The 288358-nt window shown below is 41.4% G+C and overlaps 5 protein-coding genes, 1 long non-coding RNA gene, 1 other non-coding gene and 1 pseudogene across 27 annotated transcripts in view; 2 read left to right on the top strand and 6 right to left on the bottom strand.

Moving 5' to 3' along the window:
- Positions 1-88938, bottom strand: part of ATP8B4 (ATPase phospholipid transporting 8B4 (putative)) — a 229102-nt gene extending 140164 nt beyond the window's left edge. Inside the window, exons 1-7 of one of the 6 annotated variants that reach the window (XM_036442585.2) lie at positions 88811-88938; positions 81305-81396; positions 77362-77429; positions 58882-58940; positions 29109-29222; positions 25802-25900; positions 23266-23327 (exon numbers count right to left, since the gene is read on the bottom strand). In XM_036442585.2, coding sequence (XP_036298478.1) covers positions 23266-23327; positions 25802-25900; positions 29109-29222; positions 58882-58940; positions 77362-77389 — 362 coding nt within the window. In that variant the 5' untranslated portion in view covers positions 77390-77429; positions 81305-81396; positions 88811-88938. Of the gene's footprint in view, positions 1-23265; positions 23328-25801; positions 25901-29108; positions 29223-58881; positions 58941-77361; positions 77430-81304; positions 81397-83415; positions 83678-88220; positions 88410-88429; positions 88659-88810 lie in introns of those variants that run through there. The other 5 variants (XM_036442537.1, XM_036442619.2, XM_036442529.2 and 2 more) reach the window with 5 other exon arrangements.
- On the bottom strand, positions 10580-10683 carry LOC118709962. The gene has a single exon (XR_004985217.1). It is a non-coding gene; the product is annotated as a U6 spliceosomal RNA (small nuclear RNA).
- LOC123652481 lies at positions 37765-50602 on the bottom strand. The gene is made up of 3 exons (XR_006741852.1): positions 50229-50602; positions 40266-40268; positions 37765-37775 (listed from the first exon to the last, which is right to left on the bottom strand). It is a non-coding gene; the product is annotated as an uncharacterized LOC123652481 (long non-coding RNA).
- LOC118721525 (eukaryotic translation initiation factor 5A-1-like) lies at positions 65515-66773 on the bottom strand. The gene is given in 2 exon segments (XM_036442644.2): positions 65515-66013; positions 66015-66773. Coding segments are annotated over 2 exon segments (564 nt in total). The 5' UTR covers positions 66440-66773; the 3' UTR covers positions 65515-65874.
- A 37654-nt stretch (positions 88939-126592) lies between the features above and the next one.
- On the top strand, positions 126593-166185 carry SLC27A2 (solute carrier family 27 member 2). The gene is made up of 10 exons (XM_036442516.2): positions 126593-127271; positions 135254-135463; positions 136993-137151; positions 138609-138733; positions 150473-150667; positions 155547-155637; positions 156825-157023; positions 159199-159296; positions 164095-164225; positions 165764-166185. Exons 1-10 carry the CDS (start codon positions 126794-126796, stop codon positions 165938-165940), a joined length of 1863 nt encoding a protein of 620 aa, XP_036298409.1. The 5' UTR covers positions 126593-126793; the 3' UTR covers positions 165941-166185.
- Positions 166186-171967: 5782 nt separating this feature from the next.
- Positions 171968-189407, bottom strand: HDC (histidine decarboxylase). Its single transcript, XM_036442502.2, has 12 exons — positions 189250-189407; positions 186935-187107; positions 183092-183205; positions 182069-182191; positions 180553-180687; positions 180158-180301; positions 179129-179195; positions 178098-178260; positions 177915-178005; positions 175240-175338; positions 173210-173311; positions 171968-173076 (listed from the first exon to the last, which is right to left on the bottom strand). The coding sequence occupies exons 1-12, from the start codon at positions 189275-189277 to the stop codon at positions 172324-172326; spliced, it is 1992 nt and encodes a 663-aa protein (XP_036298395.1). The 5' UTR covers positions 189278-189407; the 3' UTR covers positions 171968-172323.
- A 7006-nt stretch (positions 189408-196413) lies between these two features.
- On the top strand, positions 196414-199439 carry LOC118714221 (annotated as a pseudogene).
- Positions 199440-202376: 2937 nt separating this feature from the next.
- Positions 202377-258176, bottom strand: GABPB1 (GA binding protein transcription factor subunit beta 1). Of its 16 annotated transcripts, none has more exons than XM_036442400.2 (10): positions 258152-258176; positions 230779-230886; positions 226751-226918; positions 224752-224946; positions 223549-223696; positions 223102-223215; positions 217744-217929; positions 210797-210912; positions 209179-209286; positions 202377-203893 (listed from the first exon to the last, which is right to left on the bottom strand). In XM_036442400.2, the coding sequence occupies exons 2-10, from the start codon at positions 230884-230886 to the stop codon at positions 203741-203743; spliced, it is 1296 nt and encodes a 431-aa protein (XP_036298293.1). In that variant the 5' UTR covers positions 258152-258176; the 3' UTR covers positions 202377-203740. The 16 variants fall into 16 exon arrangements, with proteins under 16 accessions (XP_036298293.1, XP_036298284.1, XP_036298274.2 ...); XM_036442391.2 differs by lacking the exon at positions 258152-258176 and adding an exon at positions 257543-257799; XM_036442381.2 differs by lacking the exon at positions 258152-258176 and adding an exon at positions 257482-257505.
- Positions 258177-288358: the final 30182 nt, after the last annotated feature.

Raw genomic sequence — 288358 nt, 5'->3', positions numbered from 1 at the left:
TAATAGATGATGAGACCACAAATTATTTCCAGAGGAAGACTATTCCACCTGTTCTCACATATGAATGCTAAAGGAAATACCTTAGATGGGCTGTGGAAAAAACAAAATTATTTAGGTTTAGCTCAGATTTCTCAGCAGTAGTTTTTCAGAGGGAGATCTGTGTGCAGGAAGTTTATTGGCAAGGACTATTAGGATTAACACCTTTGGGGAAGTGAAGGAAACACAGTTGGGCAGAGGGAGGAAATGGGCTGTTGATGGCAATCACAACAGAGGCTCAGCTAACCCCATGGGCAGCTCCGGGGCTGGAATGCCCTTCAGAGTTGGATATTGGGAGCCAGGCCAAATACCTTGGCCTTCTTCAGCCATTGGATGCAGTCTAATACCAGCAAGAAAAGCTAAACTTGAGCAAAACAACTCTTCTCAGCCAAGTGCAATTCCAGAGAGTATCCAGAGGTAACCCTACAGGCAATAGGAAAACGTAGGACAGGAGATGTGGACAGGAGATGTGCAGAGCATCCTCTATACACTGAAAGCCCACTTCTCAATTTTGCTATCACCATGTCCACATTTAGGATATTCCTTTTTAATGCTAAGCCATTTCACCTTTCACTAGTATCAATTTCAAGTCTATAGAGTCAATATTTGTGTTCTTTCCAACTCCATTTTAAAACTGCAGGATAATTTTGTAAAACTTTGAATTAGCCAATTGACTCCTTTTTCCAATAATTAGTAAATAAAGTTGGAAGATAAATTTTCAATACTTTTCCATTTTTTTAAAAAATAGTCTACAGATAACTACTGACTACCTAAAGGTCCTGACAATAATGTCTATGGTTGGGAGTGTAGGAGGAATCACTGTTTCTGAAATATCTCTTATATAAAGAACATATATTTTGATGAAAAATATATAAACAATCACCTAAACCTGAGTAAATTAACCATTCTCTTTATCTAAGTTGCCTACTTTATTTTGAAAAATTGGGGAATATGCTCTTACCCAGTTCTATGGTGAATAATAACTTCTCCTTTTGAAAAACACTCCAAAAAGTAGATAGCTCCAAATGGAAGAGAATCAAACCTGAATATATTGGTTCCGGGATAAAAGGTTGTATGTGTTTTCCCATTGACTCTAGTGATATTTTTAATTTTTCTATATAGGGCCAGGTTAAGAGAGAACCAAATGTCGAAGAGAACCAAAATCCGGGGGGAGGGGGAATTAGTTGTTTAACATGCCAAGTAATAGTACGTGCCATATCAACATAAATAAAGCAAAGGCACTTCTCAGTGGTGTGATTTGGTTTGCTCTGGTCAGAGAACCTAGTTTTCTAGAAACAGAACTCCTATTTTGGGAGAATGAAGTACAGGATATCACTGGGAGATCATGAGTTTATTTGCTTACTACATTTGCAGACACATTAACCCCTCAAGACTTCTTAGGAAAAATTTAAAATATTATTTTGTGGGCTATAATGTCTATCATTTTAAGTTTCTTGGAAATAGGATAGCATGTAGGTAGAATTCTTAATTAGAACATAACCAAGTGGCATGTGAGGTACCACCACCCTTCTTTAGTGAGTTCAAGACCACCATACACACAAAACGAGCACTCTGAGCTAGGCACTGGGCTGAGTGTTGGAGATATATAGAGACTGTGGTTATTAAGGAACCTAGAGACTAGTGGGAAAATATAAATCTGGTTCTCAAATAACCCTGATTAAATCGTCTTTGCCTTCTGATACCTAGAGTATGCAGACATTCTTCCAGTCAGCAATAAAAATACCTTAAGAGAATGATCTCAGTGTTAGATTGTTTGCCACAGAGCTTTCATAAAAAAAAAAAAAAAAAAAAAAAAAAAAAAAAAAAAAAAAACAGCAAAATTGATAGACCAGAGAAATTGTCTAATAAGGATGCGTTAACTTTCATTCCTCAATTCCTCAATATATTCCCAGCTTTGTCTTCTTATATGATGAGCTCATCAGAAAACTATATGCCTGGACTATATTATTCTGGTCCCTCTAGATTTGGCTTCTCAGAATCGTGACTTAACATCACACCAAACAGATTTCAATCAGGATTTATTTGTGGTGATGAGTAAAACATCTCTGTTTTCTGAGGCTTCAATCATTATGTCATTCATTTTTATCCCAAGACCAATATAAATCTTACTGTTCACAATTACTAGAATGCTTCCTTTCAATGAACCATCAGTTTTGTACCCTTGACACCTTCATGGTGAAGAGATACAAATTCAAGGTAATATATCAAAATCATGAATGGCAGCCAAAACCAGTTTGGCTCAGTGGATAGAGCATCAGCCTGCGGACTGAAGGGTCCCAGGTTTGATTCTGGTCAAGGGCATGTACCTTGGTTTTGGGCACATCCCCAGTAGGGGGTGTGCAAGAGGCAGCTGATGGATGATTCTCTCTCATTGATGTTCTAACTCTCTATCCTACTCTCTTCCTCTCTGTAAAAAAATCAATAAAATATATATTTTTTTAAATCATGAATGGCAAATCCTAATGAATTGTTTAAACAAAAACTAAGAAATTTTATAGTAAAAATGCTGTTCTTTGAAAATGACATTGTAGGCACAATCATATCCTTGCAAAAACAAAATACTGTTCAGAGTGGAACAGAAGTTGAAATCAAATATTTTTTATCCTGATATTCTTAACGGGAAGAATCCTGACCTCTTGTTTATGACAAAAATGATGCAACATAGTAGAGTCATGTCATTGGAATCAGAAGACATGGACTTGGGTCCCAGTTCATCTAATCAGCCATGTAACTTAGGCAAGAAGTTGACCAAAATTGGAAAAACCCACTATGACCTACATTAGCAGGCACATGCTGAGCCCTCAGAATATCTCTTTAGTTATAAGACTAAAGTCTTTTTTTTTTTTTTCAGAGAGGAAGGAAAGGGAGAGAATCACTGATCAGCTGCCTCCTCCATACTCCCTATTGGGAAACAGGCCCTGAACCCAGGCATGTGCCCTTGACTGGAATCAAACCCAGGACCCGTCAGTCTGCAGGCCAACACTCTATCCAAGTCAAACCAGCTACGATAAGACTAATGTCTTGAAAATGGGCAAACCCACCTGATATTTAAAAACCTATCGTAACATCTGAGAGTTTCATATAAGATAAATTTATTAAAGCATTTTGTAAGCTACAAAATAATGTATACTTTAAAGTATTATGACTGATTTTATAATTATAAGGATAGTACATTTTGATTTATATTTCAAGTCTTCAAAGAGCTATTTATGTTCATTATTCCACTTTTTTATTTCCCATGCTTTCTCCAAGCATGATTTTGTCTTCATTACTCCAAATAGAACTCTCTTTATGTTGCTAAATTTAAGATTAAGTTCTTAGTCTTCACTTTACCCAGCACAGTTAGCTACTCCCTCTTTCTTCAAACACTTTCTTTGCTTTAAATCTAGAGTGCCACATTCCCTTGGCTTTCTTCTTACTTCATTAGCCACCCCTTCTCAAAACCTTAGCCAGACCTTTCTCTTCTTCCCATCTTCAAACCTTAGAGTGCCCCAGAGCTCCTCTCTTCAGAGGATGGACTCTCATGATAGTGGGCCAGATGATTTTCAAATATTTATCTTCAGGCTAGACATCTCCAGTAAATTTCAACTGCCCATTCTACATCTCTCCAGAATGACTAATATCTCAATAGAACTCTGTTCTCCCAGTACAGGCCAACAACAACAACAAAACACACACACACAAGAAAAAAAAAATCTCCCACCACAAATAACATGTTCCTTCTCAGTTTTTCTCATCTTAAAACCTCAACTAAGAACCACTTCTGATTTCACTCTGCCTACACAATCAATACAGCAATGCTCTTATTGGCTCTATCTTCTAAAATATTTCAATCATTGGGTATTAGATGATATTAAGGAAGTACTGCTATTTTATTGGGTGTAGTAATTGTATAATGGCTAAATACATATTAAGTCGTTATTTGTTCAAGATAAACACTAATGTGTCTACTAATAATGTGATATGACATACAAAACTTGCTTTTAAAATAGTCCAGCTAATAAAAAGTAAGGATGGATACAAAAATACCAGTAGGTTGATGGTGGCTGCAAATGGTTTATACATAAATAAAAGTTCATTGTACTGTTCTATTTTCATGCATTTGAAAACCCATAATAAGGTACATATATTCTTGATTTCCTCCCCAAGTGTATGGCATCATCATCTCACCTGGAGGACAGTAGGAAACTCCTGATTTGTCATCCTAATTCTGTTGTTGCCTCTCTCTACTGTCTACTGTTGACACAGTAGCCAAAGAAATCTTTTTTTGTCATTTCATGTCATTCTCCAGCTTAAAACCCTCCAATAGCAACTCATTACATGCCATATAAAACTGAATTCCCCACTGTGACCTACAAGAATTGGTTCTTTCTAACCCTGCAGATCTCCTCTTTATCACAATACTCAACCCACAGTCAACATCTTACTGTCAAATTCATTTTCACTTAGGAGCATTTATACTTATTATTCCTTTGACCTAAGATCTTGGTATGGATAACCCCCTCTCAGCTTCAATATCATCTCTACAAGGGGCCTTCTCTGATTACCCTACTTAAACACCTGCTCTTGTCCAATCCCATTACTCTTATATTATTCTATTTTATTTTCTTTGTTGTACTTGTTACTGCTTAAAATCATATTATTTATTTTTATTTTTATTGTCTATCTTTCTCACTAGACAGAGACTTCTTGTAAATTTGTAGTCCTGCTTATTTCTACTGGTATATCCCTACAATGTAACACAGTGTCTGGCACATATTGGGGGCTTAACATATATTTGTTGAATGAATGTTTGAATGGACTAATTTTTTAATGGTCACTCATGCTATTTGCTTAATGCATTTATCTCTAGGGCTAAAGTAAATAATAATTCCACATACCTGCACCTGCTCAGAAGGCCCTAAGAAAGTATAGCAGAAATAACTGCAAAGTATGGAAAGAAGGTAGAGATAAAATGAATCATTACATTTTAAAAAAATTTTTTTAAAAAAGTTTAGAGAATAAAAGCATTCTTTATTTACCTCAAAGTACATACCGATGACTGGCAATAAGGGAAGCTATACATCCACAAGGATGCCAACGTCTTTTATGTCTTTAAATTTCTAATTTCTTTATTATATCTATGTCCTGAATGTATGTTGCTGGTTGAAAAAGTGGATTCTGCTGGACTCAACAGGAAGCACCTACTACAAGCCAGATAGAGGGCCAAGCACTGGGGATAAATACAGTGTGGTTCCCGCCTGAACAGGCCACAGTCAAGGGGGAGGCTTAACATGGACTGTTACAATGTCATGCTTACCTCTAGCCGGGTAACAGGCACCTGCTGTGGGAGCACAGAGAGGTACTGACTGTTTTACCTGCCTGAAAGAGATATCAGAGGTTGTCCAAAGATGGGAAACACAAGAGCTGAGCCATGATGGATGAAAAAGGGAGAAGGCAAAGAGCACATCGCAGATTTAAGCAAAATAAGTAGTTCCTCGTGACAATAAATGCTAGAAAGGCGAGCTGGAAGCTTGATTGAAGCAGTACAGGAGTTACTAAGGAGTTTTTAGCAGGAATGTATTTTGATCTGAATTATTCTATAGAAATAAAACTGTTTAGAATATAGATAAGTTAGCAGAATCCGGTCCTGCTTAGAAAACTATGCTCAGTATGCACACTACACTAGCAAAAACCCTGAAGCAATATCTCTGTGTACAATCAGGGGTGTTTCCCATTGGAAGAATTTATTAGAAGGCAATTTCTTTTTAAATTCTCAAACAGAATACAAAATATACTATAGACCAACATAGGCAATGAATGTAAGTAGACAAATCACTAAAAAGAGAAATAATGCAGTTAATAAGTACTTGAGAAAAATAATCATCTTCACTAGAAATGAATGCATTTTACAAATAACAAGACACATGCTTATATTTATCCAGTGGCCTAGATAATATTCAAAGTTGTGATCGAGTGGTAAAACCACTCATTTGTTCAAATGGGAAGATAAATGGGCACAAACTTCCTAGAATATAATAATATGTATTAAGAATCTTTTTAAAATAAAAAGAATCTTTTTAAAAGGGAAAAGTTTCAATTCCCTAGAAATTTAGCCTAAAGAAATAAATATTCATGTGAAATTTATATACAAAGATGTTCCTCTGAGAGTCATTCATTAAATACAAAAAAAAATAGAAACAATTTTCCAACAACAGAGAAATAATCGATTTTAGCATATCTATTGATTATTCAGCAATTTAAAATGTTTTAAAGGAATTTTTAATGTCAATATATGAATTATTATATCAAAATAAAAAGCTTAAATATAAAATTGTATATATTTTATGGGCTTCCTTGCAATTATGCATATTTGTAAAATATAAACAAATAAATGCAAACATTAATACTTTTTAAAAAGTATGAATTTTTACTTTTCTGGGTTTCTGACTGTTTAAAATCAATTTTAGTTAAAGACTCACCTCTTTCTGGAAACTTCCTCTGACCCCTAAACTGGGCTAGGTATCCCCTCTTGAGTACTTCCATGGCAGCCCGTGCATATTTCCATCATCATACATGCAATACTGAAACTATCCACTGGTTTTTCTCTCTCCCCACAAAGCCTGAATTCATGAAACTAACAATGGCATGTTAATCAGCTTTAGTACATTGAAAATACTTAATATTTGGAGAATGAAGGCCTAAACATTCCTCTTTTATTCAGAGAAGCCATATATCTGGTTTTAATTGTGCTGGGACAATAGTTCAACTGGCCCCAATAAGACCTGCTGTATTGCTGAGCCCTCTCAGTTTTTTCCCATCCAAGCCAGTAGGATTGGGGTGTAAGCAGGAGCTGCTAACACACTCCCCTGCCCCAATGTAGAGCATGAACTAGAGCTCCCCAAACTAACCCACCCTGCCTGGGCCCTGCAGGCCTAGCTAACCTTGGCTTCTTGTGAGGTCCTTACACACCTGTTGGCCCATGCCTCCTAGACCTCAACTCTGTAAGTGCTCAGAACAGCTGAAAGCTTTGGGTTGAGGACTGATATGTCAAATGGCAGTTCCATTTCTTATGTTTCGGAGGCCAGAATGGTAATAAAGGCCTTCTAGTGCAACTCCTTTATTGCCCTCTGGCATTACTCAAATCCCAACAACTGTAGAATTTTCTGTTCCCTGGACATATCTAGAGGAAGCCTTTTGTCTGGAATAGACTGGTTTTCTCTGTTAGGAAAATGAAACCTTTCTGCCAAAATCTTGCCCTTTCAATTGCTTTCTGGGAAACACTCTATATGTGTGCTCCACCCAGCTCCAGGATGAAGCTTTTTGCTTCAGAACAATGACAGGCTGGCCTCACACTCCCCTAAGCCCTTTGTTATCTGGCTATTGGGGGGGGGGGGGGGGGGGTTCAGGCCTGATGGTTTCATTTGTAATCTCCAAAAATATATCTAAATCTGTGTACAAGCAATCTGCTCTCTTTTGAATGTCTTTCCTAATCACAAGATCCACTGCTGGGAATTGTATTTTCGACTTGGTTAATTGGGAGATTTCATGCCAGAGATGGTGGCCAACAATTAGGTACCATTTGAGCAGTTTGACATTATCAGTACCAGATTTGAAACTGAACATGAACAAATCTGCACGCTAATTGTCAGCATTTATGCTGTGATCCTTTGCATATTTATTTGCATAAACTCTGCTATAATCTCTACATTTTAAACATCTAATATCCTAAGATGTTCTCTAATTAAAAGGGCCTATATTGTGTTGGCCAGTTGATTAGGCATCATCTCACGCACCAAAAGGTTGCTGTTTTGATTCCCAATCAGGGCACATATATTTTTGAAGATTACAAATAAAACTGGGTTTCAAGCTCCATCTCTAGTGGGGGGGGGGGGGGGCCTGCGGGAGACAGCTGATGGATGTTCTGCCCTCACATTGATGTTTCTATCTCTTTCTCCCCCTCCCTTTCTCCTTACAAATCAATTAAGATATTTGATAAAAAGGCCCTATATTGAATATTGTTTTCCTGTCATTCTTTGTATTTCAACTCTAGTTTTCTTTTTCTTTACCTTAGAAGAGGAGTGAGAAATACAATACAGAAAAAAAGGAAAAAGTTTGGAACACAAGAGGAAAATGAGAGGAATCTGAAGATATTGGCCAATACAGAATGGAAGGGTGTCTCTGGTAGTCTATATGTAAGAAACAGTGACTGTCTCTGTGCCTTGGCACCCACAAGAATGAAATCCAAAAGCAACAATAGCAACAAAAGACTATGGAACAACTTTCTATAATGAAAGATCAGGTAAGAGAAGGAAGCACAAAGACACAAGACATATGCTGAGCACTGCTTCTCAACATGGGCAGTGATGTCGTAGTAAGTTAGGTACTTGGTGAAGAGCAACTAAAGGAAGCCATGTCCCTTTTCCTATTCATTTTCTTTCTTACTCTTATTGGAAAATTAGTCTCTGTTATTTTATTTTTTAAATATATTCTTATTTATTTCAGGGAAGAAGGGAGATGGAGAGAGATAGAAATGCCAATGATGAGGGAAAAATCATTGATCCCCTGCATGCCCCACACTGGGGATGGAGCGCAACCCGGGCATGTGCCCTAACCAGGAATTGAACCTGGACTTCCTGGTTCATAGGTCAACACTCAACCACTGAGACACACCAGCTGGACTAGGCTCTGTTGTTTTAAAAAATATTAACCTATTTCTATCACTCAAGTTTCAGAAGGGAGTATTCCATGAACAAAGGCAAATTTCCATGGAAATCATGTATCTAACAACTGTACTCATGGTTCATAGCTGTGACCCCCAACCCTATTTCTAATAAAGCAAGTGTTGGCAGAGCTGAGTCCTCAGGGGGAAAGAGGGGTGTAAATCTGGCTGGTCCGGCCGCAGCTGATAGAGACAGTAAACAGATTGTATGATAGAGGTCAGTAATTTTCAACAGATACTAATAACTGAGTCTAGAAAGTGGGGGAAAAGAAACTCCGCTCTCGCCTTTTGGCAGAAAGCTTTACTTTTTACATTTTAAAACTATTTACAATTCATATGGCTTCCAGACCCGCTCTCCAGAAGCGAGGGCAAGTTCCCTGTGTGGGTCTCTCAGCTCCCACATGTGATTTCTCAGGCAACCAGCCACACGAGCATTTGATTTGAAAATTTAGCCTTAAATTTAGCTGTGTGAAGGGGGAAAATATGTCTAAACAGAAATGCCTGGTGAGGGGCAAGGTAACCAGATGAGGCAATCCGGGTTAACAGGATTTGTTAGCCGGGCAGTTTAGAAAGTCCGATTGGAGGCCAACATCTGATGTGAACATGAGGAACCCTATCTCTGCACCTCTGTCCCAGGTTCCTACATGCTTGTTTTCCAACATGCTGTGACAGGGGGCCGGGGGAGGAAGCAAAAAGAAATAGTAAGCATGGTTTCAAACTCTACCTTGAGTTCTGCTCATTTAGAAGTGAAGCCCAGATGGACTTAATCCTGTCCCTTTCTTTAAATGTCAGACATGGCCCCAGGCACATTAAGGTGTTGTGATGTCAGGGAGACCCCCAGTAACACGGAGTGCTTGGATTAAAGATGGAGCTGTTATCCAAATACCCCACAGCAAATACCAGTCTCAAGTGACAGCAGACCATAATGTTGAAAGAACGTGCAATATGTGAACACCTCTCCTTGCCCCTTATTAGCTGGAGGGAAGAAAAATGGGAAAGTAAAGTACATAAAAGGTATTCTGACCTTGACTCCAAATAACTCACTTAATTCATTTAAATGCATGCGGCTCATCCATGATAATTATTGAGCATCATCTGGATAGAGGACACTGTTCAGGGATATGATGGGAATATAGAGATTGTTTCAGCCTCCCGTAATTCACAGGCGTATAAGAACAGACAATACAGCAATAGAAAGCCACCCCCTCCCTATATCTACCCTGGCCCCCTCCACTGATTTTCTCACCCATGCAGCAGGCATGAGCTTTTCAAAAGGTAAATCCTTTCCATGTATTTTCTCCGTCCTTAAGAAAAAGACCTAAACTCTTTTTTTTTCATCTTTATTGTTGAAAATATTACATATGTTCCTTTTATCCCCTATTGACCTCTTCTAGCCCACTCCTGCCCCCTCCCCAGGCCTTAACACCCTTCTGTCTGTGTCCATGGGTTATGCATATATGCATGCAAGTCCTTTGGTTGATCTCTTCCCACCCACCCACCCTCCCCCACCTTCCAAACTCTTAACATGGTCTTCAAGGCCCTGCAGGGTCCGGCCTCATCTCACACTGCTCTTCTCTCAGTGCTTCTGGTACTCAGTCCCTCATAATCCCCACCCTCCCTCTGTCCATAGAGCTCTATCTGCAATTCTCCTTTTCGGTCCATTACCCCCCTTGCCTAATTCCTCTCTCTCTCTCACGCGCACACGCGCGCGCGCACACACACACACACACACACACACACGCACACACATACCTCTTTCTTTAGAGCTATAATCATTTCCTTAGGAGCACTCTTGCCTCAGCTTTTATTTATTTATTTATTTTTAATATGGAAGGCTTTGGGAATTTGCGTATCATCCTTGCCCAGGGGCCATGCTAATCTTCTCTGTATCGTTCCAATTTTAGTATATGTGCTTGCCTCAGCTTTTAATTAAATGCCATTCAGCATGACTATTTGTCTGTTTGGGTTCACTGTATTCCAAGCACCTAACAGCCTCAGTATACACAGACAAATACATGAATGGTAAGGAGACCATGAAAATGTTATGTGCTATGATAGAGGTGAGCACAGGATTTGTGGAAAGATCTCATCAGGGTGTTACCTCTGGCAGCCTCATGCCCTGAATCATCTTCTGACACTTTTTGCAACAATTTCATCCATCTGGAATACACTATCTTCAGTTTTAGAAGATCCTGTGGTTAAAGTTGCTCTCTACTTTCCCTAATCCATTCTGTAACCTATTCACTTATATCCAATTCTCTTCCACTGCCATCTATTATTATTATTACTATTACTGCATCTATTATTACTATTATTGTTATACCATAATATCCACCCTTACACTTCTGACTCCCCATTTTCAGTTAAGTCTTTTTAATCTGTAGAGTCTTTGACTTCCCTTCTTAGGTTCTTCACCATCACAACAAAGCTAAAGGGGGTCACAGAGTTTCAGTATTTAAAGACTGGGGGGGAACCTTAAAGTAGTTAGCCCAATGGTTCTCAAATTTCAATATGCATAAAAATTCCAGTAAGGGCTGATTAAAATAGAGTCATGGGTCTCAAACCTAGAGGTTTTGATTCTGGAAGTCTGGGGAAAGGCTCAAGAATTTGTGCCCAGTTTATCTGGACCCAGGCAGTTCTCAGACCTCATTTGGACAAGCACCATACGAACCAGTGATGTCCGTAGAGGCCCCTCCAGGGCCACCACAGAGGATGAGAGAGCAGCCAAGAACACATCAGGACCCCCACCAAGTTTCATCCTGGGCAGCAACACTTATATCTGTTCTGTATGTTGAGCTTCCATATAAGATTTCATTTGAAAGGGCCCTACTGAGTGGAAAGAGTTTGGAAATGACTGATATCCTACCCTCTCGTGTTAAGCTGAGAAAACTGAAGTCCATTGTTCTTAGTCGCACAGCCAATTAGTGAGAGAGCCAGGACCAGACCTCAGCCTCCTGACACCAGGCCAGTGGGCTTTTCCCAACACCCTCCTGCCTCATTGGGTGGAAAAAACAATGCAGGTTCCAACAGTTCTATATGGCCAGTCTATATATGAGGATGGCGGTCATGGACCACACTTTACCAGAGCACATAGGTGGGTAGATGGGGAAGAGCAGGGAGAGAATGGATGTATGCCAGATCATCTCTCTATATTTTTCATCTAGCATGTTTTTAGCTTCCTTCTACTTATAATATGAAGAGCTAGCCATCCTTTATTACCTGGATCCTTCCGTAATCCTCCTCTGATCTCCCCTCCTCTCTCTCACCCCATCATTCAATTCACTCTTCAATGGCTGGTCTTTGCTGGGGGCCAATTCTTCCATGAGTTATTCTAAGATAATAACAGCCCTGCTACTGACCTTCCAACTTGTGTTAGGATTCTCTTACATGAGTATGTGTGCTCCCACAGCATCTCAGGTTTCCCTTTATCATGGCACTTATTCCTGTAAAATAGTCTGTTTATTTGTCCATCTCTTCCCCTAAACTCCAGGCTCCTCGAGGGAAGGAACATAGGTCTTAGTAATTCCTATATCCCCAGGATCTAGCATAGTGGCCGGTATATGGGAGAGTCTCCTAAGTGTGACTTGAATGATAGGTGGATGGGTGGTTAACATGAATTCCTGCCACTACTAGAATGCCCCAATAGAATTCTACTTCAAGTCCCTGATGAGATCTTAACAGGTGTGGCTGACACACAGAGCAAATTGAATGATCCAAATAAAATTCATCCCTTGTTGCCAGCCTAGCCCCTTCTGTCTTACTGATGTTCTGTGTTCTCCTCCATGAAGCTCTCTCTAATCTTAATTCCATTTCTCAATACTTTGCTTTTCTTCTTTCCCCTTCAAACTCTCATACTGGCCTTAACATAGGACATTAATCCAATTTAAATTCCAATAATTACTTATTTTGAATGACTGCTCACTTCTTTTCTAAAATTTATAGAAAGCAAACTTTATTGCACCTATATTCTCATTTTAAAAATACTATCAACTTTTATTTTTTTAATCTTTATTGTTGAAAGTATTACATATGTTCCCTTTATTCCCCTAGCCCACCCCCACTCCCCAACACAGGCCTTCACCATCCTATTGTGTGTGTCCACGGGTTATGCATATATCCATACAAGTTCTTTGGTTGATCTCTTCCCACCCACTCACCCCACCATCTTCAAAATCTATTCTTTCTCAATCATTGTGGTTCATTTGTTTCCTTCTGCAATGTTTAGCATCACAATCCAAGTTACAATTTCTCTTCCTTCCATCCTTATCTCTGGTAACTGGTCCACAATGGCACTGTCAAAGTTTTCTTTCCAGGTGTTGCTGACAATATCACTCTTGTAGCCCCCAGATTTCCCAGGTACTTTGAGTCTTTGGATATAATTTAGAGATAATTACTCTTACTTTCTATGCTGTCTGTTCCTCTTTGTTTTTCTTCTTTTTTCTGCACATCTAATTCTTACCAAAAGTCAACAAGCAGAAAGAATTTTTTTAAACCTTGGCATGAAATAAGGAAATAGATCTAAGTTTTTGAGAATGAAAGGTGATTTAGTGTTTGTCTGAGTTACAGCTTCAAGGCACCATTTCCAACCAGGTTCCCAAATCCTACTGAATTTTTTTCTGCCACCTGGCACTGGTTTGTCTACAGAGCCTGTATATTAATAAGAATTTTCAAAAGCTGCACATTCCTAATAAGATTAGCCATTTTGCTCACTCGCCTTACTTGTTTGTAAAAACAATAAAATGCTGGGAGTAGTGACAATTCCAAAGATAAACTTATTGAATACCATATATGTATGATTGCATTATATTCGAGTCAGAAATTGTGTCTAATTTAATTTTGCATCTCCAGCATATAGCATCCTGCCTGACACACAGTAGGCATTTCATAAATGTCTATTGAGTTAAAAAATGAATACATGAACAAACAGAACCTCTCAACTAAAAGCTAAAAACAAGAGAGAATTCATTTCCAAGGTCTTCTATAACAGATTACCACAAATTAGATAGTTTAAAACAGCAAAAGCTTATTCTATCTCCGGTCTAAAGGCTTAAAGTCCAAAATCCAGACATCATCAGGTGACACTCACTTTGGAGGTTCCAGGGGAAGATCCGATCCATGCCTCACTCCCCAACTCTGGTAGCCTCAGGCATTCCATGATTTGGACTATTTTATTCCAATCTCTGCCTCTATCTTCACATTATCTGCTTTGCTGTGTGTCTTCTTTCCTTCTCTTCTCTTTTAATGACACGTGATAGATTACTAGAATGACCTCATCTCAAGATCCTTAACTTAATTATATATGCCAAGACCCTTTTTTCGAAGATTACATTCAAGGTCCCAGTGGACATATCTTTTGGGGGACCATCATTAAAACCATGACAATAATGTATAGTAAAATAATTATTTTTTAAATGAATATTGTGTGGAAGAGTTGAAAGGATAAAAAAAAAAAGAGGAGAAAGTAAAGATCGGGGAGGAACAGGATCAAAGGATCAATAAAATGACTTCACAAGTTCATTTTAGTTTATACTCTAAACTGGGTACTGGAACCAACAGTAACTTATATATTTTCTTTATACTCTTTTAAGTTTTCTTAATTTCCTGTTACAGCAAGTAGATCTAAATGCATGGAAGAAATTAACTCATTGATACTATCTCGGGATACTTGAAGCAAAATGTTCCCGTAGCAGAAATGTGTAATGTGTAAGTAGTTAATTGACAGTAAGTAGTTAATCAACAAATGCTGTTAAAACATTTGTTTGGTTTGGTATTGACAACATGTGGGCTCTGATTAAAACCAAATTTACTCACTGTAATATTATAATCTCCTTTAGCTTTCAGATTTAAAGATCTTAAGATGGCTTTACATTATTAACTCCCTAAGGCCTTTGTGATTTAGGTTTGGGTTTGTTTTTTCAAAAGAAATTATAGATCTCCTCCCTAGGACAACAGAGAAAAGATACATAAATCTATTTTTTTTTTTAAGTAGAGAGAATCAAGTTTTAAATATTACCTAGAACATGGTATATCTTAAGCTTTCATTGTCATGCAAAATAAGTGGGTCCTCATTACAGAAGAATCTGCTATTTTAGTGAGCAGCTGTGATGGGTTTGAGTTCAAGCCAAGGATGAACCAAAGTATTCTGAGTAATAAAAGGGAGGTAAATATGAGGGGACCCAAATACTGAGAAAATGAGATTTCAGCCAATCACACTGAGCGCTGAATGGGGAAGAGATTACACAAGGCCAGCAGCAGAAAGAGAACTTTGAGGAAGAAAGATGTTAAAATGGGATTTCACATTGTTTGCTATGAAGTATATGATATAAAACCCCTCATTTATGACCCTCATAAAATCTTCATTCAACTCTACCTTTCTCTCTAATGCTTTTTTTTTGGGGGGGGAGGGGAGATATATGATGGAGCTTTAAGAGGAGAAAAAGGGAACAGCTAACATCTGGATTATATAAATTTTAAAAAGAAATCAGGAGATGCCACTGAAAAGCCCATGTACAGAGTTTTGAAAGTGTTTTAATTTTCTGTTATTTCAAGATGTACTTCATTTGGGGAAATAGTCACCATTTACAAATTTAACAGCAAAAAATTGTATCTATGCACTATCATAATTGATTACAATAGAAAATCATTTATAAGAACCTTATCAGTATCATGGCTCACATACAGAAACCAGCACATTGGCAAATGGACAGTTCCATCTGCAAAACTGACACGCAAAAACTGCACAAAAAAATGATCAATCCAATACTGAAGAAACTGAAATTGATTTATTGAGGGTGAAACTATTTTTGAAACATGTTTTCTGTGAGTGAGCACCATGAGCTAAAAATTAAATTAATTTTTAAATAACTTCCTCTGGGAAAAAAGCATTGAGAGTACTCCCATTAGCTTGCTTTTGAACTCACTGTCATTTAAGCCCATAATAGTATGTTTTATTAACATTGTTTGAAAGAAGAACCAAGTTTTTTGCCTCAATATCCCTTTCAAATAGGTAGTCCCTTCATATAGTCCCTAAATAGCTGTCCCTTAGTCCCAGTGGTACCATTATCCTATATAATAAAAGCCTAATGTGCTAAGTGTCCTGTCGGCCGTTCAACCAATCGAAGTGTAATATGCTACGGCTGCTCAACTGCAGGCTATAATGTGCACTGACAACCAGGGGGCAGATTCTCAGACTGGTAGGTTAGCTTGCTGCTGGCGTCCAGCTGGTTGGGACTGAGTGAGATGAGCTGGACATGCCCTAGAGCCCTCCCGCAGTTCCTCCCTGGCTGGCCAACCTCCTGCATCCCTCCCTGGCCCCGATCATGCACTGGTGAGGTCTCTTGGCCTGGCCTGCGCCCTCTCACAAACTGGGACTCCTCAGGGGATGTCAGAGAGCCGATTTCAGTCCAATCCCGCAGGCCAGGCCAAGGGACCCTATTGGTGCACGAATTCATGAAACAGGCCTTTAATAACATATAAATGATCTAGGTGGGCTGGAGACAAAAAAAAAAAATTAAATCTCCGAAAGTTGGGATTCTGCCACAGAAGCCTCCACTCTAATTGCAAGCCAATAAAGCCTTGATGAAGACAAGGTAACTCAATGCAGGTTTCATCAGTTTCCCAACAGAATCTCAAAGCCTCATGCATTCCCACTCCCTCAGTTACAAGAAGCACACAGACTAACCAGCTATGTGTCAGCTTCAGATGCATGAAGTTCAATGATTTTTGGTATTTTTTGTTTCAGGTGCCCAAAGAGGAAAAGGAAGAGCATATCCTATATAATAAAACCCAAATATGCAAATCAACTGAAAGGCGAAATAGCTGGTGGAACAACCCATTGCCATGATGCGCACTGACCACTACGGGGCAGACGGTCAATGCAGGCCCTGCTCCCTGGTGGTCAGTGCACTCTCACTGAGAGAGCACTGCTCAGCCAGAAGCCAGGCTCATGGCTGGTGAGCTCAGTGGCAGTGGCAGGAGGTAAGGAGTGAGTGGTCCCAGACTGCAAGAACCTCAGACTGTGAGAGGGATGTCCGACTGCTGGTTTAGGCCTAATCTCTGGAGGGATCAGGCCAAAGCTGGCATATGGACATCCCCTAAGGGTTCCCAGACTATGAGAAGGCATGGGCTGGGCTGAGGGATTCCCCCCATCCAGTGCATGAATTTCATGCGTCAGGTCTTTAGTTTAATAATAATAAGCTACTCTTACCCAAGACTGACATTTTGGATCAAATCCAACAGAGGGCAATGCCATATATGAATTTTCCCCTCTCTTGGGTACATTATTTCCAAGAATTCAGCAGCAAATGATAGATCTTTTGACCGTCAGTCTACATGCCTATAATCTGCAGGACAAAGAAGATGGAAAGAGTCCCATCACAGTCTCCTGAAGGATCTGCTGATCATGCTGCCCAGTCACTGCCCAATTGTATTCAGGAACTCTGCAGACCACAACTGGTGTATATACTTTACATATGAGTGCCATGTAGCTAGTAATTATAATATAAAACTTATATTCAACTGTCTCAAATTATTGATGTTTGAGGGTTTGCATATGTCACTAATACATTTTTTAAAACACAACTTTTTGGGGGTTTCTTCCATGATTAAGAAAAAATAACTTTGGCCTGGATAGAGTAGCTCAGTGGTTGAACGGTGACCTATGAACCAGGAGGTCATGGTTCAATTCCCTGCCAGGACTTATGCCTGGATTGCTGGCTCTATCTTCAGTGTGGGGCATACAGAAGGGAGTCAATCAATGATTCTCTTTCATCATTGATGCTTTTATCTCTCCCTCTCCCTCTCTGAAATCAATAAAAAATATTTTTTAAAGAAAATATAAACTTGGAATTCTGAGAGCCATCCATCCAGGAACCCCCATGTATGATGAAACTGAACCCTCCCAGGATTTAGTCAATATGCCCAACCTGTTCCTGCTCACACTTAAACCCTAGATTCTCTGATATTCAGTGGACTGAGAAATAATGCTTCAAGTTCTAATTACTTCATATAGAAAATAATGGGTACAATGTAATCTTCCTAGGTGAGTTTATAAATATGTCCCAAAAACCCAGATTTGATCTATAATTCAGGAAAATCAAAACACAATATTTTAAATTAAAAACAGATTAAATATCAAACAATGAGGAAGTACTCATTTGAATGATAAGACATGCATTTAATGGAATGTTATGTAGCATTTAAGCATTATAGAATCATTCTTTTGTAAGGAGAATTATAGTATGGAAAACTATGTTTACCATTTAAAGAATTAATGAAATTTATTTTCTTAAATGCTTTCAATATTAGAGAGATATAAGCATAGAGATATAGATATGGGTAAAGAGATGGCTGCCATTAGAGACTGTTAATTCTGCATGTTAGAATCATCTTGGAAACTTTTATAAAAATACCAGAGTCTCACCTCTAAGACCCTCATTTAATTGCTGTGAGCTGGGCTGGGGCTTGGGACATGGATATAATATGCATCCCAGGTTGAGGAGATCAGGTTAAATTACCTCTGCAGCAACTTCCAGATGCCCTCTCATAGCTTCTCACCTGCTCTCATGGTGGCCAAGAATGCTAGCATGAGCCCTAGCTGCTTTGGCTCAGTGGATGGAGTGTCAGCCTGGGGGCTGAAGGGTTGCAGTTTGATTCTGGTCAAGATCATGTATCTTGGTTGCAGGCACATCCCCAGTAAGGAATGTACAGAAGGCAGCTGATCGATGCTTCTCTCTCATCGATGTTTCTAACTCTTTTTCCCTCTCCCATCCTCTCTATAAAAAATCAATAAAACATATTGTTTTTAAAAAAAAATGCCAGCATGATTTGAGGAAACCTCCTCTTATAAAACATTGGGTATATATACTAATAAAAGGGTAATATGCTAATTAGACCGGATAGATTGGAAGACATCCTTCCTGACAAAGCCAAGGCCCCGGTGATGCCGCCGGTGTCCCAAGTGCCTGCGGTTAGCCAAAGGGAGGGAAGCCTGGGTTTTAGTTAGTTGCCTGCAGCTGGTTGGAGGAGGAAAGCTTAGGTCCCAGGTGTGGAGGCCAAGGCAGAGGCAGTTAGGGGAGATCAGGCAGGCACATAGAGGGGTTAGGGTGATCAGGCAGGCAGGCAGCCATGCAAGCAATTAGGAGCCAGAAGTCCCGGATTGCAAGAGGGTGCAGGCTGGGCTGAGGAACACCCTCCATGCATGAATTTTGTGCACCAGGCCTCTAGTCTATTGATATTCACAGATTCAGTCAGCAGATATATGTCGTCTTGGCTGAGGCAAGAATGTGCACCTTCTATTTGGCAGTCATATTAATTTTTACTGTATGGAATCATGCCACTCCTACTTAGTGTTTGTTTGTTTTTTAACCTTCACCCAAAGATATGTTTTTATTGATGAGAGAGAGAGAGAGAGAGAGAGAGAGAGAGAGAGAGAGAGAGAGAGAGAAATCTAAGATGTTGCCTCCCATAGGTGCCCCAACCTGGAATTGTACCCGCAATCTTTTGGTGTATGGGACAATGCTCCAACCAATTCTGCCACCTGGCCAGGACACTCCTACTTAGTTTTAAAACTAAAGTCACCAAAAGATTTTATTCAAGTCAAATACGCCTATTTTTATGCACTTTCACATATTATAGCAGATTGCAGATGCAGATGATTGGTCTTGATTTTAAAGGAATATGAGTAACAAAACCAAAAAACTAGAATTGAAAAAGAAGCTTATAAAGGAAGGGTTTTATTTCTCTAGTTATTTTATGGCTTAGGTTTACAATGTCCAACATCACAGCTTGCACAGTGCTAAAAAACAATAAGTAAACAAAGCCCTTCAAATATGAAGCAAATAGATATGATCAGGCCACAAAGTTCATACTTTCACGTTGCTTTGTGAATGGGTAGAAGCCTAATTTGGATTCTTACTTGCCTGAACAAGCCACTCCCTTTCTAGGTCTTAATCACTTTATTTCTAAAATGGGGTACTATTATACTCACACCTTGGGATTTGTAAGAGTTATATGTGGGAGTACTGTAGCCCACGCATGGTAGTTGTTGAATAAATATGTATTGAATCTGAACATAGCTGCCCACCTTCCTCACTTCTGAGCACAGAAAGAGAGAGACCTGATGCCCAGAAGGAAAATTAATTGCCAAAATCACATGGTGATCACTTACAAAGACCCAGGTTCCCTGCAACGTGCTTTCATTGTACCCCTTCCCCTCAGGCATCTTCCCCCATGCTTCTTCTCCCTCCAGGAGAAGCTGATGATGGCTGCTGCCCTGGTGAACCCCAAGTCCAAGACCTTCCAACAGGAGCACACAGGGAAGCCACAAGTACATGCTGGTGCCCACCCCAGGATGACACTCACCTCCAGAAATACCTGGACTCCCTGATTCCCTCCAGGCTTTTTATTTTATCCCTGGATTATGACCCACAGGTGCCAAGGATAGACCCAAAAGCATATTCCTGATATTTTCCACTAGCGTTGCCATGGGGTTAAGTATGCATTAATTACTATCTTAGATCAAGTTCATAAGAAGCAGAACCTGAGATGCAGACTCACATGCAATTGGCTCATAGAAAAGTACTTCTGGTATAAAGAAGTACTTCTGGGTAAGAGAAATGAGAAGCAACACAAGGAAGGAAAGAAGCCACACAGGGTATGATTGCAGGCAAAGTCTCATCCTCAGTCTGATCTCCACAGGAGCTCGTGGGTGCAAATACTACCTCACAGTTTGTTCAATTTGAGGCAGGGGTGCTGCTCTTTCTTACTCCCACACCAATCAATGGTTGGCTCCAGTAGCTTAAGGGTAGTGCTTTGAATAAAGTGGCAGGTGCAAGCCCTTAGAAGCAATGCATACAGGGAGCGAGCACAAGAAGGTAGTGATGATCTGATCAGAGACCAGCTGCATCCTCAACTACAACCAGCTCCAAGGAGGACTCAAACCACCCTGGTCTATCTCAGACCTAAGCCCATTTGATGTCTCCAACTTCTCAAAACCAAAACATGAAAAGCCAATCTCCAGAGCCTGAGTACCTTCTACAAAGACCACCATCCCAGCCACAGGAGTTGGCTAGTGATGGGACTCAGCAAAATTTGACAGATCAAACTCTTCTGGTAAATTCACTCTCAGCAAGGACACTTGTTACTGCTCAGTTTGAAAATTTATAGGCTCAAGGGACACAGACCTGATCAAGAAAGATGCCCTCAAGGAGCTCACAGTAGTAGGTAATCTTACACACAGAAAATCTTGCCTGATTTTAATTGAATCCTAAAGAATACTCCATTCTCAATGATATGTGCTTCTCCATTCAACTTTACAACATCGGCAACAGTACTTTTTAAAAATGTCACACTGTATTGAATTACAAAGAGATGCTACCTCATAAGGACTCAACATAAAGCTAAATGAAACCACAAGAAAGTGACACTAATGCTACTTCCAATAGTAATGACAATGTTAGCTAGCATGTGTGAGAGACATTTGGTCATCAAGTTCCTGAATATCTAAGTTACTGGATTAACCTATGGCCTCTATGTAGGGTCTTCAATATCTGCCACTGTCCATATAATGACACAAATTTTAACTGGTAATTTGAGAGACATTAAAAGATATATTCAGGCCATTCGTTCAAATTCATTATGCAACTGTACATATTTTAACACACTTTATAAGAGATGATACGTCAAGATAATAAGACGGATCATCAGATGTTCCTAGGAAATTAGCCAAATCATATTAATGTCAGTGTAATACAATAGCAAGTCAGAACTGCATGACTTGAGAAAGTCAAGATATGAAAGAGTACAGCTCAAAGCCACATACCACATTAGCTTACAAAAGTCACTACTTCTTCAGAACTTGCTTAAGACCACAATATTATTTAGGGTCAGGACTAAACTCATACCTAAAGTCTAAGTATAAAATCCAAACTTCAGTGGCAACAATTCAAAACCTGCTAACTTGGAAATGAACTACAAGGTTCCAGATATCTTTATGGCTTATCAATGTCACACCAGAATCACACTTTGCGAGTCTCTATCTCTATTAGTAGGGGTTTAGATTAAGATCATATTTCTTTTTTTTAATATATTTTATTGATTTTTTTTTTTACAGAGAGGAAGAGAGAGGGATAGAGAGTTAGAAACATCGATGAAAGAGAATCATCGATCAGCTGCCTCTTGCACACCTCCTATTGGGGATGTGCCCGTAACCAAGGTACATGCCTTGACTGGAATCGAACCTGAGACCTTTCAGTCTGCAGGCCAACACTCTATCCACTGAGCCAAACCGGTTTTGGCAAGATCATATTTCTTTACCATGTATTTAACATAATTTTCTAAAACAATCCAACACAGAAAAACTATATGTATTCATTACATAATTAGTGATGGGTCAAAATTTAGTAATGAAAAGAGACTAATTAGTTCAATTCTATCAGTTATTGTTTAGCCTGCCTAGTCCCTCTCAATAGCTTTAATTTCTTGAAATTTTTCATTTCATATGATTAATTTGTTTATAATATTTACTTTAAAATTTAAGTTCTTCAGAGCATCCAAATGATTCAAAATCATGGGAAGATGCCCAGCCAGTGTTGCCCATTGGTTGAGTGTCAACCTATGACTAGAAGGTCTTGGTTCAATTCCCGGTCAGGGCACATACCCGAGTTGCTGGCTCAGTCCCCTGTGTGGCGTGCAGGAGGCAGTCAATCGATGATTCTCTCTCATCACTGATGTTCCTAACTTTCCCTCCCTCTCCCTTCCTCTCCGAAATCAATTTTAAAAATATATATTTTTTTTAAATCATGGAAAGATGATGTTGATGATGTTGAAGTACTTGCCATAAATTTACTTTTCCATCTGTTATTTTTAGCCAAAACAAGACAAAGAGATAAAGAGTAAGAAACAGTGAAATGAAGATTTATTTTTTGCTAAATTTTCTGGAGCAGTTTTTTCTGTTGTTTGTAAATACATGTTTTAAAGCATTTCCAATTCAAGAACCATTCCCATAAACATGTCTTTATTGACAGAGGAATTTAAAAGCAATGAAAAACCTGTTGTGGTGAATAATTCATTCTAAAATCTGTTAACGAGTGAATACAAAATTCTTATCACTGTCATTTGATACAGTAATGTGTCAAAGTCTCTCTAGCAATACTCCTCAGAAATTACCAAATTAAATATGCACGTACTCATGAGACATCTTCTACATACAAGACATCACATGTGTGCCAGTTCTAAACAGTGCTGGACCTAGAAATGGAAAGTGGCAATGATATGTCTGTGTTCCACAGAAGAAACTCCAAAGGGGTTTGAAGTAGAAGCTGAGTGTCCAGCACAAGCATTTGATCAGCATGAAAAAGAACCATGAACACAAAATGGACTGACATTGCAATCTTCAATAAAGGGGGAAAGACATATATATTTAATTAAAAGAGAAAGCCACACATTGTCAAGACCCCATCTTGTGGTCCCAGAAATCTTAAAGATAAAGCAAAGAATGTATTTCTTACTTGCTGTCGATGAGCACTTCAGATTGCCGATTATTCACTTGTTTATCACTCTTGTAGCGAAACTAAAAATCAAAGTATTTGTGAAAAAACACATTAAATCATACTTTGTCAGCACAAATAAGGACACTGAAAGTACTCTCAGTTCATTTGAACACTATCATCATCTGCCCAAAATGAGCACAGCTTATGGTTACCATGGACCCATCTCCACGTGTTCCAAATCTGAATCAAAACCCCTCTCGCTAAACCTTATTCTGGGTGTCACCAACGGAACAAGTCTAACCACACGCTCTTCCAATTTCCACACATTTTTAGTTGTTTCTAAGAAGACAATATGCCACATAGCTCCAGAGAAAACCATACATTAATTTTGATGTTTTCAACAGGAATGAGGATTTCCATTTCTCTTACATATGTACTCAATACTTTATTGGAACATCATTTATTCTGTTTTATAGATTTCTTTGAAACCAAGAAATTACTTGTAACAACATGTACTTTTATTCTCTGGAAATTATAATTGTTAACACTGAACTTTTATTAAATACTGAGTACTCTTTTAAAGTCAAAATATAATACCGAACCACATTTGATGTAGATTTGTGTTTTTATGACCAAGTGATCCTATTTCTTATTGTGTATTCCAGTAATGTAAATATCTTATGTTGCTTTGAAGAATCCATATATTATGAGCCCTCTACTAAACTCATAAATTAGCAGCCATTAAGATAAGACTTTCTTTTTATGTTAACTGCCAAGATTAGATAGTAATAAGCTACAATATAAGGTGTTGTTTCAAACCAATTAGCCTAAGTGCACAGATGAACAAGGGGAGTATCATGAAACTGATTTCATAGATCATAATCATCAGAATTACTGCATTTGCCTTTTAAAAATATTCAAAATATTATATCAATGGCACAATATACAAAATGCTTCAACCAGCCCTTCCCTTTTTCAACATCCCTCCCAAATCCATCCCAGTCTTTCCTTTATGCTATGCCCAGTGCATTCAATTACACTGATGGTTGGGTATAAGTTAATTGGTATTACCAGGATAAATAAGATATCTGTCATTTGTTGACATGAAAAGAGTTGATAATATTGGTAGAAGAGTAAATTGTCAGTCCATCGTTATCATGCAATCTTTTCCCCACCAATAGAATAGAAATGGAAATAGATCTTTTGTCTAAGTACATAAATTGACATGGGGGCTAGATAATTTCTAAATCTTCCAAATCTACACCCATCCTTCTCCACTCTGCCCTGGGCCAGATGAAGCTGACCTGGATGGTCCTTGCCCTCTGGCTTCTGGTTGGGTTTGGCCAATAGGTGGCACTGGCAGAGAGCAGAGTGCCAAAGGAAAGTGAAATTCCCTGGCTTCCTTCAAGCTGGGTTATCAGCGGCTGTTTCCTCTCTATAGGTATCCCCAACTGCAGCATGCAGCCCTCAACGACAGCCTCAAGTTTAATAATTGCTTCCTTCCTTTGCCCCTTCAAGTGAGAGATAGTTTGGCCACCCATGTTGCTATCCCATGTGCTTTTCCTTTCTCACACCCTTTGTAAATGGTCTCATTATTAATCTTAGTCCAATCTTCCCCCATTTCAGAGTGACATCTGTTTCCTGCCAAGATCCTGATTCACGAAGTTATCCAATTCATTGAACCAGCCCATATTACCACAAAATAAAGGCATATCCAAGCATTAACTGCAGTAGAGACAAAGGAGATTAGGCATTTAGTCACATCTATATCTAACCTGAAAACTGTCCCCTAACTTGACTAGCTGCGCATCACAAAAAAATAGCAATCATACCCTAAACCCTGAACAGCTCACTCACTGGGCGTTAAGATGGGGCCACTCTCACTTCTGCCCAGGCTTTGCCAAGGGAGTCTTGGTATTGGAACATATAGAGTCCAATAGTCATCTCAAACTGGCTCATCTTGACAATTTCTACCTCAGAAATAGATGTGAAGGCTCAGAGGAGAACTGACCAGGACAGGAAGGAAGCAGAGAACAAGCATAACTGTGTACGCCCTGTAAGGCAGGCTCTGTGCTGAGTGCTTTATAGACAAAACAGCATCTTGTTTTGTCTTTTTACAATGCTGATGTCATTGGCCACATTATTCAGGCAAGGAAAGAAGTGGTTTGCATTATGTTACATTACTAGAACATACTATAGTAAGGAGTCTTTCTCCAAAATGTCTTTCTTTCTACTCTACCATTTTACTCTCCTATGAAATATGTCTATATGAATAAGACCTTTAAAGCCAAGTTGTGGGAAGTCATGTACCTAAATGAGTACTATTCCTGATAGATCATATAATGTAGGGAAGTCAGGCATTTATTGCAAAGATGTCATTATTCAAATCATTGCTGATTCTATGACTTGTATTAATCATCAACTAGCAAGAGAGATTTTATATCATGTTGACCAAAAGAGCTTAATTTAAAAATTCCAAATGAGTCTTTTTTCTACTTCTGAGAGGTCACAATTGAAATTGATACCTCAGAAATGCTCAAAAGCAAATACTCACATAATCATCTGTAGCATCTTTGACAGCTGTCATAGTTATCACCAGGACCAAAGGCACAATGGTGGTAAACCAGGTCAAGGAGGAAATTTCTGGAATCAGCTGAAATAAACATTTCAAACAGTTTAGGGCTTTTAAATTTAGTAAGTATATCTTCCAAATGTTGTCACTTAATTTTCTAAGGCTTGCCAAAGATTAATGGGATTATATTCCAGTTATTAATATACATATAAAATGACTTTCTGTTTGCATTCAGTTATAAAGTACATAGGATAAACATATCATTGAACCACTTTTCAGACTTCCTGATAAAATATATAATTTTTATAACAAGTTAAGAAGTAAGCTTCGTGAAATCTCTCATAGATGATTATCTTCCCCCAGATAAGCCCTAGCCAGTTTGGCTCAGTGAATAGAGCATTGGCCTGCAGACCAAAAGGTCCCAGGTTTGATCCCACTCAGGGGCATGTACCTTGGTTGCAGGCTCCTCCCTTCTCCAGGCCCTGGTCAGGGCTCATATGAGAGGCAATCAATCAATGTGTTTCTCTCACATCAATAATTCTCTCTGTCTTTCCCTCTCTCTTTAACTCTCTAAAAATTAATGGAAAAATATTCTCGAATGAGAATTAAATTATATATATATATATATATATATATATATATATATATATATATATAAAATAAACATCACCAGTCTTTTATCAATTACTCATCTCGATTTTTAACAACTTTGCCAACTCCTCACCAAATCCCAAAAAAGAGATTCTTTGAGCATCTACTGTATCAAGTATTTCCATATATAATGTCATTTAATCCTGAGAGAAGTCCATTGAGTTAGACTCTGTATCAAGTTGTTATACACAAACCCTTCGGGTTTGTATTCCATGTAAATAGCACCTCGGTGTAAAATACAGAATGCACTGTGAATGGTGTTCCAGAGTCAAGAAAAGCTGCAGCCTTGGGTATCATTTTCCCACTATATAAATAACTAAGAGCTCAAGCAATTGGGCCAAGAACATACACTGTTAAAATTTGAACCTTGGCCTATTTGACTCCAAAGCCTTATGCCTGTACCTCCGTCTGGGAGAGGCACCATGACAACCGGCTTGTTCTCTTAGGTGGTTTTCAAGTGGGGTTCCATTTGGAGCTGCTTCAGGGCTCTCAGGCGGGGAAGGGTTGGGTGGAGATGGTCAGTGTATGGAGATCAGACCTCATTAAAACAACTCTAAACTTAATCAATTTTATATAATAGCTTCCACATAAAATTTAAAAACAATAAACCTCAAAAGACTTTGAGGTACCAAGAAAAACCCTGGGCTGGGTGGCAGAAAAGCTGGATTCTAGAACTACTTCTATCATTAACTTGTAAAAGCATTATATATCATCTAATGTTTCTAGGTCTAATTTCTTCATCAATAAAAGAAAGGAGGTTGGACTAAACTTTCCCAAAGGCCCCTTCTGGATATAAAATTTTGTGAACAAAAATCTTTGGCCATAAATTAGAAATCCATTGGAGAAATGAACTCAAAATTCTGGAATGGTACAAAGGATTATATGAAGAAACCAAAAGCAAATTCATAAGGGAGGAGAGGGGGGAGAAAGAAAGAGATCTAGGATTCTAAAGACTCTTCAATAAATTGTAAGATGCACATTCATCAGTTGTGGTTTGTTTTTTCTGTTTAACATCCAGTCCTTTCAACTAACCCTTATCTTCTTAGGGATCTACCCAACCCCTTCTACTTTCAGTTCATGTAATTTTGGTGCACTGATTCCATCCTGATTCTAGTTTTTGAAATGTGATCAAGGCCAAGACAATCATTGCATCAAATTCTTGAGTCACACCCAGCCAGTGTGGCTCAGTGATTGAATGTCAACCGATGAACTGGGAGCTCACAGTTTGATTCCCGGTCAAGGCACATGCCTGGGTTATGGGGGGTGGGGAGAGCGAGATATGCAGGAGGCAACTGATGGACGATTCTCTCATTATTGATGCTTCTATCTCTCCCTCTCCCTTCCTCTCTCTGAAATCAATTTTTAAAAGGCAGGTGGAGGGGGTCAATGGAAAGAAAAACAAAGGGGGCATCTGTAATACTTTCAATAATAAAAGATAAAATTTAAAAAAAAACATATTAGAAAAATTCTTGAGCCACAGTGATTGGTTTAGGGATAGAGGTGTAACTCAACATGGGCCTCTCTCTCTCTCTCTCTCTCTCTCTCTCTCTCTCTCTCTCTCTCTTCTCTCTCTCTCTCTCTCTCTCTCTCTCTCTCTCTCTCTCTCTCTCTCTCTCTCTCTCTCTCTCTCTCTCTCTCTCTCTCTCTCATTTTGGAGTTGAAGCTGGGAAAATAAAAGTTTAAAGCTTTTAGCATCTACCAGGTACAGAAAACTGTCAGAGAATAGGCCAACATGAAGGAAAAGAGAGAAAAGCAACATCACAATCTGTTGAAATAGTTTGCCCATAAATCCAGTAACACATGAAATGACATATATTCATAAATATATTCCCTTTTTGCTTAAAAGAATTTAAGTTTTTGCCACTAATAATCAAAAAATTCTTAATACAAATCATTATTCAACTGAAGAAAAAATAGTTCTTAAACTATTCATCTAGACTGCACACATCTAATCTATCTCCTTACCTCCAATAATTAACACAGATTCCAGCACATTCTGAATCTACTAGGTTAGTGTGATTAAATTACTCTGAAATAAATACTAAGTAAATAACTGGCTAATGTGAGCTATGCTTTTTTTCTTTCAAATGGGAGGAAAAGGTTTAGTCAAATGGGAGGAAAAAGCAATGTTTATAACTACCAATTAACCACTCAAACTATTTTTAAAAATCATTGTAGAGTGAAATAACATATATCATACACCATTTATTTTAATATATATGCAAAATATGTCAATGTTCTTAGATGCAAATGAACTTGCCATATTAAGTTCCACAAACTACCACTCTGCTAGACTCATTGTCTTCACTCTGGCAATACCCAAACTGTTGACATGAGAGGGAGATAAAGAAAGGGGAGAGGCCATGAACAGTAATCATTAGGCTCTGGTTTGGTTCAAGTAAAGTGCAAGACTGCATTTTAAAATTACCTCAGTGTTTAAAATGATGGATGTGCTAGTTTTTACCCATTCCTAGCCCTCCCACATTTGTGAAGAGAAACAGCAATAATAACATTTAAAATCTCCTAAGAATGGTTTTACATAATCATGAACATTTAACTAAGTGAATTAACTTACTTTTTCAAATTATATGAATACTTTTAACAAAGAGATCATGAAGAAATACAGCATAAACGTTACCTGTAAAATCAGGAGAAAAAGGAAATAGGCATTTGCCACTCTTTGGAACTGTTCGAATAAATTAATTGGCAGAAAGGTGAGAATGTTGTACTTGGATGTGTGGATACGATTATCCTGGAAAAGAAATAGCATCATGTTAGTTTGGGGCAAAGCCTGTTCATTATCAGAAATAGCTCTAAAACTTACAAGGCTGAGAATAGGTTATACCACAGCAAGAAATATAAGCCAGTTATCTAGGAAATTTTAAACTCTGTGTGGCCCAAGGTCTTCATTTTTTTTCTAGAATGATATGCTCCTAAAACTACATGAAATTACTGTTCAATGCCATAAAACTATAGATAGATAGATAGATAGATAGATAGATAGATAGATAGATATCTCAAGTGCAAAGGTCTGACCCTAAGATTTTCTTACTTTTATACATTTATTGATTCTGCATATATCACTTGAACACCTACTATGTGCCAGCACTGAGCTCATGCTGGGGCCCATAAGATTGGAATGAACTTCAAGGATCATTTGATACACCTTCCTAAAACATGGCCCTTTTGATAACTCTGATAAAGGGCCCCTACACCTGTCATTGAAAGTCTTCTGTGGTGGGAAACTAATCACCTTGCAAGGCAGCCTGTCTCCAGTGTAGAATGAAGATTGCTAGAAAGATTTTTATAATGAGAAACCCAAATCTGCCTCCCTATAATTTCTTGACATGTGACAAATTCCATCTCTGAGGTAACCTAACCCAAATCTAAGCCTTTGTATGTTGACAACCTTCAAATTCTCAAGAGTCACTCCTAGGTCTCCCATAATCCTTCTGCACTCTGGTCCAGACATTCTCAAACCCCTCAGCCATTCTCCATGACCTATTTTATAGACATCTCTTCCTGATCAGCTTCTTCTGGAATTTCCCCAATTTCTCTGCATCTTTCCTAAAACATCGTGTCCAGAACCAAACACATATTAAAATTTTAGTTCAACTAATCCCTTTAGAACAGAGACAGATGTTCTTAAATGTCACTTCAGCAATTATATCTCACTGTTTATTCATTGTAAGTTTTGATGAACTAAAATCTCTAGATTATTCCTTCATAAATTACAATTAAATCAGGTCTCCCATTAAGCATATATAGTTGATTTTTTAAAATAATAATGTACAAGATATTTTATATATTCCTAGTATACCAGCCTAATTAAAAAAATATTTCTCTTAACTGAACTATCCCAAACTATTAAACATTCCTCCCAACTTTGTGTCATCAGAAAATTTCAAACACATGCCTTTTATTATTCTTCCAAAGCTATAGACTATATACTAAAAAGTACAGGACTATAAGTGTCTTTCAATGAATGAATGGATAAAGATAATGTGGTACATACAGTATATGCAATGGAATACTACTCAGCCATAAGAAAAGATGAAATATTGACATTTGCAACAACATGGATGAATCTTGAGAGTAGCATGCTAAGTGAAATAAGTCAGTCAGAAAGGTCAAGAACTATATTTCACTCATATGTGGGATATAAAACAGAAAGCAACAAACAAGCAAACCCATAGACCCAGACAACAGAAGGTTAGTTACTAGAGGAAATGGTTGCAGGGGTGGTGATAGATGAATAGAGTAAAGGGATCAAATATATGGTGATAGAGGGAGACTAGACTTTTAATGCTGAGCACACAATAAAATATGCAAATGATGTATTATAGAATTGTACACTTGAAATTTACATAATGTTATTAACCAATCTCACTCCAATAAATTGAATTTTTAAAAATGAATGGGGCTAATTACAACCCCAAATTTCTAATCAGAGAAGTAAAACTTTCCCTGGCTGGTTCGGCTCAGTGAGTAGAGCATCAGCCTGTAGACTGAAGGTTCCAGGTTCGATTCTAGCCAAGGGCACATGCCTAGGTTGAGGCTCAACCCCCTATTGTGGGACGTGCAGGAGGAAGCCAATCAGTGATTCTCCCATCACTGATGTTTCTATCTCTCTCTCACTCTTCCTTCCTCTCTGAAATCAATAAAAAAAATTTTTTAAATAAAACTTTGGCAAACTACTGTAGACGTTTACACATATTATTGTTAACATCTTTCTCAAGTGTTTATATAAAACACTAGAGGACCAGTGCACAAACTTTGTGCACTGGTAAGGTCCCTAAGTCTGCCTGGTGATCAGAGCCAATCGGGGGGTCTACAGGCTGCCAGCTAGGGCCTTCCTTCATTTTGAGCTGCCCCCCGGTAGTCAGCGCACATCCTAGCAAGCGATTGAACTCCCAGTCAAATTCCCCAGGGGACACTTTGCATATTAGCCTTTTATGTAGAGAGATACTAAATATGTTTTATTTAACCATTTATTAATCCACCTAACTATACTCCCATGATGCTTCAATCTATCTTATCTACAAAGAAAACATGAAATTTGGAATAGTGCTGAAATTAAGAATCAGCATGCCCACTAATATTTTAAAACTGAGATTAGTCAGTGTACCTTCTTTCAAGTGAACATACACTGATCCCTAGTAAACACTGATACTCTTTAAAGAAAATAGTCATCTGTTAAATGGCCATTTTTAACATTTACCATGAATCAGTGTGTCCAGCTCTGGCAATAAGTGTGGGACAGTAAGGGAGGTGTCAAGAGAAGAATATCCAGCTTAGTTGCTCTGATGCATAGTAATGTGCTAAAAGCTGTTCTCTAAGTAAATGATAGGTATTTTGTAATGAGTTATCTACTCAAGAGCTGGGCTGGGAGGGAAGACTGAACTGTAACAACTCATTTTTCTAAAGGAGAGACTTAGAAAACATTATAAGAAAGCAAAAAGCTAAGGAGAAAAAGCAGTTAACTAAAAGAATCACATATTCCTATTTTTGTTTTATATGTTTGTTTTAGCTTAAGTATAAACTAAAAATTTAGTTTAAGTGTGAGCCTGTATCTTACTAAAAGAACAAACTGAACATTGGCTGTGACATTCAAAACCATGGCAAGAATTATAAAACAAATCCTCCTGCAAAACTGAATTCCACATAGGTGAACAGCTAATTGCATGGCATAAAGTAATGATGCCAATTGACAATTTTCTCCTATTTGCTTAAACTCCAGCAATGATTGTGTTTGTTTACTGGCTCTGTTGTGACTTAGTCACAGATGATGCAAATCCTCACAGCTATGACTCTGAACAAGGAACCAGGGCTCCCCCTCCTGGAGACTCTCTGGACCCATTTACCTTTGTTTTCCAATAGAAAGTGGGGGAAATGTTTTCATTTCCACTGCCCTGTCCAAGAATATGAACATTGTTAAGACCTTAAATCAGCCACATTGATATTCAGTCATTTCATTGAGCCAGCCTACAGTCAAATTTTAGCATAGTTCATTCCATAATACAGCTCAGAAGATGTCCATGACCCTCTTAGCTTTTCTACCACAGACTTCTAGAAACACCCCAATCCAGAGGAGGATAAGCATGAAGAGGAGAAGAAAAAGACAAATAGAAAGAAACACGTCTGAAGAACCCATATAGAATCTTTAGTGCTGATAAAAGCCAGGCTGGAAGTCATGGCTTTAGTTTGTTAGGCAGGTGAGCCAGTTAACTGACTCGATAGTGAGGTAGGATTAATCACACAGTCAGAGGCAATTGCAGAACAGAGCAGACTTCCTAGGTAGAGGGAAAGAGCCCACTGCTAGAGGAACATCAGAGACGGCCTGCTCCCTATAGGAAGCTCACCTCTGAAAGGAAGAGGGCAGAGTTAAATTCAGGAGGCCCAGGTATTCCTCTGAGATTGACACATGACTCCACCTCCCATGGGGCAGAGTGAGTAGAGGTGGAAAGAGAAGTATCACCCCAGTAGGGACTCCTCCAGCTGAAAAACAACACCAAGATAAGGAAATGGCATTGCTCCTCTAAAGTATATTAGTCTAAAGGCCCTGAGGCTAGCAGAGGATGGCACACTTGAGGATCTACTATGGATGTCAGCACAAACTGAGGCAGAGAAACAAGTTCCTTGGAAGCTATACTTTATGATAAAGACTAAAAGTATAAGTAAAAAGGGAATTACTGAAAGGTTTTAAGCAAAGAAGTAACTTCATGAATTTTAATTTTAAAACAGTAACCTCGCTACCAGGTAGAGAACAGATTGGAAATGACACAAGAATAGATGTGAAGACCAATGAAGAGGTCTTTGAATTAGGATAAGTGAAAGATCATGTGTGGTTTGTACCAACATGGTGGCAGAAAGGGTGGCAACAAATTTATTATTTATTATTATATTAAATTTTTTATTGATTTCAGAAAGGGAGGAAGAGGGAGAGGGAGAGAGATAGAAACATCAATGATGAGAATCATTGATCAGCTTCTTCCTGCACACCCCCTACTGGGGATCAAGCCTACAACCCAGGCATGTGCCTTTGACTGTAATTGAACCCAGGACCCTTCAGTCTGAAGGCCAATAGTGTCTATCCACTGGGCCAAACCAGATAGGACTGTTGTTGTTGTTGTTATTGGCTAGAGGCCCAGGGCACGAATTTGTGCACTGGTGGGTCCAGCCGGCCCACCCCGATGGGGGCCATCAGAGGCTGGGCAAGCCAGGGTGAAGGACTGCTGCGGGTGTTTTGCCTGCCAGCCCCAACCCCGATCGGGGTGGGGGGGGACCAGTGGAGGGTGAGGCCCAGCAAGGCAAGGGGCTACAGGTGTTCTGGTCATTCTGATGTTCAGTTTATTTGCATATTACCCTTTTATTATATAAATAAAATAAACATCAAGCTTTTACTATGTGTACTGTTCTAAGACCTTTACATTTCTCAACTCATTTTATCCTCACAATATCCTTATGAAATAGGTACTGATATCCCAATTACATATAAGGGGAATCCAAGGTCAGAGAGATCAAGTAATTTGTGCAAGGTTACACAGCTGATAAGTAGAGGAACCAGGATTTGAATCCAAGCACTCTGCTTCCAGAGCCTACTCTCTTCATCCTAATGCTCTCCCAATTCCGTGCACAGCAGATGTCTCCTCTGCTTTCAGAGCAATCAGCCCCTGCTCTCTCCTCCACTCAGTATTGCTAGTCTTCTGCCACTTTCTGGCCAAGGGAAACCCTGTTTATCTACCTTTTCCTCTCAGTAAGAATCATCCTGCTCAGTAAGAGTCCTGGTTCTCCATTGTCTGATGTATGATTACAGCTTCTTTGTATTCCCTCTCAACCCCCTCAAGAGTGTTTCTCTTTGCTCCTGACACTGCTCAGTGCAGGCAAACTGTATAGCTAGACACTTCCTTAGTTAAGCTTTCCAACAGAAGCAGCAATGGCCAAAGTCTTTTACATTTGCAACACTGACTGCTTGGTGTGGAGGGAAAATACAACAAAATTTTTCAGAGGTGAACCATCAAATAAAAATATTAATAAAATAAGCAACATGATTCTTTACTGTACAGTTTGATTGTGTAATTGTATTGCTTAAGAAAACAAAACAACTAGAAAAAAACAAACACTGTAAATAGAACATTTGAGGAGTTTGCCTCAATTCTTCCACTGGCAAAATGAAGCTAATACTTTTCATCTAATGTATATATAGGACTACTGTGGAGAAGATCATAGATGTGAAAGCATTTTTGCTAAATTGAAAGAATTCAACAAATATAGGGGGTTTGTGAGCAACCCTTAAATAATATAAATGAATTTAAGCAATCCAATGTATGAGGCAGGATAAACTGGGTATGCCACAGTAACAAACAACTCCAGAATCCTCATGGTTTAACAGAGTAAGCGTTTGCTTCTTGCTCATGCTACTACATCCAACATGAGCCAGCAGGGAGATGCTGCTCATCACAGTTACTCTCAATGGACCAGACACCTTTTCACATGCTTCAAATTGCAGTATCATGGGGAAAGAGAGCGCTCTGGAGGGCCTCACATCCACAACTTAACACTTTAATCCAAAAGCTTACAACTCCCTGACCAGAAAGAATCACCATATACCCAAATGGCAGAAAGACAGAAATACTAATGGACATGACTAACGGCCACCACAACCAGATATTGAAACTAGCCCTAATATTTGGAGACACAAGACACACCAGCTCCAAACAATGAACGTCAGAAACCTACATCAGTGCTGCACATCCAGTCCTGTTTGAATGACAGGTTTAACAGCTATTTGACTACCTGCTAACAGGGCTCCAACTTGCTTAGTCCTGTAGTCTGGATGGATTCAACTCTTGTCCATAACTCCAAGGTCAAGCCCAGATTAGTTTAAACCAACCACATGGCCTATCCTCCTAATTACAATTTTAAAATTCAGGGATTAGCACATGGCCCATGTCAATTCTGGGGATTTGTTGGAGATATAAGGCTTTCTGGAGTAGCACTAGGGGTCACTGATAACATTTTGGGGTCCTGAGAGGGGTTGCTGTCAAGAATAAACTCTACACTGCAGACACAGGGCTGAGAAAATGCAGAGAGAAAGTAGGCCAAGCCTCTCCTGAACATAGCCCTATCCCCGCACTTTTTAGTTACATTGTCATTTCTTTTCTAGTCTAAGTCCATTTGAATTGATTTTTCTTTTACTCCCAACCAACCAAACACCAGGTAAGGACACTAGTAATATATATAAGATCTGCTTACGTTTTTATATAACAGTTTATTTTTATCTGTTATTTGCCTTAAAGGATGAGTCACAGAAGGCTAAGCGTAAATGCGTGTGTTCAGTGGTTGTCTGGGGACACTGCCTGCATCTGTGAATCCCACAGGCCAAACCCCAGGAGCTTTCACAATGAGTACCACGGTCTGAGCACTATCAAACGATCTTTCCACATTTGATGAAACATGTTTATGTCCTAACAACTATAAAAAGGAGTTTGGATGGTGGGGTAGAGGAAGCCTAGTTTTCTTGTCATAAGAGCAGGCAGATATCATACTGTTATGGTACAAACTGAATTCCAGAGAGAAAAGCAGTCGTGACTCTTAAGGAGAGATTACCGCTAAACCACAAAACAAAAACCAAAAAGAAACTGTCCACAGACAACTTGCATAAAAAAGGAAGTGGCCTAAAGGCATTTGCACCACTTAGGAAATATGTGAAATACCCATGTTTATGTAAAGATTCCAAAAGAATGATGTATGGGGCAAATGGGTCTGGAGATTCGGCGTCTGGCACCTCACTGATACCAGGCAGAACCACAGCTTCTCAGCTTTGTCAAATGGTGCCCAGTCCGGAGTCCATTGCATTCAGCTTTGGGAACCAAGAAGAGAAGATAGTGGTTCTCTATGAGCACTGTTGAAAGAGGGGCAAGCCACAGAAGAGGTTTTACAGAAAGCTGCCAATCAACATTGGCTACAACCATGACCATGGTAGCATTCTCCTGAGCCTGGGCTCTCCACCATGAACAAAAACATTTGTGGGAGGGAAAAGCAGAGGACACATTTCCCCCTGCGGTCACCTACTCATTCAACTGAGGGTCTGCTATGCATCACGCACCATGTCCTTGAGCCAGGACTGCAGGTATGAATAAACAAAGTCTCCCTGGCACAAGTTATATGTGTGGGGAATAAGGCAGGAATGAGCAGACCATCATCTTGTAAACTGATGACACAATTTAACAAAGTGATCAGTGCTATGATCATAAACCTTGTTCTCTTTTCTACCCTCAGACCAGGGTATAGTTTCCAGCATCTGAAAGACTGTTCTAGAGCTAGTAAATAGCCTATAAATAGTAATTTATCCACAAAGAACCAATTTGGGGCAATTATCAGGGGAACAAATTACATTTCCCTCTGAGGTTAATTTAATCACAGGTTTTTTTCCTCCTGGGTGTTTAGATTCATGCAATATATAAAGACTTTTAAATAGTTCTAGATAAAATGTTAACTTTTATTTTCTGACATCCGAAAAAGGATTGAAAATACTCTTAAATTATACAGAGAGAGAACTAGAATATGCCTTCAGATAAAAGGTAAAACAAAATGAAGGCATGCAAAAAAAGAAAGAAAAGAAAAAAAGCAAAGGTTGTATTTCAGTGGGACCTTTATAGAGCATCCCTAATGATTTGTTTGCCTCTTATTACTACTTTGTCAAAGCTCCTCTGTGCCTCCTTCTTGTAGCTCAGCCAACTGATTGGTAGCAGGCCCTGAGCTGTGGTCCACTGGCCCATCTCATTCTAGGCTCTAGAGATCTTGAATGTCCAGGGGCAGGCATTTCTTTACATTAATGTGAGGCTAGCTTGCTCAGGCCAGTTTCCCAAACTACAGCTGAGTCTTTGGACAACTTAGTGCATACGACCTGCTTTTGTTTATTAGGACTAAAAATTAGACCATGTTCACGCTGCTGTGCAGTCTGGGAACTGAGCCAAATTTCAGGCAGGACCTCAGTGTTTATGACAATAACAAACGCACATTGGAAAAGTCCAGTTAACGAGGAAAGACACCCATAAAGAATTTCCCAAAGGGCTGAGGGTTAGAATAACACACTACAAATAGTCTAATCTGACACTAAGGTTCTACACAAATAACACCAGCTCTGGGGTAACATGAAATGTTCTCCTGACCCCCTGGGGATCAGATGGGAAGTGCAGCCCTGAGCCCCCACCTTCTGAGACAACTGGGACCCCTGGCCAACTCATAAAGATGTCACCCTAAAACATTCCTAGCTTTTCATGGTCTCCAGCCTCTTCTGATCCTAAGTTGAGTAAAAAATATCAATTCAGACAAATCCCCACCACCTGGATTTTTGTTGTTTATTGGGTGATTTTTGTTTGGGAGTCAAGGTGTTGAGAGGGAAGAATCTAGGGCTGGATGGGGAGACACAGGAGGAAAATTCTCTCATGGAGTTGGTGGGGAGAGAGGCTTCAAGGCATCTTCTATCATTAAAACACAATAAGTATAATAGTAATTTACAAATAAACTGAAGTGTCATTCTTTTATTTTTTTTGTGATCACATCAGACACAAAGGGTTTAATGAATTTTCACCAAATTTGAAGGTTTTGCTTAGAATAAATCTTAAGTGAAAACAAAGACTACTCTAACTTTGCTTTGGGGAAATGGCAGTGGGGCTCCCTAATGACATACACAAAAGTACACAGTTGTCTTTTGTAAGAGCTGACACAGAGATTCAAGAAGCTCTTATGCATGCTGAGCAGAGCAAGGCTGCCTTGATGTGAACAGAGAAAATGCACAGTGACTTCAAATGGGATTCACAAAATTCACTAGAACAGATGCTCTAAGTTGCTGAGCAGATTTATAACCAAGCTGCTTCTCACAGGAGCAATTGTAAGTACCAGGCTCCAGGGCAAGTTGCAGTGGGCATTCATTTATTTAATAGTTCATGGTCCACCCAAGCACCCCTGGGCCAGCCAGCTATGAGTAACAGTGAGTGTACAAAGCTGCTCTGCAACAAAGCAGACCAGATTCTTCCTCCTTTTTCCTAAATGAATAAATGAACACATGAATGAGTGAGGGACTTCTGGCTGCAGCAACCACACCTTGCCCACCATCTCATCTGACTTCCTTCCTATTCCTCCTCTCCATTGCATTCCTCAACCACATTCTTCCTCCTCATTTCCATCATCAAAAGCAAGTTTCGGAAATGAAGTCCATCCAGACCCCTATGCAAGTGTTTGGTTTCAGGGAGGAAGAAGTCAGAGAGGTTGGTGGGTTTGGAAGAACAGAATCACGAGGCATTTCATGAGAACGGAAGACTGCTCTGTGCTTCCCACTGAGAATCACCGGTGGCACTACAAATAGAACTAGGATTGAAGGGTGCAGAGAAGATGAAAGCTAAGGGCCTTTTCGAGACATTGGTGTTCGCCCAATAGTTATTGTTTACTTCGAACCCATTTTAGATATTCTCCCACAATCCTCCTTTCCAGTGAAATGACTTGCCTAGAGCATCAGTAGAGAAAGTGACACCCAGAAAGTTTGAAAGCATGGCGGACACCACACCAGAGGCTTGGCTCCCGGCATGCCCTTGGGCTTCTGGGAGATTATCTGATTCTGAACCTGAAGAAGTGGCCCCACTGGACTGTGAGCTCCTTGAAGACAAATACCAGTGAGTCTTGTCCACATCTATGTACCTCAACCCTGTGCCAGGTACATGGCAATTCTTGAATAATTGTTGTTCTTAATAATTTAATTTGTAATAACACTTCTTAATTTCTAATGATAACTATGGTTGTTAAATAAATACATGAATAAATGAACAAATAAGAAGTAGACTATAGCCAAAACCAGTTTGGCTCAGTGGATAGAGCGCCGGCCTGCAGACTGAAAGGTCCCAGGTTTGATTCTGGTCAAAGGCATGTACCTTGGTTGTGGGCACATGTGCAAAAGGCAGCTGATTGATGATTCTCTCTCATCGATGTTTCTAACTCTCTATTCATCTCCCTCTCTATAAAAAAAATCAAAATAAAATAAAATAAAAAAGTAGACTATAGCAATGACTCAGAGAAGCCCTCTACCAAAAATGTACACACCTATTATACGCCCAGCAATGTGCTAACCCATGGAATAGGAGTGGGGGTGCAGATGCATCACTTTCAGGCCAACTCTTTGAGTCCAACACTGTCTCTGGCCTCTGATCTCCATGATCATTCAAATACCCAAAGGAGGGTAATACTTAATTTCTAACAGTTCAATGGGAGGAAGATTTCCTTGCTGATAGGCAAGATCTTGGAAATAGGAAAGTATAAGGCAACTGGGTAGATATGGGAAGTAAGATATGGTATGATATAGTCCATTCATAAATAGCGTTAGTTGATAGCACTTCACTTACCATTGGCATGGAATTGAGGAAGGAGCTTATCACAGCCTATAGAACTCATAGCATTCTACACCCTCCACACCTTGAATTCAGACTGGATTTATCATTTATGAAAGCCCCACAGTTTCCCTGAAAATGCCATTGAAATATGTCAAGTTTCTGTTGCAAAATGATAATCTAAAATACTTTCAATATATCCTAATTAGACAAAAATTATTATAAAGAAGAAAAAAATGGCAGAGAACAAGAGGAGGAAAGAAAAGAATGGGGAAAAGAGGGAGAAAGGGAAAGAGGAAGAGAGAAAAGAAAAGAAGGAAGGAAATGAGGGAGGTATGGAAGAAAACAGTTACATATGGAAAATGACAAATCAATTCTCAAATTTGAGGTGCATAGATTAAGAAGAAAGATACTCCCTGCAACTCTTATTTCAGGAAAGACTGGAGAACTTCTTGAGGACATTTTCCAAAAAAGTATAGCTAAGTCATATTCACCATTAAACAACAAACCCAGTTAATAAATACTTGGGTAAATGCCAATTGTCCCAGGAGATCATTGAGTGTTGGGAAAACGTGAAGGCTTGGAGTCCTGAATCTGAAAGGCGACTCCACATTTTATTAACTAAGTGACTTTGAGGGGGAAAATCTCTTAGTCCCCATCTGTAAAATGTGACTGATAATATCTACCAGATTTGTGAAGATCAGGTGAGATAATGCATAAAAAGCACTAATACTGTACTTGATCATTAAATATTGTTTTCTTCCTCACCTGTTTGCTTTAGGGCACTCCTAACTAAAGCAAGAATAGTGGAAGGATCCAGTGTTTATGAAATTCAAATGTTTCATTCACAAACATTTGTATATGAATCATTTGGGGAGGTTGTTCAAATGTGGATTATGATTTAGTAGTTTTGTGGTGAGTCCTGAGATTCTGCATCTCCAACAAACTCCCAGGGAGGCCAAAGATGCTGGTCTAAGTCCTGTGGACCAACTTCAAGAAGTAGATGTCCTATAAGAGTTTAGATACACTCAAAAGAGAGGTTTCACGTATATTTTAAAAGTCCATGTAAATAATTCAATTAAATTAGTACAAATCCAAAAAAGTCCCATTTGTCTCCTATAGATTATGAATCTTTGGAGATACTTGATTTCACCACTAGACTAGATAAATAGAACCCAGATACCAGGGCCTCCACTTGGGTCACAAGGGGTTTGGCCAGCCTGCAAACTACCACAGGCCCCTCGCCCAGGCCACCCCACACCCCAAGGGAACCCATACCCTGATCCGGGACATCCTTCAGGGCAAACCAGCAGGCCCACACCCATGAACCTGCATCAATGTCACAAGTGAAATATTGAAATGCCTGACACTTAGACTTCGACAACAAACACAAAGTGTCCTGGATTCAGCTGAACATATTTTTCTACATTTCTTCTCCTTCAATCCTTAGAAAAGTACATTGGATGAAAAGAAATATCATGCATTTTCAATTTAAGCTCTGCCTAATAAAAAGACTGAATCAAGAATTAAGTTGGAGGAAGTTCAATAGGCATGTGGAGGCAAGGGGGAGCATGACACAGTGAAGAAAAGAAATGGGGAGAAAAGGGGGAAAAAAACCTTTCTTTTAAATGAAAAATACTGAATATTTTCACAGGCAATACATATAAGACCTGTATGGTTTCAGCATTTTATTTATAGTTATTTGTTCATAAAACATAAATTCAGAACTATCCCCTAGTATCAAAATATTTTAAGTATTGGTTTTTAATAATTACATATATAAATCTATATTTGATTTATATAAAATTTAACTGCCTTTTATACTCAAAACATTCAATTTCAGTATGTCCCAGAAGTACTTTTGAGTGAATTCATAATTTTATTCGGTCAGTTTAGGTTTATATGGGCTTAAGGTGACTGGCACGTGGCTTTTTGAGTAACCAAATGGTACCCCAAATCCAGACAGGGATCCAAGTGCAGTGGGAAAAAAGTGGAGTGGAGTTTCCAACCCCAGTTAGATCATTTTTATACTATACACATGCACATGGTAGTTTACCACTCATATTTTTCAAAGATATTCATTGTCATTAAGAATATATATTTATTGGGGATGGGAGTAGCCGGGTAGGGGCTGATTGGGGGGAGGGGGGGGAAGGAAACATACTAGTATGTAATACTTTAACAACAATATATATATAACCAATTAAACAAATTAAAGAAAAGAATTCATCTCTTATTAGAAAATTGTCCTTTAAATTCAAATACAATAAAAATGTTAATTACTAGTTTAACATCACTCATTTTCATACATAATATTACAAATTCTTATTCTGTCATTTCACTTATGCATATAAAATAATATAAAAATCCCAAGGGGATAGCAAGTTTCTGCAAAGGTGGAGACCTGTCTATGCTTCTTTTTAAAATATATTTTATTGATTTTTTACAGAGGGGAAGGGAAAGGGATAGAGAGTTAGAAACATCAATGAGAGAGAAACATCAATCATCTGCCTCCTACACATCTGCCACTAGGGATATGCCCACAACCAAAGTACATGCCCTTGACCAGAATTGAGCCTGGGACCTTTCAGTTCGTAGTCCAACAATCTATCCACTGAACCAAACTGATTAGGGCTCTCTGCTTTTTTAAGTCTCTAAAGGCATTTTTTTAAAAATGATAAACATTAATTATTCAGTACAAGACAGAGAAAACCATTTAGAAAAAAAATAAAAACTAATACATAGTGGAAAAGCAATTCTACTTATCAGAACAGAATATGAGCTGATATAATTATTAGTAATTCACAATACAAACTAGTAATTTCTAGTACATACCTAGAAAAGTGCTTTTGCTAAAGATTGGCACTAAGATAAATATAAATCTTTCACATTTTATAGCACCATATCTACATGCAGTTTATTAACTTTATTAGAGAGTAAAAGAGAAGAAAAAAATTAAACACTCCTTTAGCTTATTTTCTCACCTAGAAAAGTCTGAACAATGTTTCTTCTGCAAAACATCATGAAGAAGTTCAGGCCATTTGTGCTTCTAACCTCAAAAATGTCTTGCTTAGAACAATGGCATTTTTGTGGCATTTGGTTTACAAGAGTGTTTAAAATATCGCAACATGGGACTAAGTGGTTTGCAAAAATCATAGAAACATGACTTGGAAAGGAATCTTCAAAGTTCAATTATTCATTCTACCATTCTGCTTCAATATAGAAGTTGTCTAAATCAGTTCTGTAATATATTAATTTTTTAAAAGGCTTCTGCTTTTTAGGATAGAGAGATATAACATATTCAAACAAAAAAAATGGGTTGACAGCAAGGAGTTAATTGAGAATCGTGAAGTATAGTAGTAAAATCAATGGGATGTAATGATTAATGGCCCAGTGGCAACTTGTCAGAAAGTATCTAGTGATGAGGCACATGGCTCTGTCTTTGACTATGTTGTACACAATATTTTCATTAATAACTTACATCAGTGATTCTTAATCCTAATTGCTCACTGGAATCACCCGGGGATCTTAAAAATGCCTGAACTCCAACCTCAGAGCTTCCCATTCTATTGACCCATTGGATCAGATATCAATGAAGATCTAGACAACATGCTCATTAAGTCCACATGTGACACATTAATAAAAAGAAGATTTTATGACAGAATAAGTGCCTGTTTGTGTGCCAAGTTCTATGAAAAGTAAAATACAGATGAAATTGAGATTAATAGGAGTCAAAAAATCAACAAAATGCTAGTGCCATTTTAGGCTGTATGAATAATTCTATTTCAAGCTGGTCACATGACTTCCAAAATATTGTTTGACTTTGGAGCAACCCATGTTAAGATGTTATAGAAAAGCTGAAGCTCTTTGAAAAGAAAGAGAATTGTAGGTGATTGTCCTGGAGTTAGTCTACTCAGTGAATCCAAGTTTGATATTTTAAATACAAACTATCAATAGCAACAACAAAAAGTCACGTGAAACAGGAGACATGTTGACTCTGCTTTGGCCTCAGAAGAAATTCTACATTAACAGGTAATAAAGCAAGAGAAGATTAGTATGGCTCAATTGATTTTAAAACCATTTAAAATCAAAACTATTTGTCCACTAATCAGATCTGAAATATGGCTGACATGTACACATAAGGAACTATTTTACATTGAAATTAGGACTCAAAAGAACTGCTAGCTCAGAAAGGAACCCACTACAGACTGACTCATTTGCCTCTCAGCATAACCATTATGGCTTGTCTCAATTTAGGTTCTTACAAGGGTATTTCTTGGATCACATGATCTCACACATCTAGAGGAAATAATGAACAACATAGACTGATGAACAAAAACAGACCCAGAGAAAGAGAAGCAGTGATCAGTCTCTAAACCTCAGAGGGAAAGTAGGGTAGGGTAGGAGTAAGGGGGAGGGATCAACCAAAGGACTTGTGTGCATGCATATGGGCCTGGCCAGTGGCCATGTACAACCAGGGGATGGGGGCATATGTAGGGATGGGGTTGGGATAGGAATAAGGGGATGAGGACAATTATGTGATACCATAATCAATCAATTAATCAATAAATAAATAAATAAATAAATATTTTTAAAAGAATCTGATTATTGTAGTTTGCTTAATTTTTCAGACTAGTTCTTCCCTGTTCAAGCCAGAACATTCTTACAAAGATGTACACACATTCTTACAATGACAATCTTACCTACTTGCACATATACTGTATATGCAAATATATTGATAGATGTGGCCCCTAATCAACTCCTAGAATCATTTATAAAGTGTTTTCAAATTTAAATTTAATGCCTAAATAGCTCACTTTTGTAAGAAACTGCGTAGGAAGGCAGATATAAAATACAACAGTAATCTAAGTATTGGTTTTGTAATGGTGCACATGTTGAGGCTACATTTTTTTAACATGAATGACCTGATTAATCTTTCAACTACAAAATGTCAAATATGATAGTTACCATCTTTTAATAATATGATTCACAGAACCTAACTATTTGGTCCAGTAAAGAAAATTACAAAACAAGATTAAAAACCACTTTGAGACCGTTGGGGTTGGTGGTTTTTCTGTTAACTCTCAACTGTTACTGAGCTTGCCCAACTTTATCCACATAGTTGATTTATGGATTACTCTCATAATCCATTTGCCAACCAAGAAATTTTCAATTGTCATTCTCCCTTCACACAGGAAGTTACTTTTCTTCCTGCTCTATTTTTTCATTCTCAGTCTTAGTATAAACCTATTTCACTATAGCTAGGCTATAACACAGCTCCAAAATTCTAACATCAAAATTAGCTTACTAACTCTTCTAATTCCAATTATATATTGCTTATAAACTTTTAAACTTCATATCATTGCAATGAAAAAAAGTACAAATAAAATAAATAAATAAATAAATAAATAAGCCAAAACTGTGTGGATTTACTTGAAATTTATTTGAAATTTACTTCACAAAGCAGATGAAATGAAACCAGTCATGGGGATACTGAAATATCACAAGCCCAGAACAGGTAAGTAAGAAACACTTTAGAGGTTTAGTTTAGCGAGATTTTTTTAACTATTTTTCTTTTTAATTTATTTCTATTTTATTTGATATTTCTGAATGTTAAAAGTCAAGATACTTACACCAATTATCTCAAATGAGACCACGCAAAGAAATGCAAGCATATACAACAATTAGTTCCCTTCAGGTTTGATGCTTTATACAAATGTGTGATCAACACTGGAAAACTAAATGGCATTAGTCTGGTTGGAAAATGTTTCCGCTTACCAAGAAAAAGAAAAGAAGGGGGGGGGGGGAAAGCCCAACAACATGAAGGATAGTTGCTGCTTTGTGCCTGCAAGTCAGTTTGCAAACTCGTAATTTTATTCAGGAGGCACATGGGACTGAAAATTGTAGCTGTCCAATTGTATCCAGCTAACCCCCAGAAAACACAAATGACACTCCCAACCCTCTCCAGAGGGCTGAGATAGTAGACAGGTTTTATTGTTTGGAGTAAACCCATCTGTTTTACCTGAAAATGCAGGCTTTTTCTCTGAACAAAAATAAATCCTTAGGGCCCTTTCTCTAATTTTGCTAGATGGAGTTCTAGAAGAATAGTGAAGAACTCCTCTTTTGAGATTTAGAGTGTGACAACGATAAATATCCCACTGCATTATATAAATTTCTGCTAATTGCATAGACTAAAGACAGTTGTTTGCTAAATGGCAATGAAGAAAACTGACTCGAATGGCACTGCTTCGTCCAACTGTTTCTGACCAAAGAAAATTATATATAATATTTATTGGCTCGCTTTTAAGATATGGCTGACATTAGTACTGTACATATTTTATCAGTCAAATACATAGTCTAAGAGTTTATAAAATAAGTTCATGCATCATTAACTCTCAGAGTGTCATACACAAGATACCTACACACACACACACACACACACACACACACACACACACACACACAAGCACTGTGACTGTATTTCAAGTGGATACAGTGCTATATACAAAAACAATCCAGTTTCTCTGCTGTGGTAAGTAATTTAAAGAAACTTGCAAGATTTCTGAGGACAGTAATCTTAGTCCAGCGAGGATTGATAGAAAGTGTCAAACTGTGGGATTTCAAATGTTCTCTTTAAAAAAAAAAAAAAGAAAAGAAAAAGAAAAAAAACACCATAATCTCTGTATACAGAAAAATATAAAAAATTCCAGGTGATTGTGTTTGATCACACCACATAATTTAGGATGAAGTGTGATTGGTTAAATTACTCATTCCTTTGACAGCATTAATTTGTGAACTAACTGTTATATCTAGTTCAGCTGTATTTATGGTCCAAGATCTCATTTTTTAAAGCGGCACCAATTTTCCTCATGTGTAACAGCAATCTATTTTTAGCAGCAATTATATTTTTAATTTAGAGAAATATGTATAGCTATATTTATTTTCTACTTTACAATATTTATAAAAAGCTAATATTTACATGGCCTGTTTGGGTGAAGTACAGGCATTTCAGACAAGATGCCTATGTATTCTAGAGAGGATTCTTGATTTTATATGTATAAAGACAGTGTAAGACAAAATAATTCTTAGTTCTGGTGTGTTCTAGTGCCCCAAAAGTTAGTTATATGATAAGCAGTACCTATTGACAGCCTATAAACAGTGAGACGTTCTAACGATGCCCTAATAACCTATGTAACAGCTGCTCAGCAAGAAGGCCTCTTTAACTGAGAAGCAGTCATCACTGACCAGCATTTGAGGTTAGACTCCAAACCTAGGTGTGGTTATTGGTAACCAGGAAGTTTAACTGAAGAGGTGTCACCAAATTCAAAAACTGAAAATATATTTTAAACAGCTATTTGCATTGAGTGAAATTTGGTTCTCAGGTATTCTGTATAAAAAGAGATTATGGCTAAAGGGAACTGGCAACTGGCCGTGCTAACTCTAATTCCATGAATCCAGATTTCATAATGTGAGAGATTTGCTACACGTGTTTTGATTACAATACCGCCCTAACCATTGCCAACTCTATAGAGTTAAAATTTTATATGAAAGGGCTATTGAGGAATAGGGGGATTATGCTAGTGACATCATACCAGCTGTGAAAATTGAGACAAATAAATTGATAAATTCCTGAGAATAGCAAATTAAGTCCTTTGTCAAAATAGTTATTGGACCATACAGAAATAGTCCAAATATGGAATTTATGAATTAAAATTGTAATCCTATGAAACTAGTTTTCAGATGCTGGATTTCTTTTAATACCAAGGATTGTGTTTATAAATTCCCACGACAGAAGAATTTGTTAAATATGATAAAGCTGTGAGTGAGATAACAGTTTAGAGGGGGTAAAACAAGGGATTTTTTAACTATCTGAATGCACCATTTTAGAACGTTTAGAAATAGGAATTCAGAAACTAAAACAAAAGATTAAAACAGATCAAACAAATTAAGAAAACAAGGAATCGGGCAACCGCTTAGTCAAAGAATAACAGTCTTTAAATAAATCAGATGTCAAAAGATAAAATGTTTATACTTTTAAACTCTTGAATCCAGAATGAAATGGAGAGATGTCCAAAAATTAACTTTTCTCCTACAGCTAAATTATTTACAAAAAGATAAGTAAAAACTTCTGTCATATAGAACATAGAATAACTTTCACATAACAGCACACAAAACAGAAGGCATTTTCAATGTTTGCTAAAAAGCCACCGTTACTATGGTAATGCCCCAATACACACACATACACTCGCGCGTGCGCACACACCCACAAAAAGCAACAACCAACAACCAGAAACCCACAACTAATGCAAGTTACTGGCACTTCCCACAACTTAATTCCAACTTGTCACGCTGCTTGTCATCATCTGAGCTATTCAGTTGTTGCGTAAATCGCTTGGTTATCAGGCCTTTTGGTGAAGATTTGAGGCATGCTGGCAGTGCAACTACACATTCAGCTGGTGAAGAAAAGAGAAACCCAGAGTTCCCATCAAGCTGGGGATTAAAGCAGAACTGGGATGTATCCCCGCATGTGGATATCCCAAAAGTCTCCCAAAGAAAATATTTACTTTTACCTTTCCATGGACGTTATGTACTTGGATAGGCAAAATATGTGAGATGAGTGATTCAAAAATGCTTCATTTCCCTGGGTCAGAAAGCTTCTATACTATTTCCCTCCTTTTTTATTACAAACTAGTGGCCTGGTGCACGAAATTTGTGCACGGGAGTGGGGAGGTGTTCCTCAGCATTCTCTCCAATCTGGGACCCCTCGAAGGATGTCCAACTGCCAGTTTACATGAATTGGGCCTAAACCAGCAGTCGGACATCCCTTTTGCAATCCGGGACTGCTGGCTCATAACTGCTCACCTGCCTGACTGCCTGCCTGATTGCCCCTAACCATACCACCTGTTGGCCTGCTCGCCCCCAACTACCCCCTGCCAGCCTGATCACCTCCAACTGTCTCCTGTACCAGTGTGCTCACTCCCAACCGCCTCCCCTGCTAGCTTGCTTGCCCCCACTTTCCCTCTCCACTGGCCTGCTTGCCTCCAACTGCCCCCCTGCTGGTCTGCTTACCCCCAATGGCCCTGCCCCTCACCAGCCTGATCACCCACAACTTCCCTCCCCTCTTGGCCTCTAACCACCTCTACCTTGGCCTCACCACCATGGCTTTATTCAAAAGAATGTCCAGAAGGTCTCCTGGAAGGTCTCCCAGTCTAATTAGCATATAACCCTTTTATTATATAGTATAGATAGAGGTCTGGTGCATGGATGGGGGCCAAGTGGTTTGCCCTGAAGGGTATCCCAGATCAGGGTAGGGGGCCCGTTGGAGGGCCTGGCCAGCCTGGGTGAGGGACTGATGGCTGTTTGCAGGCTGGCCAAGCCCCCCAGTGGGAACCTTCACCCCATGAGGAGGTGGCCACCCTGGGTGAGGGGCTGATGGCTGTTTTCAAGCTGGCCACAGCCCCTGACGACTCAAGCTCCCAGCCCCTCCTTTTTACTTTTTTCTTTTTTTAGCACCTCCTTGAGCAAAAGCCAGGGCTGGCTGAAAGCAGGTATCTGGGATTTATTTATCTTCTGTAATTGAAACTTTGTAGCCTCGATCAGAGGCCAGGGTCAGCCAGGGTGGGTGGGAAGCTTGGCTTTCTCCATTACCGTGGCCAACCCAAGCCTCCTGCTCGCTCCAGCTCCATGGTAGCCGCCATTTTGGTTGAGTTAATTTCCATACTAGCTCTGATTGGCTGGTGGGAATAGTGGAGGTGCAGTCCATCTGCATGTTTCTCTTTTATTAGATAGGATTCTTAATTGAGTGGACTCTACCCTCCTCTCTTCTTCCTTGCATTTCTTCCTACCCACTGACTTCCAAATCCCAACTTTTTTAAAAAAATATATTTTATTGATTTTTTACAGAGAGGAAGGGAGAGAGATAGAGAGCTAGAAATGTCAATGAGAGAGAAACATCGACCAGCTGCCTCTTGCACACCCCCTACCGGGGATGTGCCCGCAACCAATGTATATGCCCTTGACCGGAATCGAACCTGGGACCTTTCAATCTGCAGACCGATGCTCTACCACTCAGCCAAACTGGCTTCGGCCAAATCCCAACTTTTTAAAGAAAAATCAAATCTTTCTTTAGAGGTTCAGTTGCTTCCTGTTGACTTAAAGATGTTTTTCTTTAGTTCTTAACCTCCTGGGCACCAAGCATCAGATACAGGGCTACCCAACCCTGATTCCTGAGAGGCTCATTCCCCTAAATGTTTATCCCACTGGCTTTTCTTGGTTCTCAATCCTTGCTGCTCTCTACTCATTTCTTGGGCTCCTTCCCTCCCAGTCTTTAACTAACTGAGAACTTCCACCTTAACACCCTAGAATTTAGTCATCACTGCTTAACAAATTCTACTTTTTTCCTACCTTTAATAACTCCCTTCCAGATATCTCTAATCTGAAGCTCTAACTTCACCCAAGTTACATTCCATATTTACCTGGACATTTCCATCTGATTATCTGTCTATTTCCTTTGGAGGGCAATAAAATCCCTTTTCACTTTGTGACTCCTCAGCTCCTGAAAACATTACCTCGTATTTAAGCTCTTTTTTTTTTTTTTTTAACATACTATAATCTGAGCCATAATTTCCTACAATACACACCTCACCACCAGTTAGGTCCTAGACTCCAGGACTTTGCGGACTCTCCTCCCTAACTTTAGTGGTAAATAGAAAAGCAAGGCTGGAATCATTTCCCATTTCCTCTGGCAACACTTCCTCACACACTTCCATTCACCTGGAGCCTTCATTTCCCTAACACAATCAGAATTTAGCATTGCCTTTTCATGCTTACCTATGGTCAAGTTCTTTCTTATTAGCTGGTTGCTCCTTATTTTAATAACCCCAGTAGCTGAATGCATCGCCAGTCTAAGCAGATAGGGCCTGCTAACATGTGAAGGGACCAATATTCTGCCACCATGAATATGCTTTGGGAGATATTGATTTTAAGTGTTTGTTAAGAAACAAAGGACTCAAAAAAGAACCTTGGACCCTTCTTCCTTTCTTGCCTAAGATTCAGACAGAGGAATCTGCTTTAGGAAGGAGATCTTAGGATGCTGCCTTAGCCTAATTTAAATTAAGTATAGTAAACATGAGGGATTCAGGCTGGTGGGTGTCTGTTAGCTAGATACTCCCTGTATCCCACTGTTTCTGAGTTGCCTACAAAGATTTTCCTGCCATGTGTTTTCAAATATCCCATTCTCACTTCTGAAATCTATTACCTGCTTCATCCTTCTTTGTTCTTTGTCCAAAATGTCTTAGATACCCAATGTTGTTTCCTCACTATCTTTGGAATCTTCATGGAATGATCACGTCTATGTGAATTCCCCATGCGCAAGTATTAAACTTGTTCTCCTGTTAATCTGTCTCTCTTAATTTGGTTATGGGCCCAGCCAGAAGTTATGAGGTGAGGGGAAAAGTATCCATGTATTTTTAGCCCTCACACATGGACTTTAGGGCCCACCTCATTTCCTCACGAATTTTTATTCCCTTGAGCTTTATCTTCTTTTTGTACAGTGCCTCAAAAACCACTTTGTAAAGTAAGTAAAAAAACACACACACATTGCTAGTGAATATATCATTTTTTAAATCATTTCAATTCTATTAAAAAAAAAAGACAACCAATCATTAATTCACACACACACACATACACACACACACACACACACACACACACACACACACAGAGGAACATACAATTTTACTGTTATGCCACTCTGGTCCTAGAGAAACACGTTGTCATAACGTGAGCCTAAAGAGGTTCAATCCAAGCTCACAGACCCGGAATGATGGTGGAACACATTTCTCTACTCCACTCTTAACCACTTATTCTGAGTCAAGAAAAAATAAAAGTGATTGTTGAAACATACAAAGCCCCATTAAATAAATAGGAGGGAAATGTAGAAGAGAGTCTTGGCTATGTCACCGTCACACTATCTGCTGAGTCAGCTATGTTGTCTCACTAGGTGAGCACTCTTTGAAAAACTCAATAGTCATTGTTCTATCGATCACAGCGCAGCTATAGGTTCCATCCAATAATCTCAATATCAATAAGACATTCTAAGATAATAGGAATAAATTAAAGTGTTGGAATCTCAATTTTTTTAATGGAATACTATTTGGTTAAATTTTCACTAACTCGCCCTAACCAGTTTGGCTCAGTGGATAGAGCATCGGCCTGCGGACTAAAGGGTCCCAGGTTTGATTCTGGTCAAGGGCATGTACCTTGGTTGCAGGAACATCCCCAGGAGGGTATGTGCAGGAGGCAGCTGATCGATGTTTCTCTTCACTGATATTTCTAACTCTCTATCCCTATCCCTTACTCTCTGTAAAAAAAATCAATAAAATATATATATTTTTAAAAATTTTTTCACCAACTCGCATAAACCTGTGCACTTCCTGGATAGGATCAATAATTAAGCTCAAGGGAAAAAAGTAAAAGAAAATATTTAGAAGCTTCACATCTACCTTTGTGCATGAAATACATTCAGATAAAAGTCAAGTGTTCAGCGTTACTGAAGTTTCTGAGTTTGAGGCTGGATAACTTTCTTATCACTCAAATGAGTTCATCTCCCTTCTCAGATTCCATTAAGAATTTGAATGAGAGTAGAGTGTGTCTGCGCCTATTTGAGAGAGAACAAGAACTAGTGGAAACCAATGATTTCTAAAACCATTTCTTTCTTTTTGAATGAAGCCAGAAAACAGCTCTAATTAATCTAATACATTTTCAGACTATTTTCTTTTACATCAACACATTTTAATACAGCTACAACTATTTTTACTACTACCATTCACTTTGAACTCCTTTTAATAGGGATAATGAGTCTAGCTGCCTTGGCCCACTCTAACATTTTTAATATTAACATATTTTAATACAATACTGTTTTCATTACTTCCATTTTTCATTCCTATTATTAACCAAGAAACCTTTGAACTCCTTTATAATGAGAATAATAATTCTAGCACTTGGCTTGCTGTCCCTCCATTCTCCAATTCTACTTTGTTTACACATCTTGGCAGTCTAAAATTCCTCTTGTAATTTTATGTCTTTTACCTTCTAATTTTCACAATATCATGTCTAACTCACCAATTAATTTCACTTAGAATTATTAACCTTGTCTTTTGTTTATGTTCTAAATGCTTTACCTTTTGAAAGTACTTTTAATAGTTTTTAAGCCTGTGCTATGTCCTATAATGTACTTTGAAACTTTAGGCTTTGTTGTTAAATTAAGGTTCTCTAGGTACTGAAATATCTTACGTCGGCCTTCAAAGAGAAAAGTTTTCTTGGCCAGGCTTAGAGGTTGTGGAAATCACACCATTCATCTGAGCTTTGTATAAATTTTTCTCCCAAGTTCTCATCTACAAATGCTAAGGATAAAATGTAAGGTCATTCTTAGCCTCACATTTGTAACATTTTATATCACTTTTATCAGCCTTTGCCTCCAGAGTTTAAAAACTTTGCCAGTAGGTATGTGAGGGAAGGAGCAGAGATTTGGGAGATTTTTGTTTTGTTTTTGTTATTGTTCATTGTTTTTTCATGATTGGTCAAAAGAACCAATCATGGGGAGGAGGGGGGGAAGAAACCTTTGGAATCTGGTACTATGAATTAGCATTCCAGCTTTGCCACCTCTTAGCTTTGTGACCTCAGTTACTAAATGAAGCCCCATTTCATCTCTCTGTTTGGTGGAAGATTAGCAATATGTGCAAAACACCTGGTACACAGCTGGACTCACAACTGTGAGAATGGGAATCATTATTTGGCTGTGTGACTTTGAGCAAGCCACTTAACTTAGATCTCTGTTTTTGTACATAAAAGTGAGACACTTATTTAATACATAAAAGTGAAAAACTTCATGGAGTTGTGAGATTAAATAAGCTTAACATAGTAGGGTTCTTAGAACCATGCCCTTTGTATGGTAATCACTATATATGTGTAAGCTATTCTTATCATCATCGTCGCTAACTTTATTTTATTATTATCACTGTTAACATGTACAAGAACATTAGGAAAATCTTCTCATCAAATGCTTTATTGAGTAAATAATCAATAAGTATCTCATTGGATTATTATCACTTCCACATAGCTTATTCAGTGGGGCAAGGAGGTGAAATAGCTACTACCACAATCATCAGTAATTTTGTTTTAGGTACATTTGTTTCTCTATTCTTGCATCATCTGCATAATTTATCAGCAACTTTCATATCTTTAATATCACAGATTTGCTAATTTGGGGCATGTTACCTGCTACAAAAAGTTTACCATTTTAGCCAATTTCTCAGTATCTTCCTAACATTCTTATCACTGATAACTTACTTTAGCCAGTGCTTTACAGGGAATCTAAGATTTATTATGAGTACTTGCCCACAGCCATGTTAGGATTAAGAAAAAAATTCATATAAAATTTTTAACAGGTACATAGTAAGTATTAATATATTAGCTAGTCTTACTATTATCAAATATTTTATATAAATTATCTCACTTGATCCTTCAATAAATAATCCTATGAGGAAAATTCCACATTTCAATAAATAACTCTGATGCTCAGAGAAATAGACAAATCAAGATCAAAAGTTAAGAAATAAGAGAGAAAGGATTCAAATTATTGTCTCTCTTATCCCAAAACACTCTTTCCACTACACTTGAGGAGCCTTTATCATTTCTCCTTTCACCTTTTTCATAATAAGTCTCAGTTTATTCCAATTTCCTTCTCAGCCTTTAGGTATGAATATTACTTCTTCAATTATTACGGTCATTCTCCCTGGGATTAATTAGGGTCTTTTCAAATCCATTTCCATATGGGGTATTAACTGTTAAAGATAAGCAAAAGGCCCCTGGATTCTGCCTCTCTTAAAAGGATATTTAAAAGCCTTACAATCAAATCCCATATCTACATAGACTGGCTCAAAGGGTAATTGCGTGTTATTCTCCTTCAATCCTACAATAACTAGATGAAATAAGTACTTTTATTATCCCAAAATATAGACTTGAAAGAGGCCCCCACGATTCATGTATGACCCACCATGCTGTTGGGAGTTTCCAAATCAAGAAACCTCCAACTGAATGCTAGAAGTGGGGACCCATGCTCATTCTAGGAGGACCTGGTTCATCCCCTCTGAGCCACTGTCGTGGTCATTAGACCTGCCCCTCACTACACTGCAGATCCCCTTTCTCAGCCTGTGTTGTCATTCTTGGTTTTGCTGGCCCATTATGGGTTTTGTTCTTTCCTTGATAAGAACAAACTCAGTGACTGAACTGTCATGTTTTATTTGATGCAGCTGCAGAATACAGTTCTATTGTCTTTTTCTATTTTTTATTAAATTTACTAAATGCCCAATGCACGAAGATTCATGCAAGAATGGGCCTTGCTTCCCCTGGCTGCCGGCACTGCCTTCACTCTGGCTGGAGCCACCTTTTCGCCTTCCCACACTGCCTAGAGGCCCAGAGCGGCTGGGGCGGTGTGAAATGCCTGCATCATCGCCATGGCATTCTTTGTTGGGTTAATTTTCATACACACTCCTGATTGGCTGGTGGGTGTCACAAAAGTACGGTCAATTTGCCTCGGCAACTAAGTAATTGCGGATTTCACACATATATGGCTTTAGTTGAATTTTTAGGTTTGCAGACGTAGTACAAATGTAAAACACATTTTGTTATTTGATAGTTGGCTATTCAGCTGTTAATCAGTAAAAAAAGTTTTTTGATCTGTTTTGTAGTTTTCGTTTGGTGTTTGTTGAAAAATGGAAAATCAAAAGGAACATTTTCGTCATATTTTGCTTTTTTATTTCCGCAAAGGGAAAAACGCATCGCAAGCTCATAAAAAGTTATGTGCTGTTTATGGTGACGAAGCCTTAAAAGAACGGCAGTGTCAAAATTGGTTTGCCAAATTTCGTTCTGGTGATTTTTCACTCAAAGATGAAAAATGCTCTGGTCGTCCAGTTGAAGTTGATGACGCCCTAATCAAAGCAATAATCAATTCGGACTGTCACAGTACAACACGTGAGATTGCAGAGAAGCTTCATGTATCACATACATGCATTGAAAATCACTTAAAACAACTTGGCTATGTTCAAAAACTCGATACATGGGTTCCTCACGAACTGAAAGAATCACAGTTAACGCAACGCATTAGCAGCTGCGATTTGCTAAAGAAACGTAATGGAAATGATCCATTTTTAAAACGACTGATAACTGGCGATGAAAAATGGGTTGTTTACAACAATATCAAGCGGAAAAGATCGTGGAGCAGGCCAGGTGAACCAACTCAAACAACATCAAAAGCTGATATTCATCAAAAGAAGGTTTTGTTATCAGTTTGGTGGGATTACAAAGGAATTGTCTACTTTGAACTCTTACCACCCAACCGAACGATCAATTCTGATGTCTACATTGAACAACTAACGAAATTAAACAATGCAGTTGAAGAAAAGCGGCCCGAATTGACAAATCGAAAAGGTGTTCTATTCCATCATGACAATGCAAGGCCACACACATCTTTGGTCACTCGGCAAAAATTAATGGAGCTTGGTTGGGATGTTTTGCCACATCCACCATATAGTCCTGACCTTGCACCATCTGATTACTTTTTGTTTCGATCTTTACAAAACTCCTTGAATGGTAAAAATTTTAATAATGATGATGATGTCAAATCGTACCTGATTCAGTTTTTTGCTAATAAAAACCAGAAGTTTTTTGAACGTGGGATTATGATGCTGCCTGAAAGATGGCAAAAGGTCATTGATCAAAATGGGCAATACATTACAGAATAAAGTTATTTAGTTCCATGAAAAAATTGTCTTTGATTTTCTTTTTAAAATCCGCAATTACGTAGTTGCCGACCCAATACTTTTTTATTAGTGTAAATTAGAGTGACAAAATTATACAGGTTTCAGTTACATTATTCCATAACACACCATCTATATTCTGTATTGTGTATTCACCACCCAAGTCAACTATTCTACTGTCTTGTTGTTAGGAAACACAACAGAAAACACGATAGCCACACATCTGTGTGCTGTTGTTCAATATCATGCAAGCTCTAGAGAAAACCATCTCATCTCTGTATCATTGGCATGTTATTACTTTTAAAAAGAAAGAAAGATCTAAAGCAATCACAGCAAATTACTAACACCTATTCAACCTGGTGGTGGGCATAGAGGTCATATTATTTCCTGTACTTTTCTGTACATTTGAAATATTCATAAATTAAGGACAAAGAACTATAACTACAAAATGCAAATAAAATATGACTTCCCTTATAGAGTTTCTACTTACAGAATGCAAATACTTTTTATATGTTGGAAAACAAGTAAATATAGCTAAGCACTTAAATGCATGGTTATCCCATGATTACTTATTTCTGTTTTTTCCTAAGGTTTTAAAATATACACATGTCTACACCTCTGATTTAGGGTTTGATGGTCAAGACTTTCAAGGATCAATATCTATGTTTAAGGACTGGCTATAGAATGGACAGAAAGGCAGGGGGCCAATTCTTGTGATGCCCAGAGAGCTAAATGACTAGATGTCACACAGAGAAACATTAATCACCATGAAAAATTATAGTCCTTCTCTCTTTCAGGCTAAGAAGCATGTTCATCTGCCTCCTGATAATGATTCCTTCTCTCAAGAGCAGACTTACTTTAACCAAGTTTTCAAGATGGATGAATAAAATCAGAATGCCAATATATGAATTTACAGTGATAAATCTGTCACAGAGACAGTGTACTGACCTCCTATAAGGAACCTTACATTGAACATTAAGTTATAATCACAGAAGAGTAGTTGTTAGCTACCTCTGTTGAAATTTAATAGTATTAAGCTGCACTAACCAAATGCACCCATCCCCCTATATGGGAAAGACCTACCAATAGAATGCTCAGAGAAATAAACAAATCAAATGCTAAATAAAAGAAAAACAAATACTAAAAATAATCCATTAGCCAAATTTCTCTCTACCCTGGCTAGTGCCTGGATGGACACTGCCGCAATTTTCCCTTTGACACTCACATTTCTAAGCCTTAATAGTCATCAAGCTCCGCTTTGAATTGAGACTTTCTTCCTTTAATGTGCTGGTGCTCAATTGGAGAGGCCACATGTCACCTACAGAATCAATTCTACCGATTATTTTTTTTTTAGAGCTAATAAAAGACTTCATGTAGCAATTTAGGTTGAGTCACAGAAAAATGAGGAAATCTTTATGAGGGCCCATGATATAACTCTTGAAGTTGTTCACGCATGTATCCCAAGTTTCTAGAATAGTGCCAGTCAGTTAGTAGACACTCAGTAAATATTTATGTAGATGAACTTAAAGAACACATTTTAACTAGTCATTTTCTCACCACTCACTTAGTAAATATAATCATTCAGGATCTGGGAACTTTCTCCTACATACAGCCTGAGTTGCTTAGAGAAAATCCTCCAAATGCCATTCATCACCCCCATCAGCCACTACCACCACTTCAATCATTAAGTACTACCATGGAGACGCATTTCATATTATTCCTATCTATTCTAGTGCTCAAATGGGCACCAAAGTGCACTAAGCATGAATTCTTGGGAAAGATATTTCATTTTCTTCACATACCTGTCATCATAAGAAAAACACATAATCATAAAAAAAAATAGAAATAAGTATATAAATGCTCCTAAGTTCTGTGTTTATGGAAACACGAGAGGCCCAGAGTATGAAATTCATGCACAGGTAGGGTCCCTAGCAGCTGCCGGCTGCCATCCGGGGCCTTCCTTCAGTTCGCGCTGCCCCCTGGTGATGAGCGCACGTCATAGCGAGCAATTGAACTCCCAGTCATTGGAACTCCCAAGGTGACACTTTGCATATTAGGCTTTCATATATGTAGCTAGATATGACACCTTGCTATTAAAATGGGCTAACAAAGAAAGTGTCTGGTGAAGTCTTAAAGTTCTAGAAGGCATCAATTCTACTACCCTTAAGGTAAGACCTACACAGCATGAGTCTGCTATGAATATTCTACTCACTGCATACTGGAACTTTTCATTGTATTCGCGGTCATTGGCTTTTACCATCCGCTCCACTTCTAAAGAGAAAGAGACGTCAGGTATTAAATTAAATTTTTAACCCAAAGAAACGTATAACTCATTAAACTAACATCTCTTAGGTTACTTTGAATTTCATCAAGGTTACAATAATTATTTCCTTTGAAATCTGAAGGGCATTGGGTTTTTCCCCAGCCTAAATGTTGGAACATGTATTGGAAAGTCCAAAAATGGAAAGTTAAAATGTTTCTCATTGTCTTTCTGATGCCAGCCATTAAGCAAAACATTACATGTCTCCAATTTCTACACACTTCAGCTACCCAAAGACCCTTTCTCTTAACTTCAAGTAGTTCCTAAAGGAGAAGGAGCTGCTGAAAATCAAATGCCACTCTGGGAAGGATTTTTTTTTTATTTAATTTTTATTTCTATTATTTTTATTTTTATTTTTATTTTTGCTACAAAGTCATAAAGTATAACATAGCCAAACAAAACCATCCTGAAACAGCCAGTGAAGTTGCTGACCTTATGGTCACGGAGTCAAGAGTCAAATGTAATATTTGTAAACCACCCAGGCTGTTGAGGGGAACTCCACATCATCTGAAGACTGAGATCTGCCCTCAGTAAGATGTAGCCAAAAATAAAACCTCTTCTGAAAGCAAATGAAGAGTTCTGGCTCAAGATGGTGACATATAGGAAGATTGCATACTCACCTTCTCCCATGGACACACGGAATCTATATCCATGTATGAAAACATTTCCTCTCAGGGGGAAAAAACTAAAAACTGGAAGAGCAACCCCTTTACATCAGGCAAACCACATCAAAGCTGGAAGGAGAGGCTGAGACACAATCTTACCATACACCCCACACCCACCCACAATCAGAAGGAAACTCAAAACTGGAGCTTCTCCTTAAGGAGCAAAGGGTTCGAACCTCACACCAGGGCCTCTCAACTTTTAAGACTGGCGCTTGGGAGACAAGCCCCCAAAACTTCTGGCTTTGAAGACCAGTGGGGCTCACACCCATGAGAGAAGGGTATTGTAGTGAATTGAGGACTCACCCAGCCCAGCGCCCAGCATAGAAGCAGCTCTTCGAAAGTTCCCAGGTGATGTGAAAAGACTCACTTGCTGGTTTAAAGCACTGGCCTGAGGAGAGGTGCCTGCTGGGATACTCCCCAGGAGGGAGGTTGGCGGGCCCCTCTTCCTGTTCCACCTTTGCCTTACGAAAGCCCGGAGGTGCCATCTTTGTTTTCTCCCTTTTTTATTTTTCTTTTCCTCCTTTTTTTTTTTTTTTCTGTGTTCTTTTCTTCTTTTTTCTCTTTTCCTTTTCTTCCCTCTTTTTTTTCAATCTTCTTCTGCCTTACTCCAACCAGTGGGCACTATCTTCACGCACTAACCTCTGCCATACACCAGAACCAGTATCTCCTGAAGGGGAGCTTCTACACATGTCTAGTGCCCTGGATTTTATGTCTTGTGACTTGGTTTCTGCAGCTGCCACCCAGGGGATGCCCCTTGATCACCCGGCTCTGGAGGCCAGGGGAACTTTCATTCCTGGGGCCCATGGGGCTGTAACAATCAGAAATTCCATTCCTAGCAGACTACCATCGTCAGGGCACTGCACAGATGGCAAACTGAAACACACTTCCAGCCTTTCTGAAAAAGAGACCTATTTGCTTTCCATAGCTTTGGCCTGAGGGGCAGGCCCCTTGTTTGGCTCACTCATAGGGGCCCACGGAGAGGTTCATGAACGAAGCCTCATGAATGCAATCTTAGCACTCCTCTTCTGCCTCATTCTAGATCACATGTGTCAAACACAAGGCCCGCGGGCCAAATCCGTCCCGCCAGGCCTTGCAATGTGGCCCGCACCGCGCTGTCATCACTGCACTCCGCTGCGTTTCCATCACAATGACAGTTTATGACTGTTCAGTAAACCATTCGGCCCGCGATTTAGGCTGGATTTTAGATTTTGGCCCCTTCTCTGATTGAGTTCGACACCCCTATTCTAGATCATCTGTATCTTCCAGAAAAGTCCTCCTATATTTTTCTCTGGTGCCCTGATTTTTGTGGCTGCTATCATGGGACATATGCAAACTAAAAGCATATGCAAACACAGGTACAAATAATAAAATAAACGGAAAATAACCCCAAAGAGTATGATAGTGCAGAAATTAAAATTTGTAGAGGGCAGGAAAAGATGGTGCCCCGAAACAACAGCAGAACATATTTCTGTGGTAAGGGTAGCAAGTTCCATGTTTGCCGGGTCCAGCACTGACAAAGGATAATGAGGGAACAATGAAAGCTATGGGAAGAAGGTCAGCCAACCAATCACCAGATGTCAACGTTAGATTCTCATGGTTTAATGACTTAACCATCTCACCTGTGAATACCTGAATCTTATAACTCTCTGCCTGGATAAGTGACAGGTGATAGAAAGTATCGGGATAGGGATAAGAGTCTGAATTTAGAGTAGGTACACACAAGAGATAAAGAAGACTGGAGGTGGAAAGTAACTTAGAAGCACATATTAGGGGTGAGAAAAGAAAGACGAAGATGAAAGAAAATATAAGCAGAGCTGGAAATAGCAAAATGAAGCAAAATGAGAAAGAGGAGGAGATGAAAAGGTGGGGAAGGAAGAAAGGAACATATCATCACACCTATCCCCTATATGCAAGGAACCATAAGTTATAAGAACTGACTACATTTTCCCAACAGTCCAAGGAGAATCTAAATGTCTCTACAGCCCCTGTGGCTCACATTCCAAGTATGAAGTTCACCTCTGAGGAATGCTCCTGACAAATGACACTCTGTCTTTGGTTACAGTTGAGTTTCTACCATTTAAAGAGTATTTGTCTGACATTCACTTACATGGCTTCCTTCTTACCTAACTAAGGAAGTCAGTTCCCTATGACTGTTCATGTTTTTCAGTCTAGTTCACCTAACTGCTGATAAGAACAACATTGGATTGATGTCCACAGCTGATGACTCCTATCATGTATATATAACTCTGAAATCCAGAACCCGTCAGGAGGCAACCTTTTAACCGGCCATATCCTGGAAGAAACAATTCAAACTCTGGCTGTAAAAGCATCATCCATTGTTTCTTGCTGATTCCCCAACAAAGTGCAAAAATATCAAAGCCCAAAATAGTATTTTAGAGGGTGAGGGGACTTAAGAGCTTTAAAAGAAATATATATATATATATATATATATATATATATATATATATATATATATATATATCTCCATATTTATATACCCCTACCTTGACTCAGATATAGTAAAACTGCTGACTGACAGGAAAACAATGGGTATTAATATTAGGAGGGTGGGGGAGGGGTCTCTTCTGCATGCAGTGGTTCTTCCCAATGAAGCCCACTGGCATCCTATAAGTAATTTACAGATTAATTTTAGCTGTAAATCAAAAATTGAATATGCTAATTTGCATATTAATTGGCTTTAGTTCAGATCATATACATTTAGATGATGATCAATTTTTTATTTCATATTTATATGAAGCATATCCAAGTATAAAACTTTATAGTTTTGCGTCTAATTTTACTCACTCCAAACAGCAGAATCTTGGCTCCTGCCAGTGTCTCCATGTAACCCCCCTCCCCCAGGACTGAGATTAGCCCTTTCCCAAAGTGGCCAAAGAAGTAATTTCTGTGTTAGGGAAGAGTGGATCCTCTTCTGAGTATCCACATTGCTCTTGTCCCATGAAATCTTACTAGAGCCAGAAAGTCTTCTTTCTGCTTTTAAATTCTTATTATTAAGTCTTCATCTTTGCTTCTGTGCCTCCAGTAAGTTTTGTCTTTCTGAACTGAGATTTCATGCCTAAACCTGGCAGAAGATTTTCCAACCCTTCACTGAGCTCTGCAAAGTAAAGGCTTTGGTTCTAAATCCCTACAGTTTTCAGCCTTTAACCTGACTAAGATAGGCCTGAATCGTCTTTGCAGGAGTTGACATTCTTTCATGCGCTGACAGTGGGTGCTTCTCGGCAGTAATTCATATCCTGCAATAAGAGGAAGCTCAAAAGAAATCCCCATAAACAACTCCCATTGAGAATTGCTCAGAGGTTCAATGACTTAATGCTCGATCTTTCATAGGCATCGTGATTTCCTTCCAGAAAGTGAGTAACAAAAGGCAAGAATTCACCAAGGGATTCACCGGTGTAAGCTCACTGCTGCACAACCGTTATCACTGCATTGGGTTCCCAAAAGGAGTAAAATGATACACCACACAGATATACAATATAGTGACACAGCTCATATTTAAAGTGGTGTGATAGAGCTCCCAGTGCAAGACAGCAAACGGAGTATATCTTTCTACCTCCTTTTCCTTGCAGGTCCCACTAACATGACAGAAAACATGGGTATTGTTGTTTTTAAGGAATAGAAATAAAACTATGCTGGAAAATAAGAGGGGTTTAGTAGAGCTTTATAAATGTTAGAGACAGTCTAGAAAATAGTATGGAAATAAGGATCAAGTGGGGGGGGGGGTGGAGATAGGAACAGTTCTAACCAAAAAAAATTAGAAGAGTGGGTCTTTCCAATGAAGCCCAGAAAAATTCCAAAATGTAGTCAATAAATACAAAGATTGAGAAGGTGCCGTGGTCGGCAAACTGCGGCTCACGAGCCACATGCGACTCTTTGGCCCCTTGAGTGTGGCTCTTCCACAAAATACCACGGCCTGGGCGAGTCTGTTTTGAAGAAGTGGCGTTAGAAGAAGTTTAAGTTTAAAAAATTTGGCTCTCAAAAGAAATTTTAATCGTTGTACTGTTGATATTTGGCTCTGTTAACTAATGACTTTGCCAACCTCTGGGCTAAGGTGACAGTCCAGTTTATGCCTATTGTCTTGGTGAAATAATAGGGTTCCCTTTTAATCTCAGAAGTGTCCTAGTTTGGAAAATAAGTTATCTGGTCACCTTAGTTCTGGAGCATCACCAGAATAATTAAATAATAATTAAGCCACTTGGGCCACATACCCCCTTCCCTGCCCACTAAAGGAGTAGGCAACACGCCTGGGAAGGAAACCAGGATTGGGTGCCAGATCAAAGAGAGAAGAGGTTCTGAACCTCCACGTAAGCTACAGCAGACCAGGCCTTGGAAAGCCTGCCTCACTGCAGCAGCTGCGGGTTGGCCACATTGCTGGACTAACAACACACAGTGCTACAGACTGAAGGTTTATATCTCCCCCAAATTTATATGTGAAACGTAATCCCCAATGTATTGGAGGGACCTTGGAAGGTATGTAGGTCATGAGAGTGAAGCCCTCATGAATGGTGCCAGAGCTTTTTTGTAAGAGGCTCCCTTGCTCCTTTTGTCATGTGAGAACACAGCAAGAAGAGAGCCGTCTGCGAACCAAAAAGCAGACTCTCACCAGCCACCGAATCTGCTGATGCCTTAAGCATGGACTTCCCAGACTCCAAAATGTGAGAAACAAATGCATGTTGTTTGTAAGCCAGTAAGTCTATGGTATTCTATGATAGCAGCCAGAATGGACTAAGACGCACCTCTCTGTAAACTGGCTTTCCTATTTAAGGGAGGGGCCTGGCAGGGATAAGGACCTTTGCAACTACACTAATCCATCCAGTCTTCTATTCGTAAATACAAGCTAGCAACCATAAGTCACCAGAAATCTGAGGCAAACCTATTGCACAAAGGAAAAGGAAGAACCCAAATGGAAGAGATAATATCAAAAACAAGTGGGGGAAGGGGTTGTTTGTTTGTTTGTTTGTTTATGCTCATTAATACCTTAAAGGATATTAAAGAAGACATGGCACCCATGAAACAAGAATAAGCTGATAGGAACAAAGAAAACAGAAAACAAGAAAGAGTTCTTGGAAGTTAAATTGTTTAATAGACAAACTGTAAAATAATATTGAAGAAATCTCCTAAACTACATTCCAAAATGACAAAGAGGAGGAAAAGATGTGAGAAGAAAACCTAGGAGAAGGGAACATAAACAATGACTGGGAGGAAATATTCAAATAAATAGAAGAAAATTTCCCTGCGCCAGAGTCAGACATAACTCTTCAAAGTGAAAGGGTCAGCAAGTGCCAATCAGGATGAAAGAAAGTGATCCCACAGTTCTGCATAAAATTTTGAGTTCCAAAAACAAAGACAAAACATTAAAAACTTCCAGAAGAAAAACAAATTGATTAGTCCCAGAGACAAAAGAATCAGACCATGAAATTTCTCTTCTGCAACAAGGATGATAGAAGACATTGGACTGATGCCTTCCAGTTTTAAGGAAAAATCTTTTTGAACTTAGAATTCTATATCCAGACAAATAAGCAAGTGTGAAGAAGCAATAAAAAAAAATGTTTAGTCATGTAAGAGTATTTATATACAAGACCACCTCCAAAATAAATATTCAAGAAAATGCAACAGGAAAAATACTTACTTTAAATTATAAAAGTAAAGTGGAGTGGAAGCAAATATAGGTTTGATTTTAACAAAGTGTGAAGCCCATAGGGCAGGGTCCTCCCACATGCACCTTCCCTCTCCACCTCTTTCCTCTCTCGTTAAAGAAATTTGTGGAGAGACATAGGCATGGGGAGGAGGCTGGCTCCCACGGGATAGTGTTTGGAGTAAAGGACTATGAGGGAGCAAAGGACAAGACTAGGGATGGGTGGGGGAGAGCACAAGGACCATTTGCCAGAATGCACGGTTTTCTGATTCCAGACTGAATTGGGGGAAGAAAAAAAACAAGCCTAGATCCACAAGCAGCACCTTCCTCCCTTCCCCCTTCAGGGTTGTAGTCCTAGGGGAGAAGGAGAGGGTAGCTTCTCCAAGACCATAGCTCGCTCACTCCTGGCCAAGGGAGCAGGATGAAAAACAGGGGCTCCCCAGCAGATTTGGGGGGTAGGGAAGACCAAGATGAAACATCAAAGAATTTGTGTAGGAGTCCAGCTAAAGGCCAGGCCAGGCCAGAGCTGGGCCAAGCTAGAAAGATGCCTCACAGGCTGGAGGATCGCTACTGCCCCACCACCAGCCTGGGAGCCAGATATTTTGCCAGGGCCTTGATTGCAACAGCTTTCTCCTCTGTCATGGGAGAAAGCACTGTAGTGGGGATCCCCTCTCCATGCTTCTGCTTAGTCTCCTTGCCAAGGTCTAAGGTCCTCTGGCACCTCCCTACTGTGTTAGAGCCATGATAGATACCCATCCTGGATGCCACTCAGCTGAAAGTCATTCCTTTTTATGATGGGAATATCCATATTATGAGTTTTCGGGCAGATATCTCCATATTTATCCTCAGTAAAGATGTCAGTGTCAACCAGGTGGACTGTGGCATGGCCGTGCTTGCCAGTCCTGGAGGTGGACACCTCCACAATCTCACATGGCTGGCTTTTGAGCACCATAAAGCCATTCTTACATAATGCTGCACTCCTTTGGAAAGGTAGCTGAGCCCCTGTGTCTCCTGACTGGAAATGCAAATCACCTGCCATTTTAAGAGGCTTTGATTCCAATTGGTGTAAATGCAATGGAGGCCTGGATCTTGAAGCAAGAGGCCCAAGATCTCTTTCCTCCAAATCATCCATGTAAGCATATGTAAACTCATGAACTCTCCTTACCGATGGGGCCTCCCTAAAATAATGCCACTTTGTGCTGCCATTTTTAAGTGAGAAAATATATTTTGTAAACAGAAAAATACCAGAAAACTTTTTTTAATAGCAAATAGCTGGAAAATGGATAGTCAGTCTTAGAGTTGGTTGTATTATTATTTCCCAAAAGGGTCTGAAGTAATTTTCTGAATATTTCTAATGGAAACTGGCAAACCCCTATTGATTCTACTCCAGGTCCTTTAAGACAACACCCAACTCTTAATCTGGGCTCTTCTCCCACATAGCATAATAAATTAAATATTGTCCAGCTTCCACTTCCAATAAGCAAGAGAAGAATAGTCTTTTACATCTTTTTTCCCCATTTTTTTATTCAATTATTACCTGTGTACATATTTTAACATTGCCCCCCCCCTCCCATACATACTCCCCTTCCTCAGAGTTTTGTGTCCATTGGTTGTACTTATATGCATGTATACAAGTCCTTCAGTTGATCTATTATCTCCCCCAGATCTCCCTACCCTACCTGCTGTAATTTGACAGTCTACTTGTTGCTTTACTGTCTCTATATCTATCTTTTGGTTCATCAGTTTATAATGTTCTTTATTATCCATAAATGAGTGAGGTCATGTGGTGTTTCTCTTTCATTGACTGGCTTATTTCACTCAGCATGATGTTCTCCAATTCCATCCAGGTTGCTGCAAATGATGAGAATTCCTTCTTTTTATGGCAGCATAGTATTCCATTGTGTAGATGTACCATGGTTTTTGGATCCAATCATCTGCTGACTGGCACCTAGGCTGTTTCTAGATTCTAGCTATTGTAGATTGTGCTGCTATGAACATAGGGGTGCATATATCCTTTCTAATTGATGTTTCTAGTTTCTTGGGATATATTCCTAGGAGTGGGATTACTGGGTCAAATGGGAGTTCCATTTTCAGTTTTTTGAGGAAACTCCACACTGTTCTCCACAGTGGTTGCACCAGTCTGCATTCCCACCAGCAGTGCACGAGGGTTCCTTTTCCTCCGCAACCTCGCCAACACTTGTCATTTGTTGATTTGTTGATGTTGGCCATTCTGACAGGTGTGAGATGGTACCGCATTGTTGTTTTGATTTGCATCTCTCGGATAATTAGTGACTTTGAACATGTTTTCATGTGCCTTTTGGCCTTCCTTCTGTCTTCTTTTGAAAATATTCTATTTAGGTCCATTGCCCATTTTTTAATTGGATCATTCATCTACCATTTATTTAGTTGTATAAGCTGTTTGTAGATGTTGGAGATTAAACCTTTATCAGTGGTAACATTTGCAAATATGTTCTCCCACACAGTGGGCTTTCTTGTTGTTTTGTTGATGGTTTCTTTTGCTGTAAAAAAGCTTTTTATTTTAAGTACTAGCCATTGCAATTAGACAAGAAGAGAAAATAAAAGGTATCCAAATTGGAAAAGAAGAAGTAAAGTTATCCTTATTTGCAGATGACATGATATGGTACATAAAAAAAAAAAACCAAAAGACTCCATTAAAAAACTAATTGACTTAATAAATGAATTTGGCAATGTAGCAGGATACAAAATTAACGCCAAGAAATCCATGGCATTTCTATATACCAACAGTGAAATTACAGAAACAGAGATTAAAAAAGCAATTCCATTTACCATCACACCAAAAAAATTAAGATACCTAGGAATAAATTCAACTAAGGAAGTAAAGGACCTATTTGTGGAAAACTACACAACACTGAAAAAAGAAATAGAGGAATATGTAAACAGATGGAAGAACATACCATGTTCATGGATTGGTAGAATCAACATCAACAAAATGTCCATACTTCCTAAAGCAATCTATAGGTTCAATGCACTCCTCATTAAAATACCAATGGCATATTTCACTGACATAGAAAAAACTCTACAAAAGTTCATTTGGAACAATAAAAGACCCCGAATAGCCACAGCAATCCTGAGAAAGAAGAGTAAAGTAGGAGGGAATCTCAATACCAGACTTCAAGCTGTATTTCAAAGCCACTGTTCTCAAAACAGCCTGGTACTGACACAAGAACAGACATATAGATCAATGGAATCGAATTGAGAACCCAGATATCAACCCAAATCACTATGCTCAATTAATATTTGACAAAGGAGGCACGAATATACAATGGAATCAAGACAGTCTCTTCAATAAATGGTGTTGGGAAAATTGGACAGATACATGCAAAAGAATGAAACTAGATCACCAACTTACACCATACACAAAAATAAACTCAAAATGGATACAGGACTTAAACATCAGATGGGAAACCATAAAAATACTGGAAGCATCCACAGGCAACAAAATCTCAGACATATGCCAAAAGAACTTCTTCACTGATACTGCCCCTAGGGCAATGGAAGCTAAAGAGAAAATAAACAAATGGGACTACATTTACATCTTTTTTATTAGTTTGTCTGTGAACAATTCATAACATGTTAGTATCTAAGACTAGTTAGTGAATGCAGCAGCTCTGTTAACTGGATCAAAGATAAGAGGAAGCCAAAGCCATTTGGCTCAATGGTAGAGCGTCGGTCTGTGGACTGAAAGGTCGCAGGTTTGATTCCGGGCAAGAGCATGTTCATTGGTTGCGGGCACATCCCCAGTAGGGGGTGTGCAAGAGGTAGCTGGTCGATGTTTCTCTCTCATTGACGTTTCTAGCTCTCTATCTCTCTCCCTTCCTCTCTGTAAAAAATCAATAAAATATATATTTTTTAAAAAGATAAGAGGAGATTTAGGAGGCTTCCATTGGGCCTGTGAGTAATTGGAGTAACTACAAGTCTGTAGTTAGCAAACATGACTCTTTGTTCCATCAACACCGGAGCATTTTGTCCTTTACCAAATGTGGCTTAGGAGACAGCCTTCAGGCAACTGGCTTTAGAGCCCCAAAATCATGAAATGATGAAACACCATGGATAAACTGGGATCCCTGTATAAAACCCATGATGGCATGGACTGACACTTGCTCAGTAAGGTGGGTCCCCATCCAAAAGCTGAAGAATGTCCCTACGTCCACACATGGGCTATCATTTGGGTTTTGTTGGTGGTGGTGGCTTTTTGGTTTGGGTCAGATCTCAGAAAAATTCCCTTGAGCCAAATCAATAACTTAAGCTTTTTCCTTTCTTAATTTTCTTTCATTCTTCACAATCTGGCTTGTGTGCTTGGGAGCCAAACCAATTCATTAAAGACATGAAGAAAGAACAATGAGTGGGGAGAGCTTTGAAGAAAAGGGTTTGGTCTCCAAGATTTCCTGGTTCCACTCCAAGCGCACACTCTAATACAAATGAAAAAGATGTGTCCCAGATCGGGGTTTCCTATTGAAATCCAGTGGTGACCTGCAGCTAGTGGGACTTACTGACATTTAAGCAGCAAACTAAGGAAAATCAAAGCAAAAAAGAAAATCTTGCCACAATTTTCCCCCCTCAGGAGAAAATGCTTGGAAACAGAGTTAGGGGGTTCAAATAAATAATAAAGGGCTTTGGGTTTGTTTTCCTCTCTATTGAGCCAGTTTGCTCATCAGGTCCAGAAAGTTGGAAATTTTGATTTATTGGAAGCTTTATGCCTCCCAAGGTTTACTATATCTTCTCAAAGAAATGTAAAAAATTTTATGGATCCATTCTCCTTCCAGTATACATAAATTGTATTATGCAAGTTACAAGTACAATCAGTAAAATGTTCATATAGTAAGCTTGTGGCATGTAGCTTTCTAAGCATAGATTCACAACTGGAGACAACATTTACTGCAACATGAGGAGGAGGAGGAGGAGGAGGAGGAGGAGGAGGAGGAGGAGGAGGAGGAGGAGGAGGAGGAGAGCTAACTTTTATTGAGCATTTGTTCAAAGCTAGATACTATATGAACTATTTCATGTCCATTATTTCATCAATCTTTAAAGCAGACCTATTCGGTGCATATATTATGAGCCTTAATTTACAGATGAAAAAAAAATACTTAGGAAGATTATGCAGTAGGATCAGAATTCAAACACCAAACTGTCTCCCTTGTAAAGAAAGCTTGAAATAAATTCTGTATATAAAGAGATGGCTGGTGGTACTGTGTAGGAATTACTGGAAAATGGACCCACAGGTTGAGAACCGCTAGCAGGGTTGCCTAAGACCATCGGAAAACAAAGATATTTACAACAATTCATAACAGTAGCAAAATTATAGTTATGAAGTAGCAATAAAAATAATTTTATGGTTGAGGGTCACCACCACATGAGGAACTGTATTAAAGGGGGGTGGTATTAGAAAGGTTGAGAACCACTGCCTTAATGGGAAATGGAGCCCAGGATCCTTTGTGCATGGGCCGATGCTCAATCCATTGAGCCACACCAGCCAGGGCAAAACTTACATTCTTTTGCTATTTAATTATCTATAGGTGAAATTGCATTTTTATTGACTGGGCCAAAATCAGAATGCTTTCAGTAAAGATGGAAAATAGCTTCATCTCTTTATAGTACCCCATTCAAAAAGAAAAAAACAACAGGATCTACTCCAAGGATCACGAGAGACTAAAAGAAGCTAGAGGAAGTCTGATTTCCCATGGTGAGACACATTTCAGCCATCCAAAGGAAAGCAAGCCACCTGCCACAGAGTGAGAGGGAAAAAACCCAGGTGGAAAAGAGAGACACATGAGAAAGAAATGTGAGGAGGCCTCTCATCTGCCTGATACCTCAGGGGTTGCACAGGAAACTGTGGTTTCCAAAGCCTGGGGCTATCGTTTTGAAATGTGTGGTGCTATAAATTGCATTTCTTTAGCACATGTCCGTTTCTGTGTCTCAAACCCTTGAATCCATGTTTCAAATAAAATCTGCTGGGGCAAAGACAAGGTCATTTATTTATTCCAGAATTATTTTTTGAGCTTCTTTGAGCAAGGGTCTGTTCTAAGCAGGGAGGGAGAAACCAATAAGACAGGGATCTGCTGCGAAGGGTGGGCATGCCCACGAACACCAGCACAGCAGGGAGGCCGAGGAGAGGCCAGGAACCCAGAGGAAAGGAAAGCCAAGGCCAAACGGGTGGTTAAAAGGCGTCCTCACTTGCCCAGGGCAGCTCTGAAGGGAACGTGCTGAATGCGAACTCGGGGCTATGCTAGGAGGCTCTGCCAGCACCTTCTCCACGCTGAGCTGCAGTCTTTCACTGAAGGGACTTTGGCAGAGGGAGCTGCCACCTGAGGTGGGGTGAAATGTGCACTTTGAGAGAGGACATCAGTTCCTCCTTCTTGTACGGCCAGGTGTAAGACCAAAAGGAAAAATGAGAGCCTCGCTTTATCTGTTCATGAAGCGTTCAAATAATACTTTTTTTTTTTTTTTTTTTAGAGATAAAGGAGGCAAAACTTTGGGAAGAAAGGAAATCTGCCATCTTTTCACCCTCTCATGTTCCCTCACTCTAGTCCAAGTCACCTCACCTCTCCCCGCAGCTGCTGCAATAGCCGCCCTCAGGGCTCCCTGCGTCTGCCCTATCCCTACGATCTACTTTCAGTAGACCAACAAAGTGATCCTTTAAAAAATATATTCACTTCCTATTTCTGCTCTAACAAATCTCCATAGACTTAATGGCTTCAAACAACATAAATGTATTAACTTATTGTTCCAGAAGTCAGAAGTCCGAAAATGGATCTTACAGGTGTTGCCCCAGGACTGGTTCCTTCGGAAAGTCTAGGGAAGACTCTGTCCCTTTCCTTTGCCAGCGTCTAGAGGCTGCCTGCATTCCTTGCCTCATGGCCACATCACTCTGACCTCTGCTTCCATTGTCCCAATGCCGTCTCCAACTCTCCAGTCTCCCTTGTTATTACAGTGGGCTCCTCTGGATAATCCAGGTATAGCTCCCCATCTCCAGGTTCTTAGCTTTATCACATCTGCAAAGTCCCTTTTCCCAGGTAAGGTAACACGTTCATAGGTTCCAAGCATTAGGATATAGACACTGTGGGGGGGAGGTGGCATTACCCTGTCTACCACAAGAATCATCTCTATCCCCTGCTCAAAGTGTCAAATGCCCCTTCATCTCAAGAGAGAAGTGAGTTTTTGCAAAGGCGTCAGGGTCCCGATTGATCTTCACGTATCCACCCCATTACCTCTTTGCCCTTAAGACTCCACCAGCAGCAGGCGTACCATGAAGCCACAGAAACTTAAGCTTCAGCTCACTGCACTTTCCATTCCAAGGCCCTGAGAGCAGCACCAGAAATGAGTTTGCATTGTTTGTTTGTTTTAGTTTTTTTATTTGCAAAAGTATCTTAGCTACAGGGACTAAGATCTTTGCCACGCTGATTCCCCTCCCCCACCCTCATCATCCTTTTCCTCATGTCAGATGGTGCTGGGATCCAGGTAAGGGGGCCTCCCCTCTAACACAAGAAAAGTTTTCCCATGCCCTTTACTCTCTGGACACCAATAGTTATTAAAAAATAGAGGAGTTCTTGAGCCTGTACTAACCCCAGGTTACAAGAAAGATTTTGTGAAGCCAGCACTGTCTTAAGTGTCATAGCTGTGTCAGTAGTGATTGGCACTCCATTGCACTGGCCTTGTTCTTAGCTAAACAAAGAAAATAGATGATTTTGAAAAACACTCGATCTGATTCTACAGACAAATTACTATATTAGACAAAAAGCAAGTTCAACAAAAACTAATTCCTTCACACGCATGATTGCAAAACTTCTTGAGGAATAGCTTTTGGATTTGTTGTTGTTCCATAAGGGGTAAATCCAAGCAGAAGAAAACACTCTTTAAACACATATATTAATACACCTATATGTACCTTTATGGGAATTGACTTAGTACCTCCAAAGGTTGGTTCCATGTCTTATTCATCTTTTTTATCACCAACCCTTTATTGCAGAACCAATGTGGTACTTGCTAGAGTATACGCTCAAATGCCTGAAAACCAGATATATAAACTTCCACCAAAGAACTGCCTTATTTGTAGGTGCAATAGATGCTGTGCTTAGCATCCACAGTACTCTGAGGGGAACACAAAAATGTTTACATTTTCATATGTTTTAAGATGAGAAGGAAAAATAAACAGCATAATAATGGATACATAGTAAAGATTTTTATCTGGATTATATCTGTCTTTATATCTATAATTGTAAAATATAATTTTTTAATATTTTTTGGAGGAAGGACCCACAAAAGACATATGTGAGCCTGGTCTGATTTTTTCTACCCCACACCCTATAAACATACTAAGGACTCCACAGTGGAACATGCTGGCTCCACACCCCCACTGTGGAGTTAAGAGCAACTTTAGCAAGCTAAAAGAAAGCCTCTAGTTATCTACTGCTTTTGCTTTCCATATTATGAAACTACATGAAATCTGAATTAGGTATTTTACACATGAGCAATGCTTTTTTTGATTGCTCTTTAGAAAAGCACATTTATGTCTTAAAATGATTTGTCTTCAGGTCTCCCATCAAGCTACACAGAAAGGGTGGATTACAAAGAACAAACAAAAAATAGACTATAATCTTAATGTTTTAAATATTTGGGTCAATTAGCTGACACTTTTTTTAATATATTTTATTGATTTTTTACAGAGAGGAAGGGAGAGAGCTAGAGAGCTAGAAACGTCGATGAGAGAGAAACATCGACCAGCTGCCCCTTGCACACCCCCTACTGGGAATGTGCCTGCAACCGCAACCAATGTACACGCCCTTGACCAGAATCGAACCTGGGACCTTTGTTTGCAGACCGACGCTCTACCACTGAGCCAAACCGGCTTCGGCTAGCTGACACTTTTTACATCTTGAAGAATGTGAGATTTCTAGAAATGTGGAATTAATAAACAATAAAGCATATCTGGGAGAAAATAATTGTGTTCCCACAACACCTGTTATCTATAACTAGAGGCCCAGTGCACAAAATTTGTGCATGGGGGTGGGGGATCCCTTCAGCCCAGCCTGTACCCTCTCTAATCCAAGACCCCTTGGGGGATGTCTGACTGCCAGTTTAGGCTCCCCAGATCAGGCCTAAACCAGCAGTTGGACATCCCTCTCACAATCTGGGACAGCTGGCTCCTAACTGCTCACCTGCCCGCCTGCCTGATCACCCCTAACTTCCCCCCCTGCCAGCATGATCACCCCTGTCTCTGATTACCCCTAACTGCCCCACTCCCGCCAGCCTGATCATCCCCAACTGCCTCCACTGCTTGCCTGGTCAACCCCAACTGTCCCCTCTGCTGGCCTGGTTGCCCCACACAGCCTGCTGTTCAGTTGTTCAGTTGTCCTTCACTAACCCCCCTGCCGGCCTTGTCATCGCAGACAACCTGCTGGTTGATATTATTACTGTGACAGCATCCAGGACAATTTGCATATTCCTCTATTCTTAGTATAGATTAGGGGTGTCGAACTCAATCAGAGAAGGGGCCAAAATCTAAAATCCAGCCTAAATCGCGGGCCAAATGGTTTACTGAACAGTCATAAACTGTCATTGTGATGGAAACGCAGCGGAGTGCAGTGATGACAGCGCGGTGCGGGCCACATTGCAAGGCCTGACGGGACGGATTTGGCCCGCGGGCCTTGTGTTTGACACAGGTGGTATAGATAATAAAAAGGTAATATGTTAATTAGACCAGACATCCTTCCAGATGTCATTCCAGAGGTCTTTCTGGATGAAGCCAGGGCCAGAGCAAAGACTGGGTCCTAAGAGCCAGAGGGAAGCTGGTACTGGCAACTAGGAGAAAGAAGGCCTACTCTTGCATGAATTTTCATGCATCAGGTCTCTAGTATTTGGTATATTGTCATATACTAATACAGCATCACTGGTCCAAGCTTCCTCATGATTCTGTGAAATTTTGTATAAATGTGAGTACTCCAAAATTAATGCTACAGATATATATCTCACTGAGATAAATTATCACTTCTGCATAATTTTTCTCCTGACAACACCAGGCTGATTAGAAGTCTGTGCTCCTCTGGTAAATATACCACTGCAAGGAATGTTTAGTAAAGTGTTTTCAAGTTATTATTTGCAGGAAGCTAATTCCAGCAGGGCATAATAAAATGCAAAAATTTCATCAAAAGGTTGATGGGCTTCTACTATATATTCAGTGGGGTTGAATCATGTTATTAACCTGCTGGAATATCTGAAAGTGTCTCCCAAACCTAAAAATCTACATGTCATTACCTGCTCCTGGCGAAACAGCTGAACAGCCGAGGGTAGTTCCCCCAACCTGATAATGCCTACTGTATACCAAACCCTACCTTTTGTTATGTATATCTGCTTTGCTTTAGGGCAATTTGTGTTAATAAAAAGCCTAGGGGTCCAGAGATTCAGAGAACTTGGTTACTGAAGCTAGTTCTCCTCTGGCTCTCCAAAATACAAAATACCTTCCAAATTTATATTTCATGGCTAGTCTCTCTATTAATTTACTCACAGCCCTTCTCCAGATTCCCGAACCCTTCTAGATTCAGGGAAAGAACCTCAGCATTTATTGATACTGCAAACTTGGTAACTGTGTGAGGATACATGTATTATATTGAATCGTATAAAACTACTTGAAATCAAGAAAGGTTGATACTACCTCACCTACCATAGAAGCTCAAAACAATTTGCTGATTGAGTGTGTGAGTGGCTATTTTATGTCATAAAACTATACCAGATCTATAGGAACTGCTATAACCTAAAGATTTGCATCATGCACAGTCATGATGATGCAAATGATAGTGACACAAAGATAATCCCTCAAATTGTGTGGCCATTGTAACAAGAACAAGAGGAAGGGGCTGGCTTCAGCTTTCTCTGCAAATCAGCACCAGAGCAGCCACAGCCCCAGCTATGTCGCCAAAACACAGCAAACCATACAACAGTAGCTGCTGGAAACTTGTCCTTGTTAAAGCTGGTCAATCTAATGTTCACACTGTCCAGATTATACCAGTGATTTGATATAAATAAATCATTTCATTTGAAAAAAATAAAAAATTATGACAATATAGCTCTAAACTCTTAGGTTGCATTGGGAATAATGAAAGTCTTGCCCCAGAGGGTATAACTAAGAACCTCTGGGTAGCAACTACATTGAGACAGATTTTAGCTCATTATGAGGCTGAATGTTGCAATAATAAGTGCCCAAAAAGGGGAATAGACTTCACCATGAAACAATTGCCTCTCTAAATAGGTTAATCTCCTGTCAAGAAATGTTATTACATGGAGGAACAGGGCATTAGATCAACTCTAATCCTGCCTTTTGTCTCTAAAAAGTCTATGGTCAAATATAGAGAAAATAGTGGTAATTAATTAAATACACATTCATTGAAAAAAAAAATACATAAATGTCTGTCACTAACAAGAGGCAAAAGAGAACATCAGTGCTCTCTGGCCAGGATGCTATATTAAAGAAACTGGAATACTGTTCATGCTATTCAGCTAAACCAATTACCCAACCAAGAAAACAACATGTGTTTCCTGCCATCATGAACAAAAATTATTTCTAACTGTGTGATCTTAGTTTTCAATATTGGTACATTGATACCACGTAATGCTGCTTTGAAAGAAAAAATGAAGAACGAACTGTTGGTGTGTGTCAACTATATGGATGTGTGTCAAAATGCCTTCTGCTGAGTAAAAGAAGACACAGGACTATGTGCTTTATTATTTCATTTATGTTAACTTCAAAAACAGGCAAAACTAATGGAAATCGGGCATGATTGTGTGGAGTTCAGGGAGAATGAATGAAAGGGGGAGTAAGGAAACGTTCTGTGGTGATTGGGATATTCTGTATCTTGTTTTCAGGTGGTAGTTACGCAGATGTGCACAACTGTCAAAACTCATCAAATTGAACACTTAAGATCTGTGGGGTTTTTGTATATAAATTACTCTTCCACAAAATAAACTTTAGTTTAATTTAAAAATCATATTCGCTTTGTAGCGTTTGAAGAGCTCAGTACTTACCAAGTGGTTTCTTTTTACTGCAGAACATTATTGCACCGATTGTTTTTCACGGGGTCTCAACAGTTGGCCTACAAAAGAAAAGTGCTCCTTAACCATACATTTCTACCCATTAACTCTTTTCCTAGTCAGTTCTAGGTGAGTTGGAAGCCATTGGCACAGTAAGGAATAACAGATCTCATGTCTCAGGCTCAAATCTTACTAGATAAGAATAATTCTATACAAAAAATAATTCTATACAAATAATTCCATATAAAACTATTTATACTATAAAGGCTACACAAACTAACTTAAGGTAAGCATAAGTGTGCTATTCAATTTGGCATTAAAATTGAGCCAAATTTTCTAATATAATCTAAACCCTATGAATCAGAATCTCGGGGGTGAAGCTCCAGCCTCTGCCTTTTTATTTTCCAATCACAGCTGACACACAACATCACATTAGTTTCAGGTGTGCAGCATAGTGGTTAGACATTTGCAAAGGCATCTGCCTTTTATTCTATTGCTATGGTGATTCCTTTCCACAGCCGAAGCTGGGAACCACTGCTCAATCGTGGGAGTTACACGTGAGAGGTAATTATCAGCCAGGTTCTAGAGAACAAAATACAATCAAAATGTTTCCTCAATTTATTCTCAAGTGATTAGTCTTCTCCAGGTAATTACAAAAAATAACAACAACCCCAGAATAGTGTCATTATTATTTTTCATTGTTTTCCCTTCATGTGGTCCAATGTCTTTCATACAGTAAACTCTATTAAAGATTTAGAATAAATAAAGGGGGAAACAAATAATTTCAAACTTTGAGAACCCAGTAGACCATGGAAATGAGCTCAGGCACCCAGGTAGGCAGGGGTACTGAGTACAAGCTCTCTCCATTAGGAAGGGAAATGGCCTGTTTGCTGCCTGCTCGACGCAGGGGAGTGGCAGAATGCAGGAAACAGACTAGCACACAAAGAAGTTGGTCAGTCATATGGAGACCAAAAGAGAGGAAGATCAAGACTTATGGCTCAGTAGTCACAAGAAAAGAGGAAGCAGAGAGTTTATCAACACCCACTGCAGCACTATTAATCTTCCAGAGGCTAAAAAGCCTGAAACCATCGATATTTCCCTGTATCATGCTCCCAAATCCATGAGTTCCCATCCAACACCTCCAAGAAAAGCAACAGCCTATTGAGGGCTCAGCTCCCTCTCCCCCTTATCCCTGGGCCATGCTGACAGATAGGGCCAAGGGCACTTTGCGGAACCCACTGCTTTTCTAGGGACCAGTGACTGCAACCAATCTGAGCAAGAAGATGAGGATCCTGCTGCCAGGTGCTCCTTGAAACAGGAACAGGTCCTCAAATATATAACTCTTGTTTCTTCTCCCACATCTTCTACCAACTGCCACCAGGGCTGCCCAAGACAATCCCCACTTCCCCTCCTAACTGCTCCCTCCGCCCCAGCCTCTAAAACCAGCGATTGCTTTTCCCTTACATTCCTCCAAACAGGTTTCCACGCTCCTGCCTTGGGTGCCTATAGACCAGGGTCCACATTAAAGCCAATGGCATCCTTATAAAAGGTAAATGGCATCATGTCACCCCACACCTTCCTGCTTAAAACTCTCTAATCACCTCCCATTGGTCTTAAGGGGGAAAAGGATCAAATTCTAAAATGATCTTTTAGACCGTCTGCAACCTGATCCCTGCCCATCTTTCTAGCCCGATATCTGAACACTCTCCTCACTGCCCTCATTCCTCCTTGCACCCTCACCTCTATACTGTGTTCAAGGACCTTCACACATGCTCTTCCCTCTGCCTGTTACCATCTAACCCCATCTCTAACCCTTTCACCTGACTAACTCTTACTCATCTTTTCAATATCAACACCTACATCACTTCCTCTAAAACACCTTCCTAGTCCCCCAGATTAGAGATAGGAGCACCTCCCAAGGTGCTCCCCAAGAATCCAGAACCTCCCATTTCAGAGCCCCTATCACTCCAGAACGTATTTGCCTGTTATGTTGGCTGTTTCCCCAATAGTCCAAGACTCCAGTAGGTCAGAGACCTCATCTGTCTGGCCCACAGTTGTATCTCCAGTATCTGGCATATGGAGCTCAATAAACATTTGCTAAATGAATAAAATATGGATATCCTCAGTTTCTAAGAGGAATGGAACAAGGGCTTTCCAATGCTAAAGTACACTTCCCTTTTAGCAGCTATTCTTCCCCATACCCCAGACCCAAGTGCTCTAGATCTTCCCCCAACTAGAGGTCATAGTGGCTTTCTTGGCTGCTCCCTCCCTCTGGCTGGTCCCCACCCTCCTGTGCACCCCATACCCAGCCTAGAAAGAATCTCAAAGGGCAAGCAATATTTGTTTAGCAGTAGGAGGAGTGTTGCAGGTAAATTGAAGAGCACAAGAAAAAAGGAGGAAATAAGCAACTCTTGAGGGAGGAAAATAAGAGGAGGCACTCTGGCTATAAAAAAAGATTCACAAGCCTGGCTGGTGTGGTTCAGTGGTTGCAGCATTGGCCCTTGGACCTAAGTGTCATGGGTTCTATTCCCAATCAAGGGCACATACCTGGGTTGCAAGTTTGATCCTTGGCCTAGTCATGGCAGGTGTGGGAGGCAAACAGTCAATGCATCTCTCCCACATTGATGTTTCTTTCTCTCTCTTCCTCTTCCTCCCTCCCTTCCACTATCTCTAAAAAAGCAATGAAAATAATATCCTCAAGTGAGGATTTTAAAAAGGTTCACAAAAAGGATTTTTTAGGTGAAAACTTCCTATGAAAAATAAATGGACAGAAGTGGGGTTTTGTTTCCCTCCCCCCCCCCCAAAAAAAAAATTGGCCACAACAAGAGATAAAAATGGCAACAGGGAGAGGGGTAGGTAAATTCTGAAACAATGACATCTGGATCGGGTGGCCCCATCTGGCCAGAAGGTTACAGCTCATCAGCAAGTTCTAATCCAATTTGTTAGGGCTTGAAAACTCTCTCTGGGGACTAAGTGAGCATGCTCTGTGTTCACGGCCCAGAGTCCCTGGAGCAGGTGGAAGGGAGAGTGATTCTTTAAGCAAGGTGGCAAGAGGGACTCTACCCTGACAGGTGGCAATGAAAATGCAGGTGCAAATTCAATCTCTCGGGAAGGTAATAAAAGCACTGGCCGATGGCCAACTTATTCTTTTTTTTTCTCCTTATTGGTTTGCTAGATTGCCTTGAGGGATTAGTACTAACAGATAACCAGTACAAAAGATGAGTCTAAGTACATTTGTGCAACATAAAAGTAACTAAAGAGAAACTATCCATGTAGCACTTTGTCTCTCTTATTTTAGATGCTCCTATAATATAAGAATGTCTAATTATAAAAGCCCCTAGATAATAAAGCATAAAGCCATATCATATTTTTTTTAAATTATCTTTAAGTCATACAGCTATTTCATTGCTTTTACTTTCTCTAATACCATTTTCTTTTCTTTTCTTTTCTTTCTTTTTTTTAAGGCCACCAAAAATTTTGCTTGTCTCAAAAAAAAAAAAATTGGGAGAGTGATAGATCTAATACCATTTTCAAAGTACCTTTAAAACCTTTCATTTTAAATCCATTTTTGTTTCAAAGTATCTTTAAAACCTTTTATTTTAAATTCATTTTTGTTTTTATACGAAATATTCTCTACTTCGTAATTAATCTAGAATGTACTGTAATCACTGTTGTATGAATTAAACAATATTTCTAAAAGATTTGTGAAACTTATCTCTTATTAATGATCTTAGTCAACTGTTTTTATTCTCTAAGATATAAAGTTACAACAAAAATTAATAATTGACCTTCAGGTCTATGCTTCCTTCAGTCCAATCTTTTCCTTCTAACAGTGAAATCCAGGCATATTCAGGGAGGAGTCTAAGGTAACAGATTCTAGTTTCACTTAGAGAAAGTAAAATTCAGTTATTTCACTCCTTCATATTCATCAACTCACCAAAATACTCCAGCTGACTCTTGCTTCACCTCTAAAGGATGCTGGAGTAAACACAAAGTCATTTTTTCTTGAACCTTTGGATCAGTGAAGGTCTAAGAAAGTCAGAGTAAACAAAATCAGGTGAGAAAAAGGGCTTGCTAAAGTGAAAGCTAGCTCTAGAAATAAGAATTTTTGGATTTTGAAATCCAACCATTTACAAGCGTTGAAGCAAACAATATTTACATGAATACATTCTTTCTTTCTGAAATAACTCGAAAGCAGAGGAAATGAAAAAGAAGAGCTGCCTGCAGGTCTTATCCTACCCTTGACTTCATCTTACCCAAGGGATTAAAATGGTGGTTTTACACTTTGTGTGAAAGCCCTATGGGTGTTTTATAAGAAATAAAGGAATGGGAAAAGTAAGAAGAGAAAGAAGCAGCTAAGAAATAATAACTATTTTATGTCCATTGATTCATTTAAAAATGCAACAACTTCTTAAAAAAAAAAAAAGATTGAAAGTTATACTTGCATGAAAAAAATTTTTTATTTTTTTTTACACTTCACGTTCAGGTTTTTGACTCTTGGCCCAGAAAATAATTCTCCTAATTTAAAAAAGAAATGGCTCCAGTTTGTTCAGGGAAAATAAGAAGTTGGTTTCAAACACCTTGAGATTGAGGGTGATACCATGACATGTAAGCTGAAGCAGCAGAGGAGAAGAGAGCATCCTGTCCATATTATGATTCCTCAAGGAGGTCCCTATTTATAGTTACAATGGGGACACCCAGGTAACTCAATGCCTTAAGCAAAGGATTAAATTGAAATGCCTTTTAATAATCTGAGGCCATTCAACAATAATGTTATTATACTTAATTCCCTTACTCTAATGCCAGGATTACTAGGCAACCTGTTGATAATAACTTGCTTTCCCACAGAAATCTGCCTGCAGGGGGAAAAATGCACTAGTCATGCATGCCGAAGTGAGCAGCTGGTGCTCCTGACAGTTTTATTGCGCTTTTTTAATTGATTCATTGATTGATTGAGAGAGAGAGAGAAGAGAGAGAGAGAGAGAGATGTTGTTCCACTTATTTATGCATTTGTTGGTTAATTCTTGTTTGTACCCTGACCAGGGATCAAACCCACAACCTTGGCATATCGGGACGATGCTCTAACCAGCTGAGTTACCTGGCCAGGGCCTATTACACATGTTGAGTTAATATGTTGTCATTTTTATTTAATATCATCAGTCTCTTGAGCTGATATTAGTCTGCCCCAGAAAGACAGGTCTGGTTTGGGCATGCTGTTGAAATATGGTCCTATGTCTACAGGACAAACAACCCACTCTGGCCACAGCAAACTCGCCAAGAGGCCTCCAAGGGGACAGCCTGCTGACCTGCTCGAGGGCAACAGGATGTGGTGGCTGGAAGCTTGTCCTTTGGAGTCAAGCATCCTGATCTTGGATTCCTACTTTTAGCACTAAACCATCACTGAATCTGGGCAAATAGTCTCTGCAAGCCTCAGAACCCATGGGGGGTGGGGGAGAGAGACTGTTAGGGATGGGGCACACAATGAAAGTGGGTATACTGTACCAGCTATGTTTAAGGCTTTCTTTGTCAAAGTATCTACATAAGTGTTAGGGTGAAATGAGGACAGTGAATTTAACTCCTTTAAGACATTCTGCAGTAAAACAAAGGAGATGCATGTAAATGGGTAATGAGACTTTACAGAGATGTGTTTGCTTAGGAAGACAGAGCCATGGGTATAAACTGAGGGAGCAGAGCCAGTGAAGAAAGACTGAGCCTACAGGGTAAAGAGACAAAGAGGCAAAGGAATTGGAGGAGACTGGAAAAGAAAGAAGCCAGGGCAGTTGGGGAAGAGACAGGAGCCCTCAAAGCCGGGACAGGAGAGTAGCAGGGGGCACAGTCTTGGCAGCTCTCTCAGGGCAAGTAAACCCTGGTGAGCCCCTTCCTGCCTGGCTTTATCTCAGGGTCCAGGGAAGAACTGGGGTGCCCCCACTGGGAGAAATCCTCTGTCCTTTTAGCAGTGGGTTCTCTCCAGTTCTCAGGACTCGGGGACAAGATGGGCTAATGGGGAAAGGGCCCATCCATCTTCAACGAGCCCAACCCCAGACTCACCCCCTGTGAGGACCTCCTGCCCTCCTCTCCTTCTATTCTCCAGTCTCTGCTCTGTTCTGCTTGTCTTCCTCTTTCCCCAACTCTGCTTCCTCTGCCCTCTGGAGACTGTACCATACAGGAGAGACTCTTAGGATAACAGGTTCCAATCCCAGCTCAGGTACTTTCTCTCCAGTGGTACTTTGGCCAAGCCACTTTGCCTCCTAAGACTCAATCTCTGAATCTGTAAAATAGAGGTAATAATGCCTTTCCCCAGAGGTGATGTGAGGTTAAATAAACATGCATATACAGTTCACTCCAGAAAAGAATTCCCACCCCACCTGACCTCCTCCCCATTCTGTCTTTCCTACTCCCTACCTTCTCTTCTCTTTCAATCTTCCAGTCTCCTTTTCCTGTTTCCCTGAATTTCCTTCATATTTCTCACTACAGCACTTGCTTTCCAACCCAACACACCTGAGGACTGACCCAACCAAGAGTGGGAAAAGGGGGGAAAGGGGCCTCCATGAGAGGCCAGCATCAGGGTGAACATAAGTAAACCTTGAGAAGCCACCTGCTTGAACAGGGTAACTCGCAATCTAAATCAGAACATGACTGTAAAGGAATGAGCACAGTGCTTCCTGTTACATAATTAATACTCAAAAAAAAAAAAAGCTCTCATTATTAAGTGTATTTTTAACTCTCTACAACTTAAACTTGAACAATAGTGGGGTCTGAGAATGGGAAGCTGTGATGGCAGATTTAGGGAACCAGCCCCTTCTCTCCTCATGATGCCCTCCATCTTCTCTGGTGCTATCCCTTGGCTTTCCTGCCACAGCTCTGGGTTCCCAGAGGCTGAAAAGCAATGCTTTTATTGAGTCCTCCCACCCCTGCACACAGCAACCTTGCAGCCCTATCTGCTGGCAGCCATCCCTGCCCGCTCAGGAATATTCCCGAAATAACCCCCGGTCAGGCCCCAGAGCACAGCTCTAAGAACCCAGTGAAGGGAAATATTGGGGGTAGAAGGACAGGGAAATCTTAGCCTTGGAAGGTGAGAGCAATGAGGGATGAGGAAATCAGCCCAGGCCTCTGTGTGCAACTGGAGTGTAGTTTTAGGGTGGAAGGCGTAGATAATGTTTTAATCACATTTGGTGCCAGTGACAGCTGCCAAGAGCCATAGTGCTTACAGATTGTAGATATTGGGCAAAAATAGAAGTTAAAAAAAAAAATTAAGCCAGTCTGCGTATTTATATGTATGTTTATAAAAGTGGTGGTTAGTACAGCCAAATTTATACATTGCTTAGCAATTATATTTAACTTCCATGCCTCAACAATAAATTATTTTATTTCCCATAAAATATATATCAGGTTTATTTTGTTGTGAGTTGTCATGTCAACACTGAAATCTGTTTATGTTCTGTTCGGCATGCAGCTATTACCCAGCCACAAAATTCTAAAGCACCGGGACCCTGCTTCCCTTCCTCGTCCTGTTTATCCCCTGCTCATTTTCCAACTTGGTCTCCTAGTTCCCTCTTCTTCCCTTTTTCTTCATTCCCTAGCCTACTCTCTCTCTGCCTCCCTTGTGTATTTTCACCCTCCTCATCCTGCCTTTCTCTCCCAAACATGCCTCCCCTTCTCACTTCCCTTTCATCCACCAGTACTAGAGCAGAGCGCTAGGTTTGGTTCTGCTGGCCCTGTAACCTCCACAAGCTCCCTCCCTTCTAAGCCCTGGGGTTTTTTATCGGTCAAAGCAGCCATCAGGGTAACTCTAGGATCACTAGGCAATCTAAATAAGGTCATGACTATAAAGGAATGAGCACAGTGCCTCCTGTTACCAAGTTAAGACTAAAAAAAAAAAAACACAACACCAGCTCTTAAACTCTCCCCAAATAGGAAAATTCCTATCAAATCCAAGAGCCATCCCTACTGATGTTCAATCATCAGCTTTCAGGTGCCTATTCTATGTCAAACCTGGGCTGGGTAGAGGGAGGCAAAGATCATTAGGCCCCATCTGTCCTTCAAAAGCCCACAGTCTGAGAAAGACAAGACAGACAGATACATGGAAGGATCATTAGCGTGGCATGGGCAGGGCTATGACAGAAGAAGGGACCGAGATCCGTGGAGTCAGAGGGGAGGGAGTCACCAAGCATGCTTTGTAGAATCAGCTAAGACCTCACACAGGATGATTTCAACTAGAATCCTTTTGAAAGAAACAGAAGAGTTTGCTTAATAAAATGAGGTAAGGATGGGTAAAAGGAGCAACACGTGGAAAAATCAAGCATGGAAGAGAAGGTTTGAGGAGCAGTGGCAGTCATGGCATCCAGACTGCAGGGAGCATGGAGGGAGGTGGTGTGATCTGGGGCTGGCAAAACAGACAAGAGATAGATTCTGAAAGAAGGCAAAATCTCATCATTGTTATCAACATCACTGTCATTCACTGAGTACTTGACCTCAGGCTAAGCACTTGGTATATATCATCTCACCTAATCCTCACCAACACTCTATGGTCAGGGACTATCTCCATTGGATAGAGGAGATGACAGAGAGCATCACTATGGTCAAGAGCCTGTGGTTGACCCTGCAGGTAATGGGAAGGCAGAAGACATCTCGTTGTAGAATGTATAATTAGAACCCAGCCCCCCTTGCCCATTGTCTTTGCTCCCTTGTTCTCTCCATGCAAGTGCCTGCTGTCAGAGTTGTTAGGAAGGTTACTCTCTCAGCATGGACTAGCACGGAGAGGGAAGGGGAAGCGATGACAGCAGGCAAGCAGAGCTGGATCCTAGAGATGTTTCTGCCAGAGTTTATAAAAGGCTCATAGGTTATGGTGCCGAACAAGGAGATATCTGGGGTGACTTTCGGGTTTTTCCTTTGGGACAATGAGGGGAGAGAGGTGTCGAAATGCCATGTACAGCAGTGAAGAGAGAGGAAGATGAGGCATAGGAGCAGGAGCAGGACCTAGAGTAGGAGAACTCATTAGGCTTGAACGGCCTCTGGGTCATTGAAAATAGCATCAGCACTAAAGAGAAAAGGCAGACTTGCAGACTTGGAATCGACATATAAGGAAATGTTAAAGTCATGGGAAATGAATGATCTCACTCAGGAAGAACAACAATAAAGAGAAGTGAGGAGAGGACAGAGGGTGAGGATGAGTCAATAAAAGGACAAGGACAGAGTCCCTAGGGGACACTCAACCTCAAAAGAAGGGTCATTGAGAGGTGCACTGAAATGAAATGTCGCGCTTGCCTAACTGAGCTCTCATCCTCCCAGCACCTAGCCCAGAGCCTGGCAAAGTAGGTGCTCAGCAAATGGGAGTCAAATAAAGAAAAGAAGAGCCGAAACCGGTTTGGCTCAGTGGATAGAGCATCGGCCTGCGGACTGAAATGTCCCAGGTTCGATTCCAGTCAAGGACATGTACCTTGGTTGCAGGCACATTCCCTGTGGGAGGTGTGCAAGAGGCAGCTGATCCATGTTTCTTTCTCATCAATGTTTCTAATTCTCTATTTCTCTAACTCTTCCTTCCTCTCTGTAAAAAAATCAATAAAATATATATATGTTTTTTTAAAGAAAAGAAATAAAAGGAGAGAGGAAATAAAGGTGGCCTCACATTACGGGAGGGGTGTGTTTCCGCAAACACAATGATCAATAATATTTAACATTTGCACTCAGAAATTTCTTTGTTAATACTCGAAAAATATTTAATATGGCTAAGAAGTTAAGTTAGACTTTAGACATGTGCTACAAATATGTAACCTTTAGAGCTTACCATTTTCTGTTTTCTTTTCATGAGAAATCCTGAAAACAAATACTAGCATCTAATGCTTGTCCATGCCTTGCGAGTATATAGAAGTCTTGTTTCGAGGAGAGCTACAACTGCCAGTTTACTTTGATATGGTAGGTGAAGTGTTTCCCTACTAAATGAAAATTTCTAGTTAACCATGTAGACACAAAATGAACTCCTCCTGTGGAAAAACAATATATCTGCCAGGAGTATAAAAAATCACTTGGCCCCTCCTTTTTAGTGATGCACACATGATGAAACAATATAAAAGCACCAAAAAAAATAAATATAAATTAAAATCTACTCTGAATTTACATTTTGCTCCAAGGATTCTAGTATGGAACAACACCTGAGCAAAGGTGACAGATCGTGGGCATGGATGTTGGAATCACATATGCGATATGGTATTTCCTTGTCTTTCTAATAAACCTTCAGCCCCCAAGTAATGTTTCTTGCCAGTATTTTTTTCTTCAAAACAGCTCATTGTTAACAAGGGACCTGAGAGTCCCTCATGTTTATCAATGGAATGAATTTTTTTTGGACACATCTCAGAACTAAAAACATATCCCTCAAGCCTCAGAGGAAGAGCTTAGTGGCAAACTGTTAGTGTCCAAAGCATGAATTGACCACAGAAAACACAACACCTTGAGCAGGTGCGCTACCTACAAACCCCCTTAAAAAAAAAACAAACAAAAAAAAAACTAAAACTAACTCCTACCAAGGAAGTGACAGATACCCACCAATTTAAAACACACATACACACACACACACACACACACACACACACACGAAAAAAACTGGACATGATGTTGCTCCCATTGCTGTTTAATAGGTGTTGATTTAAGGATTTTTAAAAATCAACTTCCAAGAAAGTGTCCTATTTCCCATACCAAACTAACTTTTCCCAAATTTACTTTTTTATGAGGAGAATAAAAAAGACTGTTTGGTAAGCCTCAGCCATGGGAAAGAGAAAAGGAAAGCCCCGAACAGCACAGAGCTAGCACTCCTTCGTCTCCCCAAGTTACCAGTTCCTGAACGCTCCCCTCGGACTCACCTCAGCCTGGACCTAACCCTCTCCCCCACGGGGGAGATTTCCCAGCAGTGCAGGAAGATCAAACAGGTGCCCATTCCATGACCATCTCAGGGAGAAACGCAAGGCTATTCTGAAAGCTCTAGTAAGGACATAGAAAACAAGCCGGGTCTCTAAGGGACATTCTTGAAAACCTGAGACCAACTCCGGGAAAAACACTCTTGACCACTTACCACCACCGGAAGCAGCTAAGTGGCAGATCAGAATCAGCACCTCATCAGAAAAAGAGGAAGATGTTGTGGGAGAGCAGTTTCACTATCAGTGAGGAATTGGGGGAGAACACGCTCCTTGGAAAAACACCAAAACCCAGGAGAGACTCTCCTTCGATCGCTGCCGCCTGCTGCTGCCAGGGCAGAACTGGTTAATCTTGGAGAAACAAAAGGAAGCTCCCTGGAGACTGGCTTCGGGAGGTTGACTTCCTCGGTGGGAACCAAGAGTTCAGAAGGATGGAAGCCCAACAACGGAAGGGGTGACCGGCTCCCACTTCTGCTTGGAAACTTTTATCAGCCCTTGGCTGAGGGAGAGAGATAAGCAAACATCTTTGGAGTTCCTACCTGTTTTCCCCAGACATGAAGGCATTGGCAAGGGACGGTTTGTGTGTTTTTCTAGTCATTACAAGGGGGAATTCAGCTCTGTGATGGGTGAAAACTAAGCACACGTCTGCAACATTTTCTAGGCAGGGCAATGACACTTCCTGTTTCCCAACAGCCTGAATTTCAGCTCAGAAGAAGCAAACCGTTAACCCTGAGGATGCCAACGAACAAATGCGTGGAGGAAATGGACTTGACTCTGTAGTTCAAAATTGCTTCGAGAGAGTTCCAGCTTTTAAGATGGGATTAGGTGAACACAAAATATTTTGGTTTGTGACTATTTTTAAAACAAATGTATGATAGTCCCTTTGAAATGTGTCTAAATCCATTTATGGATTGTCCAGAAGTTGCATCAGATTTGCAGTGAAGTACTGAAACCAAGTATGTTTTCATCATGTCTCTATCGCCAGCGCAAGCTGATCCCCTGTGCGTTATCATCTCCATTCTTCTAGGACATATGGTGCTGAGCCCCCCGTTTTCCACAGAGCCAGGGCAGAGAGAAAGGAGGGCTCTCCCTCCCAAGGCTCCACAGTAACAAGGAATGGCAGATTCTTGAAACAAGAATGATAGCTTTCTTTTTTGGATAATAAAAAAGGACAAATACCTGGCAGGTGTGGCTAAATGGATTAAGCACCCAAGAGGTCCTGGGTTCAACTCGCAGTCAGAGCACAAGCCCTAGTTGCAGGCTTGATCCCCAGTATGAGGCATTCAGAAGGCAATTGATCAGTGTGTCTCTCTCATCAATGTTTCTATTTCTCTCTTCCTCTCATCTCCTATCTAAAAAATCAATTTTTTTTTAAAAGGACCAAGAACAAGCCTATGCAATGAAGCAATTGTTTCTTTAAAATGAAAATCTTTTAAATTTTTTTTAAAATTTAGGTATAACCTCCATACCATTTTTTAATTTATCATATTGGCAACTATTTAGTATAAGGAAATCAGTATCTTCTCCTACACCATTAGTGGGAATAGAAATTGGTAAAATATTTTTAAAGGGAAACTAAGGAATGTCTTTAAATATAGAAATGTGTATGTTTCCATCTCTTAGAAATGTACCTTACAAATGATCACAAACAAGCAAACATATGTGTAAATATGTAAGTTATAGCACTGTCTGTAAAAGCGAAAAACTGAAAATGTCTTAAAGATAGAGGACTGGCTAAATAAGTTAAGTTCATCTATAGAGGAGTGCTATGCAGCCATCAAGAGGGATGAGAACTGGAGTGGAGAATCAGATATCTGGGCTCAGATTTGGCTCCACCAGTGACAGATCAGGTGATTCTAAGCAAGTTTCCAGGCCTCTATGTGCCCACCTAAGCCTTTTCTGGTCTTCCCAGCATCTCTGGTCCCTCCCTGGTGGGCACTACTAGGGACTGGGTTTGGTCCTATCCACCTGCCCTTATCCTAAACTGTCTGATATCTCCTCTCCCTGCTCATAGAATGTTTTGCTTGATGTGAGAACTATAAGAACCGTGTCTTTAATTTTACATCTCTCTCTCTCTCTCTCTCTCTCTCTCTCTCTCTCTCTCTCTCTCTCTCTCTCTCTCTCTCTCTCTCTCTCACACACACACACACACACACACACACACACACAAACATGCACTGTAAAGATGTGAGTGGACATTAAGGAGCTACATGTTGTGTTTTTATTGCATTTGCCCAAAAGTTTCTGATGCCAGAAAAAGTTCATATGCCTTGTCACTTTCCCTGAAATTTCAAGGTTAGAGATGCCTTTCCTTGGCTTACTAAAAATATTCTTGCCTAATGCTTCTTTAAAAAGCTCTAAATTGTTTTTAAATGCTCTAGTTTTATGTACTAACTAGAAGCCCAGTGCACAAAATTCATGCATGGGAGCAGGGGGTTCCTCTGCCAGGCCTGAACCCTCTTGAAATCTGGGACCCTGATCTCCAGATCAGGCCTAACCAGCAGTCAAATATCCCTCTTGCAATCCAGGATCACTGGCCCCTATCTGCTTGCCTGCCTGTCTAAACACCCTTAACCACTCACCTGCCTTCCTGATCCTCCCTAACCACTCTGCCTGCCTTCCTGCCTGATCACCCCACCCACTCATCTGCCTGCTTGATCACCCCTAACCACTCTGCATCCCTGCCTGATTCCTAAATACTCTGCCTGCCTGATTGCCCTACGCTCTTCTGCCTGCCTGCCTTCCTAATAGCCCCTAACCACCTCTGTCTGCCTGATTGCCCCTAACCACTCACTGGGGGGCAGCCAGCCAGGGTGAGAAGCTGTGGTCATTCTGGTCTCTGGTCATTCCACCATTTCTGTCACTGGGCTTTTATTATATAGGATTAGTCAATTGATATAATCAAACTATTTTCATAACTAAGGACACTGACAGAGCAAGGAATCTTAATAGGAGAAGCAAGTAGAAAGGATAGAGAAGGGCCCATCACACAATCATGCTCATTCTTATCTCATGAATGAAGCTTTCATAATGTGTGTGTGTGTGTGTGTGTGTGTGTGAGAGAGAGAGAGAGAGAGAGAGAGAGAGAGAGAGAGAGAGAGGAGGTTCCAAGCACTGGTTTCTTATCATTTTGAAATATTCATTCATTTAAAAATGCAAGTGTCTTTTGCAGATGGATCTTTGGGTATTTATATAAAAAATAATTTTACAATGTCATAGAATTATATACTTAAAATCACAGAGCATCAGATTTATTTGTCCTATTATTTAAAGTCCCAAAGGTTTTCATCAGTCTCAAGAATATAACATTACAGTAGTTGCCACTCTTCCAGTCAGTTGGAAGAAATGGATTTAAACATATTTTTATTCAACAAATGCAGATATTCTGCTAGGCACTTTGTGAGATATAGAAAGATGAACAAAATGCGATTCCTGCTCATGAGACACTTGTCAAGTGCTGGGAAGAACAGACTTGCAGATGAGGGGATTTTATAATAAAAGGAGAGAGCGGCTGTGCGGTTGCTTGTGGGGCTGCCACAATCAGCAGATGACAGAGATAAGGCAGGAAAGTAAGAAGCCCATAACATTCCTTGGCAAGTGGAATGGGGAAACTGAGACAGACGGCTAACCCATTCCAGCACCCTCACTCACCTGCCTCCTTCTCCCTTGCACCACCACTCCCTTTAGCATTCAGCCCTCAGGACAATGAGGTTCTGATCAGCATCAAATAATCTTAGGAACAAAGCCTTGGATCTGTTAACCACAGAGTTTGGGTCAAACTACAGATAACATCTAGGCCTCAGTTGTGTTTCAGCTCCAGGTTCAGAAAAGCAGCAAAATCAGATGAAACAATGCCATGGCTGACTTCAGGACCAGCTGTGATCAATGACCCTCTACCCTACCTCCAACCAATAAGTAGAGACCAAGACCCTGAAATGACACAACTGGAAAGCTGATAAATATTCTATTGAGATCCTCCCCTGAGATCTCCTAAAATTTTTGCCTTTAGAAAACAAATTTTTTTTTTAAGAAAAACCTTAAGATAAAGGACCCTAAGGTATCCATCTTTGCCCTCTTTATCCAATGGCCCTTTGTGGGCCTCTGTAACTTGCTTCCTGAGTTCACGCAGCCCAGCTGGCTCACTTTCTTTTGCCTCTGAGACTTTCTAAAAGGCCAAGGAAGATCTCTGAGCAGCCTGCTCAATTGTTCCTTTCTAGTGTACTTTCCCTTTGCTTTCTAAATAAATGTCTTCTTGTGCTAGAGTTCTTGGCTCTAAATTATTTTTTTTGCCAAACTAAAGCACCAAGAACCCACAGTGCTGCTAACAAAAGAATACTAAAAATATTGCTGCCCCACTCTGCCCTCTTCCTTTCAGTGACTAAAACCTACTCACATCCCATTCAGGAAAAGGTTCACCAAACCTTTCAAATAACACATACCCTCGTGGTTTTTAGTATCTTTAGTATCTAGAAGTAGTTTTCTAACCTCTTGTAGTTTCATTTATTATCTGGCACTTCCCATGGTGTGGTGGGCTGGAGTTCAAGAGAAACCAATTCAACTCCTCCTCCCACAATCTCTTCACCAATTACTTCCTGCTGGTTGGTTAACCTTTTGTGTAAGAAAGTAGGTTTCCTTAGTTGGCCAACATGAACAACTGTACCATTTCTGGTGGTGCCATTTCCTATATGAAACTTTCCATCTTCATAAAAAGACTCACAGTTGAGTTTTAGTTATTACTCAACTCGCAAAAAGAACATCAGAGAATGCAAGAAGAAAGATACTCTTTTAGAAGTTTAAGCTCCGGTTAGGGATGCAGATTTAGGAATAGAGGAGTTTCTTCCTCTACTATTAAAATTTCAGGAATCAAAAGTAAACTAAAAATAACATAAATCCACCACTACATTAAAATTAAACAGATATGATTTAAATTTATTTGCTGGTTGTTAAAAGTCACTCTGGCCCTAACCAGTTTGGCTCAATGGATAGAATGTCAGCTTGTGGACTGAAGGGTCCCAGGTTCGATTCCAATCGAGGGCATGTATCTTGATTGCGGGCACATCCCCAGTGGGGAATGTGCAGGAGGCAGCTGATCAATGTTTCTCTCTCATCAATATTTCTAACTCTCTATACCTCTCCCTTCTTCTCTGTGAAAAAATCAATAAAATACATTCTTTTTTTTTTTTTAAGTCACTTCTGGGACCAGCTCCTCACAAGCAGTTCAGAGTTTCCTTCAGTGGCTCTCTGAATATCCTTTTCAGTGCGACACTCAGACAAAAGAGATAAGAGTAGGACCCAGGAAGCTTGTTCTCCAATCCAACTCACCCAAACCAGGTGACTCGCATTTAAATTGCCCTTTCAAATGCATGCTGAATCATGTGTTCCAAAACTAGATGACTTAGCTCTAAACCAGACAGCCCAACCCCAAGCCAGACAGTGGTATATGTAGTTGTAAAAGTCATTCTAACAGTTAGTTTCCAAATGGCAAGTGTTCCACAACCAAAACTCAATCCTGGGATAAACTGTTGGCAACAGTGAGAGGAACAACTCCTCAAATGATGTATCTCTTACTATTAGGACAGCACAGTGTCTTCTTTGCACATAATAAGTCCCCAAGAAATATTTGGGGGCTCTACTTTTTTTATAGATTAACATCATGAGAGTCCTTACAACAGTAAGTGGCATTTGCCAGAATGGAGGAGTCCATCTGGAAGGAACTGCCTCTGAATCAGTGTCAGGTCACTGGTGGTTTTTTCCATCTTCGAACCTTCAGGACACAAGACCAGCCAGAGACTCGGGATCTGTTAACATTTACCCCAGTCCCACTTTGCCCTTAGCAGTCTGTCATCCAAGCAAGAAGGAAGGGCCAGGGCCACATGGCTTTAAAGAAACTTTTCTCTTTATGTCTTTACCCTTTCAGCCTGCCCTGTACATCAATAGATGAAAAACCCCTACCTCTTCCATGTCATCTGGGAAGTGCAGGCTCTAAGATCAAATGAATCCAGGCTCCTAAACATACATTCATACATGCATCACTATTTCCCAAGCCCCAGTTCAGTGCCAACCCTTTACAAAATATTGGGGATCCCAAGATAACCAAGACTTGGTTCCTGGCCTGGGGAGAACCTTTCGTTCTAGTGAGAAGGGAAATGAATTGTCAATAAGTCACTGTGATGCCATATGGTAGGAACTCTAATAGAAGTACCTTCTGTCCAGATACACTCTGAAACTACAGGAGGAGAAGCACTTATTTCTATGTGACTGTGAAGCTTCAAGGTAAACCTCAGGATAACATGAAGCTGAATCCTAAAAGATGAGTAGGAGACAAGTAGAGAGGATCTTGTTAGTTCCATAAGCTAATAGTCCAAAAAAAATAAATGTCACTGATAGTTTTTATCCCCTCTTCTCAGTTACCACTCCCCCCAACCGCAGAGAACTGCAGCCTTCTCTGTCCCCTGCATTTCCATTCTAAACGGCTGGAGTGAGTCACAAACACACATCCTACAGCATTCGTGAATGTGGAGAGCAGAAGTGAGGTCATCATCGCTGTAGTATCTCAGTGGAAGTAATAGCTGGGTCCTAGTGACTCACAGACCAGGTGAAGCAGGCATTGAGTCCTGAAGGCTTCAAGCACTGCCTTGGGTATCCCACCTCTGAGGAAAGCAACCTGAATGCATTCTTCTCTGCATAAGGTTCTGGGCTGTGCTATAGTGCAGGTTGTCTATCAGGACAAGGGAACATAGATCTTCCCAGAGGAGAAGGAGGAGGAGACTTGGAGTTAAGACATGCCAGACACCAGAGAAAGAAGGGGAACAATGGAGACAGGCAGCAGACTCCTGGTTTTTCCTTCCTTGGGGCCTAAGATGACTATAGAAGCAAAAAGATGACTATAGAAGCATCCAAAAAGATGTAAAGGCACCTAGGAAATCCGGGTTAGTGGTCTGTTTCCTCCAGCTCTAAGGGGTGCCCTTGTCCAGCATGGCACCGAATCCAGTAAACCTGGGAGCAGGAAGGGAGCTCCGGAGGAGGAAGATGGCTCCAGACCCTTGAGGCTGTGTTCCTGCCTCCTTGTGGCTGATGAAGGGCAAAGCCCAAGGCAAACTAAAGATATCTATCTACGTGAGCCAAAAGAATCCAGAGGACCCAGCATGGATTCAAGGCTCCCACCTCCCTCATTGTCACAAAGTCAAATGAATTCTCCATTTACCCAGATGCCCTCTTAGAGAGGAGCAGGTGAGAAGGACACCCAAAGCCTCTCAATAATCAAAAGGAGCTTATTTGAGCTGGAAAATACTATGTTAAGTTGGCTATTTAAAGGCTTGTTGGGGATTGTTTTTCAGTACTTATCCATCGTAATTTAGTGAGAAAAAAATAGATATTTGGTTATATATATATATATATATATATATATATATATATATATATGCAGCCACATTGGTTAAGTCTTGTAATAGAGTAACTTATGACCCACCACACTCATTCTCATCACTGAAGGCAGACTGTGTATATCTTTTTCTTGTTACCTGGAAGAATTACTTATACAAAAATTCTGTCTTAGTGTCCTAGGGCTGCAATAAGAAGTTACTACAAACTGGGTGGCTTAAAACAACAAAAAATGATCCCCTCACAGTTATCGAAGCTGGAAGTCTGGAATCCAGGTGTTGGCAAAGGTTGGTTCCTTCTGGAAGTACTGAGGGAGAATCTATTCATGCCTCTCTTCTAGCTCCGGTAGTTGCTGACAATCCTTAATATTGCTTGGCTTGTGGATGCATCCCCCCACTCTCTGCCTCCGTGTCGCATGGTATTCTCCCTGTGGGTCTCCTCTGTGTCTGCGTGTCTTCACATGGCTTTCACATAAGGACACTGGATCTGGTGCCCACCCTAATTTAGAAGAAACTCACTTTAACTTAATTAATTATTCTACATATCAGCCCACATTCTGAGGTTCTGGGTAGACATGAATTTTGGGGCACGTTATTGAACTCAGTAAAATGTAAAATGCAAAAATGTTAATAGTCGGCCAGTATTGAAATTATAGGGTAGAGTCTAAGAAGTTTTCATTTGCTGCAAAGAAAGCTAGAGGTCTCCACGCTTTGACCAGACTGAACTTCTTTGCTTTTCTATATACATTAGATGCATGTTGGGGCCTTTGTACACACTGCCTGAATGTCCTTCCCCTGCCTCCTTTATCTGGCTCAGTCTTCCACATCTGTTATGCACTAAATGTTTGTGTCCCTTTCAAATTCATATGTTGAAAACCCTGCTTTTGATGGTATTAGAAGGTGGGGCTTTGGAGGTAACAAGGATTAGGTGAGATCATTGGGACTGGGCCCTCTCCATGAATGGGATTGGTGTCCTCAAAAGAGAGCTTTTTCCCTCCTCTGTGCTTCCATCCTGTGAGGACAAAACAAGATGGCACAATGAGACAGGGTGCAACGTGGAAAAGGACCCTCACCAGAATTCAACCATGCTGTCACCCTCATCTCAAATTTCAGGCCCCTGGAAACATGAAAAATAATTTTTGTTGTTTATAAACCATTCAATCTATGGAAGCTTGTGATAGCAGCCTAGACAGATTAAGACATCTTTCAGCTCTCCCCTGTATTACCACTTCCAAGAGGAATCCCCTATGAAAGTCTCTAAGAAATCTGGAATTCCTCCAAGCTCCTTTCATTCCATATAAGAGCCTAGATGTATCTGAGCCCCATAGACATACTAGAAATATAAATTCTAGTTCAGTACAGTTAGGTAAAGAACAAGAGAAGCATTCAAATAACCTACAGTTTAATTTTAACACCAGTATCTAAAAGCATTGATATACTTCAAAAGTCTCTTCTTCAAACTCTTAGTAATATTATCAGGAATGATATTAACAGTACTTATATGCATAATTAACATTAATTCTAGTTAGTAGTACATCCTATATAATAAAGAGTTAATATGCAAATAGTCATCACACCCTCAAAGCCTCATGCCCTCACGCCCGCACACCCTCATGCCATCACGCCTTAATGGCTCAGACACTCAACACAGGCACAAATGAGCTCAAGAGAGAAGAATGGGGACCAGCCAGGCTTCGGCCTGGGAGAGGTACAAGCTGCTCGCGCTGTGGTCCTGATTGCCAGCAGTTGCACCTGCACCTGCGGCCTGGGAAAGGGATAATCTGCATGCCCCACAGTCCCTGCTGTCCCAGGTGCCACAGGATGTGTTTGCACCTACGGCCCATGAGAGGGACAAGCCGCCCACCCCACGGTCCAGGCGCCTGTGGCTGCAGCCCAGTCAAAGCCACCAACCACGGTTTCCTGCAGCTGCAGCCGGTCCTGCCTAAGCCAGCCTGGGTCCTGGGTGCCTGCAGCCAGCCAGAGGGAGGGAAGCCCAGGTCCAGGGTGCCTGCAATGGGCCAGAGTAGGGAATCCTGGGTCCCTGGTGTGGGATGAGGCAGAGGCAGTTAGGGGTGATCAGGCCAACAGGGGGGTAGTTAGGGATAATCAGGCTAGTATGTGAACAATTAGGGGTGATCAGGCAAACAGGCAGAGGTGGTTATGGGTGATTAGGCAGGCAGAGGTGGTTATGGGTGATTAGGCAGGCAGAGGTGGTTAGGGGTAATCAGGCAGGAGGGCAGAGGGGTTAGGGGTGGTCAGGTAGGGAGGCAGACGAGCAGTTAGCAGCCAGTGGTCCCAGATTGCGAGAGGCAGTTGGACATGCCCCCAAAGGATCCTGGATTGGAGAGGGTGCAGGCTAGGCTAATGGACCCCACCCCCCATGCATGAATTTTGTGCACTGGGCCTCTAGTAAAACAAAAAAGATTGTGCCAAAACCGGTTTGGTTCAATGGATAGAGCGTCGACTTGGGGACTGAAAGGTCCCAGGTTCGATTCCGGTCAAGGGCATGTATCGGGACTAGTAATAATTAATGTCGTTTTTAAACATTCATTTAAAATCTTGCTTGGCGTTGACTTGTATTGACATAACCTTCAAACACGTGGTATCTACAGAACGTGTGAAGTGCAATTAACAAGTTTTGCTTGAAAAAGTTTCTGTTTGGTTTGGTTTTTGTTGCAAAACTAGGGCTAAGAAGATGGCGGATGAAGAGCATATTCGGCACTGCATGCTTTACGAGTTCCAATTAGGAAGAAAAGCAAGTGAGGCTGCAAAAAACATCTGTAGTGCTCTTGGTCAAGATGCAGTTAGCGCCAGAAAATCCAGCGTTGGTTTGAGAAATTTCGCGAGGGAAATTTTTCGTTAGATGACAAGAGTGGTCGAGGCCGTGTGTCCAATTTTGATCAAGAAGCTCTTCAAGCTCTTTTGGTGCAAAATCCTCAAATTACCCAACAAGAGCTTGCTACAACTTTAAATTGTTCACAAAAAACAATTTCCAATCAATTGCGTGCACTTGGCAAAGTCCAAAAGTTTGGAAAATGGGTTCCTCATGAGTTGACCAACAACAACCGTAATCAAAGAGTCACAATTTGCAGTTCGCTCCTCTCTCGTCAAAACCGTTTGCTGTTTCTAGAGCAAATTGTTACCGGAGATGAAGAATGGGTGCTGTATGTTACTTTGAAAAGGCGGCCTCAATGGTTGGACAAAAATGAGGCTCCGCAGCCCACGCCAAAACCTGACTTGCATGTGAAAAAAGTGATGTTGTGTGTTTGGTGGAATTTTAAAGGAATTCTTCATTATGAACTTTTACCATCTATCCAAACCATTACAAGTGCAGTGTATAGTGCCCAATTGGAAAGGTTAGCCCAAGCTTTAAGAGAAAAAGAACCCGCGCTGATTAATCGGAAGGGCGTAATTCTTCACCACGATAACGCACGACCGCATACTGCAAGAATCACTGCTGAAAAACTGCGCCAGTTGGAATGGGAAGTTCTCCCTCAACCTGCATATTCTCCTGATATTGCCCCTTCCGATTACCATTTGTTTCGTTCTTTGCAAAACTTTCTTCTTGGAAAAAAATTTAATAATGAAGAATGCCTCAAAAATGCATTGACCGAATTTTTTGCATCAAAATCACAAGAATTTTACAACAGAGGGATTAAAATGCTTCCTGAGCATTGGGCACAAGTAGTAGAAAACAACGGCAACTATATTGTTGATTAAATTTTGTTGTATTGTTTAAATAAATTCGATTTAAAAAAGTATTAGAAAACGACATTAATTATTACTAGACCTAATACCTTGGTTGTGGGCATATCCCCAGTAGGGGGTGTGCAAGAGGCAGCTGATCAATGACTCACTCTCTTGTCGATGTTTCTAACTCTCTATCTCTCTCCCTTCTTCTCTATACAAAATAAATAAAATATATTTTTTTAAAAGATTGTAAAATCATATCACTACTACTTATGAATGTCTCAACACTTTCTCAGCATTAGAAAGAAATATTTTATTCTGGAAATTTCAATGATTCTCCTTTTAACATTTCACAGGCCAAACTTTCAACAAATTTATTTTGTCTTTTTAGTTATTTGTAAAACTTAATGCTAAAAAACACATTGGTTCAATGCCTGGTTATAAAACAATCACACTATAATAGTCATTCAGCAATTGTCCTCTGGTTTGGCATCCAGAAAACTAATATGAAAATAGACAAGTTATTGACAATTTTTAGATATAATCTGTACCATTACATAATTAATATCCTGTTTTATTAATTTCATGATTTGCAGAATAAAAATTATGGAACCAGACATCCTAAACTTGTGTTAATTGTGCTAATTAGACATAGATTCTTACATTAAAAAGTTAGAGTTGGTAGAAATAATAAAACATAATAAATTATTATAACAAATTTTCTATTGTAAGTTCCCTTATAAAGGTAGAAAGAAAGTTTCAATGGGAAAGGAAACAGAACGAGAAGAGGAAGACTTTAGGAAACAGAAAGCATTTGCACTGGGCCTGGAAGGTGGTATGATTTATGTGTACAACAATAAGAAGTGAAAGCCATTCAGGTAGAGAGAACAGCAGGAGCAAAGTCAGAGAAGTCAGAACAATGGAGAATCTGCAAGGATTGTCAAATATAATGCTTCAGTATGTCTGGGAAATATAGAGTACAGATAGTGGGAGATATAGAGTAGATAGTGGGCACACATATGTAATACCTTAATCAACAAAGAATTTTTTTTTAAATGGAGATAGTGGGAAATAAGGGATAAAAACAGTCTCTAGAGTTAGATTATTGCCTCTCGCAATTATCTTGGCAATTGATAATAGTACCTGAAATTAAGGCACTATCAATGGGAATGGAGGAAAAAAATTAGATTCAAGAAGTATGTGAAAGATAGAATCAATAATACTTGGCTACTCAGAAAACTACAGGACACTGAGAAAAAGAGATAAAGGAAGACATAAACAGATGGAAGAACATACCGTGTTCATGGATTGATAGAATCAATATCATAAAAATGTCCATACTACCCAAAGCAATCTATAGATTCAATGCACTTCCCCATTAAAATACCAACAGCATATTTGACAGACCTACAATGAATTTTTCAAAAATTCATCTAGAATAAAAAAATAAAAAAAAATAGCTGCAGCAATCCTGAAAGAGAAGAACAAAGTATGTAGGATCTCAACACCAGATAGCAAGCTATGCTACAAAGCCACGGTTCTCAAAACTTCCGGGCACTGGAATAAGAACAGACATATAGATCAATGGAAAAGAATAGAGAACCCAGAAATCTACCCAAACCACTAGGTTCAAATAACATTTGACAAAGGAGGCATGAACATACAATGAAGTCAAGACAGTCTCTTCAATAAATGGTGTTGGGAAGATTAGACAGATACATGCAAAAAAAAAAAAAGAAACTAGACCACCAACTTACGCCATACACAAAAATAAACTCAAAATGGATAAAGGACTTAAACATAAGACAGAAAACCATAAAAATACTAGAGGAATCCACAGGCAGCAAAATCTCAGACATATGCCAAAGCAATTTCTTCACTGATACTGCTCTTAGGACAATGAAAACTAAAGAGAAACAAATGGGACTACATCAAAATAAAAAGCTTTTGCACAACAAAATAAACCATCAACAAAACAACAAGAAAGCCCCCTTCATGGGAGAACATATTTGCCAATGCTATTATCAATAAGGATTTAATCTCCAACGTTTACAGGGAACTCATACAACATAACAAAAAGAAGATAAACGATCCAATTAAAAAAAAAATGAGCAATGGACCTAAATAGGTACTTTTTGAAAGAAGACAAAAGAAAGGCCAAGAGACATATGAAAACATGCTCAATATCACTAATCAGCCAAGAGATATAAATCAAAGCAACAATGTGGCACCATCTCACACCTATCAGAATGGCTATCATCAACAAATCCACAACTACAAGTGCTGGCAAGATGCGGAGAAAAAGGAACCCTTGTGCACTGCTGGTGGGAATGCAGACTGGTGTAGCCACTGTGGAGAAGAGTATGGCATTTCCTCAGAAAACTAAAAATGGAACTCCCATTTGACCCAGTGATCCTACTTCTAAAAATATATCCCAAGAAAACAGAAACACCAATCAGAAAGGATATATGCACACCTGCGTTCATAGCAGCACAATTTACAATAACTAATATTTGGAAACAGCCTAAGTGCCCATCAGCAGATGAATGGATTAAAAAACTGTGGTACATCTACACAATGAAATACTGTGTTGTGGTAAAAAAATAAAAAAAAAAATAAATTTAAAAAAAAAAAAAAAAAAAAGGAATTCTTACCATTTGCAGCAGCATTGATGGAAATGGAAAGCAATATCCTAAGCAAAATGAGCCAGTCAGAGAAAAATAAATATCACATGATCTCACTCATTTATGGAATATAATGAACAACATAAACTGATGCACAAAAACAGATCCAGAGACAGAGAAGCATCAATCAGAATATCAAACCTCAGAGGGAAAGTAGGGGAGAGTGGAGGTAAGGGGAAGAGATCAACCAAAGGACTTGTTTGCATAAAATAAGCCTAACCAATGGACACAGACAAAAGAGGGGTGGGGGCATGAGAGGGGAATGGGGGAGAGGCAATGGGACAACAAGGACACATATGTAATACCTTGATCAATAAAGAAAAAAATCTTTAAATAACACTTGGCAACAGAAAGGAAAAGGAGAGAAGGAAAGTCAAAGATGATGGCATGTCCCCAGTTCATCTATTTGAGCTTCATGTTCCAGTCTTGCTAGCTTATCACCAAGCAGGAAGAGAGAACATTTCAAAGTCAACAGTCATTCTGAGACTCCTCAGATGTGAGGGTGAAGTTATTTTTACTCTCATTGGTAAAATAAAACCTGCACATTATTAACCAGATCCTTCAGGATGCCTGAATGTTCAGGGGGTGTCTAGAATGGCCATCTTAACTTGAACTTCAAAACCTAACCTTAGAGGAAAATTTTAAAGGTTTTATGTTGCCACACTTTAGTCCTTAGGGGGTTGAAATCTGAAAGCTCTCTTTTCCCTTTTTGAGATATAATTGTGACATATTCAGTTTCATCTATATTAAATATTTAGTGTGACAAACTCTCAATCTGTGGGTTGATCAAGGAGATATTGTAGATTTCGTCATTTGGATTCCTCCCTCTGTCAATTTTCTGAAGAGTCTTTCCATAGTGCTCTCACTGTGTAATCACTCCACCATAAGTTGATGGTATCACACTTCAGAGAACCTTTCATTTAAATGCTGTTTCCAGGAATCATTCTCACTGTGGTTTGTGGGAATTGCTTGAGATCAACCCAGAGCATTTCACATGTCACATCAGTCCATCAACATTGCTTCAGGTGACATTTTCAGTGCACACTTATCTACGCTCCTAAATATGCTTTCCATTTAAAACAACCCATCACAATTTGCATACTTTTACAAAAGTGTGGGGAACAAATTGTTTGAAAAATCCAAGTGCAGGAACTCCACATGGGATCTTAAACACAGGATAATCAGATGCTTTCTGATAAGCCATGAACTGAAGTCTACTTCCTGGACACTCTTTCATAGGTCACCCTAATGGAAACCTGATATACATAAGACGGTAACTAAATACTGAGAACACTGGAGCAGAGCACCATAAAGAGAAACATCCCAGGGTCCTCTTGGGTCTGACCAGGAAATGTCCAGTCCAGTTAAGAGAACACAGATGTAACTTCAAAGGGCCTCCAAAAGAGTGTAAATTCTCCCTGATAAATCTTTATCTCCTCGGGATTGAGCTGTATGATCCTCAGGCATTTAGTAATTCGCTGATATACATTTCAGTGAAAGACGAAGCTGCTTTATTTAATCCAGCCTTGAGTGTGGAGACTTTCTTCTTCTGAACTATGGATACAAGCATGACATCTAAATGCACACAACTGGTAGCAGCAATTCTGTTTGGGTCTCCTGATTGTGTCGGTTACTGTGACGCTAACCATGCCTGTTCCTCCTGGGGTTTAAGTAAACAGGACCACCACTCTCTGCTCTTAGCCCGAGATTTATAGGGGCCGTGTGTCTGGCACTTGGGGAGATGTTGGCTTGCTCTCACCAGTGATTACATATACAACGTTGTCATATAATTTTCAGATTTTTTTTCAAAGACTTCAAAGCTCACAACCTTCTGTGAACTTGCTATCTGGGCATGTTTATCGTGGCAAGGAATAAAGGGAGCAGTGCTATGCAGAAACTTCAAATTATGAGCACTTCACAAATGCATTTCTGTACGTCTATAAAATGTCAAAATGTTCAGGGGGGGGGGGGAGGGGCGGGGAGCGAAAATGTTAATTCATCTACCACCCGTACAGGGATAAAACCAGGCCACAGAGAATGTGGCTTACATGTTGGTTTGGAAGGGCCGTTTGATTCTTTCCATGATCAAGATATTTTATCCTAATTGTTTGCTTTGCTAAATGAGTGGTGGTTATTTGGTAAGTAGTAATGAGTTTACTTCCTCCTCTCTCTTTTTTGAAAGTGACCAGATGCCTCGTTGGGGGGAAATATCCTGTGACATGGTACAGAACAGGCCTGGTGTGTCTTAAGAGGACACATTGCATGAGCACGAGTGTGGGGGCTCTGGGGTTAAGCTTGCCTGTGGGTGAAGCCTGGCCCTGCCACTTTGTAGTCAAATACCAATGGACAAGCAACCCTGTTGGTATAAGTTGCCTCATCTGTAAAACTAGGGTGACAATAGTGGAACCTACCCCCTCCAGCTGTAAGGATCTAAGATAGCCTAGTGTATGGATAGTACTTTATTGTTATGATTAAAACATTGGACGGAGAAATAAATGTATTTCTTTCCAGCTCAGGAATTAAGCCCTACAGGAGCAATAAAACTTCTCTTGCTGGGGTTCTGAATGCTGTACCCCCATAGCTTTTGTTCATCTTTACTGGAGCACTTACAATGTAGATGCCCTTCCCTGCATCAAGCACTGTGCAAGAGCCTTCTAGTACATGTAACAGCCACAAAATCAAGTGCCATGTTAGCACTGATTGATGCCAATCTTCCCATAAACACTTTCCTACCCGTGCTCTAATTGTGTTTCATTCATCCAGTAAGAACCTAGCATGTGCCGATCAATGGGCTCCCCAGAGGCAGCTGCCCAATATCCCCAGCTCTTACCAATTGATGGGTAAATTTTTCTGCAAGGATGTATGCCCAGGGATGACTATTTAAGCTTCTATCTTTCTTTGCAGAGTTGTGTCTTTTGAATGCTGAGCATCACAGTGAGTCACCATGACTCACAAGTGATCAATCACCAAGAGACATATAAATGTTTTGACTAATCACCAGCAGCATTTTCTCCTGTTATGGAGAACTTCTTAGAATGTGCTCTTGGGATAAGATCTGAATCACTGCCTCTTTAAGGCATAACAAACAGCTGGGGCACAAGAGCAGTCCTGCTCTGTGTCACTCTTCACCAAGAAGCATCTGCCGTCTCTCCCTGTGAACAACGCTCACCGTGCTCCTCTGTTGGCGAAGCGGCAGGCATGCTCCTCAGAGCTGGACTTAGGGTGAGAGCTGGGAGTGGTGCCATCGGCGAGACAAGTGACCATCAGAGAGGGAACAAAAGAAATCTAACATTTATTAAACCCCAGAGCCTAGGCCTCCAGACCACCACTTTAAGCATCTTTCCACTATCCCACACCTGGTGACAAGATTCAAGATTTTCTGCTCAGCAATTCTTTGACCCCAGTTCCCACTGATCAACTTAATGATCAATATCTTGGTAAAGGCTGTGAGCACAACCTGCCAATTCTGATGCTCATCTCAGCATCACCCTCGCTGAGAAAATCAACTGTATGGTCATCCTGCAATTTGTAGGCCACCCCGGGGACAGTCTGTCTCATACACTGGTGGTGAGAGGGTGGGTGGTGCAACCTTTCTGGAGGGCAACCTGGAGGCGTACAAAATACCTCACCTGTGTATACTTTGGGACTTACTCCTCTCACTTTGGGGAGCATACACAGAGAAATGATCAGAGATGAGACATATGGGTATGTGTCATTAGCAAGGGACAAGGCATCACTGGTACATATATAAATACATGTAAAACAAAATGAAATATCAATATATGTTCAGTCATCAGTTAGCCACATCAGACTCCCTAAAAGGCATCACTGTCCACTTTGGACCAGGTTCTGGAATTGAAGGCACGATGCCAAGGATAATTTTTTAAATTAAAATATCACTTTCCAGTCACTTTTTATCTTGTTTTTCTTTTGTCCCTCCCTTATATCCAACCATACCACCACCTCCATCTTCCAATAAGTTTGTCCGCATTCTATAGCCTTTCTTTTTTCTAAAACAAAGTAAACATGAACTGGACTCTATTGCTGGTATAGAAAAAAATAAATAAGGTAATTAAATGTGTCTGTTCTATAGATTGGTTAATATTTCTTCAAATGACTTTTGTATAATATACTGAGCCTAATAGTCCAAATATTAGGTAGTTCTTACTGTTAGCCATCTTCCTATAAATTTGAACTTGAGAAATGTTCACTGGTAGTCTAGGACAGTGGTAGGCAAACTCATTAAGTCAACAGAGCCAAATATCAACACTACAACTATTGAAATTTCTTTTGAGAGCCAAATTTTTTAAATTTAAACTACATAGGTAGGTACATTGTTATTAACTTAATTAGGGTACTCCTAAGCTGGCCTTTGCTAAAAATTCAAGGAGCCAAAGAGCCGCATGTGGCTCAAGAGCTGCAGTTTGCCAACCACCGTCCTAGACTATACATGTTAGGGACAGTAACTTCATCAACGATGTGGTAAATATATATTTTTGCTAGAAATCACATTTTGAGTCCTGGAGTTCACCTGCACAACAAGATGTTTCCTGCTTGATGGGCTGACAGAAATTAAAGTTGGACAAGCACAAACAGGTAGAGAAAGTAACACAAACATAAAGAGAAATTGTCCCCCAGTGGGAGGGGAGGAATGATTCCTGACAGGAAATATCTAGAACTGTAAAACCAAGATCCCACTGCCCAGGGCTGCCGGCCCAGCCTCCCCTGCCCACAGGCTCTTCGACTCAGCCCCCACCTACAGGATCCCAGAACCAATTTCATTCTCTTCTGACCCTGACCTCCTTCATCTGACTGAAAATAAGTCTCCAGCCTCCTGTGCTTCTTTATATACCTTTAACTATTTACTTCATTACTTGTAATGTTTTTGCTTGCTTTGTTTTGTTTTCACGCTTTTATTTATTTCAGAGAGAGGAAGGAAGAGGGAGAGAGAAATATCGATGATGAGAGAGAATCATTGATTGACTGCCTCCTGCATGAGCCTGCAACCCGGGCATGTGACCTGACCGAGAATTGAACCCTGACCTCCTGGTTCATGGGTCAATGCTCAACCACTGAGCCACACCAGCCGGGTTGTTTTGTTTCTTTAATTGACAGAGTGTATTCTAAAGAGAAGCACAGATGAGATTTCTGGTTATTAAAGAATGATCTTTAGGAAGGTCATTAACATTATCATGAATGTCCTTCATTCTACATTAAACACCTTTAAGTCAGAAAATAGGTATTTGGGTTGTTTTGTTTTGTTTTGTTTTGTTTTGTTTTGTTGAGGTAATATCAGTTTACAGCATTATATAAGTTTTATATGTATGACAATATATCTGCATATACTACATTATGCTCACCACCAAAATTTTAGTTTTCATCCATCACTATACAATTGACCCTCTTTTTTATTTCCCCTCCCTTCACCTTCTTCCCCACTAGTAACCACCAACTTGTTGTCTGCCTCTGTTTTTGTTTGTTTTGTTGTGCTGTCTTCTATATTCCACCTATGAGTGAAATCATATATTATAGCATTTGTCTTTCTCCAGACTTATTTCACCTAGCATAATATACTCAGCATCTATCTATGTTGTTGCAAATGATAATATCTCATCTTTTTATGGCTGAATAGTATTCCACTGTATATATATGTATGTATTTCAGATCTTTTGCCCACTTTTAATTGGATTGGGTTTTTGCTATTGAATTCTTTATATATTTTGGACATTAACCCCTTACCAGACATACGGATTTGCAAATATCTTTTCCCATTCAGTAGACTGCCTTTTCAATTTGTTGATGGGTTCTTTGTTGTACAGAATCTTTTAAGTTTGATGTAGTCCTATTTGTTTTTTGTTTATTGTTTTGTTTTTGTTTTTGTTTTTGTGTTTTGTGTGTGTGTGTGTTGTGTGTTTTTTGTTTTTTGTTTTTTGTTTGTGTGTGTGTGTGTGTGTGTGTGTGTGTGTGTGTGTCTAGGTTGGAGGAAGGGGAAGGCTTGCATTTGTTTCCCTTGCATTTCAAGTCAGATACACAAAAACATTGCTAAGATAAATGTCCAAAAGATAAGCTTGCCACCTATTTTTCTTCTCTGTGTGTGTGTGTTTGTTTGCTTGCTTGTTTTGTTATGTTGTGTGTGTTTTCAGAGAGAGAGAAAGGGAGATGGAGAGAGAGAAAGAGAAAATTTGATAAAAGAGAGAAATATCGATGTGAGAAAGAAACATCCATCGGCTGCCTCCTGCATGCACCTCGACTGGAGATCCAGCCCACAACCTGGACATGTGCCCTGCCAGGAAATGATGGCTGAAAGGCACCAGTGATCTTTCAGTTTACAGGATGGTACTCAACTAACTGAGCCACATTGGCCAGGGCTTTTCTATGTGTTTTACGGTTTCAGGTCTTACATTCAAATCTTTGGTCCTGAACTCTTTTGTGAGGAGAGAGGAGCTACTTAATTATCATTTCAAGCTCCTCGCTAGTAACCTGTCTTTTCAGATTCTCTAGTTCTTCATGATGCAGTCTTGGAAGTTGATCCTAAGAATTTATCTATTTCTTCTAGATTTTTTTAATTAGTTGGCATTTATGATTCTTTGAATTTCTGTAGTATCCATTGTAACTTCTGTTTAATTTCTGATTTAATTTATTTGAGCCTTCTTTCTTTTCTTTTCTTTTTTTTTTATTTTTTTTTTTAGTGAATGAGTCTAGCTAAATTTTGTCAATTTTGTTTATCTTTTCAAAGAAGGAGCTCTTAGGTTCATTGGTCTTCTCTACTGTCTTTTTAGTCTCTAGTTCATTTCTTTCCACTCTAAGTTTTATTATGTCCTTCCTTCTACTGACTTTGGTCTTCCTTTTTTGTTGTTGTTTTTTCCCTCATTCTTTTAGGAGTAAGAGTAGATTGTCTATTTAAGATTTTTCTTTTTTCTTGAGGTAGGCCTGTATTGATATAAACTTCCCTCTTAGTACCGCTCTTGCTGCATCACGTCTAGTTTCATACTGTGGTGGTTGAAAAGGATGCTTGATATGATTTCAATCTTCTTATATTTATTGAGATTCATTTTGTGTCCTATCATATGATCTATCCTTGAGAATGTTCTATGTTCAATTGATAAGAATGTGTATTCTGCTGCTTTGTGATGGAGTGTTCTATTAAGTCCATCTGGTCTAATGTGTCATTTAAGGCTGACATTTCCTTATTTACCTTCTGTCTGGATAATCTATATATTGATATAAGTGGGGTGTGAAAGTTTCCTATTATTATTGTACTAGAGGTCCAAGGCACAAAATTTGTGCACTGTTAGGGTCCATAGCAGCTGCCAACTGCCAGCCAGGTACTCCCTCCCTTCCCCCAGCCATCTTTGCCCCCTGGTCAAACTCCAGGACAACTCCCAGTCAAGGGGACAATTTGCATACTACCCTTTTATTATATAGGATTGCTGTCAGTGTCTCCCTTTAGGTCTGCTAATAGTTGTTTTATATACTTTGATGCTTTTATGTTGGTGCATATATATTAATAAATGTTATGTTACCTTGATGAATTGTCCCCTCTATCATTATACAACATTCATCTTTGTCTCTTGTTATCTTTTCTGACTTGAAGTCTACTTTGTCTAAGCATCACTTTCTTTTGGTTACCATGTGCTTAGAGTGTCATCAGCTGCTGGTGACACTAGGTTTGTGGGTGCTGGAGGGCTGGGATCTCACTTCTGCCACTGTTGGGAAAAGGGGGGATACCTGGGCCGCAGGTACCACCACAGCTCCTGGAGCCTCCAGTCTCAGGTGCTGCCACATTTCCTGGAGTCTCTGGTCGTGGGCTCTGCCAGCACTGCTCCTTTGGTTCCACTGCCTCCACCAGGTTTAGTCCACCCACCTTCAGATGTACATCCATATGGATCTCACAGCCATCCTGGTGTGCTGTGCAAAGCATCCTTGGTTGGGTTATGGGTGTCTTACTGGTTATAACTTAAAGGGCAAAGACAAAAGGGATGATTCATATTGTCATCATGCAGATGTTTAATGATGTCTGTCTTCTCCTTAAGACTCTAAGCTCCTTGAAAAAAGATACTTCTGTCTCATGCATGTCTTTATGTTCAATGACTAGCAGAATGCCTACCATATTGTTGGTACTCAGCAAGTCTTATTCCTGGGATATTGGGATATATAATAAGAAATATATATTTGGTCTCTGTCCCTGTTTATGACATAGAGACCCTAAAACTCTTGGAATTTCCTAAGTGATTAGAGGGATAGAGTTGATTTGTCTTTTTTATGTTGATGAGGTGACTTTTGGAAAGCACTTAAGGTTGGGGGCTGGTTGCCAATGGAGTCAACCATGTAATAAGAGGGTTGAAACTTTCAGTCCACCCCTTGACCTCTGAGTACCCTAGAAGTGCGGTAACTTTCTCTCCTCTGCCCAGTCCCTTGTGCAAGTCTCTGCCTGGAACCCTTGAAAACTAGAACTCTACCTTGCTTTTACTGGGCCAGACCCCTCCTCCAAGGACCAAAGTCCAATCCCTGAATGTCCTCAGGCCTCTGAATCATGCTGGTTCACATCTCTCTACTAGCTTTACTCCTTTCACTCCCAGCAGCTGGACCTTCTTGCCAGTATGTGCCCCATTCCCTCACAGGCTGTATCTATCTGCCAGGACCTGGCTCCTCTTTGTCTGGCCCCTTTCAGTAACAACAGAGTGCCAGTTCTCAGTGTGGGTACATAAAGGAGATTCCCAGCAACTAAACCCTCGAAGTACCTCCAAATTCCAAATCTGAGACAGTATGGAGAAAAACATTATCCCCCACTATAATGTACTACACTGTCCTAAACTCCAATGAAAGGCTCAATAAGAGCATTTAAAACACAGCCTACTGAGGAACATGATTCATTCTCAAATATGTTCTGAAATATTTTTAAAATTCACAAACAAAGCACAATTATATGCATGTTAAAACAGTGCAAATGAAAAACATGAAAACAATTACCAATTGCTACTCTATCCGGAGAGGGCCTCGGGAGAGGGAGCAGTGATTGCTAGCTGGTGTTAGTGCAGCCGTAGCAGCCAGCTTTAATCTGTGTCCACTGAGGGCTAGTCAAAATTATCTGAGGTCTTCACCATAGACTTACTAATAAAAAGAGTCGACATCCTCCTCTTGAAGATGAGAAAGCTTCTGAAGAGTAGAAGGTCTGAACCAGTGTCTATCCAAGACCAAAGGCTGTGTTTTCTCTCAACTCCACGCGGCCTTGGGAGAAGAACTTGCTGCTGAGTGACATCACCTAGCAAGGCGTAGGAAGAAAGAGCTTCTTCATGAGGTGATGTCCTGGACAGAATGAGCACATGGTAGGAAGTATAAAATCTGTTTGTCTGGCAGGAGTGAGAAAGTTACTAGGGGTGGTCGCAAAGTATGAGTATGGTGAATAAAAGGACAACCATTTAAGGGTATGGAAGATCAAGAAGCCTAAAAATTTAGACCTAATAGCACAGGCTCTGAGAGGCCTACATGGCCTTTTGTTTTGTTTTGATTTTTGTTTTTTGGGGTTTTTTTTAATATATTTTTATTGATTTTTTTTTTTTACAGAGAGGAAGAGAGAGTTAGAAACATCGATGAGAGAGAAACATCGATCAGCTGCCTCTTGCACACCCCCTACTGGGGATGTGCCCGCAACCAAGGTACATGCCCTTGACCAGAATCGAACCCAGGACCTTTCAGTCTGCAGTCCAACGCTCTATCCACTGAGCCAAACGGGTCCCGGCCTACATGGCCTTTTGAATTGGATGTTGACTGTAGAGAATTCTTTGTTGGAAGCTGTGTGTAGGGAGTGATGAGTGAGGAGAGCAGAAGAGGGGACCCAGTTGGGGCCTGTGTGGGGATGACTGGAGCAATAACTGGAAGGATAAGAAGGAAAAGGAGGTTCAAGAACCCAGATATCAACCCAAATCACTATGCTCAATTAATATTTGACAAAGGAGGCACGAATATACAATGGAATCAAGACAGTTTCTTCAATAAATGGTGTTGGGAAAATTGGACAGATACATGCAAAAGAATGAAACTAGATCACCAACTTACACCATTCACAAAAATAAACTCAAAATGGATACAGGACTTAAACATCAGACAGGAAACCATAAAAATACTAGAAGCATCCACAGGCAACAAAATCTCAGACATATGCCAAAAGAACTTCTTCACTGATACTGCCCCTAGGGCAATGGAAGCTAAAGAGAAAATAAACAAATGGGACTACATCAAAATAAAAAGCTTTTTTACAGCAAAAGAAACCATCAACAAAACAACAAGAAAGCCCACTGTGTGGGAGAACATATTTGCAAATGTTACCACTGATAAAGGTTTAATCTCCAACATCTCAGACAGCTTATACAACTAAATAAAAGGAAGATGAATGATCCAATTAAAAAATGGGCAATGGACCTAAATAGAATATTTTCAAAAGAAGACAGAAGGAAGGCCAAAAGGCACATGAAAACATGCTCAAAGTCATTAATTATCCGAGAGATGCAAATCAAAACAGCAATGCGGTACCATCTCACACCTGTCAGAATGGCCAACATCAACAAATCAACAAATGACAAGTGTTGGTGAGGTTGTGGAGGAAAAGGAACCCTCGTGCACTGCTGGTGGGAATGCAGACTGGTGCAACCACTATGGAGAACAGTGTGGAGTTTCCTCAAAAAACTGAAAATGGAACTCCCATTTGACCAAGTAATCCCATTCCTAGGAATATATCCCAAGAAACTAGAAACACCAATCAGAAAGGATATATGCACCCCTATGTTCATAGCAGCACAATCTACAATAGCTAGAATCTGGAAACAGCCTAGGTGCCCGTCAGCAGATGATTAGATCCAAAAACTATGGTACATCTACACAATGGAATACTATGCTGCCATAAAAAAGAAGGAATTCTCATCATTTGCAGCAACCTGGATGGAATTGGAGAACATCATGCTGAGTGAAATAAGCCAGTCAATGAAAGAGAAATACCACATGGCCTCACTCATTTATGGATATTAAAGAACATTATAAACTGACAAACCAAAAGTCAGATATAAAATTCACTGGTGTTCTGCCAGGCCTGTGGGTTCAGTGGTTGAGCATCAGCCTATGAACCAGGAAATCAGAGTTCAATTCCCTATCAGAGCACATACCTGGGTTTTGGGCTTGATTCCCAGTAGGGGTGTGCAGGAGGCAACCAATCAATGATTCTCTCTCATCACTGATGTTTCTATCTCCCTCTCTCTTCCTCTCTCTGAAAAAAATTAAAAAATAATAATAATAATAAATAAATAAATAAATATTCACTTGTTGCTAGAAGAAGAAGAAGAAGAAGAAGAAGAAGAAGAAGAAGAAGAAGAAGAAGAAGAAGGAGGAGGAGGAGGAGGAGGAGGAGGAGGAGGAGGAGGAGGAGGAGGAGGAGGAGGAGGAGGAAAAAGAGGGACTGAGGAAAGACTAGTAGCTCGTGGGAAAAGAGGATGTGAAAGGCAGGAAAAGGGTGGCCGTGGGAAATGAAGAATGTTTTCAGAAGTGTCTATTTTAATTAACTGTGAGGGTGAATTGTGTGACCTAAATTACAGTTACTTGGGTGGAGCAAAGAAGAGAGGAAAGAGACTATAAAGACTAAGAGAGAAAATTGATGCTGGAGTCAGTTGTTATAGATGACTTGTTCTAACAGCCTACAAGGAAAATGAGATGAGCTGGGAAAGTTAAAAGAAGATTTCTTCCTGTGTAATTAAGAGCCTGAAAACAATGGAAAGAGAACAACAGGGTAGGAAAGATGGATACATTGAGTCCTCACTGATATTTAGGAGATTCCCCAGGTAACCGTGACAACCTGATGCAAGGGGAACTCACAGCTTTCCAACCGTCTAAGATGAGCCAGGTTGTCAGTACAGGTCCTGACTCTTGACTTACAACTGGCCTCAGCCCCTTCTTAAGTCACTTACAATCAATTTGCTAACGTGTGATGTGGGAGCAATAACCCTTTCCCTGTCTACCCAGCACCCTTCCCAATCGACACTAGGAACTCTTTAAGTAGATATAATATAGATAAGCAAGGATGGGGAAAAGTTTAAAAGTACCATAAATATCATTAACCAGTAAGTGTTATTTTCCAAAGTGTATTAATATGTATCATGTACCATAACATGACTTTATTTATGCTAGTTCCTGGGCTTAAGACACTCGTGGAATAAAACAACACACTCAGCTTCTCTGAGGGAAATTATTTATGTATAAGTTGTAATATGTTGACAGCTGTGGTTTCTAAATATCCACCTGAATAAACTGCAAGAGAGCCAACAGAGGACTTTTACATAGAGACCTGTGGGCCCCACTCCTGGAGATTCTGATTCTGCAGTTCTGGGCTCAGACGGGATGGGGTGGGGGGGAGGGTGGTCTGTACTATTTGAAGTTCCTAAGATGGTTCCATCATGCAAGCAGATTGGGAGAGTACTAACTGAGAATGAACCAGAACCTTCTAGAAGCCTGCCATGAAAAAAACCTGTGAGTCAGATATCTAGTGCCTGTGATTTCCCAAGACACTCTTGGCCCACACCTGCTCCCGGAGCCACCTCCTCATTGCTCTTTTCCCTTTTTCTTAAAGCTGCCTCCATCGGCCCAACCCTTAGGGTTCTGTCCCCCTTCCTAAGACCAGCTGCAATAAGGGCAGTCATTCCTTTTCCTCTTCCTGCTGTGCTGCCCCTCAAGACAAACACACAGGCCCTTTCCCTCTTAAGGGTGTCCACTGATGATCTGCACAGGAGAAGAAAAACAAGACAAAAACACTTGGGGAAGAGGGAAAGTTTCCAGACTCTCTGAGGTCTCACAATCGCAGTCCATGGTTCTTGATTCCCATCAGAGAAGGATTTTTTTAGAGTAAAACTCTGAGAAGAAGGTTCTGGTGACTGGAGGATCATGGGTTCACCTTCCCCCATAGACACATCGATTCTGCAGCTACACACAGGACAACTTCCTCTGGAAAAACACCTAAAAACCTCCGGCCCTCACATCACACAAACAAGAGGGAAACAACAGTGAGCTGGGCAGAGGCTGAACCACAATTTCACCATAAAGGGAAGTCAAAACCAGGAGCTTCTCCTTGAACCCCACATTAAGCACCCCAACTTTTAAGACCTTCATCTGAGAGGTGAGTTCTCAAAACACTTAGCTTTCAAAACCCAGGCGGTTCCCCATAATGAGACCCAGGGCTATAAGGATCTGATAAATGGCTCTTAAAGGACCTGAGTGCTCAGACTCACCTGCCCCAGGGCAGCCAACATTACGTGAATGAGGCTCCTAAAGTGTAAGCCTGAAGAGCAGAATCTCATTCTGCACAAATCTAAGAGCCAGCATCTTTATCTTTATCTTTATTTTTATTTTTATCTTTATCTTTATTTTCAGTGTTAGTCTTCTCTCTCCCTCTCTCTCTCCCTCTCTCTCTCCCTCTCTCTCTCTCTCTCTCTCTCTCTCTCTCTCTCTCTCTCTCTCTCTCTCTCTCTCTTTTCCCCTCTCTCCCTCCCTCCCTCTGTGGGCACCATCTATATGCTCTCCCTCTACCATTCCAGCCAGCAGGTGTCATCTTTGCACCCTCCCTCTACCATGCTCCAAACTCCAGTATCTCCCAAGGGAAACTTTTACAAGTCTTGCTGTCCTAGAAGCATCAAAGGAAAAATAATCTGTTACGTACAAGGGAACCCCCATGAGACTATCATTGCCATTACACCAGTCTTAAAACTTAAAGGGTGCTGACCTGACAAGAAAGCATACGAAAATACAAATCTCACTGGTGATGGTAAAAGTAGTGGATTCGTCGCTTACGTATATAATAGCAAAGCCTACAGTATTCGTAATTAAAGCCAACATCTAGTATGATATTGGTGGTAGAAATGCAAAGGAGGGGAAGAAAAAGTAAAAGACATTCACACACAAAAAAAAATCTTATGACCATTATATACTATTTTTGCATTCACAATCAAATCATATTTTCCTTCATTTCATCATGGAAGAAGGAAATAATGTTGATGGCATATTTGCAATTATTTATTTATTTATTTTTTTACATCTTTCCTCCTAGCCACAGTGTCTACCTTTTCCCAAATACCAACTCATACCTACACTCCCTTCAACGCTTCCTTCAGAGCTCACCTTCTCCTGGAAGCCCTTCTGGCTAGTCCCAGTGGAGGGAACCACTGCTCCCCTCCACACTTACCGAAACAGTTGGTTCCGCCTCATATTACACTAGCGAATATTGTGCTTGGTCTTGTTAAGTCACTTCTCGGGACTGTATTGTCACTTCCTCAAACAGGATCCCCAGCTCAGCCCAGAGCTACAAGAATCCCTGTGTGGACCACTTTCCCACTCCCAGCTGGGAAGTAGGAAGCAGCCAAACACCAGGATGAAGAGCAGAGGAATCCTGCAGTTTGGCACTTGCTTGCAGGTTCCAGGCCGCTTCCCAGGCTCTCAATATGTGGCTTTTGGCAATAAGACTAGTTGCTGACCTGCCTAGCTGATGGGATGATCCTGCCAATGGAAGCTGCTTAGTTCCTCGAGCCTAGCAGAGCCATGAAAGGCTGTGACTGATATTAAACAGTGATTTTTGCAAGATCTGCTGAATTTATGGGGAGTGTGATATTTACCTCTACAATTCCTGAAGATAGCTGCCAGTTCTTAATTGGATTAAGACTCTTGCTGTTTAGCTTACTTTTAATGTTGTCTATTTTTTTACCTGTTTTTAAAATCATGATCAAACTAAGTTGAACTAAGAATAAAGAGTTTGGAATACTTATCATAAAGAAACTTTAATTAACTGTAGGTTTAAAAATACATTTTACTGAATCTTAACATTAGTTTTATTTTTTTTAAATATATTTTATTGATTTTGTACAGAGAGGAAGGGAGAGAGATAGAGAGTTAGAAACATCGATGAGAGAGAGTCATTGATCAGCTGCCTCTTGCACACCCCCTACTGGGGATATGCCCGCAACCAAGGTACATACCCTTGACCGGCATTGAACCCGGGTCCCTTCAGTCCCCAAGCCTACGCTCTATCCATTGAGCCAAACCGGTTTTGGCTTAACATTAGTTTTAATACTTACTCTTCATAGTATCTAGTCTGATTTGAGGCCCGTGTAGAGATTGATTCAGGAGAGTCTCGTTTGTTAGACTACAGTGAGATCAACAGGATTGAGAACTAGGTTTTAAAAGTTAAATTACTATGATCTGAAGAGTCAATCCATTTAAAGAATTTCTGCACCGGGCAGGAGACTGCACGCAAGATTCACAGTGCCTTCCAAGTAGATTTAGCCCTTTTCCAAGCAGTTTAGGAATCTTATTCCTGAGGTGTTACTGCCATCTAGTGGAAATTTTACTAAGTGTGAAATAAATGCTTTCTCGAAGTTTTTCTCACTACTTTTATCCCTCATTTTCTTTTTGTTTCTTTGATAACAGTTTTATTGTAGTCCTAGAGGCCCAGTGCATGAAATCCATGCACAGGTGCGGTTCCCTAGGCCTGGCCAGCAATCGAAGCTCAAGCGTCAGGAGTGGAAGGGCAGGTCCCAGCTGACCTCTGGGCCCCTGGGCAGCATCTAGGTCCCGTGCACCACCACCCCACCCCCCACCCTCCCCCCCACAGTCCCCATGTGAAGATGTGGTAAGCATGGCCAGACACTGCAGGCAGGGACACAACATGGGCCTCTGGGCCACCCAGCGGCACCGCTCGGAAGCTGGCGGGCAGTGCACTCTCTCCCGGCCAGCCCCACAGACTGGCTCCTACCTCGGGGAGTCTGACCAACCTCGGGGAGTCTGACCAGCCACTGCAGTCCCGGCTGCTGTGACCCGGCTCACCAGGAAGAGGCCATGCAGGTGCCGGCAGGCTCCTCACGGGTGCACGGCACCTGAGCACAGGTGCTTCCCCAGTGCACAAGCCCTGGCGTCCCGAGGAGTGTAGCAGGGGGGGTGAGAGCAAGCTCGATGGACACCCCGCATTCGCACCACACCTCCGTCCCCATCGCCCCCACCCCTAGGTAACCAGTGAGAGGTTGCAGCCCCCTGCCCAGGTACCGCGGAAGGTTGGTCACCACCATCCAACCCAGTTTCCTGTCCCAGCCTGGGGCCCAGCCCCAATCAGGCGATTAGGGCCTGCTGGCTGCTGGTGGGCATCTGCAGAATGATTAGTCGGGTTTTCCCCCCTCTCCCACCCAGCTCCCTTAATGCCCTGCCCCTGCTGCCTCATTGGCCTGGCACCACCCACTCACCTGCTCCACGATCCTGCCACAGCCCCGGGGTCCATTGAGGCCAGCAGTGCCTCCACTGCTGCCCACTGCCAGTGCCACATCACCATGTTCCATGCCGCCCCCTGGTGGTCAGTGCACATCATAGCAAGCAATCAAACTCCCAGTCAGGGGGACAATTTGCATACTAAGCTTTTATTATATAGGATAATTCATATATCATGCAATTCACCCATTTAAAGTATACAATTCAATGGTTTTTAGAATATTCACAAAGATGCCGAAACTGGTTTGGCTCAGTGGATAGAGCTTCGGTCTGTGGACTGAAGGGTCTCAGGTTCGATTCCAATCAAGGGCATGTACATTGGTTGCGTGCACATCCCCGGCAGGGGGTGTGCAGGAGGTGGCTGGTCGATGTTTCTCTCTCCTTGATGTTTCTAGCTCTCTATCCCTCTTCCTTCCTCTCTGTGGATAATCAATAAAATATATATATTTTTAAAAAAGAATATTCACAGACTTGTCAGGGATCTAAAATATATTTAGCCTTTGTTATACAGAAGAGCAAATGTGAAAGAACTAGCCTGGCTGGTGGCTCAGTGGTTAGCACAGCCTATGAACCAGGAGGTCTTGGTTTAATTCCCAAAGTACATGCCCAGGTTTCAGACTCAATCCCCAGTAGTAGGGGAGTGTGCAGGAGGCAGCCAATTAATGATTTCCTCTCATCATTAATGTTTCTATCTCTCCCTCCCCCTTACTCTCTGAAATCAATAAAAATATATTTGCGGGGGGGGGGGGGAGACAATAATTTCCACTTAATTATGGCTGTGTGATTCTACACCAGTCTGCTAAAAGGAAAGAAGATAATTACTGGTAATAAAACTCATGCTTAATGAAAAGAAGTGTCATAATTGAGGAAAAAAAAATGTCAGTTTTCTCTCAATGTTCATTCATCTTCCCTGAAAAGACACAGAACACTTCCAAACAGTGATGATTAAATCCAAAATTTATATGTTCTGCATTAATTAATCTATAACAACCAATTACCATTGCTTATCTTTATTAGATTTTCCCAACACCATTATACTCCTGACTAATGAAAATGCTAAGAGAAGTCTATTAATAGCTTGCACAATATCCTACTAGCTAATGCTGAATGGTTAATTGTCTTCAATGGCTAAATGTCCTTATGAAATACTAGTGGCCTGGTGCACAAAATTCATGCACATCAAAAGGGGATTAATTAGAGGAAGTATTTTACTATTGCCATTTGCCCTTTCTCTATAATAGAAGTGTCGGAGATGAAAGAAAATTAGTAAAGTGTATATGAAAATCTTCCTCTTGTCAGAGTCTGAGATGCGCCAAAGGACCTAGAGTCAAGTCCCCGCCCACCCATAGCATCTCCAAAGCGTGCGAGACACAGCCGACCCCACCCCATTGGACAAGATCCAGACCCAGCTGGCCCCATCCCCCATCAAGCCCCACCAGGTAGGGGGCACAGCCTCAGATCCCCTGGCCCAGCACCAGATGGAGGGCACAACCTCAGGCCCCCCAGCACACCCTCAAGTCCCCTGGCATGGCGCTGAGGTAGGGGTCATGGCCTGAGGACCCTGGCATGGCACTAGGGTGGAGGACGTGCCTTGAGGGCCCCATCATGCCCTGCCAGGCGGGGTGCATTGCCTGAGGTCCCCCATTAAGCTCCTCCAGGTGGGGGGCACAGCCTGAGGTCCTCTGGCCTGGTGCTGAGGTGGGGGTGCAGCCTGAGGTCCCCCTGCCCTGGCCAAGGCAGGGGGAAGTGATCTGAAAGTTCTCTGCATCTAAGTCAGCACAGTCCATTCTGATGATTATCTTGAAACTAGTCAAGTGGAGGTCTGGTTTTTATGGTTGAAAGCAAATCTGGAACTGGAACATCTGGTTGCTGGAGTTAGCCTTCCTGAAGCTAGTTTCTGAAACTCTTTCACAAATATGACATTTGTCTATTAGTTAATTCATCTTTTCCAAAAACACTTTTAACAGAAACAATGTTAACAGAATAGAGGGGTGGGTTGTAACCACACAGCCTGGCTCTTGATTGGGTGTGTTTTTTATTGTTTAAAGAATTACAAATAGTAGTACATATATCTCCTTTTTATCCCCAATTGACCTTTCCCCAGCCTTTTTAGAGGGCATTTAGAGGGCTGGGGAGTTTAGGGGTGAAAAAAGGCAAGAACAAAACCGTGGAAAAGAGATGTGCATGATATTTTTCTAATACAAAGTGTTCTTGAAAAATAGTAGGTGGAATTAAGTTTTGGCCCATTTTATTTTTTTTAAATCAATCTTTATTGTTCATATTATTACAAAAGTTCCTCATTTTTCCCCCCTCCACCAGGTTTCCACCCCACCCTCTGCCCTTTCCCCACCCCCCATTGTCCTCATCCATAGTTAATGTTCAGTCTCTTCCCGCATCCACCACTCCCCTTTCCCCCCCCCCCGAGAATTGTCAATCCACTCCCCTCCCGTATCTCTGATTCTATTATAATCAACAGTTAATATTGTTCATCAGGTTTTTTAATTTCCTTGGTTGTTTTTTTTTTTAATAAACTTTTATATTTTTAAGAATAAATTTTAAAATCTAATAATTTTAAACCTTGTTTTTTCTGCCCTGGGAATTGAGAAGCAAACTTGAAAAGAGTAGCCATTCAAATGTAAATGAACACATTGTTTAAAGATAGCAGCTGGCTGGAATTGGATTACCTGTTCTGGGTGGCAAGGGCTTGTCCTCCCCTTTCTCCATTGAAATTAAGGTGTTAGCTTTAAAACCTCTTTTCTTAAACTTTCAGAACTTTAAATTTTTCAGGTAGCAAATCAATTACTTAGCATTTTCTCAAATCAATAATACCTCCACATGCCCAAGGATACACTTCACACAAAAAACATTTCCAAATAGATCAACCAACCTCATCCAGACCCCACACAAGGCACTCACAGATCAACACCCCAGCACTATACTAACTCAACACATCCAGATCTAAGCCTTTATCACTTGATTCAGCAGACCCTCAAGTTCCCCCAAAAGTTTCCTGCCATGTCTGAGAAGCAGCCCTGGGGCATGGGCAGGCGAGGAGCGAGCTGTTCCAGGCCTGGCTGCTCCAGGCCTGGCCTCTGTTGCTCCGGGAAGCTCCACACCCACCTGCTCCGGGCCTGGCCACTGCTGCTCTGGGCCTGGCTGCTCTGGACCCGGCTGCTCCGGGCCTGGCTGCTCCCAGCCTGGCCGCTCCCAGCCTGGCTGCTCAGGGCCCGGCTGCCGCCACTCCAAGCCCAGCTGCTTTGGGCCTGGCTGCTGCCGCTCCAGGCCTGGCTGCTCCCGACCTGGCTGCTCCGGGTCCGGCTGCTCTGGGCCCAGCTGTTGCCACTCTGGGGCTGGCTGCTGCTGCTCTGGGCCAGCTGCTATGGGCCCAGCTGCTCCAGGCCCGGCCACTCCAGGCCTGGCCGCTCCCGGCCCAGCCACTTCAGGCCTGGCCACTCCCAGAAGTTTTGGCCCATTTTAAATATTTAATGCCTGATGATAATCTGCTCATAGTAGAAACTCAAAAAATATTTGTTCATTGAGTACAGTGAAAGCTCAAGTCAAATGCCAAAGAGCCAGAAAATAAAGTTTAAACTTCATTTTATAAACCAAAGCTTCCCAGAAGATGTTCCTAGAAAGGGTAAGCAATGTGCTAAGCTCCTGAGCCCCTCCTTCCTCAGGGACACAGCTCAGTATTCTGTTCTCCAGGTATTCTAGTAAAAATATGATAAATATGCTGTAAAAATATGACAAATGCCCATAGATGGCATGAGTGACAGAGGATGTAAAGCAATGGGAGTCACTGAAGTGAATTGAGCAGTGAAGGTATAAGATGATAGCAATATTTACAAAAATATTATTAGGCTGGTGGTAGAGTTCAATGTAGAGCCCAGGCTTGACACTAGAATCATTGGGAAGATGTGTTCAAAGAAAAGGAAGAAAGAAAGGAAGAAAGGTAAGAAATTTAAATTTGTTTCTTCTCCCTTCCTCTCACCTTTTAAATAATACCCTGATATTTTCCACAATATGAGATTTTTTTTAATTTTAATTTATTGGAGTGACATTAGTTAATAAAAGTATATAGGTTTCAGGTATACAATTCTATAATATATCATCTGTACTATATTGTATTGTGTTTACCACCCCAAGTCAAGTCTTCCACCATTTATCCCTCCTTTTCCTTCTTCAACTCCCACCCCATCCCACCTTCTAGCAATCACCATACTGTTGTCTCTGTCCAGGAATCTTTTCTTTACTTAATCCCATCTCCCTTCTCACCCAGCCCCCAGCACTCTCCCCTCTGGCAGCTGTCTGTTTGTTCTCTGTATCTGTGACTCTGTCTCCACTTCACGATACTAGTATGTGAATGACTCTACTCCCAGGTCCGTGGGTGCGCCCTGACCGGCTTAAAGTAACCAGCATTCCTCTTCCCCAGGCCACAAAGATTGGTCCAAGGATGGGCACATAGCCCAGTCCAGGATTTTTTTTTTTTAATCTTTATTGTTGAAAGTATTACATATGTCACTTTTATTTTCCCTATTAACCCCTTCTAGCCCACACTCACCTCCTGCCCCAAGCCTTCACCACACTATTGTCTGTGTCCATGGGTTATGAGTTTTTAAAAAAATAAAATAAAGATTTCTTTTAAAATAAATAAATAAATAAATAAATAAATAAATAAATAAATAAATAAATAAAAAAGATCTTGCCCTGGCGGTTTGGCTCAATGGACAGAGAGTCGGCCTGCAGACTGAAGGGTCCCAGGTTCAATTCCAGTAAAGGGCACATGCCCAGGTTGCAGGCTTGATCCCCAGTTAGGGGCCTGCAGGAGGCAGCTGTTCAATGATATTCTCTCTCATCATTGATGGTTCCATCTCTCTCTCGCTCTCTTTTCCTCTCTGAAATCAATAAAAATATATATTTTTAAAGATTTACATTCTGTCTGAAGTTGACAGAGGACACATGTAACCTTAAGTGGTTGGCAACCATCTTTAGATCATGATGGACAGCCTACCTGAGAATGGAGGCGGTGACACAGAGAAATGGTGAAAAGAGAACCTGGGTCCAGGTCCCAGCACTTATCCCACAAATGAAGGCTCCTGAAGCCTGTCCTATCTCTGGCCTCTGCAGTTACTGCTTTCATTCCTGTTCTGCTTAAGCCAGTTTTAGTCTTATTTTATTTCACTGAAAAATTGCTGATTCACAGGCTCATGGAACCCTCAGAATAAGGGAGAAGTGAGCATTTACAATATTCTAGCAATCTGCAGTGTAGCTATTTAAGGATGAGACCAGAGCAATCTAAGAGGCTTTGGAGTGACTAGTCATGAAGGGTGGCATTGGGATGGAAACGGAGGGCTGGCTCTGAGCTTCACCAGGAAAGAAGAGGTGCCAGCCAGAAAGGTTTCTGTCCTGAGCCCTCCTTAGATCAACACTACTGCCTTCTCCTCGGGGGTAAGGAAGGCCACCAACTCCTCCCTAGAGAAATGATGCAAGCAGACACTAGATGGTAGCTGGAAATAGTCGGGGAAAGCCAGAGAGCTGATCCCAGGAATAAAAAGAGGAGAGTAAAAATGTGGGGGAGGGGCCCTAGCTGGTTTGGCTCAGTGGATAAAACATCTGACTGAAGGGACCCAGGTTTGATTCTGGTCAAGGGCACATGCCCAGGTTACAGGCTCAATCCCCGGTAGGGTACATAAGGAGGCAACCAATCAATGATTCTCTCTCGTCATTGATGTTTCTCTCTCTCTCTCTCTCCCTCTCCCTTCTTCTCTGAAATCAACAAAATATATATATTTTTTAAACATGGGGAGGGGAAGATTGTGAGAGAAAATTTGCTGAAGGAAAAAGAAAACATGCAAAGAAGAAACCTAGAGAATAGGAAGGCAATACATGAGTGGGCTCGGAACCAAACAGATACCAGTCAAAAACAGATACTAGTTCCATCTCATACTAGCTGTGTTAGTTCTCCTCTCCAAGGGTCCCTTTCCTGTCTGTAAGTGAGCATGATAATGCCACCTTTAGATGACAAAATTATAAGCAGGAAGCCACTAGCAGAGTGTCTGGCAGGAGTAAGCATTCTTACTTTTATCTCTGGCTGGGTGGGTCAGTGATTGGAGCATTGTCCTGTACACCAAAAGGTTCCAGGTTCAATCCCTGGTCCAGGCACATATGGAACCAAATGATCACATCAATGTTTCTCTCTTTCTCTCTCTCTCTCTCTCTCTCTCTCTCTCTCTCTCTCTCTCTCTCCCTCCCTCCCTCCCTCCCTCCCTCCCTCCCTCCCTTCCTCTCTCCCTAAAATCAATGAAAACATATCCTCAGGTGAGGAAGAGGAGGAGGAAGAGGAGGAGGAGGAGGAAGAGGAGGAGGAGGAGGAAGAGGAGGAGAAAGGAGAGGAAGAAAGTGAAACACTGTTTTACTCATATCCTGACCCTCCTCTGTAGCAAGCAGCGAGGATTCACTAATTAAAAGAAAAGGTCACACTAAAAGAAATGGCTTTTGAGAAATGCCAATGTTTGCTTAATTTCCTCTGTTTTGTACATTCTCTCACAGAGCCACGTAGTAAATGTGTGTTGAATTGGGCTGAAATCTTCAAAGGGGCAAGGGGGGTTGGAGTTCACTTAACAGAACAAAATATTAAAACAAATTGAAATACCCCAGGGCGCTGCAGGCATGGCTCAGCAGTTGAGCATCTATTATACCTATAACCAGGATGTCATGGTTCCATTCCAGGGCACATACATACCTCGGTTTCGGGCTCTATCCCCACTGTGGGACATGCAGGAGGCCGCTGATCAATGATCCTCTCTCATCCTTGATGTTTCTCTCTCTCTCTCCCTCTCTCTTCCTCTCTGAAATCAATAAAAATATTTTAAATTTTAAAAAAAAATATATATATATATATATATATATATATATATATATATATATATATATATTTTAGAGGCCCAGTGCACAAATTCATACACCAGTGGGGTCCTTCGGCCTGGCCTGCGGGATTGGGCTGAAACTGGCTCTCTAACATCCCCTGAGGGGTCTTGGATTGCGGTAGGGTGCAGGCCAGGCCAAGGGACCCCACCAGTGCACAATCAGGGCAGGGAGGAACGCAGGAGGTTGGCCAGTGGGGGAAGGACCATGGGAGGCCTCCAGGGCGTGTCCAGCCCACCTTGCTCAGTCCCCAAAGGTCACACCCCAGAAGCAAGCTCACCTACCGGTCTACCGGTTGGAGCATCTTCCCCCTGGCGGTCAGTGTACATCACAGCGAGCAGTTGAGCATCTTAGCATATCACGCTTTTATTATATAGGACATCTCAGGGGCTTGATTTCAGTTGTCATAATATGGCACTACCTCACCCTACCTTTGTGCTGACTGGGCCAGGAGGGCCAAGTAGGAATACAGTCCCGGGCCCTTATCCACCACTGGGGTTGGGCATGGGGTAGAGAAGGGAGCATAGCCAATCTGAGAACCAAAGAGAGACCAGGCTGAAAGCCCCAGGACTCGAAAGGAGAGATGGGATTCCGATTTGGCAGCGCACCTGCTACCTGCTACCAACAAATGCTAGGACTGGCTGGTATTCCTAGGGCGCTTCACTGAGCGTCACAAATAAGTCATCCCCGTAAGGCACTCTATGAAAGCAGCAATACATGACAGCCCTACACCTGCATTACCTCCTCGAACCTGAACCTCCACTAAGGGTGTCTTATCACCATTTCTTTGTTAATTCTTTCTTGTTTAAAGTATTACATATAGCCAAAACCAGTTTGGCTCGGTGGATAAAGCGTTGGTCTGCGGACTGAAAGGTCCCAGGTTCGATTCCGGTTAAGGGCATGTACCTTGGTTGCGGACACATCCCTGGTAGGGGGTGTGTGCAAGAGGCAACTGGTCGACGTTTCTCTCTCATCGATGTTTCTGGTTCTCTATACCTCTCCCTTTCTCTCTGTAGAAAATCAATAACATATATTTTTAAAAATAAAGTATTGCATATGTCTCCTTTTTCCCCCATTGCCCTCTCCCCGGGTCATCACCATTTTTATAAGGAAACTGCGGCTCCTCCGAGGTGTCAAGTACTTCGGTCACAACTCAGGAGTCCAGTCTTGCCCACCCCCCTCCCCCCACCTCCCCAATCCCGGCCACCCCAGACGCCCAGAGGCGGGCGGGCGGGCGGGGCGGTGTCAGAGTCCCCGGAGCCGCCTGAAGCCGCAGGGACTCCCTGGGGCGGGCCGGCGCGCAGGTGGCTGCTCTCCCACGAGGGGGCGGGCTCAGCGGGCAGGTCGCCTCCGGAGCCTCGCGGCGCGGTCCCCTCGCCACTGCACCTGCCCGCGAGCCTGCGAAGGTGCCGGCCGCCCAGGCTCTCCGCCGCCGCCGCCGCCGCAGCCTCCCGGGCGCCCCGCGCAGCCCGCCCGCCGTCCCCGGAGCATCCCCGCCGCCGCCGCGCTGCACGCCCGGAGCGCGCCCTCCGCCCTGGAGGGCACCGGGGGCCCCTTCGGCGCCATGCTGCCCGCCGTCTACACGGCCGTGGCGGGGCTGCTGCTGCTGCCGCTGCTGGTGAACCTGTGCTGCCCCTACCTCTTCCAGGACGCCTGCTTCTTCCTGCACGTGGCCGGCCTGGCCAGCCGGGTGCGCCGGTTCGGGCGGCGGCGGCCGGTGCGCACCGTCCTGCACGACTTCCTGGACCAGGCGCGCCGGACCCCGCACAAGCCCTTCCTGCTCTACCGGGACGAGACCCTCACCTACGCGCAGGCCGACCGGCGCAGCAACCAGGTGGCGCGGGCGCTGCGGGACCACCTGGGCCTGCGCCAGTGCGACTGCGTGGCCGTGTTCATGGGCAACGAGCCGGCCTTCGTGTGGCTGTGGCTGGGGCTGGCCAAGCTGGGCTGCGCCATGTCGTGCCTCAACTACAACATCCGCGCCAAGTCCCTGCTGCACTGCTTCCAGTGCTGCGGAGCCAAGGTGCTGCTGGCCTCGCCAGGTGAGCCGCGGGCCCGCTCCTCGGCCCTGGCCTTGGGCTCCTCGGAGGGGGCGGGTGGGGGATCACGTCGGATCTGGAGGTGGAGAGGGAGGGGGCGGCAACCCTTCCTAGAAATGGTAAGTGATGATCGTTAGAACCACCCGTGGGAGCTGACCGTCCCAGGCACGGTGTCAAGCGCTATCCGGTGTGGCTTTTCACCCTCACAACAGATAAGGGTTTACTATGGGGCTTTATAGGTGAGGCCCCTGGGGCCAGAGAGGGGAAGCCTCATTCCCCAAGTCAAAGAGCTGGGAAGAAGGGGTCAGGTGAGCAGGACTGTCCACCATGAGAGTCCAAGCTCTTAAACAAGACCGACTGCGTTCAAATGTAGAGGATGGTGACCGTGTACACAACAAAAAATTGTTCTCGCCTCTGCTGCTTGATTGGCTGAGCGATGGTGGGAAAGTCACCTTCCCTCTCTGGCCCTTGGTTTCTCCGCGCGCAATGGCTGCTTCCAGTCCCCAAATACTGTTAGCCTCCCTGGATTCTCACTGCAGAAAAAGGACCCTACTGATCCCCGAGGAGAAGACTTGGGGGATCTGCTGCCGGGCCCTGGTGAGCCCCTTTTGCATCCATAGCGATAGTGTCCTTTGGTTCTGTTGCCACCTCCTGCGATATTTCAACAAGACCTGGAATGGTAACTGCGCGCTACCGCGGTGACCAGGCCAGGAAGCAACCAAGAACCTGTGACGCTACCCCCCAGGCTGCTGGCTTTCCCTTCCCAGAAAACGTATCTCTGCACATGATAAGGACTAGAAGTGGCTTCTCACTGTGCTAGTAAGAGGAGGCCAGCCAGGGGCGGGCTGAAAGGCCTGGAGGAATAGGGAGCCAGGGACCCTCACCTTTCTGGGAAGCCTTTCTGACATAGCCCTCTGCCCGCTGCTTTGATTAATTACCCTGAGAGATAACCTAGCATTACCCCCGTTATAGAGCTGGGGGAAATGAGGGTTAAAATTCCAACTTGGGCCCTAGCTGGTTTGTTCAGTGGTTAGAGTTCTCCATTCCGGTCAAGGGCATCTATGTCCGCTGCAGGCTGGATCCCTGCCGCCACGGAGGTGCGTGGAGGAGGCAACCCAATAGATGTGTCTCTCTCACATGGATGTTTCTCTCTCTTTCAAAGTCAATGGAAAGAATATCCCCAGGTGAGGATTAACAGCAACAACAAAATTCCAACTAGGTCTATCCAGCTTCAGAGGCCTGACTTCCCTCGGGTGGTGTTCCTTCCTCTGCACCGCTGTACGGAAGTAGAGCTGGAAGGAATCAGACATCCATCTGCTCTCCCCTTCATTTCATGGCTAAGGAAACTGAGGCAAGCTAAGCAGTTTGCCTTTCAGGAAGATGAGATAGCTATTCGCTTGTGAGAAACCAGGAAATGTTCACATCTGTTCCATGTGGCACAATAGATCCCAGAAATGAAGGTGTTATCTAAAAGCTTAAAAGCAGGGGTGCGGGAGTAATGGAGTAATTTGGAGGCCAGGTCCCTTCAAAGAAAACTCCCAATAGTTTCCAGTTGCCTGGGAAATGAGACAACTTCACTATTTAACCGAAAGACTTTTTTATTTTTTATTTTTTTTAAATGTCCATTTAGATTTATTCTTTTTTTTTAATATATTTTATTGATTTTTTTTTGCCCCCCTCCCTCTGTCCCACACATCCCCTCCCTCCCCAGAGTTTTGTGTCCATTGGTTGTACTTATATGCATGTATAAAAGTCCTTCGGTTGATCTATTATCTCCCCCAGATCTTCCTCCCCTCCCCGCTGTAATTTGACAGTCTACTTGTTGATATACTGCGAAAGACGTTTTTAAATCTGTTCCTTTACCAGTCCATTCAGAGGGAAGTTCTTAGCACTGTGGTCTTTGTACCACTTCAGGAGGAATTGAAATGCTATTACACTGCACAGGACTGACTGTCTGGCATTGTGTGACGATGGGAATGCATTCTGAGAAATGCATTGTAAGGTAGTTTGTCACTGTGCCAGCGTCATAAAGTGCCCAAACCTAGATGGCTTAGCTTACTACACACCTCGGCTATCTAGTATACCACTGTTGTATATCCGTTTCATCATTCACCAAACCATTATCTTGCAGCACACGACTATATCCCAGGCCCCCTGTGAGGGAGATCAAGAACTGTGAGTTTTGTAGACAAAGAACTTGGGTTTCAATGACCATAATAAAGTTTGGTTCTGAATTTCAGGTCAACAGTACAACCAGATATCTCCATCTCCACCCAGACAGCAGTCCCTTGCCGTCGAACATTATTGTTTGGGTCGTTTTGCATGGAGAACATAATGAAATTCCAACAGTTAGATCATGCTTGAGCCAAGCTTTCCAGTGGACCCATGGCATTTTCTAGCAGTGAACTGACCTTTGAGAGAGGCCACACATTTGCAAAACATTCAGTTTTTCCAAATCACTGAGGGACTATGGCACAGCGTGCAGAATTACACTCTGACCAGAATCAGTTCCTGCAGAGGAGGCAGCGCACGGAGTCCAAAGTTGCATGCTGAGTAAACGTGCCCATGTGTAAATGTGTCGAATTGACAGATTCTTAGAATTCTTTCAAGTTGGAAGGAGTCTTACAGATATTCTAATCCTATAATCTTCCAACTCCAGTGAGTGTATTATACTTCAGTTAAAAAAAAAAAGTAAAAAAGTAATTTTAATGAGCATAAGAATCACCTGGGAAGCTAGATTATTTTGAAAAATGGATTCCTGAACTCCAATCCCCAAAAAGCACTGATCCGGAAGAACTGTGGTGGGACCAAGGATGAGTATGTTTATAACATGCCCCACCCCATCCTCACATGATTTTGAAGCAAATGGTCTGAGGATTAGACTTTGAGAAATGATTAGTCTAATTTCCACTTGTTTCATAGCTGAGCAACTTCCCAGAGGTGTAATATCACTAGCCTGGAGTCGCATGGCTGGTTAGCGACAGAAAGCTAGGGACAGAATCCAATTTTCTTTCTCACTTTCAGGGCACTTATCCTGTTACACCATCTGAACATGGTACATAAAGGTGAGGGGTTTTAGAACTTCGTGTTGGTGTGGTGACAGTTCACTAGGGTTTGAGTCTGCACTATCAGGAATTTCAGTGCCTGGTTATTTCTTCAGCTTTTCTCTATTTCCCAAAAGTCAAAGATTCACCAACACTTCCCCGAATCAAACAGAAGCCCCTGTCTCCCAGAGAATATCGTCTTCTCTCTGTAGAACATCTCAGGATCCTTCTTAGGGTGTAAATCATCACATGGAAAACAATTGCCTTCGCCTGTTTGCATCTGTGTTAGCTTTGTTGATAGAAGCCAACTTGTTGGTCTGGCAGTTTTTCAGGCAATCTCCCAAACATGAAATATGAGAAACAGAGGAATTAATTCATTATAATTATATAGTTATATAATTAATTTCATATGACATAGGATATCTTATGAAACCATCCAAAAGAGAGCTTAGTATGATTTTATTATACTCTCCATGTAAAATGACCCAAACAATAATGCTCAGTTTGCTTTGTTTCCACTTAGGCTTTCCTAAGCTAGCTCTCCTACGAGAGGGGTAACCCAGGGCTCCCGTCAGTTCCCTGGCCAGGTCTCCACGGTCTGAGCCAATATAGCCAATACAGCCATGCAAAGCTCCCAGTGTGGCCTCTACTCTCATACGAGGCTTTAGTAACAGTTAAAGATGCTTCCTGTCGCAAGACCCGGGTCCAGAGAGGTTATAAAATGTTCCAGGTTACTTTTGACCTGGATTTTAAGATTGTGAAAAACAAAATCGGACCTTTAAGCAATGTGATAAGAGAAAATGCTTCCAATTTTTTTTCAAAGGTGTTGCATCATTGTAAGTTCGAAAATGGGAGAACTTCATTATAAAACTAGTGTCAGGACCAAGGAGAGGTCTTGTCATATAAACTTTCGAGGTTAGATTAAGAAAAGCAGATGGCACAACAATTTAACCTCAAATCAAGAAGCATTTAGAGTCCCCACAAAGTACAAGCTAGTCACCAGAGTGGGAAGAAAAGTTAAAAAAAAAAAATGAATTAGTTCAAGGATCTTACTGTCCAGCAAAAAAAACTAAGCCACCTACACCTCTGATGGTGACATCCAGGAGAATGTGATAAGTAGGCTGCAGGAGCTCCAAAGTGCAGGGGGGGGGGGGGGGGGTGTAGATGGTGACAACTGAGCTGAGCAAGTGCAATTGGGGAGGGGGCACTTCAGGCAAGGGGAGCCCCAGAGGCAGTTTTCATCAGTTCAGTAACACAGTGAGATGCTTCATTAAAGAATGTTACTGTGTAAGGACAAGAGCAGGCTGGACTTGAATAATAGTAATTTTTTAAGCTTTTACTGACAAGATTCCACTGTTGAAAAAATACGGACTCAGAGAATTCAAGGAATGGCCAACAGCAGTAGCCTAACTTTGTTGGAAAGAGATCATTTCCCATTGTCAATGTTAGCCAAGGTTCAGGGCACAGATATAATCTTATCTCCACTCCTGTTATCTCTCTGGGTTTCCCAAGGAGTAACTTTGATGAGTCGCTTTAATTCTCTTTGATTGTCTCAAGGACATAGAATTCTCTCATATATCTAGCACATAATACAACCACTGAGCCATACCGCCAGGCAATAGTTACTCAGTAAATGTTGCATTGAGTTGTGCTTTTCTGGGTGAATGTAATAGACTCTCTTCTCTGAAGCTTTGGGAGAGAGGGAATAAAAAATGATGTAAAACAAATCACATGTATCCTGATTTGAGAAAATCCATTTAGACACAATCTCCCCCAGGCCCAGCCTCACCCTATCAAAGACTTTATATCCGAGTTTACGTCTGGCAGTGGGTATAGGAGAGAGGTGCCCTTTCCTTCTTCTTTCCTTCCTTCCTTCCTTCCTTCCTTCTTTTCTTTCTTTTTTCTTTCTTTCTTTCTCAGGTCTCATTGCCAGAGAGGAAACTAATGCTGAGCACAGGATGGGCTGGAACCATAGTGTAGGGAGTCTGTACATAGGATGGTGGGGGACAGAAACACAGACATCAAATAAGTAGTGTATTCTAGGGCTAGGGTCCCAGCCAAGAAGCCCAAGGTCTGAATGGATAGCTAACTTAAACATGTTCTCAAATTTTCTCCTTAGCCTGCTTAAAAGGGGGTGGTAGTACATTTCTATTCAAAAACAAACTAGCACTTTGCTAGTGTAACTGGGAATACTTTTTTTTATTTTCTTTTTTTTTTAATATATTTTATTGATTTCAGAGAGGAAGGGAGAGAGAGAGAAATATCAATGATGAGAGAGAATCATTGATTACCTGCCTTCTGATGCCCCCCACTGGGGATTGAGCTCACAACCAGGGCATGTGCCCTTGACCAGAATTGAACCCAGGACTTTTCAGTCCACAGGCTGACACTCTATCCACTGAGCCAAACCAGGTAGGCCCTTTTTTGCTTTTTGCTTTTTTAATTCGAGTGACATTACTTAATAAAAATATATAGGTTTCAGGTGTAAAATTCTGTTAATTCACTGTCTGCATATTGTATTGTGTGTTTACCACCCCAAGTCAAATCTCCTTCAATCACCATTTACCTCTGCTTTTCTCTTCCACCTTCCCTCTCCCCTTTCCCTCTGGTAATCACCATACTGAGCCTATGAAGTTGTTTATGGGTTTTGTTTTGCCTAATCCCTTCACTTTTTTCACCCAGCCCCCAACCTCCCTCTGCTCTGATAGCTGTCAGTTTCTTCTCTGTACCTGAGTCTGTTTCTGTTTTGTTTGTTAACTTATTTTGTTCATTAGATCCTACATGTAAGTGGACATATAACTGTAGTGTGAATAGTATTTACAGAGTCATAATCTTGTCGATTCAGATCATGATTTTTAGCTTCTAGACAAAGCTCAGAAGACAGAATTATGGTCTCAAAATAGATGTAAATACCATTATCTTAGACAACATAGCGTAAAATGAACTTTTGTGAGTGGACATGGGTAAAATGGGGGTAGGAATGAAAAATAATAGCTCAGGAGGTAGCAGGAAAAGTACATTACTTGGTGATGCAGAGTTGATTGCCAGAAGAAACAGCTTAAAAAGGTTTCGTGTTGAGGAGGGATGAAGTAAAAGCCTGTTGATTTTCATTATAAACCCTTTTGTACTATTTGATTTATTTTTATCAGATCCATGAGTCTGATTAAAATGTTTTTTAAAAAATGTAAATGCATCCGCCCTGGTCTGTGTGGCTCGGTTGAGCATCATCCCAGGTACTGAGAGTTCGCTGGTTCACAAACATCTGAAAAACAAAGCATATAAGATGACTTAGGTAGAGCCTCCCCAAGGCAATTCCCTGGGGTATTGAGTCACCTTCCCATTAATATCCACTTTAGTCGTCACAGTTCAAGATAAGTAAGCTTAAAGGCCATTTCATCTATGGTTTAAGAGCTCAGAAATCCAAGTAGCAAACCTTAAATGTGGTTTGCATATTAAATCAGAATCTAAAATTCCCACAGTAAAAAATACATATTTGTGTGATCCAGTACCCAAATACCCACATAACTGAAGCAAAACCTGTTAAAAAAAAAAAAAAATGCCTATTTTTTACTATGCATGGCGTTCTCTGAAAATTTCTATTTCATTCTATTTTACTAGTAATTTTAAAAATACTGGTCACTTTTTTTTTTTTTTCTCCTGTAATCCTCACTTGAGGATCTTTTTCCATTGATTTCTAGGGAGACTGGAAGAGCGAGGGAAAGACAGAGAGAAACACATTGGTTGCCTCCTGCACCAGCCCCGACCAGGGCCCAGGCCTGGGAGGAGCCTGCCACGAGGGTATGTGGCCTTGACCGGAACCCTTTGGTCCGAAGTCTGAGCCAAACCAGCCAGGGCAATACTGATCACTTTAAATGACTTTAATAATCTACTCTTGTATTGTGACCAGGGTGAAAACATGCTAATCGTTGTTTTTCTCAAACCAGAGATGTGCCTGTGAACTCTGGAGCTTATTTCTCAGATCAGCTGAAGCTTCCTAATGGAACTTCCTGTTACTGATGTGTTTTAAAAAAAAAAAAAAGTCAACTTCCATCCTCTTTGTTACTTAGCATGGCTCCCTTATTTTCATTTCTCTTCTCTTTCCTTTTTCACCTCTGATCCTGTGGGGCACATATTGGGAATAACTAGATTTATTTGAGATGTATGCCAATATATGCACTTACATATGTTGGTGTTTACCCATATGTTCATTTGTTTGTGTAGATTTTAACCAACCACTTGCTGCTTAAGAAAAACCACTAAAACCCAACCTTCCCTCAACTATCAGAACCTTGTGATGTTAATTCCAAGCATTACTTGTCATGTCTACGCATTTTAACAAAAATTGTGTTGAAAATAAAATTTCCGTGAAGCCTGTGATAACCTGAATGGTGAGCCTAGTGTTTTCCCGGGGTAGTGTCTCACAACGCTGAAGAATGAGCTACGTGGACCAGGAGATTTAAGCAAAAGTGTGGGAAATGTATTATAAACAGACTCAGACTCCCCGCCAGGGGAGGGGGACCCAATAACGGGCTGCTGCTGAAAGCCTTGTCGTCCAGGGGAACAGATGTGCTGCAGGCCTGCTTCTGTGTGTCCCTGTGGCGTCACCTGATTGATTCCCTCAATTGTTCTTGTCCAGCCACAGACCTGAACTTTCCGTGTTTCTCTGTGTTCCTCCTCTGTTCCTATGCTGAACTTTCTCTGTTTCTGTGCGTTCGTACACCTTGTTTACTGCAGGCCTTTCCTGGATTTCTGCTTGGTTTGTTCCTATGGTTAGGCTGTTCAAACTGCCGTGTCTGCCCCTGCCAATGTTCCACCTGCCTCTGTTTTCCTCTGGACCCCGCCCTAACTGCCTGCATTTCGAGTTAACCCTCTCACCTGTTGCACTAATAGAACTTCAGTGGCTAATTTAATTCGTTTGGCTTTTTTTCTTATCAAATTCAGAACTACAAGCAGCTGTCGAAGAGGTGCTGCCAAGCCTGAAGCAGGATGATGTGTCCGTCTATTACGTGAGCAGAACTTCCAACACAGACGGTGTTGACTCTTTCCTCGACAAAGTGGATGAAGTATCAACCGAGCCTATCCCAGAGTCCTGGAGGTCTGAAGTCACGTTCTCCACGCCTGCCTTATACATTTATACTTCTGGAACCACAGGTAAAAATAAAGACAGGATTCTAAAGGAAATGGACCTAACCCTGAAGAAGGAGTTCAGTGGTGGGTTAGGTTTTCAAAGGGTCTCTTGGACAAAAGTTATCAAATAACTAACACTTCAGGAGATTTAACTCTTCTTTTTTTATTTAAATTCTTTATTGTTTAAAGTATTACATAAGTCTCCTTTTTCCCCCATTGACCTCTCCCTGGCTGCCCCAACCCCCTAGCACATGCCCCCAATCTGTGTCCATTGGTTATGCTCATATGCATGCGTTCAAGTCCTTTGGTTCATCTCTTACCCTCTCCCCCCACCTTCTCTCATAGGTTGGACAGTCTGTTCAGTGCTTCTATGACTCTGGTTTATTTTTGTTCATCAGTTTTTGTTGAGTGAGATCATATGATATTTATCTTTCTCTGAGAGATTTAGCTCTTTGTCTTTGAGAACAGATATTATCTCATAGCAAATGAATGAATAAATAAGGGAAATTTCTATGTACAAATGTGGACGGGTCTCCAAGATGATTGTTAAGTATAAGGAAAAGTGCTGAAGAGTGTTTTTATTTTTTAAATGGAAGAAAAGGCAAGAACATATGAGCAAATGCTCATAATTTTATATATATGTGTGTAAAATACATACAGAAACTCTAGGAGAGTACATAAAAAATCATAAAAGTAATTATGAAGGAAGGTGATGGGGTGCATAGGCTATTTACTCTGAATCCCAGCCTTCTTATCTTCATATTAGAGAACATAACTCTACTTATCTCATAAATTATGAGAATTAAATAAAATTTTGAAAATACTCTGTAAGGTGGTAGACATAGAGCAAAATGGAACAGCCATTTCTTCCTTTCTCTTAAAGTTATTACAGTAATAACCATGTCACACAGGGGTCAGCAAAGTCTGACCTGTGGGCCAAATATAGCCCCCACCCCCGCACACAGACCTGTTTTTGTAAATAGCTGTATTGGAACACAGCCACATTCATTCCTTTATGTCAGCGATTTTCAGCTGGTGTGCTGCAAGAATTTTTAAAACATGCAATACCTGACTATTTAGACAGGGGCACTGACTGACCTCTTTTCCCTTAGATTGTCAAATTAAAAAAATGATAACAGCCAACACAATAGCCATCCAGTGTGAATGAATCAAAATTACACCTAATTTTTTTTGTCAGGTTGGCAAAAAATGTTTGTTGTGCTGCAGAATTTTAGTAATTAGTTTATGTATGCCATGAGATGAAAAAGGTTGAAAATCGCTGCTTTATTGTTTGGTTGCTATCGGCTACAATACAGGAACAGAACTGAGTAGTTTCAACAGAAACTGTATGACTGTGCAAAGCCTAAAACATTTACTGTCTAGTCCTTCATGGAAAAATTTGCCAACTCCTGGTCTAACGGATTTATGGCCCTTCAATCTGCAATTCTCTAATAGCCCTACGATGAATCTTAAGCCAGATCTCTCTCCCAGACCACATGTCTGTGAATGGCTGGTCTTGGCTCACTCAGACCTACTCTTGTATCTTTACAAAGGTCTCCCAAAAGCTGCAAAGATCAATCATCATCGCTTATGGCTTGGAACCGGTCTCAGTCGTGTAAGCAAGATTAAGAAAGATGATATCATCTATACCACTCTGCCCTTGTACCACAGCGCTGCACTTATGATTGGCTTACATGGATGCATTGTGGCTGGTAAGTTTTTTCTCTCAACAAGGCAATGAAGGTCAGTATACATTCACATCTACTCATAAGAAAAAGTAATTCGAAATTTGGCTACTCTCCTGTGTGGTAGGAAGATGTTAATAACAAAGCTATTTGACTCACACCTGGCAAGCAGATATTTAAATAATTTTTTTCATGCCTGCTTACCTAATAGTATAATGCTATAATTGTTCAGTATGTCAAGGAAGAAACTTATAAAAAAATATTTGATGTCTTTATCCGGGTCAAAACATTTGATTCTTTTTGTTTTACCTTTTTTTTTTTTTTTTAGAAAGAGGGGTGGGTGTGGAAGGAATATCAAATATCAATGCAAGAGTGATCATTCAGCTGCCTCCTGCAGGCCTCTTATAAGGGATTGAGCCTACAACCCAAGCATGTGCTCTGACTAGGAATTGAACCAGCAGCCTTTCCATGAATAGGATGACACCTGACCAACTGAGCCACAGCAGCCAAGGCAAACACTTGATTCTTATATTCCACACATAATTCTCTGCCATCATTTCCATTTTTAGAAATCTGTATGTTGGTCTCTATCAGCATCTCATTTAAACTTTTCCTTCAGTTGTTCCCATTCTATTTTATTCCTCTCTACTCCTACAACTCCTCAGCTCTGGTCAGAATACCTGGCTTGTCACATCCTTTCTTTCCTTCTCAAACTTTACTGTTCAAATCAGAGTTGCCACCCTCTCTTCTTTCAGTAGGATTGGTGCTAATCTTTCTTACATTAAGGCTTGTATCCACCTCTTCCAGGAAACCATCTCTAATGCTCTAAGCTAAAAAACTTAACTCTTTCTCACCATGTTATTTTATTATAAATAATTATATATGTGTATTCAGGGTATCTCCCCCCAAAAAATGTAAACACACTTTAACAGCTCATAGCTCAATTTTGAAAATGAAATGTATTTTAATAAGCACTGCCTTTATAATTATTCCAAGTATGTGTATACATTTTTGGGGGGACACCTATATATACATATACAATTGCCCAAGACCCTGCTCCTTTCCCTCACCAACTTAGTGAGCTGCTATAAAACACTTAGCCCCATATCAGCCTCCAAATCAGCTAGAAATTAGTGGCCCTGGTCATATTCATTTTTCAAGACCTAATGCAAATCCTACCTCTTCCAAAAATTGCCTTTCTCAGCCCTTGCTTAAGCGGAATTAATGTATACACACAAACACACACACACACATACACACACACACTCACACACTCACATTCTCTTCAGGACTTGCTTGAACCTTTTATTTATTGCACACTGACTTTTTTTATGTCTTCTTCTGACTAGATTGAAAACTTCTACAGGACAAAACCAGGTCTCATTTGGGGTTTTACGCATTGAATATACTTGCTACTCAGCACATTTATGAGTGTAATACTTGTGGCACTCTTCTTACTAACCCTTTCTATTCCTTCTCTGTAGGTGCCACCATAGTTTTGCGGAACAAATTTTCAGCCAGCCAGTTCTGGGATGATTGCAGAAAATATAACGTCACTGTCATTCAATATATCGGTGAACTGCTTCGGTATTTATGCAACTCACCCCCGGTAACTCCCCATGTTTTATTATCTTTTTTAAATGGATAAGATGGGAATTCAAGTCAGTTTGGGTCTGGGCTTTTGCTGGTTTGCATCTATCAGTTTTTATTTTTAGATTTTAATTGTTTGTCACAACAAAGTGCTTGGCACCACCCCATCGCACAGAAGAGATTTGCTAAATGACAGTTGCTTTTAATAATATTACTCCCTATCTTTGTTCCTGTTTTCATATCTTACCCTCTTTTCCACTCTCTGCCTATTTAAAACCTACTCACTTTCAAAGCTGAGCTCAAATGACTGTTTATATGTCAAACCTACTTGGGTCACTCCAACAAGAGTCATTACTCTCTACCCTACATCATTTGACATCTACCCCATGGTGGTCCTTGTCCCATTGCAGGTGTTTGTCTTCATGTCTCACGTTCTCCCTGGAGAATAAAAGTTTTGATGGCTGGGACCACATCTTGTCTCCCTTCTCTTATACCAAAGGCATTCAGGAAACTTAGTTTATGTTTCTTGAATGAATAAATCCCTATGTGGCTTTGAAACTATCTAAGTCTGATGCCCCAGAGTAACTCCAAGGGCCCTGGATCTATCCCGTTTACATTTGTCCAGATATCTTGATGGAATATTTGGAAGAGCACCTCCTGCCCAGTCCCTCATTTCTCACCAGATCAGGCTTCTCAACAGTGGCACTGATGACATTTTCGGTCCCTTCACTCTTTGCTGTATGGACATATTGAATGCACTGTAGGATACTTAGTAATATCTTTGGCTTTTACCCAGGACATGCCAGTAGTACCCTTCCACTCTTCTTTCCCCAACTCATGATAATCAAAATGTCTTGAAACACTCCAGATGTCCCCTGGCAGGCAAAATCATCCTCAGTTAAAAAAAATACTAGACTAGGCAATGCAGTAAATTCACCAGGTTCTACTTCCTTTAATCATTTCACTCATCATATGAAAATAAATTAGAAGGATCACTAAGTTAATAAATTACTATTTATAAACATTAGTTATGATCAACTTATTTAAAAGCTGCTGTGTATAAGAATTTTGTGTGTAAGACGTTTAAGTATAAGAAGCTCTAGCCCAGTTCTCTCATTAGTTTTGAACCACATGTCACCTCATCAGAGGCCCCTGCTATTAGCAATGAAGTTATCACCTGCCTTTTACTGCTCATCTCATGGGTTACTGCTTTTCGCAGCACTGTCACATCTGACACAGTTCGGGTCTGCATGACTGTTGTCTGTCTCCCCCAATTAAATGAAATCTTCATGCACCAGGGGCTTTGTTGGCTGCTAGATCCCTGGCACCAAGATCTGTTATCTGTCACATCCTAGGCAGTAACAAATTTTGCCGAATGAACATCTAAGTTCTTACCAAGGAAAGACATATAATTAAGTTAAAGGAGGTAATATGTCCCCCCAAAATGTTAAGGCTTCGCACTTATTATTCTGATTTGGGGGGCAAATTCAAAGGATTTGTGAGGGTCATACTTAGCGGTAAGCGGGGTTAGGACCCCTTCTACCGCAATTTCTGTTGGTGTCATCATTGAATTTTTTTCACCTTAGTTTTTCATCTGTTCCTCAAGGTTGCATGACTCTCTTTAAAAACCCAGAAACCCATATGAGGCCCTTCTGTTTGGCTTTTCTTCTCTGTCTAAAGTTACCTCCTTGTCAAATAGAAGTCTCCTGAGGGAGAGCATGTTATTTCTGTTAGTTCTATTGGAAGCTGCCTTTGGACTTGAGGAAAAGAAACATTTGTGTGTAGCTCTTTCAGGCTCACACACACTCTAGTAATATACCACTACACACCCATTTGATGGCTACTATCAAAAAAAACAGAAAACAACAAGTGTTGGCAAGGATGTGGAGAAATTGAAACCCTGTGTACTTTTGGTGGGAATGTAAAATGGTACAGTTACTGTGGAAAACAGTTCCTCTAAAAATAAAATTGCCATATGAACCAGCAATTCCTCTTCTGAGTACATATCCAGAAGGACTTAAAGCAATGTCACAAAGATCTATTTGTACACCATGTTCATAACAGTATTGTTCATAATAGCTAAAATATGGAAGCAACCCAAGTGTCCATGGATGGATGGATGGATGGATGGACAAGCAAAAAGCTGAGGCACAGGAAGCTACACAGATTCTAAAAATCTCTTGGCATGTAAATTTGCTCAGAAGGAAAAAGTGGTAACTTATGCTTATGAACTTGCTTTTAAAAAGTAATTATATTGTTCACCATGAAGCTGAGTTCTCCCTAAGAATTACCCTCCTCCATTCTCTTGCCTATAAGCATAAACTGGCTACTGGAATTCCAAAAGCTCTACCGGGGAAAGGGAGCTGGGGGTTTCCCTGGTCAGTAGGTAGATATTTACTCAATCTCTATTTCCAGTGCCTCACTTCTTCCCTGCTGGCTCTTGGGATCCTAGACTTCAAAGCCTCCCTAGGTCTTCTCCAGCGAATAAACCTCCTGCCTCTAGGGTGGGAGAGGGGCAGCATGTCTAGCTGTTTCCCACACAGACTTTCACTTTCAAAAATCCTCTCACACCTCATCCCATCTTCAGTTGTATTTGGTATCTTCAATTTCTTGTTGGCACCTGCCTCTTGTTTCACCTCCCTCAGTCCTGCGATGTCACTGACCTTCCTCTCTCTGCTCTGTACTACATAGTTCCCTGTTGCTATGCCTCTTAGTTTCTAAGACAATGTGCATCTTTTTATTGTCCTCCTGGGTTCTGGGAGACTTCCAAGAAGTGAAAGGGCAGAAGGTATTCACCATCTTCAAAAAAAAAAAATTCCTGAGTCCATGTTCTTACCAGTGAATATGCTAGGCTTCAGCCTGCCTCTCCAGGAGAAGAGAAAGCACCCACTGACAGGAATAGAAGGGTGAGGCTCAACGTCTCTGCTCTACAGAGAGGCCTCTCTCCCTCCAGGGGATCTCCCGACTGCGGCCACAGGACTGTCTGAAACACGCTCTCCCACATCACTCTTCCATGAAAGCCCCCGTTAGGATGCTTTGCCACATTCACAATTCGTTCTCAGTAAAGCAAAGCCCTTCTCATCTGGCCCAGTCAACCCCAGTCTCACCTCCTGCCACACTGCTCGCAGTCCCCAATATGCCAGGCCCTTCATCCCACCGCTCTGCAGCTCTGCAAGTGCCTTCCAGCTAACCAGAGGCCCTTCTTTCTCTGGATGGCTGGGACACCCTCTGCACTCTTCAAAACGCACCTTCTGTGGCACCTTCCCTGATTCTGCTCTTTCCCTCCTTCCTCTTGCCTGTCCCTGTCCTGGCCCCACAGGTCAAACTGGTCACTCTTCACTCGCGCTGTTACATACCTCTCTATTCTGTTTTCTACCAGAATGGCGGTGATAGAGAGATAGACATTTGGGGCTATGAAATGACCACAGAAGTTACTTAGTTTTGGAAGGATGGCAGATAACATTAGGATATAAGCTGAGTTTATCCAGCTATTTCAGAGTTATGATCTACCTTATTTCCCCTTCCTAATATCATGCCTGCTATGTGTGGCCCCTAGAACTCTTTTCTGGTTCCCTTTTCCTCCTCCTACCCAGGTCACACTCTTCGTAGGCAGGACAAAGCCTCGTTTAACCCCTTCAGTCCCTAATTGGAGTAGAGAAACATTCAGCTTTAGAGGTATCTTGTTCCAATAAAAAACAGGGACACCGAATGATGCTGTCTTTTTAGGCAATGACACAAACTAAATGGGAACTGACAGCTACACACGACAGGAAATGAACCAAACTAGCCTTTCATTGTGAAGAGGTGCTCAGAATGCTAAGCCCCAAATATAAATGGAAGACGGGTAAATAGATAAGACTCTTCAACAATAATACTGTAAAAAAAAAAAAAAAAATCTCTTAAGTTGCTATCCAACCCCCTCCCCCAACATTAGATAAGAGTGATTGTCGAATTTGAGTATCTTCTCTTATTTCTTCCTTTGTGTAGGTGACAGAATTTTCTTTGATTCACTTACTATGAGCTGCCCCCTCTCCCACCCTAGAGAGAGAAAGGAGGTTTATTCGCTGGAGAGGACCTAGAGAGGCTTTGAACTCAAGGGTCTCAAGAGCCAGCAGGAAAGGGGTGAGGCACTGGAAATAGAGATTGAGTAAATATCTACTTACTGACCAGGGAAACCCCCAGCTCCCTTTCCCCGGTAGAGCTTTTAGAACTCCAGTAGCCGCCGAAACCGGTTTGGCTCAGTGGATAGAGCGTCAGCCTGTGGACTGAAGGGTCCCGGGTTTGATTCCGGTCAAGGGCATGTACCTTGGTTGTGGGCATATTGGGTGTGTGCAGGAGACAGCTGATTGATGTTTCTCTCTCATCAATGTTTCTAACTTTCTATTCCTCTCTCTTCCTCTCTGTAAAAAGTCAATAAAATATATTTTAAAAAAGAACTTCCGTAGCCAGTTTATGCTTATAGGCAAGAGAATGGAGGAGGGTAATTCTTAGGGAGAACTCAACTTTCCCAGAAAAGAAATTAGACTTTGGTCACTGCCCCATCACCAGATAGTGCAGCCCACCGAACAATAGCCTCTCCCCACCACATAAGGCTACTGAAACAGCTTTTAAAATATATATATATATAATTTCAGAGAGAAAATGAGAGGAAGAGAGAGAGATAGAAACATCAATGATGAGAATCATTGATTGCCTGCCTCCTACATGCCTTTTACTGGGTACGGAGCCCAAAACCCAAGCATGTACCCTGACTGGGAATCGAACTGTGACCTCCTGATTCATGGGTTGACACTCGACTACTGAGCCACACCAAACATCTTTGAGTTGCCTTATTCTCAAATATAGACATCAAGGACCAGCAGACACCTGAGAAAAGCCTCCAACAGGAATGATCATTTAAAGAAAAGAAACAGCAGCCTTAATTCAAATAGCAGGAAAAACTTCCCAGAAACCGGTAATTAATATCCTCAGAGATATAAAAGATATTATACCCATAAAACAAAAATAGTATGCTATCAAAGAAAATAATAAGATCTCCTGAAAAAAATATATTTGAAAATATTTTTTATCTATAGAAAGTTTGGAAGATAAAATTAAAAAATCTTCCAGAAAGTTGAAGAATAGGTAAAGTGATGGACATGAGTGGAGGCAACGTAAGAAAATTAGAATATCAATCCAAAAGATCCAACATCTAATTAATAGGAAATCAGGAAAAGAATAAAAAATATATAGAGGAGGAGATTATCAAAGAAATAATACAAAAAAAAAAAAAAAACCTTTCAAGAACTGAAGGACAGTTTGAAAAGGCCAATAGAGTACCCAATGAAAACTATGCCAGGATGAAATTTAAGACCAAAAAATGAGGAAGAAAAGATCCTGTAAGAATAACATTTAACCTGCTAACAACAACACTCCAGGATGGAAGACACAGGAGCAGTGCCTTCAAAATGCTAAAAGTGTTGCCTATCTAGAATTATATATCCAATCAAATTATTGATCAAGCGTACAATAAGAATAATTTTAGACATCCAAAGTCTCAAAATAATTTACCTCCTTCTAGTAATACAAAATAATTTACCTCCTTCAGGAAGTTACTAGAAAAAAAATGGTCCACCCAAACAGGAGCATGAAGGAGAGAGATGAAAGCCCAGGAACTGGGAAGGAGAGGGAAGGGAAGCGCCAGGCCTGGGGGGCAAGTAGTCCAGACTGGAGCTGAGGCTCAAAGGAGCCTAATGGAAATTATATCATCTGATTGATTTCACGATGAGGAAAATTTTACTTAGAGGCTGTTGGAAAATGAGAAAATACCTACAAAGAGAAACTAGAAAAGCAAAGCAAATGGGCAGGGAGGTGATTAATTCTAGGAGGAACAGAAATTTATTCAAGAATTTAATCATAGTATATCACTTGACTCATCAAAAGTATATTATGAGCAATTTGAACACTGAATATTGATTTAACCAGAAATTGTGACATTGAGGAAATGGGAGAGAGCTTGATTCTCATCTAGCACAATAGGAAATCAATAAGTATTGTCTAAAATTTATTAACCAAAAGATAATAGTATAAGCCTTTAATCTATACTAATAAAAGGGTTTTATGCTAACTAGAGGCCCAGTGCATGAAATTCGTGCATGGGGAAGGGGTGTCCCTCAGCCCAGCCTGGGACCCCTTAAGGATGTCCGACTGCCTATTTAGGCCCGATCCTGGTGGTTAGACATCTGTCTCACAATCCAGGAGTGCTGGCTACCAATCACTCACCTGCCCCTGCTGATTGCCACTAACTGCTTCTGCCTGCCAGCCAAATCACCCCTAACCACTCCCCTGCAAGCCTGATCAACACCTTACTGCTCCCCAGCCTGCCCAATTGCCCTTAACTGCCTTCTCCTGCTGGCCTGGTCACCCCTAACTTCCCTCTCCTGCCAGACTGGTCACCCCTAACTATCCTCCCCTGCAGGCCTGGTCACCCCTAACTGCCCTCCCCTGCAGGCTTGGGTCCTCCCAACTGCCCTCCCTTGCTGGCCTGGTCTCCCCCAACTGTTCTCCTCTGCCAGCCCGGTCACCCCTAACTGCCCACAACTGCCCTCCCCTGCAGGCCATCTTGTGGTGGCCATCTTGTGTCCACATGGGGGCAGCCATCTTTGACCACATGGGGGCAGCCATCTTGTGTCTTAGAGTGATGGTCAATTTGCATTATTAATTTTTTATTAAATAGACCAGATGGGCCAGACTTCCTTCCAGACAAAGCCATGGTGGCTAGGGCAAGGCAGAGGCAGTCAGGGGCTATCAGGCTGGCAGGGGAGAGTGGTTAGGGGCGATCATGCCAGCAAAGGAGAGCAGTTAGGGTCGGTTAGGCAGGCAGAGGCAGTGAGGGGCCGACAGGCAGGCAAACAGAGTAGTTAGGGGTGATCAGGAAGGCAGGCAGAGTGGTTGGGCGATCAGCAGGCAGGAAGGTGAGCAGTTAGGAGCCAGTGGTCCTGGATTTTGAGAGGGATATCCGACTGCCAATTTACAGGATTGGGCCTAAACTGGCAGTCGGACATCCCCCCAAGGGATCCCAGGCCACGCTGAGGGACCTACCTCCCCACAAATTTCATGCACCAGGCCTCTAGTTTAGAAATAAGAGAATAAGAAACAGCTATTAGTTAAAAGGGTGGTGAGATGGGACAAAGGATGAGAACAGAGAAGTGAATTAACAGCTCCCTTCATCTAAAAGCCTTTCAGTACTATTCAATTCTTAAACTGTGTATCTGTCACTCTTTTTTTCTTCTTCTTTTTTTAACTAAGGAAAAAAAAGCACTCTCTGAAGGCACATAGATTGGAATTTGAATCTTGGAGAAACTATGTTGCAACCAGAATGATTTTGGCAAATTATTTTAATCCTCTCAGGTTTAATTTCCTCAATTGTTATTTGAAGCAAATGCTTTGATAGGGCTCTTTAGTAACCTAGGGAAATGCCTGGCACATAGTAAAGCACTCAGTGAAAGTTTTCTGCTACTCTGATTACCGGGGCCCTACATTCCCCGCTGGCTGCACTGACCTCTCACCCTCCATCGGCCATTAAATCCCGTGAGGATTTAAGCACCCAGGTGTTTTTGCACGTCGCAGCTCACCTCTAATGTGGAGTAGAAGGTTTGATCCTTTCAAAGAAAGCTGAGCCAGATGACCCTTGACTTCGCATACAGCTGGTTCTTTTGAGGAGTGGCTTTGGTGATGTGAAAACACCATGTCTCCTCTGGGAAAGGAAAACCCGAGTCGCAGCCAGTACACTCGGCCTTCTCACTCTTAGGTGAGAACCAGCCATCTCAGAAGGCTCCAGGATCTCGAGGTTTGTGTGTGTCCACAAACATTTCCAGCCTAGAGCCTTAATCCCTTCTGTTGACGTAATAAAATCCCTCAGATTATGATGAAAACTGAGCCCATGGTATTGTGACTATGCCTGCCCCAGCTACCTGCTACCGCAGGTGACAGCTGCACCTGTGAGGCTGGCCCACTCCCACACAGTCAGGGCACCTGCAGCCTGCTGCACCCACCGCCCTGCCCTGTGCTGGTGTCCCAGCTACTAACTGTTGAACAGGGAAGTGGAGGGTTTCCTGGTGGAGTTATTTCCTCTTTTCCTTCAGGGATTACATTATATGCAAAGCACAAGTTCAGGTACTGTGTATTATATACCCTGTTTCCCCGAAAATAAGACAGTGTCTTATATTAATTTTTTCTCCCAAAGTTGCGCTAGGTCTTATTTTAGGGGATGTCTTATCTTTCCATGTGCTAGGTCTTATTTTCGGAGGATGTCTTATTTTCGGGGATACTCGGTAGGAATATATTTGACCTCAAGGACATTTACAATCTAATGGGGTGGTCAGCTGTGGCAAAGGATAATATATTAATGGCCTAGTGCATGAAATTCGTGCATGGCGTGGGGGTGTCCCTCAGCCCAGCCTGCACCCTCTCCAATCTGGGACCCCTCAGGGCTTGTCCTACTGCTGGTTTAGGCCTGATCCCTGTGGACATTCCTCTCACAATCTGGGACCACTGGCTCCTACCCTCTCACCTGCCTGTCTGCTTGATCACCTCTAACCACTCTGCCTGCCAGCCTCCTCACCCCAACGCACCCCACCCCCGCCAGCCTGCTTGCTCCCAACTGCTCCCACCCCCCCCCTTGCTGGCCGGCTCACTCCCAACTTCTCCCACCACCAGCCTGATCTCCTCCAACTGCCTTCCCCTCCTGGCCTGATCGCCCCTAACCACCTCTGCTTCAACCTTACCACTATGGCTTTGTCTGGGTGGTGGCCACAGAGCCAGCTGTGTTAACTAAGGAAGCCAAGCCTCCCACCTGCTCCAGCCAACTCTGTGGCTCCAGCCAGCACCGCCATCTTTGTCATGTCAATTTGCATATTCCCTCCTTATTGGCTGTAGACGCTGCCATCTTTATCGTGAAGTGATGGTTAATGTGCATGTTACTCTTTTATTAGATAGGCTATTTGGTTTCAAAGGTGTTTACAATCTATTGGGGGAGATAGATGTTCACCACCCAGTAGACAAGGAAATGAACTAAGAGGGTGATTGTGGGCTGCATACAGAATAAGTAAGGTCTTGAGTTTACATGCTAGACTGTTACTTGGGAGTTTCTCACATGGGCTTAGGAGCAGGTAAGCCCAAGTCATGGATTTTTTTTTTTTAATATATTTTATTGATTTTTTTACAGAGAGGAAGAGAGAGGGATGGAGAGTTAGAAACATCGATGAGAGAGAATCATGGATCAGCTGCCTCTTGCACACCGCCTACTGGGGATGTGCCCGCAACCAAGGTACATGCCCTTGACCAGAATTGAACCTGGGACCTTTCAGTCCGCAGACCGACGCTCTATCCACTGAGCCAAACCGGTTTCGGCCATGGGTTATTTTTAAGCAAAAGGAAGTATCCTTCCAGTATCTGTGATCTTCTACTCCTGGAATGGCTGTGAGGCACAGCAGTGGTGGAGGGTGAGGGCGGTCTCTGAAAAGCTGGCATTTCTTATTGAGAACAGTGACTATGGTCAGATGGGATGCCACAGAATTCATTATCCCAATGGAGACACTTGGGAGTGAAAGGAATGTAACAAGCACATCAGGACAACAGCATACGCAGAGACATGCCTTAGAAAACCTTGGTCTCCCTACTTAACAGGTATTATAAAAGGAAATAGATTCAGTGACCTCTGGACTTAGGATTCATCCAGTTTCAAACAGCTTTTCAGGTACCATTAGATTGTAAATGCTTTTGAGGCCAAATAGACTTCTATATCATCTGCAGTACCTGGCACAGATCTCTATACATTTCCTCCTCGGTAAGGTTGCTCAGGCGGACCAGTTTTTACCAGTGGCCAGCATCTGTCCACCTCTCTGGTTAGGATTCCTGAAAGAGCTTCTGCACCTGCGTTTTGACCAAGAAGCCACTTAAAAATTAAATGCATATATGCTGCTCCCCAGGTCCCTTGGCTCCTCCCACATGGAAACCAATTCAAGGTTTGCTTTGGTTTGGTGTATATGTGCCTTATCCAGACCCTCACCTTTATCAGAGGACTGCCACTCTCTTCAAACAGTTCTTGTCCAAGAGGAGCCCCTATTCCTAAATCACTTCACAGTGATTCCACAGAGTAGGGAAGGATATATATACTCTGTGAGCATACGCTCTTCAAAGCAAAATGCTGTTCTATCCAAGAAATTAAGACTTGATGTTTGAAGCAAGTCCTCATTACCCAGCACTTTTACCCCATTCTCTTTAGTTTTTCGTTAGAGTAGAAATCATAGAGTAACAAAATATACAAGTTAAAACTATATTTATTATTTACCTGCCTCTCCCACATGGCTGTGATCTCCTTGAGGACATCAATTGCCTTATTAACTTAAAATCCTATATAATAAAAGACTAATATGCAAAGCGAACAAATAGCAGAACGACCAGTCGCTATGACATGCACTGACCACCAGGGGGCATATGTTCAACACAGGAGCTACCCCCTGGTGGTCAGTGTACTGCCACAGAGGGAGCACTGCTCACAGCTCTCCCCTCTGTGGCAGTGCTGAGGACCCCTCGGGATGTCCAACTACTGGCTTAGGCCTGCATCCCCTGAAGAGTCCTGGACTGTGAGAGAGTGCAGGCTGGGTTGAGAGACCCTCCCCCGCCCCCACCCCACCCCCAGTGCACTAATGTTGTGCACTGGGCCTCTAGTATAATTATAAAAACTATAGGTTTAGCCGAAACCGGTTTGGCTCAGTGGTAGAGCGTCAGTCTGCGGACTAAAAGGTCCCAGGTTCAATTCTGGTCAGGGGCATGTACGTTGGTTGCGGGCACATCCCCAGTAGGGGGTGTGTAAAAGGCAGCTGGTCGATGTTTCTCTCTCATCGATGTTTCTAGCTCTCTATCTCTCTCCCTCCCTCTCTGTAAAAAATTAATAAAAATATATTTAAAAAACACACACATAGGTTTAGGCATATTTGCAGAAGCCTCATAAATGATATGGTTGAGTGGAATGCACCCCAGTCTTAACCCCCCCCCCCTTTCTTGCTGTCACAAGCTCTCCTTTACTTCTTACATTCAAAACAGCTTTTCCTTTTGTGATTTTTATTTATAGCGAAGCATATTCCTCCCAGGCCACTGATGCCACTGAGAGCCAGCTTTCTCCTACTCTCCCCCTTCCTGTCCCTGTGGGGCAGTTTCATTGTCTCGGTCTTGTGCCCGCTGGTCTATCTGTTAAATGAGGGTATGAGCAAGATGATTCTCTCCAGGCCCCTTAGGCTCTAATATTATTGCTCTTTAATGGCTCTGTGGAAAATGACCTTTTTCCTCGGGCTGCGTTCCTAGTTTTCTTCTTCCTTGTCGAGTGAAAAATCATTGCTTCAGATCGTTCTAGTCTCTGACACATCTTTGCCACATAGCCCCTCCTTTCTGGCAATTCACTAAAATTCACCAGCACCATCAAGAAAACATCAATACATTGTTCTAGCTTCTGATTGGATACGGATTAAATGTTGGCATCACTGAGTTCTGTCAAATTGTCTCAGCTTGCCTCTAAAAAATCAAAATGGAAAAATATGGATTAAATGTTGGTCCAGACTGCACGCGTTGAGGGAAAGGAGGAGTTATGTGCATGGGAGATGTGTGCACTAAGGTGAATTCATGATCACCATAAGTATGTGGAAACATAAAGCCAGTTATTCATAGGTGAGTACCGTCTCCAGAGATGTTTCAATTTGGTCTCCTCCTCCTCCTCCAACAGAAACCAAACGACCGTGATCACAAAGTGAGAGTAGCCTTGGGAAATGGCTTGCGAGGAGATGTGTGGAGAGAATTCATCAAGAGATTTGGGGACATTCACATTTATGAGTTCTATGCTGCCACCGAAGGCAATATCGGCTTCGTGAATTACACGAGAAAAATTGGTGCTGTTGGGAGAGTAAACTACCTACAGAGAGTAAGTACATTGAAAAATGAGAGTACATATAGGCAGCTTTCAGACTACAGAGATTTCTTAAAAGCTATGTCATGATGATGTTTTTTATCAGAATTTCATAAAGCATCAGAGCTGCGATCCGTTTATATCACCAAGAGAGGTTTTGTTCAGTCTCTGTAACAAGGACCTCAGGAAGATCAGGTGCTGTAATTTAAAAATCTTAATTTCTGTGAATGACAACCCATATGCCTTTGCCATCTGCAACTCAGGGAAAGTTTCCTATGTCACTTATATGTGTACTAGAGGCCCAATGCACAAAGGTTTGTGCAAGAATGGGCCTTCCTTCACCTGGCTGCCAGCACCGCCTTCGCTGCAGTCAGAGCCACCTTTTCACTCCAGCCTGCAACCACCTTTCCGCCTTCCCACGGGCCCAGAGGCCTGGAGCAGCTGGGCGGTGCGGAACACCAGCTTCCTGCCCCACCCTCACCACCCCCACACACACTGCTTGGCGCCTGCATATACAAATTAACCCACCATCTTTGTTGGGTTAATTTACATACTCACTCCTGATTGGCTGGTAGACTTGCAAAGGTATTGTCAATTTGCATCTTACTCTCTTATTAGTGTAGATAGGATAAAACACCTGAACATTACCAGTTTCGTAAGTTTACCATACTCGGTGAAATGTGGTATTTCCATTTCATTGTGCTGTGAGTTACTACCAACTGGGGAACTTTTTACATAGAGAGGGGCAGGGCCTCAGCCCCTAAGCTTCAGATGCAGACATCTTGAGGTGAAGCCCAGGCATCAGTGTTTTTTGAAAGCTCTGTAGCTAGAGATAAGAAGCATTATCTTAAAACGTTTGTGTCCTAGTAACTGCATTAAAAAGATACTTCTTATTAATTGAGATGTAATTGACATATAGCATTATATTACTTTCCGGTGTACAACATAATGACTCAATATTTGTATATATTGCAAAATGATCACTACAATAAGTCTAGTTAACATCCATCACCTCACATAGTTCATGCATGGGTGGGGTTCAGCTGGCCTAACCTGATCAGGGCTGATCAGGCTGGGCCGGCTGGAGGAAGGGACCATGAGTGGTTGGCTGGCCAGCCCCACACCCTGTTTGAACTTCTATTTAAACTCCTAGTCAAGGGGACAATTTGCATATTAGCCTTTTATTATAGATGATAGATAGTCACCATACTGTACATTACATACCTAGGACTTATTTATTTTATTACTGGCAATATCTATCTTTTAACCATGTTCACCCATTTTTTTTAAGTAAACATATCCTCACCCAATGATGTGTTATTATTGATTTTAGAAAGAGAGAGAGAGTGACATCGATCAATTGCCTCTTGTTCACACCCAATCAGATCTAACCTAGGCATGTGCCCTGACTGAGATTCGAACCTGCAACCTTGCAGTTTATAGGATGACACTCCAACCAACTGAGCCACACCAGCCAGAGCCACTTTCTCCCATTTTTTACCTATTCTTCACGCCTCACCCCTGGCAATCACCAATCTGTTCTCTAAATTTATAAATTCATTCTTTTTTCAGATTCAACATCTAATGAGATCATGTAATATTTGTCTTTCTCTGTCTGACTTATTTCATTTAGCATAATGTCCTCAAGGTTCATCCATGTTGTTGCAAGTGACAAGATTTCCTTTTTATGGGTGAATAATATTCCCTGTATATATACATCACTGTATATACACCACACTTTCTTTATCCTCTCATCTATCAATGGACATCTAAGTTGTTTCCATGTTTTTGCTATTTTAAGTAATGCTGCAATGAACATAGAGGTGCATGCATCTTTCTAATTACTGCTTTTGTTTCCTTTGGATAAATGCTCCAGAAATGGAACTGCTAGATCATGTGGTAGTTCCACTTTTAACTTTTTGAAGAAACTCCATAGTTTTCCATTGTGGCTTTACCAATCTGCATTCCCACCAACAGTGCACAAGGGTTCCCTTTTCTCCACATCCCCTTCAGCATTTGTTATTTCTTTTTTATATATATATTCTTTTATTGATTTCAGAGAGGAAGGGAGAAAGAGATAGAAACATGATGAGAATCATTGATTGGCTGCCTCCTTCACACCCTCTACTGGTGATCAAGTCCTCAATGTGCCCTGACTGGGAATTGAATCATGACCTCCTGGTTCATGGATCAACACTCAACCACTGAGCTACACCAGCCAGGCTCTTGTCTTTTTTATAGTAGCCATTCACAAAGAAGTGAAGTGCCATCTCATTGTGGTTTTGATTTGCATTTCCCTTATAATTAGTGATGCTCAACATCTTTTCAGGCACCTATGGGTTATCTGCATGTCTTCTCTGGAAAATGTCTATTTAGATTATTTGTCTACTTGTGAATTGGATTGTTTGTTTTGCTATTGATCTGTATGAGTTCTTTATTTATTTTGAATACTAACCTCTTATCAGTTATATGATTGACATTTCCTGTTTTTAAGCCAACTCATATGTGTATACTAACCTCTTATCAGATATATGTTTGACATTTCCTATTTTTAAGCCAGAAGTCTCTTTTATTGCCTGGGATCTCCAGACAATCTCTTTGCCATTTTTGTGCTCAAGCAGTCAATCTCCCAGGTGACCACCTATTCTTCAAAATATCAGGAAATGCTGAGCCTCCACTGACTTGAGCAGTGGCTGCTGTCTTTATGCCTCTGGTAACTTGCCCTGGCCAAAACAGCCACCCATGGCTCCCAAGTAATCTGTGTCTCCAGGGACTGACCAGGAGAGTACAGAGGGCAGTGATGCAGGAGCATAAGAGATTTGGCTCTAGATATCAACTCCAGCATATGGCTGAATGACCCAGGGCAAATCACTTTTTTTTTTTAATATATTTTATTGATTTCTTACAGAGAGGGAAGGAAGAGAGATAGAGAGTTAGAAACGTCGATGAGAGAGAAACATCGACCAGCTGCCTCTTGCATACCCCCTACCGGGGATGTGCCCACTACCGATGTACATGCCCTTAACCGGAATCGAAACCTGGGACCTTTCAGTCCACAGACCAACGCTCTACCACTGAGCCAAACTGGTTTCGGTATAAATCACTTTTATGTTCTGTAGACCTCAATTCATCATCTGTAAAATAGAGATTAAAAAGAGAAAATATAGAGCCAGGCCCAAACTCAGTGTTGTTAAAGGAAAAGTGTTGTTGAAAGGACTCAATTAAATAAGTTATGAAAAGACCATTAGAGGATGTTGCCTGAATGCCTGTCACATAATAGCCTGGAATAATTGTTAGCTGTTATGATCATTTTCATTCCATTCCTTCTATTCTGGCCTGGTCTCTAGGCATTCCCGAGTCCAAGACATCTCCCTGACAGTGACAGCCAAATCCATACTACACAGGTCTCTCCACTGTCCTCTACACCTGGGCCAACCAATATGGTAGCCACTAGCTAAGTGTAGCTATATAAACTTAAATTGCATAAATAAAAATTTTAATTTAGTCTTTCATTCACTCTAGCCATCTCTCAAGTATTCAGTAGCAATACTTTGTGATTACCATGTTGAGCTGTACAGATAGAGAATACTTTCATCATCATAGAAAATTCTACTGGCAAGCACCACTAGAGACTGAAAATCGATTTCCCACTCCATACTGGGAGAGGGGCTGTCTTCGCTAGTATCAGCCCAGGCTGTACTAGCCCAGACCTTGAATACCCACGCTAAATGCAGTTCAGAATAAGAGAGGGCACAAAGCTGAACCGAGGCACGGTGCAAGCTGTCTGTGTTGTTAGGATGAGTTACAAGGAAACAAACCACATGTAAGGACCTTAGGAGTTGGTGCTGTATGCTACTAGTTCTTGGTATCACATCCATTGATCTCTGTGTTTTTGTCAGTTTTTCTAGTTTAAACAAATCTATGTGTTAAAACTAAAAAGGAGGAGAGGGAGATGGCCCTGTAATTGATGTGGAAAGAAGCATGAGTTACCACCCCTATTGTTTTTTTCACATTCTTGCATATCAAAAACATTTGTTGACTATGAATGCCACTTGGTTTTTAATGGTTATCTGCTATTATCAATTGGTTAATTTATCGTATAGATTTAAATTTAAATTTGAAATGGACACAGTAATTATGCGTCATAATTATTTCTAAATACTGTCATATTTGTACTTATCTGTTAACAGAAAATAATGCACTTATTGCCCTTACTAAATTATATAAATTAAAATTTCTATGCCATTGAATTATAATATATATGATACATGATGGAGTTTTAATTATTTTAAAGCCATGGGCATGAAGTAATTGTACTGTTGAATCTTAAATATATTGGAGAGCATGTCTCTGGAAATGTAAAACATACAACATTAAGGTTATATAAGATTTTTAAAACGCACTTGCGATATGTCCACCATAAAACATGTATGAGACTGTTCATACAGCTTTATTTTTAGTAGTCCAAAACTGAAACAATCCAAATGCCAGTTAATAGGAGAAAAGATAAATAAATTGCTGTATATTCATACAAGGAAAACCACTAAAACAAACACCAACATGGATGGATGACTGTCTCATGCAGTGTGTTGAGTGAAAGAAGCAGACACAAAGGCAAATATTCACTTCCTGTACTGAGAGTTTATACTTCTTGATGGTGATAATGGTCAGAATGGTGGTTAACTTGATAGAAGGGGCAGGAGGAAACTTCCTAAGGTAATGAAAATGTTTTTAGTATCTTAATCTGGGTGGCAGGTACATGGATGTACACACATATAAAATTCACCAAGCTATACGCTTAAGATAGGTGTTCTTTAAATACTTTATGCATGCAGTACTACAAAAAAAAAATGTGAAAATGAATGCTTAAAGTGATCCATTTTAATTTTGCTAGAAAGTTGTATCTTACGAGCTGATTAAATATGATGTGGAGAAAGATGAACCTGTGCGAAATGAAAATGGATATTGCATCAAAGTTCCCAAAGGTACAGTGGATTTTTGTTCAACTAACCATTCATTTTCTTCTTCTTTTTTAATTTTGAGAGAGAGAATTATTTGTTGTTTCACTTATTTATGCATTCGTTGGTTGATCCTTGTATGTACCCTGACCTGGGATTGAACCTACAACCTTGGCATATGGGGATGAGGCTCTAGCCAACTGAGTGCCCAGCTAGGAACTAAGCTGTCATTTTCTAACCTTGACAAAGTGACTGTTAGGAACTAACATATCATTGCTAAAATGAACACCTGATAAATTTATCAGAATGGAGTGGGGAAAGAGATATATTTTTGCATACTCAGAAATAGTTACGGAAACTCCAAAAGATACTAATTTAACCACTACATGTAACATAATTATAGTTTGAAACCGAGCTTAACAACTTCTTGATTGTGAGGTTAGCATTTTGTGAGAAGAGATATATAATTACTAGAGGATCAGTGCATGAAATTTGTGCACCAGGGGAGGAGGGGAGAGTGTCCCTCAGCTGAGTCTGCACCTTCTTAAATCTGGGACCCCTTGAGCAATGTCCTACTGCCCATTTAGGCCCAATCCCAGGTAGACATCCCTTTCACAATCCAGGACTGCTGGCTCCCAACTGCTCTCCTGCCTGCCTGCCTGATTGCCCCTAATTGCTTCTGCCTGCCAGCCTGATCACCCCCTAACCACTCCCCTGCCAACTTGATTTCCCCTAACTGCCGTCCCCTACGGGCCTGGTTGCCTTCAACTGCCCTCTCCTGCAAGCCTGGTCTCTCCCAACTGCCCTCCCCTGCTGGCCATCTTGTGGAGGCCATCTTTGACCACAAGGGGGTTGGCCATCTTGTATGTTGGAGTGATGGTCAATTTGCATATTACCTCTTGTTTAGATAGGATGGTTAGAAAACTATAGTTTTAGGGAGTCTTTACGCTTAAACTACTGTTCATTTGTTTAATTATGAGTATAAATCATTATTCAGTAAAAGGTTAGCATTTAAAAATTACAAATGTGTGGCCATATAGAGTAATGTGTGTACATAGTAAATGTATATGTGTGTATATGATGTATATGAATATACATGCAATGTGTAGCCAGCCTGCTGCTAATGAATTGCATAGCATCAAATTTAAGAGGTTAATAATAAAATGTGCCCACTGCAAGCTCATAAAATAACAATGTACTTTCTTCTGTCTTAGGTGAAGTTGGACTCCTAGTTTGCCGAATCACAGAACTTACACCATTTAGTGGCTATGCTGGAGGGAAAACTCAGACAGAAAAGAAAAAACTGAGAGACGTCTTTAAGAAAGGAGATGTCTATTTCAACAGTGGAGATCTCTTAATGATTGACCATGACAATTTCATCTACTTCCACGACAGAGTTGGCGATACATTCCGGTGGGTTTCTCTGAATTATGGAGAAACATGCACAGTTTGGCGTACTCCTAAATTGGAATCCCATTCCATGTTGGTTATGGTACTCCATTTTCTTCTATCTCTTTAGCATGTCAGTTTTTTAAAATATATTTTATTGATTTTTCACAGAGAGGAAGGGAGAGGGATAGAGAGCTAGAAACATCGATGAGAGAGATACATCGACCAGCTGCCTCCTGCACACCCTCCACCGGGGATGTGCCCGCAACCAATGTACATGTCCTTGACCGGAATCAAACTTGGGACCTGTCAGTCCACAGACCGATGCTCTATCCACTGAGCCAAACTGGTTTCAGCTCTTTAGCATATCAATTCAACCTCCTGTATTCCTAGAGAAAAAGGAGCAAAATATCTGAGGAGTCACTCTTCAATGCACAGTTAACTTGGTTTAGCAACACCAGGTGAAAGTAAGGTGGGAAACCTTAGTGTATATACTAGTATGTCTCTCAATAGCTTAGTCCGTCCAGTTCCTTCATTATTACATGTCACCCATAGGACAGCCAGGGATCTTCAGTTTTCAATTATGGGGCTTTCCTTCTGACAGGGGTTCTCAAACTTTTTAAAGTGGGGGCCAGATCACAGTCCCTCAGAGAGCTGGAGGGCCAGACTATATGAACTACTAATTCCTACTGTAACACCTCGGCTGCACTCACTGCCCAAAAAACCTGGCGGGCCGGATCAGACTCCTCTGCGGGCTGCATGTGGCCCGCGGGCTGTAGTTTGAAGACGCCTGACTAAAACCAAATGCAAACTGAGGTGGAGCTGATTCAGTTGAAGAAGTGAGGGATTCGGAGCCCCACCTGTTTCTCTTGCTCTCCATCCCCAACCAGATGGCTCCCCACAGAACCCCCAAGACAGTGCAGCAGTTGAAAGTCATAATAATAGATCAGGAAATGAATTTCCAACAACAGCACGGTCCTCCAGCCTCATAACACCTTTGCTTAATCATCTTCCTCCATGAGCTCCCTGAGGCCAGGCCCCAGCTCCCAGCACGGTGCCTGACACACATAATTCCTTTTTGTATGAACTAATGAGGAAGGGATGGAAGTTGTATATTGAAGTAGAAAGAGGGTGGATCTGAATGAGAACAGAGTTCCCAGGCTCACCTCTGCCCCTGGACATCTGTGTTAACAAGGCAGGTAGCCTTTCTCGGCTGTTTCTTCATCCATGAAAGGAGGTCCCTCTGATCCTCATTGTTCCTTCCCTCTGTAATATTCCCTAACTCAGGAGCCCTGTCATTATTTTATGCCACCTTCATGTCATGGGGGAAAAAAATCCCAGTAAGGAGAAAATCAACTTCTAAGAGATACAAAGAAAAAAATGTTTTAATGTTAAAAAAAGAAGAAAAAAATTTTATGAAGTGAAAAATAGCACTTGGTTGGGCACTAACATTATAGTCTCCTTGCAAATAAAGTATGATATTTTATCTTATTAAGAGCTTTCTCATTGCCCCGAGACCCTTAACTCCAAATATGAACTTTAATTAAACAAAAGTTCAATTGAATGAAACAGCAACCAAAGTTAGAGAATGAAGAAAGGGAGAGACCCACATACAGCAAAAAGTCATTGGTGAGTTTTTGTTTGGTTTTGGTTTTGGTTTTGGTTAATCCTCACCTGAGGATGATTTTTTCCCATTGATTTTTAGAGAGTGGAAGGGAAGGGGAGAGATAGAGAGAAACATCAATGTGAGAGAGAGATAGGGATCAATTGCCTCCCGCACACAGCCCAACCAGAGCCGGGATCAAGCCTGCCACCGAAGCACATGCCTTTGACTGGAATCAAACCCTCCATCCTTCAGTCTGAGGGCTGTCGCTGAGCAAGCCAGCTAGGACCATTGATGGTTTGCTTTTTATTTCCAGTGCCTTTCTTAGGCCAAGTCTGTGTTTTGACGTTAGAACAAAGTCATGTTTCATGTGGCTAGGTTGAAATTCCACATTTTATTACTTAGGAGTATGCCTTTGTCTTTTGTTCCTCAAGCAGGATGCCTCTCCCATGATGAAGTCAGGGAATTTGGGGACCAAGCTGACGTATAGAGTGCAGCCACCTCACAGAGGTCTGGAGGGAACCAGCTACTCCTTGTCATTGTATCCAGAGCCAGAGACCACCGGTGACCTCTGCTAACCTCATCTTTTCTTCCAGGTGGAAAGGCGAAAACGTGGCTACCACTGAAGTTGCTGACACACTGGGACTGGTTGATTTTGTCCAAGAAGCAAATGTTTATGGAGTTCCTGTGCCAGGTATGCATGAGATATTCTAAATCTGTGCCTAAATCCTTATCATTTTAACCCCAGGGCAAGGTATGTCATTGCCTTCTCCTGTCAGCCACTTGAGTAAGGGGCTGTGTGTGGCTTATGTTCCTTTCTAAATCAGCCCAGTCAGCACACCTGAACCTGGCCTTCCTCTGTGGCTCAGCTCCCAGCTGGGCTCCCCGATAAGCCACATCTCTCCAGTACCATGCTGCATCTGGAACTCCTCAAGAAAAGATGCGGAACCCTGGAGAGCTGGGAGATGGGATGTGAGACACAAGTAAGAGCAAGTGCAGTTACTAAGAGAAGAAATTGGGAAGCAGCTGGTTTTGTCCAGACTCTTCTTTTAAAGTAGGTCCCTGACCCACTTAGCCCACCCAACTGAGTTTCAGAATCATGACACAGAGCAGTGTCACCGAGTCTTCTTCCATAGACCTGCTTCTGCCAGCAGTTTAGGGAGTGCCCAGGTCTGACTTGGAATCCTGGCTCCAATACCTGCTGGTTGTTTGGCTTCGGGCAAATCACTAAAATTAGGGGTAATACCAGTCCTGTAGTCAAGGTTGTCTAGAGATCTAATTCACTTCAATGAGATAAATAGTAAAAATGTATTTGTCGGATATGTATATGAGGGTTGTCATGAGGAGAAATCATTTTTATTATAGACTTGTGCACAGGTCTATTATGCACAGGTGCACAGGTTTTATTATGAATTTGTGCACAGGTGGGGTCCCTCGGCCTGGCCAGTGATCAGGGTTGATCAGGGCTGGCTGAGGGGGCGGGGGAGGGACCACGGGAAGTTGGCACACCGTGAGAGGTTGGCTGTGGAAGCGCAATGACCGCCAGGGAGCAGCTCCTGCATTGAGCATCTGCCCCCTGGTGGTCAGTACCCATCATAGCTACTGGCAGGTCATCTGGTCATAAAGGTCACCTCGGCTTTTAAATATATAGATGTCAGAGAAGACACTATATCACTGTCCAAATATGAGATGCTATGGGTGTTAGCACTCCCCCAGAATTCAGGATGTGGGATTCCACCTACAGGCAAAATAGAAACCCCACAGTTCCTTTTCCTGAGCTGTGACGGTTGCATGTGACCTTGTACTGCCCTTTCACTTCTCAAAGAATATTCAGGACTTTCTCTTACCTGTTCCTCTCCAACCCTGTGGCAGCAGCACAACGGGAAGTGTAGCCACACCCGGGTCCCAGAGCGTGAGTTGTAGAATACGTCTCATGTTGGGCCTCAGGCTGAATTAGCACAAGCGTGGTTGCCAGCCATCACACCACACTGGGCTCTCACAGATCCCACCTGGAATGTTGCACACACTTTTATTTGCTGAACTTTAAAATGGTAACAACACAAAAGAATGTGTAGGAGAAGGTGAGAGAATCTAGAAAGTGGAATGGAAGGACCAGTGTGACCCCTGAGCCAGCAGCACCATCCTCCTCACCGGGGAGCTTGTTGAAAATCCTCCAAATGACTTTCTGGGGTGGGGCCAGGGAACGGTGTTTTAACAAGTCCTTCAAGAGATTCCTTTATCTTAAAAACTGTTTTAATTTATTTTAGAGAGAAGAAAGAAGCGGGGGTGGGGGCGGTGGAGGGGGAAGACACACAGAAACATCAGTGTGAGAAAGAAGCATCGGTGCATTGTCTCCTGACCAGTAATGAAAATGGTAACCTTTTGGTGCATGGGACAATGCTCAACCAACTGAGCCACACCAGCCAGGGCTAAGTGATTCTTCAAAACACTGCAGGTCTAATGTTGGAGTGATAAAAATGTTCTAGAACTAGATGCTGGTGATAGAAGAACAAAATTGTGAACGTACTAAATGCCACTGAATTGTACACTTTAAAATGGTTAAAGTGACGAGTTCTATGTTTTACACAATTTAGAGACAATGCACTAAAGCACATGTGTCAAACACAAGGCCCGCGGGCCAAATCCGTCCCGCCAGGCCTTGCAATGTGGCCCGCACCGCGCTGTCATCACTGCACTCCGCTGCGTTTCCATCACAATGACAGTTTATGACTTCAGTAAACCATTCGGCCCGCGATTTAGGCTGGATTTTAGATTTTGGCCCCTTCTCTGATTGAGTTCGACACCCCTACACTAAAGTCTTGAAAAGCACTGACACGTAGTGATTCCAAAAACCTTGCCCATATGAATCATCTGGGAAACCTTTTAAAGCCCAGTCTAATGGATCAGAACCTCGAGTTTGGGGCTCAGAATTTTCTTGTTTTCTTTCTTTCTTTCTTTCTTCCTTCCTTCCTTCCTTCCTTCCTTCCTTCCTTCCTTCCTTCCTTCCTTCCTTCCTTCCTTCCTTTCTTTCTTTCTTTCTTTCTTTTTAAATTCCCAAGTGGCTATAATGACCAGGAATGTGTAGGAGCCACTGATATAGAACAAAGAAAAGGAAGCTAATGGGCCGAGACCGGTTTGGCTCAATGGGAGAGCGTCGATCTGCGGACTGAAAGGTCCCAGGTTCGATTCCGGTCAAGGGCATGTACATTGGTTGCGGGCACATCCCCGGTAGGGGTTTGTAAGAGGCAGCTGGTCGATGTTTCTCTCTCATTGATATTTCTAGCTCTCTATCTCTCTCCCTTCCTCTCTTTAAAAAGTCAATAAAATATATATTTAAAAAAAAAAGAGAGAGAGAGAGAGAGAGAAAGAAAGAAAAGGGAGCCAGTGGTTTTCAAATGCTAGACGTCAGGTAAAACAAGGAGCCAGCGTGTTCGTCCCTTTCCAATGTGCAGAATGAAAACAACGGGCTGATTGACCAGGGAGCCAATGTTAGCCTGAGAACCCTGCTCTCACCGGAGCAGCCAACACAGAGAGGGCTGTGTCCTGAGGTAGGGACTGTCCCACCAGCGGGAGGGGAGGGTATGAAGAGGCAGGGTGTCCACCTGGGATCCTGTGAGGATTCTGACAGCAGAGAAAAATCAGAGGTGAACTCTAGAGATGAGCGAGGTGAACTCTGGGGTCTCTCCCAACGTTCAGGTTCTGGGATCCTCACGGGGCCTTCTCCGGCCTCAGTTTTGGACCAGGAGGCCAAAGAGGGGACTTCTAGGTTTAGGCTTAGAAGGGAGTTGGGTTTTTATAGGTGTCACACCAGCACGGTCCAACTGCTCTCTACAACTGTTATTATCAGTCGAATGTTCTGCAGTGGCCAACGTGTTCTATAGCTGCACTGCCAGTGTGGTGTCCAGTAGCCTCCATGTGACTGTCGAGCAACTGCAATGTGGCTGGTGCAGCTGAGGAACCGAATTTTTCACTTCAATTCTAATTCGTTGTAAGAGCCACATGTGACCGGTGGCTACCGCGTTGGGCAGCTGCCCTGGCCAGAACTGCTGCAGACTGGAGCCTCCCCCCTGGATCCGAACCAGCCCAGACCAACCTGCAGGAGACCCTACAGGCCCCTTCCCCTCCCTGTGAGTGCCAGAGCAAGAAGCAGGGAGCCCGTCGACACTGAAGATTCGTGTTGCAGTGGCTTCTTCCTTAATTCTGAAAGGTTTAATTGGAGTCATTTGAGATTCCTGAGATAGGTGCCTTCCAGAGAGCTACCAGGGACCCCTAGAGAAAGGGGGTCCAGATGTCCCGCCTCCCTCAGATCAGAGGCAGATAAAACATTTTTCCTCTTGGTTTCCGCCTCCTTTAGAGCTGTAGGTAAACACACAGTCACCATGGGAGAGATTTAAAAGCTGGGGCCCAGGTGACGAGGGCGGTTCCCTCTCCCTCTCTGATTACAGCTAAGTAGTTCAGGGAAATGGACCTGGGCTCCCACTAGGTCTCCTGGATCAGGTAGCAGATAGATTAGTACCTAATTACCACTGTCCTCACAAGAAAACAACGGAAATTACTGCCCTGCCTGGCGAGGAAGAACGCTGGTAGGGTCCATTTTCCCTATGGAGAGCTCAAGGGCACCAGTGGGAGGGCACCCAACAGCTCACTCACCCTTGCACCTGGCCTCCTCCTCCTGTCCCGCAGCTTCTCTAAATGCAGAAAGACAAAGCTGTTAGGAACCTTGATTAAATACGTTAAGTCTCAAAGGTGGAGTTGGTGTCTAGAAGCACAGCAGACCTGACATTGCAGTCTGAAGAACAACCTGAGCTCAGTTATTCATGAGCCAAGCAAGGACTTTTCACTGGAGCAAAAAACAAAACAAAACAAAGTTTCTTTAGCTGCCAGTTTGACCTGTTTCCTACTCAAGGGTTCCACGTAGACTGCTGAGAAGGGAGTAGATGACAAGCACAGGCTCTAGAGCACATGTGTCAAACACACGGCCCGCGGGCCAAATCCGTCCCGCCAGGCCTTGCAATGTGGCCCGCACCGCGCTGTCATCACTGCACTCTGCTGCGTTTCCATCACAATGACAGTTTATGACTGTTCAGTAAACCATTCGGCCCGCGATTTAGGCTGGATTTTAGATTTTGGCCCCTTCTCTGATTGAGTTCGACACCCCTACTCTAGAGCCAGACTGCCCCAGGATTTGCTGTGTGAACTTGAGCAAGTCTTTTAGTGTCTTTAAGCTTCAGTTTCTTCCTCCATAAAATGGAGGGAACTTTTGAACCTCTTCATAAGTTCGTTGTGCCGGTTAAATGAGATGGTCCATAGGACCTGGCATATAATAAAAATTTCAGTCAATGTATAGCTGCTAGTAGTAGTAGCAGTATTTTCATTTTAGAATAACTTTTACCATATTTGAAATAAAAATTCCAACTATCTTCTTGGAAACAGCGAAGCATTATAAATAAAATTGCTACAGCACATCTAATATTTTTTCGTGTTATTTCCAGGTCACGAGGGTCGAATTGGCATGGCCTCGATCAAGATGAAGGAAGGGCATGAATTCGATGGAAAGAAACTCTTTAAGCACGTTGCCGACTACCTGCCTGCTTATGCAAGGCCCCGGTTCCTGAGGATACAGGTGAGACCTCTTGTTATCAAGTTCAATTCTCCTCTCTCATGGAGCTCCTGTCTCTTAGGCAACAAATCCCCTTCTACCATGGCGACCACATTGGCCAAATTTTCACTACCCTTTCCAGGAAGTTCAACAAGGAAGCAGAAATATCAGAAAAGTAGAACTAGCAGAAACACAAATCCTTATCCCTTTCTTCCTAAAATTGACCAGGCCAGTTCATTCAACAACAGTATTAGCAAGTAACGCTCAAAGTCTATGTTTGGGGATATGTGACAGACACTTAAAACAGAAATACTCTGACCCTCCTATTTGTTGTTTCCCGTTTTGAAGAATGGAAAAATCCACTGACGTCATAGACCTTTCTATGGTGCGAAGTTCAAATGGGCATCATTAGCCGGTTGGAGCTACCAAAGGTTTAGCTCTCACCACTAGAGGGATTTTTTTTTTCTTTCTTTCTTTCTCAAACATTAACCCCTAGGCTAGTTTAACACTCTCACTTTTGGACTTTGAGCTTTTCAATCCTGAAGGATTGAGAAGTGTCAGGTTACCGGGCATTGCTGTGGATACAAAACTGATGTTCAGCCGGGACCGGTTTGGCTCAATGGATAGAGCGTCGGCTTGGGGACTGAAAGGTCCCGGGTTCGATTCCGGTCAAGGGCATGTACCTTGGTTGCAGGCATATCCCCAGTAGGGGGTGTGCAAGAGGCAGCTGATCGATGACTCTCTCATATCGATGTTTCTAACTCTCTATCTCTCTCCCTTCCTCTCTGTACAAAATCAATAAAATATATTTTAAAAAAAACATTAAAAAAAAACTGTTTAAAAAAAAAACTGATGTTCATAAAGCACTGACATTTGCTTTACAATGAGATCATAAAAGTTAAAAATATCCTCAGATCATCCCCTATTAATGAAAGAAAAGACAGATCTTCAGTGGAACAAACAGGCTGAAAGAATAGAGTTGTCTGTGTAGATGGTCACACCTTTAATCAGGATATTCCACTCATACCTGAAGCTCACCAAGCAACAGACTCTGCGCTCCACATTTCACTCCCCTCAGGTGATCTTAAAGCTTTAAGGGAATGAGCCCTGGCTGGTGCTCCTACACCAAAAGATGATGGGTTCAATCCCTGGTCAGGGCACATACCCCCAGGTTTCGAGTTTGATTCCGGTCAGGACGAGTGCAGGAAGCAACCAGTTGCTATTTCTCTCTCACGTCCATGTTTTCTCTCTTTCTTTTCTTTCTTTTTTTTTTCTCCCTCCTTCTCTCCCTCACTCCTTCTCTTCCCCTCTCTCTAAAATCAATAAACATGTCCTTGGTTGAGGTAGGGGAGAGGGAAGCTTTAAGGGAATGAAAATTACCTTCACACAGGGCCCCCTAGTGGAGCTTCAGGAAAAATGATATATCCATATCATACAAAATGCATTCACAGCTCTCCAAGGAGCCAGAGGGGCCAGCCTCCCTGCCCCACCTCTATCCCTTTCCCTGCACCTGATCTGTTTGCAAAACGCCACAACGATGTGGGCTGTTTGATGTCTTTCAGGACACCATTGAGATCACTGGAACTTTTAAACACCGCAAAGTGACCCTCGTGGAGGAGGGCTTCAGCCCTGCCGTCATCAAAGATGCCTTGTATTTCTTGGATGACAAAGCAGCAATGTATGTGCCTATGACCGAGGACATTTACAATGCCATACGCGCTGAAACTGTGAAACTCTGAACATTTCCAGAAAGAAACTGAACGGACCCAACTTTAATTTGATTGAAGATTGTGGGGTGCATTTTTCATGCATACCAATAAAGGGAGCCTTTTCTAAATTACACCTACACCTCTGCAAGTGAAGAGACTTAGAGATGATTATTTTTCAGTGTGCCCCTACTGTTTTTAGTTGCAAACTAAGCTTGTTAGAGGGAAGGAGTGGTGGATGTTGTTTTTTAATATGTAATAAAATAGATGACCACCAGTATATGAAATGGTACTCTCCTTCCTTTATCCTGAGCCTGGTAGTCCCATTGGTAACTTTTCACAGATGCCTCACTCATAGGTAATACAGGGCAAGGAGTTGGGAGGTTGGGGGGGGGGGGGGGGGAGGTAGGAGGGGGGGGGGAAAGCCCAATGGAAATCCCGCTTCTGTGTAAGGCTAACTCTCCCCTTGAATAGCATCTGGCCACCGCCTAAAACAGCATTATCCTAAAGGTGAAAGTGCCGCCTGTATAGTTCTTAAAGAAGACTCAGCAATAGCACAGCATTCGACACATAAAAGGTGCTAGGTAGATATTCTTTAATCACATCAAGGGCTGCAAACAAGTGCCTTCAGGATACACATCGGTAATATGTCACAAATGAGCGTGGCAAACGTGAGGCTGGCCACTACTCTGCTTCAGTTGGCTGCGTATTATCATGTGGAAATACAGCTCAGGCACTGCTGGAATCTTCTGATGATTCAGATGCTAGAAAGCTGGGTATACATGTGAATCTCCCGATTTTTAAAATGTGAAGTCTCAAAATATTTTAATTTATATGCATCGCAAATGAAATATACCTGTGAAACCCCTAGTTCCACAGGCCCCTCGGATCTAAGCTGGTTGCATAGCAAAGCCAGTCGCCTGCCAGAGAGCCTGTCCAAGGACCCAAGGACCCTGCCTTTGATCTCCCAGGGATAATTCGAACCCAAGTGATGGGAGACCACATGACCTTTGTTTCTGACGTTGTGCAATGTATTACCTGTAATCCTATTGAAGTGGATTGGTGGTGAGCAGAGGTTGAAGCAATGACGTCATGTCACGAGGGGCACCTTTTTTGGAGGAAAGGTCAGCACTTGCACTTTTAGCCAGAACATCGTGTCCCGGTAACCAGGGCCAGCTGGGGGCTGTCCACCTTTGACATTTCAGACTTTCCAATTAGAAACTCTTTCCCAGACTGACCGGTGAGGAGTTGGATGGGATCAGGCAGGGTAGGGTAAGGGCCTTGTGGGTAGGGAAGATGGTAGATAAGGAGGAAACAAACCAGATGGTCAGGATGTGAACAAGATAGGCAGAGTGTACCCACTTCCCCCTCAACCCGAGAGCAGGAACTAACAGTGGGGAGATGAGGGCTAAAGGAGATGCCTGGTTTCTGTAAGAGAGCCCATAGAGGGCAAAAGCAGGGACGTTTAAACCCCTGGGCTAGTGAGCTTCCGCGGCAACCCATTTTGGGACCCTTCCCGCGTGTCAAGAACTTTGTTACTTTCACTGTAATAAACTTCACTTCCCTTTGCTCACCCTCTCCCCACCATGAATTGTCCATAGATTCATTCATCAACATCTTAAGACAATGAACCCACCAGCTCACACTCACGTCTCAGCGGCTTCCTCAGCCTTCCACTGCCCCAAACCTTCATGATTCTCGCCAGACATTGTGGTGGTTAGAGGCACCAGCACAATATCCTCATACCTCAGTTTGCATATGTGTAAACAAAATTAAAACATTACCTGTTACAGATAATCAATTCTGAAGACTAATTTTTTTCTCTTCTAAAAGGGTTAGAAATTGTGCCCATAGAAATACCTGAACAAATCATAATTTAAAAGTATCAGTGGGTATTTTCAAAAACAAAAGCTGATATCCATGTAAATCATTCAACAGGTCTTCAATTTCAAATGTATGTTTGAAAACATGAAATCAGTGCATTTATCAGAGGCTATGAGCACCAAAATAATTTGCAGATAAACCCAGGAAATAGCATGAAATAGAAGCTAATGAGAACCAGTATAAAAATGAATAAGATTAATCAAGTGCAGTGACCCACCCTAAGGGATGATTTGTCAGTGTGAGGCTGGCTCATCCATCCACTATACACTTGATCTTAGTCAAAAGGCCAAGTGATCATCCATCCACCCTATAAGCATTGAGTGGGTGCCTGCTATGGACTGAGAGATGAAGTTCTCCAAGCCTCTATCTAGGAAGTCAGGTCAGACATTCAAGAAAGTTGACTGGGAAGACCCCTAAAAGGAAGGTCCTGGTCCTTTTAGGTCAGTGATTGAGCATTGACCTATGAACCAGGAGGTCACAGTTCAATTCCCTGTCAAGGCACATGCTTGGGCTGCAGGCTCCATCCCCAGTAGGGGATATGCAGGAGGCAGCCAATCAATGACTCCCTCCCATCATTGATCTTTCTCTCTCTCTCTCTCTCTCTCTCTCTCTCTCTCTCTCTCTCTCTCTCTCTCTTTCCCTTCCTCTCTCTGAAATAAATAAAAAAATATTTAAAAAAAAAAAGGAAGATCCTGTCCTTGTGTTTTAACTTTTCAACAGCAATTGTTTTTGTAAAGGGGGGGCAGATTTGACAGGGATCTCCCTTTTCTGAGTCCAGCATAGAAAGAGATATGAATTGGTTCTGAGTGGAGGCGACTGGGGATTGAGAAATAAAAGAAAGAAACAAACAAACAAAACGCAGAAATAGAAACAAAGCTGGGACTGGGTGAGACCGCCATCCTCTCTGATGGAGGGACAGGGATCCAGAGCAAACATAGCAGAGTTTATTTTATACCCCCAAATACCAGGGGTTTCCACCAAAAACTTAGGATCAAAGGAGATTATTTGCTTTCTTGAGTAGTCCGGAGCATTCCTGGTGCTTGACTGGATTTACATATCAACGAAGTCACACTCCCCGACACCTGGGCTGCAATGAAGGCCAAGCGTGTTCCGCGGGCGCGGCTCTGCCTGTCGCCCTGAGTTCAGCTGACAAGAATTAAAGAAATGGCCATGTGCCTTCCCAGGGCCCTCTGCGTGTTTTGTCATTGCAGTTGGTGGGGCTGCATGAAGTCTATAAGAGACAGCTACGAGGGAGGACGCGTCACACCATCACTCCAGCACTGTTCCCGGGGAGGGGCTGACTGGCCAATACAGACCTCCTGGTCAGTGTGGCTGCTATGCCCCACAGCGCACCAAGTGCCATGTGGTAGTATGTATATGTAGCTGGTGGTCTATTCCATTATGATCATCAATTTCCCTTTGCACTTTGTCATGCTTTTATGAAGCTGTAAGCTCCATGAGGGCAGTTTCTGTTTATCTTGCTCATCATTATAAGAGATTATTGTGCCGAAATTTCATGATCCCCAAGGACCACCAGGGAGCCGAGTCCGATGCAATAAACAAAAGAGCCTCTTCCATGCTAGCATGGGCTCTGTCCCACTCACGCCGACAGCATGGCGGGAGAGAGCGCAGACTTTGACAAGTCAAGGGGTTTTTTATAAGGGTGGTGATGTCACTGCTTTGACTGACCCTGATTGGTCACAGCTCTGCCCTGCCCCACAGCACAAAATGGAGTCCGGAGTTAGCCTTGCTCTGCCCTGCCCTCACACGATCACCTAGAAATCTTATTAAAACAGACTGCTGCGGCCTATCAGAATTGGAATTTGCATTTCTAACCAATTCCTGGCTGTTGCCACGTTTTGAGAACCACTGACATAGAGAAAAAGCATCCAGAGTTATACATCATGTGTGCTTAGCGTAATACGGCTCTTCAGAGCAGGGTTGTATTTTATTAACTGAGGCTCACGTCTCAGATCTGGAGGGACTCAGCGTGCAGCCCCGGGAAAGGCCCAGCACAAAGCTGCACTTTGTCACCTTTAGCCCTCGATTGTTCTTGAAAATTCACATTGACCGCACGCACATATTTCTTTTCTAGATATACAAATCCATATCAAAGTTAAAAGCAAACCTCTTTATTTGATGCAAGAAAAGCTGTGGCCTGGGAGGCTCAGTGCATGCCAAACGTCGCCCAGCTCATCGGCCCCACTGAGCTCCCCCCTGACATCTGGGGGAAGAAACACTTCCTCAGAGACCAGTGGTGCTCAGTGTGCGGTCCTGGACCAGCAGCCGTACCTGGAAACGTGTTAGACATGCTCACTAGCAGGCCGTGCCCCAAACCTGCTGAATCAGAACCGCTGGAATGGGCCCAGCAACCCTCCTGAGCAAACCCTGCTGGTGATTCGGACGCAGGCTCAGCTAGAGAACTGCAGGCGTCGAGCAGTGCTTCACAAGCTTGTGGGTGCAGAAGCAGTACCTGGGGATGCCTGTGGTCCACACACCCCTTTTTGAGTAGCAAGGGACTCTAGCGCAGTGGCTCCCCATCCGGCGGCACACTAGAACTATTTGGGGAGCTGACAGAAATCCAAAGCCCAGGTCCAGCCCATATCAATTAGATAAGATTTTAATAGAGTGGGAGCCGAGCTTCAGCATTTTTTTCTTAGGGTAAGTCACTGCATTCGATTAATCTTATCCATTTTTAAAGATTTCAGGTGATTCCACTATGCAGCAAAGGTCAAAGACCACTGATAGGGAACAAATATTATGAAACATTAAACTCTTTTTTTTTTTTTTTACGTTAAGATCTTGACAAAGATTCTCTCCTTGACCAAATTCCATGCTAGGCATCTTGTCGCCCCCTTGTGGACATGGCTGCAACCCTGTCCTATTATATAAAGAGGTGAACACTAAGTTTCTGACAGTTAAGGCTACTGTCTTAGGCTAGGATGACCTGAGCCCCCTTAAAGTACCTGCCAGCGAAAACTCAAGGATGCCAAAAGAGTTGGCTGTGTTTTCTATCCAACACCTGCAGATGGGCCCCTCTTCCCCAGCCTCTGTGGAGGGTAGGGGCCTAACTTCAGTAAGCACAGGGCGCAAACCCAGGTGGCTTTCACATGGACCAAACCCCCCTTCTTGCTTTTCGCAGTTTTTCATTTCCCTGACTCTACTGAGTTTCCACATGCCCCCCCCCACTCCCTGCAACCTTTTTCTCCCTTTAAAGTACCCAGTGACCGCTAGACAAGTCAAAGTTGAGTCCAGTTCCTGTTAGACTCTTTCCCTACTGCAATAGTAATTATCCTACATAATAAAGAGGTGATATGCAAATTGACCGTCACTCCAACACACAAGATAGCCATCCCCATGTGGACACAAGATGGCTGTCATAAGATGGCCAGCAGGGGAGGGCAATTGTGGGTGATCAGGCTAGCAGGGGAGGGCAGTTGGGAGGGACCAGGCCTGAAAGGGAGGGCACTTAGGGGCGATCAGGTCTTCAGGGGAGAACAGTTAGGGTGACCGGGCTGGCAGGGGAGGGCAGTTAGAGACAAAAAAGCCTGTAGGGTAGGGCAGTTGGAGGTGACAAGACCTGCAGGGGAGGGCAGTTAAAGGTGACCAGGCTGGCACCTGCTGTCCCGCCCTTCTGTTGCTCCCCTCGCTCCTCTCCCATAGCTTGCTGCCCCGTCCCTCCTGTAGCTCTCCACCACTTGTAGTTCACTGCCCCACCCTCCTGCAGATTGTGATCCAGTCATTACACGGTCATTCGTTACACCTCACAATGTAACGGATAGTTAGCATATCCCTCTCTTATTATAAACTATAAGCCACAGTGCCTGCTTTCTTCATACCGAGGACTCCCCCAGACTCTCTTGTTCACAGTCAAACCCAAATCTTCAGTATCCTCTAAAATCAGAATCCACCCGGCTGGGTCAGTGGTTGAGCATTGACCTGTGAACCAAGAGGGCATGGTCAGGGCACAGCTCAGGTTGCGGGTTCCATCCCCAGTGCAGGAGGCAGCTGATCAACGATTCTCTCTCATCATTCATGTCCCTATCTCTCTCTCTCCCTCTCCTTCCCTCTCTGAAATCAATTTTTTTTTTTTAATTTTAAAGCAGAATCCAAACGTACATGCATTTAGGCTCCAGGACATGAGCTGATTAATTAATCAACATTTCCATCATCAAGTAAATCACACATGATAGGCTTTTTCTTTTTTCATAGACAAGCACAGTTTATTTCTACGTTACATTTCATATCACAAGCTAAAACCACAGAAGCTGCCTGTCCGTACACCACCCTGGGCCCTTCTCCCCTGACCAAACTGCTAGAACCTTCTGGACCAAGCTGGTTTACACTCTCCCTTTGTACACTTGTATGAGTCATAAAAACCTCTGTGAGAATCTGAAGAGAAAAAAAAAATTATAAGCTTCCCCCAATAAAAATGCACGCTCACATAAGCACACACAAACTCAGCGTACAATTCCCAGGGGCTCGGAGCCACCCTGGAACCCCTGGCTGGCCCCTAGGCTGGCACCCCTGGCCTAGACCATGGCCTGCAGGGGACAGCAGGGCAGCTGCAGCCCGCACTGCAGGCTGCACTCGGGGAAGCTGGGGACGCTGTAGAACTTGATGAGTTTCTTGAAGGCACTTTTCTTCAGCATCATCATCTCTTCGGGGAACCTGGAGAAGATGTTGGCCGCGGAGGAGGAGCCCCCGTTCTTCCCGGGCCCCTCGGAGGACAGCGGCTTCTGGGCACTCACGGGCACGCTGTTGCAGCTGAGCGAGCGCACGGCCTTCTTCTTGCTCCGCACGGACAGGTAGCTGATCAGGAAGGAGGACGGCTTGCGCTTGGCTACGGCCGGGGCCTCTTCGGAAAAGCAGTCGTCCGGCGGGTCCAGCGGGGTTTCCAGGGGGCAGCCATCTTCCCTCCCCAGGAGGCCGGCCCCCACGCGCTTCGGCTGCTGGATGATCCTCCGGACCTCGGCTAGGTCATCCTCAGCCCCGCCGGGGGCCTGCAGGGCCACCTCGTTGCTGCTCAGGGCTCTGGGGCCCCTGGGTTGCGGGATGAGGCCCCTGGCCTGAGGGCTCGGCTGGGAGGTGCAGTGCTGACTCAGGATGAGAGTGGCGGCATCACGAATGAGATTCCAGTCTCTCAGGATGTCCTCCCTGGTGGTGAACTGGGAGGTCACGGTGAAGCGGATGATCAGCTTGTCCTGGACAGTGGCCGGGATGAGGAAGATGCGGCCGGCCTTAGCTATTTCCTTCAACACACTCTCCGTGAGACAATTAGGACCCTGTTTGAAGGATAAAGAGAAGTGGAGTCTGTACCACATCCCCTGTAAGCACCGTCAAAAGCCCAGCTATTTACAGTTACATGCGAAGCCATCATTGAATAACATCATTGCTAGCCTCAGAAGAGGACGTTACCTTGAGTCGGAAAACCACCAGGCCAAGGTGCCTCTTGGCAGGAATTTCAAAGAAAGGGTCGTTCCTGACCAGAGATTCAAAGTACTTAGCCATTTCAGTCCCCTAGAATTGTAAATAGAGAGAGAGAGCTGAGATGAACAGTCAGGCAAGGGACAAGCATGCATTAACTTTCACTCTGCTACGTGGGTTTAGGACCTTCCAACCATTGAGACCGGATGGCTTTGGCCACATTTTCTTTTCTGTCTGATTTTGCTTCTCTTCCAAGCCAGAAACCTTCCCATGACTCCCTGTTTCTTGTCATTTCAGACCTACCTCCAGGCTCATGTTTCAGGGCCTTCTTTCAACTCACCCCAGAACCAGAAGGCATGTACTACCCTGTTTCCCCGAAAATAAGACAGTGTCTTATATTAATTTTTGCTCCCAAAGATGCGGTAGGTCTTATTTTCAGGGGATGTCTTATTTTTCCATGAAGAAGAATACGGTACACATTTATTCTTAAATGAAAATAAAGGAAATTTATTACCTGTATACGGTACGGTAGTACGGTAGTTGTCAAGACAAACTGTGAATCCTACCGAATCAAGAATTTACTCATTTATTCAATGACAATCATGTCATCAACTTCTGGAACATCATCATAACAATCCAATTCCTGAATTTCCTGATGAATTTCTTGTGACTCCATTTCTTTTGGAATCAGTGTACCAAATCTCTCATGTTTAGCCTGGGGGGGGGGGGGGGGCTTATTCTCAGGGGGGGATGCCTTATATTTCACTCAGAAGGAAACCTGTAAGTAGGTCTTATTTTTGGAGATGTCTTATTTTCAGGGAAACACAGTAGAATTTTGTGATCGAGACAATCTGGCCTCATAGCCTGGCTTCATAGCTCCTTGACCCGCCAAGGGGTCAAGGGAGGGCCAACACCCAGCCCAGGCCCTGCGTGCCCAGGGTGCTTCGTGAGGGTTGCAGCTTGTTTCTATGGCACATAAAGGCACCATCTTTCCCTCGCCTCCCAAACCTTTCCACCTCGCATGCCCTTGCATCCCCTTTTCCCCGATATTCTACAAAGAACGTACTCTATACATCATCTCCACGTTCACTGTGGAGAGGCTTTGTATCTGTTCAGAGGACACAGAGTTTCTGCTGGAGATGAAAAGTTTCTCGAAATTGAGAGTAGTGATGATTGCACATTGTTATTTCAGTAAACGCCACTTCCTTGTAGAATTACGCATGGTTAAAATTGTAAAGATTTTTAGGTATGTTTTAGCATAATAAAAAAAATGTAAGCTTTGTATCATATTGATCTTTTCCCGAAATTGGGTCATTTCAATTTTTTTCTGTTATCTCCTATGTTATTAACTAAACAAGAATAGGACTTGTCTTCTTTCATTTCTTAAAATTTCTCCAAGCATCCAATCATATCAATCAAGCATTTGCTAAGTAATTGCTATCACCTGGTTCTCACACCTGCTACTCTATTTCAAGGGAAGGCAAGGGATTCAGCTAATCAGGTCTTTGACTAGGACAGTGGTCGACAAACTCATTAGTCAACAGAGCCAAATATCAACAGTGCAATGATTGACATTTCTCTTGAGAGCCAAAATTTTTAAACAAACTTCTTCTAACACCACTTCTTCAAAATAGACTCACCCAGGCCGTGGTATTTTGTGGAAGAGCCACACTCAAGGGGCCAAAGAGCCACATGTGTGCCGACCACAGGACTAGGATGAAACTAGTCTCTCAACCAGAACCCTTGTCTCTCTCCACTGCCTGGTCTCTCTAAAACAGTCTTCAAGAACTCCTCGTGCTCAGGCCCTGAGGCCCTCTCAGGGAAAGCACCCTGCTTGATATTTCCTAGCTGCTTTATGTGTCTTGCTCTGCTCAGTGTTCCTCTAGCTAACAAAGAGATGGCCACCCTGACTAGTCAACTCCCAGCAGCCCGAGAACAGCCCCCGACACCTGCGCCCCGCCTTCCTCCCCACGGGAGGAAACCCAGCGCAGCCCGCAGTCCTCGCACAAATGATCACATACATGTCTGACGTGCGCTTGTAGATTCTTCACCCCGAAGGCCCGAATCACAAACCAGAGCTTAATAGAGCGAAACCGCCGGCTCAGGGGGATCTGCCAGTGCTAAAACAGAGGAGCACAGAGCCAGGTTAGAGACGGGACGCCGCCCCCTCACACCCTCCTGGGCCTCAGCATCCTTGCCTGCCCATTCCCCAGGGACGTGGGTATCACCAGATCTCTGAAGCGGTTGCTAAGGAGCAGCCAAAGCAAGTTACCCAAGGCTGCCCTGTCATGTGATGAAGTCACTGATGAAGGTGAGTAAGTCTTTGACCAAGACCAGGATAAGTGGAAATCAAGTCCATGACCCTGGACCAAGGAGAAGACACTTCATGCTTAAGAGCAGCTTTAAACATTTCACCCCAGGCTGAAACTCAAGGTAAGGAAGGGCAATACATTTTTCCCCCCTAAGGGAACCTCATTTCCTTGAACAGCAGAAAATACAGTTCTATTTCTCCTCCCTACCCAACCCCCAAACTTTAAAATACAGCGGTCAAGCCGAAACTGGTTTGGCTCAGTGGTAGAGCATCGGTCTGCGGACTGAAAGGTCCCGGGTTTGATTCCGGTCAAGGGCATGTACCTTGGTTGCAGGCACATCCCTGGTAGGGGGTGTGCAAGAGGCAGCTGATCGATGATTCTCTCTCATCGATGTTTCTAACTCTCTATTCCTCTCTCTTCCTCTCTGTAAAAAATCAATAAAATATATTTTAAAAATAAAAATAAAAATAAAAATAAAAAAATAAAATACAGCAGTCAAGAGCTCAGAGGCCGGAGCCCCACAGACCTGGTGTCTCCTGAGTCTGCCCCACCAGGCTGTGACCTTGGGCAGTGCCACCTACTGGTTCCTTGTGGGGCAGAAGAGGAACAGCACCCCCAGGGAAGCGGTTGAAAAGGCTGTAAAGAGCTTCACCGGAAGTTGACGGTCAGTTGGGCTATTTACACAATTAAAATGTGAGCCACAAACCACAAGTATTTCTGCCTCGCACATAGAGATGGTCATCATTTCATTTCACTTTCTCCGTCCTAACTTCTCCCCATGCCCTCGGGGGCATCTCTCCAGCTTTCAGATTTCAAATGAGCATCTGCAGGTCAGCCTCCGTTAGACTAAAATTGACTTTTTTTTTTTTTTTCCTGGTGACTAAATTCAACAGAGCTTAAAGTTCAAGGTTGCAGGCACCATAGATTTGAAATTTTTCAGCGCCCTATCTCATCAATGTCTCAGATCTGAAAACAGAGCAAAGGATGTGGGAAACATTTACAGTTATTCCGATGGGTAATGTGGTTTCTAGTGGCCTCTTCTACCACAATTTCTGTTGACTGAAAATAAATATTGACCCTACTCATCCACAGGATTGCCAAATCCTCCAAAACATGCTCACCTTCATCCTTCACCCCAGCTTCCTGGCCCAGGCGCAGTTGGGACCTTACCCCTTGGTTGACACAGTATTTCTCCCACATCAAATACTAAGCCTTTGATTTCCAGGCAAAACACTCGTGGTGAGCACCAGCTTGGAAACTCTTTTACCAGCAGAGGGCATCAAAACCCAGACACAGAGCAAAATCCCAAGGAAGACACCACCTCCACCACTTGTTTAGATGGACACTCGGAGAAAAATGAATGGATGCTAGGGGCCTTCTCTAAAAAATCATTGCTTTCCAGATGCTTATAAATTAGCTACTTTATTTCACCAGCAAATTAAAGGAGAGGCAGAAATTATTTTATTTTGATTTCTTCACACTGTCTATATACCCAGTTATTCCTCCTGTCACTATTCTAAAACCAACCCATGCTGACCCAGCTGGGTGGTTCCTGCTTATAGTGCCTTTGGGCTTACACTGGGTGACATGCTCTTCTTTCTTCCGCATTGTCTTACAGAGGAAACCTGTAAGATAGTGAAATACCCCTCTCCCGCCTCACATCCCTAATGTCAGAGAACAGTTGCTGAGTTTGGGTAGCTCCGGGTCCCCAGGAATGAAGCCCCTAAGTCTTCTCTCCCAGGATGCTGCAGCCTCCTGGGTGAAAAGGAGCTCGGGGCACAGGTCAGAGCAGTAGGGAAGACTCCCAGGTCACAGCAAATAGCAGCTTTAGTTTTCCAGGCGTTTCTTTGTAGACTTGAAAATTAAATCCATGGGATTAGAAGTGAGAGAAGAAAATGTACAAAGCAGCAAAAAGGTGGTTTAAGCAAGGAACCCATTTTCCTACTCAAGGAAATTCTGTGCCCTGCCCTGCTGCTGGGTGGCAGGCAGAAAAGATCGTTCAGGACAGAGGAAGAAGAGAATTGCTCCATTCCTGGTAAGGAGACAATTCTCAGAAAAATAAATAAATAAATAAATAAATAAATAAATAAATAAATAAATTTATTTTAAGGGGCCACAAAAATATTAAAATATAAATAAAATTTTAATAAAAGGGCCACAAGTATTTAGGAAAAGTGCAGACTGCCTCAAAAGTTGCTCTCATTTTTAGGGTTTTTAAGTGTCCTGCGTTTCATGCTGGGCACAGGTCTGCAGTAGCAGTATGATGGGGTGGACTCCCCATGTGCCACTTTCTGACCAGAGCTGACATACAGGAGACACTGGGGGGTCTCGTGCAGCCAACTTCCATTTCAGAGACCCCACCCTGTTTGCTCCTGGCCACTCACCATGAAGTCGGTGGCTGCGCCCGAGTTGGCATGCCTGAGGTAGACAGGGTTCACGCTGAAGGTCTGCTGCAGCTTGTACTTGTTCTTGACCCTGTGGGTTCCCGGGGGGCATAAGTGGCAGAGGCCTCTCCAGGGGGAGCAAGGCTTTCCCGGGGGAGCTGGGGGCCCGGCTGCCACACTCACCAGAACCCAGTGCAGTCGAAGTGCACCATCATCCACTTGGAAGGATTGAAGGTGAAGGAGTCGGCGAACTCAATGCCTTTCAGGAACCCCCGGAACTCGGGGCACAGGAAGGCAGTGCCCGCATAGGCAGCATCGATGTGGAGCCACAGCCCTTCCCTGGCACCTGGAGGGGCAGAGGCCGCCTGGCTGGGAGGTGGGGCCGGGGTGGGAGTGGGGGTTGCCAGCAGCCAGCTAAAAGGCATCTCTTATTTGGCCCAGCTGGCTGGGGGGCTACAGGAAGAGAGCCGGGAAAGGCCGGCCTGCTCTGGCTTCCCGGGACATCAAGGCCCGTGGCGATGAGAGGGCCTCAGTGTGAGGAGTGGGCTGGACGAGGCCCCCCCACCTCCTACAGGGAGAGCCTACGGAGCCCCGCCCTGGCCTTCTTCCCTCCCTGGCCAGGGGTCAACACCTGTTGGCCTCATCCTGGAGCTCTCTGGCACAGACCCCAACTTGCCGCAGGCGCGGAGAGCAATATTAATGCATCTAATACACACATAACGTTAACGTGTCTAGTACAGGCCTTAGAGAGGGATGTCCCTCATCCTAGCTGGTTTCTTGCTCAGAGACTTTAAACAATCACATTTGAGCTTTTTTCTGTCTTGATCTCCCTCGATGGTTTCCCCTACCCTACACTTTTCATTTTCTTAGCCTGGGTCAGAAGACATTTCCCTGTCCTCATTCTCCCTGTGCTTCAGGATGCAGCCCGCTTAACGCCAGTTTTGACATAAAATGAGAAGGGGAGAAGCCCGAGTGAGGCCCACACTGTGTCCTCCTAGGACAGGACGCAAGGGAGAGCAGCTCTCACCCCTCTGGGGGAGCAGTGGCCTGGCTGTCTGGGAGGACACATTTGTCACCCGTGGTGGCTCTTCCTACACTCTCCGCAGTGAGCATGGAGGGGCGGGTTAATTCCACAGAGTTCCTTTCAGGTTCTTGCTCTAGGGAACATTCTAGAATTCATGACTTGTCTTCCCAGCCAGACGGGGCAGACTTACATATGGGGCCCAGCTCTGAGAGGCAGTCAAAGGCACAGACCCCAGTGGTCCCCAGGGTGGCACAGACCTGGAGGCAAACACAGGAAGTTAACTCGGGAAGGTGGGCTCTTGGAGTTGGCTTCAAAGAAAATTTAACCACAGATATTATCTACCCCACCCTCTCCACTAGAGCAATGGGTATCTCACACTGCATTTTACCATGACCCACAGTAAGAACTGCATCTTAGCCCAGTAGTTGTGGCTCAGTGGTTAAGCATCAGCCCATGAATCAAGAGGTCACGGTTCGATCCCCAGTCAGGGCACGTGCTTAGGTTTCGGGCTCAATCCCCAGTGGGGGGCCTGTAGGAGGCAGCCGATGGATGATTCTCTGTCATCTTTGGTATTTCTATCTCTCTATCCCTCCCCCTTCCTCTCTAAAAGTCAATCAAGACATCTTTTTTAAAGAACGAAATAAATTTTATATGGTAACCTAGTACCTATATATATGTGTGTATTTAAAATAAAAGTTTCACCGAAACCTGTTTGGCTCAGTGGACAGAGCGTCGGTCTGCGGACTGAAAGGTCCCAGGTTCGATTCCGGTCAAGGGCATGTACCTTGGTTGCAGGCACATGCCCAGTAGGGGGTGTGCAAGAGGCAGCTGATGGATGATTCTCCCTCATCGATGTTTCTAACTCTCTGTCCCTCTCTCTTCCTCTCTGTAAAAAATCAATAAAATATATTTTAAAAATAAAAATTTCACCAAACAATACATCCTCTGGCTACAGGAATGCACTTGGAGATTTTTCTATCCATTTTTTCTTCTTCTTTTTTTTTTTTTTTTTTTTTTTTTTTTTTTTTGATGTGCTGGTTATGAACCCCCCAGATTTATTTTCTAACACACAAACAAATAGCGACTCATAAACTATAACACATTGCACTGGAGGGCCTTTCTGCTTCTGTTTGCAGCATGTTACTGACCTGAATTCTGCCAATATTCCTTCCTCACCGCCCAGTCTATCCGACTGAGCTCAGAACACATTCTGACTTACAAAGATGGGCACCAGGCCCTGCTCCTTGTCCTCCTCGATGGCTTTCTGAAGAGCTTCCCCTCGGAGTGAGAAGTTGCTATCCACGGGCAGAAACTTCATCTTCACAAGAGAGATCAAACCAGCCTTTTCCACGGAGGAGTGAGCCTGGCAGGACCACGGAAACCGTTAGCAGAGTCATCCTGGGAGGAGCACTCCCCGGAAACTGCTGAAGCCAGACTAAGGGAGTCCCTTATAACATTCAACACTGTCTGTCCCTGCGGTTCCTGGAGACAATCTCTCAGGCCTGGGTTCCCCTAAGCCCCAGGACACTCGTGTCTAGAAGAAAAGGACTCCAGGGCCAAGACTCGGGAAGCCAAGCAATGGCCTGAAGGTATGGCCTGTGGTGGGCAACTCACCTGGTCAGAGGCGTAGGCAACAAGCCGCGCGTTCAGGGTGGACTCGTCCGCCCCGGGCTCAGACGCTTTCATTTCCAGGATTTTGTTCTTTCTTGCCGCCAGTAAGGCGATCAAGGTGGACTCGCTGACTGTGCTCTGTGAGGGAAGAAGGAATAAGAGAACCCAGTGGCAGCCTCTCCCTGGGTTCTCTTCCAAATTCCCCAGGCTCTTCACAGGAGTGTGTGTGTGTGTGTGTGTGTGTGTGTGTGTGTGTGTGTAATAGCTATTCCTCTGGAAAGCATACAGCTCCTGCCTAAGCTCACAGACTTTTTATGCTTTCTCCATTCACAGCACCCTAAGCAATCCTGGGACACCTCTCTCTAACTTTCCAGGGAAGTAATGAAAGCACATTGTCACCTAAAACCAGCATCTTTATTTAGAGAGGCCACAGAAACCAAAAAGAGAAAGGTTAGCTCCTGATAGATACAAGTTTGGTTATAGGTATGCTTGTTCCTCTTGAAAAACATGCTTACAAGAAAGCACTCTCGCCCTAGCCGGTTTGGCTCTGTGGATAGAGTGTCGGCCCGCAGACCAAAGGGTCCTGTGTTCGATTTTGGTCAAGGGCATGTACCTTGGATGCAGGCTCAAATCAATGTGTCCCTCTCACATCAATGTTTCTCTCTGTGTGTCTCTCCCCATCCCTTCCACTCCCGCCCCCCAAAAAAAGTCAATGGAAAAATAACCTTGGGTGAAGACTTAAAAATAAAATAAAAGATTTTAGAGGCTATACTTTCTCATTATGATGCAGTAAAATTCAAAATATTATGTAGGATATACACTGAGTATAATATATATATTATATTTATATATTAGATTATAATATATAATGAATAACGTATATATTATATATTTATATGTATTATATTATAATATATAATGTATAACATATATTATATATTTATATATATATAAGTATATAAATATATATATATTTGAAGAACCATCATTTGATAGGTTTACAAAAGATAGGTTGTAGGACTGGACGAACTGATATATGCTGTTAATTCCTCACTGCCAAGGGCCTCCTGGACCTGGGAGGGATGGGAAGAACCTCTACGTGCTCCTCTTCTCCCATTAACGTAAGGTGTAAAGCGGGACAAGGGAGGGGAGTTGTCAGATTGTAAACTAAGAAATGTGAGTCCAGTAAGACAGGAAATGTGACGATGCGTTGACCTTTTCATCTTTTTCAAGGAAAGGAGAAAGAGCGGAGATGGTGGAAGCATCAGTGTGAACTAGTGGGAGTTGAGAAGGGAGTGGCAGCAATGGGTGGGGTTGGCCAAGGAGGGGGTGGTAGCTATGCCAGTGATGGCGTGGGCGATGATGGTGTCAACCACGCCAGTGATGATGGTAATGGCGATGGTGGGGTGAGAGTGACATATGGAGACTCCTGACGAACAGGAGAACTGCCCAGGCAAGGGTTTGGCTCATCTCTCACTACTTGTTCCCCATGCCAGGGGGAGTTGGACAATGGAGGCACCTGCAAGACGCCTCCCCCGTGGCTGCCAGGGTGGTGGTGCAGGAAGTGCTCTGGGAGGCCCAGCATTTTCGCCAGCCAGTCCATGACGTTCATCTCCAGCTCCGTGCACGCAGGGCTGGAAGCCTGGAAGAGGGAAAGCAGCCTTGTCCGGTTAGCCCCAGGGCACCAAGAGGGGCCCGCCAGCCCCAGAAATTCATCTGTCTCTGCCCTGGTGTTCCCCTGGCCGTGGCAGTATCTCTGGAGAAGGGGTCGAGGATGGGCCCTCTGCCCCAGCCCCACCCCATCCTCTATCAAATCAAAAAGGGAAAAGAATGTGGGGCTTTGGATTCTTGCCACCCTCGATGATGTGGATTCTCCTGGGACTCCAAGCCCTAGAAATGGTTGCTTCCATTGGGCTCCCCAAGCCCCTTAAATACCCAGCTGAGATGCACTTGCTAGGCCAGGAGGAAGTTTTAGGACTAAGAAAGCAAGCACTCCTTCCTGGAAATGATAGCTCCTATCTTCCCCTCTCAAACGCGCCCCCCACCCCCAACAACACACACACACATCCTCTAACAGTTCAGGCCTAAAATATAAAGCTATTCTAAGAGTATTCTGGCATAATTTAAAGCTGATTGGTGCTTCTGGGGTTATTAAGGGAAGTCTTGGGGCCTCAGAGACAAGAGCACAGGTGAAGTTGTATCTACAGGTGCCAAAGTGCTTAGTTAGGGTCACAAACAGTGGCAATAACCAGCCCTCAGTCCAAAGCTCCTCTCTTCTCTTTGAGCGGTGTGCTCACGGGGAAATAAGGTCCTTCAGCCTCACTTGCTTCATTTACAAAATGGGGCCTATACTCACGATTCCAAAGGATCACAGGACAAGTTGAGATCATTTAGGTAAAGCTTACGTCCAAAGACTATAGCCATGGTTGCTATTTAACTTGGAACCCTCGTCAGAGACCAGGACCAAATATGTGGGCCCCGGATGTCACTTCCTGCTGAGTCCCCATTGCCGCTGGTCACAGGTACAGCCGCTGCCACTCACCCAGGTGAATCCCAAGCAGTTGATGGCATCAGCCAGCATGTCGCCCAGCAGAGACGGCCAGGAGGTGAGAGCTGGGTAGTAGGCGTGCATATGGGGGCTCTGCCAATGGACCACCTGGAGGCAGAGCATGTACACAGTGACCCTGGGAGGCATGTGCAGGAGGCCATCCTCCCCAGAGACCCTCCCTGGCAAGGGAAAGCACCCCGTCTGGAGATGGGCTGCTCCCCACATTTTTAAGACAGCCAATGAAGTGACACAGCTCCGTACAAATCAGGCACATTCACAGTGTCCTTGCCACCCACATTTCTCATCCTCTCAGCTAGATCTCCAGGGGAGCATTTGCACATATGCAAAGACCAGAAGGGAAAATGTGAAATGGAAGCTGCTATAGGAATTAGGGTTGGGGGTTCTCGGTAATGTTCACATTAGTCTCCAGTGCTTATCTCCCCCGCCACCCCTGCCTGGTAATAAAAAGTAGGGGATACTGTTGAAGATGGCAGTTGCTTGTCTCATCCAGTTTTGTAAAAAGCAGTCTCTGTGTTAGGGATCGCTGAGCTCTCTGGGCAAGCATCTCCTGCGGGGGGTCGGGGTGAATGGATTCAAATCTGTCCTTAGCTCCCCAGTGGGGATGGAGAGAGGAGAGAAGAGGGAAGGAGAAGCGGAAGCCCAAAGGCACACAATCAGCTTACGCTGAATGTAAGGAGGAGCCCAGAAGAACAGGTCCCTGAAGCATCCTCACGGGCCTCCCTGATGATCTAATCTGGCTTCATCTCGCTTCTCTGCCAACACACCCAGTTTATCTCTTCATTCGTGGCCTTGAGCAATGCTGTGTGCCCTCACAGGAAGGAAGGTATTGCTCACACAGATATGACCCCCTAAAATCTGTCAGTTCATAGAAAGCTACAACCTATTCATTTCTTCCGCAAATCCTTGCCCAACTCCCCGGTCCCTTTGATCCCTTCCCTCAGCCTGTGGGACTCTCTCTTTCTAGCTGTTACGTTCTTCTGAGAACTCATTAGAGGACATCTTGGTGTAGCTTCGAGTTATTTATGGGGCACAAACTCCTGTTATCCCTCAAGCGCAAGGGTAGCGTGGATGGCAGAAGGAGCCTCAGGTTTAAACTCAAAGGCACGGGCTCCAGTGGTACCTCTGCCCGGACCAGCTGTGTCCCCTTGTCTGTTTACTCTGAAGCTACTGAACTTCAGCTCCAAGGATTCTCTTTTGAGATCCATCCTTCATTTTAATTTCTTAAAGGGGATCTTAAAATTTGTAGGGGATTCAGGCCCCATTAAACCAGGCTCTTCCCCTGCACCTCTCTCAACCTCAGTTTCTCATCAAAAACTAAATCCTGCCAAAACCGGTTTGGCTCAGTGGATAGAGCTTCAGCATGCGGACTGAAAGGTCCTGGGTTCGATTCTGGTCAAGGGCATGTACCTTGGTTGCGGGCACATTCCCATTAGGGGGTGTGCAAGAGGCAGCTGATCGATGATCCTCTCTCATCGATGTTTCTAACTCTCTCTATCCCTCTCTCTTCCTCTCTGTAAAAAACAAACAAACAAACAAACAAACAAAACAAAACAAAAAAACTAAATCCTGTCTCCTGGGGTTGCTGTACCAACTGGCCTGGAGGAAACGTGTCCAATGTAAAGCACCAATGTGAACAGCGACCACCTGGTGATGGACACATCACTTATCCGGACTTGACTCTTAGGTGGTCATACCACTTCCTCTGAGTTGCACCAGGCGGGAGGCATCATAGGGAACAGCAGCATCTCCCACTCTCCATGATTTACCTTATTTAATTCTCACAGCACCCCATGAGGTAGGTTCTCCCGTGACCCCTGTCTTACAGCTGAGAATTGGGGCCGGCTGAGAGGCAGCGTCCCTGGGATCACGTCCCTCGGAGGGGCAGGCAGCAGCGCCCAGACAAGCACCCGGCGCTGTCCGACTCCAGAGCCCAGCCGCCTGGGCAGGATGGCAGCCTGCCCTCTCTCTCCCCCGGCGGCTCTCCCTCAGCAAGAGCAGATTTTTCTAACCAGGATGGGGATTAAAGCCAAATGATCGTGGTTGTCTTTGTTTTCTTCGCTGCATCGTGGAGGTGGCCGGGAGAGAAAAGCTAACCCGGTTGTCAGTGAGACGCTGGCCAAAATGAGAAAGCAAAGGGCCCACAGCTCTCAGGCCGGCTCCGGGCGGCTGTGCAGCCTGTGAGATGAGATGAGCGATTGGGCCCCATTACCGACGTGCTTAGCGACATTATTGTGGAAACGCAGAGGAGGGCTCCATCCTCCTGACCCTATCAGGGGGCAATTGGGCGTTCTAGGGAGATACGCACAGCGAGATAAGCCGGAGGGGGCGCTTATCAAAACAGACAGGCCTCTCTGTCCAGAAATGAGCCCCTGTGACCACACGCCCAGCAACTGCTGGACTTTCTCAATCGCAGGAATCGGCTCATTTCCGCCTCTTCTGACGGTTGCTTCCCCGGCACTACCCACTTAACAGTTGGCCCCTCGGCAGATGACATTTGACAGATTCAAATCCACCAGATAATCTTATCGGGGAGCTAGCCTCCTTAGTAAAATTTGTACTGCTATAAAATTTTTCAAAAGATGCTTCTGACACAGGCTGCCTGGTCTGAGAGAGGAGGATTTGGCCGGGCACGAACTGGCCCTCACTGTCGGAGTTTGAGTAGCTTCCCGCCCCTGGCTCCAGGCACATGTCGGGCACACCCGAGGGAGGCCACAGCTCTTGGGGGTGACGGGAGCAGATCTCGAGTTGGCCTCGGGCAGAGCGGCTGGGCATGTGCTGGTCAGGGGGAGTGAGCGGGACAGCCTGTGGGGGGGGGGGGGGGGCACAGCCGAGGGAGGGTGCCTGGGGGCACGGCACAGCCTGAGGCCCTCCGTCACTCACCAGCGGAGGCCAGAGCCTTGGGAGAAAGACTGGCCCAGGTTAAAACCCTGTGTTTTCCAGGCAGGAACTCTGTGGCTTTGGGAAGACAACGAACTCTGTGCCTCAGTTTACTCACGTGTAAAGCAGGGATCATAGGGTAAGACAAGCTGGCCTGCAGCGCGGCTGGTACAGAGCCCAGCAAAGGGCAGCCTTCCAGGGGAGGAGGACCTGCACTGTCAGCGGGAATGCCCCCTCCCCCCCCCCCAGCCCCCCAGCTCCTCACTCCCGGCAGCAGGGACATGGCCAGGGCCCAGGGCCCATGGCCCGAGCCTCGGCTCCAGCCCCAGCCCCAGCCCCGTGCAGCACCCAGCTTCTGTCTGCGCCCTGGCCCCTGGCTGCCCAGGTCGTGCCCTTTGTCTCCAGTAGTGTGGGCCAGTCGGGGAAAGCCCCTGCTTACTCCCGAAAAGCAGCTCGATCACCAGACCTCAGCCTGATAAGGAAGGAGGTGGCTGCGCCTCACGGAGGAGAGAGAAGGGGCTGACGCCTCACTCAGCCTCCCAGGTGCCCAACCCTCGGGGGCTGTGTTCTCAGCCTCCTTCTCGCTCTGTCCCCTGTCCCATGAGCCCTGGTCCTGCGGCTGTGCTTCAGGGCCACCCCAGCCCTCTCTCTCCACCGTGCTCGCCACAGGTGCCCTTCCTCCTCAGACCCAATCTCACCTCCCCCCACCCATTGGACAGCCACACTTCTGACCTTATTCTCTCTCGCTCCCTGCCCGACACCACAGCTCCCCTGGCATCAGAAACCAGGTGTCAGTCCAAGTCCCGGCCCTCCACGTACCCAGAAGTTGGGTTTGAAGGTCGGCCGAGTGGCTGAAGGCTCACCCCAGGCCTTTCTCCTTGCCTCCCGCCCACCCATCTACGCCCCGACGGCCCGAGTCACTCCGCGGCCGTGTCTCACCCCGGGCATGATGACGCGCTCGATGTCCCCGAAGATGCTGTCCCAGCTGTCGGGGTCCTCGGGCGCGCTCTCGGGCAGCTGGGCTCGCAGGTAGCCGGGCCGCACGTCCGGGGTCACCCGCCGCTCCCGCACGGTGCTCAGGTACTGGCAGATGTAATCCACCATCTGCTTCCCTGCAGGGGGCAGAGGAAGCGGCCTCGCGTCCCTGGCCGGGCCTGGCCCAGAGTGCTGTGCCCTCGTGTCTGGGCTAAGAAACGTGGTGAAAGGGAGAGGGGCTCATGGGGGGTGGGGGGTGGGGAAGATTGGATGCCTAGCAGAGGCCTTGTTTCCAAAGGAACAAAACGAGTGAGGGGGTGAATGAATGATGGAGGGAATGTGTGAGTGGACAAATGAACAAGAGGGAAAAATCTCCAAAGCATGAAACTCCAGGGTCAACGTAAACCTTTTTCTTTTCCTCCCCTTCCCTAGTCGGTATCAGCCTTGATCATCTCTCCCACCTTTCTCCCAAAAACAGAGCATCTGTCAGTGCATTGCCTTACAGGTTCAGCAGAAACTCTGTGGCTCCTTCTATGCAAACACTGTTACACACACACACACACACACACACACACACTCACACACTCACACGCGCACTCCCACACGCACACAGACCACACGCTTTGTTGGCACAGATGGCAAGTTCCCAGCCCGGGTTCTGATGAAAGGGGGGAAATCTATCTGTTCACCATTCCCAATGGATCAAAAATTCCTCATATGTCTTAGAGCCATAGACTTCTTTAAGAATAGGATTAAAACTATAGGCTGGCATGCATGCAAAATTTGGTCTAATTTCTGAGGTTCATGGAATTCCTAAAGCACAATCACAGGCCCCAACTAAGAACCCTGCACTAGCCTGGAATCTTGCCTGAATCACTTTACCTGCACACACCCCCACCACCCATGCTTAGAACAATTTTAGATGCTCCCCCCCCAAAAAAAAAATTTTTTTTAACCAAATGAATGAACAAACAAATAGGCAGAAAGATAGCCTAGCCAAAAACTCGGAAGCCCCTGCAAGTGATTTATTCTCCAGGAGGATGTGCCAGTCTGTGGGGCCTCTGTTGGAGTCTCTCTCGGGCTCTCTCTCTCTCTCTCTCTCTCTCTCTCTCTCTCTCTCTCTCTCTCTCTCTCTTTCTCTCCCCCCCCTCCCCCCGCGTCTGTGTCTGCATACTCATCTCTCTTTCTCAATATATATAATTCCTCCTTGGTACTCCTTATGCTCCTTTTCCCCATGCAAAAAATCAAGTACAATAAAATAGAGGAATGGAGAGGGAATCTGAGCCTCTTCCCTCTGCACCACCTCATGCAAAATTCCTACGACAGCCTCGGACAAAACCGGGCATGAGGCAAACGCTTCCGTGCCCTTCTCTCTTCGTTTTGCTCTCCTTCACCCCTCCCACGGCCCGATGCTTCTCCTGCCTGCAGCAGGCCCCCTTCCCTCCAGAGGCCAGGGAGCCCGGGGCCCAGCCCTCCACTTGTCCAGGGACAGCACAAAATGTATCTGTGTTCCACGCACACACAAGAACCTGCTCTCGGCCGAAAGTGTTTTCAGAAGCAGCGATAGAAGCTAGCTCAGATTAACTTCTACAGGCTGACAGCCACTTAGTGAGTTATGTCTGGATGGAGGAGAGGAAAAAAAAAAAAAACTTGGATTCTGACCCGGGGCAGTAACTTACAGCAAAGGAATTTCAGCAAACACAACCAGATAGTGGGAGGAGGATGTAAAAACTTAGAAAGAAATGACAAGCAACCACCCAGGAGAGCCATGCCTGGATGTGGGATTCCCTTTGGTTTTGCTCCACATACAAGGCTCGATGTGTAGCGGGTGCACACTAAACCTGTACAGAATGTATGGCCGAAAGAAAGAACACTCCTGAAAAGTCCACACGTAGAAAAATGAATACTAAGAAAGAAAAAATCTTGCAGTGACTACAGAATACTTAGGGATTCCCCCCCCCCCCCATTTCAGGATATGAATAATCAATGCCCCGTTTGCCATTTAGAGGAGCAAGAATCCAAATCCTCTATTTTGTGCGAGAGTAGAAAAGCATGGCATGGCAGAGTGGGCATATATGAGAGTGGGTATATGAGAGGAAGAATGAAAGAAATGGAGAGAAGTTTTAGGTTTGGTCCCACATTCTTTTCGCAGAAAAAAAAAAAAAAAAGTTTGCAGCAGCCAAACTAACTCCCAGTCAAATGACACCCCAGAGTGTAAGGACCCACAGCAGCCCTTGCGGCTGGCAGCGGGGAAGAGGGCCCAGGGTGCCCTGGCTCACCTCGCTCTCTGTACTCCTCGGGCTCCATCGTCTCAGTCAGGCTCAGTCAGTCTCACTCCTTCTGACAGACTCCACGAGGTCCCAGGAGCGCTCCTGGGCAGCAGGCTGGGGCCCTGTATTTAAAGGGGCCTCCTGCCTCCCACCTTAGCTCCACCCTCCAAAAGCCCTTCCTCTCAGCTGAATCAATCCACCCCTTCCTCTGCCAACGCTCTGAGGGACAGTGACCACGACTTTGATCAAGGAATGGAGGAAGAAAGGTTGCACTTAGCAACCCCAGCCTGCAGGGCAATGTGGTGAAGAGCCCTCAGTTCTGTCTGCCCCTGGCCTCAGACAAGCGCCAGCCTCAGACAAAGCTCCCAGCCCACGGCCCAGGGCATGCAGAATAAGCAGCACAACTCATTAGTATTGCTCCTGCCACTGCTTCCCCATGGGCAGGGAGGGAGGACTGGGCACTTAGAGAGATGCAGGCGCTGTGCTCAGGAGTAGGCAGATGTTATCATCTGGCACAATGAGTATTTTTATTGCTACATAATACATATTGTTGTAAAGAGATGAGAAAACACAGATAAGCAAAAAGAATAACAATCACCAGTCATAATCACTCTTAGCACTTAAGTGTGTGTGTGTGTGTGTGTGTGTGTGTGTGTGTGTGTGCATGGATGTATAAAGGGACATACAGAAACCTAAATGTTCATAGCGGCATTAATCATAACTGCCAAGAAGTGGAAACAACCCAGATGTCCATCAGCAGATAAATGGAGAAATACAATGTGATATAGCCATTCAACAATTAGAAGGATGGAAGTGCTGACACATAACACGGATGAACCCTGAGATTACGTTAGTGAGAAGAGCCAGTCACAAAACACCACATCTTATATGACTCCATTTATTGGAAATGCCCGGAATAGGCAAATCAACAGAGACCGAAAGTAGATTACCGGTGGCTCGGGGCTCTGGAGTCGAGGTATGTGAGGAGTCAGAGGTTGACAGCCAGAGGAACACGGCTTGGGGAGTTTCCTTCTAGAGGGTTGCTGGAAATGTTTAAAAATTGATTATTGTGATAGTTACACAATTCGGTGAATATCCTAAAAGTACTGAATTGTACACTTTAAATGGGGCACTTTATAATATGGAATTATACCTCAATAAAGCTTTCCTTTATGGGAAAAGTAATATTGACAGGGGTAATAGCTGACATTTATTGACGCATAAAAAAAGTACCAAGTACCAAGTTAGGCGATTTAAATGGAAAATTATCTGTTATTTTCCTGTCAAGTGTTGCTTCTGCTCCATTATTTCTCTTCTATCCTTCTGCAAGTCCAATTATGCTTATTTTTTTAATATATATTATTGATTTCTTTTTTTTTTTTTTTACTGAGAGGAAGGAAGAGGGATAGAGAGTTAGAAACATCAATCATCTGCCTCCTGCACACCCCCTATTGGGGATGTGCCTGCAACCAAGGTACATGCCCTTAACTGGAATCGAACCCGGGACCCTTCAGTCCACAGACCGAAACTCTATCCACTGAAGCAAACCGGTTAGGGCTCCAATTATGCTTATGTTAAACTTTTTTATCTTGTCTCATAAGTACATAATATATATATATAATTGTATATGTCTATATGTGTGCATATATATTATATATTATGATACATTGTATAACATATACATTATAGATATAAATTATATTATATGATATTCTTTTTACTTTCCATTTTCTTGTCTCTTACTTTCAGTTTGGAATTTTTTTCCTAACCTATCTTTGCTTTCTCTATTCAGATATATATATATATATTTGGTAAGGAATTAAAAACTATAAAAAATGAAAATTTATGCCTGGTAGTGTGGTTCATGGTTCAATTCCTAATCAAGGCACATGCCTGGGTTGTGGGCTCAGTCCCCAGTGGAAAGATTGCAGGAGGCAGCCCATCAATGATTCTCATCATTGATGTTTCTATCTCTCTCTCTCTCCCTTCCTCTCTGAAATCAATAAAAAAAAATATATTTTTAAATAAAAATTCTACACCTGAAGAAAATATAATAACACTGAGAATAGAAAACCAATAAGTAGGTTTATCATAATACTAGATATTTTTTCTTCATCATTTCCCCTTAATTGCTCACTTATTCAACAAATATCTTTTGGCCCCCTTCTATCTTCCAGTTGGTGATATAGTGGAGACCAAGACAGACACCAACTCAAGGCATAATGAGTTTATAATCTAGGAGGACAGATGCTCCAAAGTTTTCTCAAAGGAGCACTGTAGGATGTCTTTCTATATGCTCTGAAGTTTTTATTAAAACAATCATGAAAAAATCCTGAGTATACAATTGTACCTAACGACGATAGTAAACATTATTATTAATAATGTGCTTCAATGTTTGATGCCAAGAGTCTCTGAGATATTGGGCAAGAATGTTTGGACACAGAGTCAGTCCCCTGGCAGACTGAGGATTTTTTTTAAAGCAGCTATAAGCTCATTCAAGTGTGAGCTTTCTTAATACATATTTTCTATAGCAAAGTAAATGTGCAATTTTACTTTGAAATAATTCTTGAGCATTGTCATAAGGATGACAACTGTAAAATAATTATGAAAAATTGTAATACAAAAATGAATGCCTGCCCGGCCAGTGTGGCTCAGTTGGTTAAGCATCATCCCATGTACCAAGAGTTTGCTGGATTGATTCCAGGTCAGGGCACATTCCCCTGGCTGCAGGCTCAATCCCAAGCAGGAGGCAGCTAATCAATGTTTCTCAGATTGAAGTTTGTGGGGTTTTTTTTTTCTCTCTCTCTCCTCTCTCCTTTTCTCTCTCTCTAAAGTCAATAAAACATTTGTTTAAAAAAATTAATGTTTTGCTGACAGTTACCTGGCACACAAAAAATTCTTACAAAAAAATCAAGAAGACATTTAAATAATCCGCAAAATTCAAAATTATAAATCGTGTAACCAATCAGTAGTAAGTTGAAATTGATTAAATCATCTATTTTCTTCTTCTTTTTTTAACATATTGTTATTGATTTCAGAGAGGAAGGGGGAGGACGAGAGATATAAACATCCATGATGAGAGAGAGCCATCACGCCCCCCAGTGAGGATCGAGCCTGCGACCCAGGCATGTGCCTTGACCGAAATCAAACCCGGGAGCCTTCGGTCCGCAAGCTGACACTCTATCCACTGAGTGTGCCAGCCAGGGCTACATCATCTTTTTCAAGTGGTGTCCCACAAGAATTTTTAAAACATGCAATACCTGACTATTTAGTCAGGGGCACTGACTTCTTTTCCCATAGATTGTCAAGTGTAAGAAATAACAGCCAACACAACAATAGCTATCCTGGGTAAGGTATGTACACATATAATACCTTAATACAAAAAAATGAGGAAAATAACACACAATAGCTATCCTGTTTTGAACCATAAATATATAGATCATATAATAAAGTTGTATCTTTTTGCTGTTGTTAATCCTCACATGAGGATATTTTTTTTCATTGCTGTTCAGAGTGGGGGGAGGGGAAGAGAGAGAAACATCAATGTGAGAGGGACACATCAACCGGTTGCCTCCCACACACACCCCAGTCAGGGAATAGAAGCAAACCCGCAATCCATATACGTGCCCTTGCCTGGGATGAAAGCCCACAACCTGCCTAGCAAGTTTTTTCAGCAGACAGAGCATTGGCCTGCAGACTGAAGGATCTGGGTTCAATGCCTGGGTTGCCCGCTCGATCCCCAGTGGGGGACATGCAGAAGGCAGCCAATCAATGATTCTCTCTCATCATTGATGTTTTTATCTCACTCCCCCTTTCCCTTCCTCTCTGAAATCAATAAAAATATATTAAAAAAACAAAACAAAACACACAACCTTCCAGTGATTGGGCCAACACTATCCACTGAACCACAGAAGCCAAGATTATAGTTGCATCTTATTGGTCACATCACATAATAAAGTTGCATCTGATTGGTTAATTCTTGGTACTAGGAATCTTTATATATAAGTACAGGCACCTGATTTTTTAAAAAGTCACTTTAGAAAAAAAAAAAAAGCAATTACTGTTATTATTATTTTTGTAAATCAATCAAAATTATATCTATTTTAGCCAAAACCGGTTTGGCTCAGTGGATAGAGTGCCGGACTGCAGACTGAAGGGTCCCGGGTTCGATTCCGGTCAAGGGCATGTACATTGGTTGCAGGCACATCCCCAGTGGGAGGTGTGCAGGAGACAGCTGATCAATGATTCTCTCTCATCAATGTTTCTAACAGTCTATTCCTCTCTCTTTCTCTCTGTAAAAATATCAATAAAAAATATTTTAAAAGATAAGATTTTTTTTTTAAAGCAGCAAAATTATACCTTTTTTAGGGTCAGATTGGCAAAAAATAAATTTTGGGGGTATGCTACAGAATTTTAATAATTAGTTTATATGTGCTTTGAGAAGAAAAAGGGTGAAAATCACTGGATTATATAGAACTATGTATTTGTATATGAAGGAAGCATTACATATCAACTGTGTACATGAGATCTAAGCTATTCAAATGAAAAACCAAATAAGCAATTAATAAAGTACAGTGGACAAATTCTCTCTCATCAAATAGAGATCAGGTGAAAACTTTTCCAGGAAGCAAATGTTAGTTTTTTTGGGTTACATATATATCTAAAAATGAAGAGGCCCAGAAACTGCATCCAAATTACATTCACTATTTTATTTTCATGAAAGTGAAATATTTTTAAAGGAGCTCAGGCCATCAAATGATTTTTAAAAAACAATTATAAGACTATCTATATATCTATATATTTGGAAAACACTATTAGCAAATCACAAAAATATTGATATCAAAATTTTGTTTTGGAACCAGAAATGTATTTCCAAGGATGATACTGTGTTTTCCATCATAGGTTACACAGAGTAATCTGAGAATGGATTCGGAGAGCTTACGTCAAACTGAACCCATATGCATTGAGATGTTCTCATAACATGAGAAAGCAAATAGCAAACATCAATCAAAACTACAATATGCCAGTTATCTATAATGAAATCCAAGTACAGTAAATAGTACTTAATGAACCAACAAATGCATTAGTTAGTTCATTCCTAAGTAGACCTGACATGAGGGAAGGAGTTATTTGTTCAACAGAAGCCAGGTGAATAGAAGAGATTTTTTTTTCCTATTTGCTATATAAGCCTGAGTGCTAATGCCGTGGGAACCTATCCATATGGACATAAAGTTCCAACAACAATACTGTATTTTCATCTGAAAAGGTTTTTCTTCTTGGTATATTTTGAGTCCATTCTCAAGGTCTTCCAGGTATTAAAGCACAAAGAAACTTCATAGATTTTATCTGGAAGAAACTTTGTATAGAGTAATGCAGAAAAAAGTCAGTCATATCAGCAAAAAGCATCCATGAATATGTCTATCAACTTATCAACTCCTGTTATGGGAAAGTGTTTCTTTTAATGTTGGGTAAATAATTTCAGGAATGATCATATTGAAGAAACACATATTGGCATACATTTTCATTAGCAATATGTTTTGGATAAATATATTGGTATACAGATCTTTTTGTTATAAACAAGCATCATCCAAATTACATGGATTTCACATATATTCTCTTATCTCTTTAACTTTGCTCTTTTTGAATGCCATAGAAGAAAGCTCCCCAACTCCCAACACTCCACTGCAATGAACAAATAGAGCAACCCAGTGACAGAGTGAAGTAGAGTAATTACTTTGCCATTCATATCATAAGAGATTGACATAAGAAAATAATTCCTAAAGGCCAATGAAAAAAATTACATCCCCAAGTCCTTTGGAGAAGTAATTCAGATATAATTAAAATAACAATAAATGAAAGTTCGTTGAGAAGCACAGTCCCTGCAGATACCACTCTCATCAGATGAAGATTTCTCAAAGCATCAGACTCAACTTCAAATCTGGAATCCCAGAGTCCCATAGGGAAGTGTTAAAATCTGAACCAAGAAATAAGGCAACAATACATCTAATGAGTTCAGTACATAACCAATACTATTCTAGATGTATAGAAAAGAAATAATTAATTACAAGGAATTAATTCATTAAATCTGAACACTCAGGGCATTGGGCTTGATTCTCTCACGGGCCCTCACCAAGAAAGACTGCTCTGGAAGATGTCTGTTCACACATAAAAGGAACTAACTAACCATCAAAGTGGCAAATCCATCCTTACATCATGGAAACACATTAAGTGCAGGTTTCTGAAAACTTTTATATTATTTTATTTTGTACATTCTTAAAATCCTCTGCTCAAGCCCACTGAAAACAGAAGCTAAAAAGAGAAAAAGGCAACCCGTTTCTCTAGTTATAAATTCTTGTCTCAATGATTTCATAGAACAGTAAATCAAGTGTAGATGATTGAGGATTGATACGAATCCTACATAACAATCAGATCTGAAAGAATCTGATACTATCATAGACTTCCTCCTTTTAAGTGCTAATTACTTTCTCCCATCTATCCATTATATAAAAGATCAAAATGCTTTCTTGCACCAGGTTAGTCTCTAGCAGAACAGAAAACTAGAAATAAATTAGCTTTTAGAAGCTTGTTTCCAACAGTCTCAAGGCTCTTCAGGGCCAAGCTTAGTCTGGAGGCAAGACTGTACCATGGCTGTGCTCCGGGATGAACACATGAAGTTGCCTTCTCCACTTCAACACCGCATGCCAGGGACCCCCACCTAACATAGGCCCATGCATGCACTAAAGTAATGAAAAGCAGACATAGAAAAAGTAGCTTCATGCTACTTAAAATATGACCTGGCTTTTGTAAAATGTAGTTTTAGATGATTTAAAATTTATGTCAAGGCATTTTTATACACTAGTAATGATGTCTCAGACAGAGAAACTAAACAATTTCATTACCATAGCAACAAAAATTTAAGATCCCTAGTAATAGCCCTGGCTGGTTTGGCTCAGTGGATAGAGCATCTGCCAGCCAACTGAAGGGTCTTGGGTTTGATTCTAGGAAGAGACATGTACTAATTCCCAGCCCTGGTAGGCATGTGCAGGAGGCAATCCATCTCTTACGCCAATGTTTCTCTCTATCTCTCCCCCTCCTTTCCACCCTCTCTATAAAAATCTATGGAAAGAGGAAACGGCAGAGAGCCCTGTGGCAGCCACACATGTGCAAGTTGCCATGATGGAAGTCAAAGCAAAACAAAAATTCACAGAAAAAGTACAAAGACGTCACAAGAAAAACAAACAAACAGATTTTATAAAAACAATGATTCTGGTTTTTCAAAGACATTCCAAAGAAAAGTTGTTAAGGAAGGTGGACCTAAAATCACATCTAAGAACTTCCAGAAAAGTGCCACAAAACCAGGAGAGAAAGGTGTGAAGCAGTTCAAGAATAAACAACAAGAGGATAAAATACCAAAGAACCAATTCCAGCAGGCAAATAAATTCAACAAGGAGAGAGAACTCCAGCCAGACAGTAAAAGTGATGAGTCAGCAGCCAAGAAACCCAAATGGGATGACTTCAAAAAGAAGAAAGAACTGAAGTAAAACAGACAACCCAGGGATAATATCGACAAAACAGATTTGGCAGATCGTGAGAAAACTGTGATAAAGAAAAGAGTGAAGTTAATGAGTGATTTGCAGAAGTTGATTCAAGGAAATATAAAAACGCCCTGACCGGTTTGGCTCAGTGGATAGAGCGTTTTGTGGCACTTTTCTGGAAGTTCTTAGATGTGGACTGAAGCATCCCAGGTTCAATTCCGGTCAAGGGCATGTACCTTGATTGCAGGCACATCCCCAGGAGGAGGTGTGCAGGAGGCAGCTGGTCGATCTTTCTCTCTCATCGATGTTTCTAACTCTCTATTCCTCCCTCTTCCTCTCTAAAAAATCAATAAAAAAAATAAAGGAAATATAAAAACTACTAGGCACTTGTGCAGGGATATTCCTGCAAGTCTTCTGGCGGCTTCCCTCCTGCGCTCCCCGCCCCCCCCCCCCCCCCCGCCCCCCGTCGTCCTCCCCCGCTTCCCCCCCCCCCCCCCCCCCCGCCCCACCCCGTCCCCACCTCTCCCAATGCGGTGGGCAGGGCGGGGCAGGCGGCCACCTCCACCATCAGCTCCTTTGGCCGCATGCTCACTACCACCACCGAAGTGCGCCTTGCCCTGCAAGCCCAACCTGCTGCCCCATCGCTGCCATTGCCTCCGCGGCCATGCCCACTGCCACCACCTCTGGGGCTGCGCACATCCCCACTCACCCACCTGACCCGCCCCGCCTACCGCGCTGGCTGCCTCCTGCCACCGCTGCCTGCATGCCTCGCCCCCACAGGCTGCCAGTGCTTTCCCTCCAGCAGCCGCAGCCGCCTTGCTTTCCACTTTCCCTCCCTCTTCCTTCTATGCCGTCTTCAGTCTTCACTCCTCCCTCCCCTCTAGTATGCAAATTAACCACCATCTTTGTTTTATTCATTTGCGTTCTATCTGATTGGCTCGTAGGTGTGGCTGGTGGGCATGGCTTGTGTAGCAGAGTGACGGTTAATTTGCATTTTACTCTATTATTAGGTTAGATTGCATTTGCACGTGATTCAACGCGTGTGATGCAGTGTCACATTCAGTTTGGCAATGAAGAACAGAGAAAACAGGCTTTTGAAAAAGTGCAAGATGACTTGGTTGGATTAAGTAAAGCTAAATATTCCAGAAATATTGTTAAGAATTTTCTCATGTCTGGGGTAAACCGCAGAATGAGGAGATAATCTGAAGTTTTAAAGGCCATGTGAGGAGGATGCTCCGACACGCGGAAGGCTCGGCTGTCGTGGTGTACCATACGACGACAAAGCCATTGTAGAGCAGAGAAACATGTTGGCAGAGCGCTCTATGGGAACACATTTCAGCCTTACAAGTCAGCAGATCACCCAACTCTGGACCAGGTGTTAGAAGTACAGCCAGAAACACTAGAACTTACCATGAATGAAATGAAACAGATTCTAACTCCAATGGTCCAGAAGGAAGCTGTGATGAAGCGCTCATTGGTGCACAAAGTATTCTTGGACTTTTTAACCTATGAGCCCCCAAAGCTAAGATCAGAAACGGTCGAAGCCACCCGTGAAGTGGCGGTATACCTGGCGCATGCACAGCACACCCAAGGACAGGAAAGTGACTGTTGAAAAGGTGGCTAATGACCTATACTTCCATTTGGTTTTTACTGGTGGCATTTGATTGTGAAGCAGATAATCATATCTGAAATCATTAGTTCCTTGTCTAACGTATTAAATGACAAATATGGAAGGAAGGCCCTGTTGTATCTAAAGCTCCCAAGATCCTGCACATACAGTACAAGAAACCAGTGAAGTTCTGCAAAAAGGAAATGGAAACGCACACAGTAAAAAAGGTAACAGAGATCCATCTCCCCAGCTTCGTTAAGCTACCTGCAAGATGACACCCAAGAACGGTGCTAGGTAAGTCTGCCTGTGTGTTGGTGTCTTGCATCCTGGGAGCTGCCATTGTAGACACTCAACCTGCCGTGAATGCCATTGCCAGCTTGGCAGCAGCAGAACTGTGTCCTGGAAGCAAGGATGGAGAGTCTCACCCTGCAGGACATCCTGCAGGGCATCTTGTTTTGAAGTGGTTAGTAGAGCAAGACAAAATGATGAAAGAGCCGAAACCAGTTTGGCTCAATGGATAGAGCGTCAGCCTGCAGACTGGAAGGATCCTAGGTTCCATTCCGGACAAGAGCATGTATCTTGGTTGCGGGCACATCCCCAGTAGGGGGCGTGCAAGAGGCAGCTGAACAATGATTCTCTCATCGATATTTCTCTCTCCCTTCCTCTCTGTAAAAAAAAATCAATAAATTATATTTTTTTAAAAAGAAGAAAGCGGAAGATATGGTTGTTTTGCAAAAACACTTGTAGAGCGTGTTGGTACGAAGAACCTGACGTCCTGGGCTAGTGTAAATCGAGGTGCCATTCTTCTTTCTAGTCTTCTCCAGAGTTCTGATCAAGAAATTGCAAGCAAAGTCAAAGCTGGACTAAAAGCCTGATTTCCACATTGGAGAGAGAGAAAAGGACCAGCAGAGTAGAAATGCTGCTTATAAACACTGTCTGTGTAGATGGAAACAAGTAACAAGATGGAATCATTGTTTCTCTGATGACCTGTTTTCCCAGAGTGGAGAGAAGGGCTAGGGTCCACCTGGCTGGTAATTTGTGTACTCTGTTTATGTGTTTCTTCTTTGTAAAGAATACATGGGGTCCCTCCTGTCTTGCCCAGTCCCGATCCCCGATTGGGGCCATGGGGGCAGGCCAGCCAGGAGGGACTGTGGGAGGGCTCCACGGTGTGTCCAGCCCTCTCGCCTAGTCCCAATTGGCTGGACCCCAGCAGCAAGCTAACCAACTAGTCAGAGTGTTTGCCCCCTGGTGGTCAGTGTGTGTCATAGCGACTGGTCGACCAATCTGTCAGAAACTTAGCTTTTATTATACAGTATATGATGCTTTTTTTATTTTTTTAAGTATATTTTATTGATTTTTTACAGAGAGGAAGGGAGAGAGAGAGCTAGAAATGTCGATGAGAGGGAAACATCGACCAGCTGCCTCTTGCACACCCCCTACCGGGGATGTGCCTGCAACCAATATACATGCCCTTGACCAGAATTGAACCTGGGACCTTTCAGTCCGCAGACCAATGCTCTACCACTGAGCCAAACCGGTTTCAGCATATATATGATGCTTTCTAAAAATGCCCTTTAAAAATAAAAAATAAAAATCCATGGCAAAATATCCTCAGGTGAGAATTAACAAAAAAAATGAAAATAAATGCCATAAAGAACTCGTCAATGTTTCATTACAAAAAAACAAAAACAAAAAAAACAAAACACTTAACTAAGGAGGTAAAAGACCTGTACTCATAAAAATACAGGATGTTGAAAAAAGAGGAAGAGGAAGATATAAACAAGTGGAAGAAGATACCGTGTTCATGAATGGGTAGCATTAACATCATTAAAAAATCCATACTACCCAAAGCAATCTATAGATTCAATGCAATCCCTATTAAATTACCAATGGCATAGTTCACAGATCTAGAAAAAATACTCCAAACACATATATGAAACAAACAAAAAAATTCTGAATACTTTCAGCAATCTTGAGAAAGAACAACAATGGAGAGATCACAATACCAGATATCAAGTTATACTACAAAGCCAATGTAATCAAAACAGCCTGTACTGGTATAAGAACAGAAGTAAAGATCAATGGAACAGAACAGAGACCCAGAAATTGGCCCAAGCCACTACAATCAACATTTGAAAAGGAGACAAAAGAATACAATGGAGTCAAGACAGTCTCTTCAATAAATAGTGTTGGGAAAATTGGACAGATACATGAAAAAAAAATGTAACTAGACCAAAAACTTACACCATACACAAAAATAAATTTGAAATGGATAAAGAACTTAAATGTAAGTCGTGAAACCATAAAAATCCTAGAAGACACCATAGGCAGCAAAATCACAGACATTTCTCACAGCAATATGTTTACAGATATACCTCATAAGGCAAAGGAAACTAAGGAGAAAAGAAACAAATGGGACTACATCAAAATAAAAAGCTTTTGCACAGCAAAAGAAACTGTATGGCAATGATACATCTGATAAAGGGTTAATATCTAAAATATATAAGGAACTCATACAACCTAACAAAAAGAAGACAAACAATCCAATTAAAAAATGGGGTAAAGGGTTTGGCTCAGTGGATAGAGTGTCGGCCTGCAGACTGAAAGGTCCCAGGTTCGATTCCGGTCAAGGGCATGTACATTGGTTGCGGGCACATCCCCAGTAGGAGGTGTGCAGGAGGCAGCTGATCGATGTCTCTCTCTCATCGATGTTTCTAACTCTCTACCCTTCTCCCTTCCTCTCTGTAAAAAATCAATAAAAATATATTTTAAAAAATAATAAAAAATAAAAATAAAAAATGGGGTAAAGGACCTACATAGGCACTTCTCCAAAAAGGACATACAAATGGCTAAGAGACGTGTGAAAAAATGCTCCAAGTCACTAATCATCATAGATAAAAATCAAAATGACAATGAGGTACATTTCACAGGTGTCAGAATGAATGGCTACTACCAACAAATCAACCAACAAATGCTGGTGAGGATGTGGAGAAAAGGGAATGTTAGTGTACTGCTGGTGGGAGTGCAGACTGGTGCAGTCATTATGAAAAACAGTATGGAGCTTCCTCAAAAAATTAAATAGGAAACTACCATTTGAGCCAGTGAGCCCACTTCTAGGAATATATTCTAAGAAATCTGAAACAGCAATCAGAAAGAATATGTGCACCCCTTTGTTCATAGCAACACAATTTACAATAGCTAAGATCTAGAAACAGCTCAAGTGCCCATCAGTAGATGAGTGGATAAAAAAGTTGTGATGCATTTACACCATGGAATACTATGCAGTAGTAAAAAAAGGATCTCTTACCCTTTGATACAGCATTGGAGGGACCTGGAGAGTATTATGCTAAGCGAAATAAGCCTGTCAGAGAAAGACAAGTATCACATGATCTCACTCCTATGTGGGATCTAATGAAAGAAAATAAACTGTTAAACAAAATAAATCCAGAGACCTAGAAGCAAGAAACAAACTGTCGAATGTCAGAGGGAAGGTGGGGGAGGGTGAATGGGTGGGAAAAGATCCGAAAAACTTGTATGCATATATGCATAACCCATGGACACAAACAATAGGGGGGTGGAGGCCTGGGCAGGAGGCAGGAGTGGGCTATAAGGGGTCAGTGGGAGAGAAAAGGGGCCATATGTAATACTTTCAACAATAAAGATGTTTTTAAAAAATAAAATTTATGTGAAATTTAGTGAAAAAACTGGAAAAATGTTTTTTTCTCTTCCTTAGTTTTTAAATTTGTCCTAGAACCTTTATAACAGTTTCCAAGTAACAACTATCAAGCTGATAGGTCACAGATCATTTACTATCCAATATATTACCTACTGAAATGATAACTGCTAACAAATTCCCAAGGAGCTACCTCACGGACTTGCAAGACAGTGTGAAGAATACGTATTTCCATGTGGCAGAATATGGCTTTAATACACAGAACAAGAATTTTAACGTGTGAACAAAATGTGGTCAAAATATAAGTCTACACTGAACATATGTGGAAAAGATATTTAATTGTAAAATAGAAAAGTAGGCCAGAGTAATTGCTTCTTAAGGGTAATTGCTTCTTTTTACAGTATAGATCATCTAGAAGGGCCTTAGGGTTAAACATTTTCATAAAGCAATAAAACATTAATGCAAGAAATAAAGCAAGAAAAACTGTATGAAGTTACACTTTACAAAAAAAGAATGAACAGTATGTCAGAATGTAATGTTCATACACTGTGGAATCCGACAATATTGTGATGAGAGCGGTCATAGCAGACATACAGCTTTCACAGGGAAAAGTAAAAGTTATGGTAGACACCTCTATAGCATTACTGTGGTACAAAAAGTTCTTGTTCTACATACAAAAGCATTTTTCTCCATAAGAATAATTTCCTGGGGAAGGGAGGGGAATGAGTCCATGAAATATTTCAGAAACCCATATGCTTTGAGTTTTCCAAAAACATTATCTTAAAACATACTGCCTTAAAGTGCTTTCATGTGGAAATCATGATGGAAGGCACAGAATACAGTTTCACGTCCCCACTATGAAATTTTCAAAAAAGCATAGATTTTGTAGTTTGCAAATTCAAGTTATCTTGTAAGCTGCTCCTTCCAAGAACACTATCATTCCAATAAAACCAGCTGCTAGTTTACTTAGTTAAGATGACCTACAGAATAAAAGAAGGGTTTTTTCCCCTAATAACTTTCATCATCTTTGTGGGGAAAATACCTATACAAGTGATACATTTTGAAATTATAAAACATGCAGAATATGTACAAACACAAAGTTTAAAAAATATTTGCTTCATATACATGTAAATCTACTTGGGTATAGCTGAAGTTGAACAAATATAAAAACTTGTCTTCTAAAAAATGTTTTCAGAGAATCTGAGACAACTTAAAGCTGTACAAACATTTCCTGGGAGAAATCTCTTCATACAGAAGCTTTAACCTACAGGAGCAATTCCAGTATCAGTCCACCACATAATTATGACACATTTGGTCTAATCAACGATCACCCTTAAAATTGTTCTGTTTCTGAGAAATTAAGGTTCGTTCGTACTAAAATCAAAAAGAATTCACAAAAACAGTGGCTTATTGTGTTTTTGGATCTCTTCAACAATCTTTATCAACTCATTTAGAACTGTAAAAAAAACAAAAAAAACTATTTACAGAATTCAGTTTTAAATACATTTGACAACTTCCAAAGTTCTATGTTACAAGGATTCAGACCACATGGCTTTAGAGTCCAATTATCAATCTGTAGTCTCTTCTAGCCTCCTGTCTTCCCATGACTGCACCTCACTGTGTATAGTTCAAGACTGTATTCTTCCTTGACCAAAAGTAACTCAAACTACATGTTCATTTCAACTAAACAGCTTCTTTATTAGTCTGAAGACGAGTCATAGCTTCTAATTTCTGTCTGTAGGCTTCTGCTTCTTGTTCTTTCTTTAGAAGCTGCTGTCGATATTTTTGGGCCTCTCGGTTTGCTTCATCCAGCTGTTTCTGAAGAGCTTCTCTCTCCTAATTAAGAAGAAGAAAAAAACTTGTTTTTTTTTCAACTTTTGCGTAAATGCATTATTAACATCTGTAAGCATGCATCCTTTAACAAAACAATAGTACCTAAAAATAGTTACCTATTGATATTTCCTAGACAAGTTGCCTTTTCAACCAATTCAGTATAATAATTAAAGCCCCTGATTTTGTGCTCCACACTGTGAGATACAGATTGCAGTTGTTGTTGTTGTTTTTAATCTCAAAGAAATTATTCCCTAATTAGATATAAGACTAACATAATGATCCCAAATAGGTACCTGTACTCTCATATGTACTACAAAAACTAGGGAAGAACTTTAAGAAGGAGATATACCATCATAGCTCTCCATATCTTTATCTGCACTTTTATCTAAAGATAATATTTTTAAAAATAAAAATAAAGATAATGCTTAAAAACAGTATTTATTGAGCACTCGTCATATGACAAAACAAGATGACTTCCAAGGACAAGCCTCTAAGACAGATATTATGCCCATTTTACAGATGAGGAAAATGATGCTCGGAGATGATGTGGCTTTCTCATGTAACATGGTAAAGAGTCAGGTTTGTGAGATTCTGATATTACTGCTTATATAACTACCTTTCTCAAAGATAGCGAGCAAGATTCCTCATCTCTAAAATGACGAGTGCTGGTCTAAATTAGTGTCCTAAATTATATCATTTCACAAATCAATAAAGTACTAATTTCTCTCCTGTGATTAGTGAATTATTCAGGTATAAAATATATGTACTGAATTTTTCAGTAAGTTGAGAGCTGAAACAAATCTGGGCCTCCTCCTCACTCCGCCTCTATTCAGCGGCCCACAGGAAAACACTTCACAGGTTCTCGCCCCACACCTCCAATAAGCACAAGAACAAAAGCTTGCCCTGCACACACCCAAGCTCAAACAACTTACAGAGGCCCAGGATCTATTAGTGTGGTGGGGGCTGAGGGTAAGACTATTAATCATAAGAAAGGCCACACTCACACTGGACAAGACACTTGACCAGAGGAAACGGAAGGCATGGGGTCAGCATCTTGCTGGGGAAAAGGGCAGTGTGAGAGTCTCATCCACTGCCTTGACCCTTATCCAGCGTAAAACCAAAAATTCCCTCTTCTTCATTATTCACATGGTCCACAAGGGGGAGCATCTTTACTACTTCTGCCTTCCTGTAAATCTGATTCCCTTCCCTACACTGGGAATAAAGAGACATCTAACGTTTGTTTTTCCCATGGGTTCATCAAATGTGGAAGTGGTTGGCTACACAAGTAGTATTCAAATCTTCCAATTGCACAAAATGTACAAGTAGAAGAAAGATGTGCCTTTCATCTGCAATTTAAGAAATTCCCAAGCCCTACTTTGCTACCCTTTTCTTACCCACTCCTTACCCCAGGCAAGATAACAGAGTAGGAACAAGTCAGAAAGAATACCCAAAAGATGAGCCTCATGGAAACAATCAAGGCCAGTGCCCTGGCAGTGAACACGGAAGGTTGAGCACAGCAACGGGAAAGGGGAGATGGGGCTGCTTCCCCAGGAGCTGGACCCTCACCAACGGGCAGGAACCCTTACAGCTATTCGCACGTATTATCAAATGTCACTCACGTTAAGAAAGAAGATCCTTTGGTAGCCAAAGTTTTGAATATGGATAAAAGTAATTTGCCCTGATTTGGTAGGAAAAATTAAAACAGATACTCTAAGGTATCTTTGCCTGGTAGCTATTTATTAACATTTAGAAACAGCAAGGGAGTCACAAGAATTTCAAAGAATAAAAGCAAACTGAGTGAGATAAATAATCTAACAGTGAATACAGTTTAGTCCTATTTTCCTTATTTCATATATTTTTTCAACTAGTAGAAAGTATCTTAATATAAACTAAAAGCATAGTTAATATTATTAAAGTTTGTCTGTGCTTTTATTTTTTACCTCTCAGAAATATAGGTATTTGGGGAAAGAATCTTTTTGCCATCTTACTTTTCAAAACATAAAATCTCTAAAAAGTGGAAAATATTATTTTTTATTTTACTCAAAAGATCCCATTTCCAAATTCATTTGTTCATTTACTGATCATATTGACCTGTAAGATACTTTCTTAATGCAAACAGTAATTTTGTTGTTTTGCATATAAACAGTGAAGCAGAATTACATTTGAGATTTATATTTAAATAGAAATGTCAATCCAATGGCTTTGATGTTTTGCAATAAAACCACAATAAAAAGAATTTTGAGGGGGGAACCGGGGGGGAAAAAAAGAGTTTTGACATTTTTCAATAAATATACTAATATATTAGTATTAATAATTAGTACTAATATTAATACTGAAGTATTTTCCCTTTAACTGTCTAACATTGAAAAATTTCAAAAAATAAAATAAAATCTGCTAAGATTTGGTAGCAAAAAAAGAAAATACTTGTCTTACACAACTCTAAACAAGAGCCATATATTATTATTACATTAGGCAATGGAACAACAGAGTGAGGAAAGACTTGAGTTTGCTTTTTCGTTTTGAAAGAAGATTCTTGAATTCTGCTTCAGCTAGTAGCAATTATCTTTTACTGAGCATTTACTATATGCCTACCACTGAACTAGTCCTTCACATGTACTCTCCTTTAAACCTTACACAATCTGATAATGGAGGTGCTATTATTTCCCCCTTTGTAGTGGTGGGGAAGCCAAGCCTTGAAAGGTTAAATTAACTTGATCAATATCAAACAGAGAACTATGAAATATAATTCAAATCTAAATCTGATTCCAGACCCATACTCCTAAATTATTAAATGTTTTGTTTTGTATTTTAACATGGAAACTGGACAGGGTGTAGGAGCTTTCCATTTGTTTGTGTGTAAGCATCAATTTTCTAACTGCCATAAACCAAATATGAACCTGGTTTTATCGAAATATAGCCATACCTATTCATTTCCAAATTGTCTGTGGTTGCTAACCTGCCACAATGGCAGACCTAAGTAGCAAAACACAGACTATATAGCCTAGAAATCCGAAATTATTAGCTAACTAGCCCTTTCCAAAAAAAAAAAAAAACCTTGACTACTCCAGCGCTGGAAAAAAAAAATTATCAAAAAGGGATATAACTGCCCAGCCACAGTGGCTCAGTGATTGAGCATCGACCATGCGGGCACAGTTAGATTCCCCGTCAGGGGTACATGTCCAGGGTTTTGAGCTCGATCCCCAGTGAGGGGTATGCAGGAGGAAGCTAACCAATGATTCTCTCTCATCACTGATGGTTCTTTCTCTCCGAAATCAATAAAGACATATTTTAACAAATAAAAGGGATATGACTATAAAAAAATTTAAACTTCGGAAGATCAAAAGGTTCATCATTAATAAAAGGAGAGCAAATTTAAAAAATTTTATCAAATGAAACATTTTGTAAAGTTTATAGAAATTAATTTTTTAAAGAACACTAAGGATCTCAATTTAAAGAATACTTAGGATCCCAATTTATCACTGGTTAAAAGATATAAATTATTCATTAAAAATAAACAAAACTTGTTAATAAACATATTCATCTTTAATCTCCATAGCAAAAAAAGAAAAAATGTAATAGGAAAAAATCTGTTACTCCTAATGTACTAATTACATCTCCTCCTCCCACATGTACAAAGAACAGTTTGAACTTCAATTCTGATTAGGCTAGTGTTTATTTATGGATGAAATGCAAAAATAGCACACTTCTTCCAAAAATATACTGTACAGTAATATGAAGGGGTGATAAAATGATATACATTATTGCAATTTGGTTTTATTCATACCTCCCTCTGAAAAAATAAATCCATTTTATTTCCTATATTGCTATAATGCAGATTTTGAAAGCCATATTTACAATAAATTTTCTACAATTTGAACTAATTTTTCTGGAGATTATTGATAAATCTCTCTTATGTTAACTGGGAAATTGTAAATATAGGGTGTCCCCAAAAAATGTATACATACATGAATAATTATAAAGGCAGTGTTTATTAAAATACATTTCATTTTCAAAACTGAACTATCAGCTGCCAAAGTGTATGTATTTGGCGGAGAGGGGAGAAAGGGAGTAGCCTGTACATATTAACACTTTCTTTACAGACAGTCACTCTGGTAGCTGTGGATACACACAGAGAGAAACCCAAACATATCAGATTCTATGTAACGAGTTAATTTAATTCCTTTACAGCTGTTTCTATGTCCTGTGCATCATTTTAGGATGTTTAGCAGCATCTCCCTGGTTTCTACCCCAATATCAATGGTATGCCCCTAATTATGATAACCCAAAATGTCTCCAGACACTGCTAAATGTCCCCTGGCATCAAAACTGCCCCAGGTGAGACCACTGCCTTAGAGAAACTTTTGTGAGAATGGCCAAACTGTCACTTAGATTATATTTTTTTAAAAATAAAAATAAAAAAATCTGCCCCAAGACAATTCTATTGATTATCTAAGAAAATAACTTCAAAAAACCACTTCATGTATTATAAGGAAATGATTACCTGATCTGATGAGAACACTAGAGGTCTCCTCATTCTATACTCCAGCCCCCCTCTACCATCTAAACTTACTGCATGCTTCAAGGTCTCTCTGTAATAGTTCTAACACATCATGCAACCTTGTCTTGAACATTTCTGTGGATAAAGAATACAATTTCCACCACCAGAAAGCTCTACTTACTAAAAACAAAACAAACACTCTTCTTTATATCAAGTTAAAACTCTAGCCCCTGAAGGTGTATCTCCATGGATCTAGTTAATTTATATATCTCAATTCATACTTTCCTGATATTTATCATTATTTCCTCTTAGTCTCTGAAAGACTGTAAGAGAGGAATCAGGTGGAACTTTGAAAAGCCAGCAATTCTCACATTAAATAGATAAAGCTACAGGATGCACATTCAATGATTTAAAAATATAACTGATTGAATTCAATAAGTTTGTGTTTAATAAAATTTCAAGTAATGCCCTGGCCAGGTGTCTCAGTTGGTTGGAATGTCATCCCGTCACCTAAAGGTTGAGGATTTGATTCCTAGCCAGGGCATACCTAGGTTGCAAGTTTGGTCCCATCGGGATTGGGGCCCATACGGGAGGCAACCAATCAATGTTTCTCTCACACATCTATGTTTCTCTCTCTCTCACTCTCTTGTGTCTCTATCTCCTCCCCCCTTCCTCTCTCTAAAAATCAATAAACATATCCTCAGATGAAAATTTTTTTTTAATTTAAAGAACTTTAAAAATAATTTTTATTAAATAGTTAAAGCAAAGTACATGACAAAATATTTTTCACCTTGCCCTGGCCAGTGTGGTTCAGTTGGTTGGGCATCATCTGGTGCACCAGGAGGTTGCCGGTTCCATTCCCGGTCAAGAGCACATGCCTGGGTTGCGAGCTCAATCCCTGGTGGGGGTATGCAGGAGGTATCTGATCAATGTTGCACTCTCACATCAAAATTTCTCTCTCTCCCTCTCCCTTCCTCTCTCTCTAAAAATTAATAAACTATTCTTTACATAAAAAATAAATAAGTCACTCTTTAAAAAATATATATATATGCATACATATATATATACACATATACATACATACATACACACACAGGGTGTCCCCAAAATTGTATATACACTTCAATAGCTGATTTCTATTACATTTTGAAAATGAAATGTATTTTAATAAATATTGCCTTTGTAATTATTCAAAGTATGTACATTTTAGGGAGACACCTATATATATATATTTTTACTTTATGTGCCAGAAAAGATCATCTGACATATCAGAAAAAGATATTCAAATGATTACTAAATAATAAGTATATGATACCATTCAATAAAATAAATCGCTAGTTTGTAAGAACTTCAATGTACTAAATATCACTTTAAATTTTGAAGAAATAAAACAGCTCACCCTCAATAACTAAAGAGATAATTTTACCAAATATTCTGGTTAGAAGATGAACCAGATAATATTTTCACCTCAAAAATGTTTTGTGATTGTGGCCAACAATATGCCAGTCTTACATTTAAATGAACTTGGGCAAAGGATATTTTCTAATTGTCCTCAATCAGGATTATGTTGCCTTCTAGTGACTTCTTTTTTTCAATCCTCTCTTTTCTCTTATAAAGAACCTTAAATATTCACCAACATATACTATTCACATATATCAGAAATTATGAATTTGTGTATAATGAGTAATTTTTTAATTCTCATAAAAACGCCAGAATAACTTTTTTAATAAATGTATTGTCATTTGATATAAGCTAATATCCAATTTGGGGTACATAATTTTATCTACAGTCACGTGAGAAAAAAACCTGCAACGTAACTAAGGCTGAGTTATACTTACACAATGGTTTACATTTATAATCTAGTTTGGGAGAGGGTAAAAAAAAAGTTGAATTCGGTCAAGAGCTAATCTAAATTTAATTTTCCTAAAGGATTTATTAAGTAAAATAAGTAGTTAACTACAACTTTATAATAAACCCAGTTGAAAAGTATCAACCTTTTTTAAGAGGATCCTCCCATCCTAAATAGGCATTTGCACTTCATTTTTGAAAGAAAAAAAACAGTTTTAGTCAATATACAGTGATATTTTCTTTAGTGACTTGTGAGAATGATGTATGTAAATTTAATGGAAAATAAAGGATAGCGTGAAAGAACTAAAGACATTCCAATGTTACCAGGATGACACACTCCATTACAAACAAATTCTTCAGTCATTCATTCATTCATTCAATATTTATTTATTGAGGGATTGCTATATGTATAAAGCAAAAAATTAAAACAAAATAATACTATATGCTTTCTGTATCAAAACAACACTGTCAGTAATAAATATAAAAGACCAAAAAAAAAAAGCAAATTGAATTTATTTTGGACGACTGCAGCAAAACACACCGGGTAAAAGACTCCTTACTTCTATTTCTGCAGATTCCACCCGGTTTTCAATTATCTCGATACATTGTCTCTTAGTTGGTGGTTCTTCACTTATAACAGTTTCTTCTGCAATGTCCGTTGCTGGTACTGTTAATACTAAAATGAAAAAATGTGTAAGTTATTTAATTTTCAGTTAGATTTAGTTGAAATAAAACTAGTCAACATTGTTGATGCAACTCATCTAAAATAAATTATATTCTAAAACAATTTCAAAACACCGATTTGCTTTTGAGGATGTCCCTATTTGTCTTCATCTTCTTACTTTACTGCAAGTCTCTCCTTGTTTAAGCACCTACTTATTTTTATAAAATTTTAACCAGTGTTAACCAGTTTGGCTCAGTGGATAGTGTCAGCCTGCAGACCAAAGGGTTGCAGGTTTGATTCTAGTCAAGGTCACATACTTCAGTTGCAGGCTCCTCCCAAGCCGTGCCTTGGACAGGAAGCATGCAGGAGACAACCAACCAATGTATTTCTCTGTCTTTCCCTCTCTCTTCCACTCTCTAAATATTAATGGGAAAATGTTCTTGGGTGAGGATTAAAAAAATTTATTTCATATATAATATGTTCTTTCACATGGCTCAAACTCAAAACAATAATTTTTTAAATATATTTTATTGGTTTTTTTACAGAGAGGAAGGGAGAAGGGTAGAGAGTTAGAAACATCGATGAGAGAGAAACATCAATCAGCTACCTCCTGCAAATCCCTTGCTGGGGATGTCCTCGCAACCAAGGTATGTGCCCTTGACCGGAATCGAACCTGGGACCCTTCAGTCTGTAGGTTGACGTTCTATCCACTGAGCCAAACCATTTAGGGCTCAAAACAATATTTGACAAGCATATTTTGAAAGCTCTCATTCCATTCCTAAAATAGATATTCATTTATTGGTGTCTCATGTACTATTCTTGTTAATTTATGTAAAAACAAACATGAATATACATTCTTTTTTTGTTACACAAAAGGTATCAAATAAAACATACATTCAATTTTTTGTACAACAGATACATCATCTGCAGTTGCTTTCTTCACTGCACATATATAAGGTGTCTTTCATCTGTATATATAAAAGCCAAAGTGACGAGGCAACTGGACGACTAGACAACTGGCCAGTAGCTATGATGTGCATTACCACCAGGGGGCAGACGCTCAATGCAGGAGCTACCCTCTGGTGGTCAGTGCGCTTCCACAGCAGGAGTGCTGATCAGCTGACTACCAGGCTCATAGCTGGCAAGTGCAGCTGCAGGGGTGAGAGCCTCTCTCACTGCTGCTGCAGCTATAGGATGAGCGGGAGCAGCACCATGGCCAGCTGCCTGCCATTTCACGCATTACCATATCCCTCGGGGAAACCAGCAATCTGACATCCCCTGAGTGGTCCCAGATTGCAAGAGGGTGCATGCCAGGCCAACGGACCGCACCAGTGCAGAAATCCGTGCAATGGGCCCCTAGTCTGTACATAAGAGCTTTCTTTTATTTAATTGCAGTATAATGTATGGATAAGCATTATGAATGTTATCTGTTTATGCACTTTGCTTGTTTCTCTACTAGTTTGTTGGATTTTGTTCCAATTTTTAGAATCTTTATATAAATGTAAATTATATATGATTTCTATAGTTAGGACTATAGAAATGGATGTGCACACTGAAGCCCTGCAAAACAATGGGGAAAATTAAAATTGTTCCATAGACTTAAATGTTTTGTGTGTGTTCTTTTGTCAAAACATTAAAATCTGTCATTTATAAATGTAAACACAAATGAAAAAAGTAAAACTAATATTTAGTGTAATGTAATTTAAAACATTAGAAATGAGGAAGTTTTATTTAACTCATATTGTTATACTTACAAATTAACTCAAGAATTTGAAAACCTAGCCGAAACCGGTTTGGCTCAATGGATAGAGCGTCGGCTTGGGGACCGAAGGGACCCGGGTTCGATTCCGGTAAGGGGCATGTACCTTGGTTGCGGGCATATCCCCAGTAGGGGGTGTGCAAGAGGCAGCTGATCAATGACTCTCTCTCATCGATGTTTCTAATTCTCTATCTCTCTCCCTTCCTCTCTGTACAAAATCAATAAAATATATTTAAAAAAAAAATGAAAATGTTATTAATGTATTAAAAAAAAAAGAATTTGAAAACCTTGTACAATATTTGTTTCTTGGAACTCTCTACATAGTATATATGTTCAAATGTCAGTTACACATTTTAAAATTATGGAATCTTTAAAAGTTTATTTTCATATTCAGTAGGTTCCTCTTATTGTTATTCTTTTTCAGAGTTTTCTTTCTTTTTCTTCTTTCCTCCTCCCCTATCACTATAAACTTAGAATGTTTAGCTACTTGCAGAAAGAGACCTCTTGGTTTTTTGTTGTGGGCTGAATTGTGTCCCCTCAAAGTTCAAATGTTTAAGGACCCTCAGCACTTCAGAATGTGACTGTATTTGGAGATAGGGACTTTAAAGAGGTGAATACGGTAAAAAATAGGGTCCTTTTGGAGTATCCTAATCCAATATGACTGGGGTTATATGAAGCGATTACCAGGACACAGACAATACACACATATGAGGGACAACCATGTGGGGACACAGCAAGAAGGCAGCCACCTGCAAGCCACAGAGGTCTCAGAAGAAACTAAAATTGCCAACACCTTTACCTAGGATTTCACACTTCCAGCACCCTGAGAATACAAAAAGCTGTTGTTCAAGTCACCCATCTATAGTATTTTGTTATAACAGCAAATTAATAGTCTTTTTTAAATAGCACACTACAGGGGAGGAACCAAGATGGCGGCATAGGTAAACACTTGAACTTGCTGTCTCGCACAACCACATCAAAACTACAACTGGGGGGGGGGGGGGGAAAAACAAACAAACAAACAAAAACTACAACTAAAAGAAAAAACAAATATCATCCAGAATCATGGGAAAGCTGGCTGAGTGGAAGTTCTATAACAAGAAGGAAAGAGAACAGCACATCTAGACTGGAAGGAGGTGCCAAGGTGTGGAAGAGGGAAGGTACGGAAGTGCGTACGGAAACGAGCTAGTAACTGAGTACGCTGAGTCTTCTTCAGTAGGGAGAGAGATACAAACCCCCAACTGCTCTGAATTCCAGTTCCAAGTGAGACTTGGGGACCCAGACTCATAGGGTGAGAAACTGGACTGTCTGGCATCAGGACAGGAACAGGAGGGCGGCTTTCTTTCAGAGGTGGTCGCAGCATTCATTGTTCCTGCACAGGGCTGTGGGACACAGAGACCCAGGGACTTATAGGGACACAGAGACCCGGGGACCTATCGGGGCAGGGCAAATGGGCAACCATTGCTATTTGCACTGCCCTGTAATTCCCTGAGACTATGCCCCACCCAATTTATAACCCCACCCAAGCTTGTGCAGAGGGGTTTGCATATGAATGGACTGGCCTTTTGCAACCTAACTTAACAAACAGCAGCTAGTCAAAGATCCCCAGAGCTTCCAAAAGAAGGCCTAAGGCTCATCAGCAGCCTGAATTGCTTCACAGCTGCGCCCCATCTGGGCACCTCCAAACCCCAAACTAAGAGGAGGAATCTGCAGATCTCTGGGTGGCCTCAGGCAATGGTTGACTTTGTACCTCCTTGGAGATCCAAGAGCCATTGTACAAAGTCGTCAGTGTGAGACCATATCAGATTACAACTCTTCAAATCCATAAGAGACACACTCAGGGGGCAGACTCAGTGAGCACCAAAGCTCCACTGAAGCAAGTCTTGCCCCATAAGGGTGTGTCCAGCACCAAAGTTCTCCCAGTGTAGACATAACTGATCCTCACAGCCAATTGGTCTGGAGGCCAATTCTAATCAGTGATACCAACAGCAATCAAGGCTAACTACAATAAGACTGTGCACATAGCCCACAAAAGGTACACCAAAAGCATACACCTCAGGTAACTGGGGAGGCTGAGCCACTGGACACCTAGCACACAAAGCTACTCTATCAACTCAGGGAAGAAGCCAAAATGTGGAGACAAAGAGACAGGTCACAAATGAAAGAAATGGCGGAAAGCAAACTACTAGATATAGAGTTCAAAATCACGGTTATAAGGTTACTCAAAAATCTTCTTGAAACCTCTGAGAAATTTAGTGAGAACCTTGAGGAAATAAAAAGGGACCAATTAAAAATTAAGCATACACTGACTAAAATAAAGAATAATATACAGAGATCCAACAGCAGACTAGAGGATCACAAGAATCAAGTCAATGATTTGAAATAAGAAGAGGCAAAAAACACCCAACCAGAAAAGCAAAAAGAAAAATTAATCCAAAAATATGAGGATAGTGTAAGGAGCCTCTGGGAGAACTTCAAGCATACCGACATCCGAAATAAGGGGATGCCAAAAGAAGAGAGCAAGATACTGAAAACCTATTTGAAAACTTCCCCTACCTGATGAAAGAAATAGACTTACACGTCCAGCAAGTGCAGAGAACCCCAAATAAGATGAATCTAAAGAGGACCACACCAAGATACATCATAACTAAAATGCCACGGGCAAAAGACAAAGAGAGAATATTGAAAGGAGCAAGAGAAAAACAGTTGCCTACAAGGGAGTACCCATATGATTGTAGCTGATTTCTCAACAGAAACTATGCAGGCCAGACGGCAGTGGCAAGAAATATTCAAAGTGATGAATACTAAGAACCTACAACCAAGATTACTTTACTCAGCAAAGCTATCATTTAGAATTGAATGTCAGATAAAGAGCTTCACAGATAAGAACAAACTAAAGGAGTTCATCACCACCAAACCAGGATTACATGAAAAGCTGAAAGGTATTCTTTAAGAAGAGGAAGAAGAAGAAAAAGGTAAAGATAAAAATTATGAAAAACAAAGTGACAACAAATACATATCTATCAACAAGTGAATCTAAAAATCAAGTGAAGCTGAAACCAATTTGGCTTAATGGATACAGCGTTGGCTCGGGGACTGAAAGGTCCCAGGTTTGATTCCAGTCAAGGGGATGTACCTTGGTTGCGGGCATATCCTCAGTAGGTGGTGTGCAAGAGGCAGCTGATCGATGACTCTCTCTCATCGATGTTTCTAACTCTCTATCTCTCTCCCTTCCTCTCTGTACAAAATCAATAAAATATATTTTTTAAAAATGTTAAAAAAAAAATAAAAATCAAGTGAATAAAAAATATGACGAACAGAATAAACTGGTGAATATAATAGAATCAGGGGCATAGAAAGGGAGTTACTGACAATTCTCGGAGGGGGTGTGGGAGAACAGAGTGTGGGGGGTGCGGGAAAAGACTGGACAAATATTGAGCACCTATAGACAAGGACAATGTGGGGAGTAAGGGCATGGGGTGGGGTAGGAACCGGGTGGAGAGGAGTTATGGGGAGAAAAAGGAGGAACTGTAATAATCTGAATAAAGACTTATTTTTAAAAATTAAATTAAATTAAAAAATAAAAATTAAAAAATATATATCACACTACACTTACAAGTCAAGTCAGGAAAAAATTGAGAGCTTCTTGATAGTGAGTCTTCCGATTTGAAACTGAGTTTTTTTCCATTTGTTCATCAGTGAGACTTGTCTGTATAAATGTTAGGTTTGGGAAACAAAGCTCTATCTGCTTAATACAAATACTTTGAAAAGCTTTCTTCTTTTGTGGGTAATTGGATTAGTTCTTTAAGGCTTTGTGAAATCACCTGGGCCTGAAGAGCTCTTTGACCAGCTATTAGCAGGTGATTTCTACAGAACAGGAAAAAGGCCTCTCAGGCTTCACAGGTCAAGGTCTCCTCTTGTCCTGCTAAGTAACAAACTCCTTCCTAAGTGTCATACCTCCTCTCCTGCTAACCCAAACGTCGTTTAGAACTTCTACCTCCAGCCTTTCCCTTCCATAATTCCTTCACTGGCCATGAAGAGGCATGATCTCTGCAATCCTACTCATTTTCTAAAAGTATGTGTGTGCACATACTTTTTGTTCGGGGACTGGGTGCAGGTGATGCTTTCTAAGCTAGGAACTTGCTGCCCCTTCTCTTTCTGCTTCCTCCACTATTCCATCCGATTCTATCTATCTTAGTCCTGCTGGCTGCACTGCACTGCACTGCCTATTCAGTCTGGGCCCTGTCTTGCTGGGAGTGTGTACTTATTGCTGATTTCTGAACTCAACCCTTTTCTTTTCTTGAAGCACCATTGTAGGTTTTCATGAGACTTCTCTTGCCCTGACTGTAATGTTCTTAGATATTTTTGGCAGCGCTTAAAATGTGCAATTCTGTGGGTTTTTTTTCAACCTTTTAGATTCAATGAAAACATAGTTGGGGCTTCTACTTCATCCATCTTATTGTTCTCTGTGGTTCCCGAGTGGAAAAAAAATGGAAAAACTGTCAACAAAACTGCTAAAAGTTGCTACCACATAGCTATTACAGTCTTAACTCTAACTTTTTATTTTAGGTAGCTTTTCCTTACATGGTATTTTTAAAAGCTCACATGATATCTGAATTGCATTAAATGGACTAAGAAATTATCATCCAATGCTGATTTTGAATTATTTATTTAAGCTTATTTTCAAGCAGAATACTTTGGGGCCAATTCTTTTTTCCTCCTGGTATATACTCTGATAAAGCAAGCTAACTTTAATATTAGCCTAAGCCAGTGTTTCCCAAAGTGTGGTACGCGTACCCCCAGGGGTACAGGAAGAGTTTGGTGAGGGTTTGAGTTGCACTGAAGTTTGGTAGGGATATGCACTGCACCGTGCTTAGCTGCGCCTAATTCTTCGTTCTCATGAGTACGAGGGGTACTCAGCGTTACGAAAATTATAGAAGGGGTACACATATGTCAAAAGTTTGGGAAACACTGGCCTAAGCAAATAAAGTGATGCAACTAAATCTGTTGCAAAGGGTTACAAAAACATAACTTAAGGCAAACTGAGAATAAACAGCAACTTTATGGAAATGCCTACTACTCACCTTGCTGTCCATCTGGCATGGTCACAATGATGGGCTGGCCTATTCCACTGGTTGGAATGGAGTGCAAATTTCCAAGCTGGATTCCATCCGTTACTATTGTGATGACTTGCTGACCCCCTGAACTAACTACTTGCTGAATTGCACCATCCACTGATTCTGCAGTAACTACTTCCTCCGTAGCCACTACTGGGGGGAAAAATATAAATGTGAAAATCAGTGAACATATATAAAAATAAAAACAGAAGTGTCTTTTTGCTTTAGTACCTTTGCCTTCCCTGCTTCCTCCTTACACAGAAAAGCTTGTACATGGTTTTAAACTTTAGTCTATACATATCTATGTAAACATTAAGTGCTATACATACCTATGTAAACATTATGACTACAACTCCCACAATTTACAATAAGTGAGTTCCAACTATTCATGCATGTGTGTGTTTAAATAAGCAATTCCTCTTCATTTAGTTATATGAGGTACCAAATTTGTAAGGTCTCCTAAAGTCACAGATATAACAAAGGATACACCTGCTTAATAAAATTCCATAATCCAAAAGATGATTTTATATGTGGTTATACTCCCATTTACATTTACATTTAGTATACTCCATTACATATACTACATTTACATTTATAGCTGATAAACATTTCAATATCTAATGAAACATGAAAATTTGTATTTTCAAGTAGCCAGACTAAATAGTATTCCCTTTTTGGATTATGTGAACAGGGTTTGCCTTGTTAAGTGGCATGCATGTCTGGTATCATATGAATATATTATATTTAACTAATATGTAATATATTAAGCATAATATATTATATCATAGTAATATACTATGATCTACTATAACAATATATTAATATAGAACACTTAATAAGATAATAAAAAATTATCAATGTAACATATATATATATATATATATGTATATATATATATATATATATATATATATATATCATTGCACATCCTAAAGGATGCTAAAACCATTGGTGAAATGTTTTGAGGAAACAAGATATTTAAATGTTCCCAAGGTATCACACCAAAGATTAGCATTCGTTAGAAAAAGGGAACTATAAAGATCTAGTGGTTGCCACTCTCACCAGGCGGTCATTATCAGGACAGCCTGACATTATGTGCCTCCTGATGTGATGCAATGTAAGATTACAAAATATCACTGTGTTCTTCCCAGAAATGTTTGGCTTGCATCTAATTATTAAGAAATAAATGAATCCAGAATGTGGGTGATCCTGCAGACAACTGGCTTAGACTACAGAGATTTCAATGTCATAAAGAACAACAAAGACAATAGAATAATCCTAAATTGGGGGAGACTAAAGAAGAACAATAACCAAATACAATGTGTGAACTTTAATTGGACCCTGAATGAAAAACAGCTTAAGGACATCTTGGGGATAATTAAAGAAACTTGAACTATGGACCATATGTCAGTAATGTCACTGAATTAACATGATGCTTTTAGGAAATATAATGGAGGTGTGAGCAGTAAAAGGATGCCCTTATTCTTGAGAAATACACGCTGAAGTATTAAAGAATGAAGTGTCAAGAAGTCTGCAGCCTACTTGGCAAAATAAAATAATTTGGGTCAAATTCTTAAAACTTTGGTGGTGGGAATGAACATGCAGATGTGGCAAGATGTTAACAGCTATGAATATAGGTGAAAAGTATAAAGTTCATCCTCCAATTTTTCTATGGGTTTGAAAACTGTCAATATAAAAAATGTTTAATATAACTATTTCTGAAAAATGGAAAAACTGTCAACAAAGCTGCTAAAAGAAGTGACATAAGAACTATTTCTAAATTATGTGGGGTTTTTAATAAGTTATCTGAGGCCGCTTTTTACCAAAAGTATAATTTTTTTTAAAAAGCATTCTCTCCTCAAGTGCTACTATTCAGATACACAGTTGCTCAGAAACATGCTAAGTTGCTACCAATTCCCAGGAGAACATCATGTATATCAATTACCACAAGATTTACTGAAGACAGAGGCCCTACATATGTACTAGTATGCTACATTTTTTTCAAAGGCAGGGGAGTACTGGGACCCTACTTTCTAAGGATGCACACATGGCAGCAGGCCTGGCTGCAACTCTGTTCTTTATTTTATAATGAAGGGTTACAATACAAACTGCAGAAGATAACACTCAAAATGCAAAGAGCCTTTGTGTTTTTGAGTTCTCTCATTTTTTGTTTGTCTTAAACTATAATTAGGCTTTATCACCAAGCACTTAAAAAAATTTCAGGAAGATAATTATAAAATGAAATGTAGGACATAAAATAGTAATATATTCAATAGAACTACTACTCAGATTTTCAAACACATAGACTATTGCTTTGATTTTTTTAAGAAAATATCCATATGAAAAAGAAATGTTCACTCAGGTTGAATGCTAACTATAAGTAGTAACTATTTCCAAGCATCATCATCTGTAAGAAATTTCTGAGATCACACACAATCAAGGCACAACTCCAGAACTTTCATCTTTGCACTATCTGCAATGACTGTCATTAAAATAATAAAGAGTTCTTGCCTTTCATCTAAAAGCTTTCTTTTTAAGATGTGCTATGGTAAGAAATTTAAGAAAAAATAAGGAAACCAATTATATCAGAAGACAATGGGCTCCCAAGAAACCCTAAAAACGTAGCATAGAATACATGCTCAGGTACCTTAAAAAATGGGCTGGCCAAAGATAGAGAAATCAGCAGTCACAAGTTAATCCCTTTAATTTTATGCACAGGAAAGTACACTATGAGAACACTTCAAATATATATGTTTCAGGAATATTCTTGTTTTTTCCAAAATTAGTGAAATGAGAGCATAAGGGGGATAAAACAACGTATACTTTAACAGAACCTCTGCAAATCTTGACAGTCAAAAGAAATGTTCAATTGTGCTTCAATACATAGAAGCTATACATTATATTCAGATGCTAAATCTTTTAACTAGCTAGGTACCTACCACAATAAATCAAATAAAGCAAAATACTAAAGAGAAAAAAGGAGCCAAAACTAGACTGCAAATTAGATTACTAATATGATACTGGAAGATGAAATATTAGTAAAAATAAAAGTATAATTCATAAAATTATCAAGGTGAACAATGGAAGTTTCGAGCAAATATAGCAGATAACTACTTAACTTAGAGTTAACTAAAAGATATGCATTCCCTCAGTTTAAGTAACTATATTTAGTTACCATCTTAGATAAAATATGAACAACAAATATATATCAACAAGTGAATCTAAAAATCAAGTGAATAAAAAATCTGATGAACAGAATAAACTGGTGAATATAATAAAATCAGGGGCATAAAAAGGGAGTGGACTGACAATTCTCTGGGGATAAGGGGTGTGGGGGGTGTGGGAAGAGACTGGACTAAAATCGTACACCTATGGATGAGGACAGTGTGGGGGAGGGGGTAAGGGCAGAGGGTAGGATGGGAACTAGGTGGAGGGGAGCTATGGGGGAAGAAAGAGGAACAAATGTAATAATCTAAACAATAAAGATTGCTTAAAAATAAAACATAAATAAATAAAATCCAGATTTTCAGCTCCCCATGAAAGAGCAGGATCTGGCAACACTGAGCATAAGATTAGAAATAGCTGTAGCTGAGAAGCTGAGGCATCCCTGCCCTGCCTTACTCTCTTTAGAAGGCCATTATCTCAACCCTGCCCACTTTAGCCTTTTATATGACACTAGAGGCCTGATACACGAAATTCGTGAGTGGGTAAATGGGTAGGGTCCCTAGCCCTGCCCGACAATCAGGGCTGATATGTGGGGTGACTGGCGGGGTGATCAGGGGAGCCCCCTGCTACTGTCCTATTGCCCTTACCATATCAGATGGAACAAAGAAAAAGCCCTCTGTCTCTGGGTTCTAGTAATTACTGTCTCCTTATGTCTCTTCAAAACCTCAGGATAGCAATGCACATTGCTATTATTAGCCAAGGGGTAACTACACTACATCTTGTGGTTTCCCTACTCCCTACTTGCACCTTCTAGCACCTTGGCTGGTCTGGGCCCTGAGGGTTGGGGGCAGCTCCTGAATTGAGCATCTGCTCCCTGGAGGTTAGTGTGTGTCATAGCGACCAGTCATTCCGCCGTTCCGTCTATTTGCATATTAGGCTTTTATTATATAGGACTTGAGGTCAGTGCACAAAATTCGTGTATTTGGGGGGGGGGGGGCGGTGGCAGTAGAGGTTCCCCTCAGCCCAGGCTGCACCCTCTCCAAATGGGGACCCCTTTGGATCAGGCCTAAACCAGTGGTTGGACATTCCCCTTGCAATCTGGGACTGCTGGCTCACTTGCCTGACTGATTGCCCCTAACCCTTCTGCCTGACTGCCTGATTGCCCCTAATTGCCCTCCCCTGCAGGCCTGATCTCACCTTCCAACTGCCCTCCCCCACCAACTTGATCTTGCCCCCAACTGCCCTCCCTGGCCTGACCTCACCCCCAACTGCCCTCCCCTGCCAGCCTGATCTCATCCCCAACTGCCCTCCCCTGCTAGCCTGATCATCCTTAACAGCCTCTGCTTCGACTCCCACCACCATGGCTTTGTCCAGAAAGAAGTCAGTCATCCAGAAGATGCTGGTTGACTGCCTAATTAGCATATTACCCTCTTATAGTATAGATAGATTATATAGGATAGAATTGCTTAAATGGGAGGGAAAGCCTTTTTCATCAAGAAGAGATGCTCTTGGCAGACAAAAATACATAATCACTATATCTGGACTAATAGCCAGCCATATGCACTATACTGCCGGTCATTAAAAAAATGAACTGCTTTCTTACTGCTTATACCAAACAGCTGTTGCCCTTAAAATCCTTCCCCAGCCCTCACTTTAGGTTCTGTCTTCGTAGTTCACCCAGATTAGGTTCTAAATGGTTGCTTTCTATGCCAGTCAATGTCAAAAGCTCCGCCTCCTAGGCAGCCCTTAGTTCCTCCACTTCACCCAGTTTAGGTTACGACTGGTCAGTTTCTATGCCAGTCAGCATCTCCAGGCCTATCAACAGGCCTGGTCAGAGAGGCGGGGTTGATCAGCTGCCCCAGGGGAGGCCCAAGAGAGAGTTGCAACTGCCGGCCAGGCCCCAAGAGAAAGAGAGAGGCAAGGGCTGATCAAGAGCTCCCATGGAGGCTACAGATCAGACCCTGCTTCTTGCTCCAGACCTCTCTTCAGGCCTGATCTGCAGCCACCTTGGCAGTTAGCACTGACTGCCGGTAAGTAGAGCCTTCAGTCGTTTTGGATGTTACGGACCCTGGGTTTTTATATAATATATTAGGATTCTTGGCCTTTGTGAATATTTGAATCTCTAACTTTTAATGTACATATGTGACTTGTTTTTCTAACCTGGAGTTTCTGAAGAGTTGGACAAGGGAGCAGATGCTTCAGCTAAGGCAGCTAATGTAGCTAATACTGATGTAGAGGAGTTTCCAAACTGAACAGCAGACACACCTGTTTCATCTGTAAGAAAAGAAAAAATAGAGTTTAATTTTTAAGGAGCTTTAATCTGATATTCTGTTTCACCTCATTCAACTCTTAAATGAAGCCTGAATAATATTAGTTTTGTGATAAACAAGCTTGGATAGCATTAGTTCTGAAAGATAATACTGCAGTATGTTTTGCAATATCACCTTTCTTTAAATTACTTTCTCATAAAAATTTGGGTGTTTTTTCAATTATACCAAAGAAAACCAAGGTTTTTCTTACCCTCATTCTCCAACTGTCCTTTCTTAAAAGGATGGATACCTACTAAGGCTTAAAATCCCAATAGCTATCCTATATGCATCTCAATACCTGTTGCCTTGGATGAATTTTCTGAAGATACCAGACCTGTTAGGTTCACCACCCCTCCAGGTCCAATGATAAACTGTGGTGTTGCAGCATGTATCGTCACAGTGTCGGGACTCTCTGGGTTTGTGTTGATTTGATTCTGCATAGCAATCTGGGGGACAAATCACCACAATATTTCAGAATTATAACCAGAACATATAGCACAGGCTTTCAACATAGTACAAACAAAAATATAAAAGAACATTCTGTAATTTAAGAAGAATCATATAATATAAATGGGTATCTTTTTTATGGTCTACTAAGAATATAGAGGTAAACCAAAAGTATGAATTTATATTCTAAGTTCCCATGAGCTAATGCAGCAAAATCCAATGACAGGAGAAATGGATATCTGAAAGGCTTTTATAGAACACACCTGAAAGATATGCAGCCCTGTGGCTTCAGAAATTAAATTATTTAAATTAAATTATTTCCTCTGCTATATTGAGCAATCTATAACACGACATATATAAAGCATGTCCTTCCCAGTTGTTCTACATCTTCAACCTAACCCCCAAACTGCACTCCTAGGAAGAGGCCTGGCAAAGTTCATTTTTCTGAATATGTCCTTTAAGTGACTAGCTGAAGTCTAATAGAGTCAGATGGTCTTAAAGAAAGAGTTTTATTGGGAAGGATAACAAGAAGACATGCAAGAAGAGGCAGTAAGAAGATAATTTACATCAATGTTGTCTAGCTGAAGAACAGAAATGTTGGTTATTAGAAAAATTTGACCAAAAGCCAAAAATAACCATGCTCACAGGTTTTTCTGAGAATGGTGAGAAATGAAAGAAACCACCCAGAATGATAAAGACTGTGTCACTCACTCAGGGGACATTATGGCTGCAAACAAAAAACTTTTTTGTGAAATATAACAAACTTTGAAACACCATATGGTAGCCAAAACCATATGGTATGCAACAAAAAGAATAAAATAAAATGTGTAGGAGAATTTAGGAATTTAACACAGAAAGTAACATCTTATCTAATCTTCTAATGTTACATGCAAAGACTACAGTCTTATAATCAGGAAAATGAAGAGTAATGAACGAAAAGCAAAAAAAAAAGGCCTGTCCAAAATAACTGAGTCCAAAATGAAAAGCTACAAACTGAATAGTTCAAATCATCCATAAAACAGAAATCTTTTATTTTCTTAAAAGAAAAAGTTACCTGTAATATCTCTGCTAAATCTTCATTCCCATTGTCTACTGAAATATCAAATGCAGTTTTACAAAATTTACTCTGCGTGTGTACATCAGCACCATATTTGATTAAGAGCTCCACCACATCTTGATGGTTGTGTTCTGTGGCCCAATGTAGAGCTGTCATCTTTAACATGTCCTTTGCATTGACATCAGCACCATGCTACAAAAATATTTCAAAATAAGAGATTTCTAAAATATGAAATACTAAAAATTGCTGAAATGAAAATTCTACACATTACACTTTAAAAAAATTTGCTACTAACATGATCAACCATTTTTTGTGTGTTGAATAATCTATATGCTCCAGGATCACCACACATCTGTTATTTAATCGATTTTCTATCATGATGACTTTCCTAATTGCTTTCCTTCTAATTTCTTAGGAGAGCAGCACTGATTTTTTCAGTCACCCAGTTGTGAGCATGAAGGGCTAGAACAGAATAAGAAGTGAAGGAAAACTATGAGCATTCCTCCCAAACCCTATTTTTAACTCTAGTTTCTTATTTACATAAAAATATCCTTTGCTTTCAAAACCGGTGTAATATAAAGAAATTAAGGGGAGCCAACTAGAGGTACACTGTCCATTATGGTAGCCACAAGACATATGTGACTAAGCATTTGAAATACAGCTAGTCCGAATAGAGAAGTCCTGTAATTGTAAATATACACTGAATTCAAAGACTAAACAGCAAAATAAGGTTGTAAAATAAGCAACATAATAAGGTTTATATTGATTTCATGTAGAAATAATAATATTTTGTATATGTTAAGTAAAATATAGTATTTAAATTGCTTTTTACTTTTATAAAATAGAAAATCTATAATTATTGATACGTATGATTTGCATTTGTAGCTTACATTGTATTTCTTTTGGACAGGCTGATCTAGAGCAGAGATTTTCAACCTTTTTCATTTCACAGCAGACATAAAATACTAAGTGATACAACACATCAAAAAATATATTTTTTGCTGACCTGACATAAGTATAATTTTGTTTGATTTTAAAAAAATTTAATAAATAATAGTAATTACCTACCCTTTTTGCTCCAAAGTGACTTTTTAAAAAGTTAAGTGCCTGTCTCTCTATATATAAAAGCCTAAGCAACCAAAGGGCGCCAGCTCCCAGGCTCAGGGCTGGCAAGCGCAGCTGGCAGCAGCAGGCGCAGTGGGACTAGATTGAGCGGGGGCAGCGTGGCACCCAGCCTGGGCTCAGGCTCCTCCCTAGCCATCTGCCACTTTGCACACTATTACATCCCCCAAAGGGTCCCGGATTGCAAGAGGGTGCAGGCCAGACTGAGGGACCCCACTGGTGCACAAATCCATGCCCCGGGCCTCTAGTACTTACATATAAGGATTTCAGATACCAAGATTTAACCAATCAGGAACAACCTTATTTTGAGACAAGACCAATAACATTGGTCATTTTTTTATTTGAAATCTAAGTAAAAGTAAGTCAGAGCTCCTGACTAAATAGGTATTGCATGTTTTAAAAATTCTTGTAGCACATCAGTTGAAAATGCTCATCTAGAGGCCAGAATAAAAAGGATTAAGAATACCTAAATCTATCATTCTGTTTCAGAATTTTCTTTTTGGCATTTAAGTGATTAAAGAAAAATCACCATTTGCATTATTTGTTTATTTTAAATTATCTAAGCCTAATATTTTTTTTCCTTGAGCATTTTAACTGTGTTAAGACAAAACTATAGGCCTTCCCCATGGCAGACATCAAGGTTTAAGAAATCAATTGTTTGACTTAACTAAGAACATACCCAGAATAATTGTTTTAATCCCCTCACAAAAGAAAACCTTAACGCAATTTACATTTGATCTCATTACACACACAAAATGAGATAACATGGGAGGAGGGGTAGATATTCAATAAAAGTAGTTTTCTTCTCCCTCTTATAAAACCATAAGCCCTGTAGAGATTTACTTTTCAAAGTACAAAAAGAGAGAACACATACCTGAAGCAAAACCTCTACTATGCTGGCATGGCCCTCAGAAGCTGCCATATGTAAGGGTGTTCGGTCCACTTTGGTTCTGGCATCCCTACTTACACCAGCTCGAAGTAGTACTTCTGTGGTGGAATAATGCCCGTACTGTGCTGCCAGGTGAAGTGGAGAAGTTCCCAGCTATACAAGAAAAAAAAAAATCCACATTTATTGTCATTTTAGTACAATAAATTTTTAAAAATATATATTTTATTGATTTCTTATAGAGAGGAAGGGAGAGGGATAGAGAGCTAGAAACATCGATGAGAGAGAAACATCAACCAGCTGCCTCTTGCACAGCCCCTCCTGGGGATATGCCCGTAGCCAATGTACATGCCCTTGCCCGGAATCGAACCTGGGATCTTTCAGTCGGCAGACTGACCCTCTATCCAAACCGGTTTCGGCTAGTACATTTCTATTACTACTTTCTATTTTATATTTTGTTTAAACACCAAAATTATACTATCTGTTTACATAATAATTCAAAAAAAGAATTTATGCTCATGACATTTTCTTCATGGAGGCCTTCAAAAATTTCCTCAGTGAAGAGGAAAAGTCAATATTTCAGATCAGATAGCCTAAACAAAATTAAATTCATCAGGGATTAGAGATAATTAGGGTTTGAGAAATTTTTCAGAATATTGGAAACTGTTCCTCAGACCAACCACACAAAACTTCTTTTCATCTATGAAATTCATATCAAATAAATGTAATAGTGTATATTTTTATATTAAACTCTTTTATAGGACTTAAAAAGTAAATTAAAGCACCTAAGTTATATTTTTAAATGAGTTCATATAAGAAAAAAATTTTTTTAAGAAAAAATATGATCTGAGGTGTGCTGTCTAAGGTCAGCCAGGACAGAACCAGAACAGAGCCCATTATATTAATTTCATGTGGTCTAAGCAAGCCACTATATTAACCCCACATTCACAATATCCACGGCAGTACTAAAATGTGAATGGAAGCTTGTTTGGAGGTTCTAGCAGAGGAGTGCAACTACTCACATACCCTTGACCCAAGACCGGTCCTCTCCTCTGGGGGGAAGGCCGTCCTCTTTGACCTAGACCTAGCACGCAGCTTCGGGAGGGAGGCACATGGATCAGTGAGGGAGGAGGGGGACACCCGCCCTGCCAGCCAGATCAGCTGAATGGGGGTGACAGATGTCGCAGCCAGATTGCCCTCACATCCACTTTATTTTGTTTTTGTTTTTAAATCACTTATATATCTCTAAATAATATACTCTTGGTTTTGCCTATTTTGAACTTTGCTTAAATAGAATCATACTGCATTAATGTTCTATGACTTACCTTCAGTATGCTCATAAGATTCAACCATGCCGGTGAATTTAAGTGTAGTTCACTAATTTTCTCCGCTCTGTAATAGTCTACTGAATGAATGATTTAACTAATTAACTATTTAACCTAATTAATTTAACTAATCTACTGATGAACATTTGGGTTTCTAGTTTTTGTTACTATGAATTACGCTGCTGCTAATAAAAAGTCTTAATCATGTCTCAAGTACATGAACAAGAGTTTCTCTTGGGAATATTTTCAGTTCAACATCACAAGTATGCACATGTTCAAATTTACTAGGTACTGCCAAACTGTGCTCCACACAGCTCTTCACCACTGCTTGGCACTGCTAGACCTGTTTTTTTTTCCCTGGCCAATCTGGTGTATATACAACTAATACTTCACTATTTTACTTTACATTTATCCAATTAGTAATGTAGCTGAGCATCTCTCCATGTTTATTGGTCATTTGAACTTTATCTTTAGTAAAGTAGCATATCAAATCATCTGCCCATACTTCTTTGTCTTGTCTTTTTACTACTGCCCTGGGAATCCCATGTTTTATGGATACTAATCCTTCTTAAGATCTTTTTGTCTTAAGATCACTATGTATCACTATGATGTATCTATTCTTTGAGATTTTTTTTTTTATCGATCCTGCTGGAGATTTGATGAGCCACTTCAATCTGTGAGCTACCATCTTTCATCAGTTCTAGAAAAATCTGACACCATGTCTTAATATTACTTCATCCCTATTCTCATTCTCCTCGTGGATTTGTGACTACATATATCTTAGTCTTTCTCACACTAGCCTTCATGACTCCTGACAGCTTTTACATTTTGTATTAATTTCTGCATTGCATGCTAGATGATTTTTTTCATATATTTCAGTTTAGTAATTTTATTTCAGCTATTCTCAATCTGCTTATATTAAAAAATTATCTAAAGTTTTGCCGAAATCGGTTTGGCTCAATGGATAGAGCGTCGGCCTGGGGACTGAAAGGTCCCGGGTTCGATTCTGGTCAAGGGCATGTACCTTGGTTGCGGGCATATCCCCAGTAGGGGGTGTGCAAGAGGCAGCTGATCAATGACTCTCTCTCATTGATGTTTCTAACTCTCTATCTCTCTCCCTTCCTCTCTGTACAAAATCAATAAAATATATTAAAAAATAATAATAATAAAAAAATAAAGTTTTTATAAGTCTTTTGTTGTTAGTTGTTTCAGTAGATTATTGTTCAAAATATCTTGTTTCCTTGTCTGTTATTTTTTGTTTTGTTTTCACCTGTTATTTTTTACTGTTCTTTTTTCTTGGAATTTCATTTGTGGATATAAAGCCTAGAATGAAGGTAGGTTCCTCCAGAAAGGATAGTCATTTGTTTCTTCCAGGAACCTAGGATCTAGTCCAAAGATCACTTTACATTCTTTTTTCAGTTTATGTACGGGACACAAATGTATGCAAGAAATGGCTTGTGACTCCAAATCTTTTCCTATCTCCATCTGATGTATTGGTTCAAGTCAGTTCCTTTACTTTGCAGTACCCTAATAAGAGAGACAGGGGCAGAAGCAGTTAGGAGGAGGAAAGAAGTACTTCTGACTTATCCTTGTACTGAAGGTGCATCTCTTTGGGATTCCAGAGTTATGGGGAGAGACTTTCCTAGGAGACTTCTTTCTGTGAGCAGTCTCGGGTCTTTGCCTTCAGTAATCCATGCCAATGAGGTTGGAAAACCAATAGGCAAATTTACTGAGTTCAGCAAATGTTCTTGGGTAAAATTTCTCTGGGTTCTGCCTTTTACTTGGTTTTTCAGGTTGATAATCTCTATTTTCTCTCTAACTCATGAGGGCACTTAAGATTTTTGAAATATTTAATCAAAATATCTTTATCTTTAAAGACATGTTAAAATACGTATGGGTGAGATGATTCCTAGACTTTACTTTAAAATAATACATAACAAAAAAAGTAGATGGGGTTATAGAGAAAATAAAATTCATCATGATTTTATAATTTTTGAAGTTGAGTAAAGGCTATGAAGGGGTTGATATATGTTTGAAATTTTCCATATTAAAATTTGTTTTGTTTGTTTTTAATAAAAAATAAAAAAACACAGGACAAGTCAGACAAAACCAACAAAATTAAAAATCTGGAATTTTTTACAGTGGAAAGGTTAATCTAGATTCCTAGCCTTCTGAACTCCCAAAAGCAACCCTTTTGATTTAACCCCAGAATTAAATAGAATTATGTTTTTTGTCTTCCTCACAGTTGCTTTCAGTTACTAAGAACTTTCCATTCCAGTCTTCCTCTTTGGTCATGTTTGCAATAGTTTTATAAATATCAATTAAAATGCAAACTTTTTTTTATCCTTTTTAGAAGCCATTATAACATTCACCCCAATCTTTATCTGTTATTTTCTGAATCAGAAATTGTACCTGTGCTATTTATAAGACTTTTAATTTAATTAAATTTAAGTTTTAAGTTAAATCACAACTAGTAACATTTTATATTCATCCTATCTTATTAAACTCCATAGTCTAAAAGAAAAACCCTTATATAATACAAACCATTCCCTTCAAAAGACAGTTTTGAAGTTGCAAACAAATTTGCAAAATAAAAATTTTATCACTTATATACACAATACTAAATTTTTATCTGGAAAAAAAAACCCTCAAAAATGAGAAGAAAAAATACCACATTAGAATATTCTTTACCCAGTCTGTAGTAAAAGGAGCTCCATTTGCCATCAAAATACGAACTTCATCATCTTGACCTGCTCGTGCCGCTTCTAAAAGCTTCTTTCCCAAATCTACCAGGGACATCTAAACAAAACATAGAGGAATTTAAAATCTCCAGTTACAAAAATGTCCCAGACTACTGAACCAATAAATGACCCAACTTTTGAGATCTACTCAGAAGAATAAATATATATTGAAACAGATCTATCAATAAGGATTATGTAAGTAAATATGTCTGATATGTATCTACATATATATAATCATTTTTATAATGTGAACAATCTAAAGATTGGGAAATGGCTGAAGTGTGAAATCTAGTAGAATAATATGCAGTAATTTAAAATAATAGTTTTGAAGTTATAAAATAGCATTAAAAAGCTATGTCATGTTAAGTGAAAAGATAAAATACAGAACGAGTTTTTGAATGGCAAAATATGCCCAAAGAGAACAAAATGCTGAAAATTATTTGTGTGATTATGGGAAATTTGCCTCCAGTTTACAAAGCTTCTTCCATATTACTATATTATTTTCCTATTTTAAAAAGTGGATTTTTTTTTTTATTAAGGCGTTACATATGTGTCCTTATCTACCCATTGCCCCACCTCAACCCCCTCACTCATGCCCTCACTTCTGTGGTGTTTGTGTCCATTGGTTAGGCTAATATGCCTGCATACAAGTCCTTTGGTTGATCTCTCCCCCTTAACTCCACCCTCCCCTACCTTTCCTCTGAGGTTTGACAGTCAGATCGATGCCTCTCTATCTCTGGATCTGTTTTTGTTCATCAGTTTATGTTGTTCATTATATTCCATAAATGAGTGAGATCACATATTTATCTTTCTCTGACTGGCTTATTTCACTTAGCATAATGCTCTCCAGTTTCATCTACTATGCTATTGCAAATGGTAAGAATTCCTTCTTTTTTACCACAGCACAGTATTCTATTGTGTAGATGTACAACAGTTTTTAATCCACTCATCTGCATATGGGCATTTAGACTGCTTTCAAATCTTAGCTATGGTGAATTGTGCTGCTATGAACATAGGGGTGCATATATCCTTTTTGATTGGTTCCTAGTTTCTTGGGATATATTCCTAGAAATGGGATCACTGTGTCAAATGGGAGTTCCATTTTTAGTTTTTTGAGGAAACTCCATACTATTTTCCACAGTGGCTGCACTAGTCTGCATTCCCACCAGCAGAGCATGAGGGTTCCTTTTACTCTGCATCCTCGCCAGCACTTGCCATTTGTGGATTTGTTGATGATAGCCATTCTGACAGGTGTGAGATGGTAACGCATTGTCGTTTTTAAAAAATATATTTTATTGATTTTTTGCAGAGAGGAAGGGAGAAGTAGAGGGATAGAGAATTAGAAACATTGGTAAGAGAGAATCATCAATTCAGCTGCCTCCTACACAATCCCCACTGGGGATGTGCCTGCAACCAAGGTACATGCCTTTGACCGGAATCAAACCTGGGACCCTTCAGTCCACAGGCAGATACTTGATCCACTGGGCCAAACCGGTTAGGGCCGCACTGTCATTTTGATTTGCATCTCTCAGATTAGTGACTTTGAGCATGTATGTCTCGTATGTCTCTTGACCTTCTTTGTGTCTTCTTTCAAAAAGTATTTAGGTCTGTTGCTCATTTTTTTTTAAAAATATATTTTATTGATTTTTTTACAGAGAGGAAGAGAGAGGGACAGAGAGTTAGAAACGATGAGAGAGAAACATCGACCAGCTGCCTCTTGCACACACCCTACCGAGGATGTGCCCGCAACCAATGTACATGCCCTTGACCGGAATCAAACCCGGGACCCTTCAGTACGCAGGCCGACGCTCTATCCACTGAGCCAAACCGGTTTCGGTCTGTTGCTCATTTTTTGATTGGGTATCTTCCTTTTGTTAAGTTGTATGAGTTCCCTGTAAATATTGGAGATAAACCCTTATTGGTGATAACATTGGCAAATATGTTCTCCCATTAAATGGGCTTTCTTGTTGCTTTGTTGGTCGTTTCTTTTGCTGTGCAAAAGCTTTTTATTTTGATGTAATCCCATTTGTTTATTTTTTTTAGTTTCCATTGCCCTAAAAGCGGTATCAGTGAAGAAATTGCTTCGGCATATATCTGAGATTTTGCTGCCTGTAGATTCCTCTAGTATTTTTATCATTTCCCATCATGTTTAAACCCTTTATCCATTTTAAGTTTATTTTTGTGTATGGTATAATTTGGTGATGTAGTTTTATTTTTTTTTTTTTTTTTTTGCATGTATCTGTCCAATTTTCCCAACACCATTTACTGAAGAGAATGTATTGACTCCATTGTATGTTCTTGCCTCCTTTGTCAAATATTAATTGAGCATAGTAGTTTGGGTTGATATCTGGATTCTCTATTCTATTCCCTTGGCCTATATGTCTGTTCTTGTGTCAGTACCAGGCAGTTTTGAGAACAGTGGCTTTGGAATACAGCTTGATATCTGGTATAGAGATCCCTCTTACTTTGTTCTTCTTTCTCAGAGTTGCTGCAGCTATTCGGGGTCTTCTTTTTATTCCAGATGAATTTTTAGAGTTTGTTCTAGGTCTGTGAAATATGCCATTGGTATTTTAATGGGGAGTGCACTGAACCTATAGTTTGCTTTGGGTAGTATGGACATTTTAGTGATGTTGATTCTACCAATCCATGAACATGGTATGTTCTTCCATCTGTTTATATCTTCCTTTATCTCTGTTTTCAGTGTCTTGTAGTTTCCCACATATAGGTCTTTTACCTCCTTACTTAAATTTATTCCTAGGTATCTTAATTTTTTTGGTGCGATGGTAAATTAAAAAGTGAATTTGTTAAGGGACAAATAACATCGTGTGCCTGTTAAATAAGGAAATGCTGACATTGAGGAAAATTATATACTACTGACTTACTAAACAGGAAGAATGATGAAAAAAACAAAAATGCAGGATATTGACAACTTAATATAGTAAACTTATTGATCTGCTTTCAAGAATTGCAAAATAGCTGAGACCAGTTTGGCTCAGTGGATAGAGCGTTCAGTCTATGGACTGAAGTGTCCTGGGTTCAATTCCGGTCAAGGGCATGTGCCTTGGTTGTGGGCACATCCCCAGTGGGGGTGGTGCAGGAGGCAGGTGATCAATGATTCTCTCTCATCAATGTTTCTAACTCTATCCCTCTCTCTTCCTCTCTGTGAAAAATCAATAAAATATATTAAAAGAATTGCAAAATAATGATGCATTTGAACAAATCAACTTCTCTCAGAATTATGCAATTATCTTAATTATTCAAAATATCGTACTTAAGGACCTAAGATACTTAAGTTACTGTGGTTCCATGAGAATACAACGGTGTAGTAGACTAATATAGCTAAATACTTTTTAAATCAGTGGTTCTCAATGGTAGCAACAATGACTCCTAGAGGACGTTCTATATATGGAGGCATTCTGGGGATTGATGGACTGAGGAATGGGATAAAAGCTCTACTAATATTTAATGGGCAAGTGCCAGGGAACTAGAGGTGCAGCAATACAGGGAACAATCCACTATGGAAAAGAATTGCCACAGGTCCTGGATGAATTTCAAACATTCTACTGAATATATCTAAGACTAGAATTCAATATGTTAAAAAAAAATGTATTTTCCACAGTTATTAATGTATCCCAAATTTTCCAAAATGCAACCAAACTATAAATCTATATATTTGTCCAGAACTTTACTAAGAGTTGTTCACCAAATTGGAAAATCATGTCACCAATCTCAATGCCACTTGGGTATGTGAATCATCACTATAAATGACACTTTTATCAATTATGCTTTCACAGCTGTCACATTCATAATAATTCTATGTGTAGGTGGCAACCATTTGATACCTCTTGTGCCAGCAAGTGTGGTGCACTTGAATATTTACATACTGAAATACACATTTTATTATAAGTTGCTTTCCTTCTATTTCTCCTGTATATTAAAATTAGAGTATTATAATGAGTTTTTAATTAAGCAGATAGGTAATATTAACTATGATTTTCATTTCCAGTTAGCAAAAGGGGCAATATAAAATATTATAAAAAGGAAGCCAGAGATCTAACAAGATTAAAAATCAATTTCTAAAAAATACACAAGCTCTGGCTAAGTGGCTCATTTGGTTGGATGTCATCCTTGCACCAGGAGGTTGCCAGTTCAATCCCCAGTTAGGGCGCATGCAAGAATCAACCAAAGAATATATAAATAAGTGGAACAACCAATCAATGTTTCTCTCCCTCTAAAACAAAAACCAAAGTCTAAAAATGAAATCTACATTTGCTCAAAAGTACATGCTAAGAAGGCCATCTAGTGGTAAAAGGAATTACACAAAATTAAAATTTTAAAGCTTAAAGTCTATTTTGCTTTGAATTTCTGTAATTCATAGCTCATAGAGCTTTTGTGAATTTATAGCATCTACTGGACACGAAAACACTCTTTAAAACTGTAAAATACTACGTAGATCCATGTAAATTGCTACTAGCACTTCTAAAAATAAGTAAAAACACTTAGAAAATGTAATCCTCTAAAATAATAATAAACGTCGGTTGTCTCATTGAAGTTTTTAGAATAAAATATCACTTCAATAAAATTCTTCTAAAGTTCTTCATCAAGCGATTTGACACTGTGAATGTACCAACATCCTTTAAGAAGTTCATGCTCTTTGACCTAGTAATATCACTCATATAATCTATCATAAGGAAACTATCTGAAGCATAAATATTATAACATAATGTTATAAAATGGGGAAAAATTAAAAATGCCTTTGTGTAAACAATAAATTAAAGTAGATGATAATGGAATATTGTGGTTTTTATTTTTTACTTTTTATTATGAAAATTTTTTAACAAATTCCCAACAGAAACAATAATATAATGAATTGTCACTTAGCCACCACCTAGCTTCAAAATTATCAATTCATGGCCATCCCATTTCCCATGCACAAGTATTATTTTGAAGTAAACATCAGACATATTTTATCTATAAATACTGCAGTATATATCTCTAGAAAATAAAGATACCAAACTGAGTTCAAAGGTTTCCAATTAGTATGTCCTAAAACTGAGTTGTCCGATACAATAGCCACTAGCCAAAAGAGGCTATTGAAATGTGACTAGTCCAATCTGAGGTGTGTATAAGTATAATACACCAGATTTTGAAGACTTGGTACCAAAAAGAATGTAAAACAGCTTATTAATAGCTTTTGTATTGATTACATGTGCAAATGGTAGTATTTTTTATATACAGAGTTAAATAAAATATATTATCAATATTAATTTCAACTGTTTCTTCCAGGCGTTTTTAATGTGCCTACTAAAAAAAACTTTAAATTAAATATATGGCTTGTATTATATTTCTATTGGACAGAACTTCTTGAAGGCAGCAACTTTAAAAGTTGCAAAAAGTTGTTTTTGCAATTTTTTGTTGTTGTTGCTGTTAACCCTCACCTGAGGATATTTTTTCCATTGATTTCCAGAGAGAGTGAAAGGAAAGGGGAGAGAGACAGAGAGGGAGAAACATCGATGTGAAAGAAACATATCCACCAGTTGCCTCCTGCATGCATCCTAGGCTGGGAATCGAGAGTGCAACCGAGATACGTGCCTTTGATTGGAATCGAAAACCTAACCCTTCAGTCTGCAGGCCAACACTCTATCTATCCACTGAGACAAACTAAGCTTGGATTGTAATTTTTAAATATGTAAAATATTTTCACAACTCAGAAGTTAAATACACCACTCTGGTGGGGTATACTGTTAACGGTGAGGTTATGCATGCATGGGTACAGATGGTGTATGGGAAATCCTATACTTTTCCCTCAATTTTGCTGTGAACCTAAAACTGGCCTAAAAATCTTGTCTTAAAAAAATCATTTTGGAGATAACTGGGAAAATGTGAACACTGCTTTAATATGTAATGATATTAAGGAATTATGTTGTTTTTCTGGATATGATAGTAGTACTATTACAGTTTATGTTTATATAATCTTAGAGATAAAAATATATTTATGATTAAATAATGTGATACTTGAAATTTCTAAAAATAATTAGGAAATATATATGAAACTAGATTAGTCATGCATGATTGATCATTTTTTAAGATGGGTAATAGATACATGAGGGTTCAATATACTCTCTTTTTACATATTTTAAGTTTTCTATACAATGAGTTTTTTTAAACTTTACTTTGGACCTTAGAAACTAAAACCCCACTTATCCCCTTCTTTATTGCCTTTAATTCATTAGATATTTTTCTAGGTTTATATAATCAATTTTCATTTTTCAAATATATATCACTTTCTTTATTTTTCAACCCTTCTTGCATCCCACTGTGGGATCAATTTCATTTTAACCAATGTATATTCTTTAGAATTGTACTAATATGGTACATGTGGCTTTTTAAACTTAAATTAAAAATTCAGTTCCTGCTCAGCCATCATGACTCAGTGGTTAAGCGCCAAACCTATGAACCAGGAGGTCACAGTTCAATTCCCAGTAAGGGCACATGCCCGGGTTGCAGGCTCAATCCCCAGTAAGGAGGCATACAGGAGGCAAGCTGATCATTGATCCACTCTCACAATGATATTTCTCTTTTTCTCTCCCTCTCTCTCTCTCTAAAAAAAAAAAAAAAAAAAAAAAAAAAAAAAAAAAAAAATCAATAAAAATATTTTTAAATAAATTATACACACACACACACACTACATACATATTAGAGGCCCAGTGCATGAATTCATGCACAGGTGGGGTCTCTCTGGGTGGCCTGCAGGGATCGGGCCGAAACCCGAAGTCAATGCCACCTGCAGCTCCTACCTGCTGCTCCTGCTCATCCTGGCCCCACTGTGTCTGCCTAAGACTTGTACCCAATCAGTCCCGATAGGGAGAGGCTTGCACTGCCACAGCAGAGCTCGTCAGCCATGAACCCTGCGTCTGGTGCCCTCCAAAGGGCAGTGGCCCACGAGATCAGGCTGAAACCGGCTCTCTGACATCCCCTGAGGGGTCCCGGATTGCAAGATGGCACAGGCCAGGCTACGGACCTCACCAGTGCACTATCATGCTAGGGAGACTGTGGGAGGGCTCCAGGGCATGTCCAGCCCATCTCACTCAGTCCTGATCTGCCAGATCCCAGCAGCAAGCTAACCTACTGATTGGAACATCTCCCCTGGTAGTCAGTGAACGTCATAGTGACTGTTTGACCAGTTGACTGTCTGCCCCCTTATGGTCAGTGCATGTCATAGCGAGTGGTTGAGCAGCCTTAGCATATCACTAGCATAGTATGCTTTGATTGGATGTTCGGTTGTTCTGCTGTTCGGTCTATTTGCATATTACTCTTTCATCATATAGAATATACAATAATACACACACACACACACACACACACACACACATATGGTAAGCGCATCCAAGCCCAACTATAGCACAACCCAATTCAGTATTTCTCACGTTGTGTTTCCCAAAGCTCCAGAGGAAGGCCATACTAAGAAAGGCAGTGGGGAAAGAAGCAAGCTCAGGTTGAAGGTGACATAACAGTTTCATCCTCACTTAACAACATCATCTCTAATTGTTATAGGATTCTATATATATAACATTATTTGTTATTTTAATAAATAATTAGCATTAATAAAACTTTTCAGTAAAACATCTTCTCTTCAGATATAAAATGGTTAAAGTGTTAAATCTCAAGTGAGAATTACTTAACAGCTCTTTTTAATTGCTAGTCAACAACCAAATCCTTATTAACATAAACTCAGGAAAGAACTACTAAATTCATTTGCATGTCCTAACATGTATGTGCTTTACTTGTGTTCTCCTTTTACTTTTTTGAGACTAGCCAAATATAACCAGATACAAGTTATATGAAAGACCTCAGAAATCAGATTCTGAAATAACTCATTCAAATAAATTTTAAACACCAAATTACAATGAAAGAGCTTCTTTTTGGCAGCACCCACAATGTTGTGATTCCTTTTCTCCATTAGGATAAACCTCCCTTATATACAGTTACTCCCAAATGTACTATAAAATATACTTTGGGCTCTGGCTGGGTGACTCAGTTGGTTGAAGCGTCATCCTGTTCACCAAAGAGTTTCAAGTTTGATTCCCAAGGCACATAACTAGGTTACGGGTTCAATCCCTGGACAGGGTGTGTGTGAGGCAACTAATCTATGTTTCTCTCTCTCTCTCCCTTCTCTCTCAAACATATGTATATACTTTTGTCCTCTACTATCAACTTCGCTAAGCCAGTTTTATACTGCTTTAAAAATAACAATATAATTTCATCTACCCTAAAGATTACATCTTCATTCAAAGCTATTTTTATTTCTTCAAATTTCAGGTACCAGAAGATGTAATTAAATGGGAACCATGTTGATAAATCAAGTTCCTATTTTGCACATTAGCTATGTATTTATCAGATATATACCGTATTTTTCGGACCATAAGACGCACTTTTTTCCCCCCAGAAGTGGGGGGGGGGAAAGTCCCTGAGTCTTATGGTCCAAATATAGCCTACACATATACTTAAAAAAAAAAAAGTTTTTTTACTTGCCCGGCTCTGTGTGGTCTCTGTGTGCTTGCCCGGCTCTCAAATGGTTCTAAATGCTGCTGTTTACTTTACAGGGTTGATTACATGTGTTTATGACTGTGATGTTGGGTTTTAATGCACATAAAATATTTTAGGACACTATTTGTTTCAGAATCTTTTTTTCTTCATTTCCCTTCTCTAAAAACTGGTGCGTCTTATGGTCCAGAGCGTCTTATGGTCCGAAAAATACGGTAGTCTCTAGTTCTCCAACTATAATATATTCAATCCATAAATACCCTATTGGACAGAAAAATTATGACACCATTTGAAAGCTGTTCTCTATAAAACCTAGAATATCAATGTCTGTAATCAAAGGATAAGATATATTTATTGCCCTGACCATTGTGGCTCAGTTGGTTGGGCATCATCCTGTGCACTGAAAGGTTGCTGGTTCAATTCCTAGGCAGAGCACATGCCTGGGGTTTTGGGCTTGATTCCAAGTAGGGGGCATGCAGAAAGCAGCAAATGATGGTCAATGTTTTTTTTTTTCCCTCTCTCTCCCCCCACCTCCTTTCCTTTCTCTCTAAGAATCAATTTTAAAAATGTTTAAAAAATATTTGATGACGATTTAATATTCATGTGTAATATAAGGTCAAGTTCCATACCTAAAGCACATAAATTACAATATATATACACACACACTCTAAACTGAAAGAGTAAGGATTTCCAATTAGCACATACAGAACTTGCCACCCACATGCCAAAACCTAATTTTCCTCCTATACTCCTTGAGGATGCTACCAAACTCTCTACCTCACAATTCAGAAACCTAACAGCTATCCTCAACTCCTTCTCCCTCACATTTCTACACACAGTTAGTTGGTCATCAAGTCCTTTAGGGTCTACTTCACATCTCTTTTTCTCTTAATTTCTTTTTTTCAATAGGTAATGCTTTAGTATAACTCAAAAATCCAAACACAGAAATGCATACATTGAAAAGTTTCAATGAAAGCACTTATACGCTGAGACCGGTTTGACTCAATGGATAGAGCAACGGCTTGGGGACTGAAGGGTCCCGAGTTCGATTCCGGTCAAGGGCATGTGCATTGGTTGCAGGCATATCCCCAGTAGGGAGTGTGCAAGAGGCAGCTGATCGATGACTCTCTCTCATCAATGTTTCTAACTCTCTATCTCTCTCCCTTCCTCTGTACAAAATCAATAAAATATAATATTAAAAAAAAAAAGCACTTACACTATTCCCAATCCTCCTCCTAGCACAATAAATAACCACCTTCACTAATGTCATGGATATCCTTCCAGGATTTCTATAATTACCACAAGTCAGCATTACTATATACTTGTCTGTACTTGCTTTTATTTTATTTTATCTGAAGTTCTTTTTTCCTATTATTTCATAGAGAGCTTCCTCGTTGTTGGTTTTTGTACAGCTGCTTAGTATGCCACTGTGTACCTAAGCCTTATTTAATTACTAGAGGCCAGGTGCACAACATTCGTGCACTGTGGGGGAGGGGTTCCCCTCAGCCCAACTGCGCCCTTTAGCAGTCCGGGAGCCCTTGGGGGATATCTGACTCCCCAGGCCTAAGCCGCAATCGGACATCCTGAGCACTGCCACAGAGTTAGGAGAGGCTCCCACCGCGCTCACCAACCATAAGCCCGGCTTGTGGCTGAGCAGTGATCCCCAGGGGGAGCGCACTGACCACCAGGGGGTAGCTCCTGCATTGAGCATCTGCCCCCTGGTGGTTAGTGTGCATGATAGCGATCAGTCGTTCTACCGTTTGGTTGATTTGCCTATTACCCTTTTACTACCGTGTTTCCCCACAAATAAGACATCCTCCGAAAATAAGAGCTCCTTACAGGTTTCCTTCTGAGTGAAATATAAGGCATCCCCCCGAAAATAAGGCCCCCCCTAGGCTAAACATGAGAGATTTGGTCCACTGATTCTGAAAGAAATGGAGTCACAAGAAATTCACCAGGAAATTCAGGAACTGGATTGTTATGATGATGTTCCAGAAGATGATGACATGATTGTCATTGAATAAATGAGTAAATCCTTAATACTGTAGGATTCACAGTTTGTCTGGTGTGTGTTGACAACTACCGTACTACCATACCGTATATAGGTAATAAATTTCCTTTATTTTCATTTAAGAATAAATGTGTACCGTATTCTTCTTCATGGAAAAATAAGACATCCCCTGAAAATAAGACCTAGCGCATCTTTGGGAGCAAAAATTAATATAAGACACTGTCTTATTTTCGGGGAAACGGGGTATATAGGATAGATGGACACTATTGCTATTATAAGCAATGCTATAATGAATAACTTTGTAGATGTATCATTCCATTTCATATTATTATAAGATAAATTCCCTGAAATAAAATTATTGGGACAAAGATAAATACAGTTGTAATTTTAATAGATATTGCCGAATTGCCCAGTTGTTTTTAAATTAGTCCTTTTCTCACCATTCTCTTTGGCAATGCGTTCTGATGCCTATACTAATGAAGTACCCCCAAACTGGTTTTCCATCCTTCTACAACTATTATCCACCGTATTGCCAAACTGATCATTATTTTTAAATTTTTATATACACTATAACATTCTAATTTTAAATGTTAAAAATTACTGAAAAGGCTTACATTCCTCTAACCATCCCACATCTCTACTCCAAAAACACAACTTCTATCCACCACCCTTGAGTTAATCACTATTGTTAAGTTTAGTATTTTTTTTTTTTATCCTTAATTCTTTATTTCACCTCCACCTTTTCAGGGTCAAATCAAGTGACACAAAATATTTAAAATTGACTCTTTTTTTTGTATTCCCTACTTCTCCTGAGTCCATATATTTCCTCCTTAATAAGTTTAGTATTTTTTAAAATAATCTTTATTTTATTTTAATGTTTTTATTTATTTCAGAGAGAGGAAAGGAGAGGAAAATAGGGATAGAAATATCAATGGTTCATGGGTTGACATTCAAGCACTGAACCACATCAGTCAGGCAAATTTAATATGTATCTTACCAGACCTTATTCTTTGTATTTGCATGCATATAATATTATACTGGCCTGATATTTTCCTTATTTATATAAATACTATTATACTGTATATACTACTCTACAACTTACTATGAAATAGTTTATGTAACTATTCATTTTTTAAATTGTTACATTATTCCATAGAATGAATATAGCAACTTACTTGCTCATTTGCCTACTTTTAGCCAGTTTTGCTTATTTTTCCAGTTTTTTAAACATTGAGGTGAGGGAGACACATCAATTGGTTGCCTCCACATGTACCCAATCAGGGCTGGGGATTGAGCTTGCAACTAAGGTAAGTGCCCTTCACCAAAATCGAACCTGAGGCCCTTCAGTCTGCAGACCAATGTCCTATCCACTGAGCCAAACCAATTAGGGTGGGAATAGCATTTTAAATTAATAGATACTACCAAACTATTCACATCAATTTACACCCCCTAGTGGCTATATAATTTATACTCCAAACTATAGTTTATAGTATTTATTACCTTTATTTATTTTTCTATGTCACTTTCTTTGTAGGAGTGCATTATGTATATTTCTGTTTTACATCTTGCAAATATTCCTCCCAGTCTGTTAAAATTTCCTTTGAGTGTTGTCAAAGTCTTAAACTATGATCAAATTTATCAAATAGCTTTCTACAACATATTTATAGTCATCTATTCCAATTATCTATAGAATAAAGGATTAACTTTAAGTAAAACATAATTAAATAGTTGGCCACCTACCATTCTATTTCATAAACAAAAGTCCCAGAATTAACCTAAATTGTCAATCTCCCATTTCTTAAGTAGGTCTTAATTCTCAAATGTTTGTTATAAACTTCACATTATAATGAAAGTTTAATGTTGATAGATAGATAGATAGATAGATAGGTAATTTTTTTAACAACCAATAAATGCAGGCCAACTTCTAGGGCACAATTGAGGAAAGTGCTACGTTTCATCACTAGAGGAAAAACTGGCTATATTGGACTCATTGAGAGATTATATTTGAAAGCTATATGAATTCAGAGCAGCTTTAAGTTACCAAACAAAATGATGTAGTCAAGGAAGACCTTTTTTTTATTATTGTTTGAAGCATTACAAATAGTAATACATGTCTCCTTTTTCCCCCCTTGACCTCCCCCCAGTCTCCCCACTGCATATGCCTTCACCTGACCCCTCCCTGCCATGTCTTGTATTTATATTTATATGCATGCATACAAGTCCTTCAGTTGATCTCTTACAGTCCCCCCACCAAAGGAAGACTTTTGTTCAATGAAAAACTAAACATTTGAAGTGTACATTACCTCTCTAACCTTATCTATCACTCCCTCTTATTTTTCTGCTGTAGCCACACAAGTCTTTGTAATTATTCTAACAAGCTAAACACGTTCCCACATAGGGTCTTGGTTAGGCATGTTGTCTCCTCTGCCTAGAGAGCTCTTCACTTAGATAACTGCATCGTTCCAGACACACTAAAACAGCAGCTTTCCCTGACCACCTTATATAGCAACCATCTCCCACACCATTCTCTCTCTTTATCCAGTGTTATTCCCTTCATTACCACCTGACATTTGTTTACAATGCTCCTCCTCCTCCCACCCCCAATGTCAGCTCTAAGAAAACAGAGACTTTGTCTCCTGTTTTGTTCATTACTATAACACCAGAGATTAGAACAGTGCCTGGCAAAGGGCAAACATTTCTGAATAGGCTTTGACAGATAAGGAAAAGGAAAAGGAAGAACACATGAAGCTTAGCCTGAACATGATATATTACAGAGGAGATACTGGCTTAATAATAATGTTAGGAGTAAAAAAAAAAAAAAAAAAAAAATGAGATTGAAGAAGATAATAAAAAGGTTTGAAAACCAGAAAGTAGAGTTTGGACTTCGTTCTGCAGACAATTGGGAGTCATTCAACATTTTGAGCAAATGGTGATCCATTCAAACATTTATTCAACACAAGTTCAATTCCCTTTGCTTGGCACAATGGAGAGTGCAAAGATCTATACCACGTGTTCTCTCCTCAGACTGCTTAGGTTTAGTAGCAATGGGTTCAAAAAAGTTTTAGAAATATCTGGCAGTCAAACGCAGGATGGATTTGGAGGAAGGAGATTAAAGTTGGAAAGGGCAAATAATAGGCAATGCATAATCCCAGGATAAAATGAGATCCAGTAAAGAGTAAAAAACTGTACTGATTGCTGAATATAAAAAATAATGGAGAAACATATATCACAGAAAACTTTAAGATTTAAGCATAATGATGATAAAATTAACAAAGGAAAACGTAACAGGTTGGAAGTTTGATAATAATAAATCTAAAAGTGATGGACCTCTGGCCAGGTAGCTCTGTTGGTTTTCGTGTTATACAGATACGCCAAGGTTTCTTTTTGATCCCTGGTCAGGGCACATACAGGGATCAATCAATGAATTCATGAATGAGTGAAACACCAAATCAGTATTTCCTCCCTCCCTCCCTCTCTCTCTCTCTCTCTCTCTCTCTCTTTCTCTCTCTCTCTCTCTCTTTCTCTCTCTCTCAACAACAATTAAAAGTGATGGAAATCCTTTGAGCCTCCCCATGGCCATATTCAGTAAGCCACTGGGAAATACAAACCTGGAGAGTACACATTTAGGAAGCATCCTATATAATAAAAGCCTAATATGCTAAGTGTCTGGTCAGTCATTCATCTGTTCAACCAAAATGTAATATGCTAATGATATGCTAAGGATGCTCAACTGCTCACTATAACATGAACTGACCAGTCAACCGGTTGCTATGATGTGCACTGAGCACCAGGGGGCAGACGCTCCAATGGGTAGGTTAGCTTACTGCTAGGGTCCGACCAATTGGGACTGAGCAAAATGGGCAGACACGCCCTGGAGCCCTCCTGAGGCCCCTTCCCCAACCAGCCCTACACAGGATCAGCCCCCAACACCCCAATCGGAAGCAGGGCCAGCCAGCCAATCATCCACAGCCCCTCTCCCTAGCTGGCCCCACCCCCAATGGGTCCCCATTAGGGTGGGCCAGCCAGACCCCACCTGTGCACAAATTTGTGCACCACGCCTCTAGTCAGTATATAAAACATCCATCTGAGAGAAGACAAAGAAAGGGGAGGATGAGACCAAATACTGAAGGGAATAACGAGTGTGTGGTAAGAGGATCATGAAACAACAAAAACTGAAGGTAGTAGTCAGAGAAGGAAAACCAGGATAGCATACTAACATGAAAGGCAAGGAAAGAATGTTCAGAATGTTCCTACATGGAAATTAATATATTCATTCATGCACTGCCTAATGACATTTCAGTCAATGGCAGACCACATATACCATAATAGTGACATAAGATTATAATGGACCTGAAAAACTCCTATCACCTAGTGTTGGCATAGCAGTCCTAAGGTCATGTGCAACACGTTATGCACGTGTCTGGTGACACCAATGTAAACAAACCTACTGCGTTGCCAGTTGTAATAAGTGTAGCACATACAATTATGTAAAGTGTATAATACTTCATATAATAATAACCAACTGTGTTACTGGTTTATGTCTTTTACTATACTTTTTTTAATCTTAGAGAGGAAGGAGGAGGTAAGAAGGAAGAGATCAATGGGCTGCCTCCTGCATGCCCCCCAACCAGGATCAAACCCACCTTTTGGTGTATAGGATGACGCTCAACCAACTAAGCTATAGTATACCTTTTATCATTATGTTAAGAGTAAACTCTTTCTACTTATATACTAGTAAAAAAAAAGTTTGCTATAAAACAGTAAGCTATGTTATCCAGCAGCAGTCTCATACATCTCATGTTTTCCGCAACTCTTGACTGCATCATTTTTTTCTTGTGCTTCATTTAATCTCATGTTGTTTGGTACAGACTTGTGTACAGGCTTGTAGTCTACGAGCAACAGTCTATACTAGGGGTGTCGAACTCAATCAGAGAAGGGGCCAAAATCTAAAATCCAGCCTAAGTCGCGGGCCGAATGGTTTACTGAACAGTCATAAACTGTCATTGTGATGGAAACGCAGCGGAGTGCAGTGATGACAGCGCGGTGCGGGCCACATTGCAAGGCCTGGCGGGACGGATTTGGCCCGCGGGCCTTGTGTTTGACACATGTGGTCTATACTATATAGTGTAGATGTGTAGTAAGCTAGATCATCTAAGTGCATTCTATGATGCCTACACAATGATAAAATCACCTAACAAATGTATCCCCTCCATTACTAGTAAGTGGCACATGACTGGCTGAACAAAATCAGGATGAAAACAATACCAATGGCAAGAAGGATGTTCCTTAAAGCAAAAGAGCTGAGGAGAGCAATTTTAACTAAGATCTTAAAAATATTTTTGAAAGAGAAATAAGAATAGCTGGAAAGTATAGTAGCAATAGTTAATCCAAGTTGATTTTTCTCTTCCCCAAATATAGAAGTCTGTACATACTTGAAGGCAGGGAGAAACAACCATTGCAAATAATGATCAAAGTGATCAGAGAGGAAAGATGTGGCACCAGATCCCTACAAAAACAAAATATTCTACTTCCATTCAGTTTTCAAAAATAAGATGATTTTTTTTTCATGGTGACAATAAAAAATGTGCAAAATTATACTCTATTTTCTTTTTCAATTAAGTAGAAGTCAATGGTATATTTTGAGGAAGAGAAAGAAAATATGAGACAACAGAAAATCTGAGATTTATAAAGTATTTTCCAAGAAATAGCAAGAACCCACTGAAATTGTTAAGCAGAAATTTAGAATGGCCAAAAATATCTTCATAATTACCCACCTTCCTCCACAAATACATTACAACCTTTGAGGAAAAACAGAGAAAATAGATAGTAGGAAGACTGACAACAGGAGCCTAGTAAAATATGAAAGAGGTGAGTCTTGTCATGTACAGGCTATATCTAGTGCATACAGGAACAAGCTAAGGGAGAGAAATTGAGGGTTGCTATGGAGAGCACCCGGGGAGGCACATGGGCATTCTTCCTTAATAATTGTCAGCTGCTGGAGAGGTGCAGAAAATGTAACTAAGATCTTGTCTACAAAAAGAAATGGACAGCCAGTTTAAAATGGAATTGCCATGCCTAGATCAAAGAATATCCTTATGATATTATTCTACAATGTCGTTAAAAATTTTCCCAGATTTGTGTTACCCCCATTACTTATAGAACTTTGAACCCTTGAGGATCAATAAAAAAATCATCTTTTTGGTGCTTGTAATTCTAGAATATCAAGACAGTTCTTGATATTCTAGAATTACAATAGCATAATATACAATTATCCCAAGCAAACTTAGGAATTAATTCTTGGACTGTCTGGAAGCAATTTAAAAAGGGCATGAAAGGATCTAATCCCTTCCATTGTGTAGCGGGCCTCCTGGGAAGGCAGGCAGCTGAGCATTCTATATTGGCCCCTCTTGCCCTTTTGGCCAAGAGGGACCCTCTTCTCACAATCCAATTGCCCATAGCTGTTGCCTGAGCTTTCTGTTCATGTCAAGGTTGAAGCCTCGTGATGACTGGGACCATGGATCTGTCTCTCGCCCAGTAAGGCAAGCTGGGCCCTCCCTGGAGAAGAAACCCGGATTCCCCAAGCTATGTGATCAGGGCTGGGGCCCAGGCAGCAGGCAAGGGGATCCTAAGGCAGAAGCTGGGAGTGAAGGCCACAGGGGCATAGGGTACTGAGGAGACAGAACTGAACCTCACATTACCCTGCTTGGCCCCGGAGGATAGCTGGTTAGCCAGAGACAGGTAAGATTCCTCAGGGAAGGGATAACCTAAAACAGGCAGTCGAAGAGGGGCCATCAGGAGAGAACTTGGGGGTTAACTGAGGTGGGGCACAGACCCTCATCCCCCCAACTTTGCAGAGGCCTAAACCTTCACCCCTGCAAAGTTGGCTGCTTAACTTCCCATGCCCAGCTCAAATCGGGACCGGGGTAACAGACAGAGACTTGGCTGACAGCAGCTGCCCTCTCACTACAAGATTTGTTTGGGTTGTCTTGCACCCATGGTTTGAGGAAGTGGGTTTTTTATATCAAAATTCAGCCTATCACCAGGAATGCTCAGGGCTAATTCAAGAGGGCAAATAATTCTTTCCCCTAATATTTACAGGGTAAAATAAGATTGTTTTAGAATAATAAATTTGACAGTAAAATAGTAGACAAGTTTTCAGGCTAATTTAAATTGGCTAATTGATATAAGCAAATACCTTAGAAAAATTAGTTGTACTGGACAAAAAGTTGTTCCTAAAGTGTTAGCTAAAATTTTTATTGGTAGTTCATCTCATGACAAAATTGCAAAACATGTAATGAACCTAAAGCAGTCATATTATAGTGCAAAAAATTAAAATTTAAAATCTATCAATACTACATTAAATTTTTTTCAAAAGCCTCCTAAAGTTTAAATCAAAAAGGGGGGAAAATTAAAAGAATATCATGTAAGGGAAAATATCCTGTTAAGTAAGTTACATCTAGAAAATTTGTACTTTAGAAAATCAATTGTAATGCTAACAAGACACCCATGAAAAGCACCTATGGTGTCAAAATAAGCCAGAGGAAAATTGTTTAGGCAAAAAATGAAAAAGGATCCCAAGTCAAATTTATTTACTAACTTTTGGTCGAGAATATGTTTATTTATTTTCAGGAAACAACTCCCAGACCATGTGGATTCCAGCAACAGAGAGGAATTGACAGGACTACTCCAACCATTAAGACAGAAGAGAAGCAGTCCTGAGATGGAAGACGCCTCCGACAACGCCTTGCCATAATGGCAGTCAGCAGCTGTGCGTCACTGCAGGTTGCCCAGGACCAAACCAGAGAGGGTCCAAACCATTTGTCCACTATTCAGAACTGAAAATATCATTGCTGACATATACACATAAGGAACTGACAATGAAATTAGGTCTCAAGACTGTTGGCCCAGAAAGAAACTCACTACAGACTAATTCGCCTTTCAGTATAACCATTATTGCTTGTCACATTTTCTATTCTTGTAAGTGTATTTCCAGTAGGATATGATCTCACTCATCTAGGGGAAATGATGAACATAGACTGTTGAACAAGAACAGACCCGGAGACAAGTAGGCATGGATCAGACTGTTAGACCTCAGAGGGAGGGTGGGGATAAAAGGGAGAGATCAACCAGAGGACTTGTGTACATACATATGAGCCTAACCAGTGGTCAAGGACAATAGGGGGGTGGAGGCATGAGTAGGGAGGTCGGGGATGGGATTGAGGGGGATGAGGACAAATATGTGATACCTTAATCAATAAAGAAATTTTAAAAAATAATAATAATGTCAGCTGAACCCAAGACAACAGGCAAAGCCACATCTTGGATACACACCTTACCAAAAAGGCAGATGTGTTCTCAGCATTGACTCTTCTTTGCCCAGGTGTCGACAAGTGGTTTTTGATATGTAAATCCAGTCTAGCACCTAGCACAGGGAATGAGGGAATAAATACAACCCGGGCCTACCTAAGCTCCTTTAAGTTTTGGTGAAACCTCCTGGTATTTGGGGGTATAAAATAAACATGCTGCATCAGCTCTGGGTCACTGTCTCTCCACCCGTCCCAGCTTTTGCCTTCTATCTCTGTGTCTTGTCTCTTTTATTTCTCAATCCCCAGCCCCTCTACTCGAAGAACCGGTCATTCTCTTTCCGTGCTGAACTCAGAAAAGAGAGACCCTGCCATAGGTTGTGATGAATGGAATAAAGGAACATAGCTGGAGTAATAAAGTGGGCTAAGGTCACAAAGTTCACACAAGCTAGTTATGAAAGGAAAATTTTTTAGATCATTCACTTACACACCTGTTTCCTATGAGCTGAATGTTTATGTGTCACCCCCCAACTCCCCAAATTTGTATGTTGAACTCTTAATGCCCAAAGTGATGGTATTATAAGATGGTAAGTGATTAGGTCATGAAGGCAGACAGATCATAAATGAGATTAATGCTCCAATGAAAGAGACTTGAGATGGCTCCCTTGCTCCTTCTACTATGTGATTATACAACAGAAAAGTCTGCAACCTGAGAGTTTTCACCAAAACCCAACCAGCAATACTGTTGTCTTGATCTTGGACCTAACAGCCTCCATAATAATAATAAAATTCTATTGTTTATAAGATACCAGTCTCAAATGAACTAAAATAGCATCATTCACAATAGCCAAGATATGGAAGCAACTTAAGCGTCTGATGTTCAATAAATGGATAAAGATGTATTACACAATGGAATATTACTCGGCCATAAAAAAATGAAATCTGGCCATTTGTGACAACATGGATGGGCCTAAAGGATATTATGCTAAGTGAAATAAGTCAGACAGAGGAGGACAAATATCCTCTGACCTCATTTATATGGAATCTTAAAAACACACACACACACACACACACACACACACACACAGAAGACTCATAATTATAAAGAATAAACTGATTATTGGCATAGGAGAGAGAACTTGGGGGATGGGGGAAAAAAGTGACAGGAAGTAAGAAGTACAAACTTAATTATAAATGTGACAGGAATGTAATATACAGCATATGGGATATAATCAAGTGTCACTATAACTTTGTACAGAGACCGATGGTTACTAGATTTATTGTGAACACATAAGGTATATAAATGTTGCATAACTATGTTGTTACACCTGAAACTCATAATATTGTATGTCAACTATTCTTTAATAAAAAATTAAAATTAGTTTTACCTGTTTGGATATATGGTAAATGCTATAGACACAAAGGAGTAGAGTAGAAGGGCTGCACATCCAATAACTTTATCATGAGATGAAGTATCCTAATTCCAACGTCTAATTCTGTAATATGGCTTAGGATAAATATCCACCTCCGTTTCCACATTTACATAATAGGATATAGTAAAGTGAGGTGCCATGATGGCCTCCATTCAACTCCTTTAAAAAATGGCTGGTGTAGTAAAGCAGCATAGTAAAAATGTCTTATCCCTCCAGTGTAATGAGGCAGAAAAAAGCTAACTGGATTAGAGGAACTCTCAAGCCTCTTCCAAAAAAGATTCTACACTATGCAACAGAATCATAGTATCGGTGGGTTTAGCATATTTTTTAATCAAAGGAAATTAAAGTGAGTATTTTCTTTTTAATTTTTTAACTTTTAAATTATGGATAATTTATTAAGTTATATAAAAATGTGTATATCTTAATATTAAAATGGAATAGGACTCAAAATTAAGTAAATATTCTATAGGTTCCTTAACTGCAATTCTAAAGTCCAAAAACATCTCTGAAACCCAAAATAATTTATTTAGCAGTAAAAACCAAACCTGAACTGACATGAAGCGATTTATAGTCTTTACTTACTCCCATTGAATGTAAATGTTCATACATTTTCCTGCAGAAACAGTAACGTTTAAGAAGCTCTATTGAAAAGTTATATAACATTATTACATCCCCAATATCCAGAAACAATTCTTAATTTCAAAGCCTATTAGACCCCAAGTATTTTAATGGGCTATGACCCTATAATCATTGCTAATATTTACTGAGATATCAACTATATGTCAGACACTGTTCTGATCACTTTATATGCACTAACTCATTTAATCCTCCTAACTACCACGAAGGAAGTATTATAATTATCCTATTTTACAAAAGAGGAACTGAGGCACAGAGTGAACAAGTTACCTCAAGTCACATACCCTATTTCCCCGAAAATAAGACAGTGTCTTATATTAATTTTTTCTCCCAAAGTTACGCTAGGTCTTATTTTCAGGGGATGTCTTATCTTTCCATGCGCTAGGTCTTATTTTTGGAGGATGTCTTATTTTCGGGAAAACACGGTAGAGAATGACTTGGCTAGAATGCATACATTTAAAACATTATACATAAGTGGGGGGAAAAACATAAAACAAGGAACTGATTATTATTGTAGAGTGGTAGGAGTCAGTGATGTTTCTCTATTCAATTAATATATTACTTCTAAAATGTTAAGGGATAAAACAAAACAAAAAATACGAAACACTTGATGCACTAAACTTGCATCAACTGCATAGTATAAAATCCAAACTCTTCAGCTTGTTAATATCTTTAATTTTAATTGACATATAACATCTTAGTCTTTTTTATTACAAGTAATACACAATACATATTCATAGAAATTAGAAAATTTGGATAAGAAAAAAAATAATCACTTATAATCCTACACTCAGAAATAACCACTGAACAATGTGGCACCTATCTTCCAGATGTCAATGTGTGTTTCTCATCCGAAATGGAATTTTTAAATGGTTTTTCACTCCCGTATACCAAGACATCTTTTCCTGTCTTACATTTTTCTAACATCATTTTAACAATGAGGCAATACCTCACAGTGGGGATATAACCCAGCAATCACTCTGAAATATTTAGGTTGTTTACAACTTTACAGCATAATGATCAACAGTCACTGGCTCTTGAGGCAAATGGCTTGGATTCAAGCTCTGGCTTTATCACTAACTCAGCTACCTTAAGCAAGCTACCTCATTTCTCTATCCCTCAACTTTCTCTTCTGAAAAATAGGATATTATCTACTTTTTATGATTAAGGGGGGTAAATGTTAATACACAGCTGTTATTATCAACAACGCTATAATTGGTATGTTCATAAGCTACCAATTCAACAGTATCTTTATTAGATCAAGATAAATTCCCTTAAATGGGAATTTCCATATCAGAAGGCTTTTGAGTTTGCTGGATTTAAAGGCCTCATCAAATAGCTCTCTCACATAACACTCAGATCTTTTTAATCCAAGAAAATAAAAACTATGATCCAGTTAAGTTAACCAGCTTGTTTCACTCGATTAGCTTTTGCTCTTCCACTTTTGTGGCTGCAAACTTATATTTCATAAAATCTCAAAATTTGTAGAAAACGTAAGGACACCAAGTCCAAATGCTCACTCAGCACCATTCCTCTAAAGTCCCTAACTTGAACACTGCCAGTGACAACGGACAACCAACCACCCAAAACAATATAACTTGGAAGAATATTGACATCTGCCTCCTTCTAACTTCTACAGATTGATCTGAGTTCTTTCTGGTCAGATCAAACCTGGGCTGTGTGACAAGCCTCCAAATATTTATAGACAACTATAATTTCTCAGATAAGCTTGTTGAGCCTTTCCTCCTTTTCATTTCCCCCATGATCAAGGTCCTCTGGTTTTTGTGTCTACCACCTAGGGAACTTGAAAAAAACTTGTGTCTACCACCTACTGGCCCACATCCTATGCTACTTAAGCTTGGGCCTCTGCAGGGTTTTTTTCCGTTCATCTGTTTTAATGTATATTTTTAAATATATTTTATTGATTTTTTACAGAGAGGAAGGGAGAGGGATGAGAGAGAATAATCGATCAGCTGCTCCTGCACACCCCCCACGGGGGATGAGCCCACAACCAAGGAATATGCCCTTGACTGGAATCAAACCTGGGAACCCTCAGTCTGCAGACCAATGCTCCATCCACTGAGCCAAACCGGTTTTGGCAGTTTTAATATATTTTTATTGATTTCAGAAAGGAAGGGAGAGGGAGAGATAGAAACATCAATGAAGAGAGAATCATTGATTGGCTGTCTCCTGCACACTCCCCACTGGGGATCGAGCCCGTAACCCAGGCATATGCCCTTGACCAGAATCAAATCCTAGACCCTTCAGTCCTCAGGCTGACGCTCTATCCACTGAGACAAACTGGCTAGGGCAGGTTTTTTTTTGTTTTGTTTTTTTAATTAGCCTGCCAGGTGATTATGATATAAAGTCTGAAAACTGATACATATGTCTCATCTTTAATACAACCAGTACAAAGTAGGGCTAACATCATGCTCTTTATCTATGATGTTCTAGCAACTTCAAGATGTCACATACTTCAAAAAATAAAATTAGCCCAGCCGTGTGGCTCAATGGTTAAACATTGACCCATGCACCGAAAGATTCGGATTCAATTCCTAGTCAGGGCACATGCCTGAGTGAGTTTCAAGCTCGACCCTTGGCAGGAACTGTGCAGGAAGCAGCCTCAATGATTCTCTCATCGTTGATGTTTCTATCTCTTTTTCCCTCTCCCTTCCTCTGAAATCAATTAAAATAAAATAAAATTTTTCAGAGAACTGGGACTAAGAGATTTAGATTTCTATTTCTAAATGTATCAATAGCCTTGCATATGGACTTATTACGTTCTGTAGAAAAATCACTTCATGCTAAGCCTCTACACTTACATCATGGACATACTTAGTCCAAATAGAGGTGTACTCGCCTACCAAAGACTGAACTGACAGCTGATGACACCAAAGTATCTTCTCTGTGCATAACACTGTTGTCAAGAGTGTGAGGACACACAAGCCCTAGTACTGCTAATACTAAGATTTAAGAGATTTGCCTTCTAGAGAGCATGATGAAACAAGCATCTTGAGAAAATTTAAGTATAATACTAATGATAGCTGTAGAGACATTGGTGTTATAGAAATATGATTACTGGTTGGAAAGCTGTGGAACCAAAGAAATGATATTCATTAGAAAACTAAGTTGCCCTGAACTCTAAGATTTGTTTGGCTTGTTTGCAGAGAAAGCAGCGATGGAATCCATCAGTGAGTTCATCCATGTTCAGGCTACTTGCAAAGGGAGAGACACCACACAGCCAAAAATGCATGCTCAAAATGAAGTCATGATTCAAAAATTCATGTAATAATCTGAATTCCTCATGATTTGTTTGTTACTATTTCTAACTCACGAGATACTCGAGAAGAAAAAAAAAAAAAAGTCCATTCTAGGAAATATGCTGCCCATTATAAATACATCTCAGAGATAAGGGGGTCAGGGGCAAACCAAAATCCAATCTGACATTTATTTTTTTTGAATAGCCAACATCAAAAATATACCTGGCATTTTCTAACAATTACAAGAAGAATGACCAGATGCTTCCTGTTGATGGAACAGTGTAGAACTACAGACAGAATCTGACTAGAGTTCACAGAACAAATGGAAATGAATTTAGCTTCATTTCAAAACCATTAAATTAACGTATGGCCTTAAATTTTCACATTTACAGTATAATTGCCCCTCAACATATAAAAAAACCAGATTGAATCAGAGATAGACAGCTCTAAGTTACAGAACTCTGAGTTTACTTGAAGGGTAAAATATATGCATTACAAAAGTATTGTTTACCAAAGGTTTCTCTACAGGATTCCCTTTAAATCCAGAGTTCCTAAAGTGCTTTGAGAAGTGTCCTAGCTTCAAAAATTACATTTACATACAAGTTCTCACAAGCACATGCAATATGGAACTCACATTTCATTTGTGTACAGAATCACAAGGGATTATGCAATCGTTATTCGTAATGCCTGTTTATACATCTAATTCCCAAACTGAAAAAAGTTAGAGCCTAAGAAAAAAGTGTAGAAATAAGCCATCTTATCCTTACTTTTAAAATGTCTGGTAAAAAATATAAAATTTCTGATATATTATCCTGACTTGACTTATATGGTGAGCACAAACTAGAAATGACACATTTCTTAGTTTAAAAAAAAAGTATAGTGTGGATTGTTCCAGAGGTTTTATGGTGTGATACCACAACAGATTGAATGCAGAAGTAGATTTAAGAGTCTGTCTTCCATTCAACCAGACACTTAAACTCTTGTAGAAATGTCACTCTTTGACCAGTATGTCATTTATGTTAACATGCAATTAATATATTTTTGCTATTTTACATACTTAAAAGGAGGAAAGTGAAGAAATGCAATAAAGCAGCCTTAAGTTTCCTGAAATTCAAAGTCTGAGCCTGAAAGTGGAAGTGCCAAGGCTGAGGGTTACATGTTCCTAAGAAAGTTAAACCAAACTGGGTTGATCTAGACGTGAAATAAACTATCTGGAAAAAAAAAAAAAAAAAAAAAAAAAAAAAGACGTGTGACCGCTAACTTTTACATAATAAATTCCTGTACAGTGCGTCTTTCATTCTGATGGCCAATCCCAAGGATCCTTGACTAACGACACCAAACCATTTTCCAGATAAAAAAAACTGTACTTCAGAAAGTTAACTTGCCTGAATCCAGACAGCAAACTATTGTCCGGAGAGCACTTAAAAATACTTCCACATTCCCAAGCCCCCTTCAGAAGCTCTGTGGTCTTTGCCCCTCCTTGGAACAGATGTCTGCCTGCCACAGTCCAATCAGGTTTAAAGTAAGTTGTGTGTACTGCAAACAAGCTCAAAGTGGGGGAAACACACGCAAGGCGGGCCTGCATCACTCCTCCGGTTTCAGTTTTCACGTTGCACCCTCGAGGCTAAGGCACCGGCTTCCAGAGCTCCACCGGAGCACGCCCGCCTCAGGACAGACACACCAGCAGTGCCCAGGCCGAGGTGCCCGGGCCCAAACTCTCTCAAGTTTCCCCCAAGCCGTGCCCCCGCAGGTCCCGGCCGCTAAGTCCCCAAAAAGCAGGTCCCGGCATCCTTCGTCCCCACGGGGCTCCAGACCCCGAAGCCGAGGCCCTCGGGCGCCGTGGCAGCCCCGTGTGCGGGACGCCAAGGGAAGGGCTCCCGGGTTTGAACCCTGTTTGGACCCGTCCGCTCTGCCGCCGCCCCGGCGGCTCCGGGCCCCGAGGGCTCCGCGGTGCAGCGCGCCCGGGCCCGGCCGCCCTCGCCTTCCCGCTCCCAGCGAGCCCGGCGGGGCGGCCCGGCCGCCCAAGACAAAGAGACCCGCGGCTCCCGGGCGGCGGGCGCCGAGGCCCGGCCGCGCCTGCCCCTCTCCCCCGCCCGCCCGCCCGCCCGCCCGCCGCCCGCAGAGCTCCCGCCGCCGCGACCCCACACCATCCCCGGCGGAGCCGCCGAGCCGGACCCGACTGGCGAGGAGCGGCGCGGGGAGGCCGCGGCGGCGCCGGGGCCGGGGCCGAGGAGGAGGAGGGGGCGGCCGCCACCACCATGTCTGCCCGCCCCTCCCCGAAGCTGGGTGCCCGGCGGACAATGCGCGGCGGCGGCGGCGCGGGCGGAGCGGGCGCCCAGGCCGACCCCGCCGACCCCCGCGGCATAAGCGGGGCCAAAGGAGCCCCGGAAACCCGGCGCCTTAATGCAATAAACAGGAAATCGCGGGGATGATCTGGGTTCCGGGGGAAGTGGAATTATTTTTTACCAGCGAAGAGATCAACTTCCACATCCGGTGGTAACAGGGCCCGACACAGACCCGCACTGACCTGGAAAAGCTTTGGGAACGGCGGCGGCGGGGGAGCGGCGGGAGGGGTGCGGGACCCGAGGCGCTCCGTACCCGGCCGAGCGGACGCGGCCCCGCCACGCACACACAGCGCTTCAGCTGCACAGGGCGCTGTTTTCCGAAAATGCCGCGTCTGGTCGGCGCCCAAAATCCCCACCGAAAAGTCCCCCGTGTGCGCGCGGAGGGACACATCGTGTGCGAGTGAGTCCGCCTCCCAGCATCCCTCCCGGACCGGCCCCCGGGCGGCCGCGGGCCCTTCCGCCCGGGCCGCGTCAGCAGATCCCCCTCCCGCCCGCCGGCCCGACCCCACTCCGGAGGGAAGAAAGGGGCGAGAGGGTGTGATTTTTTTTTTTTTTTTCGTTTTTAACGGAGGGGCAGGAAGCGGGCCATTTCTAGAGTTGGGCCACACAAAGAAGCCGGCGGAATGATCCGCTCTGGGCGCCCGCGAGTCCCGGCTCGCCCGGCGCCTGCGCGCACAGGGGGGAGTGCGGCCATGTGCGCGGGAGCGGCCGCCGCCGCCGCCGCCGCCGCCGCCGGGCTTTCCCGCCTCCGCCGCGGGCCGGGAGCGGGCGGCCGCGGTGCGTGTGCAGACCTGCGTGCCGCTCCGGCTTGAACGCTGCGGGACGGGACGGGGCGGCCGGGCTCCGAGGCTAAGCGGAAGGCGGCGCCTCGCGGAGGACTGGCTGGCGGGGATGGAAGGGCGGCCGGGCTTTGGCTGAAAAGCGGCCTTAGATGGAGCTAGGCAGGCTGGGACAGGAGTCGCTGTGGAAGTACAAGGGGAGGAACGAGGATGCTCAGGTTTATGACGTATAGATTACTGTAGCTTTTTTTTTTTTTATTTAATCCTGATGCTGTCTCATACATCGCAGATCCTAGTAACTGCTCTCTGAACTCCCTGGGATTACTGTCACCGGAGGTAGAGATGTGCTTGCTTTTGTGTGTGTGTGTGGCCAGAATGTCATGGTGTGTGTGGTGTTGTATTTAGAGGAGCAAAAGTTTATTTGGCTATGGGGATGTGCAAAGTAAAGCCTTACGAATGTAATTTACACGGGCCGATTTGCTAAAAAACCCAACACACTGGTTTTATTGGGGGGAAGGGGGGTTATTATTGATTTATTCTAGAGAGAGGAACATCTGTTTGTTGTTCCACTTATTTATGCATCCGTGGGTTGCTGGCTGGGGATCAAACCCACAGCATCTCAGGACAAGGCTGTAGCCGGCTTAGCTGCAGGGCCTGGCCCACGCTGATGTGTTTTTAACGGAGGAGCCTGGGGATGACTTACCTGCCCAGCTTGCCCAGCCCGCTACCTGTGCAACTTTTGGCATCCTATAGCCAGGAGTTTAGGCTAGCTGAGACAAATCAAGAGAGCTGACAGATTTAATAAAATCTATTTTGCCCACTGTTTTTTGTGGCCTGGGATAAGTATTTTTTTTCTCTGCTTACTCTTTTGTAATATTGACATACCGTAGTCAAGACTTGTACAGTGTTTGTGTGACCTCTAAAGCATTGTGCCTAAACTAGAAGCAGAGTGAAGGACCTAGGGGCCATATTGTGTGTTTCCTTTTGATCTTAATATATTCATTGCTTCAGGTGATAAAAATTGGTCAGATTTTTTATGCTCTTCTTTCACTGAGTTCTTTAAATTCATTCAGGTGATGAATTCTCTAGCATCCTTGCCTTCATTGATCTTATGCTGTAGAATGCAGACAAGTAAATAGGCATCATCAGTAGAATGAGGGTAAAGTGTTGACTACTGTGAAATCTCAGACAAGAGTAATCTCTTACCTTGGGAGGCAGGAATGGAATGGGAATGGAGAAGCAATTAGCTTTAATAAGGAAATTGGAGAAGGTCCTTCCAGGCGCAGGAAGCAATAAGTGCAAAGGTTAAGACGCAAACTCTGAAGAAATTATTGGGTGAAGGAGATAATGCTGTGTCAGGAGTGCCTGAGAAGACTTGTCGTGAAGGCCAGAAATGCCATGTGCAGGAATTAGCTTTTGAGAGCTAAGAAGAAGCAGTTGAAAGATTTTAGATAGAAGCATCATAAGGATTTGCATTTTAGACAGATTGCGCAAAAATCAGAGACATGGAAACAGTAATCGGTGAGAGGTTATTGAGAGAGAAGCAAATAGACCTGGAGAATACTACCAGTGATTGAGAGGTTGGTGAGTTGGTCGACTGGGAAAGGGAAAAACTGAGAGGTAGATGTCAAAGATGACTCCCAAAGTTTGTTGGGAGAGCAACTGGTAGGATGACAATGCCTTCATTGAGATTAGAAACCAGGAAAAAGAAATACATGTTAGGCCCTAACTGGTTTGGCTCAGTGGGTACAGCATCAGCGTGCGGACTGAAGGGTCCCTAGTTCGATTCCAGTCAAGGACATGTACCTGTGTTGTGGGCACATCCCCAGTAGGGCGTGTGCAGGAGGCAGCTGATCAATGTTTCTAACTATCCCTCTCCCTCTCTGTAAAAAAAAAAAAAAAGAAAAATCGCTGAAACCGGTTTGGCTCAATGGATAGAGCATCGGCTTGGGGACTGAAGCGTCCCGGGTTCGATTCCGGTCAAGGGCATGTACCTTGGTTGCGGGCATATCCCCAGTAGGGGGTGTGCAAGAGGCAGCTGATCGATGACTCTCTCTCATCGATGTTTCTAACTTTCTCTCTCCCTTCCTCTCTGGACAAAATCAATAAAATATATTTTTTTTTAAAAAAAGAAAAATCAATTAAACATATTTAAAGAAAAATATATGTTAGGGAAGGAAGAAGGTTTTGTTACGACCTTTTGGAAATTGAAGTGATTGTGAACCAAACAAGCAGATATGTCTAGTAAGTAATTAGATGTTTATTCATTTACGTTGTTTCAAGAGCTGTAACTGGCACTGTTCTACACACTGGAATAGGTTAAGCAGCAGCAAGACCAACAGAGGCTCCTGCTTCTGGTAGAGGGAATAGACTATAAGTTTTCCAAAAGAAGAAGAAAAATAATATCCCATAATATGTTCCATGAAGAACATTGAAAAAGCCTTGTTCTGGGGTAGAGAGTGGGTAAAGTTTTGGTTGTTGGTCAAAGGTGCCCTCTCTCAGAAGATACTCTCTGCTAAGACTTGAATGATAATAAGTTAAGGACAATATTTGAGACCAAAGGGAATAGCAGGGCCAAATCCAGAAGTGAGAGTTTATTGTTTTTAGCGAGGAAGCTAGTGTGGCTGCAGTCTAGCGGGCAAAGGAAGGAATGATAGAAGATGAAGTCTACCTCCTTGGTAAGTTGAAGTGCTCTAGAACAGCAGTTGCCAACCCGTGGTCTGTGAGGTCCAAAAGGTTGGCGACCGCCGGTTTAAGAAAAGCTTTGGAGCTGCGGTCGTCAGCTGGTGGTCCATGAAGTCTGTGAGGTCCAAAAGGTTGGTAACTGCTCTACGAGCCATTGACGGGTTTTAAGGAATAGAGTAACATGGAGAACAGCAGTAAAGATAAAGTATAGATGGGTTGGGGATAGTGTTTGTTGCTGAGAAATGAAACATGAGTGAGGGAAGGGGAAGAATAATGATTCCAGGCTAGCTAATGTGGCTCATGGTTGAGCCTCCACCTTTGGATAGGAGGTCATGGTTCAATTCCTGGTCAGGGCACAGGTTACGGCCTTATCCCCAGTAGGGGATATGCAGGAAGTAGCTGGTCATTGATTCTCATTGATATCTCTCTCTCTCTCTGAAGTGATTAAAAAAAAATACACACACACACACAAGGCCCAATGCACAAAATTTGTGCACAGGTAGAGTCCCTAGGCCTGGCCAGCAATCATGGCCAATCTGTGGGGCAATCAGGGGTCCCCATTGACACCCGCTTTGGCCGGCCTTGTGCTGCCCACTCACCACACCAGCCCTGCCACTGCCACCAGTTGCCTCTGTGGGGCAACGGGGTGGGGTGAGGGGGGGGTGCGGCACAGCTCACCTGCCTTGGCTGGCCTGCATGCTAGGGTACATCACAGCGACTGGTGGTTCCACCGTTCAGTCGATTTGCATTTTAGGCTTTTATTATATAGGCCTAGAGGGCTGGTGCATGAAATTTGCACAGGGCCGAGACTGGTTAGGTTCAGTGGATAGAGCATCAGCCTGCGGACTGAAAGGTCCCAGGTTTGATCTGGTCAAGGGCATGTACCTTGGTTGCGGGCACATCCCAGTAGGGGGTGTTCAAGAGGCAGCTGATCTATGATTCTCTCATGAATGTTTCTATTCCTTTCTCTTCCACTCTGTAAAAAATCAATTAAAAAAAAAAATATATATATATATATATATATATATATATATATATATATATATATATTTATGCACAGGGCCAAAACCGGTTTGGCTCAGTGGATAGAGAGTCAGTCTGCAGACTGAAAGGTCCCAGGTTTGATTCCGGCCAAGGGCATGTACCTTGGTTGCAGGCACATCCCTGGTGGGGTGTGTGCTGGAGGCAGCTGGTCGATGTTTCTCTCTCATCGATGTTTCTAGCTTTCTATCCCCCTCTCTTTCTCTCTGTAAAAAATAAAATATTTTTTTTTTTAAAGAAGAAAGAAAGAAAGAAATTTGTGCATAGGGTGGGAGGGTTGTCTGTCAGCCCAGTCTGCACCCTTTCACAATCTGGGACCCCTTGGGTAAGATCCCTGGGCCTGGCCAGAGATTGGGGCCTATGGTGGCTTTCCTTCCCCTTGCTGCTGGCAGCTGGCCTCGCCCCCACAGCAGCCACTGCTTGCCATCTGTACGATGATTGCCCCCCCCCCCCCCCCCCCCCCCCCCCCCCCCCCCCCCCCCCCGCTCCCTGCCACCAGTCACCTCCTGCGGGCAACAGGTGTGGGGTACAATCACTTGGCTGGCCTGGGCCTCCCTTGTGGGGCCATGGATCACGGGTTCCCCAGATCAGTCACCTCGCAGAGGGAGGTCCCGCCCACCCTCTATTGCACCACCAGCCGGTGGGTGATCACAGACAACCCCCCACCACCCCCTATTGATCACCCCACCGGCCAGTGGCCTGGGCCTCCCTCTTTGGGGTAATCAGTCACAGAGCTTCCCCATAGATAGCCCTTCAGAGGATGGCCTAGGCCTCCCTCCGCAGGGTGATCATGGGGCGATGGCAGGGCCCCCCCCCCCCCCCAACCAATTGCATCACACCTGCCTTGGCTGGCCTGGCGCCAGGGCGTATCATAGCATAGCCGTCTGGGTCTTTCTGCTGTTTGGTCCATTTGCATATTATGCTTTTTTTATTATAGACTATTAAAATGATTCCAAGGGTTGGGGCATGGTTGTCTAGACCAGAACTGTCCAATATCAATATTACACAAGCCACATGTATAATGTTATAGTAGCCACATTAAAGGAGTAAAAAGGAACAGTTGCAATTTAAATAGTTTTTTTATGCCGAAACTGGTTTGGCTCAATGGATAGAGTGTCGGCCTGCGGACTCAAGGGTCCCACGTTTGATTCTGGTCAAGGGCATGTACCTTGGTTGCAGGCACATCCCCAGTAGGTGTGCAAGAAGCAGCCGATCCATGTTTCTCTTTTATTGATGTTTCTAACTCTCTATCCTTCTCCCTTCCTCTCTGTAAAAAAAAATCAATAAAATATATTTTATAAAAATAAAAAATAGTTTTTTATTTTACCCAGTTTATCCAAGAGTATCATTTCATATGTGATCAGTATTAAGTATTACATGTTTTTAAATGTTTTTCATTCTTCTTATCATTGCTAAGTGTTTGAAATCTGGTGTGTATTTTACCTAACAGCATATCTTAATACTTGATTTTAAAAGATTTACAGTTAAAAAGCACATTCACATATCCAAGACATTCTAAACATGCTTAAAAGTTTTGCAGTAATTGAATTACATATCAGTTTTTTTAATATAATTTTAAATTAAAGTTAAGATTACAATTTCAGATCCTAAATTAGCCACATTTCAAGTGCCCATTAGCTAATACATGTGGCTAGTTGCTACTGTATTGTACCATGGAATCTAATGAATGTGTGGAACTTACCTGGGAAGGCCTTGTATGCCATGTTAAAGGGTTGGGATTTTACCCTACAGAAAAGGAAAAAAAAGAATAGTGGATAGTTTTTTAACTATTATAAGAAGTGACAATGTTGTCCTTGAGGCTAGGAAAAGGCCACTGGGTTTCCAGCTGGTTACTCAGAACCAAGACCAACCCTTCAGTTGAGTCCTGCATTTCAGGCTCTGGCCCTTAGCCCTTTTGATTCATAAGTCTGATTTTTGTCAGTGCTCTATAGCAGCACCACCAAAAGTGGTCCATAGGTCTCAATTTCTATAAATGCCTACAAACCCTTTATTATTGGGCCATAAGTAGGCATTTACAGAAATTGAGAGTAAGTTTTAGAAACTTTTATAGCAATTTAACACATTTTTTGTCTGGATCTAATAAAAATCTTGCTTATATTGTATAACTTTTTTTATTACTTTTTTCTACTAATTTTTTATCTTTTGTGATCTTTCACAACGTGATTTTAGAGGCACTGCTCTAGAGGCAGTCCAGATGAAGGAAGTCTCTCTAGCTGATTTGGCTCAGTGACTTGAGCATCAGCCTGCGGGGTGAAGGATCCTGGGTTCAATTTCGGTAAGGGGAACGTGCCTGGGTTGTGGGCTCAGTCCCCAGTAGGAGGCGTGCAGGAAGCAGCCGATCAGTGATTCTCATCATTGATGTTTCTCTCCCTCTCTCTCTGAAATCAATAAAAAAATATATATATGGTAGTTATATAAGTGTAATATGCTAATTAAACCAGACAGCCAGATGACCTTCCAGATGAAGCCGGGACTATGAGGGCTGAGGCAAGCCACTGAGGCTGTGAGGGCCAAGCCCCTTGCATGAATTTCATGTATCAGGCCTCTAGTGTATATATAAAAAGATGAAGGAAGTCAGGACTGAACTGGTGGTTGCTTGGTTGGGCTTTGGTCCCATGTACCAAAGGTCGCCCGTTCAGTTCCTGGTCAGGGCACATGCCTAGGTTGTGTGCTCAATCCTGGTAGGGGGCTTGCACGAGGCATCTGACCAATGGTTCTGTGCTATTCTCTAAAAAAAATAAAAATAAAATTTTTTTAAGTTGAAGGGAGTCAAAAGGACCAAGTTCCCAGAATACTTATCTAAATGCAAATGCCATTTTTCCATTATAGTGAGATCTATAACAGCTAGGAGTAAACAGCTGTTTCTCCTTCCATATGAAAATGGAAGGCTACATGGAAATAACCATTTTGATGAGTTACCATTTATTAAATGCATCATATGTTCTAGCCACTGTGCAAAGCCTGTTACATATGTTGTCTCATTTAGTCCTCACAACAACTCTATAAAAATAGCTATTAATAGCCCCATTTTTCCAACGAGGAAACTAAGGCTAAAATAAGTAGTTGACTTCCATAAAGTTACCAAAATGGTAAGCATTAAAGATAGGATTCCAATAAAGGTCTCATTTCAAAATTATTGTACCTATTCACTTTTTTTTGGCCATTATATTCCCAACTAGAGGCCCGGTGCACAAAATTCAAGCACAGGGCTTGGACGTCCCTCATCCTGGCCTGCACTCTCTCCAATCTGGGACACCTCAGAGGATATTCACCTGCCTCTCGTAATCCAGGACAGCTGGCTCCTAACCACTTGCCTGCTTGCCTGCCTGGTCACCCCTATCCCTTCTGCCTGCCTGGTTACCACTAACCACCACTTCCTGCCTATCTAGCTTCCCCTAACCGCTCCCCTTGCTGGCCTGATTGCCCCTACCCACCTCTGCCTCGCCCAGGACCTGGGTGTACCTCCCTCTGGCCAGCCGCAGCCACGGGGGACTGTGAGCGGGGCGGCTTTACCCAGGCTGCAGCCTCAGGCACCTGGAACTCTGGGCCAGGCAGCTTGTCCCTTTCCTGGGCCGCAGTCACAGCTGCTGGTGCCCTGGACTGCAGCCTGGCTGGTCCCCATTCCTCTCTCACCAGCTCATTTGTGCCTCGCTGATTCCCATTCCTCTCCAGTGTTGAATGTTTGAGACATTATGGCGTGAGGGTGTGACAACCATTTGCATAGTAGCTCTTTATTATGTAGGATACCTAGAAAATTTCCTCGAACAACAATTCTACATTGTTTTAGAGAGAATGCATGAAGTTGACTACAAACATACGTTTTATTGCACTTCATGGACAGTGCATGTTTTACAAATTGAAGGCAAGCAAAAAGATTACAACTGTCTATTGCAATTCTTGCTTCATTGCAGTGATCTGGAACCAAATCCGCAGAATCTCCAACATATGTCTGTACATCTCTCCCAGATGATTCATTGGTAAATTTGGGACCAGAGTAAGGGGACGTAGCAGTATTCTAACAGCATCAGGCAAATGAGTTCATTTCTACAATAGAAATGTATCTGCTCTGCTCCTACCTATTGGGTCGGCAACTAAGTAATTGCGGATTTTTTAAAGAAAATCAAAGACAATTTTTTTATGGAACTAAATAACTTTATTCTGTAATGTATTGCCCATTTTGATCAATGACCTTTTGCCATCTTTCAGGCAGCATCATAATCCCACATTCAAAAAACTTCTGGTTTTTATTAGCAAAAAACTGAATCAGGTACGATTTGACATCATCATCATTATTGAAATTTTTACCATTCAAGGAGTTTTGTAAAGACTGAAACAAAAAGTAATCAGATGGTGCAAGGTCAGGACTATATGGTGGATGTGGCAAAACATCCCAACCAAGCTCCATTAATTTTTGCCGAGTGACCAAAGATGTGTGTGGCCTTGCATTGTCATGATGGAATACAACACCTTTTCGATTTGTCAATTCGGGCCACTTTTCTTTAACTGCATTGTTTAATTTAGTTAGTTGTTCAATGTAGACATCAGAATTGATCGTTTGGTTGGGTGGTAAGAGTTCAAAGTAGACAATTCCTTTGTAATCCCACCAAACTGATAACAAAACCTTCTTTTGATGAATATCAGCTTTTGATGTTGTTTGAGTTGGTTCACCTGGCCTGCTCCACGATCTTTTCCGCTTGATATTGTTGTAAACAACCCATTTTTCATCGCCAGTTATCAGTCGTTTTAAAAATGGATCATTTTCATTATGTTTCTTTAGCAAATCGCAGCTGCTAATGCGTTGCGTTAACTGTGATTCTTTCAGTTCGTGAGGAACCCATGTATCGAGTTTTTGAACATAGCCAAGTTGTTTTAAGTGATTTTCAATGCATGTATGTGATACATGAAGCTTCTCTGCAATCTCACGTGTTGTACTGTGACAGTCCGAATTGATTATTGCTTTGATTAGGGCGTCATCAACTTCAACTGGATGACCAGAGCGTTTTTCATCTTTGAGTGAAAAATCACCAGAATGAAATTTGGCAAACCAATTTTGACACTGCCGTTCTTTTAAGGCTTCGTCACCATAAACAGCACATAACTTTTTATGAGCTTGGGATACGTTTTTCCCTTTGTGGAAATAAAAAAGCAAAATATGACAAAAATGTTCCTTTTGATTTTCCATTTTTCAAGGAACGCCAAACAAAAACTACAAAACAGATCAAAAAACTTTTTTTACTGATTAACAGCTGAATAGCCAACTATCAAATAACAAAATGTGTTTTACATTTGTACTACGTCTGCAAACCTAAAAATTCAACTGAAGCCATATATGTGTGAAACCCGCAATTACTTAGCTGCCGACCCAATAGAATTTATAGACCCACAAAGCAATTTTTTAAAAAGACAATGTTAGCCGAAGCTGGTTTGGCTCAATGGATAGAGCGTCGGCTTGGGGACTGAAGGGTCCCGGGTTCAATTCCGGTCAAGGGCATGTACCTTGGTTGCGGGCATATCCCAAGTGGGGGGTGTGCAAGAGGCAGCTAATCGATGACTCTCTCTCATTGATGTTTCTAACTCTGTATCTCTCCCCCTTCCTCTCTGTACAAAATCAATAAAATATGTTTTAAAAAAATGTTAAATGGGTAAGAAATTTAAGAGACCTCAAATGAAATCTAAGTGGCCAATAAACATGTAAAGATGCTCAACTTTTTTAATCATTGGGAAAATGTAAATTAAAACTATATTGAGATTCTACTGCCTGCTCACAAAAATGGCTAAAATGGAAAACAGAAGATGCCAAGAAATGGAATAATTGAAACTACATCACTGGTGGGAATGCATATTAATAGCCACTTTGAAAAATTCAAAGTTCAAAAAACAGGCCAAACCAAACTCATTTAGGAATATGTAGGTTGTAAAAATTAAAGAAGAAATAATTAGCTTGCGGGGGGGGGGGGGGGGGGGGGGCCGCACAAAGTACTGCTTAGAAAAGTGCAAGGGGCCGGGGGCGGGGGGGGGGGGGGGGGTTTGAAGTGTGTCAGTGTTCTGTCTGGACATAAGTGGGGTTACATGGGTACTCCCTTTGTGATTCATTGAGCTATAGGTTTGGGGTGGGTGTGCTTTTTAGTATATTTATATAAGCCTAATATGCAAATTGTCCCCTTGGGAGTTCAATTGCTTGCTATGATATGCACTGACCACCAGGGGACAGCTGGGGAAGGAAGACCTGGGCTGGAACCTGGAAGGCCCTGTAGGCTTAGGGACCCTACCCATGCATGAATTTTGTGCACCGGGCCTCTAGTATATAATGAATTAAAATTTTTTCTGGAGTTAAATTTGAAAAAGTTTTCCTGGGGAATGCTGGTACATACTACCAATGTTTACCCTGCTAACTGAGCCAGTCTTTCTATATACTTATTACAAATGTGAAAGATAAGGTAGGCCTGATTTCTGGGGATGGCAATGGTAAAAGAGAAGAAAGATGCAAAAACTACTACAGAACTTGAGGCATTATGTGAAGGTGAAAGAGCATGGCAGTTGGAGTGAGGAGCCTCAAATTCAAGGCTTAACTGACCATTAAGTCTTAACTACTCTGTAGTTATATGACCTGGGTATATCTCAAAACCTGCCTGAATTTCATTTTTCTTATCTGTAGTAAAGGTATTTAATAAAACTAACTTTTTTTTCATTTATAATCCTTTGTAAGCTATTAAAAGGGCATATTAGCCCATCGGTGTGGTTCAGTGTTTGAGCATTGATTCCTTGTCAGGGCATATCCCTGGGTTGCAGGCTTGATCCCCAGTAGGAGACGTGCAGGAAGCAGCCAATCAATGATTCTCTCTCATCGATGATTCTATCTCTTCCTCATCCTTCCTCTCTGAAATCAATTTTCTTTTAAGAAAAGGGCATTTTAAATTTGATGTCTGATTTAGTGTGAAGGGTAAGGAGTTAAGGATGGTTGAGATTTGAGTCTGATGGAGATAATAGTGATAGCATGAACAAAATGAGAAAACCAAGAGAAGGAAAAAGGGATTTGGAGAAAGATAACATTCTATTTTATACATGTGTTTAAGATCATGACAAAACATCAAGGTGGAATTCTTAAAGAGATACAGAACTTACAGTTGGGTATTGGAAAAAAGATCAGAAATGATGACAGATAATTAGAAGTTATCCACAATAAGGGTGAAAATTAAAGCCAGGGAGTAAATGCGATCAGTGGGAACTATCAATATATAAAAACCTAAGCAACCATCACAACCTAATGGACGACTGAACAAGCTGTGTGGGGCGACCAGGCCAGCAGGCAGAGGGAGGAGCAATAACAGACTGGTGGGGGGAGGCAGTTAGGAGTGATCAGGCCAACAGGGGGGCAGTGAGGGGCAATCAGGCAGGCAGGCAGGTGAGTGATTAGGAGCCACTAGTCCAGGATTGTAAGAGGGTGCAGGCTGGGCTGAGAGGACCCTCACCTCTGCCCCCATGCACAAATTTCGTGCACCGGACCTCGAGTATCTATATAATAAAAGCCCAGGCCAAAGAACATAACGACCAGTATGACCAATTGACCAAACACTCAGTGCAGGAGCTGCCCCCTGGTGGTCAGTGCATGGCCCTCCCACAGCAGTAGCAGCCACTCAGCGGGCAAGTCCTGGGCTGACCGGGATACGCAATGCTCCCACAGCAGGCTGATCCCCACAGGCCGCCCACCACCAATGCAGGAATCACTGCACTGAAATCTGGCGGTTACTAAGCACCGTCCTTGTGGCAGGGAAAAGGCCAGGTACTGTCCACGGAATCTCAGATAATCCCAGAACCCACCTCAGGGTTGATCTGAGAGTTTCTATTCATAGCTTTCAGAATTGAATGAGATCATCAGTTTTACGTAAGTAGTTGAGGGAAAACACACACTGCTCTTTTCATTCTCTTCCTCCCTCCTTGCAAGAAAAGGAAAAAATGGCTCTCATGGCCTGCCCTGAGCGCTGTGCAGAGAGGTCTCCGAGTCTGCCTTCCAATGGCCTTCACACCGAATGCCACTGCCTGAGCACCTTAACCTGTATCACTGACTGAGCACCCACCACGTCCTAGGCATGCCTGGGTGCTCGCAGAGCAGCAGGGAGCCAGCCGCCCTGTCCTACTGAGCATGCATTCCGCCAGGAGAGGACTGGGGCCTGGGGAGGAAACAGCTTCGGACAGACGTGAGGTGCAGCCATTAGAGGGCACGGGGACCATGAAAACATGGGGATGAAGCCACATGGGGCTCCGTGAGGGAGGGGCAGAAGCAGGCTCACTGAGGGAAAGTGGACAGGTGGAGGAGAGCCAGGCGGATGCCTGGAGAAGGGCAGAGGGCAAGGGGCAGCACGACGAGCAAGAGGCCGAGTGGAAGGGGGTGAAGGCTGGATCACAGGGCACATCCTACAGGGATTGAGGGCTCGTGAGAACCTGGCATCCACTGAGTGCAGGGGGCGGCACTGGGGCTGTAGGTGAGGACCTGCTGGCTTCTGTCAGGAGCAGACGGCGAAGAGGAAGCAGGGAGAAAGCAAGAGGTGACAGCACCCTCCCCGAGGGTAATGCAGAGGTAGTGGAAACTGGCAGCCGAGGTGACGGCTTTGGGGTGTACTGGAGGGAAGCCCGAGTGTAAGGAATGATGGGGGGAGGAGGCCCTATGCTCCACTTGGCACCTGGAAGGCAGGGTCCCTGGCAGCTGCTGGCAGGGGGCCGTCTGTTTTGAGGGTCTGACTGTAAAACCCAGACCTTAGTTTGAGCTCCACACAAGGGATATGGAATGTTCATGACCAGTTTCCCACCCTGAGATCCAGGAGGCGGGTCATTCCCATCTGGCTGCCCTAATCCCTCCACGGCCCCCCACCAACCGAGCTCTCTTCAGTGATGACAAGTACTTATTGGAAACAGGCAAATGGTGGGGTTTTTTTTATATATATATACAAAAAACAACAAAACGATGTACAGTAGTATGGAAAGCAAATGTTGAAAACTAGGAAAATAGCCCTAGCTGGTTTGGCTCAGTGAATAGAGCGTTGGCCTGTGGGCTGAAGGGTCCCAGGTTCGATTCTGGCCAAGGCCACATGCCCGGGTTGTGAGCTTGATCCCCAGTGGCGGGCATGCAGGAGACAGCCAATCAGTGATTCTCATCATTGATGTTTCTAACTCTATATCCTCCCTTCTGCTCTGAAATCAATAAAGAAATATATTTAAAAGAAAACTAGGAAAATGAAGCCCCCTTGCGGACACAGATCAGCTGTGCCGGGAACCAGGTCACACATGACACAAAAAGGCTCAGGGACGCCATGCTCGGTTTGGCTCAGTGGATAGAGCACCAGCCTTCGTACTGAAGGGTCCCAGGTTCGATTCAGTCAAGGGCATGTACTGTGGTTGCAGGCACATCCCCAGTAGGGAGTATGCAGGAGGCAGCAGATCAATGTTTCTAACTCTTTACCTCTCCCTTCCTCTCTGTAAAAAAATCAATAAAACATATTTCTTTTAAAAATGAAAAGGGAGGGGGAGGGCCTCAGGGTCCAATGCAAAGGACTTGCCCAGGTGGTCTGACTCTAATCCCCACCTCCAGTTTCCAAGACAAAGAGGATCCCACAGAACAGAACAGAACAGAACAGCGGAGACCAGCCCCAAGTTCCGTGCAGTGCTTCCAGAGAAAGAAAAGCTCCTGAGATGCTGGGACAGGGCAATCAGCTTCCAGATCGTGCCTCTAACTCCCACCCTGGGTCTGTGATGCTCCCAGCTCTGTCCCTCCCTCCCCCTCACACGACCCCTCCCAGTGGAACTACAGATGGCCCTTCCCATCCCCTATCCTCCTCAGCTCCGATAGCAGGTAGGGAGGGTGGGGGGGTCATATGGGGAATCTGAGGGCCTCCAGGAAGTGCCACTTGAAGAGCCAGAGACAGTGTCTGTCCACTCGCGCCCCTGGATGAACCCATTAACACAGAGGCCTCACGAGTGCATGTTTAGAACCAGTCTCCCTCCCTCCCTCTGACTCTGCCACTGCATAACTTGGCTGTTTTGGGCAAGTCAATCTCTGGAGTGTTAATTCTTTAAAACAAGAACAAGAGGCTGGAGGGCATGGCTAAATGGTTGAAGGTCAACTATGACTCAGGAGGTTAAGGTTTGACTCCCTGCAGGGCACATGGTCAGGTTGATCCCCAGTGTGGGGTGTGCAGGAGGCAGCTGATCCACAATTCTCTCATTGATATTTCTCTCTCTCCCTCTCCCTTCCTCTAAGAAATCAATGGGAGATATCCTATATAATAAAACCCCAATATGCATATTGTCCCCTTGACCAGGAGTTCGATCGGGAGTTCACCACTCACTATGACATGCTCTGACCAACAGGGACAGCACAGAACATGGCAGGCGTCAGCGATGAGGCACTGGCAGCGGGCAGCAGTGGAGGTGCTGCCAGCCCCAATGGGCTTCCGGGTAAACAGGACACAGAGGGCTGGTCAGGCTCACCATGGGTTCGCACAGGAACCTATCTGCCGAGGTAGGCTGGGAGAGAGCGTGTTGCCCACTCAGCTTCTGTGTAGCGCTGCTGGGCGGCCCAGAGGCCCATGCTGTGCCCCAACCCATGGCATCTGGGTCTGGCCATGCTTACCACATCTCCCCATGGGGACTTGGACGCCATGACTCAAGCAGAGGGGGGCACATGGGACCTGGGGCCCAGGCGCTGCCCAGGGCCCAGAGGTTAGCTGGGACCTGTCCTTCCAAGCCAGACACACTTCAATCGCCAGCCAGGCCTAGGGGCTGCATCTGTGCACAAAGTTTGTACACTGAGCCTCTAGTAGAAGAAGAAAAAAAAATACTGACCTAACCAGTTTGGCTCAGTGGATAGAGTGTCGGCCTGTGGACTCAAGAGTTCCAGGTTGGATTCCGGTCAAGGACATGTACCTTGGTTGCAGACACATCCCCAGTAGGGGAGTGTGCAGGAGGCAACTGATCGATGTTTCTCTCATCGATGTTTCTAACTCTCTATCCCTCTCCCTTCCTCTCTGTAAAAAAATCAATAAAATATGTATTTTTTTTTTTTAAGAAAAAGAAAAGTACTGAGGCACTGAGAAGTAAAGGAAGGGAGGAAATCAGCATTCATTGAGCATCTATTAAACTGTGTCAGCTGCTCTACATTTGTCATTGTAGGTATTTTCCTCAGATTTCAACATAGTTAATTTAGCCTCACTTGGTTAATTGACTTTGTAGACTCACAGCAAGAAAAAAGAGCCAGCACTGAAGGTCAGCTTGACTCAATTTGCACAGTACTCTACACCATTCCCTGAGAAACAAGTATCTCTTGCAGAAGCTCATGGAGAATTTGAGTCAAAGAAAGGAAAACCCTGAAGAAAAAAAACATTTGTGATGTATCACCAATAGATTCCTGGAAAGTGTAGCAGGGCTTGCACTCCTGTGTGTTGTGCTTCTATGAGTGTGGGTAGTCCAGACAAACGTTTGTGTTTTAGACCTCCGACAGTAAGAAGACATTGAAAATGGCAACTATAAAAATTAGTATAACGAAAAAGTCATTTGTTAAAGCCTAGCTGGATACTCTTGCCAGCCAAGTACTTTGAATCTGAAGGTTTGTAAGAGGGAAAGGAGTAACTCATTGATTTGGTGTTTGCTGCTTTGTTCATGTACTGCCTGGACCCATCTTGAGTATTGGTGGTATGGTTCCTTTACTTTGGGAACCCTAGGATGTTATGTAATAGTGTTCTGCTTACAGTGCAGTTTCAGTCACCTAAAATTCTTAGTGAAAACATCAAAAAGGCTTTGCCAGCCACAGTCATTGAAACTTGAATGAAAGATAGCCCTGGCCAGGTGGCTCAGTGGACTGTCCTCCTGTGCAGGAAAGAGTTGCGTGTTTGATCTCCACTCCAGGCACATACGATAGGCAACTGATCAATGCTTCTCTCTCACATCAATGTTCCTTACTCTGTCTCCCTTTCCCTTTCTCTCTGGAAACAATAAAAACACATCCGTGGATGAGTATTAAATATATACATATAAATTTGAATGAAATGAACACATATCTTTTAAAAAGCATACTCAAAATTTAGAGTAATCGTTGTAATCAGTGAGGAAGATTTTTTTCCTACTGAATTATTAAAACTGTTTATTTACTCTTAGAATAACATTTTAGCATTAAAGAAAAGTAAAGTAAAAATATTCCACCACAGGTGAAACCGGCTTGGCTCAAAAGATAGAGCGTCAGCCTGTGGACTGAAGGGTCCCAGGTTTAATTCCGGTCAAGGGCATGTACCTTGGTTGTGGGCACAACCCCAGTAGGGGATTTTGCAAGAGGCAGCTGATTGATGTTTCTCTCTCATCGATGTTTCTAACTATCTCTCTTCCTTCCTCTCTGTAAAAAAAAATAATAAAAATAAAATAAAAATAAAATAAATAAATAAAAAATATATTTTAAAAAATATTCCACCACAATACAATTACTGGTTTCTTCCTGCATGTTTCTAGATTGACACATGAATAATGGGTGCATTTTTGGCAGACACACTGATGGAGAATTTTAAATTGATTGCAGGAGCATAATGTCTTCTATCTTTGTCTACCCTCTTTCTAAATTCTAGAGAAGACCTCCAGTAAGTAAATGAAATTCTTTGGCAAAGTTACTGATTTCAGAATTCCCCAGACTAAGAACTTTGATTTCCAGGAATTGGTTAGACAGCCACTTTACTCAAGCTTCTATTTTACGCACCACAATGAAGGTGTATTTGGACCATCTTATTCTCTTAGTCTATTTTAAGGTAGTCGGCATTTAATAATTGTTTGTTGGTTTGCTCCCAGCTAGATTTTTAAAAATTATTTGAATAAATATCCACTGGTGCAAAAAACTTTTTTTTTTTTTAATTCTCACCCAAGAATGTGGTTTTAATGCTTTTTTTAAAAAAGGGAGAAAGAGAGAAACATTAATCAGTTGCCTCCCATATGTGACCCCACGTAGGATCAAACCCAAAACCTTTTGATCTATGCCGTAGACTCTATGGGATGATGCTCAACCAAGTGAGCCATCCAACCAAAGCACAAAAAGCTTTTTAACATCATCAACTGTCTCCCAATGATACAGTTCCCACTCCCAAGGTAACTAACCTCTGCTCTTATCTATTTCAGCTTTTTTTCTTGCCTATACACATGAGTAATAATAAATATTCTTATTTTTCCCTATTTTTATTTAACAGGGAGGATACCATATACACTCTTGTGTGCTTTGCACTGAAGACATCTTGGACTTCTTATTAAATGCATAAAACGCATCTTTTTTTTTTTACTCCTGCAAATGATTTAACCAGTCATTATCCAGTTTAGGGACATTGAGAGTCTAATCTTTTATATTCAATTCATGCTTAAATGAGTATCTTTATACACACATCTTCTTTCAGTTATATCTTCTCTCAATTCCCAGATTGGATTTGCTCTGCAAAATGGTATATATGTATTTTAAATTTTTTAAATAAATCTTTATTGCTGAAAGAATTACATATGCCCCCTTTTTTCCTCAATTGACCCCTCCAGCCTGCCCCCATACCCCTCCTCTCCGCCCCAGGCCTTCAGCACCCTATTGTCTGTGTCCATGGGTTATGCATATATGCATTCAAGGTCTTTGGTTGATTACCTCCCACCCAACCACCTTCCCTCTGAGATTCTGCACTCTGTTCCATGCTTCCATGTCTCTGGATCCACTTCATTCATCAGTTTATTTTGTCACTTAGATTCCACAGAATGATTGCAATCATGTGATACTTGTCCTTCTCTGAGTGACTTATTTCACTTAGCATGATACTCTCCAGGTCCCTTCATGCTGTCTCAAAGGGTAAGAGATTCTTTCTTACTGCTGCATAGTATTCCATGGTATAAATGTACCACAGCTTTTTAAAAATATATATATATTTTTATTGATTTTTTACAGAGAGGAAGAGAGAGGGATAGAGAATTAGAAACATCGATGAGAGTCATGGATTAGCTGCCTCTTGCACACCTCCTACTGGGGATGTGCCCGCAACCAAGGTACATGCCCTTGAACGGAATTGAATCTGGTACCCCTCAGTCCGCAGGCCGACGCTCTATCCACTAAGCCAAACCGGTTTTGACTGTACCACAGCTTTTTAATTCACTCATCTATTGATAGGCACTTGGGCTGTTTCTAGAACTTAGCTATTGTAAATTGTGCTACTATGAGCATAGGGGTGCATACATTCTTTTTATTAGTGCTTTGGGTTTCTTAGGATATATTCCTAGAAGTGGGCTCACTGGGTCAAATGGCAGATCCATATTTAATTTTCTGAGGAAGCTCCATACTGCTTTCCATAATGGCTGCACCAGTCTGCACTCCCACCACCGGTGCCCTAAGGTTCTCTTTTCTTCACATCCTCGCCAGCACTTTTTATTTGTTGATTTGTTGGTAGTAGCCATTCTGACACGTTTGAGATGATACCTCATTGTCATTTTGATTTTCATCTCTCAGATGATTAGTGACTTTGAGCATTTTTTCATATCTCTTGTCCCCCAAACACTTCACTAAAAAACTACTAGATTTAATAAATAGTTTAAAATGTCCTCTTTGGAGAAGTATCTCTTTAGGTTCTTTGCCCGTTTTTTAATTGGATTGTTTACCTTCCTTTTGTTAAGTTGTATGAGTTCCTTATAAATTTTGGAGATTAAACTCTTATCAGAGATAACATTGGCAAATATTATCTTTGATGCAGTGGGCTTCCTTTTCATTTTGTTGATTGTTTCTTTTGCTGTGCAGAAGCTTTTTATTTTGATGTAGTCCCATTTGTTTATTTTCTCCTTAGTTTCCTTTGCCTTAGGAGATGTATCTGTAAACATATTCCTACGAGAGATGTCTGAGATTTTACTGACTGTTTCTTCTAGGATTTTTATGGTTTCATGACTTATATTTAAGTCTTGAGTTTATTCTTGTGTATGGTGTAAATTGGTGGTCTAGTTTCATTTTTTGCATGTATCTGTCCAATTTTCCCACCACCATTTACTGAAGAGACTGTCTTGACACCACTGTATGCTCTTGCTTCCTTTGTCAAATATTAATTGAGCATAATGGCTTGGGTCAATTTCTGAATTCTATTCTGTTCCACTCATCTATATGCCTATTCTTGTGCCAGTCCCTGGCTATTTTGTTTATGGTAGCTTTGTAGTATAACTTGAAATCTGGTATTGTGATTCCTCCAACTTTATTTTTCTTTTTCAAAATTGCTACAGCAATTCGGGTTCTTTTTTGGAGTATTTGTTCTAATTCTGTGAAATATGCCATTGGTATCTAATAGGGATTCCAGGGGAATCTGTAGATTGCCTTGAGTAGTATGGACATTTTATTTTATTTTATTTTTAATTTTTTAAAATATATTTTATTGATTTTGTACAGAGAGGAAGGGAGAGAGATAGAGAGCTAGAAACATCGATGAAAGAGAGTCATCAATCAGCTGCCTCCTGCACACCCCCCACTGGGGGTGTGCCCGCAACCAAGAATCAAACCCGGGTCCCTTCAGTCCCCAAGCCGACGCTCTATCCATTGAGCCAAACTGGTTTCGGCTTTTATTTTATTTTTAAAATATATTTCATTAATTTTCCAAAGAGAGGAAGGGAGAGGTAGAGAGTCAGAAACATTTATGAGAGAGAAACATGGATTAGCTGTCTCCTGCACACCTCCTACTGGGGATGCGCCCGAAACCAAGGTACATGCCCTTGACCGGAATCGAAACTGGGACCCCTCAGTCCGCAAGCCGAGGCTCTATCCATTGAGCCAAACCGGTTTTGGCACTATGGATATTTTAATGATGTTGATTCCACCAATCCATGAACCTGGTATACAGTAGGTCCTCGGGTTACGTTGGAGATCTGTTCCTACAGTGCAACGTAATGCGATTTTTGCACTCACACGGAGCATATACACAGCAGTAATGAAGTGAAACAAATAAAAAATTTAAAAGAAAGATAGCAATTCCTAGCCTTTACTTGTCATAAATAAATAATTAAAAACATAAAGCACATATGTACATATGTCAAAATGAGGGAATTTTATATATATATATATATATATATATATATATATATATATATATATATAAATAATTGGGAAATGGCAACATAACTACAAAATGACATAGGTCAAGTCCGATGTAACCCGAGGACTGCCTGTAGTCTTCCACTTTTTTATATCTTCTTCTATCTCTTTTTTCAGCCTCCTTTAATTTTCCTAGTATAGGTCTTTTGCCTCCTTGGTTAAGCTTATTCCTAAGTATTTAATCTTTCTGTTGTAGTAATAAGCGGGATTGTTTAATTTCTCTTTTTGAGAATTCATTTTGGTGTATAAAAAAACCATATTTCTGGATGTTGATTTTTATCCTGCAACATTGCATAATTCATTTACTAAATCTAGTAGTTTTTTTGTTTTTGTTTTTGTTTTTGTTTTTGGTGGAATCTTTAGGGTTTTCTATGTATAATATGTTATCTGCGAATAATGAAAATTTACTTCCTCCTTTTTAATTTGGAAGTCTTTTATTTCTTCTTCTTGTCTGATCGCTGTGGCTAGGACTTCCAGTACTATGTTGAATAAGAGTGGTGAAAGTGGACATACTTGTCTTGTTCCTGTTCTTAGGGGAAATACTTTTAGTTTTTGCCCATTGAGTATGATGTTTGCTGTAGGTTTGTCATAAATGGCCTTTATCATGTTGAGATATGCTTCCTCTATTTCCACTTTGCCAAGAGTTTTTACCAAAAATGGGTGTTAGATTTTGTCGAATGCTTTTTCTGTTTCTATTGATATGATCATGTGATTTTTAAAAATATATATATTTTATTGATTTTTTTTTTACAGAGAGGAAGAGAGGGATAGAGAGTTAGAAACATCGATGAGAGAGAATCATCGATCAGCTACCTCTTGCACACCCACCACTGGGGATATGCCCACAATCAAGGTACATGCCCCTGGCCGGAATTGAACCTGGTACCCTTCAGTCCGCAGGCCAACGCTCTATCCACTAAGCCAAACCGGTTTTGGTGATCATGTGATTTTTGTCTTTCAATTTGTTTGTGATGGATCACATTTATTGATTTAAGAATATTGTACCAACCTTATATCCCCGGGATAAATCCCATTTGATCATGGTGTGTGATTTTTTTAATATATTGCTGGATACAATTTGCTAATATTTTTTGAGGCTTTTAGCATCCATGTTCATCAGGGATACTGGCCTGTAATTCTCTTTCTTTGTAGTGTCTTTACTAGTTTTGAAATTAGTATAATACTGGCCTCATAAAAAGTTTGGAAGTGTTCCTTCCTCTTGGATTGTCTGAAATAGTTTGTGGAGTATAGGTGTTAGTTCTTTGAATGTTTGGTATAAAACTCCCCTGTGAAGCAGTCTGGATTTGGGCTTTTGTTTGCTGGGAGTTTTTTTTTTTATTATTATTATTAAAGTTTCTATTTCATCAGTTGTTATTGGCCTATTCAAGTTTTTTGATTCCTCCTGATTCAGTTTTGGGAGATTGTATTTTTCGAGGAATTTGTCCATTTCATATACATTGTCCAGCTTGTTTGCATATAGTTGTTCATAGTATTTTCTTACAATCCTTTGTATTTTCTGTGGTGTCGGTGGTTACTTCTCCACTTTTGTTTCTAATTTTATATATTTGCATCCTCTCTCTATATTTCTTGATGAGTCTGACTAAAGGTTTATCAATTTTGTTTATCCTTTCAAAGAACCAGCTCTTGGTTTCATTGATTTTTTTTATTTTTTATTTTTTAGTCTCTATGTTATTTATTTCTGCTATAATCTACCCCTGCCTACAGACTGATGGATTCCAACTTGAATTGCCCCCCAGACAATTATCCTCAGGTTTGGCAAGAGTTTTATTCAACAGACTGGGGCAGTTGCTTCTGCCTGGATGCTAATTGTTATTTTTTAGTCCTTAAGTGGCCTCAAGGCAAAGTGTTTTCCAATAGGGTGGGTCCACTGTCCATACCTCCCCTTCACACACTCTCCCCCGCCCCCACGCCAGCAAGGCAAATGTCTGTGTCAAAGGATGACCCCCACAGTGATTCAGCCCAGGAAACTGGAGTTGTCTGCCTTCTGAGCACTAACACCCCAGTTCTCCAATCCTGGCTTCTGCTCACATAGCTCCAGTCCATGCCATCCTTTCTCTGCTGGAGCACAAGGTGGGTAGCTCCACAGCATTGGCCCCTTTAAGATGGTGCCTGAATTTTCAGCCATCTCTCCCTGTCAGACAGCAACCCTGCTTTTCACAGCCAGGTTTATGTGGGTATCCCTCTCTGTTTCAGCACTCTCTGCTGGGGGGCCTAGCTTGGGGGATTAAATCCCAGAGTTCTCAGGGGTAACCCCCCGCCCCCCGCCCCCCCCACACACACACACAGCTGAGATATATCTCTAGAACTTCTGTTGCTGTCTGTGGGCGCCCAGCCAGCCCTTTCACACCCACCCCTCTATGCGGTCTCCACTTTCAGTCCTCGGGTAACAGAGTTCTCTTCTGCCAGCCTTCCAATGATTATTCAGGAAGTTTTTCTGTATTTTATTTGTAATTCCAGTTTGTTCCTGGGAGCATGTCCATGCAGCATCCACTTACTCTCCTGCCATTTTTAATCGGTGCGCAGTATTTCTAGAATAAATGAATAGAATATTTCTGAAATAGACTGGTGAAATTAATGAATTGGATGAGATCCAGGAAGTCTGTTTTAATTGTTAGAAAACTTAAATAGGTGACTTTGATTTGTGTTTAGGAGTGCATTGTCTCATGGGTATTTTTAATTTTGATAAGTACTGCCATATTGCCCTCCATATACCAAATGTTTCTCCATAGCTTTGCTGACAGGCTAGAGAATTACCCCAATTTCTGGATTTTTTTTCTGCCAGTTTATGAAGGGCAGATTATTTCAGGTCCTGCCTAATGTTTTCAGCACCAGTAACAAAATCATTTGGTTAAATTGGGAGAAATAGAGTTCTGTTTATAGGGTTAGTTCAGAATACAGAAATGCTTTGCTGCAGCTCCTGCAGCTACACACCTACAACTAGTAAAAACATGGTTGCTTATACAGAAGAAGCAATGAGAAAACCTGGGAAAGGACCAAGAATGACTACAAACAACTCCGCCTACTTTATTTATTTATTGGTAAATTTGCAAACTTAGCAGGATCTAAAAAGATCCTTCAGCCTTTGTGTAAATTGCAGAGATTCAACCTGGTAAGAGAGAGGAAATTAGTTTAGTTCATGAAAAACTCCCCTAATATGATAGGAGCTGGCAATTATTTGTATGATATTTTGTTTCAGTGTTGAGCACAAGGAAACAGGAAGTGGGTGTATTGGGTCATGAGTTCTACCTGCACTGGGATTATGTGGTATGAAGAAAGATTTCCAGGAATGATGATCTCAAGTACTTGGAGCCAAAGTTACTTAGGAAGAGATAAAGAATTAGTTGTGATATGCTAGTTTACTGGCTTTTCAGACTTTCAGTCATTTTATAAATTTGTAGGTTTATTATGGACTGAATGTGTCCTTCTAAAGCCCCTAAGGTGATGGTATGTAGAGATGGGACCTTTAGAAGATAATGAGGGTTAAATTAGGTCATGAGGGTGGGGGCCTCATGATGGGATTAAGAGAGATCTTATAAGAAGAGGAAGAGAGAAAGATCTTAGTTCAGCCACAGAGGAAAAGCCATGTAAGGACAGTGAAGAGGCCCTCTGCAAGCTAGGAAGAGAGCTACCAGGAACTGAATCAGCAGTGCCTTGAACTTCCCAACTTCTACAACTGTGATTGTTATTATATATATTTGTGTGGCTACTGTTTAAGATACTGAACTGAGCCTGGCCAGTGTGGCTCAATGGTTGAGCATCAATTTATAACCCAGGAGGTCATGGTTCAATTCCCGGACAGTGCACATGCCCTGGTTTCAGGCTTTATCCCCAGTAGGGGATGTGCAGAGGCAGCCGTTCAATGATTCTCATCATTGATGTTTCTATCTCTTCCTTTCTCCAAAATCAATAAAAGCATATAAAAAATTTTTTTAAAGGGATATTGAACTGATACTCTCACCTCCCTTTCAGAACATAAATGAAGAGCTCAACTTTGAGGGCATTATGTAAAGTGAAATATGTAAGACAGAGAAAGACAAATACTGCATGATCTTACTTATATTTGGAATCTAAAAAACCAAACTCATAGAAACAGTAGATTAGTTGCCAGAGGTGGGGTGATGGGGTGTGGTGGAGATGAGGGGGATGAATAAAGGTGAGAAAGGGTACAAACTTCCAGTTACAAAGGATGAGTAAGTTCTGGTGATCTAATGTACAGCATGGTAACTTTAGTTAACAATACTGTATTAAATAGTTGAAACTTGCTAAGAGAGTAGATTTTAAAAGTTTTCACCACACTAAAAAGGTAATTATGTGACTGATGGATATGTTGACTAACTTTTTTATGGTAATCATTTTGCAAAATGTATGTATATTAAATCATCATGTTGTACACCTGCCAGGGCTGACCGGCAGACCTTGAACGACAGATGAATGGTTACTCTGACACACATTTCCGTGAAAGAGAGGCTTAGGGGGTAGTTTGCATAAGGAGCCAAAAAAGCTGTTTGCCTGCCTCCTTAGGCTTTTTAAAAATATATATATATATTATTGATTTTTTACAGAGAGCAAAGGAGAGGGATAGAGAGCCATAAACATCGATCAGCTGCCTCCTGCACACTCCCCACTGGGGATGTGCCCGCAACCAAGGTACATGCCCTTGACCGGAATTGAACCTGGGACCCTTGATTCGCAGGCCAACGCTCTATCTACTAAGCCAAACCAGTCAGGGCCCTCCTTAGGCTTTTATTATAACAACAGCTTGAACTAAAATTAACCTCTAGATACAATCAGCAGGGTAAGCATTTTTGAGAAAACACCTTCATCTGTAGTGTCATTCAAACAAGGACATTTTGAAATCTAAATATAAAGATTCTAGTAATTCTAGTAATACTGCATGATCTTACTTATATTTGGAATCTAAAAAACCAAACTCATAGAAACAGAGTAGATTAGTTGCCAGAGGTGGGGTGATGGGTTGTGGTGGTGATGAGGGGAATAATTAAAGGTGAGAAAGGGTACAAACTTCCAGTTACAATGAGTAAGTTCTGGTGATCTAATGTACAGCATGGTAACTATACTTAAGGACATTTTGAAATATAAATATAAAGATTCTAGTAAAACACCCAGGAGCTCAGACTTGTTTGGAAAAGTCAAGGCAGGGTTTGCTGCCTTCGGCAAGGCCCCCTAAGAGGCCTCTGACCTTTCAGAGAATCCTCCTTACAGGCCTTCCAACCAAGTTCCATACTTCCCCACATATACCTTAAACTTATACAATTATAGTATGCAAATAGACCAAATGATAGAACAACTGGTCACTGTGACGCACACTGGCCCCCAGGGGGCAGACACTCAATGCAGGAGCTGCCCCCTGGTGGTCAGTGCACTCACTGCTCAGCCAGAAGCCAGGCTCACACTGAGGTGGCAGGAGCCTCCCGCGAGACTCCCCACTCCCCCGCCCTGTGACAGCGCTAAGGATGTCAGACATCCCCTGAGGGCTTCTGGGCTGTGAGGGGGTGCAGGCCAGGCTGAAGGACCACTCCAATTTTTGTGCACCAGGCCTCTACTATCTCAATTAAGCAATGAGGGGGAAAGCTCACTTTTAACACAATTACCTCTTTTCTGTTCCGTCTGCATCCCTACTTTATACTCTATCCATTTGCATCCCTCAATTGAAGCCATGCCTAAGCACCTCGGGAAATGGAATAAGTGCATTATAGAAACATCCCCCAACTAACACCAGTTGGCCCTCTCAGTCATTGCTTTCTCCTTTCTCTTTCCAAGGGACATGTCCAGTTTGCACTTTAAGGGAGCTTGGGACAATCCCCTACTCCAAAGACACTTGTAACAAATAGAAATTTAAGACAGAATACTTATGTATAGTGTGGCAGAGTTTAACAAAAGCCCTACCCAGAAGTGTGTGGAGGGAAGAGACCAGATTTTATAAACTCTTATGGTTAAAGCAAGACATGAATCCAAGAAAGGGTTCATCCATTGAGGCCTTATGTCAGATCTAAGTACTTATACTCCTTTTTTCCTCTCTCTCTCACCCATTCCCCCCCCCCCCCCAAAAAAAAAAATAGAAAGCGCCTTACTCAGGCGCTCAACTATGGTTAAAACAATCCCTTGCTGACTACCCCCACAGCGTGGGTCATGTGAGATTGACTTGAAGCCCTGTGGTGCACTTTCTTGGCTCCTGGATTTCTGCATCTCCGGCCCAGAGAAAGTTAACAGGACAGAGTTAATAAGAGCACAAACTCCAGTTGTATCCAGAGATGTCCTTGGACCATGCAGAGACGCTGAATCATTGGAGAAGCCAGGCATGTTTGATTTTAAAAAAGACTTGACACTTGAGCCCAAAGAGACTGGGAAACTAGGAGAGAGAAATTAAATTTCAAGTTCAGATGAGAGAACACCTACAGATCATTTAGGGCACATGTGTCAAACACAAGGCCCGCGGGCCAAATCCGTCCCGCCAGGCCTTGCAATGTGGCCCGCACCGCGCTGTCATCACTGCACTCCGCTGCGTTTCCATCACAATGACAGTTTATGACTGTTCAGTAAACCATTCGGCCCGCGATTTAGGCTGGATTTTAGATTTTGGCCCCTTCTCTGATTGAGTTCGACACCCCTAATTTAGGGCATAAAGTCGAAAATGCCCCTCCCTGACCTCTGGAAAAGGCTTTCCGTAGGATGGGAAGCTGAGAGCTGAGTTTTCCCCCTGGCCAACCCACCTGTCTCTGGCAGCAGGCAAGCAATGGGAGGTACTATATTATTCAGTAAAATGTTTTAAACCCAAAATCTTGTTTAAATTTAGATTTTCAGTTTCTCACATGTACTAAAAACTAACTTTTCTGCCATCTGCACACAGATGTGTACAGGTATCCCTCTCCCCCTTAAGCTCTTCAAATGAAAAGCTTTGCTTTTCCCTCTCAAAGTACCATACCACCCTTCTCCAATAGTCCAGGCTCAAAAATTTGTTCATTTTTGTTTCATAATCATAAACTTTGCAATCCGGCTAAACTTGGAGAACTGAAGTGAGAGCACAAAGTTGATGGGATATAGTGAGCAGATGAATGTGGTGGGGTGCTCTCCTGAGCAGCAGAAGGGCTGGTCTAGAGGTTAAGATAAAACACAAGTCAAATTTATTGGAGTTGGCCACAGTCAGCAACAGAGAGCTTTGTGGTCCTGCCATTCCTGGGCCTACATGCTGCATGGCTTCCACAATATTCACGTACTATCTCTCCCACCTTCAGGATAAAACTCATCAAATTTCTCCCCACAGAGGGACTTGTTGCCAGCGCTATTACCGTGTGTGAAGTCACCACCCTGGCACATAAACCCCCAGAAGAACTGAAAGTAAGAATGTTTATAACCAAGTCTCTTTTTCCCCCAGTGTTCAGAACATGAAAGTGTTCTGGCTGTCTTTGGAATTTGGTCTGCTAACGGCTAGAAGCAGACGTGACCAAAGGCTTGCTACGGAGGGTAATGTGTCCAAGAATGGGTTGACCTTGGCTGGATAGTAGCAGCAGCAGAGTTTGCAAAACCAAATTTTCTTCATTCTTTAGTCCAAAGTGCTTGTCCTTCCTGGAAAAAAATTATGTTTATACCTTTATCTCCACAAACAAGCACTCCATCCTAATGAGCCTTTATCACTTTCCTTTCAGATTACTGAGTCTTGCTGCTGTTTTTTGTGTGTGTTTTTTAAAATATATTTTATTGATTTTTCACAGAGAGGAAGAGAGATAGTTAGAAACACTGATGAGAGAGAATCATCAATCAGCTGCCTCTTGCACACCCCCTACTGGAGATGTGCCCGCAACCAAGGTACATGCCCCTGCTCGAATCGAACCTGGGACCTTTCAGTTTCTAACTCTATATTCCTCTCTCTTCCACTCTGTAAAAAAAGCAGGCCGACGCTCTATCCACTGAGCCAAACCGGTCCTGGCCAAATTCTACCTTAAATTTTAAAAGTCACAAAATTAGGAACAAATGAAAAACCATACCTTGTTCTTGCTAAGGAATTCAACATCATAAAAATATTGTTTACTTAACATATGTAAAAAATACTAACAAGGTTTTTTGGAGAGCAAAGGTAATAATAGAGAGGAGCTAACCACGCTAATTCTAATACTCATATGGGGAAAATAAAAAAGCAAAAATGGCCAGAAAGTTCTGGCAAAAGAAGAGTGATAAGAGGAGACTAGCATCTGCCATGTATTAGTTGGATTGTAAGCCCTCAGTAGGGGCACTAGTTTACCTTTTATGTCCTAAACACCTCCAAATACCAGCACATTGGGAATTAGGCTTCAACATGCAAATTTTGGGAGGACACAAACATTATTTATAGCACAAAATAACCACCTATATAGCAGACCATATGTGGAATAAATGGGATCTATGATTACTGAGAGAAAACCATCAGCTTAATATGAACTTATATCATTATTAGGAAGGTGCAGAAAGTACATATAGTGTGCTGTTTTTTAATAAGGGGAGAAGAAATATATGTACTAGTATTCACTTAAGTGGGACAGTGATGGGAACAGGACTTTTCAGTGCACACTTTTTGGTATTGCTTTGTTATTTAAACAATGAGAATTACATATATCTCATGTCTATTTTAATATGTATTAAAATATAGTATACAATATAAGGCTTTCCCCATCTAAGAATATAAATGTAAAAATTAAGAGTTGGGAAGGTCTTCAAATACCACCTAAAACAGTTTCCTCATTTTACAAGTGAGAAGATGAATGAATATAAGGGCAAAATGTTCTGCATGAGCTAGTCTGTTAAAGAACTGGAATATAGGTCTTGATAGTGCCCCACTTCAGTCTCTTGAAGTGCTCCTACTCTAGTTTATGCTGATCCCACTTTTTTTTAAAAATATATTTTATTGATTTTTTGTTTGTTTGTTTTTTTACAGAGTGGAAGAGAGAGGAATATAGAGTTAGAAACATCGATGAGAGAGAAACATCGACCAGTTGCCTCTTGCACACCCCCTACTGGGGATGTGCCTACAACCAAGCTACATGCCCTGCCTGGAATCGAACCTGGGACCTTTCAGTCCGCAGGCTGACACTCTATCCACTGAGCCAGACTGGTTTCGGCTGATCTCACTTTTAAAAAATATATATTTCATTGATTTTTTTACAGAGAGGAAGAAAGAGGGATAGAGAGTTAGAAACATTAACGGGAGAGAAACATTAGCTGCTTCCTGCACACCTCCTACTGAGGATGTGCCTGTTACCAAGGTATGTGCCCTTGACTGGAATCGAACCTGGGATTTTCAGTCCAAAGGCTGACACTTTATCTACTGAGCCAAACCAGTTAGAGCTGATGTCACTCTTGACAATGTCTCACCTTGTTTGCTGATTAGTTCTTAAGGCTATTTCTCTGTATATTCTATAGCACTTTACACAGTGTTTGGCCCATAACTGCTTTGTTCATTTATTCAACAATTTATTAAATGCTCACTAAATGTCAGGCACACTGATAGGTCTCCAAACTGTTGACTGGAACACTGGAAGTGAAGATAGAAGTTTTAATACTTGTTTTAAGAATTGAAATAAAGGCAGTAAAGCATCCAATTCATTCACTTTCCTATGTGAAGCAGTATTTAAATTTTCTCTCTTAATTATTCTTCTTGAGGTAGGGCCTAGGCATTGGATGACATGCATCTTGCTGTGCATATATAGGTTGTAGGTAGATAAGACTGCTGATCATCAAATGCAGTGTTAGGTAAACAGAGAACCTTTGGCCTGCCTGATGTTAATAGCCCATAGATTCCCTTCTATCACTCTTGGTTTTCAGTAGCCTTTTAGAAAAGACTCACCTATTTTTATCAACAGTGTGCTCCATGTCCATTTCTGAAAGACAGGATCCATTTGTTTCTTTGTATTCTTAGCACCTGTTATAGTGCCCAGCACACTTTACATGTTAGTTGAATTAAACCTAACAGGTCTAGGGCCATGAGCACCCCCTAACTTCAGTTCCAAATGTGTCCCCTTCAATGTGTTTCCCACGAGAGTGAGTTTCACTTGATTTCTAATTTGTTTTAATGTTTCTGATTCCTAGCTATCAAATCCTGTAGCCTCCATTCCCTTTTCCCACAACCATAACTATCTTCTTTCCTCTATCCTCTCTGGTAAACATTCCCTAACCCCTAAGCCTACTGAGAAGTAAGTGTTTCCTGGTGCTCAAGATAAAACTTGGCAAGTTTATTTGTGTTTCTCAAGGACTTTCTCAATATAAAGTTTGATGCAAGCTTGGACTCCTGGTCCTGGCGGTTATACTTTCCCCAGGTTCAAGGACTTCTCTGGTCATTTCTCAGAAAACCT

The sequence above is a fragment of the Pipistrellus kuhlii genome, unplaced genomic scaffold (genome assembly GCF_014108245.1).
Source record: "Pipistrellus kuhlii isolate mPipKuh1 unplaced genomic scaffold, mPipKuh1.p scaffold_m20_p_1, whole genome shotgun sequence".
Classification (NCBI taxonomy): Eukaryota; Metazoa; Chordata; class Mammalia; order Chiroptera; family Vespertilionidae; genus Pipistrellus; species Pipistrellus kuhlii.
Note: the sequence above shows the minus strand (reverse complement) of the source record. Positions and strands in the feature narration are given on the sequence as shown.

Coding starts and splice junctions, on each gene's coding strand:
- SLC27A2 (XM_036442516.2), top strand. CDS start 126,794: ATGCTGCCCGCCGTCTACACGGCCGTGGCGGGGCTGCTGCTGCTGCCG. Junction 138,734..150,472: donor ATTTATGCAACTCACCCCCG/GTAACTCCCCAT, acceptor CTCCTCCAACAG/AAACCAAACGACCGTGATCA. Junction 164,226..165,763: donor CCCGGTTCCTGAGGATACAG/GTGAGACCTCTT, acceptor GATGTCTTTCAG/GACACCATTGAGATCACTGG.
- HDC (XM_036442502.2), bottom strand. CDS start 189,277: ATGGAGCCCGAGGAGTACAGAGAGCGAG. Junction 183,206..186,934: donor AGCGCGTCATCATGCCCGGG/GTGAGACACGGC, acceptor CTCTGCCTCCAG/GTGGTCCATTGGCAGAGCCC. Junction 173,312..175,239: donor TACAAGCGCACGTCAGACAT/GTATGTGATCAT, acceptor TTACAATTCTAG/GGGACTGAAATGGCTAAGTA.
- GABPB1 (XM_036442381.2), bottom strand. CDS start 257,505: ATGTGGAAGTTGATCTCTTCGCTG. Junction 230,887..257,481: donor GGAAGTTGATCTCTTCGCTG/GTAAAAAATAAT, acceptor TGTTTTGTTTAG/ATGTCCCTGGTAGATTTGGG. Junction 217,930..223,101: donor CAACTCTTCAGAAACTCCAG/GTTAGAAAAACA, acceptor TTTTCCCCCCAG/TAGTGGCTACGGAGGAAGTA.